We start from the raw sequence: 288,358 nt of genomic DNA, 5'->3' as shown, positions 1-288,358 counted from the left end.
CTTTATAGTGCAATTAATGTATAGTGTTGTGTAGTGGCTTTGCTGGCATGCAACACACATATATATTATTTTGGCCCCAACAAGATTTACATGCTAAAATCGCCACTGACGACATGAAATATGTTTCACATGTAATGGACATATAGAACTGGTATTGTGATATATATATAGGTTGTTTTCTCTTCAATTAAAAAAAATGGTTCTTGAATCCAATAAACTGAGCAGGCTGGGCTGACCAACACTTAAAGCCTAGCTAGGACTTTCTAAATATGAGCATGCATTTATAAGATTGTGCTGTTGTTATTTCTATTAATATGATCTATTATTGTTACTTCTTATTTTTTCCGACTGTTTTGCATGTTATTTGCTTAGTTCTCTTAAAAAGCACCCTCATAGATATTTAGTTTATCATGGGACTGCCCATATTTCCCTCTGGCCAACGCCAATTTGCGGCCAAGGATTTGCCTTAGGACGCAAATGTACGTCATGAGTCAGGGAGATGGTCTGACGGCCTTAGTGACAACAGACCTAGACATGGGGGGATTAGTTAGACTAGACTTTAACTTTCGAAAGCAGCTCGAACTATAGCCATTGAATTATGATTATGGCTAAACTCCGCCTATTTCTACAATTTAAACCTAACCTCACGGTTAACCTTATGCCTAACCCAAAAAGCACATTTTTTGTTTTCCAAATTTTTTGACTTTGTGGCTGTGGTAACTAGAGACAACCCAAATAAACGTTCAAGATCAAAATCCCCAAAATACTGTCGTTTCTATGTAAATTGCACATGTTTAGTATTAGTGGACTGAATACATCTCTTTTCTTATCTTTACTTCCTAAAGTGTTTCCATTCCCTTAAGGAAGTCACTTCAACCCAACCAAATCTCATGATCTGATTTGAGAAGTGCTCCCAGACAGTCCTCTCAATATCTCAAAGAGCTGTCAATATCCATGGAAATGTATACTGCTCCATTTCATCAGCCACCTCCCCAGAGTATAGTATTATGGGACCAAATAAGCAGCGGGTGGAAACCGAGACAGACACCTCAATATATGAATTGTATTTATTGTCCCTCTATCAGCATTCGGAAAGTGAGCTGTCCAATGGAATGTATATCATTCTGTCCCAACTGAGGTTGAGATTGTAAATAATAATCCTTCCATATCGACTAGCTGTTGATTCCTAAAAACGACTGCTATGGAGGGGTAAACTCTGTCTGAACTCCAACAGGTGGCAGGAGTATACACACCGCTGCACTGGTAGGCCTACAGTACCCTATCATGTTTCCACTTACAACAGGAGAACATAAGTAACAAATCATAACTAATAACCTAAAAAAGAATAAGCAATGCTTCATAATTGTATTATTTAATAATGCTTTACAAATAATTAAATATGTATTAATAGTCTGTAGGAGACATTATCTGTAACTACTTTATAAATGTTAAAGTAATTCAAGCTAAAGTCATTAGTTATATGTTGGTATATTTGCTTCTTTAGCTTTGACTCGACTTCAAAACCCCTTTATTGAAACTAAGAGCTGTATACTGTATCTTGAAAGTGGTCACTTAATGAAGGTTTGCAGGACAGGAATGTGATATGGGAGAGATAGGATAAATTTTTACCTTTATTTAACCAGGCAAGTCAGTTAAGAACAAATTCTTATTTTATTATTGAAACTACCTGTTAACTGCCTGTTCAGGGGTAGAACGACAAATTTGTACCTTGTTAGCGCGGGGATTTGAACTTGCAACCTTCCGGTTACTAGTCCAACGCTCTAACCAGGCTACCCTGCCGCCCCAAACATACTTTGTAACAAAGAGGCAAAATCATCTGGCCAAGTGCATAAAGTTCCCTCAGCGCTCACAATAAGCAACCTCTGAGAAAAGTCCCTCTGCTTCTATTCGATGTGAAAATTATGAATCAGACACCTTATCGATAACAGCAGCTCATGGTCCTCCTTGAATTACAAGGCTTTTTTGACTCAATTGAGGAACGTAGTCAGTCTTGCTCGAGTAGTGTATGCAAGTATGCTGGCAAGAGCATCCTGTCTGGTGCAGAGATCAACAAGGCCTATGGTGTCATCGATACCGTGTCTCGCCACCTTGGCCTGGATGAGGGCAAGGTTCTTGGCAGTCTGGCAAAGTACACTTCCAAGCAAGGGCTTTGGGATGGAGATGCAATATGACAGTTGTGCCAACATATCTCATCAGCCACCTGGTGGAATGGATCTGAGGCTCTTTCCCCTGTTGCCTCCATCATCCTCCAAATACCACCAACATCAGCGCTCTGAGGTGGCAACTGCTCCTTGTCTTGGAACACACACACACCAAAGCACACAACCGGCTGACCAATACAAGGGTTGGTGGCCATCCTGGCAAATTTGGGGTTGGTGGCCATCCGGGGTTTTTGAGCCTGAAAACGAGCCACCCTCAAAAAGGTTGGAAAGTGAAAGTCAAGATGAGGCCTCAGAGTCTGTTCAAGAGGTGGACATTGAGGAGGTCCATGGAGAAGACATGGAAGCCTGAGAGGAAGACAACCAAAGCTTTAGTTTCTAGACTCATTTTGTTGAAAATATGTTGAAAATATTTTGGGGAGATGCGATGGATCATTGGGGATCATTCAATATTCCTTTCTTTTGATGTTCAGTGAAATCATCCCATGTGAAGAGTCAACTCATTTAATTTAAGTTCAATTCGTAACTAAATAGTTTTAAAAAAATTCTATTGGAATAATTTAATCATTTGCAATTATGTCTACTTATGATAAGGTAAATCTACATTTAAATGGTATTAATATTCATGTGTGTCACGCCTTGGTCATTGTATTTTGTGTTTTTGTTATATGTTTGGATAGGCCAGGGTGTGACATGGGTTTATATGTTGTGTTTCGTATTGGGGTTTGTATTATTTGGGATCGCGGCTGATTAGGGGTGTGGTATAGGCTTGGCTGCCTGAGGCGATTCTCAATTAGAGTCAGGTGCTTATTGTTGTCTCTGATTGGGAACCGTATTTAGGTAGCCTGAGTTCGCTTTGTATTTCGTGGGGGTTTTGTTCCTGTCTTTGTGTAGTAGTCACCAGATAGGCTGTAATAAGTTTCACGTTCCGTTCTGTTGTTTTTGTATTTAGTATTTCAGTTATTTCATGTACCGCGATTCAGTTCATTAAAGTCATGAGTAACCTACACGCTGCATTTCGGTCCGACTCTCTTCTTTCAACAGACGAACGCTGTTACAATGTGCATATATTAACGTTAATTCCCATATATTCCAGTTCATTCCCATATATTCATGTTAATTCCCACAGAAAGTCTCCACCACTGAATATTCCCCAACATGTGCAACCCTAGTCCTGACACACACAAACGCAAGCTTTGCAGATCAATCAACCTATTTAAATACCTCTCACACGCTACAGTAACCTGTGGATTGTGAGAGAACCTTCAGAAATCAGCAGAACGTTAACATCCTATTTGTTGACACTTGTCCTGTAATACTTGGCTTAATTAAAGTGAGACACCTTTGGTCATTCATAACACATCCATAAAGACTATATATCGCATGACGCTGTACTTCATTTAAAGTCAGACCCCTTTGGTATTTTATATCCCATACATAAATGCATTGTATCATATGACACTGTACTTACTATAAAGTCAGACACCTTTGATCATTCATAACACATACATAAAGGCTTAATGATGTAAACACAAATGTATTAACACTTAGGGAATTATCACCAACAACTAACACAAATAGACATTAAAGACATGTTTAAACCACATATTTCCTTTTATTTGTCCATTTTTAAAACAATACAAATACATTAAGTTTTAAAAAGTCCACTAATGCAATTACATTGAATATTACACAGGTTTGTGAATAGTGTAGCTTGTCCCTGAGCTGCTGGACAAATTATTCCTGCCTCTCTTCCTGCTGAAGGTACCTCATGTTGATTCCAACCTTAAAAGTAGCAACATTGAAAGTTAGCATGCCTGTTAGGAAATGCCTTTGTCACACCATCTGGATAAGGGCATTTCTGTGCTGCTCCAGAAACTCTAAATGGAAAGATGGGAAACTCCATTCAATTCATATTATATTGCTCTTTAATTTACAAATCTATTGACGTGACTATGATACATGGCGGTATCTAGGGGGATTTGTATTTAGCTGAGCCTACTAACTTTAACTAGCTACAGTAAAATTCAGCTAGCTAGCACTTGCTTTGAAGTCACTGAAATTATTTGAAATAACGATTGAGATAGCTATAGTATGTAATCTAACTCAACACTTAACTACTACAAACTAATTTAAATTTAAATAAATAAAGGTTAGCTTACTTGTTTTTCTCTGTCAAGTGGCAGTGTCACGCCCTGACCTTAGAGAGATTTTTATTTCTCTATTTGGTTAGGTCAGGGTGTGATGTGGGGTGGGCATTCTATATTTTGTTTTCTAAGTTTCTTTATTTCTATGTTTTGGCCGTTCTTAATCAGGGACAGCTGTCTATCGTTGTCTCTGATTAGGAATCATACTTAGGTAGCCCCTTTTCCCACCTTCAGTGTGGGTAGTTAACTTTGTTTGTGGCTTCACGGTTGTTTCTTGCGCTTGTTGTTTTGTTGGAGACATTTTAAATAAAAAGGAAAATGTATGCTCACCACGCTGCACCTTGGTCTCCTTCCAACGATGGCCATGACAGGCAGCACAGTGGGCATTTGATTTGCAAACTCATTACATTATCAGCGTCTCGTCCGTAACACTAAAAAAGTACTTCCAAGTCACAAATAAAAGTCCCCCACATAATAGTAGAGGTGTCAATAACCATTCATGATATTAAAACAATTGTCCAAACATTAACAATGATTCATATTTGCTCATATTTAAATGACATTTGCATTTAAAACATGTTCCTGGGTCCAATAAATGCCCCCAATGCAAATCACTGTATATGGAATGCATATTGGCTTAGAGCAAGAACTATTCTGGGTGCAGCAGTAAAAGTATTGTAGGGAACACTCAGTAGGGTCTGTAGAATGTATATATTTTGTCATTTCATGGGGCTCTGAATAGTACGGATTGTTTGCTGGCCTTCACCCATTCCATTGGCAGCCGAATCACATCACATCACATGTGCGCTTACTACTCTACAGAAAACCTGCTAACAAAACAACAGTGCAGGTCACGCACACTGAATTAAAGGGCAACTACACTCAAACACCTAAGTATCTTAGATTTTCCCCATACCTAAATAGTAATCCACTGGTGTGGTTTAAGCATTGTTATGAACACAGACAAATCAAATCAAAATTCATAATAATTAAACTGTGGAAAAAAACTGGGGTAAACCAGAAAACATTTAGGAAATCCAAAACCTGGATAAACTAAACCAAGAAAACTTACTGCACTTTATTGTGTTTGTCAAACTGCAGCATAGCATTTTGGGGGAAGTTGAGGTCATGTCCAATATTGACAATGCTCCCAAGAGGGACAGAGGTTGGGCCATCCTAGAAATGTTTTAGTCAAATATAATAAATCTAACATTTAGCAGACACTTTTATCCAAAGCGAGTTACAGCGTGAATACATTTTATGTATGGTTGGTCGAACCCGAAATCCTGGCGATGCAATGCTTGATCAAGATGCATGATTAGGTTATAAATGCTTTGTGAAGCCTCAATTTAATATGATTTATCATGCCTTTATAAAGCACAGGTTTGTCACGTTTGACATTGGTGGTGATATCACACAGTAATGCCATATTTATGAACCCTTTATAAAGCATGACATACGGATATAGATTATTTGTAACACATTTATGTAGTGTTTATGAAGGCTTTAGCTGCATGTCATTTAAGGCGGGACCCAAAGTTCCTTGTAGTCGTCGCATCCCGCAGTCTGTTGACTACGATACCATCCTATGTTACACGTGCATCTGTCCACAAAGAATTATACTTACTGAATTCCTGAGGAGTGATATTTCTCCTTCATCACCAGTGATAAAATATGTTTCTACTATATGGTGTATTAAAGCAAAATCCATCAGGAGAGACCAGACTCACCTGTACCCAGCTGTGTGTCCATGAAGAGTGACCAGTCTACCAGACAAAAACTCAATGCTTTTTATGCGCGCTTTGACAACAACACCGACCTAGAGGATTAGGTTACCTCACTCTCTGAGGCCGACATGAAAGGGTCTTTAATCAGGACAACACCCGCAAGGCAATGTAGCCCGATGGTATTCCAAGGTGCGTTCTCAGATCATGTGCAGAACAGCTGGCAGGCATACTCACAGTAATTTTCATCAGTCTGTAATCCCCACGTTTTAAGAGGCCCATCATCATTGCTGTCCCCAAGAACTCTAAGGCTTCATACCACAATGGCTATGCTTTGCGAGGCTGATTATGGCACACATCAACTCCATCATCCCATACACCCTAGACCCACTCCAATTTGCATACCGCCCCAACAGATTCATAGGTGACGCAATCTCAACTGCTTGACACACTGCCCTCACACACCTAGATAAAAGGAATACCTATATGAGAATGCTGTTCATTGACTACAGCTCAGGGTTCAACACCATTGTCCCCTCAAAGTTTGCTGCGACGCTTAGGACTCTGGGTCTGAACACCGTCCTCTGCAACTGGATCCAGAACTTCCTGATGGGCCGACCCAAGGTGGGGAGGGTAAGCAACATCACCTCTGCCTTGCTGACCCTCAACCCTGTACTCCCTGTTCACCCATGACTGCATAGCCACAAACGACTCCACCATCATCATCATCATCATCAAGTTTGCTGACGACACGACGGTGGTAGGTCTGATCACTGGCAATGATGAGTCAGCCTTCAGGGAGCAGGTCAGTGACCTAGCAGTGTGGTGCCAGAACAACCTCTCCCTCAACGTCAGTAAGACCAAGGATCGTGGACTATGGAGGGGGAAGATCGTGGACTATGGAGGGGGAAGTGAGCACGCCTCCATCTACATCAACAGGGCCGCAGCGGAGCAGGCCGAGAGCTTCAAGTTCCTCGGTGTCCAAATCACTAAGACTTAAAATGGTTTAAAACAGGTGCGACAGCGCCTCTTCCCCCTCAAGAGGTTTATTTTTTTTGTCATGGGCCGTCAAATCCTTAAAAACATATACAGCTGTACCATTGAGATAATTTTGACTGGCTGCATCACTGCCTGGTATGGCAATAGCACCACCCTCGATCACATAGCGCTACAGAGTGTGGTGCAGACAGTCCAGTACATCACAGAGGCCAAGCTCCCAGCCATCCAGGGCCTCTATATCAGGCGGTGCCAGAGGACCCGTAAAATCGTTAAAGACTCTCTATGCACACTCACAGGGCCTTACACACAGACACACACACACACACACACACACGCACGCACGCACGCACGCACGCACGCACACACGCACACACACACACACACACACACACACACACACACACACACACACACACACACACACACACACACACACACACACACACACACACACACACACACACACACACACACACACACACACACACACACACACACACACACACACACACACACACAGAATCATCTGCTCACTCACACAACATGCACATACATTTATACTTACTCTACACACACCCATTGTGTTTGCCCAGATACAATGCTATTTTATAGGGAAGTAACATTCAACAAACACAGCTCTGACACAAATGACTGATGATTGGCTGAGAGAAATGGATAATAAAAAGATTGTGGGGGCTGTTTTATTAGACTCAGTGTAGCTTTTGACATTATCGATCATAGTCTACAGCTGGAAAGACTTATGTGTTATGACTTTACACCCCATGCTATATTGTGTATGTAGAAATACTTGTATAACACAACACATAGGGTGTTCTTTAATGGAAGCCTCTCCAACATAATCCAGGTAGAATCAGGATTTCCCCAGGGCAGCTGTTTAGGCCTCTTACTTCTTAAAATCTTAACTAACGACATGCTTCGAGTAAAGCCAGTGGGTCTATGTATGCAGATGACTCAACACTAAAGATTTTAAAGAATTGTATTGTAGAATAATAGTGAAGACATCAAATCTACGAAATAAAACATATGGAATCATGTAGTAACCAAAAAAGTGTTGAACAAATTAAAATATATTTTATATTTGAGATTCTTCAAAGTAGCCACCCTATGCCCTGGTGACAGCTTTGCATACTCTTAGCATTCACCCAACCAGCTTCATGTAGTAGTCACCTGGAATGCATTTCAATTAACAGGTGTGCCTGGTTAAAAGTTAATTTGTGGAATTTATTTCCTTCTTAATGTGTTTGAGCCAATCAGTTGGGCTGTGACAAGGTAGGGGTGGTATACAGAAGATAGCACTATTTGGTAAAAACCAAGTCCATATTATGTCAAGAACAGCTCAAATAAGAAAAGAGAAACAACAGTCCATCATTACTTTGATCTCATGAAGGTCAGTCAATATGGAAAATGCCAGGAACTTTTAAAGTTTCTTCAAGTGCAGTTGCAAAAACAATCAAGCGCTATGATGAAACTGGCTCTCATGAGGACCGCCACAGCAAAGGAAGACCCAGAGTTACCTCTGCTACAAAGGAAAAGCTCATTGGAGTTACCAGCCTCAGAAATTGAAGCCAAAATAAATGCATCACAGAGTTCAAGAAACAGACACATCTCAACATCAACTGTTCAGATGAGCCAGAGTGAATCCTTCCTTCATGGTCGAATTGCTGCAAAGAAACCGCTACTAAAGAACACCAATAATAAGATGAGAGTTGCTCGGCCAAGAAACACGAGCAATGGACATTAGACCGGTTGGAATCTGTTCTTTGGTCTGATGAATCCAAATGTGAGATTTTTGGTTCCAACCGCTGTGTCTTTGTGAGACACAGAGTAGGTGAACGGATGATCTCCACATGTGTGGTTCCCACCGTGAAGCATGGAGGAGGAGGTGTGGGGGTGCTTTGCTGGTGACACTGTCAGTGATTTATTTCAAATTCAAGGCACAATTAACCAGCATGGCAACCCCAGCATTCAGCAGCGATACGCCACACCTCCAGGCTGTGTAAGGGCTATTTGACCAAGAAGCAGAGTGATTGAGTGCTGCATCAGATGACCTGGCCTCCACAATTATTTGGTTACTACATGATTCCATGTGTTATTTCATAGTTTTGATGTCTTCCCTATTATTCAACAATGTAGAAAATAGTAAAATAAAGAAAAACCTTTCAATGAGTAGGTGTGTCCAAACCTTTGACTGGTACTGTATGTAATTTATTGTCATAAAATGTTTAATGACAACATTCACCTAGTGAATGCCACAGGACTGAAAATGAATGAATTCAACAACCATCTCTCTGTCACTAGCAAATACAGTCAACTCTACAATTCACTTGAAAAAGCAAGGCACGCTAGGAATATTCAAATGAGACTTTACACCATACAGTGTTAAAACAACGCCCAAAAACGAGTTACTGTAAAAGTACTGGTGTTCATTTCCTAACACTGAGAAGGTGTAACAGCATCAGCACCAATGACTGTATATTAATGGACAAAGCCATGGACAAAGCCATCGATCACTTGACACCATTCGACGCATATAAGGCCCTGCCCCGCCCTCCTTTCGGAAAAGCTGACCACGACTCCATTTTGTTGATCCCTGCCTACAGACAGAAACTAAAACAAGAAGCTCCCACTGAGGTCTGTCCAACGCTGCTCCGACCAATCTGATTCCACACTCCAAGACTGCTTCCATCACGTGGACTGGGATATGTTTCGTATTGCGTCAGAAAACAACATTGACGAATACGCTGATTCGGTGTGCGAGTTCATTAGAACGTGCGTTGAAGATGTCGTTCCCATAGCAACGATTAAAACATACCCAAACCAGAAACCGTGGATTGATGGCAGCATTCGCGTGAAACTGAAAGAATGAACCACTGCTTTTAATCAGGGCAAGGTGACCGGAAACATGACCGAATACAAACAGTGCAGCTATTCCCTCCGCAAGGCAATCAAACAAGCTAAGCATCAGTATAGAAACAAAGTAGAATCTCAATTCAACGGCTCAGACACAAGAGGTATGTGGCAGGGTCTACAGTCAATCACGGATTACAAAAAGAAAACCAGCCCCGTCACGGACCAGGATGTCTCGCTCCCAGGCAGACTAAATAACTTTTTTGCCCACTTTGAGGACAATACAGTGCCACTGACATGGCGTGCAACCAAAACATGCGGCCTCTCCTCCACTGCAGCCGAGATGAGTAAAACATTTAAAGGTGTTAACCCTCGCAAGGCTGCAGGCCCAGACGGCATCCCCAGCCGCGCCCTCAGAGCATGCGCAGACCAGCTGGCTGGTGTGTTTACGGACATACTCAATCAATCCCTATCCCAGTCTGCTGTTCCCACATGCTTCAAGAGGGCCACCATTGTTCCTGTTCCCAAGAAAGCTAAGGTAACTGAACTAAACGACTACCGCCCTGTAGCACTCACTTCCGTCATCATGAAGTGCTTTGAGAGACTAGTCAAGGACCATATCACCTCCACCCTACCTGACACCCTAGACCCACTCCAATTTGCTTACCGCCCAAATAGGTCCACAGACGACGCAATCTCAACCACACTGCACACTGCCCTAACCCATCTGGACAAGAGGAATACCTATGTGAGAATGCTGTTCATTGACTACAGCTCGGCATTTAACACCATAGTACCCTCCAAGCTCGTCATCAAGCTCGAGACCCTGGGTCTCGACCCCGCCCTGTGCAACTGGGTACTGGACTTCCTGACGGGCCGCCCCCACGCCTCCAACTCAATCATCAAGTTTGCGGACGACACAACAGTGGTAGGCTTGATTACCAACAACTACGAGACGGCCTACAGGGAGGAGGTGAGGGCCCTCGGAGTGTGGTGTCAGGAAAATAACCTCACACTCAACGTCAACAAAACGAAGGAGATGATTGTGGACTTCAGGAAACAGCAGAGGGAACACCCCCCTATCCACATCGATGGAACAGTAGTGGAGAGGGTAGCAAGTTTTAAGTTCCTCGGCATACACATCACAGACAAACTGAATTGGTCCACCCACACAGACAGCACCGTGAAGAAGGCGCAGCAGCGCCTCTTCAACCTAAGGAGGTTGTAGAAATTTGGCTTGTCACCAAAAGCACTCACAAACATCTACAGATGCACAATCGAGAGCATCCTGGCGGGCTGTATCACCGCCTGGTACGGCAACTGCTCCGCCCACAACCGTAAGGCTCTCAAGAGGGTAGTGAGGTCTGCACAACGCATCACCAGGGGCAAACTACCTGCCCTCCAGGACACCTACACCACCCGATGTTACAGGAAGGCCATAAAGATCATCAAGGACAACAAGCACCCGAGCCACTGCCTGTTCACCCCGCTATCATCCAGAAGGCGAGGTCAGTACAGGTGCATCAAAGCTGGGATCGAGAGGCTGAAAACAGCTTCTATCTCAAGGCCATCAGACTGTTAAATAGCCACCACTAACATTGAGTGGCTGCTGCCAACACACTGACTCAAATATATCACTAGCCACTTCAAACAATGCTACCTAATATAATGTTTACATACCCTACATTATTCATCTCATATGTATATGTATACTGTACTCTATATCATCTACTGCATCTTTATGTAAATCATGTATCACTAGCCACTTTAACTATGCCACTTTGTTTACATACTCATCTCATATGTATATACTGTACTCAATACCATCTACTGTATCTTGCCTATGCCGCTCTGTACCATCACTCATTCATATATCTTTATGTACATATTCTTTATCCTCCTACACTTGTGTGTATAAGACAGTAGTTTTGGAATTGTTAGTTAGATTACTTGTTGGTTATTACTGCATTGTCGGAACTAGAAGCACAAGCATTTCGCTACACTCGCATTAACATCTGCTAACCATGTGTATGTGACAAATGAAATTTGATTTGATTTGATTCATTCCTATGTCAAGACTCAATGGTGCATTTGAAGCCAAGGAAGTTGGTTAAGATGGTGTCTCATGAAGACATATCTTACGCAGTTTGAGCTACTCCAGGAAGTGACATTGCAGGAGGCTACTGTAGCTCAGTACTGCCCCACTCATTGAGTATCTCAAATTGAAGGCTGACCGGGGTACATTAGCAACAAAATTATTCTTATAACTTATTCTGTGTGCAATTTAAAAATATTTGGTTCAAGGACATAAAACTGGTGTAATAGAAGCAATGATTGTCTTCGAAAAATGTGTTTATTTACACGAAGATTGCCATTTTCCCATTCACTATAATGGGGATCCTGTTTTCTGAAAATGCCTGCAGTACTAAGGTCAGCCTTGAACTTCATGGCTTCAATGAGAGGGTGCAGTCGTTCTCCCCTGGTCCGCACTAAGCACAGTATTCATTTAGTACTGAAAAGTGTAGACCTGGATAGACACTGGAACAGTGTTAAATTGATTCAAGTGTTTACTTTGAGTAAAAACATATTTCATCTTTTATGTGCCGTTTTGATTATCTTTTATCCATCTAAAGTTAATGGACTAATTGTTATTGGACACCAGTTTGTTTTATAAATTGTCATTAAATATTTTATCTTTCTTTAATGAAAATGTTGAAGATCCATGTTGAGTCTACAACACCCTTGCTGCAACCATATTTTATTTTATTTTTTAAAATGTTTTTATTTCACCTTTATTTAACCAGGTAGGCTAGTTGAGAACAGGTTCTCATTTGCAACTGTGACCTGGCCAAGATAAAGCATAGCAGTGTAAACAGACAACACAGAGTTACACATGGAGTAAACAATTAACAAGTCAATAACACAGAGAAAAAAGGGGAGTCTATATACAATGTGTGCAAAAGGCATGAGGAGGTAGGCGAATAATTACAATATTGCAGATTAACACTGGAGTGATAAATGATCATGTACAGGTAGAGATATTGGTGTGCAAAAGAGCAGAAAAGTAAATAAATAAAAACTGTGGGAATGAGGTAGGTGAATATGGGTGTGCTATTTACCAATAGATTATGTACAGTATTGTTGATACACCATGGCATATTTTGCATAAATGTACATGTAAACAATGTCATTTCTGAGATTTTATATTTGACTCAGTTTCGGTTGTTTGTAAATACTACAGTATATTAAAGATATTCTGATTGTTGAATGATTGTCAGATATCAATTCTCTGAATGATTGTTACATTGCCACATATCAATTCTCCTGCTTTCATCAGTTACGAAGAAGTCTGTTGGTAAAGGAATAAAATTAGCTGATGAAGACATACCAGAACATGTTAGTTTTATTAATGAATATATATATATTTTGAATTACCCCCCATTTTGTGATTACGATCTTGTCTCATGTCTGCAACTCCCCAAAGGGCTCGAGAGAGGCTGTAGTGACGCCGCAACACTGCGATGCACTGCCTTAGACCGCTGCGCCACTCGGGAGGCAGAATACTTACTTTTTTAACACACTTCTGTTTTCCTGAACCATGAATTTGGCCTGACTGTCATTATCTCAATAAACACAGTGAATAATTTCACATCCCATGCAAATACCCAGATATTTCTACAGTATCTCAAACACAAGCAGAGCAAACACAGGGAAAAGCTGAGGGAAATGATTTTCCATTAACATGGACTTATTTAACATTCCTCCAACTCTGAAATATAAACATACTGTAGATAACCCATGTTTGCTCAGTCAAGTACATACCGACATGTCACTTTAAAATCCTAGAAAATATTTTGAGGTGTGCAGCTCTTGATTTAGCTTAGAGTTTGCACTTTTGGGACTATTCTATATGTGCATTGTGGTATTGCTACTCTATTGTATCGGGAAAACTAAATGACAAAGTATTTGATGTGTATCAGACCCCGGTCTGGTGAGGTGGTTGAGAAGTGGTTTAGTCCTTGTGAGGTACTGTAAATACAGTCTCAATCCACCTGATAGGTTCTTCCAGTAAATGGAACTTAAGGTTGGAATGGGATTGTTGGGACATGGGTGAAATAAAGTCTCTGATGTCTGAAACCCCCAATTATAGCCTATTTAGGGAAATTCTAGGCTGAAATTCAAACGGGTGGTAAAAGATCTCTATTGGATCCCTCATTGTCACAACAGTCTCTCTTTCTGTCTCCCTTGTCCATGTGTTAGTGTTGTAATGTATCATCCGTATGCTACGTTGTAAAAACACCAGAATGCATTAGGTCATGATCCCCCATTTGGTTGACTGCTGCTGAAATAGGATACTTTATTTCGACAGCCGTGTAGTACAATTAGGCCATCCCCACACACTACAGAGAAGTGTCAATGCCCATAACATCTTCATAGTCCACGGTATCTTTACAGCACTGTCCATTCTTAGAGGTCAGAAAACAAGACATCTTTGGTAAGATACCTTTTAGTTTTTTTCTATTCATATTGCAATGTTTTTGTGAAGTATATGAGACAAGACAGAAAATCATTAGTATATTTCATATAAAAAAAATTGTATTTGATATTCTATGCTCAATTAATTTTACTTATGAATTACCATGTTTTTCTACAAAATTTGAAGAACATCTGTTGGTGGACATTTGTGTCCATGATGATTTAACAACCTGTTATGCTTTTTCAGATTTGACCAATTCTACTTCAACAAGTTATATCTCATGGTAAGTGTTTTTGTTTGCTTACTGTTGTGTTAGTTCAAAGTATTGCAAATACATCAGTAAAATGGACCACACAAGTTCAGGTTGAGTTGCTTGTTCGGACTGCGCGCGAATAGAGTCGGGTAACTCTCCTCCTGCCGGTCCTCAGACCGCTCCCCATTCCTTCTGACCATGGTCTTCGCCCAGACTTCATTACCGGTCTGCCTTTGTCTGCGGGGAAGACTGTGATTCTTACGGTTGTCGATAGGTTCTCCAGGCGTACATTTCATTCCCTCGCTAAACTTCCTTCTAAGAGACGGCACCATTTCGATGTTAGACGCTTAGACAGAACGCCACAGTTTTGGAGGGAGGCCTCCGTTAGTCTCTCTTCCGGGTTTCACGCCGTTTGCGTCTTGGGCAGAAATTCACGTGTCAGAGTTGTGATCATTGTCCAAGTCAGGGTTGGCCAGGGTTCTTCAGTAGCTACCTAATGTACCAATGGCCACTTTTGGCCAGCGTTCTTCATTAGCTACATAATTGGCCAGGATTTTCTCAGGGTTGGCCAGGGTTCTTCAGTAGCTACCTAATGTAATGCCAGCGTTCTTCATTAGCTACATAATTGGCCAGGTTTCTCCAGTAGCTACATAATGTATCGATCAGTGGAGGCTGCTGAGGGGAGGACGGCTCATAATAATAACTGGAACGGAGCAAATAGATTGGCATCAAACCATGTGTTTTAATGTATTTGATACCATTACCACGAGCCCGTCCTCCACAATTAAGAAACACCAACCTCTTGTGGTAACGATGGCTACTTTTGGCCAGGGTTCTCCAGTAGCTAGATAATGTACTGATGGCCACTTTTGGCCAGGGTTCCTCAGTAGCTACATGTAGGCCACATTTGGACAGGGTTCTTCAGTAGCTAGCTACGTAATGTACTGGCCAGGGATCTTCAGTAGCTAGCTACATAATGTACTGGCCAGGGTTCTCCAGTAGCTAGCTACATAATGTACTGGCCAGGGTTCTTCAGTATCTACATGAAGGCCACTTTTGGACAGGGTTCTTCAGTAGCTAGCTACGTAATGTACTGGCCAGGGTTCTTCAGTAGCTAGTGACAATACTGGCAAGGGGTCTTCAGTAGCTCTTCAGTAGCTAGCTACATAATGTACTGGCCAGGGTTCTTCATTAAAAGTGCAATATGCAATGCCCTGCTGTGGCATCAAGTATTAACTTGTTCATCCATTTCACTTCTTTGATTTGATTGTAGAAGTCTTCTTCAGCTCGTTATGAATATTTCTAACTATTTGATTAGATGATTAAAAAGACAGAGGTCCACTTACATATAATAGTGGTTAATTTACATAGTGTTGTAATACCATAAGCATGGTAACATGGATAGGGTGGGTCTAACCCCACCCACCTAGAACAGGGTTTCATCAGGGGAGACCTAACTTGAAAACCCCTAAGTAGTCAGGTAGACTATGTTAACTGATGGGGCTCTAGCTCAGAATATTAATGTCCACCCTCAGTCCAATCCCTATACATAAACGTAAAAGGACTCCAAACACTGTGTCTGAAACTTGAAATAAATCAGACAGACAGACATGGTCTCTTTTGGTTGGTGTGACTCGTAATGGGTTTCAGTCGTTGAGTAAATCAAATCAAATTTATTTATATAGCCCTTCGTACATCAGCTGATATCTCAAAGTGCTGTACAGAAACCCAGCCTAAAACCCCAAACAGCAAGCAATGCAGGTGTAGAAGCACGGTGGCTGGGAAAAACTCCCTAGAAAGGCCAAAACCTAGGAAGAAACCTAGAGAGGAACCAGGCTATGTGGGGTGGCCAGTCCTCTTCTGGCGGACTGGGGACAGGTGGACTGGGGACAGCAAGGAGTCATCATGTCAGGTAGTCCTGGGGCACGGTCCTAGGGCTCAGGTCCTCCGAGAGAGAGAAAGAAAGAGAGAATTAGAGAGAGCATATGTGGGGTGGCCAGTCCTCTTCTGGCTGTGCCGGGTGGAGATTATAACAGAACATGGCCAAGATGTTCAAATGTTCATAAATGACCAGCATGGTCGAATAATAGTAAGGCAGAACAGTTGAAACTGGAGCAGCAGCATGGCCAGGTGGACTGGGGACAGCAAGGAGTCATCATGTCAGGTAGTCCTAGGGCTCAGGTCCTCCGAGAGAGAGAAAGAAAGAAGGAGAGAATTAGAGAACACACACTTAAGATTCACACAGGACACCGAATAGGACAGGAGAAGTACTCCAGATATAACAAACTGACCCTAGCCCCCCGACACAAACTACTGCAGCATAAATACTGGAGGCTGAGACAGGAGGGGTCAGGAGACACTGTGGCCCCATCCGAGGACACCCCCGGACAGGGCCAAACAGGAAGGATATAACCCCACCCACTTTGCCAAAGCACAGCCCCCACACCACTAGAGGGATATCTTCAACCACCAACTTACCATCCTGAGACAAGGCTGAGTATAGCCCACAAAGATCTCCGCCACGGTATAGCCCCACAAGATCTCCGCCACGGCACAACCCAGGGGGGGGCGCCAACCCAGACAGGATGACCACAACAGTGAATCAACCCACTCAGGTGACGCACCCCCTCCAGGGAGGGCATGAGAGAGCCCCAGTAAGCCAGTGACTCAGCCCCTGTAATAGGGTTAGAGGCAGAGAATCCCAGTGGAAAGAGGGGAACCGGCCAGGCAGAGACAGCAAGGGCGGTTTGTTGCTCCAGAGCCTTTCCGTTCACCCTCCCACTCCTGGGCCAGACTACACTCAATCATATGACCCACTGAAGAGATGAGTCTTCAGTAAAGACTTAAAGGTTGAGACCGAGTTTGTGTCTCTGACATGGGTAGGCAGACCGTTCCATAAAAATGGAGCTCTATAGGAGAAAGCCCTGCCTCCAGCTGTTTGCTTAGAAATTCTAGGGACAATTAGGAGGCCTGCGTCTTGTGACCGTAGCATACGTGTAGGTATGTACGGCAGAACCAAATCAGAGAGATAGGTAGGAGCAAGCCCATGTAATTCTTTGTAGGTTAGCAGTAAAACCTTGAAATCATCCCTTGCTTTGACAGGAAGCCAGTGTAGAGAGGCTAGCACTGGAGTAATATGATCAATTTTTTGGGTTCTAGTCAGGATTCTAGCAGCCGTATTTAGCACTAACTGAAGTTTATTTAGTGCTTTATCCAGGTAGCCGGTAAGTAGAGCATTGCAGTAGTCTAACCTAGAAGTGACAAAAGCATGGATTAATTTTTCTGCATCATTTTTGGACAGAAAGTTTCTGATTTTTGCAATATTACGTAGATGGAAAAAAGCTGTCCTCGAAATGGTCTTGATATGTTCTTCAAAAGAGAGATCAGGGTCCAGAGTAACGCCGAGGTCCTTCACAGTTTTATTTGAGACGACTGTACAACCATTAAGATTAATTGTCAGATTCAACAGAAGATCTCTTTGTTTCTTGGGACCTAGAACAAGCATCTCTGTTTTGTCCGAGTTTAATAGTAGAAAGTTTGCAGCCATCCACTTCCTTATGTCTGAAACACATGCTTCTAGCGAGGGCAATTTTGGAGCTTCACCATGTTTCATTGAAATGTACAGCTGTGTGCCATCTGCATAGCAGTGAAAGTTAACATTATGTTTTCGAATAACATCCCCAAGAGGTAAAATATATAGTGAAAACAATAGTGGTCCTAAAACGGAACCTTGAGGAACACCGAAATTTACAGTTGATTTGTCAGAGGACAAACCATTCACAGAGACAAACTGATATCTTTCCGACAGATAAGATCTAAACCAGGCCAGAACATGTCCGTGTAGACCAATTTGGGTTTCCAATCTCTCCAAAAGAATGTGGTGATCGATGGTATCAAAAGCAGCACTAAGGTCTAGGAGCACGAGGACAGATGCAGAGCCTCGGTCCGATGCCATTAAAATGTCATTTACCACCTTCACAAGTGCCATCTCAGTGCTATGATGGGGTCTAAAACCAGACTGAAGCATTTCGTATACATTGTTTGTCTTCAGGAAGGCAGTGAGTTGCTGCGCAACAGCCTTCTCTAAAATTTTTGAGAGGAATGGAAGATTCGATATAGGCCGATAGTTTTTTATATTTTCTGGGTCAAGGTTTGGCTTTTTCAAGAGAGGCTTTATTACTGCCACTTTTAGTGAGTTTTGTACACATCCAGTGGATAGAGAGCCGTTTATTATGTTCAACATAGGAGGGCCAAGCACAGGAAGCAGCTCTTTCAGTAGTTTAGTTGGAATAGGGTCCAGTATGCAGCTTGAAGGTTTAGAGGCCATGATTATTTTCATCATTGTGTCAAGAGATATAGTACTAAAACACTTGAGCGTCTCTCTTGATCCTAGGTCCTGGCAGAGTTGTGCAGACTCAGGACAACTGAGGTTTGGAGGAATACACAGGTTTAAAGAGGAGTCCGTAATTTGCTTTCTAATAATCATAATCTTTTCCTCAAAGAAGTTCATGTATCACTGCTAAAGTTAAAGTCATCCTCTCTTGGGGAATGCTGCTTTTTAGCTGGCTTTGCGACAGTATCAAAAAGGAATTTCGGATTGTTCTTATTTTCCTCAATTAAGTTATAAAAACAGGATGATCGAGCAGCAGTAAGGGCTCTTCGGTACTGCACGGTACCGTCTTTCCAAGCTAGTTGGAAGACTTCCAGTTTGGTGTGGCGCCATTTCCGTTCCAATTTTCTGGAAGCTTGTTTCAGAGCTCGGATATTTTCTGTGTACCAGGGAGCTAGTTTCTTATGAGAAATGTTTTTAGTTTTTAGGGGTGCAACTGCATCTAGGGTATTGCGCAAGGTTTAAATTGCGATCCTCAGTTAGGTGGTTAACTGATTTTTGTCCTATGGCGTCCTTGGGTAGACAGAGGGAATCTGGAAGGACATCAAGGAATCTTTGTGTTGTCTGTGAATTTATAGCACGACTTTTGATGTTCCTTGGTTGGGGTCTGAGCAGATTATTTGTTGCAATTGCAAACGTAATAAAATGGTGGTCCGATAGTTCAGGATTATGAGGAAAAACATTAAGATCCACAACATTTATTCCATGGGACAAAACTAGGTCCAGCGTATGACTGTGACAGTGAGTGGGTCCAGAGACATGTTGGACAAAACCCACTGATTCGATGATGGCTCTGTGGACTTTTCCATGTGAATATTAAAGTCACCAAAGATTAGAATATTATCTGCTATGACTACAATGTCCGATAGGAATTCAGGGAACTCAGTGAGAAATGCTGAATATGGCCCAGGAGGCCTGTAAACAGTAGCTATAAAAAGTGATTGAGTAGGCTGCATAGATTTCATGACTAGAAGCTCAAAAGACAAAAACATTTAAAAAAAATTGTAAATTGAAATTTGCTATCGTAAATGTTAGCAACACCTCCGCCTTTGCGGGATGCACGGGGGATATGGTCACTAGTGTAGCCAGGAGGTGAGGCCTCATTTAAAACAGTAAATTCATCAGGCTTAAGCCATGTTTCAGTCAGGCCAATCACATCAAGATTATGATCAGTGATTAGTTCATTGACTATAATTGCCTTTGAAGTAAGGGATCTAACATTAAGTAGCCCTATTTTGAGATGTGAGGTATCATGATGTCTTTCAGTAATGACAGGAATGGAGGTGGTCTTTATTCTAGTGAGATTGCTAAGGCGAACACCGCCATGTTTAGTTTTGCCCAACCTAGGTCGAGGCACAGACACGGTCTCAATGGTGATAGCTGAGCTGACTACACTGACTGTGCTAGTGGCAGACTCCACTATGCTGGCAGGCTGGCTAACAGCCTGCTGCCTGGCCTGCACCCTATTTCATTGTGGCGCTAGAGGAGTTAGAGCCCTGTCTATGTTGGTAGATAAGATGAGAGCACCCCTCCAGCTAGGATGGAGTCCGTCACTCCTCAGCAGGTCAGGCTTGGTCCTGTTTGTGGGTGAGTCCCAGAAAGAGGGCCAATTATCTACAAATTCTATCTTTTGGAAGGGGCAGAAAACAGTTTTCAACCAGCGATTGAGTTGTGAGACTCTGCTGTAGAGCTCATCACTCCCCCTAACTGGGAGTGATACAGCCAAATGCAATCAATCAAGCAGTGGATTGTCCCATAGGCTTATTTGCATTGGTTGATTACTGTTTGTGCAGATTGCCTATCAAGTCAGAAGACAGTTGACACTGGTAGTAGAGTGGAGTAGCCATCACCTCTTAATCAAGGAACAGGAGGGGTCAGCTGTAAATACAAATAGCAGATGCATTGAGTTATACATGAATCACTGATTCTTTGTATTATTACTTGAATAAAGTTAAAGGAGATCTTTTTTTAATACTTAGGACAGTAGTCAGTCAACGTGTCTCTTCTTCTGGCAATTCTACAAATGTAATTTAATTAATCCTTTCTCAAACCTTTGAGGTCATTATGACCCATGTGAACTGAGGGTAGATGCATAGATGCAGTAAAGAGGTCACTAGAATGCAGACTGTGGGGAATAGAAGAAGGATGTAGGATCGGTGCACATTCAACAAATCTGATCTAACAAAGTGGATATTCGTCAAATCCGTCATGATTGATGTATTATAACAGGCCCAGTGTGGTTACTAAAGTCCGATTTGGATACATGGCTCATAACATTTAGAAGTAGTCCCTTTTCAGGTTTAGAAGAAGTGACTTCTAAATGCTAACTCCCATTCATATAAGATGGTAGCATAGAGAAATCGGTGGTGGTAGTAAAAGTTGTTTTTAACTGTAATGCAGTTTATTGGTGTTGAGGAAATTAACATGTATTGATTGACATCCATACAAGCATTACACTCCAATTTTTTACCTCAACATAGTGTGAAATACACAAATAAACTATAGCCTAAATCTAGGCTAATGTTGCTGGGAGGCAATGAGGATATTCGGGATCTTTCCCCCACGGAATCTTTCCCTCACGTGTTTCCATAGCATTTCCATTGTTTTGGTCGAGTTCCATTGACCTCTTTACCACATCTATGGGACATTGTCTCAGATCATAATCAAATGAAGATTGTCTTCCCATTAGCTTTCATTTCTTCAAAATAATATGAATCCATCATCCTCCTCAAATTTGAAGTCATCAACTGCCACTAAAGTAGTCTTCACCCCCCTCTATCTATTCACCCACGGACTTGTAAATCCAGTTTCTCCCTTATATCAACATCTTTAATGATTAAACATAGTAGAAGAATTGAACACCTTGTGCTAATAGCCTTTCATTTGACCTGTAATGCTACAGCAAAGGACAATTGTTAACATTTGCTAACCAGCAGCATTCTCAAAATGTTTTCTTTAACTAGGCAAGTCTGTTAAGAACAAATTATTATTTATAATGATGGCCTACTCCGGCCAAACCCTAACCCGGACGATGCTGGGCAATTGTACAATTGTCCTATGGGACTCCCAATCACGACAGGTTGTGATGCAAGCTGGAATCGAACCAGGGTCTATGTAGCAGAATTGAACGTTCAGTTGATTCAAATGGTGTGTTTTTTTCGATCAGCACATACCAGTATACTCTTGGTACTTAGACAAAGGAATGCACAACAAAGCAAATTGTGGGGACAGAGCTTTGCTGAAGAGAGGGAAAGATAATTTTCTCAAATCTCACACCTGTGCTGACATCCGACTGAGTCAGAGGTTGAAAGAGATATATATTATATTGCTTTTCTCCTCAAATTATATTTTCCTCAGAGATGAAACCAAGGAGAATTTAGAGAACTATGACTCGCCATGACACAGGCTAGTGCTATCAAAGTGAGTTTGTATGTGTTTACTTCTGCGATAGCATTGATTGCTAACATGTATGAACACAGACTACATTACAGTAGCCTAACCATCTGGAAGGGACTGATTAGAGAGTGTCTATGAAGAACTTCTCATCTTGAGAAGAACCTATTGAAAAAGTTTCAGTTTCACAGAAGAGGATAGCATGGAGACAGAGCTGCACAACATCCCAATAGAATCGCCCTTCTGATGCCAAGATTTCACCTCTGCAACCAAACTTGCTAGCTAGATTATAATTTGATTTTGCAAAACATTTTCTCCCATGTCTGTCCCATAATGACACATTTTTCGGAAATGCAGGCAATCTATTCTGTTCTCACAGTCCATCATTTGTTATTCATTTCCCACAGGCTTCCTACAGAGGCAGTGTGAAAGACTTTGTCAACTGTAATGCCAAGCAGGATGCTGAGCTCTTACACAAGGCCATGAAAGGCATAGGTAAGTTAGATGTACTTAAAGTTATAAATATAAAAATACAGCATAAGCCTAAAAAGCAGACACTTTTTAAAGCCTTTTACAGTACAGTGAGAGTAAACATATTAGTATGTGGCCCCAAAGGGAATTGAACTCATAAACCTGGGGTTTCTATCACCACACTCCTTCCAACTGAGCCACAGGTATAAACTCTACCAGAGAAACTGCAGTGGAATATGTATTTATACTGTAAACATTTTGTATTAAGCTGTATTTACAGAGTATTTATTCCTTAATTACAAATTTTTTGCTTAGAAAAATGTAATGGGCTGTGCAAAGTGTCAGGCTGCTACGATAACAACCTGTACTTAAATATATTGTACAATACTTTATTTTCCCCTACAATTCCCCAGGCATAATGCCACTGTAATGGTATGTTTTTATGGAACTTCTTACTCTCCCTTTCAACTTTGTTTCCCTCTCAAATTACCTGGAATTCATCACAGCAGTACATATAGATATATTGTAGGATCTTAATTTGAGCCAGTTTGCTACAGCAGGTTAATAATCCTGCAGCAACAGGAAATGTGAATTATTATGTGGATTATAATTAATGGCCCTTTTTTTAGGGCAAATCAAGTCTGGAAATTAGACTTTACAACATAAAAAAAAGTTCTGCCTTGCAGGACAAATCTCAACAAAATAGTAATCAAATTAAGATCTTACATCTGTAATGACCATCCATAACGACAATTTCCTCCATATGTCATTGGTTTAAACCAATTGTCCCAGTGCTGTGATTCATTCGATGGCCTTGAACCCAAAAGACACAATGTTGTACAGGGGAAGTAAACGGGAAGATGATCGTAAAATGGAGGCATATCTGTGAATTATAGCTTGACTTATAGTTGGAGCTCAAAATCAATCTGAACTCTGATCTTTTAACCAGATAACATTATAAGCGGTGACTTGCTTTATGGCATAATTAAGTCTGGATAACAAATCTATTTCAACGTTGCCCAGGAAATGCCGTGAATTGTCTCAGCCCTGATATTATTTTGCTGTATCCCAGAGGTATTGATGCATTTTAAAAGTATTGGTATTGATTGTTTGTGTGTTGGTCCATTTGTCTCATCATTTCCCTGGTGAGAATAGGTCTATATGTTGATCTAGTGCTTATTAAAGGAACGGTTCATACTCCAGATGAAATTACATGGTGCTAATCTAATTGAGGCCTGTAGATTTCCTTGAATACCAATAGCGTGGTCCAGGCCAACATAGTTTGTCCATGTTTGTTGTTGCCTTTCAAACCACAATGACCAAACTATCTTTATGGAATATAGACTCAGCTCAACATAGGGCATGGAAATCACTGATAAATGTAGATTTTGGGGTGAATCATCCCTTTATTGTTGTAAACACAAACTGAATTTCTTTACTTGGTTCACTACACCATTATAAATAAACAATGTGGTAACTAACTAGTTATTCCAAACTGGTAGGGGTGGCTTTGTTTTAACGAGTTCTGCAATTCATGGTCAAGACATGTTCTCAAGTCACTGATTTAAGATTAATTACTGTAAGTTTGTCACCATGTTTGACAGGCACTTATGAGGACACCATTCTTATGCTCTTGGCATCGCGCAGCAACAATCAACGGCAGGAAATTAAGGTGGAGTACAAGAAGGCCCACGGAAAGGTGAGACAAGAAGCTTACAGGTCTGATTGAAGCCTACAGGTCATGTCACCAACCCCATCACTCATCAGCCAAAACAAGGGTCACCTAAGGGAAAACAGTATGCCATTTTTTCTACTGTTACTGAATAAGAGTAGAGCATATGCACGCCCAATTGCCTTGTGCAGAGTATCCAAGTATGAATTTGAATAAGAAGAATCCATCCACATACTGCCAAAATGCTTTACTGTTATTCTCAGATATGGGGTTTATTCGTAGGGGCAGATTGGCATGACGGTATTGCCATTGCGCAGATGTCACGTAGCTAGCAGCACTGGGACTGGGAGAGGTTTGTGACTTATCCGTAATGAACAGCATCTGTCCAATACCTACAGTATAGGCCCTCATGAGAGTTCTGAAATATTATCCACCCACACATGCCATAAGTTGCTTTACCTGCAACCCACCTACCTACCCAACCACAATCTCTCCATCCACACATATCCCTCCTCCCCCTCTTTCTCCTTGTCAGTCTCACTTTCAAATGGTTCTTTGTTCATCCACCCCTCTCTCTAGCACTCTCTTTCTCTGGCCTCTGCCTGTTCAGATCGGCACTTCGAAAATACCCAAATCTATGATAAATGGCCGATAAAAATCCATTCCGATGTACATTTCTGTGAGTAATATGTTGAATTGTCTGGTGGCTTAGCATAAGAGAAAAGCCAACAATAAATGTACTTATCAGGGTGTCTGATAACTCTCGCTCTTTCTCCAGTATACTGTATGTATTAGGAACGACTCATCTCATGTATTTTATTGTCAATACTAATAAATTGAAGTCTCACTCATAAACCAAGCGTTTTACACTTCTATGTGCATGCTATCAAAACACTCTTTAATCATTCAAATGCATTGATTGAGGTAAGGATTTCTGCTCTGTTATTCTTTGTGTTTTCATTTTACTTTAAACAAACACTTCTTCCATTGTCAAAGTTATCAGAATATTAATCATACAAAATGTTAATAATTTTAATAAATTGATTGAGGTAAGGAGGTAAGGAATTCAGCTTAAATATTTTTTGGTTTGTTTTTTTAAAGGTCCAAATCAAACACTCAAAGTTAAAGAATTATAGACTATTATATCCTCAGGATCTTGTGAAGAATTCAAACGTATTAATTGAGTAAGAGATTTTGGCGCTATTTGTCTAAAGCAAGCACTTCTTCCATTGTCTAAGTCTTTATTTTTCCACAGGATCTTGTGAGTGCTTTAAAGTCGGAGCTGGGAGGCTTGTTCGAGACGCTCGTTGTGGCGTTGATGACGCCTCCCATTTCCTATGACGCCTCTCAACTCCATAAAGCACTCAAGGTAAAGTATAGCAATGTATAGTCTATTTTTGGTTATGGCTCCAATAATAAGCCATGTATTGTGCAGCCAAACGTGAGTCTACATAGAATGAAGGTAAAGTACAGTTTAAGGTATGTAGAATTAGGAATTGTATGGTATTTTTACCATCAGGTACAGTATGTGCAGGATATTGGTCATGTGTCTAGATTATTTCAGGTGAACATTAACATGCTCCATCAGTTAATGGTCTTAAACCTAGCTGTCCTGAAATATGTTCCTCTTTCCCTGCAGAAAGCCAGTCCATTATAGGCTACACTAATGAAGTGTCATATGTGTGGCCATGTTTTTCATCTTCCATGTAGCCCTGTTAGGTTTGTCCAAAACTGATTGAGTACTATGGTACTGCTAGGCTTTGGCAGGGTCAGGGGTTAAAGGAGAACTCCAACCCAAAACAATATTTTGGTATTTCTTTCATTAGGCCATTGTTGATATAGTCCCAAAATGTTTTGCATATCAGTGGTCAAGTTTTCAAGATATATAACATTCAAAATACAAAAATAAAGCTGATATGATGCATTTTACATAAAAAAGTTATCTTGACAACTTGCTGACATGCAAAACATTTTGGGACTATATCAACAATGCACTAATGAAACACTTTCAGAGGCATTTAAACACACACACCCTAATGCAGCTACTTGAGAGGCATTTAAACACACACACCCTAATGTAGCTACTTGAGAGGCATTTAAACACACACACCCTAATGCAGCTACTTGAGAGGCATTTAAACACACACACCCTAATGCAGCTACTTGAGAGGCATTTAAACACACACACCCTAATGCAGCTACTTGAGAGGAATTTAAACACACACACCCTAATGCAGCTACTTGAGAGGCATTTAAACACACACTCCCTAATGCAGCTACTTGAGAGGCATTTAAACACACACACCCTAATGCAGCTACTTGAGAGGCATTTAAACACACACACCCTAATGCAGCTACTTGAGAGGCAATTAAACAAACACACTTACTTGTTCCATCAATATTGTCCAAGTTGGTTTGTGTGACATTGGCTTTACACATGTCAGGTCTGTATATTACATGAATATTTATATCCATACGTTGCACACATATAATTGCCCATAAAACAAGCCCTAGAGGTACACTCTGGGGCTTGTTATTATGGGCAATATGTGACATGGTGAGGTTGGACCCAGGTGCAGAGAAGAGATCAGATGAGGAATCAGCGGTTAAGGATAAACATAACACTTTACTGAGAAACGGTAACGGACGGATCACAGTAAAACTGGGTAAACAACAAACACTAAGTCTCGAAAACTCACTCAGGAGACAAACGGACATGGCACATAATTCAAGCTTCAGCAAAGGACAACAGGAAGCACATCTATTTTAACAGGGAAAACATACTGAGTAAATAGGACACACTTGAGTGTCGTTAATATCTCTAGGACGGTCTCTGCCGCCCTCTGGTGATAGGTGGAATCATGACAGTACCCCCCCCCCTTCTGGGAGCGGCCCCAGCCAAGGAGCCAGGGCGACCACCATGTAGTTGGTTCAAGTCCCGAACAGGTACCGGATCCAGGATGTCTCGGGCAGGCACCCATGCCCGTTCCTTGGGCTGTAGCCCTCCCAGTCCACCAGGTACTGCAGGGTGAGGTCCAGTGGACGAGTTTGGCACAGTGTTGTGAGCATACTCTGCCCAGGCGAGAAACTTGCTCCAGTTGCTAGCCTTGGTGGACGAAAAAGCTCCTGGTTGGCCCTCTCCATTTGCCCATTTGACTGTGGGTGGAACCTCGAGGAGAGATTCACTGACACCCCCAACAGGGAGCAAAAGGCTTTCCAATACTGTGCAACGAACTGGGCCCACAATGTCCTGGGGAAGTCCGTGTAGTCGAAAGACGTGTAATCATGAGATCAGCTGTCTCCTTCTGGCAATTGTAGACAATGAAATGGGCTGCCTTGGAGAACCGATCATGACCACCAGGATAGTGGTAAGCCCTTGGGATGGAGGTAACCCTGTGATAAAGTCTACGGACAGGTGGGATCAGGGCCGACTGTGTATGGGCAGAGGTTGGAGCAGCCCAGCAGGTCGCTGTCGTGAGGACTTGCATTGGGCACAGGTGGAACAGGCCGCAACAAAGGATCTCACATCCTCAATCGTGTTGAGCCACCAGAATTTCTGCCTCAGGAATTCTAGTGTCCGATTAACCCCTGGATGCCCAGTTAATTTAGAGGAGTGTCCCCATTGTAGCGCTTGAGAATGGGCTGGGACCCCCGCCGGGCTCAGGTTCTCGGGTCTGGGCTTGTCATACCGTGGTCTCTATACTCCATAACATGGGAGCCACAATGCGGGAGCTGGGGATGATGGGCTTGGAGTCCCTCTCCTCATTAGATACATCGTGTTGGCCGGACAGGGCATCTGCGCATAGGCTAGAGTGACAGGGCATCTTGGGCGATAGGCTAGAGTGAAGTTGAACCTGTTAAAAAACAGAGTCCACCTAGCCTGGCGAGCGTTCAACCTCCTGGTTTCTTGAATGGAGACCAAGTTCTTATGGTCCATCCATATCACGAAAGGATGATATGCCCTCTCTAACCAGCATCTCCACCCCTCAAGGACCCACTTGACTGCCAAGAGCTCCCGGTTGCCTACATCGTAGTTGCGTTCTGCTGGCGAGAACCGCTTGGAAAGAAAGCCACATGGGTGCATTATCTTGTCCCATTTACATTACATTTACATTTAAGTCATTTAGCAGACGCTCTTATCCAGAGGACCGCCCCTGCTCCGGTGTACGAGGTGTCCACCTCTACAACGAAGGGACGAGTAGGATCAGGAGGAACGAGGATGGGTCTGGAGGTGAAACGTCCCTTGAGCTCCATGAATGCCCTGTCAGCCTCAGGGGTCCAGCCAAAACAGGTCTGGGACATGCGGGTTAGGGACATGCAAAATGACCGCCCAGTTATAGCTGATTTTAAATCCATAATAATACATATATTATCACCTAATGTTGTGTAAGATGTTTTAATTAACTAAAGTTCTTGTGAACATTACAATTGCTATTTATGGTCCGTAGGCCTCATTGACCTGAGCTCATACAACTCGTTTTTGGGTTTAAAAAAAGAAGCATGATGTATGGATTATATTGACTCAAAAAACAAAAACTCAGATGAAACATATTGTGCTATTTATCAGACTACTTTGCTTTAAAGCTTAACTCTCTCCTCCTCACCAGTGTCATGATCAAAGATATGATCAAGAGCCTCACACACAGTATATCGTTTGGTCATTGTGCTGCCACAGAATGAATTGTGAGCAAGGCCTTAAAAAGGTTTTATATACTAGAGCTGCGAGAAAAGATCTATATATTATTGAAACAATGTTGCGATTGTCTGTGAGAATGCCAACAGGTGTGGTTCCCATGGGGGAAAGATTCTATTGGGGAAAGGTTCCCATGGGGGTTTCCATGGATGCCAAGAAGGGGAGTGAGGTGTGTGTGTGTGCTCAAGCACACATTCATGTGGGGTCTGGGAGAGGAAGTGTGTCCATCTGATGAATGGGCATGTGCCTGAACACAATTTTAGACACAAAGTGTAGTCTCACCCATTCATTTCTAATTACATTTTTGACCGGGAACACCACAGGTGTACAAAAGTTAAATAAAGCACCCAAAATGTAATCATCTAAATGTATTTTGTGTGTTCAGATGGCCTCTGTGGACAAAGTCATGGAACCTTATGACAATCAGATTAAATTAACTACATTTTTCAGAGAGAAAACTTGTAAATCGTTCCAATTCGACCGGGACACAACAGGAGGGTTAACTATTGAATCAACACTAGAAATGTTACACTTAACAATCAACACTAGTTAACACTGGCCAATTTGCTGTGTGCTATGAAAAGGACACATCTGTAGGCTTTCATACGTTTCAAGAACCTTTTAGAATTCTTAAGAACCGTAGATGCCACATCAAGAACCCCACAAGAACTCAAAGGTTCTTTATCGGGCAAGAGTTCTCCAAGGAACCTTGGAGAGCTGAGGAAGAACCATTTAAGAACCTTTATTTGTTTCAGTGTAGGGCAAAAGCATGTATGTGCATGTTAGTGGCTTTCTGACAGCTACATAAGGGCTGTTTTTGTAAGGTCACTATCCTTCTTTGTTCATTCTGGTTACACTGTCCTGCATCAGCTCAGTGTTTCTCACATTAGTGGTGGCTCTGATGGCTCAGTTGATAGGAGCACGGCCCTTGCTACACCAGAAACGTGGATTTGGATCCTGCATTGAGAGTGTGTAGGTGATATGGAATTCACAAAATCTCTCCACTGGTGCTGGGCCAGAAAAGACTGATAGTTTTCAAAACCCACACACTCCTATACATTCACTACCACTCAAAAGTTTGAGGTCACTTAGAAATGTCCTTGTTTTTAAAAGAAAATCACATTTTTTGTCCATTAAAATAACATCAAATTGATCAGAAATACAGTGTAGACATTCTTAAGGTTGTAAATGACTATTGTAGCTGGAAACGGCTGATTTTTAATGGAATATTTACATAAGCATATAGAGGCCCATTATCAGCAACCATCACCCCTGTGTTCCAATGGCATGTTGTGTTAGCTAATCAAAGTTTGTAATTTTAAAAGGCTAATTGATCATTAGAAAACCCTTTTTGCAATTATATTAGCACAGCTGAAAACTGTTGTGCTGATTAATGAAGAAATTAAACTGGCCTTCTTTTGACTAGTTGAGTATCTGAAGCATAAACATTTGTGGGTTCGATTATTGGCTCAAAATGGTCAGAAACAAATAACTTTCTTCTGAAACTCGTCAGATTATTCTTGTTCTGAGAAATGAAGGCTATTCCATGCGAGAAATTGCCAAGAAACTTAAAATCTTGTACAACACTGTGTACTATTCCCTTCACAGAACAGCGCAAACGGGCTCTAACCAGAATAGAAAGAGGAGTGGGAGACCAAGGTGCACAACTGAGCAAGAGGACAAGTACATAAGAGTGTCTAGTTTGAGAAACAGACACTTCACAAGTCCTCAACTGGCAGCTTCTTTAAATATTACCCGCAAAACACCAGTCTCAACGTTAACAATGAAGAGACGTCTCCGGGATGCTGGCCTTCTAGGCAGAGTTCCTCTGTTCAGTCGGTGTTATTTTGCCCATCTTAATCTTTTCTTTTTATTGGCCAGTCTGAGATATGGTTTTTCTTTGCCCCTCTGCCTAGATGGCCAGCATCCCGGTTTGCCAGTTTGCGCTGTTCTGTGAAGGGAGCAGTGCACAGCATTGTACGAGATCGAATATTTTCTTGTCAATTTCTCACATGTAATAGCCTTCATTTCTCAGAACAAGAATAGACTGACGAGTTTCAGAAGAAAGTACTGTTATGCAGGTGAATGAAGACCCAAAAGCGACTTAACGAAAATAGAGTCTTTATTCCAGTAATTGACAAAAGTGATAATCCTGGATATATCAAGGTGAAAACAAAACAGGAGAACTGAAATCCACTTGTCAGTAGAGAGGACTGACTGGAGACTCGACCATAGACTGCAGGTTGCTTCGGGAAGGCACCGACCGTAGCAGACCTAGACACCTGCTCACACGCAGCATCTGAAGAAGGTAAAACACGACAGGGCGAGACAAGGACACAGAACAGCGAACATCTTACAAGGATCCGACAAGGACAGAAGCGGAAAACAGAGGGAGAAATAGGGGCTCTAATCAGAGGGCAAAATAGGGGACAGGTGTGAAAAGAGTAAATGAGGTAGTTAGGAGAAATGAGGAACAGCTGGGAGCAGGAATGGAACGATAGAGAGAGAGAGCGAGAGAGGGAGAGAGGGAGGGGGAGAGAGGGATAGAAAGAGGGAAAGAACCTAATAAGACCAGCAGAGGGAAACGAATAGAAGGGAAGCACAGAGACAAGACATGATAACCAATGACAAAACATGACAAGTACTTTGTTTCTGGCCATTTTGAGCCTGTAATCGAACCCACAACTGCTGATGCTCCAGATACACAACTAGTCTAAAGAAGGCCAGTTTTACAGCTTCTTTAATCAGTACAATGGTTTTCAGCTTTTTAAAATGAGAAACTTGGATTAGCTAACACAACGTGCCATTAGAACACAGGAGTGATGGTTGCTGGTAATGGACCTCTGTACCCTGTGTGTAAATATTCCATTTAAAAAAATTGTCCGTTTCCAGCTACAATAGTCATTTACAACATTAACAACATCTACACTGTATTTCTGATCAATTTGATGTTCTTTTATTAATGGACAGAATGTTTTATTTTCTTTCAAAAACAAGGAAATGTGTAAGTGACCCCAAACTTTTGAAAGGTAGTGTATATAGGGTGAATAGTGCACGAATTGAGAAGGTGAAGCAGCATATATCATGTGTAGGCTTGTCTTTTTGAATCATTCAGACTGTTTCATGTCCACATATACTCACTGGTTGTTACAGAATGGCCAGCCAGGTATTGAGTGGGCTTGTCTGAGGGTCTCTGATTGTTGTTCCCTAGGGGGTGGGGACGGATGACGACGTGCTGATTGAGATCCTAGCGTCTAGGACCTGCGCTCAGATTAAAGACATTGTCAAAGTCTACAAGAAAGGTAAGAGGTTAAATGTGTCATGACACATTCATAACATATCCCACTGGGCAAAAACTGGTTGAATCAACATTGCTTCCATATCATTTCAACAGAAAAATCTACGTGGAAAACTGATTGGGTTTTAAAAGTCAAGGGAATTTCGTATTTTTAACCTGGGCGATATTTGTTGTTGATTTCACGTTGAATTTAAATCAAAACTAAACGTTCAACTGAAGTATGTGCCCAGTGGGATTCATTCAACCTCTACAAGAAAGAGCTTAGGTTCCTCATATAAGAGCACAAGGCGAGACCCAGATGCTGACATGGGAGGCAGATGGTTTGAGTCTTTGATATTTATTACATGCAAAAGGAGTAGGCAAGAGAATGGTCGTGGACAGGCAAAAGGTCAAAACCAGTCCAGGAGGTACAGTGTGGCAGGCAGGGTCGAGGTCAGGGGAGGCAGAATGGTCACGCGGGAGGGTACAGAGTCCAGAAAACAGGCAAGGGTCAAAACCGGGAGGACTAGTTAAAGAGAATAGAAAAGGCAGGAGCACGGGAAAACACACTGGTTGACTTGGAACATACAAGACGAACTGGCACTGAGAGACAGGAAACACAGGGGTAAATACACCAGGATTAACAAGCGACACCTGGAGTGGATGGAGACAATAACAAGGACAGGTGAAAGTGATCAGGGTGTGACAGTCCCCCCCCCACCCCCCACCACTGCTTTCACCTTTCCAGGATCCATCTGGACATTACCCTCAGTGATGACATATCCCAGAAATGGGACTGTAGAACGGTGGAAGCGGTGGAATACTTCTCAGCTTTCTGGAACAATTGGTTCTCCAGGAGGTGCTGAAGTATCTGCCTGACATGAAGAACATGTTCTTGGGCCGACCGGGAAAAAAACAGGATGTCGTCAAGGTAGACGAACACAAAACGGTTGAGCATGTCCCGGATCACATCATTTACCAAAGCCTGGAAGACAGTGGGGGCATTGGTGAGACCAAACAGCATGATCTGGTACTCATAATGTCTGCTGGCTGTGTTGAAGACTGTTTTCCACTCATCCCCTTCGCGTATCCGAACCAGGTGGTTGGCATTCCGAAGGTCCAGCTTGGAAGAAATGGTGGCCCCGTGGAGAGGTTGAAAAGAAGAGGAGAGGAGTGGTAGGGGGTACCAATTTCTAACCGTAATGTCATTCAGTCCTCGGTAGTCAATGCACCAAGAAAGACCCTGCGCCGGCAGGAGATGCAGACGGACGGACGGCCCCAGTAGCCAGAGACTCCTCTATGTACTCCTCCATAGCCTTGGTCTCTGGCCCAGATAGAGAACATAGCCGACCCCAAGGTGGGTTGTGGTGTGGTGTGGTGCCTGGGAGATCAATGGCACAATCATAAGGACGGGGCGGGGGAAGGGAAGTAGCACGTGTCTTACTGAACATTTCAAGGAGGTCATGGTATTCAGTAGGAATGGCAGAAACATCCAAAGCCTTGCTAACGTCCTGAGGAAGACATCTCGGGCAAGGCTGTGCAGTTGAAGACAGTGGGAATGGCAAAATGGACTCCAACCCAGGATGGAGCTTTTGGTCCAGTCAATAACAGGGTTGTGTTTTTGGAGCCATGAAAATCCCAAGACAACCAGAACATGGGGAGATGCAATGAGGAGGAACTGTGTGGTCTCACTGTGGTTACCTGAAACACGTATATGAACGGGCACAGTACTATGGGTGACTCTACCTATTGAGCAGCCGTCCAGCACCCTAGCATCCATGGGAACCGTGAGAGGCTGAGTGGGAATACCATGCAGAGAAACAATAGTAGCATCCATAAAACTTTCATCATCCCTAGAGTCAATGAGCACTCGGAAAGACTTAGATTGGTCTCCCCACAGCAAAAGCACAAAAAAAGGTGTGTGGGTGATGGGAATTAAGCAACTCCCAGTCTGGCTCACCAGAGTACTTGTACCCACTAGAGACAAGGGTTTCCTAACAGGGCAGGTAGCTATATAATGTCCTTCCCCTCCACAGTACAGACAACAGTTTGAACTCAGCCTCCGTGAGCTTTCCCCAACCGATAACGTAGCTCTTCCCAATTGCATTGGCTCAGGAGTATCCAACTCACCTGTCATTGATGATTCACGATGGAGCACGGGTGGCTTCGGATCCGCTCTGAAAAACTGCCTTCGGAACTTACGGATTCTTTTGAAGGTGAGCGAGCCAGAGCGGATGAACGAGTGTGCCCGAGACCAGACCTCCTCTCACTCCTGCATTCCCTTTTTTTCACAGTCCATCAAATAAAATTCCACATGTTACATCCAATCTCCATAACCTGGATACCCTCCTGCTTCTACTTTCAAATGCTGGATCGGTGCCTTGCCTAGAGCTAAAGCGGTGACAGGTAGACTCTCAGAATGCAGATTGGCTCAGTGATTAGCAAGATTGCGCAGATGGAGATGGCAGCTTTGCTTCTAGTCCTTAGGAAACTGTGCAGTATTTGTTTTTTAATGTATTATTTCTTATATTGTTATCCCAGAAAACCTTAAGTGTTATTACATACAGCCGGGAAGAACTATTGGATATCAGAGAGACGTCAACTTACCAGCACAAACAGCATTATGACCAGGAATACGACTTTCCCAAAGCGGATCCTTTGTCTACACCTCCCAGGGCATTTGAACTGATTCCAGGGGCGGGGGTGTATGTTTCATGATTAACAACTCAAAGTGTAATTGTAGCAACATACAATAACTCAAATCATTTTGTTCACCTGACCTAGAATTCCGTACAATCAAATGCCAACTGTATTATCTTCCAAGAGAACTCTCTTCAAATATCGTCACAGCCTTGTATATTCCTCCACAAGCGGATACCAAGACAGCCATCAAGGAACTTCACTGGACTTTATTAAAATTGGAAACCATATATCCCGAGGCTGCATTTATTGTAGCTGGGGATTTTAACAAAGCTAATTTGAGAACACGGCTACCTAAATTCTATCAGCATACCGTTTGTAATACACGAGCGAGTAATACGCTCAAACATTGCTACTCTAACGTCCGCAATGGATACAAGGCCCTCCCTCACCCTCCTTTTGGAAAATCTGACCGTGACTCCATCTTGTTGCTCCCCTTCTATAGGCAGAAACTAAAACAGGAAGTGCCCGTGCTTAGGTCTATCCAACACTGGTCTGACCAATCGGATTCCACGCTTCACAATTGCTTCGATCACGTGGACTGGGATATGTTCCGGGTAGCCTCAGACAATAACCATTGACATATACGCTGACTCGGTGAGCGAGTTTATAAGGAAGAGTATAGGATATGTTGTACCCACTGTGACAATTAAAAAATTTCTCTAACCAGGAAACCGTGGTTTGATGCCAGCATGCGTGCAAAACTGAATGCACATACCACCGCATTTAATCATGGCAAGGCGACTGGAAACATGGGCAAATACAAACAGTGTAGTTATTCTCTCCGTAAGGCAAACAAGCAAAGCGTCAGTATAGAGTCAAAGTGGAGTCGCAATACAAAGGCTCAAACATGAGACGTACATGAGGTTTGAGACAAGGGTCTACAAACAATCCCGGATTACAAAAAGAAAACCAGCCCCGTCGCGGACATCGACGTCTTGCTTCCAGACAAATTAAACAAGTTCTTTGCGCTCTTTGAGGACAATACAGTGCCACTGACGCGGCCCGCTACCAAAGACTGTGGGCTCTCCTTCTCCATGGCCCGACGTGAGTAAAACATTTAATATAATAATAATATATGCCATTTAGCAGACGCTTTTATCCAAAGCGACTTACAGTCATGTGTGCATACATTCTACGTATGGGTGGTCCCGGGGATCGAACCCACTACCCTGGCGTTACAAGCGCCATGCTCTACCAACTGAGCTACAGAAGGACCACAAACGTGTTAACGCTCGCAAGGCTGCCTGCCCATGCGGCATCCCTAGCCGCGTCCCCAGAACATGCGCAGACCAGCTGGCTGGTGTGATTATGGACATATTTAATCAATCCCTATCCCAGACTGCTGTCCCCACATGCTTCAAGACGCTTCAACCATTGTTCTTGTTCCCAAGAAAGCTAAGGTAACTGAACTAAATGACTATCATCCTGTAGCACTCACTGTCATCATGAAGTGCTTTGAGAGACGAGTCAATGATCATATCACATTCACCCTACCTGTCACCCTAAACCCACTTCAATTTGCTTACCGCTGATGCAATCACCATCACACTGCACACTGTCCTATCCCATCAGCTCAACATTCAACACCATAGTACCCTCCAAACTCATCATTAAGCTTGAGACCTTGGGACCCGACCCCGCCCTGTGCAACTGGGTCCTGGACTTCCTGACTTGCTGCCCCCAAGTGGTGAAGGTAGGATTCAACACCCCACAAGGGTGCGTTCTCAGCCCCCTCCTGTACTCCCTGTTCACCCACAACTGCGTGGCCATGCACACATCCAATTCAATCATTACGTTTGCAGACTACACTACAGTGGTAGGCTTGATTACCAACAACGATGAGACAGCCTACAGGGAGGAAGTGAGGGCCCTCGGAGTGTGGTGTCAGGAAAATAACCTCTCATTCAATGTCAGCAAAACAAAAGAGATGATTGTGGACTTCTGGAAACAGCAGAGGGAGCACCCCCCTATCCACATCGACAGGACAGCAGTGGAGAAGGTGGAAAGTTTTAAGTTCCTCGGTGTACATATCACAGACAGAAATGGTCCACGCACACAGACAGTGTGGTGAAGAAGGCGCAACAACGCCTCTTCAACCTCAGGATGTTGAAAAAATGTGGCTTGTCACTGAAAACCTTCACTAACTTTTACAGGTGCACAATTGAGAGAATCCTGTTGGGCTGTTTCACCGCTTGGTACGGCAACTACACCACCCACAACCGCAAGACTGTCCAGAGGGTGGTGTGGTCTGCACAACACATCACCAGCGGTAAACTACCTTCCCTCCAGGACACCTACAACACCCGGTGTCACAGGAAGGCAAAAAAAGATCATCAAGGACAATAAACACCCAAGCCATTGCCTGTTCACCCCGCTTCCATTCTGAAGGGGAGGTCAGTACAGGTGCATCAAAGCTGGGACAGAGAGATTGAAAAACAGCGTCTATCTCAAGGCCATGAGATTGTTAAACAGCCACCACTAACACAGAGAGATGACTGCCTACCTACAGGCTTGATATCATTGGCCACTTTAATAAATGGAACACTAGTCACTTTAATAATGCCACTTTAACAATGTTTACATATCTCACATTACTCATCTCATATGTATATACTGTATACTGTATCCTTCACTATCTATTCTTTACTATCTATTGCATCTTAGCCGTTCTGTCACTGCTCATCCATATATTTTATACTTATATATTATTATCCCATTCCTTTACTAGATTGTGTATATTAGGTTTTGTTGTGGAATTCATTAGATAATAGGTTTTGTTGTGGAATTGTTAGATATTACCTGTTAGACACTGTCGGATCTAGAAGCATAAGCATTTCGCTACACTCGCAATGGCATCTGCTAACCATGTGTATGTGACCAATAAAATGTGATTTTGATTTTAATGCAATATGGCCACCGGTTCCACATATTGTGGAACCTTGCTTTGAATCTGAATGTCTGTTTGTTGCACTCATTCGTATTCTAGATGTTTCTCTCGCTGGGCTATGAGAGCAGTCTGATACCTTGCTTCAAACCAATAGCATTGAAGGATGAATGAAAGTTATATGGCCTTGGTCTAGGATAGACAGGATTACCATGCATTGTTGACCACCAATGTAACCCAATGGTAGTTCTGTGCTCACCCCTGTCTAGTTTCATACATTTGTTCACTCTGAACTATGCCTCTTAATTTAGAGCTGTACAATCAAACATTCTTCCTGCAGGGCATCCCGTCAAAATGTGTTCACCTCACTGCAGATCAACCCCTAGAACTTAAAATAAACACTATATCAACTGCATCAAGTACCCAGTCTATTTTCAAGAGTACGTTGCTAGTCCTGCATCTTCAGCCAATAGACACAGCAACGGTCTAGCACAACAGCCTGGTCCCAGATCTGTTTGTGCTGCCTCCTATGGTCATTGTCACGCCATTGTCACAACACAAACAGATTTGAACCAGGCTAATGGCTCAATAGGCCAAGGATTAGAGTCACCCTGGCCATCTGAGATGGACACCGGAGAAGGCGGATCCATCCGTTACCCTGCTAATCAAATCTCCCTGGCGGAGACGTTCAGCTAAACAGAGCACGTCCAAACTGGGTCGATTGCTGCCATTAGCAACCATTGTCAGATATAATATAATAATAATAATATATGCCATTTAGCAGACGCTTTTATCCAAAGAGACTTACAGTCATGTGTGCATACATTCTACGTGTATATAAGTGTAAACAATTTTCTGTCTTTCCCTTCTCCCTCTTCTCGTCTTTCTCAGAGTGCGGTGGGAAGCTGGAGAAAGATATCACCAGTGACACCTCGGGCAACTTCCAAAAGCTTCTAATAATCCTTCTGCAGGTAAACGAAGAGAGAAGGAGGGATAAGAGAGATACAGTATTCCCTTTCTGGTAATGGGAGTGCTTTGCTGATGTCCTTATAAAGTCATGGGTGGTTCACGAAAGGTAAGGATGGAGTGAGAAGGAATGAGGAGGGAAGGGTACGTACAGTAAGAATATCATTGTCCTCCTGGGTCTTGGTAACCTAACCCACCAGGTTGCCAGGTTGAGAGGGACTCAGCAAAGATTAGGTCATGAAGGGTAGACATCACTCTACTCCCATGATGCACTAACCTTTTCCCCTCTGTTCTTTTTTCTTCCCCTTTGCTCCTCTGTTCTTTTGTGTAGAGGAGTAATGATGAAGGGGTGGATGACAACAGGATTGAGAAAGACGCAATGGTAACAGAACCCAATGAGTGGGTGGATGATCGCTAAGTGCTACGCTATAGGGCAAGACATAATTACATTTTGTCTTCAGTGCTCAAATGTTAACATGCTCAGGATATGGCTCCAAACCATTACCATACAGTAGGCCTAAAGGACAAAGCAAGCTTCAAGTGTATCATAGTGCTCGCTGATAAATGATCAATATTAAACATGGATTTAGTACATTTTCTTCCTGAAATGGAAAATCCCATGGATTTAAAAGCTAAAAAAATGTTTTTGTTTTTTTTCATACTTGGATCAACATTGGCTACAGTATATTTAATGATTATAAAAATGCATATATAATACAGGTCCACTGAAGGGTCCCTTGCCTTTGACATCCACTTCATTGAACATGGCCTTATATTCAGTGAAACCAGTGACTTAACTAAAATATTTGCATTTCTTCATAGATCATTGATCAAGCTATGTTATACTGCAACTAGTGAAGGTTCTGTTAAACAGGTGATAGTATAAGACATTCTGAACACCAAAGACAGGATTTGAGGCAAACACCTGCATACCACAATTGTAATAACATTGCTCAGTGTGCTATAATAAACTGTTATCAGTGGGGTACTTGTGTGTGTTTCAGGAACTGATTGCTGCTGGCAAGGGGAAGGTTGGCACAGACGAAGAGAAATTCATCAACATCCTGGGCAATAGGAGCCATGAACACCTTCGACTAGGTGTGTGTGTGTGCAATTTCGTTCAATCGTTAAAACAGAATTGCATTCTGCACTTTTATTATAACATCAAATGACATCAAATTCTCATATGTATCTTGTTTTTCATTGCAAGTGTTTGACGCCTACAAGAAGGTGTCTGGCAATGATATTGAGGACAGCATTGAGGGCGCGACTACTGGAAACCTGGAGAACTTAATGCTGGCAGTTGGTAAGACTCTACAATGAGTAACAACAGTAAAAAAAAAAATAGAAAAAAATATACAAAACTAAAATGTAACACAATTAAAGAATGACATTTCTGTATTGCATTTTGACAAGTCAAACCTAAACCACCTATCAGTCAATACATCTTGTACATATTCCATAAATGCTTTATATTGAAACATGAATTAATCATTTGGGAATGTCATCTTTCCTTTCCATAGTGAAGTGTGCTAAGAGTGTCCCAGCCTACTTTGCAGAGTCCCTCTACAGGTCTATGAGGGTATGATCTTTGTGTTGTCACCTATCATCCCATGGAGGATTTACCAGAAAGTTTCAATTACCAACACATGTCTCCAAAAAGGCTTTAAGAGGTTTGGTTTAGTTATTTGTAATTGTGATGTCTATTGTTTCTTTGTTAGCGTGCTGGCACTGATGACCAGACTCTGATGAGAATCATGGTGTCCAGGGGTGAGACAGACATGCTGGACATCAGAGCCTGCTTTAAGAAGATGTATGGGGCCTCTCTTTACACCACCATCCAGGTACAGTGGGCTAGTCTCTCCTCTATCCAGTCTGGTACAATAGGCTAGACTCCCTTTGAACTATTCAGGCACAATGGTCTAGTCTCTCCCCTAACTGGTTGCATATAGATTAGTTTTCAGGAACAGTGGACTGGTCTCTCCTCTAACCAGGTACAGTGCACTAGTCTCATCTTCACCACCTAACAACTAACCCTAATAATCTACTTCTATACTCAGCTACCACCTATCAAATGACACTAGAGAGTAGTGGAGGCTTCTGAGGGGACTACGCTCATAATAATTGCTGAAGTGGAGTCAATGGAGTGGGATCAACCACATTAAAGACATGGTGTCCATGTGAGCCGTCCTCCCCTCAGCAGCCTCCACTGATAGAGAGTCGTTAGATATCACCTGAGTGACAAGTCTATTATTCCAGCTGCTTCAATATTCCAATATTCCTCAATTATTTCAGCTGCTCCCTAAATATTCTAGCAAGTGGGCCTTTGTGACAAGCTGTTACTCTCCTGAGTCTCCTACTAGGTTTTTAGCTCATCGGTATCTGGATAGGAAGAATAAAAGACCTGGTTTCAGCCCTGTTAACATAGGAGATGACGATACCACACTATAGGCAGAATGATGAGGGCGTACTAGAGACTGGTGTAGTGCCAAATGGATAGGACCAGTACAAACATGCAACCTCCTGTCATGCATCCTTATTTCCAACCCCATCCATCTACAGCATACATCAACCATTACTAACACTGTATTATTCATGATTCAGCATAACATGCTGTCTGACTTGGAAGTAATGAGCAGCCTTTCTCTCTGACTTGGTAGTAATGAGCAGCCTTCCTCTCTGACTTGGTAGTAATGAGCAGCCTTCCTCTCTGACTTGGTAGTAATGAGCAGCCTTTCTCTCTAACTTGGTAGTAATGAGCAGCCTTTCTCTCTGACTTGGTAGTAATGAGCAGCCTTCCTCTCTGACTTGGTAGTAATGAGCAGCCTTCCTCTCTGACTTGGTAGTAATGAGCAGCCTTCCTCTCTGACTTGGTAGTAATGAGCAGCTTTCCTCTCTGACTTGGTAGTAATGAGCAGCCTTCCTCTCTGACTTGGTAGTAATGAGCAGCCTTCCTCTCTGACTTGGTAGTAATGAGCAGCCTTCCTCTCTGACTTGGTAGTAATGAGCAGCCATCCTCTCTGACTTGGTAGTAATGAGCAGCCTTCCTCTCTGACTTGGTAGTAATGAGCAGCCTTCCTCTCTGACTTGGTAGTAATGAGCAGCCTTCCTCTCTGACTTGGTAGTAATGAGCAGCCTTCCTCTCTGACTTGGTAGTAATGAGCAGCCTTCCTCTCTGACTTGGTAGTAATGAGCAGCCTTCCTCTCTGACTTGGTAGTAATGAGCAGCCTTCCTCTCTGGCTTGGTAGTAATGAGCAGCCTTCCTCTCTGACTTGCGTCAGGTTGACATTGTGCGGTATGACGGTCCATTTGTACAACTGATGTAGATATTTGTTTACACCGCCATTGTGATGACACTGCGCAATGGTTTTGTAAACTTTTTTTTTTGCAGACTCTCTGTTGTATCACACAAATATCTGTCAGATGTGTTGTACATCAGCTCTACAACCTGAGTATACAAGACCTATGTAATCCATAGGCTGATTATCTGCTTGGTAGTGCAGACAACACCTTTAATGCCAGTTTGTGTTTATTTGTTGACTTATTCCCAGGAGGACACCACTGGGGACTACGGAAAGGCCCTGCTCTATCTTTGTGGAGGAAATGACTGAGGACTTTTTGGTGATGTGGTCCTGTATGATGATGCGTGATGGCGCCACAACGAGCTACACCTGATACTCTGTCCGTCAATTATAATTCATTAACGTTAGATTTGATCTTCTGTTCCACGATTGGCTTAAGTTACCACTTCATTGTACTGGCTATGTATCTTGATTGTCCACATTCAACACATACTGAACTCAACACTGTGTGCCCTCTTTTCTCCCATATTGTTCAAATATTCCTTTATTTGACTCTTATGGTCATGTGAAGCAAACTATGTTTTGTTTTGGTAAACATGTCTAATTTCAAGGAATAATGTGAGTAATATTGCTATATCCATTTGTTTTTGTTATTTTCTTTGTTACCTAAATCAACACGATATCTTATTCTATCTTGATTAATGCCTTTGTGTCTTTGAGTTCGAAGTATAAAGTTGCTGTTCAATTATTAAAAGGTTCATGTCTACTATTATGTTTCACTCATTAATAACATATGAAGTTGTGAATTGCAATAGGAGTGGGCTGATAAAGGTATCAGTCACCTCTAAGATGAGTAGATCTACATGACATAGTAACTCATGTCAAATCTAATAGGCCAAGTTTAGTCTGTAGTTTACAGGTCATCCAATCGAATGGCCGTGGAGTCTTTAGTGATGTTGATATTCTACCACTAGATGGGAGAAACAGCCAAAACAAGCAGGGAGTTCATATCTAGTGGACTTCCCTATTGACACCACAGTAGTTGTAGCATGTACTGTTGTTAGGTTGTAACATGTAGTGTAGTTATGTTGTAACATGTACTGTAGTTAGGTTGTGTAACGGCGTTCGTCTGTCGAAAGAGAGTCGGACCAAAATGCAGAGTGGTGGTTACTCATGTTCTTTAATAAAATAGAACGATACATGAAATAACTAAGTAACAAAACAACAAACGGAACGCGAAAACCTATACAGCCTATTCCACTGGATGTCATAAGGTGAATGCACCAATTTGTAAGTCGCTCTGGATAAGAGCGTCTGCTAAATGACTTAAATGTAATGTAAATGTAGTGAAAACAAACAAAGAGACAGGAACAATCACCCACAAAACACACAGTGAAACCTAGGCTACCTAAATATGGTTCCCAATCAGAGACAACGAGAATCACCTGACTCTGATTGAGAACCGCCTCAGGCAGCCAAGCCTATGCTAGACACCCCTACTCAGCCGCAATCCCAATGCCTACAAAACCCCAATACGAAACACAACAAAATAAACCCATGTCACACCCTGGCCTGACCAAATATATAACGAAAACACAAAATACTAAGACCAAGGCGTGACAGGTTGTAACATGTACTGTAGGTAGGTTGTAACATTTAGGTCTGTTGTACTTATATTGTAACATGCAGTTAGGTTGTAACATTTATTGTAGTTATGTTGTTGTAACATGTACTGTAGTTAGGTTGTAACATGTACTGTAGTTATGTTGTAACATGTACTGTTGTTAGGTTGTAACATGTACTGTAGTTAGGTTGTAACATGTACTGTAGTTAGTTTCTAACATGCAGTTAGGTTGTAACATCTATTGTAGTTATGTTGTACCATGTACTGTAGTTAGGTTGTAACATGTACTGTAGTTAGGTTGTAACATGTAGTTCTGTTGTAAAGTGTACTGTACTTATATTATAACATGTAGTTAGGTTGTAACATGTACTGAGGTTGTAACGTATACACTGTAGTTAGGTTGTAACATGTACTGAGGTTGTAACATACTATAGTTAGGTTGTAACATGTACTGAGGTTGTAATGTATACACTGTAGTTAGGTTGTAACATGAAGTTAGGTTTTAATGTATACTGTAGTTAGGTTGTAACATGTACTGAGGTTGTAATGTATACCGTAGTTAGGTTGTAACATGTACTGAGGTTGTAATGTATACTGTAGTTAGGTTGTAACATGTACTGAGGTTGTAATGTATACCGTAGTTAGGTTGTAACATGTACTGAGGTTGTAATGTATACCGTAGTTAGGTTGTAACATGTGCTGAGGTTGTAATGTATACGTAGTTAGGTTGTAACATGTACTGAGGTTGTAATGTACTACCGTGTTGTTAGGTTGTAACATGTACTGAGGTTGTAATGTATACCGTAGTTAGGTTGTAACATGTACTGAGGTTGTAACATGTATACCGTAGTTAGGTTGTAACATGTACTGAGGTTGTAACATACTATAGTTAGGTTGTAACATGTACTGAGGTTGTATATAGTTAGGTTGTAACATGTACTGAGGTTGTAATGTTAGTAGTTAGGTTGTAACATGTACTGAGGTTGTAACATACTATAGTTAGGTTGTAACATGTACTGAGGTTGTAATGTATACACTGTAGTTAGGTTGTAACATGTACTGAGGTTGTAATGTATACTGTAGTTAGGTTGTAACATGTACTGAGGTTGTAATATATACTGTTGTTCGGTTGTAACATGTACTGAGGTTGTAATGTATACTATAGTTATGTTGTAACATTTACTGAGGTTGTAATGTATACTGTAGTTAGGTTGTAACATGTACTGAGGTTGTAATGTATACCGTAGTTAGGTTGTAACATGTACTGAGGTTGTAATGTATACCGTAGTTAGGTTGTAACATGAAGTTAGGTTGTAATGTATACTGTAGTTTGGTTGTAACATGAAGTTTGGTTGTAATGTATACCGTAGTTAGGTTGTAACATGAAGTTAGGTTGTAATGTATACTGTTGTTCGGTTGTAACATGTACTGAGGTTGTAATGTATACCGTAGTTAGGTTGTAACATGTACTAGTTAGGTTGTAACATGTACTGAGGTTGTAATGTATACCGTAGTTAGGTTGTAACATGTACTGAGGTTGTAATGTATACCGTAGTTAGGTTGTAACATGTACTGAGGTTGTAATGTATACTGTAGTTAGGTTGTAACATGTACTGAGGTTGTAATGTATACCGTAGTTAGGTTGTAACATGTACTGAGGTTGTAATGTATACCGTAGTTAGGTTGTAACATGTACTGAGGTTGTAATGTATACTGTAGTTAGGTTGTAACATGTACTGAGGTTGTAATGTATACCGTAGTTAGGTTGTAACATGTACTGAGGTTGTAACATACTATAGTTAGGTTGTAACATGTACTGAGGTTGTAATGTATACCGTAGTTAGGTTGTAACATGTACTGAGGTTGTAATGTATAATGTAGTTAGGTTGTAACATGTACTGAGGTTGTAATGTATACCGTAGTTAGGTTGTAACATGTACTGAGATTGTAATGTATACTGTAGTTAGGTTGTAACATGTACTGAGGTTGTAATGTATACCGTAGTTAGGTTGTAACATGTACTGAGGTTGTAATGTATACCGTAGTTAGGTTGTAACATGTACTGAGGTTGTAATGTATACTGTAGTTAGGTTGTAACATGTACTGAGGTTGTAATGTATACCGTAGTTAGGTTGTAACATGTACTGAGGTTGTAACATACTATAGTTAGGTTGTAACATGTACTGAGGTTGTAATGTATACCGTAGTTAGGTTGTAACATGTACTGAGGTTGTAATGTATACCGTAGTTAGGTTGTAACATGTACTGAGGTTGTAATGTATACCGTAGTTAGGTTGTAACATGTACTGAGGTTGTAATGTATACTGTAGTTAGGTTGTAACATGTACTGAGGTTGTAATGTATACCGTAGTTAGGTTGTAACATGTACTGAGGTTGTAATGTATACCGTAGTTAGGTTGTAACATGTACTGAGGTTGTAATGTATACTGTAGTTAGGTTGTAACATGTACTGAGGTTGTAATGTATACCGTAGTTAGGTTGTAACATGTACTGAGGTTGTAACATACTATAGTTAGGTTGTAACATGTACTGAGGTTGTAATGTATACCGTAGTTAGGTTGTAACATGTACTGAGGTTGTAATGTATACCGTAGTTAGGTTGTAACATGTACTGAGGTTGTAATGTATACCGTAGTTAGGTTGTAACATGTACAGAGGTTGTAATGTATACCGTAGTTAGGTTGTAACATGTACTGAGGTTGTAATGTATACCGTAGTTAGGTTGTAACATGTACTGAGGTTGTAACATACTATAGTTAGGTTGTAACATGTACTGAGGTTGTAACATACTATAGTTAGGTTGTAACATGTACTGAGGTTGTAATGTATACCGTAGTTAGGTTGTAACATGTACTGAGGTTGTAACATACTATAGTTAGGTTGTAACATGTACTGAGGTTGTAATGTATACACTGTAGTTAGGTTGTAACATGTACTGAGGTTGTAATGTATACTGTAGTTAGGTTGTAACATGTACTGAGGTTGTAATGTATACTGTAGTTAGGTTGTAACATGTACTGAGGTTGTAATGTATACTGTTGTTCGGTTGTAACATGTACTGAGGTTGTAATGTATACTGTAGTTAGGTTGTAACATGTACTGAGGTTCTAATGTATACTGTAGTTAGGTTGTAACATGTACTGAGGTTGTAATGTATACTGTAGTTAGGTTGTAACATGAAGTTAGGTTGTAATGTATACTGTAGTTAGGTTGTAACATGTACTGAGGTTGTAATGTATACTGTAGTTAGGTTGTAACATGAAGTTAGGTTGTAATGTATACTGTAGTTAGGTTGTAACATGAAGTTAGGTTGTAATGTATACTGTAGTTAGGTTGTATCATGAAGTTAGGTTGTAATGTATACTGTAGTTAGGTTGTAACATGAAGTTAGGTTGTAATGTATACTGTAGTTAGGTTGTAACATATACTGTAGTTAGGTTGTAACATGAAGTTAGGTTGTAATGTATACTGTAGTTAGGTTGTAACATGAAGTTAGGTTGTAATGTATACACTGTAGTTAGGTTGTAACATGAAGTTAGGTTGTAATGTATACTGTAGTTAGGTTGTAACATGAAGTTAGGATGTAATGTATACTGTTGTTCGGTTGTAACATGTACTGAGGTTGTAATGTATACTGTAGTTAGGTTGTAACATGAAGTTAGGTTGTAATGTATACTGTAGTTAGGTTGTAACATGAAGTTAGGTTGTAATGTATACTGTAGTTAGGTTGTAACATGTACTGAGGTTGTAATGTATACTGTTGTTCGGTTGTAACATGTACTGAGGTTGTAATGTATACTGTAGTTAGGTTGTAACATGAAGTTAGGTTGTAATGTATACTGTAGTTAGGTTGTAACATGAAGTTAGGTTGTAATGTATACTGTAGTTAGGTTGTACCATGAAGTTAGGTTGTAATGTATACTGTAGTTAGGTTGTAACACGAAGTTAGGTTGTAATGTATACTGTAGTTAGGTTGTAACATGAAGTTAGGTTGTAATGTATACTGTAGTTAGGGTGTAACATATACTGTAGTTAGGTTGTAACATGAAGTTAGGTTGTAATGTATACTGTAGTTAGGTTGTAACATATACTGTAGTTAGGTTGTAACATGAAGTTAGGTTGTAATGTATACTGTAGTTAGGTTGTAACATGAAGTTAGGTTGTAATGTATACACTGTAGTTAGGTTGTAACATGAAGTTAGGTTGTAATGTATACTGTAGTTAGGTTGTAACATGAAGTTAGGATGTAATGTATACTGTTGTTCGGTTGTAACATGTACTGAGGTTGTAATGTATACTGTAGTTAGGTTGTAACATGAAGTTAGGTTGTAATGTATACTGTAGTTAGGTTGTAACATGAAGTTAGGTTGTAATGTATACTGTAGTTAGGTTGTAACATGTACTGAGGTTGTAATGTATACTGTTGTTCGGTTGTAACATGTACTGAGGTTGTAATGTATACTGTAGTTAGGTTGTAACATGAAGTTAGGTTGTAATGTATACTGTAGTTAGGTTGTAACATGAAGTTAGGTTGTAATGTATACTGTAGTTAGGTTGTAACATATACTGTAGTGAGGTTGTAACATGTACTGTAGTTAGGTTGCAACACATACTATAGTTAGGTTGTAACATCTAATTGTTAGGTTGTAACATGTCATGTAGACAGGTTGCAACACATACTATAGTTAGGTTGTAACATCTAATTGTTAGGTTGTAACGTAATGTAGTTAGGTTGCAACACATACTGTAGTTAGGTTGCAACATATACTATAGTTAGGTTGTAATATCTAATTGTTAGGTTGTAACATGTAATGTACTTAGGTTGCAACATGTAGTGTGGTATTTGTATTTATTAAGGGTCCAATTTGCCAGCTACTCTTCCTGGGGTCCAGCAACATTAAGGCAGTTTTATACAATTTAAAATATTACATGCCATTATATTTCATGATGAAATATGAAACAGTAGAGGCACAGCCATTCTTATCCATAAAAATGTTCCATTCATAATTGACAAAAACATATCTGACCCGGAGGGGAGATTTATTTTGATAATGTAACATCGTTGGTCTGTTGAATGAAGAGAGTCAGACCGAAATGCAGCGTGTAGGTTACTCATGACTTTAATGAAGATAATAGCGGTACATGAAATAACAGATAAAAGAAAACAACAAACGAAACGAAAACCTATTACAGCCTATCTGGTGACTACAACACTAAGACACGAACAAACACCCACAAAATACAACGCAAACTCAGGCTGCCTAAATACGGTTCCCAATCAGAGACAACGATAAGCAGCTGACTTCAATTGAGAATCGCCTCAGGCAGCCAAGCCTAACTAGACACACCCTTAATCATACACAATCCCAATTACTACAAACCCCAATATGAAAACACAACATATAAACCCATGTCACACCCTGGCTTACCCAAACATATACCAAAAACACAAAATACAATGACCAAGTCGTGACAGAACCCCCCCCTAAGGTGCGGACTCCGGGACGCACCTCAAGAGCATAGGGAGGGTCCGGGTGGGCGTCTGTCCATGGTGGCGGTTCTGGCTCGGGACGTCGACCCCACTCCATAAATGTCCTAGTTCCTCCCCTTCGCGTCCTGGGATAATCCACCTTCTCCGCCGACCATGGCCTAATAGTCCTCACCCCTATCCCCACATGACTGAGGGGCAGCTCGGGACAGAGGGGCAGCTCGGGACCGAGGGGCAGCTCGGGACAGAGGGGCAGCTCGGGACAGAGGGGCAGCTCGGGACAGAGGGGCAGCTCAGGACAGAGGGGCAGCTCAGGACAGAGGGGCAGCTCAGGACAGAGGGGCAGCTCAGGACAGAGGGGCAGCTCAGGACAGAGGGGCATCTCAGGACAGAGGGGCAGCCCGGAACAGAGGGGCAGCCCGGGACAGAGGGGCAGCCCGGTACTGAGAGGCAGCCCAGTACAGAGAGGAAGCTCAGGCAGGTAGTAGGCTCCGGTAAATCCTGGCTGGCTGGTGGAACTGAATGATTCAGGTTGTCTGGCCGATCTAGAAGATCTTGGCAGACTGGCACTTCTGGCGGATCCTGGCAGACTGGCACTTCTGGCGGATCCTGGCAGACTGGCGACGCTGGGCAGACTGGGAGCACTGGGCAGGCTGGGAGCACTGGCGGCGCTGGGCAGACTGGAGACTCCGGCAGCGCAGGAGAGGAGAAAGGCTCTGGCTGTGCTAAACAGGCAGGAGACTCCAACAGCGCAGGAGAGGAGAAAAGCTCTGGCTGCACTAAACAGGCGAGGCGCACTGGACGCGCTGGGCCGACTGGGAGCACTGGCGGCGCTGGACAGACAGGAGACTCCGGCAGCGCGGGAGAGGAGAAAGGCTCTGGCTGCGCTAAACAGGCGGGAGACTCCGATAGCGCAGGAGAGTAGAAAAGCTCTGGCTGCGCTAAACAAGCGGGAGACTCCGGCAGCGCAGGAGGGGAGAAAAGCACTGGCTGCGCTGAACAGGCGAGGCGCACTGGAGGCCTGGTGCGTGGTGCTGGAACTGGTGGTACTGGCGCGAGGACACGCACAGGAAGCCTGGTGCGGGGAGCTGCTACCGGAGGACTGGTGTGTAGAGGTGGCTCTGGATAGACCGGACCGTGCAGGCGCACTGGAGCTCTCGAGCACCGAGCCTGCCCAAGCTTACCTGGCTCGATGCCCACTCTAGCCCGGCCAATAGGAAGGGCTGGTATGTGTCGCAGCTGGCTCTGCACCCGCACTGGAAACACCGTGCGCTCCATAGCATAACACGGTGCCTGCCCGGTCTCTCTAGCCCAACGGTGAGCACAGGGAGTATGCGCAGGTCTCCGTGCTGCCTCCTCATACCTGCGCCTCTCCGCTTTAGCTGCTTCTATTTCCTCCTTGGGAAGGCGATATTCTCCCGGATGCGCCCAGGGTCCTTTTCCGTCTAATTCCTCCTCCCATGTCCAAATCTCCAAATGGTGCAGTCTCTCCCACTGCAACTGCTGAAGCGAATCCCAGGTGGGCTCCTGCACTCGCTCTGGGTCGGCCGCCCACCTGTCGATTTCTTCCCACGTCGTATAATCCATCTGCTGTCAATAACGTCCTCCTTCAGATCCTGCCAGTTCACACACTGCTCGGTCTGTGATTGGTGGGTATTTCTGTAACGTCGTTCATCTGTTGAATGAAGAGAGTCAGACCGAAATGCAGCGTGTAGGTTACTCATGACTTTAATGAAGATAATAGCGGTACATGAAATAACAGATAAAAGAAAACAAACGAAACGCAAACCTATTACAGCCTATCTGGTGACTACAACACTAAGACAGGAACAAACACCCACAAAATACAACGCGAACTCAGGCTGCCTAAATACGGTTCCCAATCAGAGACAACGATAAGCAGCTGACTTCAATTGAGAATCGCCTCAGGCAGCCAAGCCTAACTAGACACACCCCTAATCATACACAATCCCAATTACTACAAACCCCAATACGAAAACACAACATATAAACCCATGTCACACCCTGGCTTACCCAAACATATACCAAAAACACAAAATACAATGACCAAGGCGTGACAGATAACTGGGTCACTATATGGTCAACCAATTACCAATTACTATATTAAACATTAAACTACACACAAGACAAAGATTCTCCTGTTTCTCCAGCCACAATGTGGGACGCTGCTAAAGCCACACTAAGAGGTCATCTAATTGCATATGCTTCCTCTAAGAAAAAAGCAATGGAAGCACACTGGCTAGATCTTGAGAGGGAGCTGGAATGCTGTGAAAAAATACACAAACAATCCCTAGACAGCACCTCCTGGAGTCATCTTAAAGCAGCCAATGCCAAACTGAATTTGGACTACACTCGGGAGATTAAAAAAAAAGTTTTCTTTACCAAACAGAAATACCATGAGTATAGCAATAGGCCCAGTAGATTGCTTGCTTACCAATTAAAAAAGGAGCAGTCAGAGCGTACAATCATGGCTATCCGAACAGCAGAGGACGAGGTCACATATGACCCAAAAAATATCAATTGAACTTTTCATGATTTTTACTGCAAACTATATACCTCTGAGAGAAAACACACAGAGGCAGAACTCCACTCTTTCCTAGAGGGAATCTCGCTACCTAAACTATCAGAGACCGACCAGGAAGATCTCAACTCCCCCTTCACTCCTGAGGAGATCCTGGAGGCAATTACCTCCATGCCACCTAATAAGTCCCCAGGCCCAGATGGATTCCCCAGAGAGTTCTACAAAGCTTTTTGGCCCCAACTCAGCCCTATCTTCATGCCAATGCTGGAGGATTTTTGCAAAAACGGAGTTCTCCCAGACTCAATGCACACAGCTCGCATTACAGTGTTGCTAAAAAAGGACAAGGACCCCCTATCCTGCTCGTCCTTCCGGCCCGTAAGCTTGTTGGATTTCGACTATAAAATAATTACCAAATTGCTCGCCAAAAGACTAAACACTCTTCTTCCCAAATTAATTAAAGCGGACCAAACTGGATTTATTAGAGACAGATACTCTTCTGATAACATTCGCTGCCTTTTTGATATTATTGACCAAGTAAACGCACAGAAGACCCCTGTCCTGCTGGCTTCACTGGATGCTGAGAAGGCATTTGACAGGATGGAGTGGAGCTTTCTGTTTTCAGTCTTAGAAAAGTTCAATATGGGCCCAAATTGTATTAAATGGATCAAATCACTATACTCTCATCCAAATGCCATGGTGACTACTAATGGACTGAACTTCAGATTCCCTCTGGAACGGGGCACAAGACAAGGGTGCTCACTGTCCCCGCTGCTCTACTTGCTGGGGGCGGAGCCTCTGGCAGAGCTGATAAGGAGCAATCCAAGTATTATGGGTGTTTCTGCAGGCAGCCTGCAGCACAAGATTTCGCTTTACGCGGATGATGTCTTGCTCTACATATCCAACCCTGAGAAATCCCTCCCTCTCATTTTAGACACAATTGCTCAGTATGGCAAGTTTTCAGGTTGTAAGATCAATTTTAACAAATCCACTGTCTGCCCTCTCAATATTACACTCACTAGCTCTATGAAGACACTATGTCCTTTCCAATGGAAAACACAGGGGTTTCAATACCTCGGGATCTTCATAACACCAGATCTGAATAGCCTTTTTAAGGAAAATTATCTTCCACTCCTGGATCGAATCAAGAATGATCTCCAAACCTGGATCTCCCTCCCAATTAGCTTAGTAGGAAGAATTAATGTAATCCGTATGAACGTCCTCCCTAGACTGAACTACTTATTTCAGATGCTCCCATGCTATCTCCCTGTTTCCTTCTTCAAAACAACTAACCAAAGCATCACCAAATTTATATGGGGCAATAAAAAACCTAGGATCAAGTTTTCCACTCTATCGAAACCTGAATCTAAGGGTGGTCTTGCCCTTCCCTCCCTTCAATTGTACTACTGGTCTGCCCAAATCCGCAACATGCTAACATGGATCACAAACAGACAAGAGTCAACGTGGATTCAGATAGAAGCCCAATCCTGTGGTTCATTGCCCTTAAGCTCAATTATATTCATTAATAACTTTAGTGAAGAGGGCAACATAGCCAAAACCTTTGTGATTTACAGCACCCTACTAGCGTGGAGGGACTGTAAGAAATACCTGGGCATTTCCTCCCAAATATGTTCTTACTCGCCTATAGTAGGCAACCCAGACTTGCCAAAAGCCCCGAGGGATGCCAACTTTAATCTTTGGCATACTCTAGGAATCAGGACCTATTTCATCAGAAAACCACTGCACTGAAATCCTTTCAAGAGCTCTGCAGTGAATTCGATGTGCCAAGATCCCATTTTTTAAAAATATCTTCAAATTAGACATGTAATTTCCTCATTTACCTCCAAGAGGAGGTTTAAAACTCAGTTGAATGAAGTTGAAACCCTTCTTGTCACAGCACAATCCATTAAAGGCTAAATATCTTACATCTATAGACTCCTTTCTGAGAAAGGAAGCTCCTCCTTTACTCCTTTGAAAATAATCTGGGAAAAGGACCTTGGTCTGACTATCAGTGATGAGTTATGGGCGGAGGTTTGCGACAGGGTATACTGCTTCTCTACCAGTGTAAAAATGAAAGAATCTAATTACAAATGTTTTTACAAATTTTATTATACTCCTTTGAGACTCCATAGAATGAAATCAGATATGTCTCCTAACTGTAAAAGATGTACCTCTGAAAGTGGAACCTATATGCATGTATTTTGGAGCTGTAGGGAGATTGCCAGATTCTGGCAATCTGTACATACTGCTGCACAGAAAATACTAGAGGTACAGTTTGATATGACCCCGTGTATCTATCTTCTTAATGCCCAGCAGGACTTTGTTCTTGATCCTGACAGAGAAAATTTGCATACATGATCAAATCTGACACAGAAAAAGAGTCGGACGGACATAAGACAAACACTCCCAGACTGACACATAGACACACAGACAGATAGTTGGGTTTTCTTCATGTAAAACAAAGTATTGACCACTTTGGACACAGTTTGTCTTAGGATTCAAAAAGGCAACTGGTAATGTTTGACATTCAACCATGTTCCAACTGTGACATTGGCTTTTCCTTATCTATGGAAACTTTTTCACACTGATGTCAGAAATACAACTGATAATAAATCAGAATGTTAAATACGAAAACAAAAAAACAAAAAACACAGGCAACAGTCAAAACCAGGAGAGTGAGAAAAAGAGAGACTTGGAAAAGCAGGTGCTGAGACACAAAAACACTGGTTGACTTGAAAAACAAGACGAACTGGCAACAGACAAACAGAGAACACGGGTATAAATGCACTGGGGATAATGGGGAAGATGGACAACACCTGGAGGGGGGTGGAGACAATCACAAAGACAGGTGAAACAGATCAGGGTGTGACAGTACCCCCCACCCCCACCCTGCCCCCACCTGGCGTCCTACCTGGGCGCATACCTGGTTGACCCGGGTGTTGGCGGTGGAAGTCGGCAACGAGGGCTGGATCCCAGTCAATCAGGTACTGGAGAAACCTGCCTCATGGTCGAACACTCAGGAGGTGTGTACGCCGGATGGCCATTGATGACATGGGGCGGAGGGGTGGGCATGGAAACAGAAGACAAAGGGCTGTGAGTGTCAAGCCCTGACCTTAGAGAGCCGTTTTATTTCTCTATTTGGTTAGGTCAGGGTGTGATGTGGGGTGGGCATTCTGTTTTGTTTTCAATGTTTCTTTATATCTTTGTTTTGGCCGGGTATGGTTCTCAATCAGGGACAGCTGTCTATCGTTGTCTCTGATTGGGAATCATACTAAGGCAGCCCTTTTTCACTCCTTTAGGTGTGGGTAGGTATCTTTTTTAGTGGCATTATAGCCCCGTTAAGCTTCACGGTTGTTTCTTCGTTTCTTGTTTTGTTGGCGACATTTACAATAATAAAAGAAAATGTACGCTCACCACGCTGCACCTTGGTCTCCTTCCAATGACGGCCGTGACAGAACTTCCCACCACCAAAGGACCAAGCAGCGTGGTCAGGAGAGGCAGCCCCAAAATCATTTTTTGGGAGGGAGCACACGGGACGGTCGGCGAAGCCGAGGATGGAACCAGAGCCAGTCGGGGTGAACTTGGAGGGGAGCGAAGGGATTGAAGCAGAGACAGTGGGGAGATTGGAGGAGAGAGCTATGAGAGAGCTGCTGTGTTGGTGCATGAGGCACGACATTCGCCCTACGGAGCGTGTCCTCGGTTTGATGTCACCTGAGTCAGCTCTCCATACTCGTCCTGAGGTGCGTGCTAGCTGTCTGGTGAAGACTGTGCCAGCCCCAAGCACCAGTCCTCCTGTGCACCTCCCCAGCCCTGCATGTCTTGTGGCAGCTCTGCGCTCCAGACCTCCAGTGCACCTCAACAGCCCGGCTCTACGCACGGTTTCCCCAGTTCGCCAGGAGAACCCAGTGCGGTCTCCCCGCACGTGCCGGGCTAAAGTGGGCATGCAGCCAAGAGGAGCGGTGCAAGTGCTAAGCACCAGAGCTCCAGTGCTCCCCCACAGCCCGGTTCGACCTGTGCCTGCGTTCTGGAGGTGCCGGGCTAGAGTGGGCATTCAGCCTGGAAGAGTGGTGCCAAGGCTACGCACCAGATCTCCAGTGCCTCCCCACAGCCCGGTTCATCCTGTGCCTCCTTTACGGACCAGGCCTCCAGTAGGTCTCCCCAGCCGGGTTCATCCTGTGCCTCTTTTACAGACCAGGCCTCCAGTAGGTCTCCCCAGCCTGGTTCATCCCATGCCTCCTCCACAGTCCAAGCCTCCAGTAGGTCTCCCCAGCCTGGTGAGTCCGGTGCCTGCTCCACGGGCTAGTCCGGGGCTTCCAGCAAGGGTGCCCAGTCCGGGTCCCGCAGCGAGGGTGCCCAGTCTGGTGCCTGCTCCACGGGCCAGTCCGGGGCCAGCAACGAGGGACCCCAGTCCGGGGTCGAGGGTCCCCACACCAGAGGCGCCACCAAAGTGGGGTGAGCCAGAGGTGGAGCGGGGTCTACGTCCCGCACCAGAGTCGCCACCGCGGATAGATGCCCACCCAGGCCCTCCCCTATAGGTTCAGGTTTTGCGGCCAGAGTCCGCACCTTTGGGGGGGAGGGGAGTACTGTCACGCCCTGACCTTAGAGAGCTGTTTTATGTCTCTAATTGGTTAGGTCAGGGTGTGATGTGGGGTGTGCATTCTATGTTTTGTTTTCTATGTTTCTTTATTTCTACGTTTGGGCCGGGTAGGGTTCTCAATCAGGGACAGCTGGTTGTCTCTGATTGGGAATCATACTTAGGTAGCCTTTTTCCCCTCCTTTCAGTGTGGGTAGTTATCTTTGTTATTGGCACCATAGCCCTGTTAAGCTTCACGGTTGTTTCTTGTTTTATTGGCGACATTTACAATAATAAAAGAAAATGCACGCTCACCACCCTGCACCTTGGTCACCTTCCGACGACGGCCGTGTCAGTGAGACACGGGCTTAATCCTAGACACATGGAAAGTAGGGTTAATACGGAGAGTACAGGGTAACAAAAGATGAACAGTGTGGGGCTAATAACACTAGAGATGAGTAACGGGCTGATGAAATGGGGAGAAAGTTTACAGGACTCCACCTGGAGGGGCAGGTAACCGTGGGGTATAGCGGCGAGACATGGCACCCGGCTTGACGTTCTTGGACCCCGGCCGATAGGAGAGGGAAAAGTTGAACCGCGTGAACAGCAGGGTCCATCTTGCATGTTTGGAGTTGAGGCGCTTGGCGGTGCGGAGATACTCCAGATATTTGTGGTCGGTCCACACAATGAACGGATGTTACGCACCTTCTAGCCAGTGCCTCCATTCCTCCAACGCCATCTTAACTGCGAGAAGCTCCTGATTCCCCACATCGCAGTTTCTCTCCATGGTGTTGAGGCGATGGGAGAAGGTGGCGCAGGGATGCAGCTTAATATCCAGGGCAGAACATTGGGACAGGACAGCCCCCACTCCGACATCCAAAGCATCAGCCTCCACCACGAACTGACGGGACGGGTCAGGATGAACCGTGGTGAAGCTGTGTTTAAGGTCCTGGAACGCCCAGTCAGCGGCAGCGGACCACGTGAACGGAACCTTGGTAGAGGTGAGTGCAGACAGGGGGGAGGCCAGGGTGCTGTAACCCAGGATAAAGCGGTGATAAAAGTTGGCGAACCCCAGGAAGCGTTGCAGCTGCATCTTGGACGTAGGCTGAGGCCAATCCACCACCGCTCTCACCTTCTCTGGATCCATCTGGACACTCCCAGTAAAAATGATGTTGCCCAGAAAGGGAATGGTGGTACGATGGAACTCACACTTTTCCGCTTAACAAACATCTGGTTCTCCAGAAGGTGCTGTTGGATGTGGATCACGTGTTCTTTGGAGGAGCGGGTGAAGAAGAGGATGTCATCAAGGTAGACGAAGACGAACCGGTTCAGCATGTCGCGGAGAACATCATTCACCAATGCCTGGAACACGGTTGGGGCGTTGGTGAGGACAAAGGCCATGACCAGATATTCGTGGTGGCTGCTGGCCATGTTGAAGGTGGTCTTCCACTTGTCTGCCTATTGTATACGCACCAGGTTGTAGGCGTTCAGTAGATCTAGCTTGGAGAAAACAGTGGCCCCTTGGAGCAGCTCGAAGGCCGAGGAAATGAGTGGTAGCGGGTAACGGTTCTTCACAGTAATGTCATTGAGTCCCCGGTAGTCAATGCATGGGTGCAGGGTCATGTCCTTTTTCTCCACGAAGAAGAAACCTACGCCAGCGGGCGAGGAAAAGGGACAGATAGATCCTGTTTCCAGGCCCACCCCTCTTATTTACAATGACAGCCTCCCCCTGGCCAAACCGTAACCCGGACGATGATGACGACGGCGATAAACTAACTACAGTACATGTTACAACATATCTACAGTAAAAGTCACAACCTAACTACACGGTACTGCTTAACTACAGTATATCTTACAACCTAACTACAGTACATGCTATAACGTAACTACATGGGACAAGCTTATTACATATTACAGCCTAACTACAGCACATATTACAACCTAACTACATGTTACTACCTAACGACAGTACGTCTTACAACCTAAATAAATGTTACAATCTAACTCCAGTACATGCTACAACCTAACTACAGCACATGCTACAACAAAACTACATGCTACAACCTCACTACATTCTACCACCTAACTACAGCACATGCTACAACGTAACTACACGTTACAGCCTTACTATACATTACAGCCTAACTACGCATTACAGCCTAACTACACGTTACAGCCTAAATGCACGTTACAGCCTAACTGCACGTTAGAATCAAACTACACGTTACACCAAACTACAGTACACGTTACAATCTAACTACAGTTCATCCTACAACCTAACTACAGTACAATGTAAAGCCTAACTACAGTAAATGCACCAGCCTAATTACAGAACACGTTACAATCTAACTACAGTACACGTTACAGCCAAGCTATAGTACACATTACTGACTAACTACAGTACATGTTACAGCCTAACTACAGTACACGTTACTGATTAACTACAGTACACGTTACAACTTAACTACATGTTACAACCTAACTACAGTACATGCTACAGCCTAACTAGACGCTACAACCTAACTACATGCTTCAACATAACTATGTTAGAGTGTAGCTACATGCTACAACCTAACTACAGTACATGCTACAACCTAACTGCATGTTAGAGCCTAACTACACGTTACAGCCTAACTGCACGTAAAACCAAACTACACGTAAAACCAAACTACACGTTACAACCAAACTACACGTTACAACTAAAATGCAGTACACGTTATAACCAAACTACAATACACTTTACACCCAAACTACAATACACGTTACACCCAAACTACAGTACACGTTACATCCTAACTACAGGACACGTTACACCCTAACTACTGTACACACTACACCCTAACTACTGTACACGCTACACCCTAACTACTGTACACGCTACACCCTAACTACTGTACACACTACACCCTAACTATAGTACACGCTACAGCCTAATTACATGTTACTATCTAACTACAGTACACATTACAGCCTAATTACAGAGCACATTACAGCCTAACTACAGTACACATTACAGCCTAACTACAGTACACATTACAGCCTAACTACAGTACACGTTACAGCCTAACTACAGTACACATTACAGCCTAACTACAGTACACATTACAGCCTAACTACAGTACACATTACAGCCTAACTACAGTACACGTTACAGCCTAACTACAGAGCACATTACAGCCTAACTACAGAACACGCTACACTCTAACTACAGTACATGTTAAAACCTAACAACACTACACATTACAACCTAACGACACGTTACAACCTAACTACACACCGTCCTGGGGACGTCTGTACTCTCTGTCATGACCAGAGACCAAGGCTATGGAGACCTACATTGGGGACTTGTTTTAATGTAAATGTACATTTTTTATATATATATTTTTTATCTGATGGCCCCAGCCGCGAACTCAGGCTCTGTGTGTAGTTAACCGACCCTCTCTGCCCAGTCAATGCCATTTAAACTGTTGTTGTTTTAGCTGATTAGCTGTTGTTGTCTCACCCATTGTTGTCTTAGTTAGCTCTCCAAATCAACACCTGTGATTACTTTATGCCTCGCTGTATGTCTCTCTAATATGTCAATATGCCTTGTATCCTGCTGTTTAGGTTAGTTATCATTGTTTTAGTTTACTGCGGAGCCCCTAGTTCCACTCATTAAACCTCTGATACCTCACACATGTGGTGACCTCCCCCATTATAACCAGCTTATCCAGAGATACAACCTCTCTTATCGTCACTCAGTGCCTGGGCTTACCTCCGCTGTACCCGCACTCCACAACACCCCTATCTGCACATTATGCCCTGAATCTATTCTACCACGCCCAGAAATCTGCTCCTTTTATTCTTTGTCCACAACGCTCCAGGCGACCAGTTTTGATAGCCTTTAGTCGTACCCTCATCTAACTCCTCCTCTGTTCCTCGGGTGATGTGGAGGTAAACCCAGGCCCACCCTCATTTGTTGACTTCTGTGATCGAAAAAGCCTTGGTTTCATGCATGTCAACATCAGAAGCCTCCTCCCTAAGTTTGTTTTACTCACTGCTTTAGCACACTCCGCCAACCCTGATGTCCTTGCCATGTCTGAATCCTGGCTTAGGAAGGCCACAAACATTTCTGAGATTTCCATACCCAGCTACATAATTTTCCGTAAAGATAGAACTGCCAAAGGGGGAGGAGTTGCAATATACTGCAGAGAGAGCCTGCAAAGTTCTGTCATACTTTCCAGGTCTATACCCAAACAGTTTGAACTTCTAATTAAAAAAATTAACCTCTCCAGAAATAAGTCTCACACTGTTGCCGCCTGCTATCGACCCCCCTCCACTCCCAGCTGTGCCCTGGACAGCATTTGTGAATTGATCACCCCCCCCATCTAGCTTCAGAGTTCATTCTGTTAGGTGACCTAAACTGGGATATGCTTAACACCCCAAAGTCCTACAATCTAAACTAGATGCCCTCAATATCACACAAATTATCAAGGAACCCACCAGGTACAACCCTAAATCCGTAAACATGGGCACAATTATAGACATTATCCTGACCAACTTGCCCTCCAAATACACCTCCCCTGTTTTCAATCAGGATCTCAGTGATCACTGCCTCACTGCCTGTATCCGATATGGGTCCGCGGTCAAACGACCACCCCTCAACACTGTCAAACGCTCCTAAAACACTTCTGCGAGCAGGCCTTTCTAATCGACCTGGCCCAGGTATCCTGGAAGGATATTGACCTCATCCCGTCAGTCGGGGATGCCTGGTCATTCTTTAAAAGTAATTTCCTCACCATCTTAGATAAGCATGCCCCGTTCAAAAAATACAGAACTAAGAACAGATATAGCCCTTGGTTCACTCCAGACCTGACTGTACTTGACCAGCACAAAAACATCCTGTGGCGGACTGCAATAGCATCGAACAGTCCTGGTGATATGCAACTGTTCAGGGAAGTCAGGAACCAATACACACAGTCAGTCAGGAAAGCAAAGGCTAGCCTTATCAAGCAGAAATTTGCATCCTGTAGCTCTAACTCCAAAAAGTTTTGGGAAACTGTAAAGTCCATGGAGAACAAGAGCACCTCATCCCAGCTGCCCACTGCACTGAGGCTAGGTAACACGGTCACCAATGATAAATCCATGATAATCGAAAATTTCAATAAGCATTTCTCAACGGCTGGCCATGCCTTCCTCCTGGCTCCTCCAACCCCGGCCAACAGCTCCACCCCAAGCCTCCCCAGCTTCTCCTTCACCCAAATACACACAGCAGATGTTCTGAAAGAGCTGCAAAACCTAGACCCGTACAAATCAGCTGGGCTAGACAATCTGTACCCTCTCCTTCTAAAACTATCCGCCGCCATTGTTGCAACCCCTATTACCGGCATGTTCAACCTCTCTTTTGTATCGTCCGAGATCCCTAAAGATTGGAAAGCTGCAGTGGTCATCCTCCTCTTCAAAGGGAGTGACACCCTAGACCCAAACTGTTACAGACCTATATCCATCCTGCCCTGCCTATCTAAAGTCTTTGAGAGCCAAGTTAATAAACAGAACACTAACAATTTTGAATCCCACCGTACCTTCTCTGCTGTGCAATCCGGCTTCCGAGCCGGGCCGGGTGCACCTCAGCCACGCTCAAGGTACTAAACAATATCATAACTACCATCGATAAAAGACAGTACTGTGCAGCCATCTTCATCGACCTGGCCAAGGCTTTTGACTCTGTCAATCACCGTATTCTTATCGGCAGATTCAATAGCCTTGGTTTTTCTAATGACTGCCTCGCCTGGTTTACCAACTACTTTGCAGACAGAGTTCAGTGTGTCAAATCGGAGGGCATGTTGACCGGACCTCTGGCAGTCTCTATGGGGGTACCACAGGTGTCACGTTCTGACGTTCTGTTTGTTTTAGTATGGTCAGGGCGTGAGTTGGGAGGGTTGTCTATGTTCGTTTTTCTATGATTTTCTATTTCTGTGTTTGGCCTGGTATGGTTCTCAATCAGAGGCAGCTGTCAATCATTGTCCCTGATTGAGAACCATATTTAGGTAGCCTGTTTTCAATTGTGTTTTGTGGGTGGTTGTTTTCAGTCTTTGTGTGTTTGCACCAGACAGAACTGTTTCGGTTGTTTCTTTGTTGTTTTTGTTATTCAGTGTTCAGTTTTGAGTATTATTAAAAACCATGAACACTTAGAATGCCGCACCTTGGTCCTCACCTTCTTCCACCGACGACAGCCGTTACAACAGGGTTCAATTCTCGGGCCGACTCTTTTCTCTGTAAATATATAAATGATATCGCTCTTGCTGCGGGCGATTCCCTGATCCACCTCTACGCAGACGACACCATTATGTATACTTCTAGCCCTTCCTTGCACACTGTGCTAACTAACCTCCAAACGAGCTTCAATGCCATACAACACTCCTTCCGTGGCCTCCAACTGCTCTTAAACGCTAGTAAAACCAAATGCATGCTTTTCAACCGTTCGCTGCCCACACCCGCCCGCCAGACTAGCATCACCACCCTGGACGGTTCCGACCTAGAATATGTGGACAACTATAAATACCTAGGTGCCTGGCTTGACTGTAAACTCTCCTTCCAGACTCATATTAAACATCTCCAATCAAACATCTAATCAAGAATCGGCTTTGTATTTCGCAACAAAGCCTCCCTCCTCACGCCGCCAAACTTACCCTAGTAAAACTGACTATCCTACCGATCCTCGACTTTGTTGATGTCATCTACAAAATAGCTTCCAACACTCTACTCAGCAAACTGGATGCAGTCTATCACAGTGCCATCCGTTTGTTACCAAAGCACCTTATACCACCCACCACTGTGACCTGTATGCACTAGTCGGCTGGCCCTCGCTACATATTCGTCGCCAGACCCACTGACTCCAGGTCATCTATAAGTCTGTGCTAGGTAAAGCTCTTACTTATCCTCAGTTCACTGGTCACGATAACAACACCCACCCGTAGCACACGTTCCAGCAGGTATATCTCACTGATCATCCCCAAAGCCAACACCTCATTTGGCCGCCTTTCCTTCCAGTTCTCTGCTGCCAGTGACTGGAACGAATTGCAAAAATCGCTGAAGTTGGAGACTTTTATTTCCCTCACCAACTTTAAACATCTATCTGAGCATCTAACGGATCGCTGCAGCTGTACATAGCCCATCTGTAAATAGCCCACCCAATCTATCTACCTCAGCCCCATACTGTTTTTATTTATTTACTTTTATGCTCTTTTGCACACCAGTATCTCTACTTGCACATCATCATCTGCTCATTTATCATTCCAGTGTTAATCTGCTAAATTGTAACTATTTGCTCATATGGCCTATTTATTGCCTACCTCCTCATGCCTTTTGCACACACTGTATATATACTTTCTTTTTTCAACTGTGTCATTGATTGGTTTATGTTATTGGCTTGTTTATTGTTTATTCCATGTGTAACTCTGTGTTGTCTGTGTCACACTGCTTTGCTTTATCTTGGCCAGGTCGTAGTTGCAAATGAGAACTTGTTCTCAACTAGCCAACCTGGTTAAATAAAGGTGAAATAAAAAAATAAAAAAATAAACAAAAGGTTGTAGAATTTACTGTAGTTAGGTTGTTGCATGTACTATAGTTAGGTTGTAACATGTAGATAGGTTGTAATATGTGCTTAGGTTGTAAGATGTACTATAGTTAGGTTCTAAGATATACTGTGGTTAGGTTGTACCGTGTAGTTAGGTTGTAACCTTTACTGTAGTTATGCTGTAACCTACTGCAGTTAGGTCCTTTATCATCAGCGTCGTCCATGTTATGGTTTGGCCGGGATAGGCCGTCATTGTAAATAAGAATTTGTTCTGGCCTCCTGAGTGGTGCAGTGGTCTAAGGCACTGCATCGCAGTGCTAGCTGTGCCACTAGAGATTCTGGGTTCGAGTCCATGCTCTGTCGCAGCCGGCCTTGACCGGGAGACCCATGGGCGGCGCACAATTGGCCCAGAGCCGTCTGGGTTAGGGGAGGGTTGGCCGGCAGGGATATCCTTGTCCCATCGCGCACTAGAGACTCCGGTGGCGGGCCGGGCGCAGTGCACGCTGACACGGTCGCCAGGTGTATGGTGTTTCCTCTGACACATTGGTGCGGCTGGCTTCCGGGTTAAGTGGGCATTGTGTCAAGAAGCAGTGTGGCTTGGTTGGGTTGTGTTTCGGAGGACGAACGGCTCTCATCCTCTCTCGAGTCCGTACGGAAGTTGCAGTGATGACACAAGACTGTAACTACCAATTGGCTACCATAAAATTGGAGAGACAAACTGACTTGCCAATTTCAAATAAAAGAAATAGAAATACATTTTAAAAAAAATGGCTAATAACAAAACTACTAATTGTACGTCTGTCTTCCGTATGTCTTCCGCTTCCGGTTTGGAGCGAGTGGTCGCATCGGTGCTTCGCTCCCGCAGGTAGTATAACTTTTTACATTTCATTATATTTCATTATAGCACAACGGTTTGATTTGTCTAATCTTAGCAATTTCTTCTCAGTTAGCTACATAGCCGTCTTTGTATCAAAGATAATTGCGTAACTATCGTATTTCGCCGTCCTAACGTAGTCTTCACTAGCCAGCTAGCTAACGTCCACTGATTAGCTGCACTGGGAAAACTATTACACTCAACTGAACGACTTGATTAGTGTAGTGTTAGCTAGCTACATAGCTGTCTTTGCTGTCTTCGTATCTTCGTTTCAAGATAATTGTGTTGTTTAGGTTTAGAGTGTGTAGTCTTAGAGTGATTATCTTAATTTACTGAGGTTAGCTAGCCAGCTATTTGTCGTCCTTAACGTAGGAGACTCTGCTAGCTAGCCAACGCTAGCCAACGTCTTCTGAATAGAACTCAACAACCCGGTCGCATTCACAGGTAGTATCACATTTTCATTTCATTTCATTACAGTACAACGGTTTGATTTGTTTGATCGTAGCTAGCTACATAGCTAGCTACATAGCCGTCTTTGTATCAAAGATAATTGTGTAGCCTAGAGCGATTTTCTAGGTTAGCTAGCCAGCTATTGTCGTTCTTTAACGCAATGTAACGTAAACAACACTACTAGCTAGCCAGCTAGCCCCGAATAGCAGCACTGTAGAAACTATTACACTAAACGGAACGACTTGATTAGTGTACCCAACACATACTCTAGAGAGAGAGTGTAGTGTCAACAACGCACCCACTGCCAGCTAGCCTACTTCATCAGTACTGTATCATTTTAATCATTTTAGTCAATAAGATTCTTGCTACGTAGCTTAACTTTCTGAACATTCGAGACGTGTAGTCCACTTGTCATTCCAATCTCCTTTGCATTAGCGTAGCCTCTTCTGTAGCCTGTTAACTATGTGCCTGTTTATACCTGTTCTCTCCTCTCTGCACAGACCATACAAACGCTCCACACCGCGCGGCCGCGGCCACCCTAATCTGGTGGTCCCAGCGCGCACGACCCACGTGGAGTTCCAGGTCTCCGGTAGCCTCTGGAATTTCCGATCTGCGGTCAACAAGGCAGAGTTCATCTCAGCCTATGCCTCCCTCCAGTCCCTCGACTTCTTGGCACTAACGGAAACATGGATCACCACAGACAACACTGCTACTCCTACTGCTCTCTCTTCGTCCGCCCACGTGTTCTCGCACACCCCGAGATCTTCTGGTCAGCGGGGGTGGCACCGGGATCCTCATCTCTCCCAAGTGGTCATTTCTCTTTCCCCTTACCCATCTGTCTATCGCCTCCTTTGAATTCCATGCTGTCACAGTTACCAGCCCTTTCAAGCTTAACATCCTTATCATTTATCCCTCCAGGTTCCTCGGGAGGAGAGTTCATCAATGAGCTTGATGCCTTGATAAGCTCCTTTCCTGAGGACGGCTCACCTCTCACAGTTCTGGGCGACTTTAACCTTCCCACGTCTACCTTTGACTCATTCCTCTCTGCCTCCTTTCCACTCCTCTCCTCTTTTGACCTCACCCTCTCACCTTCCCCCTACTCACAAGGCAGGCAATACGCTCACGACCTCATCTTTACCAGATGCTGTTCTTCCACTAACCTCATTGCAACTGGGCCCCTCCAAGTCTCCGACCACTACCTTGTATCCTTTTCCCTCTCGCTCTCATCCAACACCTCCCACACTGCCCCTACTCGGATGGTATCGCGCCGTCCCACTCCGTGCTGGACCGTTCACTCACCTTCTCTCTCTCTCCCCCGCTACTCTCTCCTCTTCCATCCTATCATCTCTTCCCTCCGCTCAAACCTTCTCCAACCTATCTCCTGATTCTGCCTCCTCAACCCTCCTCTCCTCCCTCTCTGCATCCTTTGACTCTCTATGTCCCCTATCCTCCAGGCCGGCTCGGTCCTCCCCTCCCGCTCCGTGGCTCGATGACTCATTGCGAGCTCACAGAACAGGGCTCCGGGCAGCCGAGCGGAAATGGAGGAAAACTCGCCTCCCTGCGGACCTGGCATCCTTTCACTCCCTCCTCTCTACATTTTCCTCCTCTGTCTCTGCTGCTAAAGCCACTTTCTACCACGCTAAATTCCAAGCATCTGCCTCTAACCCTAGGAAGCTCTTTGCCACCTTCTCCTCCCTCCTGAATCCTCCTCCCCCTCCCCCTCCTCCCCTCTCTGCAGACGACATTCAGTCAACCATTTTGAAAAGAAGGTCGACGACATCCGATCCTCGTTTGCTAAGTCAAACGACACCGCTGGTTCTGCTCACACTGCCCTACCCTGTGCTCTGACCTCTTTCTCCCCTCTCTCTCCAGATGAAATCTCCCGTCTTGTGACGGCCGGCCGCCCAACAACCTGCCCACTTGACCCTATCCCCTCCCCTCTTCTCCAGACCATTTCCGGAGACCTTTTCCCTTACCTCACCTCGCTCATCAACTCATCACTGACCGCTGGCTACGTCCCTTCCGTCTTCAAGAGAGCGAGAGTTGCACCCCTTCTGAAAAAACCTACACTCGATCCCTCCGATGTCAACAATTACAGACCAGTATCCCTTCTTTCTTTTCTCTCCAAAACTCTTGAACGTGCCGTCCTTGGCCAGCTCTCCCGCTATCTCTCTCTGAATGACCTTCTTCATCCAAATCAGTCAGGTTTCAAGACTAGTCATTCAACTGAGACTGCTCTCCTCTGTATCACGGAGGCGCTCCGCACTGCTAAAGCTAACTCTACTCTCTCTCCTCTGCTCTCATCCTCTGCTCTCATCCTTCTAGATCTATCGGCTGCCTTCGATACTGTGAACCATCAGATCCTCCTCTCCACCCTCTCCGAGTTGGGCATCTCCGGCGCAGCCCACGCTTGGATTGCGTCCTACCTGACAGGTCGCTCCTACCAGGTGGCGTGGCGAGAATCTGTCTCCTCACCACGCGCTCTCACCACTGGTGTCCCCAGGGCTCTGTTCTAGGCCCTCTCCTATTCTCGCTATACACCAAGTCACTTGGCTCTGTCATAACCTCACATGGTCTCTCCTATCATTGCTATGCAGACGACACACAACTAATCTTCTCCTTTCCCCCTTCTGATGACCAGGTGGCGAATCGCATCTCTGCATGTCTGGCAGACATATCAGTGTGGATGACGGATCACCACCTCAAGCTGAACCTCGGCAAGACGGAGCTGCTCTTCCTCCCGGGGAAGGACTGCCCGTTCCATGATCTCGCCATCACGGTTGACAACTCCATTGTGTCCTCCTCCCAGAGCGCTAAGAACCTTGGTGTGATCCTGGACAACACCCTGTCGTTCTCAACCAACATCAAGGCGGTGGCCCGTTCCTGTAGGTTCATGCTCTACAACATCCGCAGAGTACGACCCTGCCTCACACAGGAAGCGGCGCAGGTCCTAATCCAGGCACTTGTCATCTCCCGTCTGGATTACTGCAACTCGCTGTTGGCTGGGCTCCCTGCCTGTGCCATTAAACCCTTCAACTCATCCAGAACGCCGCAGCCCGTCTGGTGTTCAACCTTCCCAAGTTCTCTCACGTCACCCCGCTCCTCCGTTCTCTCCACTGGCTTCCAGTTGAAGCTCGCATCCGCTACAAGACCATGGTGCTTGCCTACGGAGCTGTGAGGGGAACGGCACCTCAGTACCTCCAGGCTCTGATCAGGCCCTACACCCAAACAAGGGCACTGCGTTCATCCACCTCTGGCCTGCTCGCCTCCCTACCACTGAGGAAGTACAGCTCCCGCTCAGCCCAGTCAAAACTGTTCGCTGCTCTGGCCCCCCAATGGTGGAACAAACTCCCTCACGACGCCAGGACAGCGGAGTCAATCACCACCTTCCGGAGACACTTGAAACCCCACCTCTTTAAGGAATACCTAGGATAGGATAAGTATTCCCTCCCCCCCCCTTTAAGATTTAGATGCACTATTGTAAAGTGACTGTTCCACTGGATGTCATAAGGTGAATGCACCAATTTGTAAGTCGCTCTGGATAAGAGCGTCTGCTAAATTACTTAAATGTAAATGTAAATGTACAAATACAGATACACATCACAGGTAGCAAAAATATTTGGTGTTTGGTTGCCTGGGGGTAAATTCATTGTGGTGAATAAAAAAACATTACCAGGCTACTAGATACCTATACCATGTCAAATTACTTTAGTGTTTTACAGGTTGCTAGACACTTTCATAGTATGACACCAGCACACTCAATCATTCACTTATTCCTGCAAGGTTCAAGCTGTGAACATTCTTTTATGTTTTGGCAGGGTTTTGCTGCAAGGCTCCCATCTCACTGGTAGTTTTTCCGTTATCCGTTATCCAAGGGTCCGTTGGGGACTTGGATAATGGATCAGGAGTCCAACTGGAGAAAGGTTGGCCTGACTTTGAGAAGTTTACTGTCTGGATTATGACCACTGTGGAATTCATAGGTTTAGCACAGTGGTGGTCAATCCTAGTCCTGGAGGACCACCTTGTGTACAGGCTTTTGTTTCAGCCCTGCACTATTACATCAGATTAGAAAATTTAAATAATAATAATAAATTAAAATAATAAGTATTCCATTTAGACCATCCTTGAGCTAGCATTTTGTATTTGCCATTTGAATTGTATTATGAATAATTGATAGGCCTATCATCATTATTGAAATGATCACTTTAGGATTGCATGATTAGTTTACGTTTCATTATTTGTTTACTTGTTCAATCATTCAAGACGTCACCACATGCCTAATGCCCTTCAACAGATACCCTCTCTAATCCACATTGTATTGTACTACCCTACTCTGGCATGAACACATTGCATTGTACACCTCACACACCAACAATGAATTGTTTGTAGGCTGTAATAATTCCTGGTAGTCATGAGTACAGCGGCCCCAGCCCTAAACCTATTTACTAACCAACCAACCCCCTGGCTGGCAAACGTACGCACACACACCATGCTCCAAATCTCCTGCTTAGGGTGTGTTCTTTATGTTTGGGGTTGTTCGAGGCCTCATTTTTCAGCCAATCAGGGACCAGGGGGAATCAGGCCACCTCGGTCCAAACCAATTATGTATATAATCCCGCACAGGAACAATACAATATGCTCCGGCACACCAACAAGCACAGCAGGAAGTGGACATGTCCTGGGTTGGTGGGCAGCACGTGAGATTTGGCAGGCGGTGGGTAATGTTCCCAAATTTCAAGATGTGGGACCGACACTAAAAGGGAGGGAAAGTGTTTCTGAATCTCATACTGGTAAATTGTATTATGTGGAAGTATTTAAATGTTTCCATGGTAGTTCAGTATGAAATAAACAATATAGAAATATATAATTCTGTGAATATATGCCAATGCCATTTGGGTATAGGACTAATCTCCTTTATTTTAAAGAGAACGAGTAGTCCTGCACAAACACTTGTTGAATGAAGTGGCTGTGAAATGATTTGTTGAGCAATGGCAGCATGCATTGACAGTGAATAATGTCACCTTTTCATGTTATCAGTTATGAGAGAAATGTGAATACACTGTGATATACCATACAGCCAGGAATGTGAACCCAACTGTAGAGATTTCTCTTTATGCATGAAGAATCTCTAATCCGTGCTTTAGAACAGCCTGTCAAGACATTGTTTTGATGACAAACTACATGTACTGTACAATGTACAGAATCAAAGCACTGCATGACTGAGGCAGCAGACACTGTAAATAAACAGCTGTGCCAGGATAAAAGAGTTGGGTGGGACAGTCGTAGTACCGCATCCATATGTATATGTTATTTATATAGCCTATGGCTCTGGTGGTTAGAGCAGGCATGTGAGGTTCTTACAGTAGATCAAAGGCATGAGGAAGGAGTCATGTATAGCTCTATAGATCTGAGGAGAGGAGAGGAGAAAGGGATGTTAATGTTAGGTGAAGCCATGGATGAAGTAAATGTCTACTTAACTTGTGTACTGTGAAACAGGTGGGATATGGACTCTATGGGAGGCATGGCCTTGCGGTCACATCATGTCTCACAACATTCTGTTCCTCAGAAAACATTGTTCACTGGCTTCTATTGAGTTTCTAGGTGCATTATGGTGTCCTGTGAGGCATAATAATGACAAAAAGTTAACGTTGACTCCCGGTAAATGAACCGGCTTGGGACTCTGAGAGATCACAGGGAAGGATTTCTATCCAAATCTATTCAATTTGATCTGTATCCATAGTGAGGGATTATCCTCATGGATCTGCCTTACAGTTAGGTGTGCCAGCTGTGTTTCAACTACTGAGGGAATGTGCTTCCTGTGTTGTGTCACGCCACAATGCAATCGTGCGTATCAAATCGAATTCACTGGAACATCCTCCTCAGTCTTTCTTTCTCTAAAGCATTGACAGGTCAAACAAACTTTACAAGACCAGACAACATTCAAAGGCACTTGGGTGCACTGGGGATATTCTACCACATTACTGTGGCATACATACAGTATATATTTTTAATCTGATTTCCTCTATGTCACGGTGACATTTTTTTTCTGCAATCCTGAAAAGGAAACTATGTCTCATCGTAAAACAATGTTATTTGTTTGGTTAATCACTAACCTAAAGGTTTTATTTTTTAATTTGAACTTTAATTAACCAGGTAGGCTAGTTGAGAACAAGTTCTCATTTGCAACTGCGACCTGGCCAAGATAAAGCATAGCAATTCGACACATACAACAACACAGAGTTACACATGGAATAAACAAAACATACAGTCAATTATACAGTAGAACAAAAGAAAACAAAAAGTCTATATGCAGTGAGTGCAAATGAGGTAAGGTGGTTTCAAAGCAAAGACTAACATTGATTTAACTGACTATCAAGATGGATGAATCATATTGCAAATAGCACGGTGATAAAGAAATCACACTTGAGGAATCTCCTTTAAAGAGATTGAATGGGATCTTAAGCACTTACAAATTCATAACATATCATCCGAATTGCAGGAAAACTACATTTTTGGGCAGGACAAAACATATCATACAAAATGGATGACGTTGTACAATTGTGCAACATTTTCAGGGACCTGTTTTGGCTCATACTTTCAAAACTACCGGCTGAAATGATCCAAAACCTTGAACGCATATTGATCATTTTTCCATCCTCTGAGCAGCTGATGAGAGCCTGCTGTTTGAAATCATGTGGCACCCACCTTCTATCTGTCTGGTGACAAATGCTACGTAACTGTGTTTATTTTCATGAATCATTAATAAATAGAGTAATTACTTAATTATTATTACTTAATTATTACATAAATACCCTTTTACAATTTGATGTCTAGATAAATACCAATATCATCCTAACCAACTTGCCCTCCAAATACACCTCTGCTGTTTTCAACCAAGATCTCAGTGATCACTGCCTCATTGCCTGCATCCGCTATGGGTCCGCGGTCAAACGACCTCATCACTGTCAAACGCTCCCTGAAACACTTCAGCGAGCAGGCCTTTCTAATCGATCTGGCCCTGGTATCCTGGAAGGATATTGACCTCATCCTGTCAGTAGAGGATGCCTGGTCATTCTTTAAAAATGCCTTCTTCACCTTCTTAAATAAGCAAGCCCTTTCAAAAAATTTTGAACCAGGAACAGATATAGCACTTGGTTCTCTCCAGACCTGACTGCCCCTCGACCAGCACAAAAACATCCTGTGGCGTTCAGCATTAGCATCTTTTCAGGGAAGTTAGGAACCAATATACATACACAGGCAGTTAGGAAAGCTAAGGCTAGCTTTTTCAAGCAGAAATTTGCATCCTGTAGCACAAACTGAAAAAGGTTCTGGGACACTGTAAAGTCCATGGAGAATAAGAGCACCTCCTTCCGGCTGCCCACTGCACTGTGGCTAGGAAACACTGTCAACACCGATAAATCCACTATAATTGAGAATTTCAATAAGCATTTTTCCATGGCTGGCCATGCTTTCCACCTGGCTACCCCTACCCCGGTCAACAGCCCTGCACTCCCCACAGCAACTCGCCCAAGCCTCCCCATTTCTCCTTCACCCAAATCCAGAAAGCTGATGTTCTGAAAGAGCTGCAAAATCTGGACCCCTACAAATCAGCCGGGCTAGACAATCTGGACCCTCTCTTTCTAAAATGATCTGCTGAAATTGTTGCAAGCCATATCACTAGCCTGTTCAACATCTCTTTCATATCGTCTGATATTCCCAAAGATTGGAACGCTGCCACGGTCATCCCCCTCTTCAAAGGGGGAGACATTCTAGACCCAAACTGCTACAGACCTATATCTATCCTACCCTGCCTTTCTAAGGTCTTCGAAAGCCAAGTTAACAAACAGATTACCGACCATTTAGAATCCCACCGTATCTTCTCCGCTATGCAATCTGGGTGCAAATGAGAACTTGTTCTCAACTAGCCTTGTACTCGACTAGCCTACCTGGTTAAATAAATGTGAAATTAAATTAAATTAAAAAATGTAAATAAATAAAAATCCTCCAAAGCAACTGGGAAACTTCCATGGCAGCCATTGTTGTCACCTTACAGTAGCTTGCTACACAACAACTTCTGAGTGAAAGGAAGCACCATCCCCAATCGTCCTACAGTACACCACCGTGCACACACTTGTCATTACTATGACAACTAGCTTAGCCTTGTTAGCAAATGACTGATGTCTGAACACACACAAATCTGATTTGGCCACTTGTAACTTGCTAGTTGGACAGTCAGTATTCCAAAAGGGATTTGAAAAACAAAACTGATTTGAGTGCAGTTTAAACAAAGCTTTACTCCTACTATCCTAATCCTCTTCAGATTATATTGTATAATCACAAAAACAAATGCCCCCAACAAATACCCCCATATTTTATTCCATTTGACATTTTGTCATATGATCCCATGCTTATAATTATTTGCATAGCCCCCATTGACTTTATTCCAAGAAACCCATTTGAACCAAATCTAGAATTGTTATAAAAATGTGACCGATTTTCACTCAACAGAACACATTTTCCCAGTGACAGAATTAAACATTCAGTTTTGATAGTTCATTTAGCACGTTTGATCATGATGCTAGTTACTCTGTAAAAAGAGTCAACAGAGACTTCCCACCGGCTCACCTGATGCATGTTGAGATTGACTTCTGCTTATTGCTCCTTCGGGTGCTACACAGTAATATCGCCTTGAATGACTGATATGTTGCTAGATAAATAAAGGCTTGGCATGTTCCTATCTACATGTACCTTTTACCATGTGTCCTTCCAACGTTTTTGATAAGTTTTGGGTGGGTAAACATGAATGATCTATTTTAGTAAAGGGTGGCTGTGTACTCCTTCATGAAATGACATAATTCACATCCAAAGTATATTATTTGAATGCAGGAATCGGTTATTTCCTGAAGAACATAAGCTTTTTATAGATTTGTGAAGTACAGTTCAAGCTCAGGTCAGCCTGATAAACAATAAACAACGGAATAAGATTATTCCGTTAATAGCTAGTAGCTCGTAAATAGCTAATTATAGGTGTGGCCTATATGGCTTGGACAGTTAACAGAGTTCCATGGTAAGTACACTAACACCCCTTCCCCATTGATCCAGGTATGACCATCTTAAAACAATTCCATATGTTAGCTTAGTAGAACCCCCCCCCCCCCCCCAAAGACTTTGACTTTTAGAGGTTTAAAGCAAAATAGAGCTATGGAACTGTATAAATGTGTTTTGTTACAGTGGCACCAGCACTGCATTATTATAAAACTATCTGGTGGGCCTACTACTTGAGGATGGCCACAATGTCAGCAGTGACTGAGAACATGTATTGTAAGGGCATTGTAGAGCTTTCAGACTAAGATACAACTTACAGTTTCATTTAAAGTAAAAAAAAATGGATCAGGCACATCACTTGATATCAAGTATAATATTCCTCAGCCTTGGCAACAGTTACCCATGTGGCAATACCATGCCCTAAAGCACTGCAAGTAATGCAGCAAGTAGCCTTGTAGTTGTAGAATTTTGTTAGGCTTTTTGATGGGTCTCAATGGCCCTCTTACTCAGATCTTATACGAGAGACTACCTTCTATGGGTTTCTAGTCCTACTATCAGTCTTTTACTATCTGTCTTTTTATTTTATTACCCATGGTTTTTCTTTTGACAAATGAGTCTGGACACATGGACACCATTTCACCAACTATTTTGGAGATAATATATGCCATTTAGCAGACGCTTTTATCCAAAGCGACTTACAGTCATGTGTGCATACATTCTACGTATGGGTGATCCTGGGGATTGAACCCACTACCCTGGCATTACAACCGCCATGCTCTACCAACTGAGCTACAGAAGGACCATCAATTCAACACAACTTTCTCTGCACCCCTGTATAATTCTACATTTGTTGGCTCATTTCCATGTATACTAAATAGTGTACCTACCATTCCTCTCCCATCTAATGAGCCCAACATGCTGTGAGAGGAAATGTGGACAAATATCCGAATCTCCTATAGTTTACTCATGCCTCCGGTCCCAGACATGCCCATTAAAAGTTTGTTGAAGATTGCCAAAGGTTTTACAATATAAAAAGGCACAATCTGTAAGATGTTGTGTTGGTAATTTAAACAAGGTATGTTTATCATGTTGATCTCACAGACCTTGCATCCATAGCTCTTTCTAAGAATTTGAGAGTGATTATATTTCCCACGTTTCCATTTCTCTGCTTACCAAACAAAGTGACTGGGTAAGGCTGCTGAAATTGCAGATTGGGCCTTTAACAAATCACAGAAATCTGGAGGGCTAATTTGAACCACATCTTAAAGTACACATGTATTATATACTCATGTCTACCTGAAGCACTGTACTAGATTCACTTTTGTACCTTCTCTGTTTTTCCAGGGAGCATGACGAGGGATTGTCAAGTGCTGGTTGTGGGTCATGTAGGTGCTTGTCTGAGTGTGTGGTGCAGTGTGGGAGTACCTGTAGTGACAGAAAAGTCTTAGAGATAATGACTCCTAAAGAGAGAAAGGGTCTCTGCTTCACCTCTGCTTCACCTTTTTCTGACCACATTTTTGTGGGTTTTGTTATTTTTTTTAGGGGGGGAGTGGTTACAGATACATTATGCATTTCAAATAAGTTCAGAAAACCTCTACCCGTAGGCTGACACTCAAAAACCAGATAAACCCCCCCCCTAACACCCCTACCCCATGGGCCCGAAAGCAAAGAAAGTCAAAAAGATTAAAAAAGATTCAAATACAGTATGGATGATAGATAGATGCTGTATGCACACATTTGTTTACATCCCTATTAGTGAGCATTTCTCCTTTGCCAAAGATAATCCATCCACCTGACAGGTGGCATATCAAGAAGCTGATTAAACAGCAGGTGCCACTCTAAAATGTGCAGTTTTGTCACAACACAATGCCACAGATGTCTCAGGTTTTGAAGGAGTGTGCAATTGGCATGCTGACTACAGGAATATCCACCAGAGCTGTTGCCAGAGAATGTAATGTTCATTTATCTACCATAAGCCATCTCCAATGTCGTTTTAGAGAATTTGACAGTGCGTCCATCCGGCTTTACATCCGCAGACTACGTATAACGACGGCAGCCAGGACCTCCACGTCCGGATTCTTCACTCGCGGGATTGTTTGAGACCATGCACCCGGGCAGCTGATGAAACTGAGGAGTATTTCTGTCTGTGATAACATGTATTTATTTCACCTTTATTTAACCAGGTAGGCTAGTTGAGAACAAGTTCTCATTTGCAACTGCGACCTGGCCAAGATAAAGCGTAGCAATTCGACACATACAACAACAACACAGAGTTACACATGCAATAAACAAAACATAGTCAATAATACAGTAGAACAAAAGAAAACAAAAACTCTATGTACAGTAAGTGCAAATGAGGTAAGATACGGGAGTTAAGGCAATAAATAGGCCATGGTGGCGAAGTAATTAAAATATAGCAATTACACACTGGAATGGTAGATGTGCAGAAGATGAATGTGCAAGTAGAGATACTGGGGTGCAAAAAAGCAAGATAAATAAATAAAGTATGGGGATGAGGTAGGTAGATAGATGGGCTGTTTACAGATGGGCTATGTACAGGTGCAGTGATCTGTGAGCTGCTCTGACAGCTGGCGCTTAAAGCTAGTGAGGGAGATATGAGTCTCCAGCTTCAGGGGATTTTTGCAGTTCGTTCCAGTCATTGGCAGCAGAGAACTGGAAGGAAAGACAACCAAAGGAGGAATTGGCTTTGGGGATGACCAGTGAGATATACCTCCAGTGAGATATACCAGCTGGAGTGCGTGCTACGAGTGGGTGCTGCTATGGTGACCAGTGAGCTGAGATAAGGTGGGGCTTTACCTAGCAGAGACTTGTAGATAACCTGTAGCCAGTGGGTTTGGCAACGAGTATGAAGCGAAGGCCAACCAACGAGAGCGTACAGGTCGCAATGGTGGGTAGTGTATGGGGCTTTTGTCACTGTGATAGACTGCATCCAGTTTGTTGAGTAGAGTGTTGGAGGCTATTTAGATAGATGACATCACCGAAGTCGAGGATCGGTAGGATGGTCAGTTTTACGAGGGTCTGTTTGGCAGCATGAGTGAAGGATGCTTTGTTGCGATATAGGAAGCCGATTCTAGATTTCATTTTGGATTGGAGATGCTTAATGTGAGTCTGGAAGGAGAGTTTACAGTCTAACCAGATAATAAAAGCTCTTTTATGGGGAAAAACTTCCAAGTGGCCTATGTCCTCCCAGGCCAACGCATGGCTGCGCTCCTGCCCAGTTATGTGAGATGCATTAGTGTCACATCCTGATCTGTTTCACCTGTCTTTGTGATTGTCTCCACCCCCCCTCCCCGTGTCATCCATCTTCCCCATTATCTCCTGTGTATTTATACCGTGTTCTCTGTCTGTCTGTTGCCAGTTTGTTTGAGTCAACTAGCTTTTTGTGTCTCAGCTCCTGCTTTTTCTAGTCTCTCTTTTCTTGCCCTCCCGGATTTGACCCTTGCCTGTCCTTAGTCTGTGCCCATCTGCCTGAACACTCTGCCTGAGCCTGCCTGCCGACCTGTACCTCTGCCTCCCTCTGGATTACCGACCTCTTCCTGCTTTGCCTTGTCTACTGCTTGCCTCTGTTGGAACATGAAACCATTGTTTATTCAATGTGGTCTGCATCTGGGTCTTCCCTTCATACCTGATACATTAGAGCCTAATGAATTTATTTCAATTGACTCATTTCCTTATTTGAAATGCTTTTTTGTGTGTGTGTGTGTGTGTGTGTGTGTGTGTGTGTGTGTGTGTGTGTGTGTGTGTGTGTGTGTGTGTGTGTGTGTGTGTGTGTGTGTGTGTGTGTGTGTGTGTGTGTGTGTGTGTGTGTGTGTGTGTGTGTGTGTGTGTGTGTGTGTGTTGGGCTTTAGCCGAGATTATTCTTTAGAGTCAAGTCTATTTGTCCAGGCCTCAATTTTTCCTTGAATAGCACCATTCATTCTTGCTGTTGATAATTCTGTTGTAACTTCTAATAGTAACTGTATCCACTGGCGAATTGGGAGAGAGTGAGGTGATTGCCAGCTAAGATATATTTTTTTCAATCTTTTTTCGCAGAAGTGCTACCTGCTAGCAGCAATCATCTCTGATTGAGAGATGCAATTCGCTATCATCGTTAAGTAACAAAGTTGCAAAGCATTTATTATTTATATTCATGCACTTCAAAAATTATTTTGTAACTTTGCCCAAGAAGTATTTAACTGCAGGGCACTCCCATCATGTGGAGGAATGTGTCTACCTGATTTAGTGGACACAGTGAACAGTTGGGAGTTGGGGCTAATCACATCGTAAAACGTTTCCTTTGTGTTAAATACAGTCTGTGAACAAACTTCAAATGTATAAATTGATGGTTTGGATTACGGAATGGCAAGGTCATATTTTTCCAAATGCTTTTCCAGTTAATAGGTTGTTCCAATTCAATTAGATATGTGGGCCATACTTTAATGGCTAGTTCAGAATCTGAGCTTTTCAAAAGTTGTTTATATATTATAGAGATCAGTGCTTTTGGGAGCCCAGATAATGTATTTATTATTTATAAATCCCATCATTACATAGTTTGGTAGTTGGGTTTCCCAAGGGACTTCGTAGGCCAGCATAGCTGACCTAAGTTGTGCATAAATAAAAATAGAGTTGTCTGGTAATTTGTATGTGTCTTTCAAATGTTGGAATGTTCTTGAACCATTACTGTCCATGATATCAGCAATTGTACGGATTCCACATTTGAACCATTGGGCGGGATGCAAAATACCCCCCTCCAGATCACACAGCATTATTGTGAAATATTGGAGTATGGGCATGCCATTTTGGTTCCCAGTTACATTGTTTTTAATTTTACAAGTTGTGTGAGCAACAATAGGACCAACGCTTAGCAGTGTTGAAGAGATACAATATATCATCAACCTCTTCCAGGGCAATAGGAGACACCATATTTCTCTATATACTCAGCCAGAGTGTGGAAAAATCATGTATAAACCAATTTAGGATGGGACAAAATGCTAGTGCCTGGAAATACAATTGAAAGTTTGCTACTGGTAGTCCTACGTCTTTCCCCCATTTGCAAGTTTGTTCATTTGAATTTTGAAACAGCACTATGGATTTTATCCCAATAGCCAGTAGGGGGAGACAAGGGAAGCATTGAACTACAGAAATTCAGCCCTGGCAATATTCATTTTGACATTAGATATTCGGCCGGTTAAAGTAACTGGGATATTAGTCCATCTACTGAGGTCGAATTTAATTGATTTGAGCGTTCTGTTAAAGTTTCTGCCAATGGTTTTATCTAAGGGAGGAAATATCTATTCACAAACATTTCAAAATGGGAAACGATTGGGATTAGATAAGTAGAGATGAGTCCTCCTTAAGGGTCTTGAGAGGCAATAGGGCAGATTTGGTTAGAATCATTTATTTTATAACTTCAGACAGAAATGAATTTGTCTACAATCTTCAGGACAGGTCAGTACTACTTAGATACTGACTGGTTGCATCCCCTACAACCAATGTGATCATCTTGAAGAACAATCTGGCCTTAAATGGCCATGTACTCTTATAATCTCCACCAGACACAGCCAGAAGAGGACTGGTCACCCCTCAGTGCCTGGTTCCGTCTAGGTTTCTTATGTTCCTGCCTTTCTAAGGACTTTTTCCTAGCTACCTTGCCTTTACATCTGCATTACTTGATGTTTGGGGTTTTATGCTGAATTTCTGTATAGCACTTTATGACATCTGCTGATGTAAAAAGGAGTTTTATAAATATATTTGATTGATTTGGAGGGTTTGAGATACCTTACCTTATCCAGACAATGTCCCGTGAGCGTATAACAAGATAACGTGATTTGTTGAATTGAGAGTTGTTGATGGAATTTCATTCGATTGTTGAATTGCCTGGGCCAGGGGCTCCATAGACAATAGAAATAGCAGAGGTGTGATTGGATCACCTTGCCTGTTACTTCTAGTTATTCTGAACAGAACAGAGCAGGTATTGCCTGTATTCCTGCTGTATCCCCAGCAGGAATACCAAACTAAAAAAAGAGTCTAACAAAGAGTCACTGACCAACAACCAAAACGAAACAGATGGGGTTTTAGAAGGGGTTCTGAAAGACACTCATGGGGGTGTCCACTGAAAGTTTACTAGCAACAACTGGAACCTAAAAGACACCCACCATAAGTGATCACTAAATTTTCCCAAGAAGAGGCAAACAAAAGAAAAACCAACACCAAACTTAAGGAAGCAAACAAAAAGGGTGGAGAAAAACAAAAATCAGGGAAATCGGATAAAGGATTGTTTGTATAGAACACAAAATAGGGAGAGCCAACTAAAGGTGTAAAACCTCCGCATCTATCAAGAGCACTGGGCCAGCCACTCTTAAATAGCACCTGGGCCAGCACAGGTGAAACACCTTCTCACTAACGAGACGGCAACAAGCACAGGTGTAACACATACTGACTTGCGAGCTGACACCCATCGGTGCGCCCTACGTGCTAACGAGCTATACATCCAACCTCAAAACAGAAATGGAAAAACCAAAGCCTGTAACAACTATGGCTGAAGGACTGGCATATAGTACTTTAATCATATTAATACAATTGTAGCCAAGTCCCATATGTTCCAAAACTGACCATAGATATGATCATTCAAGTCTATCAAAAGCTTTTTCTGCGTTCATTATAGAAACGAGATAATCTTTGGTTAATTCATTTTGGTTCTCATAGTAATTGATCTGATTCAGACTCAATAGTTGCAACATCTGTTAATTGATCATTACTCCGAAGCTTGTTAGCCAGTGGACGACTGGGTTGATTAACATTGAAGTAATTGTTGAGTCTAACTCGATGGATTGCAAATTCTGCTGTCTGTCATATCAATAAATTTAGTTGTGTCTTGACTTTGAAAAGAGTAGTCGCTACCTTGTCTGAAAAAAGTGTTTGTTGAGAACACTGTCGTCAACAACTTTTCCAATTCTTATATCTTCTATCATTTTGACAAACATTTCCAAACAGTTCAGTTAATTAGTAAAACCTTCAATACATGTATTTCAAATGTACCGCCCACATAATTTTGTGTTTTTGTCAAGCAAGTATTTCAAAGACCATTTTGACAAGCTGGGTCAGACTGATGATGGCTGTCAATGTCGTAATAATACAGGTGACACACAGGTGTGCCATCTACTTCTAGCCCCATATCAAAACATTGGTAGTAATGCCACTACTGTTTGGGTCACTATGTGGGTGGAGACCCGGCTTCAAATACTATTTGAAATCATGTTAATACTTTGAGCGTTTGTTTTAGTCTGCCTGGAGTGCTAGGTGGGTGGGGTTTGCATTTTTGGGACTTTTCTATTGGTTCCATTGAAAATGGCAAGCTCAGTTGAGCACAGCTAAAGTTTCTGAAATGATTTAGTATAGTATTTGTACTCAGGTCACTGAAGTAAAAAAGAACAGCTGGCCAGTAGCAAGAAGCCAGTCAAAGAAGGACAGTAACTGGAAAATGACATGTTACATGTGGCATGTTTGTAACTGGCTTTGTCAATAGACCTAACTAATTAACTTAATGGACCCAAGTTATATCACTGCACTCTATACTCCTCTGTAAACTGGTCATCTCTGTATACCTGTCGCACAACCCACTGGTTGATGTAGACTCTTAGGCCTCACTCCCCCCTATCTGAGATGCCTACTGCAGCCCTCATCCTCCACATACAACACCCGTTCTGCCAATCACATTCTGTTGAAGGTCCCCAATGCACACACATCCCTTTCCAGTTCGCTGTAGCTAGCGAATGGAACGAGCTTCATCTCTTCATTCAAAGACTCAATCATGGACACTTTTACTGACAGTTGTGGCTGCACGTGATGTATTGTTGTCTCTGCCTTCTTACCCTTTGTGCTCTTGTCTGTGCCCAATAATGTTTGTAACATGTTTTGTGCTGCTACCAGGTTGGGCTGCTACCATGTTGTGTTGCTACCATGCTATTGTAATGTTGTCCCCGCAGGAGGCCTTTGGCCTTTTGGTAGGCTGTCTTTGTAAATATGAATGTGTTCTTAACTGACTGCCTAGTTAAATAAAGTCAAATATATGCATGTGGGTTTATGAAAATACTAGGAATCCGAGAACCTTGAAGTATAATGACAATAAAAATACCAAGAAGGATGACTAATGAAAAGCTATTGGACCAAGACGAAAGAACCATTGAAGAGTAAATTATATCGTCAATCAATAGGGTTGGGGTTCATTCCGTTCAAATTCCTCTCAGTTCAAAGAATGATTGAAATCCCAATTAATGGAGAGATAATATGTATTCAAAGTATCTCCCCTTGATTGTCTGACAGCTATATTATTATACCTATAGCAAAAATATCCGTTAGCTATCAAGAACAGTTATGTAATTTCATAGACCTCGTGATTGTGTGTTGTTGTAGTGTTCTACATGAAAGGCGTAGCTAAGTGTCATGGACTAGTATTTAGAACATGTAAATTGTATTTCACCTTGGAAAAAGGCCATGGAAATCCAGTAGTCAGTGAAGGAATGTCGGATACATCTTCTAAAGGAGCAGTCTGACTGACTTGGTATAATTACAGAGTAATTAACCAACATGCTCAAACTCCTTAGCTTTGGGCAAATGCAGTGGAGTATGCACAGTAGGGGTGTGTGTGCGCGTGCGCGTGCGCGCATGAGCATGCGTGCTTAAGTGAGTGCATTGCAGGGTGGTACGGAATAATACTCTGTCTGCCAAGTAGTAGTAAATTATATAATAAGCGTTAGTCATTCGAAAATAATGAGGATTGAGTAATGCAATACACCATTTAAAATAATAATGACCTAACTCTTGTCCACCCTCCTAGAAAGAATATCAACTACAAGTGCATATAAAATGAAGAGAAGAGTTGGGTACATAGTATACAAAATATTTATTAAGTAGGCTACTGTAGCTTTACAATGAATACAACACCTAGCAAAAACATTTCAAATGAAAATGTGGTATGGATGGTATGACTGCGGTTACATGCACACAATAATGCGATTATTGTGGTTAGTCATATTAATATAATGGTTCGATTAAACCGTTTACATGCTTTGCAAGAAGAACGAATTCCCTAATAATCATGTTCACATGGACACATCTGAAATAGGGTTACCCGATGGCACTGATAAATGCAGCAAATCGTCAATCGAAATAAACGTTCTACCACAGCGAACATTTTATTTTTGGGAATAATATTTGATTCTGAATTCGAACGTATAAAGTTTGTATGTGAAAACGACTTCTAAGATGCATACATTCAGTTGTTCCAAACACACTTCGCTCACACTAAAAAGGGAGGCTCGATCGGCTGGTGCACATTCACAGATCAAATACACCGCAGGAACACCGAGTAAAGGTGTATATACATGTCCTAATAATTCGAAAGATTGGTCAGAAAACAATGTGTTTTAATTGGCGTATGTTGACTTAGATTTTTACTTTACGGGGACTAAAACAAACAGGGTAAGGGGGTTGAGTGACAATTGTAAAGTCCGCCTACTGACATAATCCGTTTCATATCAAATTATTAGTGTGCACGTAAATGTACTCAACAATCTGTCTTTAAACTAGGTTATCCTCACAATCCATCAAAAATACATTCATATTCGCGATTAGAAGTAGCAACAAGTGTTAATTAATTTGTTTATGACAACCAATGGGGAGAGTGGGAATGTAAACGCATTTCTTTTACGTTCAACAATCATCATTCTGGACCATGGAGAAAAAGAAAGTACACAAACTCGACCACGAATTCGCGCAATATTCTTCCGCCAGTCTCTTCTTATCAACTGTGCAAGATTTGGCACCCGATGGGGAGACATAAGGAGAAGAATGTGTCTGAATGGTAGTCCTTGGAACAACAACATCTCTGGGTGTATTGTTAAGTTTGAAATGGGCTTCCTTGGGAGCTTTTCTGCACATTCCTGCTTTAATCAAAGCGGTGGAGTCCAAGCATAATTTCTTCTGTTTCTTTAGAGCACGCGTAATCTGTTTCCAGTAGGCTTTGGCGTTGGACTCGTACCCAGGGCAAGTGGCTGGTTTGGCCACATATTTGCAGTCGAAACTTGTTTCCCCTTTTTTGCAGTTCACGCCAAGCACAAAGGCATCATCACCTGTCGCAACCCAAGTGCACTGCGTCTTGTCTTTGGTGGAGAATTTGCCCTTGAAAACACCCTTTCCTCCGGGGCTGCTGTCTTTATTCGCTGGAGACGGGACGGAGGGCTTTGGTTGCTCTCTGTCAATTGGTTCCCCTTTTTCCTTCTCCTTCATCCCGCTTGTTTTGGATCCTTGACATTTAGCAACCATAAGCTTCTGAGATATGCAGGAAATAACCAGCAAGACGGCTAAATTGGTAAGGAGCGCCATGTCCCGCTAAAATATCTGCAGAAATGGCATAGTTATTAGTACAGTAGGCCTCCAGTTCAAATAATTGGTACTGTAGCCTGCTACAACATGGCAGCAGATACGATTTATGGAGGATAATGGCAGATCATATTTAACACAACATAAGTGGTTATTTTAGTCAGCTCACCTGTGGATTTGGGAAGATGGAAATGATTCAATTTCGTTATGACACCTGGGGAACGTGCATGTGGCATTTATAGAGCACAGACACACCCACCACCCCCTTATTCCCTCACGCCACACACATGGAACATGGGTCTAAACACACACACGTTTGTTTAACAATTGATTCCCATTCAAAATCCTATTTTTCCTTACCTTAACCCTTAACCGAACCATAACGGTAACCCCAAATCCCTAACTCTAATAGCAACCCTATCCCTAATTGTAAACCTAACCCCTTAACCAAAAATAGTAATTTTACTTGTGCTGTCTGGTTTGCTTAATATAAGGAATTTTGAATTATTTATACTTTTATATTTGAACAATTAAATGCACTTTTAAAACTTAAGTAATATTTAAAACCAAATACTTTTAGAATTCTACTCAAGTAGTATTTTACTGGGTGACTTTCACTTTTACTTGAGTCATTTTCTATTAAGTTATCTTTACTTTTACTCCAGTTTTTTCACCGCTGGAAAATGCACCCATGAACTGTTCCAGTAAAAGTGCAGTGAGCAACGAATTGAACAAAATATATATTTAAAGAAGTTGATACAACAGCGCCACTTACTGGGGGAAAAAGAGACACAGCACCTCTAAAAGGGTTGTAATTTAAGACAAAGAAAAACATTGTAGTCAAAAACGTTTTGCCTGCTGGTATTTAAAAAATAGCGAGAGAAAGGCTTTGAACCTAAAGCAAGGCATGAAGGAACACAGACACACTAAAAATAATTCAGAACACACATTTATTTATTACATACACATGTCGACATTCATTCATTGATTGTGACCTTTCAGTCCAATGAACCAGTGGTTGAGCTGAATATGCCAGTCTAAATGTGAATGACACAACCTTATGCATTTCAATACATGGCTTATGGTGATACAAACGTACACATAAACAAACATACAAAACAGGCAGAACCAATGGCATATCTGCCTTAGGAGAGACCATTATAGGGTATCATAGGTTTGTCTGACACAAAAACCAAACTGTAAAGAAACTGTCACCAACAGTAAAAACTCACCAAAATGAGTACCATGTGAAAGATGATGGATTTAAAGATCTGTCCATACCCGATCCACACATTCAGATATGGATGCTTTTAGTTGGCATTGTGACCCTTGGAATTATGTTTTTGCTATTGGTCTCGATGGAACTTAATATTAAGTAACTGGTGTCACAGCTTTTTTTTTGTTTACAAAATGTTTTGGTCAAAGTGTTACCTGAAATTAACATTTTTAGTTGGCACAAACTTAGCTCCAAAAATTAATCAATTTAAGATTGTGTTGCTCAAATGGTCTCATGTTAATTCAACTAGAAATGATTATTTGAGTATCTTAACTGAAAAAGGCGGTGGAACTAATTGCAACAATTTAGATATTTGACACACATGATTACATTGTGCATGTATACAGTAATTCATATTCACATGTGTGGATTTGAACAACCTCTTGGTTCACAGTATGCCAATCTTCCTGCTATGCCACCATGCCTGTTAATTACTGTTTCACCTGTATTGGAACACTTTGCACTTCAGTAAGTAAATATCAGATCTGTTAAAAGTACATTAGAGAACAAATATTTTATTTATCATAGTGATTAAGGAGTAACTTGCTCCCGAGTGGCGCAGCGGTTTTAGGCACTGCATCTCAGTGCTAGAGGCGTCACTTCAGACACCCTGGTTTGAATTCAGGCTGTATCACAACCAGCCGTGATTGGGAGCCCCATAGGGCGGCGCACAATTGGCCCAGCGTCGTCCAGGTTTGGCCGGTGTCTGTTGCCATTGTAAATAAGAATTTGTTCTTAACTGACTTGCCGAGTTAAATAAAGGTTAAATAAATTAAAACTTTAAAACAGAGTAACATGCCCCACCAACATCAGACAACTATACAGAAAAACATCAAATTGCTGAAATAACTAAGTTAAATCAATGATGAGAGAAGAGTCAGATGAACTGATAATGGACACCGACATGGTGGTATAGCAGGAGGATAGGAATACCATGAACCGAGAGGTTGTGAGTGCAAAGCCCAGGAGATGACATGTTGAATAATAATGACTGTATAAATTAACAATGTAATGATGTATGTCAACGTGCATCAGATATGTAAGTTGAAAACATTGTATGTTAAAACCACTGTGTGTAACCAGTTGCACAACTTTATTAGTTAAGATTCACAAATAATTTATAGTTGAATGAACATATGAGACAAGTTTTCTAGAGTTGGAGCTAAGTTTGGACCAACTATTTTTTTTGTTTCTCGAGGTAACACTTGGATTGAAAAGTTCAGTAAACTAAAAAAGACTATGTAACTAGTTACTTAATAGTAATTTGTTGAAACAAGTAGATTTTTGTATTACAGTGCACAAATCATGGTGAAATGGCAGGCTGGAAAGTTCTTTGATTGACAGCAGTGTCAGCATGATCATTTCCGCGAAGAGGGTGTTAGAACTCCCTTCTACCATTTATCATTTTCTGGAAAACCACTCTGAGCACCTCTTTAGACAGACTTTTGAAGTAATCTTCAAAAGAAATCTAAATCTGGGAAAGAGGGAGCAAAAAGTAAATATAGTGAATAGGTTGACGTTTTCTACACTCAGTAAAATACTCAACATACTTTTTACAGACCTGAGTTAATTTCAGGTATTTGATCGACAGACATACTTTTTCATACACATGATCATCATGATAATATACAATGCTATGACTACAATTAAGAAAATATCAACAGCCAACTTTTTAAACTCACCTTCATTATTAGTTCTGAAACCAATCAATGACATAGGAACAGATGCCTTGGAGTGACCGCCAACAATATTCTTGTGCCAGCTGTTTGGCATTGCTCTTGACAGTGGGCTTGGTTGGTTTCAGAGCGGTTGGTTTGGGGGTCAGAAGCTTTTTTAGAACAGCTGTCTTGTTCACTGCTGGCTTTACTGGTTTTGAGCCTGCTGGTTTTGAAGTTGCTGGTTTTGAAGCTGCTGGTTTTGCTGCTGCTGGTTTTGCAGCTGCTGGTTTTACGGCTGCTGGTTTTGCCTGCTCAGGTCTGGATTGCAGTGATTTTGTAGGAGCTGGTCTTGCTTCTGTTCGGGATTTTTCAGGTTTTGTAGGTGCTGGTCTTGCTTCTGGTTTTGCTGGCTCTGGCCTGGCTTTCTCTTGTTTAGTTTGCTCTGGCCTTGCCTGCTCTGGTCTTGCTGATTTAGCCTCAGGCTTGGTTGCGGCTGGCTTAGCCTGCTTGGTGAATGGTACCTTGGGGGTCTCTGGTTTTGCCTGGTTTGGCTCTTGGGCTTTCTCTGGCTTTTCAGGGATTGCTGCTGGTGCAGCCTCTGGCGTGGAGGAAGCAGAGAACACCATCTGTGCGTCTTCCGGTGCCCTCTTGCACATTTGAGGCTTGATAGCTTTGGGTGCCTGGCAGGCGTTTTGGAGTTTCCTCAGGACCCACATGATCTGGGTGAAATAGTGGTGAGGGTTGTTGTTGTAGGGACGGCACATCTGGGGCTTACCCGTGTACTCGCACCAGTATGTTCTCTCGGCACCCTGGCACAATATCCTCAGCCGGGTGACATTTCCCTGGCCAGTGACACTCATGGTGCAGAAGTCCTTTGCCTTGTTGTTGAACTGGATGGGGTCCTCCCAGACACTCTTCCTGTTCTCTGCAGCAGCAGTAGCAGCACCACCATTGCCTGCCCTCGTGTTGCCATTCTCATTCTGTCCCTCCACTGCCCAGAGACAGCAGGCGAGGAGCAGCAGTGCACCGGCCCGAGTCCACATGGTTATACCAGATGCTTGAGTGTGAGAAAGTGAGTGAGATTGGGACTGTAGAAGCTGAGGGTCCCTCTTGCTATTTATGGGCTTTGCACACAAAGAGGGCATTCAGGTGAAAAAAAGTCTGGGCTACAAGAGCCCTCCTGAAGAGGGGAGGAGAGTAGTGCCCCCCTCTGCAATGTGACTATAATTTATGCTTGTCTAGCCACTGTCAATGAAAGCCAGGGCCACATGAAAAACCAATTGGGATGAAGCAAAATAGGCCGGGAACATTGATGCCCACACGTTTAACCAGGTTTTATATAATCGCCCATACTACAATAATATGTCAAGCACGACTTTGTGGACTTTATCGTTTGAGAACAATTCCCCAGACTGCCATTAATGTTGAGAAGCTTGGCGCACTGATGCCAACATAATATGTATCTAATCGTCCACCACGCCACTTTAATCATTCACCACACCAATTTTTTCCCCCTCAGTTTTAGATACTGTTCAACTCAATACCACAACGTGTCTTAAAATGCTATCCTGCAAGGACATGTTGAATTGTTCAAGGTTCATTGCTGTTTTAAAGGTAGTTGAGGTTTACAACCATACAGCACAGCCTATAATTACTTCCAAATATAAACACAATAAAATCTGAAACTGGAGACTGGGGAGAAACTTGAGGGAAAAAAATCCAAGAGGTTCAAAACAAATATGCATGTGGGTGGCGGTAGGTCAATCTAGCGTGTCACACAGGAAGTAATTACTGTGCCAGTTAAGAAAGAACAAAAATAACCCATAATAGAGTTGCTGACTCGAGACAACGGTATGTATGTAACATGGCTGTTCAGCGAGTGTGTGTGTCTGTGACATAGCAAGGGGGTAGAAGCACATGCCTCTTGCAGCTTTATTTTCCTTACGGGGAAGAAAAGTCTCCTTGTGAGTGACGCGGAATCTGTCATGTAAACATCCGGTGCAGGTTCGCTTCACTTTATGGAATCAAAGGAAAGGCCAGGCATTTATCCATCCCACTCTCTCCCTCTGCATGTTAATAGCTACAGCTGGGGCGGCAAGTAGCCTCGTGGTTAGAGTGTTGGACTAATAACCGGAAGGTTGCAAGATTGAATCCCTGAGCTTACAAGGTAAAAATCTGTCGTTCTGCCCCTGAACAAGGCAGTTAACCCACTGTTCCTAGGCTGTTATTGAAAATAAGAATTTGTTCTTAACTGACTTGCCTAGTTAAAATCAAATAAATTAAAAGATGCTTTGCAGAGAGTGGAAAGAATTGCAAAGGTGGTGAACCAAAATCACTGCAGACAGAGGAATGATGAACTACAGTTAGGGTTGCAAAGGGAGGGTATATTACTGGGAACTGTTGAAGTTGACCAGTAAACCACCAGAATTTTGGTATCTTTCAAAGATTTTATGTAATCTATGACAATACATCTAGTGGCCCTTTTGGGTACTTCAGATTATAACAGGTGTCTTGTCATTATCTTTGGCCCTGTGTGGCCTTATCACATCTAAAATATATGAAATAAGATGATTTTAAAAAAATGTATTACGACAAAGCTGTGAAACATTATCCTAAATAGAAACCATAAACTAAGGGAATACCATTGTTGTTTAATATGAGGGTTTCAGCATTAAATATCCTTGACTTATCTTTTTACACTTTTATTTATTTTACTATTTCAATATGTATTTGTTGTCAATGTTTTGTTGTCAAACTGGTGGCAGTTGTGAAGAAAAGTGGCTACTGAAACTCAAGTATAAATGACCATTGTTACCATAGATTTTCTGTTAATAACAAAATTATAGAAGATTCCAGTAACTTTCGTAAATGAACAGTAGCTTTGCAACCCTAGCTATGGTTAATAATCAAAATACAATTCCCTAAGATTTGAAATAGAATCAGCTTGAAGGTATCCAACGACTCCCTCTAAAGTATAAACGCATTAAAACCCAATCTTCTTTAACCAGTTGCACATTTAGGGTGAGGGAGAAGTGGTCATGTGGTATGTGCGGAGTAGAAAATGTATATCTGGTCTCCACAGATGTACAGTAGGTGTGGGGCATGACTGTGAAAAACGTCAAGTCCTCCTAGCCCATTGGAAAAGATGATCATCTCCTTTTCAAAATAGCGGGTACGTAATGGAGTACGCCATGTTCTATATCCGACAGTGGAAACATATAAGACTGGTCTTTTTGGTAATATCTCAAATGTGCCAGCCCATTGTCTCATGTCAAATGTTCCTGATCATATGTAGATAACACTTTACACAAGACAAAGGACATGGTGTCCAAAATAGGAGACCCCTTGCCCTTAAACACTTCCCGTAACCTGTGGTTTTTCAATTCCAGAATGTTTGGTTTCTCCAGCAGTCACTTGGTGAGACACATAAAAAAAAAATTGTGTACAAGAATGAAATTTAATGTTTTATTCACAATTTATACACTTTCAGATCTTCATCATGGGCACTCATTTCCAATGGGCACCAGCAGTGCCAACATTACCGTTTTACCCTTAAAACAACCAGTAAACATTGCACCCACTATCTATGGTGCATACAAAATGTCTGTCTTAAGCACTCAGTACAATAGCGTGTGATGTAATAAGCATACACAGGTAGCAGTCTGCAGGCATGTACTTAAGTAATAGTTATTGGGAAGTGAAGCTTCTGTCCGAGACGCAATGGGCAAGATCAGTTATGCAAACCATTAAGAAGTCCTCACTCCTCTCATCAACAAACCTCTACCGGCTTAATGCCATTTGATTGACAGCACATGGTAGTTAAGTAGGCTAATGACCCCCATCTTTACGAAGCAGACAGTGGTGGAGAAGGAACATAACCTGTAAACAAGTGAGAACAGATGGGTGATATTATCGGGGTGGCATGTACAGCACGCTAATGTTTTTCAGCATAATCCATCCGGGTGTCATCATTCACTTTAAGCAATTACATCTCTTATATACAAACAACTCTTCAATACATTTACCCTTCTGTAGTTCCATAGGTACCAATAGCTATTGTGGGATAAAACAATTATAATATTGAAACCATATACTATGCATAACTGTTAAACAACTAAAGACCTGAGACCTACAGTAAGAATAGAATTTGGCTTCAAATAGCAGTTCTCCACTTTAAGGTTTGACCACTACAATAGCCTAAAAAATATCTTGATTAACATGCCGTGTTAGTTTACTCAACATGATACTTTGCATTATTGTTAATAAATTAACGAACTAAGGAATGTTATAGTCTCCTGACATTTCTGTTCAGGTTCATGTGATATTCTACCTGTTATGCACTGATATGAGATATCTCCTCATATCTTACAAATATGGTGGTCATCAGTCAAAATTCTATGGTTAAACAGGTCTAACAGTCATCTGTCAGTATGCCTCAGCAAGGATAACAACCTCTGTCTGTCTTCTAATGTTGCAAACATACAAAAGTCATGCTATTTTGTAATTGTCCTTATATTATTCAAGCACAAACATATAGGCCTACGATCCACAACCTTCAAGTCTTTTTCCACACCGAGGTTGTGTTTCAAACATCTCTCCCAATCAGTTAGTAAAACATCATTCAACTATGACAAGAAATGGAAATGTTCCTGTAGCAGCTCTACATGACCTTCAAAATACCTTTTCAGTTGCTTTATACAAAACACAGAAGAAGTACAAAAGGTTTGAGAGTACACAGCCCTCTGAATTGTTGTTGTGTCTGCAGTTTGAACTCAGCCTCGGCTCAGACTAATGTGAACACAGGCACAACAGACATCTGTGTGTGGTGAAGGATGAAGGTCAACCGACACTGTCTCAGATGTACACCTTCCTTATTGTTCCCCAGGGAAAATCAAAGGAAGAGTTGATGACAACACCTTGTGTAGTGTCTGAGGGGGTCCTATTGGACACTGGATATCCAGAAGAGGTTGTGACTGGGCAGGAGGATGTTGTCAGTAAATAGATCCATGGAGATAGAGGAAGAGAGGGCCAGGTGAACACATACAAAAGACATCAGCTTCTTGTTAGGGGCTTCTTCTGCCAGTAAGGACATATTTTCTGAGCTTTGTATTGTTGAAGGGGTGGGAAGTGGATGGGGTCCTAAAAAAAGATGAAATATAATTCAACACTGAGTAATAATGCACTGATGTAAAATTATTTACACGGATAGCCAATAACATGGAATATTTCTACATGGATAGCCAATAACATGGTATATTTCTACATGGATAGCCAATAACATGGAATATTTCTACATGGATAGCCAATAACGTGTTATATTTCTACAAGGATAGCCAATAACATGGAATATTTCTACACGGATAGCCAATAACGTGTTATATTTCTACACGGATAGCCAATAACGTGGTATATTTCTACACGGATAGCCAATAACGTGGTATATTTCTACATGGATAGCCAATAACGTGGTATATTTCTACACGGATAGCCAATAACGTGGTATGTTTCTACATGGATAGCCAATAACGTGGTATATTTCTACATGGATAGCCAATAACGTGGTATATTTCTACGCGGATAGCCAATAACGTGGTATATTTCTACATGGATAGCCAATAACATGGTATATTTCTACATGGATAGCCAATAACGTGGTATATTTCTACATGGATAGCCAATAACATGGTATATTTCTCCATGGATAGCCAATAACATGGTGTATTTCTACACGGACAGCCAATAACGTGGTATGTTTCTCCATGGATAGCCAATAACGTGGTATATTTCTACACGAATAGCCAATAACGTGGTATATTTATACATGGATAGCCAATAACATGGTATATTTATACATGGATAGCCAATAACATGGTGTATTTCTATAAGGATAGCCAATAACGTGGTATGTTTCTCCATGGATAGCCAATAACATGGTATATTTATACATGGATAGCCAATAACGTGTTATATTTCTACACGGATAGCCAATAACATGGAATATTTCTACATGGATAGCCAATAACGTGTTATATTTCTACAAGGATAGCCAATAACATGGAATATTTCTACAAGGATAGCCAATAACGTGTTATATTTACACGGATAGCCAATAACGTGGATATTTCCACGGATATATAACGTGGTATATTTCTACATGGATAGCCAATAACGTGGTATATTTCTACATGGATAGCCAATAACGTGGTATATTTCTACACGGATAGCCAATAACATGGTATATTTCTACATGGATAGCCAATAACATGGTATATTTCTACATGGATAGCCAATAACATGGTATATTTCTACATGGATAGCCAATAACATGGTGTATTTCTACACGGACAGCCAATAACGTGGTATGTTTCTCCATGGATAGCCAATAATGTGGTATATTTCTACACGAATAGCCAATAACGTGGTATATTTATACATGGATAGCCAATAACATGGTATATTTATACATGGATAGCCAATAACATGGTGTATTTCTATAAGGATAGCCAATAACGTGGTATGTTTCTCCATGGATAGCCAATAACGTGGTATATTTCTACACAAATAGCCAATAACATGGTATATTTATACATGGATAGCCAATAACATGGTATATTTATACATGGATAGCCAATAACGTGGTATATTTCTATGCTAAAAGTGATCGTAGAAAAGACTAACAGTATATAAATCATATAGTGGAAACGTACAATCTAGTGTTTCAGTTCCAGTTTTCGATGGCCCTGTAGAAGAGAAGATACTGCATCAGAAAATATTTACATTTATATGCATCAGATTTGATTGGATAATTCAGAAGCTTATTGCTTTTGCCATTGCGAGACTCGAGGGAGAAATGAAAGCAATGAAATGTGAGTTTTGAAATGAGAGAAGTGAGACTTTAGTCTTAAACTGTATAAGTCAATAGGAATAGCAAACACACACAGCGGGTCTGGTCTACAGTACGTTTACAAGTGGTTAGACACAAATACCATCAAACCATATGCGGTTTAAGGTTTATAAGTGATTCCAAAAACAGCAATCCTCACCGTGAAGACTTTCTGCAAAGTGAGTGAAGCAGACATAAAAGCGCTAAAACAAGCTGTGAAGAGGGGGTAGCATAAGAAAAATATAGAAAAGTATAGTGTCAAGCAAATGATGAGACAAGAGAGAAGAGACTGTGGAAGCTCTGGAAGTTTTTCAGAGTGGCAATGCTATGCAGACAACCAGCAGGTTATGGCATGAAGAGAGAACAAGGCAGGGAGGATAATGCTGAGGAGGTGGATGGAGAGACGTCGTCCCAGTGATCAGTGGTTCTCAGTACCTTTCTGGAGCCGGTCAAAAAGCCCGGCCTTCTCTCACCAGTCGATATGCCTAGGGGGAGCTGAGGCCCTTGGGAACCTAGTCATAGTGTCATAGGCAGGGATGCTAGAGGCACAGGGGTACAGAGATGGGGGACAACATCAATGGCAGGAACAGGGAACATTCGAGGGTCGACCATTTTGTAAGACCCTGCCTCTCGCTTCCAGGTCCTTCACTTGACGAGAGCAACCGGGCAGGCATTTCCCAAGACACAGGAAGCAGAACCACTACATTGACACTTGCTGAGGGCTTGAGGCCAACCAGAGATGGCATGATGCATGCAGTCACCATACACATGCTGCATGTGCACTGAACTGGAGGAATAATAACCACTCTATCCAAAATTATTTTCTATTGACTTTGAGACAAGCCAACCATGGTGAATTGGTGATTATTGAGTTGGTTGTAATAAGACAAGCCAACCATGGTGAACTGCTGATTATTGGGTTGGTTGTAATATGACAAACCCTAGGTGGCAGGTGGGTTATTGTTCTTTTCCCCGTCATTCTGTGGAGATGCTCTCTGTGTCTGGACACTGTTATAGTTTAAACATGTTGGCTGTCCAGAGATGTCTTTTGTACATTTCAATGAAAACCATGCCGTTAGAGGTTGTTAGAAGAAGTTAGTCACATGAGCAGTTGTCTCAGTACCACACCAAAGCAGACATGCTTGCCTCTCTTTTAGCCTCTCTTTGAGCAAAAGGATCACGTGTACATTCACAGCAGTTTTCCCAATTCTAAAGAAGACAAGACATGCAGGGAATTTTATGTCACTTGATCAAGTGCACAGAGCATGCAGTGGATAAGTTAGTAATGCTCCAAAGGTCATGCCGAACCCAAAACACACAAGCCGTAAACAGTGGCCTTAGCTACCTTGCTCACAACCTCCCAATGCTGGAGCCGCAACAAAGCAGAGAGTCCAGCTGACCTCCAGATGTGTCTGAGGGGCTAGCCAAAGCCCTAGGACATGCAGTTTCCCATCCACCTTATTTAACCATTTCACTGAGTGACTGACTGCCCCCAGGCCAACATGCCGCCCCTGCCCCCATCCCTCCCTGAAACATGCCATGCAAATTGATTATTTCCGTAGGCTTGCTTTATATTTAGTTTACCTTGTCATTACAGGGTTTTGGATACCTTGTAAACACTCATTATGATAACCATTATTACCAATTTCCATACTGAAACAAAACATTGCATTAAAAAACATGAGGTAAGAGACATGGCATGCTATCAACCCTCGGCAATAAAAGGCTTTTCTCTAAATAGGAATAGGATTCTAGACAAATGTTTCCATATAGAAAGTTGTGAACGTATAAACCACAGCATTTTATCTTACATCTTAACTTACAAAAACAGAGGTGGAATTTTGCTTTTGTAAGATAATGGTTGTAAGAGCCCTTTAATGATCAACAAGGGTAATTTCTTCAAGATAGCACACAAAGGAAATCCAAAATGATCCACCAAGAGATGCATTTCATAGCTAAAAATTTAAAACCAGCACCATGAGATCTATGTACAAAATCCACAGAAAAGCACAGATGTACCAATGAGATATACTGGAAGGAGAAAGGAGAGGTAAAATGGGTAAAATGAATCTTACGTTTTCATGGGAATTGTCTCAATGCTACAAAGATACAAAGAAGCAAAAATGTTAATGAAATGCACTAGAAGGTTTTGGGCACAATAGTACTGATCAGGTGACATCGATACACGTCATTGATCAAGACACTTGGTGACTTGTCTATGGCATTAATTCACTACTGTAAGTGCCTGGGCGAGGCGAGGGCGACTGAAGGATGCATAAAACAACATGAATAGCATTCCACAACTCTTAATACGCTGTTTGTTTTCTTACAGTGCAAAGTGCTTGACAGAGAGAAATTAAATGAAAAATAAGGATGAAGAATATGGAAATAGTAGGAATGGTTATCACAAAGTAAAATGCCAAGTTCCAGAAACAGATGAACTGCAAGGGAAAAGAGATCGAGACAAAGAGAGAGAATGAAGCAGTAGAAAGAGTTAGGTTACTGTAACTTGCTACTCCTATTAATACTACTTACTACTAAGTTACTACTATGTACTACTACTGTAAAGCTATAGACATAAGAGGGGGAAAAAGATAGTAAACAAGAAAGGAGTAGCTAGGAACCACAACACAGAAGCAATTCTATAACCTCGTATTTAACTTGTTGGTTGTGGGACTGAATCAAATTGTGTTAATTACCACTTTGTAATCCTGACTCCTCCCCATTTCAGTCTCTTTAATGCGCATAATAAGGGTCTAAAAAGTCAGTGTTGGCCCTAGATTATTTTCGAGGCGGGGCGCAAAGGCCTCAAATCAACTGTATGGCTTTTTTAACCAAATAGGCAGGGGGAAAGTGCTAGGTGTTGTGGGCCATTGGCAGGGAAGAAGGCTATAATAAGGATCCCCATACATCAAACTAATCACTGGGTTGCACTACAAATTAACAGCAGGGAACTTCCAAACCTCAGCTATAGTTGAATTAAGAGGATGATCCTCTGGTTCTTTCCAGATATGACAAACTGTTTGTGATAGCACATGATTAAAAGTGGAGTAGAGATACTTACTCATCGTAAACATCCTCTGTGTCCATTCTACGGTAAAACTTTGCCAGTTTTACTGACAGGATGATGCTAGGAAGGAGGAACAGGGCACAGCAGCCTAGGCCAAACCAGAATGTGTTCTGAGAAACAGAGAAAACAGAGATAATGCCGTGTCAGTGGATCCGATATCCAGACATAAAGCAGCCCTGTGTTCGTGTTCTCTTTAGATTTACCACCACCAAAACGTTGAGTAAATGATCAAGACATATGTTATACTGGTTTATGAAATAAAGTATAGCAATGGTTAGGTAGAACAAAATTGATGTATTATTTCATTACTGGAGCTTTAGGTATGAAGTATAGCACCATACACTGCCTACACTTCTCAGCCCTGTAGATTCATAAAGGATTTTCCATCATTTTGGACATTAATGTCTGCAGTGTGTATCTGTGTGTGTCTGTGCATGTTTGTGTGGAGGGGGCAGTTTAGCCAGCTCTAAATGAGACAACCACTGAGTCATAAAGTCATCATAGCTATGACATAACAGTGCGTAACAGCCTCATAGTCTGTTTTAGAGAATGAAAACTCTCATGATACATTTGGCTCCCCTCCAATCCCACTGATAGTCAAAACGTCACAGCTTTGCTCTGTTTCCATGTTAGGTAACCAGCTCCATTCCTCCATCCTTACCAGATACACTGTGCTGTTGTCTCCTCTCTACTCTATAGACTCAGTGTGGAAACTATTGTGGTGTGTAGCTATTGTGGAATGACTAGAAGCACTAACTCTTTCCTGTGTTCTTTAACAAGCGCTTTGGTCGGTGCTGAGTGTCCAGAAACATCCTGTTCCCAGTCCAAGTCAATTAGCTGGCGCTGGAACCTATGGAGTCCCTAAGTGGCTATTTGTTCCACTTCATTAGGGGAGGCAGAGATGCTTCCTGCCATTGGGAGTGTGTTAGTAACAAGGCCCCATGCCGACAGGACAGATGTCGGGATTATGTAAGGCTGGTTTTATTTCCTTCCCCTCTCTTTCTCTGGCTCTGTCTCTCGCTCCCCATCTCTGCAGCACTCTGTAGGGTGCCCCACTGCGCGCTGCCAAGTAGCTCTCACTGATCATGTGCTGGATTTCGGGGCCTGTACGTTCTAAATCAGGCGAGGTTGGGGGTAATCGTGTGTAGGTGTGTGTGATTGGGGGGGTGAGGTGTGTAGGTGTGATTTGAGGGGGTGAGGTGTGTAGCTGTGTGTGATTGGAGGGGGGTGACTAGCCAAAGTACTGTAGCCATCTTTTGCCTTGATGACAGCTTTGCACACTCTTGGCATTCTCTCAACCAGCTTCATGAGGTAATCACCTGGAATGCATTTAAATTCACAGGTGTGCCTTGTTAAAATTTAATTTGTGGAATTTCTTTCCTTCTTAATGCGTTTGTGCCAATCAGTTGTGTTGTGACTAGGTAGGGGTAGTATACAGAAGATAGCCCTATATGGTAAAAGACCAATCCATTGTGACTACTTTGAAGAATCTAAAGTCCATTTTGATTTAACACTTTTTTTGGTTACTACATGATTCCATACGTGTTATTTCATTGTTTTGATGCCTTCACTACTATTCTACAAAAAAAAGTATTCCGTTATAGTAATATGTGATCCTTCTCCAGGGACCAACCCCCCCCCCCCCCCCCCCCCCCCCCCCCCGCGTATACAAACCACCCAACTGACGTTTCAGGCAAGTTTTCAAAGGACCCCTTATATTGCTTTTTTAGTTACCAACGAGTCAACCAAGAAGCTGCAGGCTACGATCTCCACTGTGTCCACAATGTTGCTGAAGGGTTTGCAGGCTGCTACCTCCATGGTCAGCTGGGTAAACCATGCAGACAAAGGGCATCTGTTACAGTTATACTATTGGCAAACAATTATGAAAGATGTCGGTTGGAATTTCTGGAAAATGAATGGATGTTATAGCTTTACACATGGACAATTGATGACTAAGTTGATTGCAAAGAAGTCAGCAGAGCTGTTACTTTTGGCACAATTCACTAAAGTTGTGAAAAGCAGTCTTTTCAAACAGTACAATAGTAACTTACCAGCACTCAGTACTGCTTTATCTAATTTCCTCCTTATGCTACAGGGTTCAAGGCTCAACAGGGGAAAACAAGGTTCAAGACTCACAGGGGAAAACAAGGTTCAAGGGTCACAGGGGATACTAGGTTTAAGGCTCACAGGGGAAACAAGGTTCACAGGGAAAAAACAAGGTTCAAGGCCCAGAGGTGAAAAAACAAGGTTCAAAGCTCACAGAGGAAATTCCAAAGTTGGTTTCCATTTGAGTTCTTTCTATTTTTAGACCCCAAAGTCTTAACATTCTCAGGGAATGAGCAGTTGATAAGCTGTATGTCAACATAGTTTGGGAGCTAACACTAGTTTATCTTCTACGTCATAATTCTAATATAAGAACTGTAATAGGCATTCAAAAACTGTTGGGACACAAATACTTACGGAGGTCCTGACCCACTCTATGTATTGCCTGAAGTAGCCAACAATGGTTTGCTTGTACTTTTCTGTTTCCTAATGGAGAAAGGGATAATATGTTACTTACTGTGTTTTATCCTAGCACTGAAATGTAAACAATGACTGGGAAGCCATCTTAGTCACCTGGATGACGACATGTGTTGCATTCTGGGAGATGAGATACTGGGCCGCTTCAATGGTCTTCAGCACATCAGTGATTTTGTTCTGGACAGGACACAGCATTAGAATGCTCAAGATGCTTTCATAACAGTCTATGGAGCTGTTACGTAGTCTTTATTCAGTGTTTATGGATGCATTACGAATGCTTGATGTTGATTGAGACATTATGAACTGTTAGGGTAGATGGTTTGTAGAAGGCCCACTTACCGGCAGATCTGAGGCAGTCCTTTCGAGTAGTCTGATGCTCTGATTCAGCGTACTCTTTTAAGGGGAAATGCACAACACAAGTTAACACCCCAGAGATACAAGGTCAGGGATTAGAGACAGTAATAACTCCTAAAACACACAACAGGAGACAAGACAGGCACAAGCATCACCATGATGCTTGAAGACACGGTTCTAGTTTTATCACACAATGGGAAAGAAGAGCGGCATGGTTCCCACTGGGAGGAAAATGCTTCATATGAAACTACAACAACAGCAATAACAATGGCTATTTCATGTGGATTTTGGTCATGAGGAATGTGTTGCAAAATACAGTACTAGACCAAAAGTATGTGGACACCTGCTCGTCGATCATCTCATTCCAAAATCATGGGAATTCATTTGGAGTTGCTGCTATAAATGCCTCCACTCTTCTGGGAAGGCTTTCCAATAGATGTTGGAACATTTCTGGGGGGGACTTGCTTCCATTCAGCCACAAGAGCATTAGTGAGGTGGGGCACTGATGTTGGGCGATTAGGTCTGGCTCACAGTCAGCGTTCCAATTCGTCCCAAAGGTGTTAAATGTTGTTGAGGTCAGGACTCTGAGCAGGCCAGTCAAGTTCTTCCACACCGATCTCGATAAACCATTTCTGTATAGACCTTCCCCAAACCGTTGCCACAAAGTTGGAAGCACAGAATCGTCTAGAATGTAATTGTATGCTGTAGCATTAAGATTTCCCTTCACTGGAACTAAGGGGCCTGAACCATGAAAAACAGCCCCAGAACATTATTCCTCCTCCACCAAACTTGACAGTTGGCACTATGTATTCGGGCAGGTAGTGTCTTCCTGGCATCCGCCAAACCCTGCCAGATGGTGAAGCGTGTTTCATCACTCCAGAGAAGGCTTTTCCACTGCTCCAATGGCGGCGAGCTTTACACCCCTCCAGTTGATGTTTGGTATTGCGCATGGTGATCTTAGTCTTGTGTGGCTGCTCGACCATGGAAAGCCATTTCATGAAGCTCCCGACAAACAGTTGTTGTGCTGATGTTGCTTCCAGAGGCAGTTTGAAACTCGATAGTGAGTGTTCCAACCGAGGACAGGCTATTTTTACGCGCTACGCGCTTCAGCTCTCGGCGGTCCTGTTCTGTGAGCTTGTGTGGCCTACCACTTCGTGGCTGAGCCATTGTTGCTCCTAGACATTTCCACTTCACAATAACAGCACTTACAGTTGACTGGGGCAACTCTAGCAGGGCAGAAATATGAGGAACTGACTTGTTGGAACGGGTGTCCACATACTTTTTTCCATATATTGTATGTAGAAACCACAAATAAAATGTTTCAATACTATTTGAACAAGTGTAGACAAGTGATAACCTATATGTGGAAAACATGACAAAGGATTAAATCCATGCTGGTATACGTACATGGTAATTATTCAGCACATGCACCAAGTATAATTGCAGGATTAACAAATTACACACAGACTAATCTACAAATCCTAAAGACTGATTTATTTTAAAATCTTGCACTTTTTACAATCATGTCATTCGGGTCTGAATCAGCGTGGTGCACTATCAAATCTCATTCATGAATCTCTACCATGGTCTGAAAGAGAATGGAAGTTCATGGTAATGGTCAGGGCATGCCAGGGAAGACCCTTGGATTCGAGGTACAAGGAACATGTATAACTAAATGTGGGCACCAATACTGTAATTTGACATCGATATTGTTTGATATCGATATTAGCAAGGCATAGGCTTTCATTTATTTGAAAATAAAAAGTCCATATGAGCTTTAAATGATGGGAGAATGGAGCAGAGCCCTCGACAGTACAGACGGACAAAGATACATTTTGGAGACACATGCTTACCCTCGCTCTAACATATTTCTTGGCAGCCATTAATTGAAGTAGGAAGAGTTAAAGGAGAAATATAGAAAGAAAAGATAAGACAGATCTCTAAAACTCAGCATTTCTACGTGATATGAATGCAGTACTAGGAATGACTTAGAATATTTATGGGGATATTATGGTATTTTGGGAGAAACATATGTGCGCTACTGTGATCATGTATATATACTGTATGTACAGTCGTGGCCAAAAGTTTTGAGAATGACACAAATATTAATTTTCAAAAAGTCTGCTGCCTCAGTTTATATGATGGCAATTTGCATATACTCCATAATGTTATGAAGATTGATCAGATGAAAAAGTCCCTCTTTGCCATGCAAATGAACTGAATCCCCCAAAAACATGTCCACTGCATTTCAGCCCTGCCACAAAAGGACCAGCTGACATCATGTTAGTGATTCTCTCATTAACACATGTGTGTTAATGAGATCACTCTGTTATGCTGATTGAGTTCAAATAACAGACTGGAAGCTTCAAAAGGAGGGTGGTGCTTGGAATCATTGTTCTTCCTCATTCCATGGTTGCCTGCAAGGAAACACGTGCCGCCATCATTGCTTTGCACAAAAAGGGCTTCACAGGCAAGGATATTGCTGCCAGTAAGATTGCACCTAAATCAACCATTTATCGGATCATCAATAACTTCAAGGAGAGCAGTTCAATTGTTGTGAAGAAGGCTTTAAGGCGCCCAAGAAAGTCCAGCAAGCGCCAGGACCGTCTCCTAAAGTTGATTCAGCTGTGGGATCGGGGCACCACCAGTACAGAACTTGCTCAGGAATGACAGCAGGCAAGTGTGGGTGCATCTGCACGCACAGTGAGGCGAAGACTTTTGCAGGATGGCCTGGTGTCTCTCCAGGAAAAACAACAGGGACTGACTGATATTCTGCAAAAGGTACAGGGATTGGACTGCTGAGGACTGGGGTAATCCCCTTTCCGATTGTTTGGGGCATCTGGAAAAAAGTTTGTCCAGAGAAGACAAGGTGAGCGCTACCATCAGTCCTGTGTCATGCCAACAGTAAATCATCCTGAGACCATTCATGTGTGTGGGGTTTCTTCTCAGCCAAGGGAGTGGGCTCACTGACAATTTTGCCTAAGGATACAGCCATGAATAAAGAATGGTACCAACACATCCTCCGAGAGCAACTTCTCTCAACCATCCAGGAACAATTTGGTGACGAACAATGCCTTTTCCAGCATGATGGAGCACCTTGCCATAAGGCAAAAGTGATAACTAAGTGGCTCGGGGAACAAAACATCGATATTTTGTGTCCATGGCCAGGAAACTCCCCAGACTTTAATCCCATTGAGAACATGTGGTCAATCCTTAAGAGGCGGGTAGACAAACAAAAAGCCACAAATTCTGACAAACTCCAAGCATTGATTATGCAACAATGGGCTGCCATCAGTCAGGATGTGGCCCAGAAGTTAATTGACAGCATGCCAGGGCGGATTGCAGAGGTCTTGAAAAAGAAGGGTCAACACTGAAAAAATTGACTCATGTAATTTTCAATGAAAGCCTTTGACACATATGAAATGCTTGTAATTATACTTCAGTATTCCATAGTAACATCTGACAAAAATATCTAAAGACTGAAGCAGCAAACTTTGTGAAAATGTATATTTGTGTCACTCTCAAAACTTTTGGCCACGACTGTACACTACCGGTCAAAAGTTTAAGAACACCTACTCATTCAAGGGGTTTTCTTTATTTTTACGACAATCATGTAGAAACCAAAAATGTGTTAAATCAAAATATATTTTATATTCGAGATTCTTCAAATAGTCACCCTTTGCCTTGATGGTAGCTTTGCACACTCTTGGCCATTCTCTCAACCAGCTTCATGACGAATGCTTTTCCAACAGTCTTGATGTCACGATCGTTGGAATCACATTCCGACCAAGGCGTGAAATCGGTTCGACATATTTTATTTGAAGTGAACCGCACAAAAAAACAATTAAGAGCAAATGATACTATGGAGCTATGGAGTACTCACAGGCAACTACACATAAACAAGATCCCACAAAACACAGTGGGGAAATGGCTGCCTAAATATGATCCCCTATCAGAGACAACAATAAACAGCTGCCTCTGATTGGGAACCATACCAGGCCAACATAGAAATAAAACAACCTAGATTATCCACCATAGTCACACCCCAACCTAACCAAAATAGAGAATAAAAAGGCTCTCTGTGGTCAGGGCGTGACACTTGAAGGAGTTTCCACATATGCTGAGCACTTGTTGGCTGCTTTTCCTTCACTCTGTGACTCATCCCAAACCATCTAAATTGTGTTGAGGTCGGGGAATTGTGGAGGTCAGGTCATCTGATGCAGCACTCCATCACTCTCCTTCTTGGTCAAATAGCCCTTACACAGCCTGGATGTGTGTTGGGTCATTGTCCTTTCAAAAAACAAATGATACCCCACTAAGCCCAAACCAGATGGGATGGCATATCGTTGCAGAATGCTGTGCTAGCCATGCTGGTTAAATGTGCCTTGAATTCTAAATAAATCACAGACAGTGTAAGCATCCCCACACCATCACACCTCCTCCTCCATGCTTTACGGTGGGAAATACACATGCGGAGACCATCCGTTCACCTACTTTTCGTCTCACAAAAAAAGACATGGGGCTCGAACCAAAAATCTCCACTTTGGACTCCAGACCAAAGGACACATTTCCACCGGTCTAATATCCATTGCTCATGTTTCTTGGACCAAGCAAGTCTCTTCTTATTATTAGTGTCCTTTAGTAGTGGTTTCTTTGCAGCAAATCAACCATGAAGGCCTGATTTCACACAGTCTCCTCTGAACAGTTGATGTTGAGATCTGTTACTTATGTTACATGAACTCTGTGAAGCATTGATTTGGGCTGCAATTTCTGAGGCTGGGAATTCTAATGAACTTATTCTCTGCAGCAGAGGTAACTCTGGGTCTTCCATTCCTGTGGCGGTCCTCACGAGAGCCAGTTTCACCATAGCACTTGATGTTTTTGCGATTGCACTTGAAGAAACTTTCAAATATCTTGAAATGTTCCATATTGACTGACCTTCATGTCTTAATGTAATGATGTACTGTTGTTTCTCTTTACTTATTTGAGCTGTTCTTGACATAATATGGACTTGGTCACTAAATAGGGCTATCTTCTGTATACTCCCCCTACCTAGTCACAACACAACTGATTGACTCAAATGCATTACAGGTGACTACCTTATGAAGCTGGTTGAGAGAATGCCAAGAGTGTGCAAAGCTGTCATCAAGGCAAAGGATGGATATTTCAAGAAACTCAAATATAAAATATATTTTGATTTGTTGAACACTTTTTTGGTTACTACATGATTCCATGTGTTATTTCATAGTTTTGAAAAACCCTTGAATGAGTAGGTGTTCTAAAACTTTTGACCGGTAGTGTATGTATATGCAGTATGTCTTTTAAGGAGCCAAATATAGGTGTGAGGTATAGCTAAATATATGATTGATTTGTCCTGGTGAAATTATACATATGCATAGTGCCTTCGGAGACAGGCATGACTTTTTCAACATTTTGTTAAGTTACAGCCTTGTTCTAAAATGTATTAAATAAAAAGCTACAAACAATACCCTATATAATGACAAAGTGAAAATAGTTTTCTAGAAATGTCTGCAAATGTATTAAAAATGTAAAACAGAAATAGCTTATTTACTTAAGTATTCAGAACCTTTGCTATGAGAGTCGAAATTGAGCTCAGGTGCATTTCCATTAATCATCCTTGAGTTGTTTCTACAACTTGATTGGAGTCCACCTGGGGTAAATTCAATTGATTGGACATGATTTGGAAAGACACACACTTGTCTATATAAGGTCCCACCGGTTGAGAGAAAAAAAACAAGGCATGAGGTCGAAGGAATTGTCAGTAGAGCGCTGAGACAGTATTGTGTCGAGGCACAGATCTGGGAAGGGTACCAAAAAATGTCTTCAGCATTGAAGGTCTCCAGGAAACACTGTGTTCTCCATCATTCTTAATTGGAAAAAGTTTGGAACCACCAAGACTCTTCGTTGAGCTGGCCGCCCTGCCAAACTGAGAGCAATCGAGGGAGAAGGGCCTTGGTCAGGGAGGTGACCGAGAACCCAACGGTCACTCTGACACGGCACTAGAGTTCCGCTGTGGAGATGGGAGAACCTTCCAGAAGGACAACCATCTTTACAGCACTCCATCAATCAGACATTTATGGTAGAGTGGCCAGACGGAAGCAACTCCTCTGTAAAAGGCACATGACCGCCCACTTGGAGATTGCCAAAAGGCCCCTAAAGGACTCTCAGACCATGAGAAATAAGATTCTCTCGTCTGATGAAACCAAGATTGAACTCTTTGGCCTGAATGCCAAGCGTTACATCCGGAGGAAACCTGGCACCATGTCTATGGTGAAGCATGACGGTTTCAGCATCATGCTGTGGGGATGTTTTTCAGAGGCAGGGACTGGGAGACTAGTCAGGATCCAGGGAAAGATGAAAGGAGCAAAGTACAGAGAGATTACATTTACATTTACATTTAAGTCATTTAGCAGACGCTCTTATCCAGAGCGACTTACAAATTGGTGCATTCACCTTATGACATCCAGTGGAACAGTCACTTTACAATAGTGCATCTAAAACTTAAGGGGGGGGGGGGTGAGAGGGATTACTTATCCTATCCTAGGTATTCCTTAAAGAGGTGGGGTTTCAGGTGTCTCCGGAAGGTGGTGATTGACTCCGCTGTCCTGGCGTCGTGAGGGAGTTTGTTCCACCATTGGGGGGGCCAGGGCAGCGAACAGTTTTGACTGGGCTGAGCGGGAGCTGTACTTCCTCAGTGGTAGGGAGGCGTGCAGGCCAGAGGGATCCTTGATGAAAACCTGCTCCAGAGCACTCAGGACCTCAGACTGGGGGTGAAGGTTCACCTTTCAACAGGACAACGACCCTAAGCACACAGTCAAGACAACGCAGGACTGGCTTCAGGACAAGTCTCTGAATGTCCTTGTGTGGCCCAGCCAGAGCCCAACTTGAACCTGACCGAACATCTCTGGGAAAGACCTGAAAATAGCTGTGCGGCGACGCTCCCCATCCAACTTGACAGAGCTTGAGAGGATCTACAGAGAATGGGAGAAACTCCCCAAATATAGGTGTGCCAAGCTTGTAGCGTCATACTGAGTACTGAGTAAAGGGTCTGAATAGTTACGTAAATTTGATATTAAAGTTTGTGCAAACATTTCTAAAAATCTGTTTTTGCTTTGTCATTATGTGGCATTGTGTTTAGATTGATGAGATTTTTTATTTTTTTAAGCCATTTTAGAATAAGGCTGTAACGTAACAAAATGTGGAAAAAATCAAGAGGTCTGAATATTTTCCCCGAATGCACTGTATGTCAGATATGCTGCACTTGGTTTGGTTTGCAAGGCACAATGCAACCAATGGAGTTAACCCACAGGAGGGTATCTCTCCAGGAACGTGGTTGGAGTTAGAACCTAGAAGAGAGTATCTCTCCAGTAATAAGGTTGGAGAGCCCTGGTCTAGCTCTATATTCTAGGGGCTTTGAGTGAGAGATGAAAGCTTCACTGAGGTTGCATCGACGTCTGGCAATGACGTGTTCCTCTCGCATGTAAAGTTCAGAGAACACACACATACACAAGCATGTATGTACACATTTGTGCGCACACACACACACACACACACACACACACACACACACACACACACACACACACACACACACACACACACACACACACACACACACACACACACACACACACACACACACACACACACACACACACACACACACACACACACACACACACACACACACACACACATTATCTTATGAGGTCAGCCGAAGAGCCCTTTTAGGTTCTAGATAAGCACCTTTTCTTCTAAGAGGGGTAGCGCATGGCCGTGGCCATTTCTGCCAGTTGGGTGAATCTGAGCACTGATGGACCTAGGTATGGATGTTAACCTAAAAAAGAATGATTGAAGATAGTTGATTACCATGGCCTGCTCCATAGGGATGACCAGCTGACTGTGGATCTGACGGAGACTGTTGGCGTGGCCCTTCAGAGAGGTCTGGAGGGGCCCCTTGGGCTAAGGACACACACATAGACAGAGCTTCAGACACACATACAAAGAGGTAATAATCATTATTAATTTGGGGGGTGCTAATATTTGTCCTGTTACACACTTGTGGGTGTTCCTTGTACAAGTGTGTCACAGAAATGTGTTTATTGCATATCCAAACTGCCCCTGAGACACCTGCAGGGAGTGGGGTCACTACCAGGGTCACCATTGTCCAGAGTCCCTAGACATATATTCATGTACAGAATGTATACATTTACAAATATTTAGAGCAATGTGCAATCTGTGTAAAACTCTATAGTACACAGGCCTACACACAGCAAACCACTTAGAGACTGCCTTAATCAATGAATGTAATGCAGCATAAAAACTACATATGGAACCCATAGAATTACATGTAGAATCAAGTCATTTAAATGATCTATATACGGGTGAACCATTCTCAGTGTCCACCGTGTGTGTGTTCTCAATGCCAACAGAACATGGGGCACCAGGACAGATGGGCACCAGATGAATACTAGGGGGGCACAGGGAGGGGCACATATCACCCACAGACGACCACTTTAAACTGGCTCCACTGCCTCCGAGCCCATGGCAAGTGGTGGAGGACCCAGAGTTGGCCCAACATTTTGGGCCATGAATGGGGAGCTTGTGTGAGCTTCCAACCCTTAAAGGCAAGGCAGAACATTAAAAAGTGATTTCAGAGACTGTTTAAGTGTGTGTGTGAGTGTGTGTGTGTGTGTGTGTGTGTGTGTGTGTGTGTGTGTGTGTGTGTGTGTGTGTGTGTGTGTGTGTGTGTGTGTGTGTGTGTGTGTGTGTGTGTGTGTGTGTGTGTGTGTGTGTGTGTGTGTGTGTGTGTCGATAGCAAACCGCCGCAAGGCTATGCAGTTGATGAAGACACACGGAGCTTTCACAGTTTTATATCTGAACTCCCATTCCATTGTCTCCGTGTCTTGGATCGTGGTGTAAATAAAGCTTCAATCTACTAGTACACTGAGAAAACATTGTGTGGCTGGTTGGAGCCGTGTTGTTTTTTCAGTATGAGGTTTTTATTGGATGGTTGGTCATATGTTGTTCTCACCATAAGGTCCGTCTGTGCCTCAAGCTCACTGGCGTACGACAGTAAGTCCACCAGAGTCACCCCTTTGTTGACCTGCAAATGAACAGAAATAGGATTATAATGTATTATGATGCTGTTATAATGCATTATAAGACTTGTCATAAGCATGTATGACCCCCTTCGGTCTTTTCATCTTATAATAACAGTTGTGCAACTGTGCACATAGAGACATAACAACAGTAACCTGTATAAGCCTTATAATATCACACTATAAAGGCTCATAGAGGCTTACAAGTCAAAAAACATTATAGTTGTCGGTTTTAAGTAAAGAGTTATACAAGCTCCAATAAGAGGCCATAAGACGATCATGTTCCGTAGAAAACTTCATGTTCTCCCCCATTCAACAGATTCTGATAGAGAAGACGTACAGTTGAAGTTGGAAGTTTACATACACTTAGGTTGGAGTCATTCAAACTCGTTTTTCAACCAATCCACAAGTTTCTTGTTAACAAACTATAGTTTTGGCAAGTCGGTTAGGACATCTACTTTGTGCATGACGCAAGTAATTTTTCCAACAATTGTTTACAGACAGATTATTTCACTTATAATTCACTGTATTACAATTCCAGTGGGTAAAAAGTTTACATACACTGAGTTGACTGTGCCTTTAAACAGCTTGGAAAATTCCAGAAAATGATATCATGGCTTTAGAAGCTTCTGATAGGCTAATTGACATCATTTGAGTCAATTGGAGGTGTGCCTGTGGATGTATTTCAAGGACTCCCTTCAAACTCAAAATTGTAGACCTCCACAAGTCTGGTTCATCCTTGGGAGCAATTTCCAAACGCCTGAAGGTACCACGTTCATCTGTACAAACAATAGTAAGCAAGTATAAACACCATGGGATCACTCAGCCGTCATACTACTCAGGAAGGAGAAGCGTTCTGTCTCCTAGAGATGAAGTACTTTGGTGTGAAAAGTGCAAATCAATCCCAGAACAAAAGCAAAGGTCCTTGTGAAAATGCTGGAGGAAACAGGTACAAAAGTATCTATATCCACAGGAAAACGAGTCCTATATCGACATAACCAGAAAGGCAGCTCAGCAAGGAAGAAGCCACTGCTCCAAAACCGCCATAAAAAAAACAGACCAAGGTTTGCAACTGCACATGGGGACAAAGATCGTACATTTTGGAGAAATGCCCTCTGGTCTGATGAAAAAAAATAGAACTGTTTGTCCATAATGACCATCGTTATTTTTGGAGGAAAAAGGGGGAGGCTTGCAAGCCGAAGAACACCATCCCAACCGTGAAGCACGGGGGTGGCAGCATCATGTTGTGGGGGTGCTTTGTTGCAGGAGGGACTGGTGCACTTCACAAAATAGATGGCATCATGAGGATGGAAAATTATGTGGATTATATTGAAGCAATATCTCAAGACATCAGTTAGGAAGTTGGGTCCTCCATGTGGACAATGACCCCAAGCATACTCCCAAAGTTGTGACAAAATGGCTTAAGGGCAACAAAGTCAAGGTATTGGAGTGGCCATCACAAAGCCCTGGCCTCAAACTTAGGGCTACAAACCTGACTCAGTTACACCAGCTCTGTCAGGAGGAATGGGACAAAATTCACCCAACTTATTGTGTGAAGCTTATGGAAGGCTACCCAAAACGTTTGAGCCAAAGTCAAACAATTTAAAGGCAATGCTACCAAATACGAATTGAGTGTAGGTAAACTTCTGACCCGCTGGGAATGTGATGAAAGAAGTCTTCCGTATTGACTGACCTTTTCATTTTAAAGTAATGATGGACTGTCGTTTTTCTTTGCTTATTTGAGATGTTCTTGCCATAATATGGTCTTGGGCTTATGGTCTTAACTTCTGTATACCTCCTACCTTGTCACAAGACAACTGATTGGCTCAAACGCATTAAGAAGAAAATCATTTCCACAAATTAACTTTTAACAAGGCACACCTGTTTAATTGAAATGCATTCCAAGTGACTACCTATTGAAGCGGGTTGAGAGAATGCCAAGAGTGTGCAAATCTGTTATCAAGGCAAAAGGTGGCTATTTGAAGAATCTCAAATATAAAATATATTTTGATTTGTTTAACACTTTTCTGGTTACTATATGATTCCATATGTGTTATTTTTGATATTATTTTAAAATAATAATAAAATAGTAAAAATAAAGAAAAACCCTTGAATGAGTAGGTGTTCCAAAACTTTTGACCGGTAGTGTATACCCTAGGAAAACCCTTGGAAGACTTCATGAAGACCTCAGGAAGACCCCTGGAAGACCCCAGAAAAACCTCGGTAGGACCCCGGAAAGAAATCAGGAAAACCCCAGGAAGTGGTCAGGAAGACTCCAGCTAAATCCTGGTTAGCCATAACAGAAGCAAATCCTAAATCCATCGTGGTATCTCATCTTTGAAATTAGAACTATCTTTAGTGATGTGTCATACAAGTATACTAGTGTGTCTTTTGAAGGTATATCTGAAAAGTCTACAGTGGCTTGAGATGAAGGAGAGGAAGCGAAAGTAGGCTCATAAGATGAAAGAGAGAAGAGGAGACAAGGAGAGGAGGACACTTTGGACTATTGAAATAAGGAGAGGAGGACACTTTAAACTATTGAGATAAGGAGAGGAGGACACTTTAAACTATTGAGATAAGGAGAGGAGGACACTTTAAACTATTGAGATAAGGAGAGGAGGACACTTTAAACTATTGAGATAAGGAGAGGAGGACACTTTAAACTGTTGAGATAAGGAGAGGAGTGGAATAGAGGAAGTCACTTTAAACTATAGAAATGAACGATAGGTGACCAGGGGGGAAAGTATTTTTAGATTGAGATTTCCCCTCAATGCCAGTACTCTACCTCCGCCAGATACGCTGCATAGTTGATCTCCGCGATGCCAGTCTCAGAGAAGTCAATGAGACTCTGTTTCCCCTCAGACTCCAGCAGGACGATACCTCCCAGGTCAATCTTCACACTGTCAAACATCTTCGCCACTTCCTTGGTGTACTGGAAACACAAGGAGAATTGTCAGCTACATCGATAAAGATAAGCAATAGCTATGCATGTGGGATATATTGGTAACAAATGTGGGTTTATGAAGCCCGTATGTCAATTTTACACATTCAAACATCCTCACCACCACCTTGTTGTACTGGAAACAGAAAGGGAGCCTAGTTACATTTCATATGTAATGGATGGGTTACGAATGTGTTATGAATTCCTTATGTAGGTACCCTTCAAGTTACAGGCGCAAATCTGTTTGTTTACACCAATCTTTATTGCACATGGTTGTTACAAGAGCAAACATGTGTGTTTGCATTTGTGCAAATGGTTTGTTTTCCAACACTATTTTAGTAGCCTCTACTTTAGTAGCCTCGACATCGGTGTTGAGGTCTGGTACCGCGAGAGTCCAGAACATAGAAATAGAATTTTATGGTCAAGACTATTTTAGAGAGCCTAGAACAAAATAGTGATCAAAAGAAAGTTGGTCATTCAGCGTTAAGTAAACAGATGGGTTTGTTATTTACTTCCTTAGTGGTGGTGTGGGGTGGAGTGGTACAATAGACCAGGGACAGGGTAGGCCCCTCTTAATTCAAATAGGGTCTTCCTGATTCCTAGGTAACCCCATTCATTGATACAAAGTACAGATTAAGATGGCCTGTTTTCTTTCCATTATGTCTTCTACACACTCATATAATAGAACAGCTCGAGCTAAAACACAACAAATTCTAACTAGCTAAGAGCCACATTCAAATACAATAGATAAACTGGAGAACAAAATAAATAACACATGTCAATAACATAAAACTTTTTGTATTTAGTCTATATAAAAAAACTCTAATTTGTGTAACCTAGTTAAATTTATGCTAGCCAGCTCTACCCATCCCTAACCCTAACCTAGCCTAACTTATGCTAGCCAGCTCTATCCATCCCTAACCTAGCCTAATTTATGCTAGCCAGCTCTATCCATCCCTAACCTAGCCTAATTTATGCTAGCCAGCTCTATCCATCCCTAACCTAGCCTAATTTATGCTAGCCAGCTCTCCATCCCTAACCTAGCCTAATTTATGCTAGCCAGCTCTATCCATCCGTATTTACTAATCAATAAAAGAGGCGAGCTAATCTTGCCAGGAGGCTGGCTAATGCTACAGTTCACTGGCCTGCTTTTTGTTTTGGCAAGAACGCCATTCATTAGCTAATGCTCATGAATCTGAGTGTGGAAATGCAGTGTTAGCTAAACACTTGATTTAGCTTGACCGGTGTGAAGTATAGGCATAGTTGACACTTTTGGGACTATTCCACTGGTTACATTGTTTTAGGCAAGTAAAATCAAACGGTGTGAGTGTGATTACAGTAACTAAAGCGTATTATATCCATGTGCAGGTATGCAGAACACAGTAAGTATCCTACAGTGAGTGAGTGCACACTGCACAATGCATGTGAATACTGACCAGGCTGGAGTTTAGCAAGGTTGTGACATTGAAGACTTTATCCAGGCGCATGGCAGAGTAGAGACTTCTGTTATTTTTGCAATTACTGAGAGAGAGAGAAATGTCAATATTATCACTTCCATTCCATTCAATTCCTTGGTTAGTTAGCTCTCTCTGCTGCCACCCAGTGAATAAAGTTGTAACTCTATTCAGCTCTGTATCGCTGCCTTCCGGTCATTTTATAAGCAGTGTTCTCTCAAATCACTTTTAGAAAGCTTATCCAACACAAAGTATTAAGTCAGCATGCATGACTCATATTTCCCATTTAGGTCCATTGTTTGTAGTTACATAACTGGACACATTCAATGGTCACGTGGGAGAGTGAAGTAAGGGTAAAGGAATGGTCATGTCTGTACACACTATGTCATGGCTAACTCCCTGACTAGGCAGTGGCGACAAGTCTCTATAAGGAAACATGACGTGATGGTCTTAGAACAAAGCTTTGCTGCCTGTTCTAATCGAGAGATGATGAAAGTTGATGAAATACTCCCTAGTTTCAATCCTTTACATCATGTATTATAAGCCATGTCGGATGGAATGTGAGGAGGTAGAATATTGACACAGACATTAGCCTGTGACACTTATTTAAATCAAACGCTGCCACAAAACAGGAATATCTAGAGTTATGACATGGTTCTATCCAATGAGTAATCAAGTTCAATTCTAAACTCAGCAAAAAAAGAAACGTTCCTTTTTCAGGACCCTGTCTTTCAAAGATAATTCATAAAAATTCAAATAACTTCACAGATCTTCATTGTAAAGGGTTAAAACACTGTTTCCCATGCTTGTTCAATGATCGATAAAAAAATAGTGAACATGCACCTGTGGAATGGACACTAACAGCTTAGGCAATTAAGGTCACAGTTATGGTCACAGTTCTGAAAACTTAGGACACTAAAGAGGCCTTTCTACTGACTCCGAAAAACACCAGGATGGCAACAACAACTGCCCGAATTACACCAGGAACCAAATCCCTCGATCAGTGCTCAGACTGTCCGCAATAGGCTGATAGAGGCTAGACTGAGGGCTTGTAGGCCTGTTGTAAGGCAGGTCCTCACCAGACATCACCGGCAACAACGGTGCCTATGGGCACAAACCCACCGTCACTGGACCAGACAGGACTGGCAAAAAGTGCTCTTCACTGACGAGTCGCGGTTTTGTCTTACTAAGGGTGATGGTTGGATTCGCGTTTTTTGGAATGATCGTTACACAGAGGCCTGTACTCTGGAGCGGGATCGATTTGGAGGTGTAGGGTCTGTCATGGTCTGGGGCGGTGTGTCATAGCATCATTGGACTGATCTTGTTGTTATTGCAGGCAATCTCAACGCTGTGTACCCTTCCAGCAGGGTCATCCTGACATCCCTCCAGCATGACAATGACACGAGCCATGCTCGTTCATTGCTTGATTTCCTGCAAGACAGGAATGTCAGTGTTCTGTCACGGCCAGCGATGAGCCTGGATCTTAATCCCATTGAGCACATCGAGGACCTGTTGGATCGGAGGGTGAGGGCTAGGGCCATTCCCCCCAAAAATGTCCAGGAACTTGCAGGTGCCTTGGTGGAAGAGTGGGGTGACCTCTCACAGCAAGAAATGGTAAATCTGGTGCAGTCCATGAGGAGGAGTATTATTTAATGCAGTTGGTGGCCACACCAGATACTGACAGATACTTCACCCCTTTATTCAGGGACACATTATTCCATATCTGTTAGTCACATGTCTGTGGAACTTGTTCAGCTTATGTCTCAGTTGTTGAATCTTGTTATGTTCATACAAATATTTACACATGTTAAGTTTGCTGAAAATAAACACAGTTTACAGTGAGAGGACGTTTCTTTTTTTGCTGAGTTTACATAGACGAGCCAATCTATGTAAAACATAGGCCATCATTAAAATACACAGAAATGAATCCCCAGTAGTAAGTGCTACATCCATACAGTATTACCTGTAGAAATTCTCCACTGTCAGATTCAGCTCTGAGTCGTTGTACATATACCCTGGGATGAAGTTCCTCCACTCAGGGTTCACCAGGTGAGGAGTGTCCAAAACCTTGGACACAAATGACCAGTAAGACCATTATACAGTTCTAGACCACGATTATACAGTAAGACCATCATACAGTTGTAGACCATGATTATACAGTAAGACCATCATATAGTTCTAGACCATGATTATACAGTAAGACCATCATATAGTTCTAGACCATGATTGTACAGTAAGACCATCATATAGTTCTAGACCATGATTGTACAGTAAGACCATCATAGTGTTCTAGACCATGATTATACAGTAAGACCATCATACATTTCTAGACCATGATTATACAGTAAGACCATCATACAGTTCTAGACCATGATTATACAGCAAGACCATCATATAGTTCTAGACCATGAGTATACAGTAAGACCATCACACAGTTCTAGACCATGATTATACAGCAAGACCATCATACAGTTCTAAACCATGATTATACAGTAAGACCATCACACAGTTCTAGACCATGATTATACAGTAAGACCATCATACAGTTCTAGACCATGATTATAGAGAAGGACCACATACAATACCTAAACTTTGTCACCTTAAGAATTATCACATCATAACTTGCCTTGAAGAGCTCCTTGGTGTGGAAGGGTTCACAGACCAGCTTCTCCACGTTGCCTCCGACAAGGAAAGTGGCGGTCACCACTCCCATCAGTATCCAAGAAAAGAGGAAGCTGAAACCCACACCGCTGTGGAGACACACATAGATAGAGCATTCAATCAATCAATCTACACACTCACACTCTTAGTGCTCTATATACTGCAGAAAGTGTAGGCAGACAGACAGACTAGATAGATAGACAGACATAGTAGATAGATAGACAGAGACACAACCAGACAAAAAGATACCCAGCCAGCCAGCCAGAGAGATAGCCGGCCAGTTGGCTAGAAATACTTACGCCATGAGAAGGGTGCCGCCGGTGTTGGAGACACAGCCCCGTGTGGTAGGGGAGGCGTGCTTGTCATATCCCATGGTGCCACACAGTATGGCCAGGAAGTTGAAGGCCAGGATGAGAACCACCATGCAACAGAGGCCAGTACAGCAAATCCACCTGTAGAGGAACCCTGTAGTCAGTACACCAGTACACCATAACAAGTAACAACCAACCACTACGTTAGGATAAGATGCCATAACAAGCAACAACCAACCATTACGTCAGGATAAGATGCCATAACAAGTAACAACCAACCACTACATTAGGATAAGGTGCCATAACAAGTAACAACAAATCACTACATTAGGATAAGGTGCTGTAACAAGTAGCAACCAACCAGGAGTTCTTCCGGCGCCGACAGAGATGGCCGTCTCGCTTCGCGTTCCTAGGAAACTATGCAGTACGTGTTATTTATTACATTGGTTACCCCCAGGTTATCTTAGGTTTTATTACATACAGTCGGGAGCAACTACTGGATGTAAGAGCAACGTCAACTCACCATCATTACGACCAGGAATACGAATTTCCCGAAGCGGATCCTGTGTTTTGCCCACCACTCGGGACAATGGATCGGATCTCAGCCGGTGAACCAATACAACGACACCGAAAAAGGGGCAGACAAAGCGGTCTTCTGGTCAGGCTCCGGAAACGGGCATATCGCGCACCGCTCCCGAGCATACTACTCGCCAATGTCCAGTCTCTTGACAACAAGGTTGATGAAATCCGAGCAAGGGTAGCATTCCAGAGAGACATCAGAGTGTAACTTCTTTGCTTCACGGAAACATGGCTCACTCGAGACACGCTATCGGAGTTGGTACAGCCAGCTGGTTTCTTCACGCATCGCGCCGGCAGAAACAAACATCTTTCTGGTAAGAAGAGGGGCGGGGTATGCCTTATGATTAACGAGACGTGGTGTGATCATAACAACATACAGGAACTCAAGTCCTTCTGTTCACCTGACGTAGAATTCCTCACAATCAAATGTCGACCGCATTATCTACCAAGGGAATTCTCTTAGATTCTAATCACAGCCGCATATATTCCCTCCCAAGCAGACACATCGATGGCCCTGAACAAACTTTATTTGACTCTATGTAAACTGGAAACCACATATCCTGAGGCTGCATAAATTGTAGCTGGGGATTTTAACAAGGCTGATCTGAAAACAAGACTCCCTAAATTCTATCAGCATATCGATTGTGCTACCAGGGCTGGTAAAACCCTGGATCATTGTTATTCTAACTTCCGCGACACATATAAGGCCCTCCCCCGCCCTCCTTTCGGAAAAGCTGACCACGACTCCATTTTGTTGCCCCCTGCCTATAGACAGAGACTAAAAAAGGAAGCTCCCGCTCTCAGGTCTGTTCAACGCTGGTCCGACCAATCTGATTCCACGCTTCAAGATTGCTTCGATCATGTGGATTGCGATATGTTCCGTATTGCGTCAAACAACAACATTGACGAATGCGCTGATTCGGTGAGTGAGTTCATTAGCAAGTGCATTGGCGATGTCGTACGCACAGCAACTATTAAAACATTCCCCAACCAGAAACCGTGGATTGATGGCAGCATTCGTGCGAAACTGCTTTTAACCAGGGCAAGGTGACCGGAAACATGACCGAATACAAACAGTGTAGCTATTCCCTCCGCAAGGCAATCAAACAAGCTAAGCGTCAGTATAGAAACAAAGTAGAGTTGCAATTCAACGGCTCAGACACAAGAGGTATGTGGCAGGGTCTACAGTCAATCACGGATTACAAAAAGAAAACCAGCCCCGTCGCGGACCAGGACGTCTTGCTCCCAGACAGACTAAACAACCTGCTCGCTTTGAGGACAATACAGTGCCACTGACACGGCCCGCTACCAAAACCTGCGGACTTTCCTTCACTGAAGCCGACGTGAGTAAAACATTTAAACGTGTTAACCCTCGCAAGGCTGCAGGCCCAGACGGTATCCCCAGCCGCGTCCTCAGAGCATGCGCAGACCAGCTGGCTGGTGTGTTTATGGACATATTCAATCAATCCTTATCCAAGTCTGCTGTTCCCACATGCTTCAAGAGGGCCACCATTGTTCCTGTTCTCAAGAAAGCTAAGGTAACTGAGCTGAGCACTCACTTCCGTCATCATGTAGTGCTTTGAGAGACTAGTCAAAGACCATATCACCTCCACCCTACCTGACACCCTAGACCCACTCCAATTTGCTTACTGCCCCAATAGGTCCACAGACGAGGCAATCACACTGCCCTAACCCATCTGGACAAGAGGAATACCTATGTGAGAATGCTGTTCATTGACTACAGCTCAGCATTTAACACCATAGTACCCTCCAAACTCGTCATCAAGCTCGAGACCCTGGGTCTCGACCCCGCCCTTTGTAACTGGGTACTGGACTTCCTGACGGGCCGCCCCCAGGTGGTGAGGGTAGTAAACAACATCTCCATCTCGCTGATCCTCAACACTGGGGCCCTACAAGGGTGCGCTCTGAGCCCTCTCATGTACTCCCTGTTCACCCACGACTGCGTGGCCATGCACGCATCCAAGTTTGCAGAAAACACTAGTCGTAGGCTTGATTACCAAAAACGACGAGACGTCCTACAGGAAGGAGGTGAGGGCCCTCGGAGTGTGGTGTCAGGAGAATAACCTCACACTTAACTTCAACAAAACAAAGGAGATGATTGTGGACTTCAGGAAACAGCAGAGGGTGCACCCCCCTATCCACATCGACAGGACAGTAGTGGAGAGGGTAGAAAGTTTTAAGTTCCTCGGCGTACACATCACGGACAAACTGAATTGATCCACTCACACAGACAGCGTGGTGAAGAAGGCGCAGCATCGCATCTTCAACCTTAGGAGGCTGAAGAAATTTGGCTTGTCACCAAAAGCACTCACAAACTATTACAGATTCACAATCGAGAGCATCCTGTTGGGCTGTATCACCGCCTGGTACGGCAACTGCTCCACCCCCAACCATAAGGTTCTCCCAAGGGTAGTGAGGTCTGCACAACGCATCACAAACTACCTGCCTTCCAGGACTCCTACACCACACGATGTCACAGGAAGGCCATAAAGATCATCAAGGACAACAACCACCCGAGCCACTGCCTGTTCACCCCACTATCATCCAGAAGGCGAGGTCAGTACAGGTGCATCAAAGCAGGGACCGAGAGACTGAAAAACAGCCACCACTATCATTGAGTGGCTGCTGCCATACATGTAAAAAATGTATCACTAGCCACTTTAAACAATGCCACTTAATATAATGTTTACATACCCTACATTACTCATCTCATATGTACAGTATATACTGTACTCGATACCATCTACGGCATCTTGCCTATGCCGTTCTGTACCATCACTCATTCATATATCTTTATGTACATATTCTTCATCCCTTTACACTTGTGTGTATAAGGTAGCTGTTGTGAAATTGTTAGGTTAGATTACTCGTTGGTTATTACTAGAGATTGACCGATTAATCGGAATGGCCGATTAATTAGGGCCGATTTCACGTTTTCATAACAATAGGAAATTGGTATTTTTGGGTGCCGATTTAAAAACAATATATATATTTTTTATATCTTTATTTAACTAGGCAAGTCAGTTAAGAACACATTCTTATTTTCAATGACGGCCTTGGAACGGTGGCCTTGTTCAGGGGCAGAATGACAGATTTTCACCTTGTCAGCTCAAACTTGCAACCTTACAGTTAACTAGTCCAACGCAATCACGACCTGCCTCTCTCTTGTTGCATTCCACAAGGAGTTACACGAATGCAGTAAACCAAGGTAAGTTGCTAGCTAGCATTAAACTTATCTTATAAAAAACAATCAATCATAATCACAAGTTAACTACACATGGTTGATGATATTACTAGATATTATCTAGCGTGTCCTAAATTGCATATAATCTGACTGAGCATACAAGTATCTGACTGAGCGGTGGTAGCCAGAAGCAGGCGTGTAAACATTAATTCAAACAGCACTTTTGTGCTTTTTGCCAGCAGCTCTTCGTTGTGCATCAAGCATTGCGCTGTTTATGACTTCAAGCCTATCAACTCCCGAGATGAGTTAGCTCGCTCTAATAGCGTTTCAAACGTCACTCACTCTGAGCCTTCTAGTAGATGTTCCCCTTGCTCTGCATGGGTAACTTTGCTTCGATGGTGGCTGTTGTTGATGTGTTCCTGGTTCGAGCCCAGGGAGGAGCGAGGAGAGGGACGGAAGCTATACTGTTACACTGGCAATACTAAAGTGCCTATAAGAACATCCAGTAGTCAAAGGTTAATGAGATACAAATGGTATAGAGGGAAATAGTCCTATAATTCCTATAAAAACTACAATCTAATACTTCTTACCTGGGAATATTGAAGACTCATGTTAAAAGGAACCATCAGCTTTCATAGGTTCTCATGTTCTGAGCAAGGAACTTAAATGTTCGCTTTCTTACATGGCACATATTGCACTTTTACTTTCTTCTCCAACACTTTGTTTTTGCATGATTTAAACCAAACTGAACATGTTTCATTATTTACTTGAGGCTAAATTGATTTTATTGATGTATTATATTAAGTTAAAATAAGTGTTCATTCAGTATTGTTGTAATTGTCATTATTACAAATATATATATTTTTTAAATCGGCTGATTAATCGGTATCAGGGTTTTTGGTCCTCCAATAATCGGTATCAGCGTTGAAAAATCATAATCGGTCGACCTCCAGTTATTAAGGCATTGTCGGAACTAGAAGCACAAGCATTTCCTTACACTCGCATTAACATCTGCTAACCATGTGTATGTGACAAATAAAATTGGATTTGATAACAAGTAACAACCAACCACTACATTTGGATAAGACGCCATAACAAGTAACATCTGCTAACAACCAAACCATGTAACAACCAACCATTACATTGTATGTAACAACCAACCACTACATTGATAATACAAATAACAACCAAAAAATTGGATAAGATTGATAACAAGATAAACAACAAGTAACAACCCACTACATTTGATGATAAGTAACAACCAAACACTACATTAGGATAAGATGCCATGACAAGTAACAACCAACCAACAAGTAACAACCAACCACTACATTAGGATAAGATGCCATGACAAGTAACAACCAAACACTACATTAGGATAAGATGCCATGACAAGTAACAACCAAACACTACATTAGGATAAGATGCCATGACAAGTAACAACCAAACAATACATTAGGATAAGATGCCATGACAAGTAACAACCAAACACTACATTAGGATAAGGTATACTGTATACTGTACACTTCTAGCCCCTCTTTGCACACTGTGTTAACAAACCTCCAGACGAGCTTCAATGCCATACAACTCTCCTTCTGTGGCCTACAATTGCTCTTAAACGCAGGTAAAACTAAATGCATGCTATTACACCGATCCCTGCCCGCACCTGCTCGCCCCGTCCAGCATCACTTCTCTGGACGGAATACATGGACAACTACAAATACCTAGGTGTCTGGTTAGACTGTAAACTCGCCTTCCAGACTCACATTAAGCATCTCCAATCCAAAATTAAATCTAGAATTGGCTTCCTATACCGCAACAAAGCATCTTTCAATCATGCTGCCAAACATACCCTCGTAAAACTGACCATCCTACCGATCCTCGACTTCGGTGATGTCATCTATAAAATAGCCTCCAACACTCTACTCAACAAACTGGATGCAGTCTATCACAGTGCCATCCGTTTTGTCACCAAAGCCCCATACACTACCCACCATTGCGACCTGTACGCTCTCGTTGGTTGGCCCTCGCTTCATACTCGTTGCCAAACCCACTGGCTATAGGTTATCTACAAGTCTCTGCTAGGTAAAGCCCCGCCTTATCTCAGCTCACTGGTCACCATAGCAGCACCCACTCGTAGGACGCGCTCCAGCAGGTATATCTCACTGGTCATCCCCAAAGCCAATTCCTCCTTTGGTCGTCTTTCCTTACCGTTCTCTGCTGCCAATGACTGGAACAAACTGCAAAAACCTCTGAAGCTGGAGACTCATATCTCCCTCACTAGCTTTAAGCACCAGCTGTCAGAGCAGCTCACAGATCACTGCACCTGTACATAGCCCATCTGTAAACAGCCCATCTATCTACCTATCTCATCCCCACACAGTATTTATTTATTTATCTTGCTCCTTTGCACCCCAGTATATCTACTTGCACATTCATCTTCTGCACATCTACCATTCCAGTGTGTAATTGCTATATTGTAATTATTTCGCCACCATGGCCTATTTATTGCCTTAACTCCCTTATCTTACCTCATTTGCACTCACTGTACACAGACATTTTGTTTTCTTTTGTTCTACTGTATTATTGACTGTATGTTTTGTTTATTCCATGTGTAACTCTGTGTTGTTGTATGTGTCTCACTGCTTTGCTTTATCTTGGCCAGGTCGCAGTTGCAAATGAGAACTTGTTCTCAACTAGTCTACCTGGTTAAATAAAGGTGGAATAAAAAATACAAATAAAAGGTAACAAGTAACAACCAACCACTACATTAGACTAAAACGCCATAACGATGGAGACTACAGCAGGTCTGCCTCAGGGCTCAATCAAATGTACTGTGTAATAATCACAGCTGGAGGGCAATACAGGGGGCCATGTATGCAGGGTCAGGTCCAGGGTACACCTAAAGGCTTCCTGACTGAATATACTCTTCATTATTTAGTACATTATGTCACAGTGACCTGTGCCGATGAAATAACTCCAGATGATACTCAGTAACAACAGATTGTACTCTTTACGTCAATCTACCACAGACCAGGCAGGTGAAGACATTTATTTATTCTAAACCCTGAGCACATCATGGGCCCTGGTCAAAAGTAGTACACTATATAGGGAATAGGGTGCCATTTAATACAAACAGTTTGTGAATAGGGCCCCAGTTCCTGATTGTACCTGTAGAAGTCTATCTGATCGATCTCAGGGTAAGAGTCTTCTATCTTGGACTGTGTGTGAATGATGAAGTTGGTGAAGTTGGCCAGAGAGCTGTGTACAGGGAACACCTTGGAGAAGCTGCTGATGTTGGTGCTGATGACGTCCAACAGGCCCCGGGCTCCTGTGAGGGAGTGGATATATTCAGGGGCATTAGTGAAATAATGGAGTAATACAACGTTATATTTTGGGGTACAACAGTTCAGGTGTAGGTCAATATTTGGAATATGGCCATTGATCTTATTTGGGCGTATAAGACATTACCTTCAATGAATATTCATACCATATTGAACATGACTGACTTGGCAATGCAAAGTTGAACACTCAAAATTATATAACCCTTCATTTAGTGTCTTTTGAAACTTTTTGGGGAGCATGAAGTGAGGTTAAAGAGATGCCACTCACCCTCGACTACGTCCCTCATCTGGTCACTGACCATGCCTGGAGTGTCATTGAATGAGGAGAAGCCCTGTTTGGAGAAGGAAATACAAAGGCAACATTGATGATACAGTATCACAAATATCAAAGAAAACCTCACAACTTATACAGTACATAAAGTTTATACAACATTTCTAGACTCACCTTTTGAATGATATCGCTGAGGTCCGTTTTCAGCACCCGATTCACACTTTCCAGCTGATTGTTCACATCAGGCAACTGCAACACATCACATACAACATATACTTATATTGTGCTATATAAATCTAATTATTACAGTATGACTATTATTATCATCTTTATTGAAGTGTGACTGCATACCCGGGTGAAGTTGGCGCTGACGTGGAGCTGTGCCAGGGAGCTGTGGATGGAGCGGCAGAGCTGGGTGGTGGTGGCATCCGAGTCCTCGCCGCCGCAACCCGGATCATTGAGGGTTCTGTTCAGGCTAGAGCGCACCAGGCTCAGGTTGAAGTGGAGCTTCCCTGTCGCCTCCTGGAGAACCTCCAGAGACACACTCACGTTCTCCAGGGCCTCCTTGGTCTCCCGCATGGCTGGGGATGGGGACGGGGTAGGATGGACAGGTGGTGAGTATTTGGTATTTTATTAGGATCCCCATTAGCTGTTGTGAAAAAAGCAGCTACTCTTCCTGGGGTTCACACAGCTCAAGGAGAGAACTACATACATTTACAGTGTGTGTGAGAGTGCACATAGTAAAGACACACATGTATGCACACGGTAGATTCACAAAAACACTCAATGTATGCACACACAATCACGCACACACAAACCAAATACACACACATGCAAATCCATACCCTGGCATTGATTACACACAAAATAACACACACATATTCACACGGGGGAAGCTTTTAGAATTGAACAGGTGAACAATAGTTGCAGGTTCAATCCACTGTTGGAGCAAGGTTGGAACTTGGGAGGCCATATACTTAATATATCCATATCGATTCATAATTAAGATGGCACACAAGGTAGGTTTGGACAGTTCCAAATAGAGGCAGGTACTGTATTGTACACACACAGGGATGTCTAGCGATTTAGCCTGGTCCCAGAACTGTTTCTGCTGCCTTGCCATCTCCTATAGTCATTGTCACGCCAATGGCACAAACAAATCTTGGACCAGGCTCCATACAATTGGCTCAAGAGCCAGGAGAACCACAAGAGGACCAATCACAAGAGTGACAAGAGGGTGAAGTCTCAAGGTCAAGGAGTCACCAGTCAAGGTTAATTTACTGTTACCTTTAATGGCCCTCTGAACTTTGACTTTATGACAACAAGTAAAAAGAAAAGAGAAGGATGTCTACTTCAGCCATTAAAGTACACCTTGTTATGAGCTAATTAACAAGATATTTCTGTAAGAACTACAATGCTACTGTACTATATACAGTATATTCTTAAAATATCCTTATAACTTGTGTCCAATTTGAGGACAGTAATGTCAGTGTGGAAGAGAGTAAAAACAATTAAAGCATCTGCCTGAAAGAGGAAATGACATCATAAGGACTGGACTTACCTCCAGCCATACGGAGCACCCCGTCCAGTGCAGGATGCACCTCTGTGCCCAATTCCACATGAATATTCCCTCCAAGCAGAGGACCCACATCTGAGGATGGGGACATTGCATTATTATGTATCAGGGTTGGGGTCAATTACATTTCAATTCAGTTAATTCAGGAAGTAAACAGACGTTCAAATTCAAATTCCTCTCATAGAAAAGCAATAGAGAAAAATGTGAATTACAGTTGACTTCCTCAATGAACTGAATTGAACTGAAATTGACTCCAACTCTGTTATGTATCTAGGGGACCTGATATGGCCATAGATTCATAGTTTTCTGCAACAGACAATAGACTGAACAGAGACAATATGGACTTACTATCTAGGTCAGAAATGACTGTGTACTTGGCAGTGGCATATTGTGCTATTAGGTAATCAATTTGCTGTGAAAAGAAGAGCAGAATAAAGTTACAGAAACGCAGGACTCTTTTTTTAGTCAGAGATTGTGTTACTCTGTCAGCCTCTCTCTATCTCTCGCACACACACACACGCACACGCACACGCACACGCACACGCACACGAGGACGTTTAATCTATCCATCTCTTACACACCTACAGTTAACTGTCATTGAAGCTGCCGTAAAAAGGCTGTACCGTTGGCGTCTCATTGGCAAAGGTCTGCAGGTCCTTCAGGTTGCTGCGAACCAGTCTTTTCATGCCTTCCAGCTGGGAGCTCAGGTTCTGGTTAGCTGCATACGCACACAGTACTCCAGCCCTGCAGACAGACAACAAACACAACCACACAGAACATTAAATGATTTATAGGCTATAGACACACTAAGCTAAGAGTGTTTTAAATATTCTAATCCAGATATTTTAAGCTTTATGGCTACATTTATACAACTAAAATTGTATTGGTCACATACACATATTTAGCAGATGTTATTGCGGGTGTAGCGAAATGCTTGAGGCAGACCAATTCTGATATTTTTCCACTAATTGGTCTTTGGAACAATCAGATCAGCTCTTTTGCCAATAATTGGGCAAAATATCAGAATTGAGCTGCCTGTGTAAACACATCCTTATGATTTTATTGAAAGAGAATTCATGTCAAGCTTTCATTCACATCTTTTGTCAGTTGTGAATACTACACAGACCTCTTTGTTTGCCATAGAAACCATCAATTACATTGTAAAACCCACAACATTCTAGAAACAGAATCAACATTCCCCCCACAAACACCTTAATCTTCTGAGAAGACAGGTAGTATTAAGACACTCAATGGATCTGTATGACAATGGCTACTAGTCTGACTCCAAGTATCAGTCTGACAAGGAAGGGTCTGATCCTCAGGCTTTTGAGTCTGACTTTGACTTGGATTCAGATGACCAGTTAGAACAGTCCAGAGAGGTGAAGTCCCAATGGTCAGGACCGATGCCCTGAGGGTTGAGGAGGACCAGTTAGAACAGTCCAGAGAGGTGAAGTCCCAATGGTCAGGACCGATGCCCTGAGGGTTGAGGAGGACCAGTTAGAACAGTCCAGAGAGGTGAAGTCCCAATGGTCAGGACCGATGCACTGAGGGTTGAGGAGGACCAGTTAGAACAGTCCAGAGAGGTGAAGTCCCAATGGTCAGGGCCGATGCCCTGAGGGTTGAGGAGGACCAGTTAGAACAGTCCAGAGAGGTGAAGTCCCAATGGTCAGGACCGATGCCCTGAGGGTTGAGGAGGACCAGTTAGAACAGTCCAGAGAGGTGAAGTCCCAATGGTCAGGACCGATGCCCTGAGGGTTGACCAGAGAGACCAGAGGGCCTGCCTATGTCCTCCTTGCTCCTCAGGTGGTTCCATCATGGGTCACCTGATTGAGAAGGGAGGCAGAACCAGAAGGACTCACCCAGCCAGTTCCCTGAGTGATGTTGAGCATCAAATTTATCAAGAAAATATCATCCCATACAATATTTGTGAAGACATATGGTGTCTTTTAGTGAGTCTGGTTGTGTGTATTCTCTTTCATTCTGTAGGTTAGAGAGGTTTGTATGTGAAGTGTCTAGAGTCTCCCATAAGAGAGGACCAGATGGTTCCACCCTCCAAGAGAAAGGGAGGACCATGGGTCACCTGTAAGAGGACCAGGGTGTCCAGCCCTTCTAGTAGCCCAGGCTGTTCCAACCAGAGGAATCATCATGGAAGAAACGAAAGAGTTAGTCTATTTAAAAAAATATCTCTTTTCAATCTTGTGTTTAAATTTTTTTTTTTTAATCTTGTGTTTTACATTTTTGTGTCCTAGGGTGACTTGAAAGGCTCTTAAAATCAAATGTATTGTTATAATTATTAGGTCCATTGAGGACAGTGACAGTGCCATCGTCCCAAGGCTCAACTGTAAGAGGACATGGGAATCAGACCTTTGCCCAGGAAGTTCTGAGTCCGAGGGAACCAATCGGGAAGAAACAGAGGGTCTGAATAGGGCTCTAACTTAACCGATGTCCACCAATCTCAACTGAACTTTCAAGTCAAAAGTCATGTCAGAGGTCAATATCAATAATCTGAGGGCCCATGCCAAACTTCTCAACCTCCTGATGGGGAAGAGGTACTGTCGCTCCTTCTTCACGAATGGTCGCGCGTGTGGACCATTTTAAGTACTTGTAAGATTAGGACACTCTCATCCCGCTCCACTGCAGCACCATCGACTTGTTCCGAAATGGACCTGAAGACTAGACCCATTCTGTATAGACCTGGTCAGATCCATACCCGGTTCGATCTGAGTGAGGGAAGCATCAGATTTTCTTTATTAACCAGAGCTGATAAAGTTCAAGAGGGAGAGAGAGGTTCAGGTGCCACTCAAGGAGGCGGGGGAGGGGCCGTAGCCTACTGGGAGTAGTGACATGCGGAGCAGGGAGGGAGAGACGAGGGACAGCAACCAACCAAGCGGACTTGTGCTGTAGTAGACTAATAGCTGCCATAGCTAGATTATTTATCATCAAATATGATTACGTAGTACCTGTCTTGACTGCAGCAAACCAGGAGACGCTAGCTAACATTAGCTAGCTAGGCTAATTGAGGCTCCAGTGCATTCTCATCCATTTAACATTACATTTAAGTCATTTAGCAGACGCTCTTATCCAGAGCGACTTACAAATTGGTGCATACACCTTATGACATCCAACATTTATAAATAACAACAACTCCATCCAGAATATTAAGTAGCAGCCTACCTGTTGACTCTTGTTCGTTGTAGCCTATCCTTCTCCTTTAACTTTTAATTCAGTCAGTTTAATTTCATCTTCCATTGATTGGATATCTCCTAACTTTTGCCACACAAGGAGGCTCTATGACTGAAGGGGATTACTAATAACACAGTACAGCAGAAATGTCCAGTATTTGCAACACCCTTTTGATTAAATTTGTCACGAATGAACTCTACCTCAACTCTGCCTATTTCTACAGATGGAGAGGACTGTAGTTGCTTTTTCTAGAAGCCAGCCTCGTCGTTTGATTGGGAGACCACGATTGGTTAGGTTTTACCTGTTCTGACCTGTTCAAACTCTGTTTGTGTGTGAGATATTATCTATCCTAACTGCAATTGGTAATAGAACAGTGGCTGTGTGTGTATGTGTATGGAGCCAGCACATAGAGACTTGCAAGATGATGTGATGAAGTCCAGACTGACAGACGGGCTTGATACTGATGTCTCTAAATGGAGGGAGACCTGGCACTCAGCATTAACATTTTACTAGACACAACTTTTACTTGTATTGTATTTTTTAATTATTGAATTGAATGGTATCAGTCAATATGTGGAGGGAGAAACCCTGTCTATTCTGCAACAGGATCAGGGAACTCCTGTTGTATACGGGACACCATACAGGTAAGTATGACAACTCTGACATGATTGCCAATGTAGCCCCATTATGACCAGACAAAATGCAGATAGGCACAGTATCTGTATCAGCTGGGAATGACAATGGAAGGTGAACATTGTTATATTAGCAGAACACTGCTTCTATGGTATTATGTAAAAGGTTATGTAAAAAAAGGTACATGGACCTGTTACTACGTTTGAAATATATCAAAATGCTTAGTTTAGAATATCTACATAAATTCAGCAATTGCATTCTTTTCATATTCCTCTGCAGGCTACTGACCTATTCAAAGCTTCCTCCGGCATCTCACCAAACATCTGCCTGTACTTATTGAACTCAACCCGCAGGAGGTTTGCTTGTTGTGATTGAGTTTGGGGAAACCGCTGCAGGCAAGGTTCTGGCAGATGGGTGTGTCTTGGTGGTGGCAAGGACACACCCAAGAAACACCCACCACACCTCCAAGCCAACTCACGTTTGGCTTCTGTCATGGCCGCCAGCATTTCTTGAGGAGCAAGCCAAAAAATTAGGCCAAATCAGTGGGGTGCAGTTCCCCTTTAATGGAAGCCTTGTATGATAGCATATAGCATGAATGCCAGCAGGTGGCAGTACAAGCGTTCCACATGAACAAAGTGCATTACACAAACAATATTGTACTGTATCTCATCTGTAGAAATTGCTAAATGTTTTCTAATAAATAGCAAACAGTTAAATAAACAGACATTCTGACACATTTCTATGTGAGTCTGTTTTCCTATGGGTGTTGAATGTTTGATCTATTGAGAAGAATCAGTGCATATTGTCAAATTTGGAGTGTGAGCTTCATGTCTGTGTTAGGACATTGTTAGGACATTGAGATAATTTGAGTCACTCATAGGTGTGTACTGTACAGTGTGTTTGTGTGTGAGTGTTTTGTGTGTGTGTGTGTGTGTGTGTGTGTGTGTGTGTGTGTGTGTGTGTGTGTGTGTGTGTGTGTGTGTGTGTGTGTGTGTGTGTGTGTGTGTGTGTGTGTGTGTGTGTGTGTGTGTGTGTGTGTGTGTGTGAACATTGTGCACTGAACAAAAATATAAACGCAACATGTAAAGTGTTGGTCCCATGTTTCATGAGCTGAAATAAAAGATCCCACACATTTTCTATATGCACAAAAAGCATATGTTGTGCACAAATGTGTTTACATCCCTGTTAGTGAGCATTTCTCCTTTACCAAAATAATCCATCCAACAGGTGTGGTATATCAGAAAGCTGATTAAACAGCATGATCATTACACAGGTGCACCTTGTGCTGGGGACAATAAAAGGCCAATTTTGTCACAAAACTCAATTCCACAGATGTCTCAAGTTTTGAGGGAGCACGCAACTGGCATACTGACTGCAGGGATGTCCACCAGAGCTGTTGAAAGAGAATTGATTGTTAATTTCTCTACCATAAGCCGCCTCCAAAGTCATTTTATAGAATTTGGCAGCATATCCAAATGACTATTGGCTAACGTAGGTTGTATGGACATTATGCTACTGTACTAGGGCAAGGCAGTAGGCATGGAGGCATGCGGATCAACGGAGAATCAAAATGGCTACCAGATGACAAAAGCCTCTTGTGCAACTCTCTCTCGTTCCTTCCCTCAGTCTCTCACTGTAATTTCCCCTCTCACGTTATTTTCTCTCTCTTTCCGTCTGTCTCTCCAATTCATTCTAACTCTCCCGCTCTCTTTCTCTCTCCAGCTCTCTGTCAGCGTTGTCCAGCAAGGTCAGCGGAATCTCTACCGATGAACAAAGGGGCTTTGAAGATGGCAGCAAGTGAATTCCCAACTCCTTGTGAGTGAGTGTGGAAGAGAATGGACCCTGATCTAGTGCCTAGATTATAATCTGAAACTGTAGCTCACACCAGAGCAGGGAAACTGACAACAGACTACAGAGTGTGCTACCCCATTCAACGAGTAAACAAAACAAATATTTCAGTCGGAATGAGAAAAACGGAAACTCATCTTGAGATAGTTAGCTATATGTTAAATAACAATATGCTGTGTGAAATGAATGTCTACAAGAGGAACAAAGTCAATGAGACATGAAAATATGACCACAGGAAACAAGTTATGATAACTGTGAAAACAAACAGTGTTAGCCTATAGAAATGAATATAGGCCAGTACTCTGAGCAGTGTAGCATTACACGGTCTAGTAGCTCCATGGCTTTGCATGGCCTAACAATGGCCTGTATTCAGCTGTGTTGTGCTAGGACAGGACAGTGCTTTCTCAGTCCTCTCTTTATCTCTCTCCAGTCTCTAGAGACCCCATTCCATATTCTCTGTGAATGACAGGGGTGGTCAAAACTCAGGATATGAAGCCCTATCCTCCAGCTAATTGAGCCAAAAAGATACTGACGAATAGCTGATCAACTGAATCAGATTGGAGCAAGGCTGGAGCAAAAGCCTGCATACCCAGATAGTTCTCCGGGAGTAGGGTTGGCCATTGTTACTCTACATGTAGGACTTCTTAACAGGCACTGACCCATAGTCTCACAAACTGGTCTACAAGATGTAGCACAGAGTAAGATGCACCACGGAGTAAGATGTAGCACGGGGTAAGATGTAGCACAGAGTAAGAAGTAGCACGGAGTAAGAAGAAGCGTGGAATAAAATGCAGCACGGAGTAATCAAATCAAATCAAATCCAAATGTATTTGTCACATACACATGGTTAGCAGATGTTAATGCGAGTGTAGCGAAATGCTTGTGCTTCTAGTTCCGACAATGCAGTAATAACCAACAAGTAATCTAGCTAACAATTCCAAAACTACTACCTTATAGACACAAGTGTAAGGGGATAAAGAATATGTACATAAGATATATGAATGAGTGATGGTACAGAGCAGCATAGGCAAGATACAGTAGATGGTATTGAGTGCAGTATATACATATAAGATGAGTATGTAAACAAAGTGGCATAGTTAAAGTGGCTAGTGATACATGTATTACATACGGATGCAGTAGATGATATAGAGTACAGTATATACGTATACATATGAGATGAATAATGTAGGGTATGTAAACATTATATTAGGTAGCATTGTTTAAAGTGGCTAGTGATATATTTTACATCATTTCCCAGGTAAGTAAGATCTAGCACGGAGTAAGAAGCAGCACGGAGTAAGAAGCAGCACGGAGTAAGATGTAGCACGGCGTAAGATGTAGCACGGAGTAAGAAGCAGCACGGTGTAAGATGCAGCACGGAGTAAGATGTAGCACGGGGTAAGATGTAGCACGGAGTAAGATGTAGCACGGGGTAAGATGTAGCACGGAGTAAGGTGTAGCACGGAGTAAGGTTTAGCATGGAGTAAGATGTAGCATGGCGTAAGATGTAGCACGGAGTAAGGTGTAGAATGGAGTAAGATGTAGCACGGAGTAAGGTGTAGCACAGAGTAAGATACAGCATGGAGTAAGATGTAGCACAGAGTAAGATGTAGCACGGAGTAAGATGTAGCACGGCGTAAGATGTAGCACGGAGTAAGATGTAGCACGGAGTAAGGTGTAGCACAGAGTAAGATACAGCATGGAGTAAGATGTAGCACAGAGTAAGATGTAGCACGGAGTAAGATGTAGCACGGAGTAAGGTGTAGCACAGAGTAAGATACAGCATGGAGTAAGATGTAGCACAGAGTAAGATGTAGCACGGAGTAAGATGTAGCACGGAGTAAGATGTAGCACGGAGTAAGATGTAGCACGGAGTAAGATGTAGCACGGAGTAAGATGTAGCACGGAGTAAGATGTAGCACGGAGTAAGATGTAGCACGGAGTAAGATGTAGCATGGAGTAAGATGTAGCATGGAGTAAGATTTAGCATGTAGCATGGAGTAAGATGTAGCATGGAGTAAGGTGTAGCACAGAGTAAGATACAGCATGGAGTAAGATGTAGCACAGAGTAAGATGTAGCACGGAGTAAGATGTAGCACGGAGTAAGGTGTAGCACAGAGTAAGATACAGCATGGAGTAAGATGTAGCAGAGTAAGATGTAGCACGGAGTAAGATGTAGCACGGAGTAAGATGTAGCACGGAGTAAGGTGTAGCACGGAGTAAGATGTAGCACGGAGTAAGATGTAGCACGGAGTAAGATGTAGCACGGAGTAAGATGTAGCACGGAGTAAGATGTAGCATGGAGTAAGATGTAGCATGGAGTAAGATGTAGCATGGAGTAAGATGTAGCATGGAGTAAGGTGTAGCACAGAGTAAGATACAGCATGGAGTAAGATGTAGCACAGAGTAAGATGTAGCATGGAGTAAGATGTAGCATGGAGTAAGGTGTAGCACAGAGTAAGATACAGCATGGAGTAAGATGTAGCACAGAGTAAGATGTAGCACGGAGTAAGATGTAGCATGGAGTAAGATGTAGCATGGAGTAAGATGTAGCATGGAGTAAGATGTAGCACGGAGTAAGGTGTAGCACAGAGTAAGGTGTAGCACGGAGTAAGATGTAGCACGGAGTAAGATGTAGCATGGAGTAAGATGTAGCACGGAGTAAGATGTAGCACGGAGTAAGATGTAGCACAGAGTAAGATGTAGCACGGAGTAAGATGTAGCATGGAGTAAGATGTAGCATGGAGTAAGATGTAGCACGGAGTAAGATGTAGCACAGAGTAAGATGTAGCATGGAGTAAGATGTAGCACAGAGTAAGATGTAGCACGGAGTAAGATGTAGCATGGAGTAAGATGTAGCATGGAGTAAGATGTAGCATGGAGTAAGGTGTAGCACAGAGTAAGGTGTAGCACGGCGTAAGATGCAGCACGGAGAAAGTTGTAGCACAGAGTAAGATGTAGCCTTTTCATATTGTGCTCAGAGGTTAGAGTACCCACTAATTATAGGCCATAAAATAACAGCTGTGTAACGCAGTACAAGTTAGATTGAAATCAATAGGTCTTGGTTTTGTTGCGGATGTGATGTCTGGTATTTTGAAGCCGGATCACATGTATAATAAATAGCCAATAAAGTATTCTTCTTCTTTAATGGCACATTTACTGATATGACCTTTAGTCGAAAGGGTCAAACAAACAGCAAAACAGTGTAGCACCATGCTTTGTGTGAATACTGAACAATTCCATGAGTGTTTGGTTTAAAATGATGTGTAATATGAATGGATACTACTGGTTTAGAGAGACACACAGCCTGCCCTACATACCACAGTACTGGGCTGAGCACTTAGGCTAAGGAAAGGAAGTGACTGCTATCATCTTTCAAAATGATTTAATCTTTAATATCATTATCCATTTTGTTTTCATTAAAATACACTTTACTATATGAAGGACCTGTATAAAGTGGTGCTATACTTCATGAGCTAGTAATCTACAAGGCAAGAGGTTTTATGATTAATGGAGATGAATAAAATTACATCGTGAATGGCACAGTATGTCATTATTATCACTACAGACAACTATATATAAAGGCAACAAGCACACACATACTACAAATTATATCAGGGGCCGGCAACAGGCGGCCCGCGGACTATAACAGTCCCGCAAGTGACTTTTCTGGGCCCCTCAATGTTTTTAGCAACAAAATAAACTAATTTTGATCACCAGGAATTCAGTTAAAATTGTGTTAATTCAGGAAATCTGTTCCCAAGTATTTCCAGAAATTAAAAAAAGAGATATGTGATCATGTCTCAATGTAATCAAGGTGTGAAATTATGGTTATTTTCAAATACATTCTCTTTTTGGGCTTAGTTGTGGTCAATTTGTAGTGTACACCCACCCGTACATGTTACGGCTCTCGGCGAAAGGAGTGGACCAAAGCGCAGCGTGGAAAGGGTTCACGATTTATTTTTATTTTTTTAAACACTCAAACAAAATAACCAAAGTGAAAATGAAAGCGCACAGTTCTGTCAGGTACAGACACTAAACAGAAAACAAGATCCCACAAAACCCAATCAGAGACAGATAGACAGCTGCCTCTGATTGGGAACCACACACACACACACGGCCAAAAACAAAGAAATAGAAAACATAGACTTTCCCACCTGAGTCACACCCTGACCTAACCAAACATAGAGAATAATGAGGATCTCTAAGGTCCGGTGCGTGACAGAACATCCGTTACGATATAAATCGGTCCGTAGCTGTATCTAGTTGCCTACCCATGAATTATATCAACTATTTTCATTTACAAAACATTTATTCTTTACTTTTGAGCACATTACTTTGGAATTCCATTTTCAAAAATAACAAAAGGCCACACTCAAAACCTGAGCGCAGCTCAGCAACATCTCCTATAAAGAATTAATCAGCTAGTGAATACATAATTCAGTGTTATGGTAGCTAAAAAGCTTTCACACTGCAACATGCAATTTAGCCTCCTAGTGTCGTGTCATGTTGTCATTGTCAGTTCAGAGCACCTAACATAAAGTAAAGTACACAGTAACATAGGGGTGTGTGTGTGTGTGTGTGCAGTGCACTTACAGGAGGCATCACATTCCTTACCCTACAAGGACCCTGGGTAGTCATACTGTATAATGGAAGACAATGGGTGTTTCAGGCCTTGATATATAGTCTTAGACTGCAAGACTGATACCAATGTTAGCATCCATGACTCCATACCAAGTATCCTTGGTGGTTGGTTGCTCAAGGTTGTATAAGAGCTGTATCAACTCCTGTCCTAATTACGAATCCACTATTGCATATTGGTATCATCATAATGCATTACTTACCAGACTTGTCATAAGCACCTATGGTTCCCTAATACTGTCTTACTATCATAGTGAAAAGGGGCTTTAAGGTAGACATGGGGTGACCAGACTATTTACTTAGTCCTTATTAGGTTATTATCCCCAGCTTAACAAAGCTAATTTTGTGCAGACATACAATAGCAGCTGCTGGTTTAGCTTGGTCATGTGTCTTCTCTATCGGTAAGTCTAATGGACAGCACACAAGCAAAAGTAAAGTAAAGACTTCTTGAAACAATGGTGTTAACACTGCCGACACCACATGTTCCAATGGGGCTACTTAACACAACTGAAACCACATGTTACAATAAGGTTAACACTGCCGACACCACGTTACAATAGGGTTAACACTACCAATACCACATGTTACAATGGGGCTACTTAACACAACTGAAACCACATGTTACAATAAGGTTAACACTGCCGACACCACGTTACAATAGGGTTAACACTGCCGACACCACATGTTACAATGGGGCTACTTAACACGACTGAAACCTCATGTTACAATAAGGTTAACACTGCCGACACCACATGTTACAATAAGGTTAACACTGCCGACACCACATGTTACAATAGGGTTAACACTACCAATACCACATGTTACAATGGGGATACTTAACACAACTGAAACCACACGTTACAATAAGGTTAACACTGCCGACACCACATGTTACAATAGGGTTAACACTACCAATACCACATGTTACAATGGGGCTACTTAACACAACTGAAACCACACATTACAATAAGGTTAACACTGCCGACACCACATGTTACAATAGGGTTAACACTACCAATACCACATGTTACAATGGGGCTACTTAACACAACTGAAACCACACGTTACAATAAGGTTAACACTGCCGACACCACATGTTAACCTATGTTGACCTATCGGCTGCCTTCGATACTGTGAACCATCAGATCCTCCTCTCCACCCTCTCTGAGTTGGGCATCTCCGGCGCGGCCTACGCTTGGATTGCGTCCTACCTGACAGGTCGCTCCTACCAGGTGGCGTGGCGAGAATCTGTCTCCTCACCACGCGCTCTCACCACTGGTGTCCCCCAGGGCTCTGTTCTAGGCCCTCTCCTATTCTCGCTATACACCAAGTCACTTGGCTCTGTCATAACCTCACATGGTCTCTCCTATCATTGCTATGCAGACGACACACAATTAATCTTCTCCTTTCCCCCTTCTGATGACCAGGTGGCGAATCGCATCTCTGCATGTCTGGCAGACATATCAGTGTGGATGACGGATCACCACCTCAAGCTGAACTTCGGCAAGACGGAGCTGCTCTTCCTCCCGGGGAAGGACTGCCCGTTCCATGATCTCGCCATCACGGTTGACAACTCCATTGTGTCCTCCTTCCAGAGCGCTAAGAACCTTGGCGTGATCCTGGACAACACCCTGTCGTTCTCAACTAACATCAAGGCGGTGGCCCGTTCCTGTAGGTTCATGCTCTACAACATCCGCAGAGTACGACCCTGCCTCACACAGGAAGCGGCGCAGGTCCTAATCCAGGCACTTGTCATCTCCCGTCTGGATTACTGCAACTCGCTGTTGGCTGGGCTCCCTGCCTGTGCCATTAAACCCCTACAACTCATCCAGAACGCCGCAGCCCGTCTAGTGTTCAACCTTCCCAAGTTCTCTCACGTCACCCCGCTCCTCCGCTCTCTCCACTGGCTTCCAGTTGAAGCTCACATCCGCTACAAGACCATGGTGCTTGCCTACGGAGCTGTGAGGGGAACGGCACCTCAGTACCTCCAGGCTCTGATCAGGCCCTACACCCAAATAAGGGCACTGCGTTCATCCACCTCTGGCCTGCTCGCCTCCCTACCACTGAGGAAGTACAATTCCCGCTCAGCCCAGTCAAAACTGTTCGCTGCTCTGGCTCCCCAATGGTGGAACAAACTCCCTCACGACGCCAGGACAGCGGAGTCAATCACCACCTTCCGGAGACACCTGAAACCCCACCTCTTTAAGGAATACCTAGGATAGGATAAAGCAATCCTTCTCACCACCCCCCCTTAAAATATTTAGATGCACTATTGTAAAGTGGCTGTTCCACTGGATGTCATAAGGTGAATGCACCAATTTGTAAGTCGCTCTGGATAAGAGCGTCTGCTAAATGACTTAAATGTAAATGTAAATGTTACAATAGGGTTAACACTACCAATACCACATGTTACAATAGGGTTAACACTACCAATACCACATGTTACAATGGGGCTACTTAACACAACTGAAACCACACGTTACAATAAGGTTAACACTGCCGACACCACATGTTACAATAAGGTTAACACTACCGACACCACATGTTACAATAGGGTTAACACTACCAATACCACATGTTACAATGGGGCTACTTAACACAACTGAAACCACACGTTACAATAAGGTTAACACTGCCGACACCACATGTTACAATAGGGTTAACACTACCAATACCACATGTTACAATGGGGCTACTTAACACAACTGAAACCACACGTTACAATAAGGTTAACACTGCCGACACCACAGGTTACAATAAGGTTAACACTGCCGACACCACATGTTACAATAAGGTTAACACTGCCGACACCACGTTACAATAGGGTTAACACTACCGACACCACGTTACAATAGGGTTAACACTACCAATACCACATGTTACAATGGGGCTACTTAACACAACTGAAACCACACGTTACAATAAGGTTAACACTGCAGACACCACATGTTACAATAAGGTTAACACTGCCGACACCACATGTTACAATAGGGGTAACACTACCAATACCACATGTTACAATGGGGCTACTTAACACAACTGAAACCACACGTTACAATAAGGTTAACACTGCCGACCCCTCATGTTACAATAAGGTTAACACTGCAGACACCACGTTACAATAGGGTTAACACTACCGACACCACGTTACAATAGGGTTAACACTACCAATACCACATGTTACAATGGGGCTACTTAACACAACTGAAACCACACGTTACAATAAGGTTAACACTGCCGACACCACATGTTACAATAAGGTTAACACTGCCGACACCACATGTTACAATGGGGCTACTTAACACGACTGAAACCACACGTTACAATAAGGTTAACACTGCTGACACCACATGTTACAATAGGGTTAACATACATGTTACAATGGTGTTACTTAACACTACCAACAGCACATGTTAAATTAGGGTTGCACATCTATCACTCCAGTGTTAATGCTAAATTGTAATTATTTCGTCCCCATGACCTATTTATTTCCTGCCTCCCCACTCTTCTACATTTGCAAACACTGTACATAGCTTTTTATATTATGTTATTGACCGTACGTTTGTTTATGTGACACTCCGTGTTGTTGTTTTTAAAATTCTACCTGCACCACATGTTACAATGGGATTAACACTACTGACACCGCATGGTATAATGGGGTTAACACTGCCGACACCACATGTTACAATGGGGTTACATAATACTACTGACAACACACCTCACAATAAGGTTAACACTACTGACACCACATGTTATAATGGGAGTAACACTACTGACACCACATGTTACAATGGGGTTATTCAACACCACACGTTACAATAAGGTTAACATTACTAACACAACATGTTACAATGGGGTTAACACTAGAGGTCTACCGATTAATCTGAATAGCCGATTAATTAGGGCCGATTTCACGTTTTCATAACAATCGGAAATCGGTATTTTTGAGCGCCAATTTTTATTTATTTTTTACACCTTTAGGCAAGCTAGGCAAGTCAGTTAAGAACACATACTTATTTTCAATGACGGCCTAGGAACGTTCTGCCTTCAGGGGCAGAACGACAGAGTTTAACCTTGTCAGCTCGGAGGATCCAGTCTTGCAACTTTACAGTTAACTCGTCCAACGCTCTAATAACCTGATTACATTGCACTCCATGACGAGCCTGTCTGTTACGCGAAAGCAGTAAGCCAAGGTAAGTTGCTAGCTAGCATTAAAAAACAATCAATCAACGACTGTCGTTGCTCCAATGTGTGCTTAACCATAAACATCAATGCCTTTCTTAAAATCAATACACAAGTATATACTTTTAAACCTGCATATTTAGCTAAAAGAAATCCATTTTTCTCCATTCCCTCAACTTGAGAGTGTAAACAAGGGAACATTAAGCAACAATGCTTTTAAAACCAGAATAACTTGTCAGGACATGACTGCCTCATTATTATTTTTATTTCACCTTTATTTAACCAGGTAGGCCAGTTGAGAAAAAGTTCTCATTTACAACTGCGACCTGGCCAAGATAGATCAACGCAGCGCGACACAAACAACACAGTTACACATGGGATAAACAAACGTACAGTCAATAACAAAATAGAAAAGTCTATACAGTGTGCGCAAATGTAGTAAGATTAGGCAGGTAAGGAAATAAATAGGCCACAGTGGCGAATTAATGACAATTTAGCAATTAAACACTGAAGTGATAGATGTGCAGAAGATGAATGTGCAAGTAGAGATACTGGGGTGCAAAGGAGCAAATAATAAATAACAATATGGGGATGAGGTAGTTGGGTGGGCTATTTACAGATGGGCTATGTACAGGTGCAATTATCGGTAAGCTGCTCTGACAGCTGATGTGAAAGCTGTGTGAAAGTTCAATAGTTCAAAAGCTAGTGATGTTATAATAATCATTGTCATACCATAATACACTATCATTTAATAGCAGTAACAATATCTCTCCTCAGTCTCCTGTGATGACCTGTCTGGGGCTTACCATTTTGGGCCCTGATATTATTAGCTTGGGTTTTGAAGACAATTTGCACTAAGATGTAAATATTAGGTCCAATGTTTATTTTTAGACTTTACTGGATCTGAAGTTACTTTAAATATGGTTCTTATTTTGTTAAATTAATTCAGGGACGTCTCCACTCCATACAACAGTCTCATTGTGTAAATGTTGTTTCAATAGTCTGAGCACTTTCCCAGGTTCATTTCAGGTCTGTAGAGCAGTGTCCCAAAAAATGGCGGGTCACAGCCAACTCTTAAGCGGTTGCAGTTCAAGATAAGCCTGATATCAGGCAGATCAATTCTGTGCTTCAATATTTGTCTGATCTCAGTTTAGTTCTTGATTGGGATAAGGCTAGAATGAGCCTCTCTAACTCCTGTCCTGGAGAGCTGCTGGGTGAGTACAGGCTTTTGTTCCAGTCCAGTGGTAACACATCGGTATTCCAACACATACAGTGGTCCTGTTCAACCCTTTATGTGACCAGGATGTTAGCCTTATTAGCTTGGGCTTTAATGACAATCTGCGCTAAGATGTAAGTTTGGCCCTCTCCTGTCTGTCTGTCTGTCTGTCTCAAGTCGGTCTTGTCTGTCTGTGTGCCTGCTTGCCTGTCTGTACTGTCTGTCTGTATCTTGTTAAAGCAGGTGCTTGGCTTTTAGCGCTACAGTACAGTGGTGCCACTCTTTCAAATCACTCCCCCATGACAACAAGGCCTAACGGCAGGAGTTTAGTGCCTTGGCAACGGCTTCTGGGGAGCTCTGTTGCCGAGGTGCGGTGTAGTAGAATCTCCATGTTGGCTGAGAGAGGTGGCTGTGGAGGAATATAACCATCTGACAAAAAAGCAGGGAGAGGTAGTGTGTGTCACAGCCATACTGTTCTCTGTACATATCATGTGAACGATCCATATGTTATATTTCATAAGTGAAACTCTATCAAATATGTGAATGGGCGCACATAATGATTAAAATATGTGTGTGCTTGCGCACATCTATGTGTGAGTGTGTGTGTCTGTCTGCCTGCGTCTGTGTGTTCAGCTCACCATGGCGTGTGACTCCACACTGACAGTGTTCTGTGCACCCGGAGAAAGCAGGGCGGTGATGAGAAGTTGTTTCCACATATTAATTGGGTCACTTCGTCAATGATTCATCTTCAGCACACACAAGGTAGAACGAGGCACCCCATACTGTACAAATCAGATAACATCAGTCTATGTTAATACTTCTAGACAGGGAGAGATGGATACTTGTGTCAAATACATGATCAAATACTAGAGGCTGCACTTTTGGGACTATTCTATTGTTCCCATAGTACGGGGGGGAAAAGGTCTATTAATAGATTAGTGGATCGCATCATTGGTCCATTATGAGACAGGGTATCTCTCTTACTGCAGTACGGATAATCATCTTTACACTGAAAGATTACTAAAACCATAGTTTGTAGTGATACTTTTCTTTTGTAGTCCTAACTTTAATCTGTAATCTACATCTGTTGCTTTTGAAACAATATATTCATTTAAAATGTAAGGCAAAAGGCTTGCTGTTGTGTTCTGCACAGTAGCCTATGAACTGTCATGTGGCATGACTTCCAACGACATAACAGAACTCATTTGAAAGTTGTGGAGGCTGGAACTGATATTGGAAACGACATAATTCAAACATTTACAGAGTTATTAAGAATGTATGGTGAAGGCTTGACAGTGCTGCTCTATTTCAAGCCTGAGATAAATATGGAATGAATAGGACAGTACACAGAGGACAATACACAGATGATAATACATAGATGATAATTATTTTAATTTAAAAAAAATGTTACCTTTATTTTACTAGGCAAGTCAGTTAAGAACAAATTCTTATTTTCAATGACAGCCTAGGAACAGTGGGTTAACTGCCTGTTCAGGGGCAGAACGACAGATTTGTACCTTGTCAGCTCGGGGATTTGAACTTGCAACCCTTCGGTTACTAGTCCAACGCTCTACCCACTAGGCTACACAGAGGACAGTACAGAGAGGATAATACACAGAGAACAAGCTTTCTTATCCTCTTCATCCTCTAGCATCTTTCCCTCGAATGCAGTCAGTGCACCTGTCTGTCTGGTCAGATGTGTGGCTTTAGACGAGACATTGAGCTCACTGTCCCTTCAAATCTTTGATATCTGAACCAGTCGAACCTCATAATAGTGACACAACTAAAGGCAAATAGGAGTATTGTACCAAAAACATACACTACATGACCAAAAATCATGGGTATTCAAATGGAGTTGGTCCCACCTTTACTGCTATAACAGCCTCCACTCTTCTGGGAAGGCTTTCCAATAGATGTTGGAACATTGCTGCAGGCACTTGGTTCTATTCAGCAAAAATATTATTAGTGAGGTCAGGCACTGATGTTGGGTGATTAGGACTGGCTCGCAGTCTGCGTTCCAATTCATCCCAAAGGTGTTTTATGGAAGTTCTTCCACACTAATCTCGACAAACCATTTCTGTATGGACCTTGCTTTGTTCACGGGGGCATTGTCATTTGTCATGCTGAAACAGGAAAGGGCCTTCCCCAAACTTTTTCCCCAAAGTTGGAAGCACAGAATTGTCTAGAATGTTATTGTATGCTGTAAGATTTCCCTTCACTGGAACTAAGGGGCTTAGCCCAATTCATGAAAAACAGCCTCAGACCATTAGTCTTCCTCCACCAAAGTTTAGTTCGCACTATGCATCCGTTCTCCTGGTATCTGAGATTCGTCCATCGGACTGCCAGATGGTGAAGCGTGACTCATCACTCCAGAAAACGTGTTTCTACTTCTCCAGAGTCCAATGGCGGCGAGGTTTACACCACTCCAGCCAACACTTGGCATTGCACATGGTGATTTTAGGCTTGTATGCGGCTGCTCGGCCGTGGAAACCCATGTCATGAAGCTCCCGACAAACAGTTGAAATCAAATAAAAAACAGCCCTATCAGGGCAGACATTTTACAAACGAACTTGTCGGAAAGGTCGCATCCTATGACGGTGCCATGTTGAAAGTCACTGAGCTCTTCAGTAAGGCCATTCTACTGCCAATGTTTGGCTATGGAGATTGCATGGCTGTGTGCTCGATTTTATACACCTGTCAGCAACGGGTGAGGCTGAACTATCCCTTATATACTAATTTGAAGGGGTGTCCACATAGGTTTGTATATAGAGTGTACCTTACAAACCACAATGTGATGCTACACCTAAGTTTCGAAGACATCTTTGGCATACCAACCTACAATCCATACCAGAAAGCTTTATAGGCCAATACCTTAAAAATACACTTTCACATTCAATCAAACAGTTATTGGAAATAGTGTAATACGCCACCCATGTCAATTTTATGTCTCACCTTCTCTCTCCCTCTCTAATAATGTGCCTGCAAGCCTTACATATTCAAATTAGAACGTTTCTGGGATACCACCCCCTGTCCTCGCTGTAAAATGTCTCATCCTCGCCCCATAGCTGTCAGCGATTGCGCTCTTTTGGTAATACCCTGTGTGTGTGTGTTTGTGTGTGAGTAATATGTGTATGCGCTGTACACGTGCATGTGCCCTCTGGGTAACACACTCCCTGTCCCTCAGCTCGAGAAGTGGTCTCCTCACCCCTGTGCCCAAGTGTAATTGCTTCATTAGAATCGTTGTGGCGTCTTCGCCTGGTGGCCGGGGAGATTTAATAAGAGCTCTGGGTTGTTTCTCTCTCTCAGACACTTGTCTCCGTGGAGCTAGGATTCCCCTCTGGAATTTGTAATAATGCAGCACTCTCTCTCCAATAAAGCCGTAAAGACAGGAACATCAAACAAAGAACAGAAGCTTGGTGAATCCTCTTTCCTCCACCGTAGAGCCAAAGGCACAGATACGGTCTATATTGTGTCTGTATATGGCTATTTCTACTGCCTAGCCAATAATGTGCTGTAAGTACATTTGACCATTTGTTTTTTCTATAGAGACACTATAAAAACGCATATTATGTAAAGTATTAATACCCCTTGACTTATTCCCCATTTTGTTGTGTTACAGCCTGAATAAAAAAATTATGAAATATATCTCACCCAACTACACACAATACCCCATAACAACAAAGTGAAAACATGTTTTTAGATTTTTTTCCAAATGTATTGAAAATTAAATACAGAAATATATCCACACCCTTGAGTCAACACATTAGAATCAACTTTGGCAGCTATTACAGCTGTGAGTCTTTCTGGGTAAGTATTTAAGAGCTTTGCACACCTGGGCCCAGACTCACAAAACCTTCTTAAGAATAAATGTATTCTTAACTACCATTTTCCCCTTAACTATAGACTTAAGAAGAAAGTTAAGCAAAGTTGCTATTACTCAAAAAGGTTATTGAACATTTTTTGTGTCATTTCTTATCTTTCTCCTTAAGCAAAAAGTTAAGATGAAATTACATTCTTGAAAATAATTCTTAATTCCAAGATAGATAAACTATTGTCTTAAACTCAGGGCAGTGAGAGAAAAAGTTCATGAATTAAATTGACCATGTTTAATTCACTCACAAACTTCATCTGAATGCTTCAGTATTGATTATTTTAAACCCAAGAACATGTTTTAGAACATTGAAATATGCTAACACGATTGCCATTGCTAGTTAAACGGTTAAACCTCTTAAGAAGATTTGTAAGAAGATATTTGAGAAGTTCATAAATCATTATATCTTAAGATATTGTTGAGGAATTTCACTTACGAACTATCTTATGAACTTATAAACATCCTGTTAGGGATGACGCAGAATGTAATCCCAGTGCAGGAACATCAATCAGCGTAAATTTCAGAGCGCCACCTATAGTTTTCGATAAAACTCAAACTTTCATTAAAACACACATGCAAGGTACTGAATTAAAGCTACACTCGTTGTGAATCTAGCCACCAAGTCAGATTTGTAAAATGCTTTTCGGCGAAAGCATGAGAAGCTATTATCTGATAGCATGCACCCCCCAAAATACCAGAAGTCACCTAAACAACAGATTTTGCGGTAGCCGGCACTACACAAAACGCAGAAATAAAATATAAAACATTCATTACCTTTGACGAGCTTCTCTGTTGGCACTCCTATATGTCCCATAAACATCACAATTGGGTCTTTTTCCCGATTAAATCCATCATTGTATATCCAAAATGTCATTTCATGAAGACCGGTCTGATCCAGGAAAATTCCGCTTTACAAGACGCAACGTCAACTTTTAAAATTACAAATGTTGCCTATAAACTTTTACAAATCACTTCCAGCTACTTTTCTAAACCAACTTTAGGTATTAATAAATGTTAATAATCTATCAAATTGATCACGGGGCGATCTGTATTCGATAGCAGCAAGTCTTGAAATCAACCTCCATGTTTTCACTTTCATAACATCCTGCGGAGAGCCCCAAGAAAGGAAGTGCCTATACGTCATCTAACCAAGAATAAAGCAGCCAAAAAATGCCAGTACTGGCGACATCGTGTGGAAGCTGTAGGCATTGAAATGGAATCCTCGTTTTTTTGTCTGTCGCCTTAGACAATACATTGACTGGCGGATGAATATTTTTTGTGTTTTTGGTGAACAGTTTTCCCTGGGATTTTTACTCCTAAACACGTTCTGTTATAGCCACAGGCACGATTCAACCAGTTTTAGAGACTTGAGTGTTTTCTATACATACATACTTATCATATGCATATACTATATTCCTGGCATGAGTATCAGGACGTTGAAATGTTGCGCAATTTTTTACAAAAAGCTGCAAAAATTTGCATCATCCCTAACAGGAAGCTTGTTACATTTTTGCGTAAGAAGTGTTTTGTGAATCTGGGACCTGGATTGTACAATATTTGCACATTATTATGTTGGTTGATGATCATTGTTGGACAGCCAATTTCAAGTCTTGCCATAGCTTTTCAAGACGATTTAAGTCAAAATCGTAACTAGGCCACTCAGGAACATTCAATGTCGTCTTGGTAAGCAACGCCAGTGCAGCCTTGTGTTTTAGGTTATTGTCCTACTGAAAGGTGAATTTGTTTCCCTGTGTCTTTTGGAAAGCAGACTAAACCAGATTTTCCTCTAGGATTTTGCCTGTGCTTAGTTCTATATCCTAAAAAACTACCTAGTCCTTGCCGATGACAAGCATACCCATAACATGATGCAGCCACCACCATGCTTGAAAATGTGAAGAGTGGTACATTTTTCACATGTATTCAGGACATAAGGTTTTACTTCAGTGCCTTTTGGCAAACCGGATGCATTTTTGTAATATTTTTTTTTCTGTACTGGCTTCCTTCTCATGCAAAGTGTAATTAATAACTTCGCCATGGTCAAAGGGATATTAAGCACTATTATTGCACACAGAGTGAGTCCATTCAACTTTCTATGACTTGTTTAAGCACATTTTTTATCCTGAACTTATTTAGACTCCAATAACAAAGGTGTTACTTATTGACTCAAGACATTACAGTCTTTCATTTTTAATTAATTTATAAAAATGTCTAAATTCAGAATTCCACTTCAAAATTATGGGGTATTGTGTGTAGGCCGGTGACACAAAATCTAAATTTAATACATTTTAAATTCAGACTGTAACACAACAAACTGTGGAAAAAGTACAGGGGTGTGAATACTTTCTGAAGGAACTGTGTCTATGTAAAATGTCCATTCCACATTTTTTATAAATGATCATAAAAAACGTAGTAGTTGGTCTTTTGAAGAAGATTTCCAGGGGGCTCTCTTGATATAAACTGCGATTAATGTGTGGTTGTATTGTGTTACATTTATAGTAGGAGGACTGAGGTAGCCAAGGCAGGCTCAAATCTTCTAGTGTAGCCTTCATATTTACCCAGTGTTTTCCCTAGATTATAATCCGGACGGAGCACAAAGACACCCTAAAATGACATCCAAGGCCTGTTTGAACAACATTTTCAATTGAAAACCATTTAGGTCCAATGCTTTTAGGCAGAAGGGGACCAGAACTAAGTGAACCCTTCCTGCAGATTTAGTTAACTTCCACCACTGAGTATGGTTACATGCAAACATTAAAAGGATTCTTGTGAATAGTCAGATTAATATAATAGCTCGAATTAAATGTTTACATGCTTTGCAAAAATAACAATTTCCGTAATAAACTTGTTTACATGGACACATCTGAAACCAGGCTACCTGATGATTGGACACAGATACACACAGAAAATCGCAAATCAAAATTTTTACCACATGTTATTTTTGGGAAGCCTATTTGATTCTGAGTTCGGACATATACATTTTGTATGTGAAAACTATTTCTAAGATACATACTTTCCAAACTTTTTTTCACTAAAGATGGAGGCTTGTGCTGCTGGTGAGGGTAGATGCAGATCAAATACACAGCTGAAACTCTGATTGAGCTGTTTACATGTAGAAAGATTGGTCAAAAACCAGGTGTTTTAAACGACGTATGCTTACTTCGATTATGACCTTACGCTGATTAAAATAAGCTGAGTTAGGTGTTTTCGTGAATATTGCAATACCCGGCCTACTTCCATTATCAGTTTAATATCAAATTATTAGTGTGCATGTAAACGTACTAGGTGATTATTGAAAATAAGATATTAATGGATGTGGACTCACGTGATGATGAGCGAGGTGGCGAAGAGCAGTGTGGTGAGCAGGCCCCGCTGGCAGTCAGCGTTCTTCCGCTGGCGCTGGTGCATCTCGCCGCCACAGTTTTCGCAGCAGCGGCACAGGCAGAAGAAGAGGCCAACCAGGGGCAGTAGGACAATGAAGAGCAGGCCGAGCACGGCACACACCATGAAGCCTGTCTCATAGTAGATGGCCTGGAGAGAAGTGGAGTAGATTGGAGGAGGGAGATGGTAAAGAAGAGAGGGAGTGAGGAGAGGGGGAGAAGTAGAGAGGGAGGAGTAGACAATTCCAGAATGATGATGAGAGCCCACAGTTGGCATTGACACTTTCCTTAAATGTAATTTCATACAGTACATAGTAGGCTACTCCATGGCCATGTTTGATAGCTTTTGCAATTTGGCCACCCCCCCACCTTTATTTAACCAGGTAGGCCAGTTGAGAACAAGTTCTCATTTACAACTGCGGCCTGGCATTGATGGCCGAGGAGATATTATCCTCAAAATCAATGCCAAATGTGTGACACTTTAAGCCTAGGCATGGCACATTGATACCGTTTGACATCATTTCTGAATTTTGATACTATTTGCATACTATGCAGCAAAAATTCAAACGATAACAGGAATAACACCATAAAACAGGGTTTCCCAACCAACGGCCGATGGGTGGTTTTATTTCACCCGCAAGTTTTCTGAGCAAAATAAAATAAAAACAAATACATTTTCATTGTTGGACATAAAAGACTGTAACAGAGACACGTGTATACAAATGAAAGCAAGGTTCGAAATTATTATGTTTTAGTCAAATATTATATCTGTTTTGGAATCTTGTGGTCAATTTGCAGTATACAAATGATTTGTAATTATGTTCTGGCCCCCCGACATTCAGCCCCAGAAAAAAATTGGTTGAATCTATAGTACCGTTCAAAAGTTTGGGTCACTTTTTCCTTGTCACAATTTCCTTGTTTTTGAAAGAAAAGCACTTTTTTTGGTCCATTAAAATAAAATAAAATAGATCAGAAATACAGTGTAGACTTTGTTAATGCTGTAAATGACTATTGTAGCTGGAAACGGGTGATTTTGTTATGGAATATCTACATAGGCGTACAGGAGCCCATTATCAGCAACCATCACTCCTGTGTTCCAATGGCACGTTCACGTTGTGTTAGCTAATCCAAGTTAATCATTTCTGGCCATTTTGAGCCTGTAATTGAACCCACAAATGCTGATGCTCCAGATACTCAACTAGTCTAATGAAGGTCAGTTTTATTGCTTCTTTAAACAGAACAACGGTTTTCAGCTGTGCTAACATAATTGCAAAAGGGTTTTCTAATGATCAATTAGCCTTTTAAAATTATACACTTTGATCAGCTAACAAAACGTGCCATTGGAACACAGGTGGTTGCTGATAATGGGCCTCTGTACGCCTATTTAGATATTCCATAAAAAAATCTGCTGTTTCCAGCTACAATAGTAATTTACAACATTAACCATGTCTACACTGTATTTCTGATCAATTTGATGTTATTTTAAATGGACAAAACAATTGATTTTCTTTCAAAAACAAGGACATTTCTAAGTGACCCCAAACTTTTGAACGGTAGTGTATATAGTTTATGATCCCTGCCATTAACAATGTCAAATCAATAGAAACATACATTGCATGACATTTTGCATCAACAATTGCTTTAAATGTGGGAACATCAACACAAAGAACATGCATGCAATCAACAACAACAAAAATAAGACAAATGTTTAATTCAATAGGTGCAATTAGTTTAACGAATGAGACTAATTCTAGTGAAGGGCAAAGAAAGATTTAGTGCTTTAGTGTTGCTTCAGAAATAGTAATGCTACTTCAGTTAGCTATACTCTTAGAAAAAAGGGGTTTGGTTTGATTTGATTTATTAGGATCCCCATTAGCCAACGCCAATGGCGACAGCCAGTCTTGCTATGGTCCGACACATAACGAAAAATACATTACAGACAAAAAAACGTACTTTACAATTTACAAAAGGGTTCTTCGGCTGTCCCCATAGGAGAACCCTTTTTGGTTCCCAGGTAGAACCCTATTTGGTTTCAGGTAGAACCCTTTTGGGTTCCATGTAGAACCCTCTGCAGAAACGGTTCTACATGAAACCAGAAATAGTTATTCAAAGGGTTCTCCTATGGGGACAGCCAAATAACTGTTTTAGGTTCCAGATAGCCCCTTTTTTCTAACAGTGTAAGCTACAGTGGGGGTAGCTAGGTGAGATGGAGTAGAGGTCATGACTATAGAGGATTAAGTACATGGGCCAAACTTTAGAGCACTCAATAGGCTGAACTTTAGAGCGCTCAATGGACCTAACGTTGGAGCATTCAATGGACCAAACTTGAGAGCACCCAATGGACCAAACTTTCAAGCACTCAATGGATCAAACTTTCAAGCACTCAATGGACCTAACATTAGAGCACCCAATGGGGCCTAACGTTAGAGCACTCAATGGGGCCTAACGTTAGAGAACTCAATGGACCAAACTTGAGAGCACCCAATGGACAAAACTTTCAAGCACTCAATGGACCAAACTTTCGAGCACTCAATGGACCTAACATTAAAGCACTCAATGGTGCCTAACGTTAGAGCACTCAATGGGGCCTAACGTTAGAGAACTCAATGGACCAAACTTGAGAGCACCCAATGGACAAAACTTTTGAACACTCAATGGACCAAACTTTAGAGCACTCAAGTTATCATGTCAGTTATCATGAACAATGTCTCCCACCTCCCCTTATTATATAAGGTCCCTGTCCCGCTTATCTCCTCCTATCTCAACTGAACTAAGCAAGGGTGTTAAAAATGTAGACATTTTATAGGAATCAGTAATTCCTGCTCTGTATGTAACTTGTCACAATGACATTATGCTGCTTCATAATATGAAAAGGGTGAAAGGGGCAGCTATCAAAATGTCTGAATGACTCCTCTCATGGCTGCCCCTACTGATTCACAGTAATCTTAATCTTCATAACCCAGCGACCCTCCTGCACTGGAGATCTGCTGACTTGCCATTTAGCATTCTCCAGGACCCTCTTGAAAAAGAGATGATTTCAAATCTCAAAGAGCCCTTCCTGGTTAAATAAAAGTTCAATAAAAAATGTAAAAAACCTCGGACTCAAATCTATTCTGAACTTAACTTTTTTTCCACCTCTTCTCCTTTTCCCTTCTGCTCGTTTTGAAAACTTTGGGCAAAGTTTCTAAATCTCTGGCGGCTCAGTTAATCCAACTTCTAAAGCCACTCTTTGGCTGAGTAAAGCTCACTGGGTGTCAGTCAGGTAGTTCCTGGAGGCTATGGATAAAGAGAAATCCAGTCTTAGCTAAAGCCCCCTCGCCCTGGCTTCATTCTCTCCACATTATCAGAGGTGGTAAATCTCAGAGCCGGAGGGAATGTGTGACTTTTACTATAATGAACAAAGCATCCATCCATGTCTGACCAGCTCTTTGATAGTTTGGCCTTTTCTTTTGCCTTTACACGGTTCTGTTTGTCTTTGTTAAGAGTTCTGCACATCCACCACAATTGCTGTTAAATACATTTTTCCATCAAAAGCTGTTTGGCAACTTGCAAGGGCACTTTGTGTACCTCAATGCTACGTGATCGGATTAATTCTCAAGGTTAAGATTCCAGGTGGGCCGTGCGCTACTCACTTTCTACTGGCATTTGTCCAATTAGTGAAAACACACACACAGCCATTCTCTCAGTGCATAACAAGGAGAGAAAAAGTGACTTTTCTCTCCAGAATAACTGTCAGATTGCGAGAGGTTGTATGATGGGATGGTATTGGTAGCAGCAAACTATCATCACTGTCCAATCCTTACCACCAGGCATATAATCCCTTTACATGGTTAAAACATCCTTCCAAAGATAAGGACCAAGAGCGAGAGTGGGAGTGTGTTGAAGTAGTGTCCACATCTAAAGAATCATTGTGAAATCTGAAAAAACACTTATCCCAAAAGCATGATTGTGTACTTACTACGTGCACATGCTAAAAGTAAGGAACGAGGTGGGTAGAAAACTAAGTGTGTCATTGTAGCAAAGTATTTATGCAAAAAAATCAGATTTCTTAAACATTTTGTTCATGTTTGTTTTATTATCTATACAATAGGCCATCATTAATTCTGGCCCAATAGGCCTGGCATATTCCCACGTTCAAGGACCTTTCCGTTTTGAATGGGTTATTTTGCCTAAAAACCTTCAGGCCAACCGAAAGAAAATGTTTAAAAACAACTCTGCATCTCTGCCCAGCCTGGCAAGTGACCTTATTCTAGAATGGATTAAACAGTCCCCCCCCCCCAATCAACACACAATAGCCCATAATGACAAAGCAAAAACAGTTTACAAATAAAACACTTTAATATCACAGTTACATAAGTATTCAGACCCTTTACTCAGGACTTTGTTGAAGCACCTTTGGCAGCGATTATAGCCTCAAGTCTTCTTAGGTATGACGCTACAAGTTTGCACACGTGTATTTGGGGAGTTTCTCCCACTCTTCTCTGCAGATCCTCTCAAGGTCTGTCAGGTTGGATGGGGAGCATCGCTACACAGCCATTTACACGTCTCTCCAGAGATGTTTGATTGAGTTCAAGTCTGGGCTCTGGCTGGGCCACTCAAGGACATTCAGAGACTTCTCCCAAAGCCACTACTGCATAGTCTTGGCTGTGTGCTTATGGTCGTTGTCCTGTTGGAAGGTGAACCTTCGCCCAGTCTGAGGTCCTGAGTGCTCTGGAGCAGGTTTTCATCAAGGATCTCTCTGTACTTTGCTCTGTTCATCTTTCCCTCAAGCCTGACTAGTCTCCCAGTCCCTGCCGCTGAAAAATACCTCCACAGCATAATGCTGCCACCACCATGCTTCACCATAGGGATACTGCCAGGTTTCCTCCAGACGTGACGCTTTCCATTCAGGCCAAATAGTTCAATCTTGGTTTCATATGACCAGAGAATCTTGTTTCTCATGGGCTAAGAGTACTTCACGTGCCTTCAGGAAAACTCCAAGCGGGCTATTAGGGTCCTTTTACTGATGAGTGGCTTCCATAAGGCCACCTTCTGGAAGGTTCTCCCATCTCCACAGAGGAACTCTGGAGCTCTGTCAGAGTGACCATCAGGTTCTTGGTCAACTCCCTGACCAAGGCCCTTCTCCCACGATTGCTCAGTTTGGCCAGGCGGCCAGCTCTAGGAAGAGTCTTGGTGGTTCCAAACCTCTTCCAGAAGCCACTGTGGTTTTGGGGACCTTCAACGCTGCAGAAATGTTTTGGTACCCTTCCCGAGATCTGTGCCTCGACACAATCCTGTCTCAGAGCTCTACCAACAATTCCTTCAACTTCATGGCTTGGTTTTTGCTCTAACATGCACTGTCAACTGTGGGACCTTATATAGACAGGTGTGTGCCTTTCCAAATCATGTCCATTCAATTTAATTTGCCACAGGTGCACTCCAATCAAGTTTAAGAAACATTTCAAGGATGATCAATGGAAATAGGATGCACCTGAGTTAAATGTTTCGAGTCTCATAGCAAAGGGTCTGAATACGTATGTAAATAAGGTATTTCTGTTTTTTATTTTTAATACATGTTATTTTTAATACATAAAAAATATTATGGGTTAGTAATAATTTCATCAATTTTAGAATAAGGCTGTAAAGTAACAAAATGTGGAAAAGGGGAAGGAGTCTGACTACTTTCCGAATGCACTGTATGAAAATCAGTATGACACAATCTCTCCAGTCATACGGGAATGTGATATATGAGATTCTTTATGGACTATGACTGTACTGAATATATCAGTGTCTTGGGATTTAACTGGAGTTCTGGCCTCAGCAGCACAACTAGGGCTCAAGTGAGGCTCAGCATGGCAATGGTTTGACTGGCTGGCTGGGAGAGAAGAGGAAAATCACACTGCAGAGGACTCAGCCTGACTGAATGGTTGCCATGGAAATCCCTGGTCCTAAACACATTTGACCCTTTAAGAAATTGCTCATACACAGATACAAACTGTGCCTATCATTGTATGACTGGTATGATCACATCAGAGGAGGCTGGTGCAAGGAGCTATAGGAGGAACGGCTCATTGAAAAGGCTGGAATGGAATCATTGGAATGGTACCAAACACATCAAACACATGGAATCAATGAAAATGTATTCCATTCCCGCCATTACATTGAGACCGGCCTCCTCTGGATCATTTAATACATTACAGTAAAAGCCCATATAAACCCATTGGTTATATCCTGACTGTCATAGAACTTTGAATCGAATTCCAATTATAACCATTTATATTAGTTTCTAGGACCCTCACCCCAGCGGACAACATTTGTCATGGGAATAGACAGTCAAGTTATGAAGTCTGGTTTTCTGGTTGAAGAGATGTCAGATAACCATATTAGAAGCAGATAAAGAGGTATTTGTTTTATAGTTGCTAAAAAGACATGTACACAAAATGTCCTTTTGCCATGAGTGTACAACCTCACGTTGTCATTGCAACATCTGATCTCATTGCGACGTGTTTTGCCCGCTGGGTCACTTCAATAAATGTGATGGCAGAGTGAGCTAAAGATATGCTAGATGGGTGAGGGGTAGTTGGGGAAGGACTGGGACCATACAGCTGGATGAAGGTATAGGAGGCTAGGTAGTGTGCAAACTTTACCTGGAGCGTCAGCACAATGTTCTCTGGCTGAGGATTGCCCAGTCAGATGAAGAAGGCATGCAGAAGATAAAGGCAACGCAGAGTCAAAGAAATAATGTGGATGAAGCAGAAAATCAAACTTAAAATTCACATGCATATTCAGACAGTTGCACATACAGACAAAGAGCATCTATAGGCTCTAATGTATAGTACATTCCATATTTGATGTCGTTTTAATGTTTTGACCTGCAATTGACTGGAGGCTTCAAAACAGTTAAATAAATGCTGTCTGGAATAAATAAATGCTGTCTGGAAACATTCAAACACTTTTCTTCTGAAGATTCAGGAGAAGCCTAGATCTTCAAAGAAAAAAATAGTTGTTAATTAAAGGTGTTTATTAGACAAAAACATGACTAATTTCTCCCTCTGTTTGCTGTCGTACACATTGCCAGAGGCAATAACTGTTCTTCCAGCGTACTAACACATAAGAAGGTCTCGCCTTGGATTACAAAAGCAATTAACACATTGCTTTAGAATAGATAGGGAAGTGCACAACATCTCAAATATGAGTCATTTCCTTAATCATAAATAACTGTGTGACACTAGTGAGAAAGTCAAATCATAAAAATCTATGAACAAGCACAGATAAACACAAAGTGTGTCCACAAACAGACTCACCTTCTGATACTCCGACTGAATGGCTCCAAATTTATCCTTGGCGACTTTGACGACGAGATCTGAAACGACATGGAGGAAACAGACACAGTATGAGGTCCGCTTGTCGCAGTTCAGCGGCTGTCACAGTTTGTTACGCAACATCATGTTCCCCCATAAGTACAGTACAGAAACATTAACAACACCACCCCCTGAGGACCACCTCTCAGCTCTAAACTGTACAGTAGTAAATTACTGACTGTGATGCTATAGTACACAGAGAACCAGCTACACAATATGAAGGCTAATAATTTGTTATTTACAGTATATCATATCCACGGGGGTTCAGCCAGAGATACATGATAGTGTTCTATTTAATTGTGTGTGTCCAGAAAAGCTACCCACTGATCTAGAAACCGGCTATTGCATCTCCAGTAGTGGTGGATGATACCATATAGTAGAAATATAGAACTCTAGACATCTAGTGGGCAGTAATATTTGATATGTGTATATACAGTATTCTATATAATGTATACACATCACATGCAACTCGTAATAAGACTAAGCCATTAGCCTACTCAAATGGTTATCTGACTCCATAAAGATAGATTTGACTATGGTTGAGTTACAGTAATAGGCAATGAAGAAATGTCCGGGAATGGAATTCTAAATACAAGTGTATTTAATTACTTTGTAAAATGAAGGGATTCACATACAAGGCATGAAGCTTAAGTTACAAAGCATTAACAAGCATTGCAAGGCATTATTCTAAGCATGGTCAGAGACAAAGAGAGAGAGAAAGAAACCATTGCTTGTGCCATGGCCCATAGCTCATGGGAGAAGGAGAGAAACAGGGTAGGTATCTCACCACAGCAAATCAAATCCAAGTGTATTTGTCACGTGCGCCGAATACAACAGGTGTAGTAGACCTTACAGTGAAATGCTTACTTACAGGCTCTAACCAATGGTGTGGGAAAAAAGGTATGCGTGTGTGTAGGTAAGTAAAGAAATAAAACAACAGGAAAAAGACATTTGAAAAAAGAGTAGCAAGGCTATATACAGACACCTGTTAGTCGGGCCATTTAGGAAGTATGTACATGAATGTATAGTTAAAGTGACTATGCATATAAGATAAACAGAGAGTAGCAGCTGTGTAAAAGAGGGGTTGGGGGGAGGCACAAAATGCAAATAGTCCGGGTAACCATTTGGTTAGATGTTCAGGAGTCTTATGGCTTGGGGGTAAAAACTGTTGAGAAGCCTTTTTGTCTTAGACTTGGCACACCGGTACCGCTTGCCATGCGGTAGTAGAGAGAACAGTCTATGACTGGGGTGGCTGGGGTCTTTGACAATTTTTAGGGCCTTCTTCTGACATCGCCTGGTCAGGAACATAAGAGAAAGAACAATTAATATTTCAGTTGTTTGGATTCAAAATCTGAGTTGTTGACCAATACTGCTACTGTAAAGTTAACCTCCAATCAGATATCAGACCTACAGTGGGGCAAAAAAGTATTTAGTCAGCCACCAATTGTGCATGTTCTCTGACTTAAAAAGATGAGAGAGGCCTGTAATTTTCATCATAGGTACACTTCAACTAGGACAGGCAAAATGAGGGAAAAAAATCCAGAAAATCACATTGTAAGATTTTTTATGAATTTATTTGCAAATTATGGTGGAAAATTACTATTTGGTCACCTACAAACAAGCAAGATTTCTGTCTCTCACACACCTGTAACTTCTTCTTTAAGAGGCTCCTCTGTCCTCCACTTGTTACCTGTATTAATGGCACCTGTTTGAACTTGTTATCAGTATAAAAGACACCTGTCCACAACCTCAAACAGTCACACTCCAAACTCCACTATGGCCAGAACCAAAGAGCTGTCAAAGGACACCAGAAACAAAATTGTAGACCTGCACCAGACTGGGAAGACTGCATCTGCAATAGGTAAGCAGCTTGGTTTGAAGAAATCAACTGTGGGAGCAATTATTAGGAAATGGAAGACATACAAGACCACTGATAATCTCCCTCGATCTGGGGCTCCACGCAAGGTCTCGTGGGGTCAAAATTATCACAAGTACGGTGAGCAAAAATCCCAGAACCACACGGGGGGACCTAGTGAATGACCTGCAGAGAACTGGGACCAAAGTAACAAAGCCTACCATCAGTAACACACTACGCCGCCAGGGACTCAAATCCTGCAGTGCCAGACATGTCCCCCTGCTTAAGCCAGTACATGTCCCGTCATGTCTGTAGAGAGCATTTGGATGATCCAGAAGAAGATTGGGAGAATGTCATATGGTCAGATGAAACCAAAATATAACTTTTTGGTAAAACCTCAACTCGTCGTGTTTGGAGGACAAAGAATGCTGAGTTGCATCCAAAGAACACCATACCTACTGTGAAGCATGGGGGTGACTGATCCTTGTAAAGGAAAGAATGAATGGGGCCATGTATCGTGAGATTTTGAGTGAAAACCACCTTCCATCAGCAAGGGCATTGAAGATTAAACGTTACTGGGTCTTTCAGCATGACAATGATCCCAAACACACCGCCCGGGCAACGAAGGAGTGGCTTTGTAAGAAGCATTTCAAGGTCCTGGAGTGGCCTAGCCAGTCTCCAGATCTCAACCCCATAGAAAATCTTTGGAAGGAGTTGAAAGTCCATGTTGCCCAGCAACCGCCCCAAAACATCACTGCTCTAGAGGAGATCTGCATGGAGGAATGGGCCAAAATACCAGCAACAGTGTGTGAAACCCTTGTGAAGACTTACAGAAAATGTTTGACCTCTGTCATTGCCAACAAAGGGTATATAACAAAGTATTGAGATAAACTTTTGTTATTGACCAAATACTTATTTTCCACCATAATTTGCAAATAAATTAATTAAAAATCCTACAATGTGATTTTCTGGATTTTTTTATTTATTTTGGCTGTCATAGTTGAAGTGTACCTATGATGAACATTACAGGCCTCTCTCATCTGTTTAAGTGGGAGAACTTGCACAATTGGTGGCTGACTAAATACCTTTTTTGCCCCACTGTACATGATGTAAACTCTCAAGAAGTGTGACAATGGGAGTTGGCAAGATCAACACAGAATGCTGAATTCTTAAGACAACACAGAGGAAATTCTTGCATACAGTTCATGAAACGAGACACATTGGGGGATGGGTTGCACTATATGGACATGTTGAAGTAAACATGTTCTGTGCAGGTCAAATATGAACACATATACAGGGCCTAGTTGTTCATATTGGAAAGCTAAAAACAAAGCCACTGATTATATTTTGTCAGACTGACACGAGGTAAAAGCAAAGTCATGAAGTGAAAGGGTCAAGCACAAAGCTTTCATGAGGTGAAAGGGTCAATCACCAAGCTTCCATGAGTTGAAAGGGTCAAGCATCAAGCTTTCATGAGGTGAAAGGGTCATGCACCAAGCTTTCATGAGGTGAAAGGGTTAAACACCAAGATTTCTTGAGGTGAAAGGGTCAAGCACCAAGATTTCTTGAGGTGAAAGGGTCATGCACCAAGATTTCTTGAGGTGAAAGGGTCATGCACCAAGATTTCTTGAGGTGAAAGGGTCATTCACCAAGATTTCTTGAGGTGAAAGGGTCATGCGCCAAGATTTCTTGAGGTGAAAGGGTCAAGCACCAAGCTTCCATGAGGTGAAAGGGTCAAGCACCAAGCTTCCATGAGGTGAAACGGTCAAGCACCAAGCTTCCATGAGGTGAAAGGGTCAAGCACCAAGCTTCCATGAGGTGAAAGGGTCAAGCACCAAGCTTCCATGAGGTGAAAGGATAAAGCTTTGATAATACGTCATATTACTGAGATACTACTGCAGAATGAAAATACTGCGACAGTATTGCCACTTCTCAAACCCTCTTGACACTCTCTCTATGTGGCATATTGGGAATGTGGTGGAACATGGCATGTAGCACTCTTCTCATCAGTTGTGTTCATTTCTCACAAATGATGATGACAGTGGCGTAAAGCGGCCTGGAATGAAAAAAAAAATAGACAAGGGGCTTGCTCTTGCTGCAATGCAGTTTCTTTTCACAGGCAAGAATAGCTAAAAATGTTAATAAAGACACCCTAAGGAGGGAGGTAATCGTTGGCACTTTTGTAGTGAAGATGGACCATCTATTACTCAAAAGATGGACTTGAAGAGAGGAGGTTGCCTCAGGCTTCTCTTTCACCCAATTATTCTTGCTTTTATGAAGACCATTGCGGCTAACTAACACATGTTCCATGGAAAACCAACTTCAATATCTTTGTCTTGACATTAAATTGTGTTGAAAGGAGGACGTGCTTGCATATGGATGGGACGTACATGCCAGTCCTCACCAGAAAAGAGTCCTTAGTAAAAATGATTTTGACATATAATACAAATAGCAGAAATTGCTCACACCTTTCACCCACTGGTTCCCCCAGGGTTGAAAATTCATCAAAGAAAGACCACTGGTTTCACTTTTCTGACAGTTCAATTTGACCTTGAATCGACCACTGTCAATATCCCCTCACATTCTGAGAAAGAGGGTAACCAGGATAGTGGGTTTTCACATCCGAAGATTACTTACAGCTACCCTCTGTGAAATCACATTAGCTAGCAACAAACAGTATGGGACTAGGGTACATATCAGGGAAGAGGGGCTAGCCTGCATGGCAAGCAGCAGCTTAAAAGTAGCAAGCCTTGCCATCCTCCTCCAGAACATGGCAAACAGCCATAAACCCACAGTAGGCTCTGGGTTAGCATTCATAATATAATTCCATGGGAAGGTTTCAAAATAAATCCTTGAAACATTTCAAGTGAACTCTATAGACAATGCTATAACGCACCTGATTTGACACAAACTGTTATAATCTGTTATAACAGTTAGGACTAGCGCCTGTCAGTACAAATGACCACTGCCATTATCTGACACATGGGTTTCTACTTGGCTAGTTAGCTACCTCGATATGGTTTGACTGACAATCGGAGTCAAGTGTTACTATTATCTCTGTGTTTCACTGAACCTAATGCTGTGGGAAGAAGAGGAGGCATGCAATTAAAAAAGGTGACAAAGTGACCAATATTACAATTATAATGTTCACCCAATTAGTTCCAAGTAACATGTATAAACCCATGTCAGCTGCTGTGCTGCTAGCTGACTTGCTAATGGTATTAGATCGAGGGGACTCTTTAACACTAATGGAGAGGAACTGGCCTGCCACCTTTACCTCACTGACGGTGTTGTAAAGCGTATGAGACACACATGACCATCAACAAAGTAATAGTTCCTCATGTATTTCCTGTTCCACCTTGTGCAATGGAAAATCGTCAGTTATTGGAGGGCCATGTCTGAGAGTCTCTCGTCTTCATTTTGACCTAACAACATTGTACTGGTCTGCTCTCTATACTGACTTGGAGTTTTATTTTAGGATGTAAACGCTTGTGTATGAACCAAAAACAATAGGTGTTTTTAGGTCAGTCAAAGATGGCGGATGGGTGCAGGAGACTTCACCTTGAAGCTTGAAAGCCTCATGGCAAAGACAGTACAGCAGGGTTTGTCAACTATGTTTTGCCTGAGCTAATAGTTGGTGGGCCAGAGCATAATTACTATATATAATTACTATACAGTATTAGCACAATAAATTTTTCTACACTACAAATGTAACAACATTTTTAACAAATCTGATTAGTACATAACAAATTCAGTGACAATAACATAGTCATTTCAATCTGATTACACTTAAAATCACCATGTCTCTATTCAATTATTATTTTTGCCTATTTCTTTGTGCATTGATTGGTGGGGAAAAACAGGTTTACGTAGCCTACAGTAGGCTACACTACTTTTTCTTACATCAACATTCATTCAACACAATTAGCTTGATAGCAAGAGAAAATGTCGCTCTCAAAAAGTATTTAAAAAAAGGTGGATAATGAAAATCAAAGTTTCAGGGAAGAATGTACAGTGAGATATGCGTTCATCTTACCATCTTTTTCCAATGCCAAGCCAGTATGTCTTATTTGCAATGAAAATGTCGCTGTTTGCAAATAATTAAATCTCAGACGTCATTATGAATCTAAGCATGGAACTTTCAAAGTGGCCTTCCCACCCCAGATTCCAGACGCAGAAATATTTTTGTTAACTGCAAGCTACACACAGCTTTTTTGGCTGACATATTCTGTCACTTAAATGGGTTAAATTTCCAGTTACAAGGAAGATGGAGTTGTTTGATTTGGACTTGACATCTGGAAGGCTTCTGCACTTCAGTACACTGAACAAAAGACAGGCCACAACATGGGAGATTTCATCAAGCAGCTGAGGGGCAACTTCTCCACCAGATTTGAAGATTACAGAATGCCCAAGGATATCATTGTGTTTGTACGTGATCCTATCACAGGCTGCCCAGATGGACAATTCTCCTTCCTTGCTAAGAAAACGATACCATCGCTGGATGAGGTGGCAATTCAAACTAAGCTGACTGAATTTGAGACATCGAGACAAATCAGGGATGCGGACAGGAGTGCCGAGTCCTTGTTTGTATTTTGGGTGGCATGCTCAGAGGAATACAGCCAATAAAGAAACTTGCATTTTATGTGCTAACAATGTTACTTACACCTGTGAGTCCTCATTTCCTCCAAGAACGCAATATAGACTCACGATAGTAACCGGCTTTCACATAAATCAATGGAGGATTGCCTGCGCATCAAAATCACAACTCTCTCAGGCGACATCCACAAGATCGTGTCCGAGGGGGGATGCAACTTTTCTCATTGAGTAAGCAACGTAGTGTCCTATATGACTGTATTTAGTAAATACTAACATTATTGTGAGTGCTTATCCAGGGATATTTAGGTCTCAAGCTGACAGTTCTGTCGTTACAGGAGCATTCTATTCCGATACAGACATTCAGACACAGAGATCACATTTAAATAATGTAATAAATAAATAAAAATCCCACTTCTATTAGGCCATATATTTTTTGATTGTGAAAGATGCTGTTTAGCCTTATAGCCTAACCCAGCCAGTTGTTATTTTATATATGCCTAGGCTCAGAAGAAATAAACTCCATTTAAGCTCTCTTGTTAAATGAAGATTATTGATGAAATGAATTACTCGACTTGTGTAGGTTCAACTCCTATTGATTGCGCTGTGGTTGCAGCTTTACGTTTCAGCGCAGGCTTTATTAGTTGACTGTGTCCTGCATTCTCTCTCATGAATGAAGTTAATTAAAATGTAACTTTTGCATTATGTAGGTAGTGTAACTTCCTTCTTGGGACATTGCGTTTGGGAGTTTTTGCATCTCGGGTCTGATAATTTTTCGTTATTATGTTATTTTTATGTTATTTTTTTAATTAAAAAAATATTCATAATTCATGCACAAACAGATTTGGCCCACGGGCCGCAGTACAGTTGAAGATAGGCAGAAACTGCTTCTCCAATAGAAATACCGATCACGCTTGAGGGTGACGTCATGGAGACGTTGGCTAGCTAAACTCAAGGGCAGATACACGTCATCGGGTCTGAAGGCCGTCTCTCGTGATCTGCGTATGTGCATGCCGTCAAATCAAATGCTTGCCGTCAAATCAAATGCACACCTTCACCATAACGTAGTTATTGACAAAAATGTAAACGTGTCAGATTGTTACTTTCACGAGGTTGGAGTAATAACAGGTTCAATTACTTCAGACATTGGCTAGAATCTAGGTTGTGCCATTTGATTTTGTGAAAATGAAACTAAGGAATACATTTTTCACTTCTCTCATTGACTTCTCAAAACCTAGCCTGGTGTCCTCGGTCTGCTTTGCAAGCCTTCCCGGAAGTCTCGTGTTGTTGCCCTTTTGACCTTCCTCCTTTTTCGCTCCACAAAAGCCGCGACCCTTGCAGAGCAAGGGGAAGTACTACTTCAAGGTCTCAGAGCAAGTGACGTAACCGATTGAAACGCTATTTAGCGCACACCGCTGCTCCTCCTTGCGAGCTCACAAAGGGCTCCGGGAGCCGGCGGAAATGCAGAACCCGCCTCCCCGGACCTGGCATCCTTTCACTCCCTCCTTACATTTCCTCCTCTGTCTCTCTGCTAAATTCCAAGCAACTAAGCTAGCCGTTTCACATCCGTTACACTCACCCCCCTTTTGACCTTCCTCCTTTTTCCGCAGCAACCAGTAATCCGGGTCAACAGCATCAGTGTAACAGTATAACTTTACGTCCGTCCCCTCGCCCATACCCGGGCGCGAACCAGGGACCTTCTGCACACATCAACAACAGTCACCCACGAAGCATCGTTAACCATCACTCCACAAAAGCCACGGCCCTTGCAGAGCAAGGGGAACTACTACTTCAAGGTCTCAGAGCAAGTGACGTAACCGATTGAAACGCTATTTAGCGCACAGCGCTAACTAAGCTAGCCATTTCACATCCGTCACACATGGGTAACACAATCTGCAGCTGGTGTTGACAGTTGTAGTGACACGGCCTCAAACTGACCATGCAGAAGTAATACAGTCTGCCTTGACCTCCCATTGAACCCAAAAAGAGCTATACAGTTACTAAACACAAAACATACTGTAGTAGCAGAGCTGTTTGAAAAGCTTACATCACTGGATGTCATAAGGTGAATGCACCGCCCTGGATAATAAGACCTGCTAAATGACTTAAATGTAAATGTTAAATGTTACTAAACACAAAACATACTGTAGTAGCAGAGCTGTTTGAAAAGCTTACATCTACATGGAATTGTTATGTCTGGTTAAATATCCCAAAGCAACATTGTTTTTTAAAATCTTAGGTAAACAGTGATTAGGCATAATAAGGTTTTATTTTATTAATGCTTATAATAAACCAAAGAGAAAATTATAGTTGAAATATAAGACATGTTCAGCATATGTGTCAGTTTTCCAAAGTTAGATAACTCGCTACTTAAACGCTATAATGTCATGAAGCATTACAATAGGCATGCATAGATACACTGATGAGGATGCAGTAGCTTGTGAACAGTATAAGCATACTCTTGTGGGCTTGTCAGCAAGCTAGTTTACTGACCTCAAATGCTCATGTTTCAGTATCTGTTCTCATCATAATCATATAGAGTCATGACGACATCAGTTGTGCCTGACTTATTGTGACAACTATTATAAAAACTGAAAGGTAGATGAAACGCAGATGTCATAATATCGGGGTAAAGGATTGGCAGGAGGGGGAAGAGATCCAATGTGTGTTGGGGCTAGGAGGACATAGTGATGCTAGGCCTATAGAAACAGGTCAGGAGGACATAGTGATGCTAGGCCTATAGAAACAGGTCAGGAGGACATAGTGATGCTAGGCCTATAGAAACAGGTCAGGAGGACATAGTGATGCTAGGCCTATAGAAACAGGTCAGGAGGACATAGTGATGCTAGGGCTATAGAAACAGGTCAGGAGGACATAGTGATGCTAGGCCTATAGAAACAGGTCAGGAGGACATAGTGATGCTAGGGCTATAGAAACAGGTCAGGAGGACATAGTGATGCTAGGGCTATAGAAACAGGTCAGGAGGACATAGTGATGCTAGGCCTATAGAAACAGGTCAGGAGGACATAGTGATGCTAGGCCTATAGAAACAGGTCAGGAGGACATATTGATGCTAGGGCTATAGAAACAGGTCAGGAGGACATAGTGATGCTAGGCCTATAGAAACAGGTCAGGAGGACATAGTGATGCTAGGGCTATAGAAACAGGTCAGGAGGACATAGTGATGCTAGACATAGAAACAGGTCAGGAGGACATAGTGATGCTAGGCCTATAGAAACAGGTCAGGAGGACATAGTGATGCTAGGGCTATAGAAACAGGTCAGGAGGACATAGTGATGCTAGGCCTATAGAAACAGGTCAGGAGGATATAGTGATGCTAGGCCTATAGAAACAGGTCAGGAGGATATAGTGATGCTGGGGCAATAGAAACAGGTCAGGAGGATGTTCCAAACCCAGCTGACCAGGATTGAATAGTGTGGCTGAATTCCCATTCCTCAAGTGGATGTAAACAGTCCCTTAGGCCCAGCGGTAAACAAGAGAGCTGTGTCTCTCACTGACTTAATAGGAAGAAGAGCCAAGGAGGCTAGGGTTCTATTACACAATAAGATAGGTAGGACTCAATGTCAGTAGGGGTATATTGGAAGGCATATATTAAATCAGTGATGGGAAAACACAGCAATGCAGGTCTCTTCTGAGAGCGATATGATACATACAGTGCCTTCGGAAAGGATTCAGAAACCTTGACTTTATTCACATTTTCTTACGTTACAGCATTATTCTAAAATGGATTAAATAAATAAAAAATCTCAGCAATTTACACACAATACCCAATAATGACAAATACATTAGTATTCAGACCCTTTGCTGTGAGACTTGAAAATGAGCTCTGGTGCATGCTGTTTCCATTGATCACCCTTGAGATGTTTCTACAAATTGATTGGAGTCCACCTGGGGTAAATTCAATTGATAGGACATGATTTGGAAAAGGCACACACGGTCTATATAAGGTCCCACAGTTGACAGTGCATGTCAGAGCAAAAACCAAGCCATGAGGTCGAAGGAATTGTCCGTAGAGCACCGAGACAGAATTGTGTTGAGGCACAGATCTGGGAAGGGTACCAACAAATGTCTGCAGCATTGAATGTCCCCAAGAACACAGAGGCCACCATCATTCTTAAATGGAAGAAGTTTGGAACCACCAAGACTCTTCGTCGAGCTGGCCACCCGGCCAAACTGAGCAATCAGGGGAGAAGGGCCTTGGTCAGAGAGGTGATCAAGAACCCAATGGTCACTCTGAAAGAGCTCTAGAGTTCCTCTGTGGAGATGGGAGAACCTTCCAGAAGGACAACCATCCTGGCAGCACTCCACCAATCAGGCCTTTATTGTAGAGCGGCCAGACGGAAGCCACTCCACAGTAAAAGGCACATGACAGCCCGCTTGGAGTTTCCAAAAGGCACCTAAAGAAACAAGATTCTCTGGTCAGATGAAACCAAGATTGAACTCTATGGCCTGAATGCCAAGCGTCACGTCTACAGTGAAGCATGGTGGTGACAGCACCATATTGTGAAGAAGTTTTTCAGCGGCAGGGACTGGGATACTAGTCAGGATCGAGGCAAAGATGACCGGTGCAAAGTACCAATACCAATACCGATTATTGGAGGACCAAGAAAACCCGGTGCCGATTAATCGGCCGATTTTTATATATATTTGTAATAATAACAATTACAACAATACTGAATGAACACTTTTATTTTAACTTAATATAATAGATCAATAAAATAAATTTTGTCTCAAATAAATAACGAAACATGTTCAATTTGGTTTAAATAACCAGAAACGTTTAAGTTCCTTGCTCAGAACATGAGAACATATGAAAGCTGGTGGTTCCTTTTAACATGAGTCTTCAATATTAGTTTTAGGTTGTAGTTATTATAGAAATTATAGGACTATTTCTCTCTATACCATTTGAATTTCATTAACCTTTGACTATTGGATGTCCTTATAGGCACTATAGTATTGCCAGCCTAATCTCAGGAGTTGATAGGCTTGAAGTCATAAACAGTGCAGGAACAGTGCAGGAAAGTACTGTTTGAATGAATGCTTACGAGCCTGCTGCTACCTACCACCGCTTAGTCAGACTGCTCTATCAAATCATAGACTTAATTATAATATAATAACAGACAGAAATACGACCCATAGGTAATTAATATGGTCAAATCCGGAAACTATCATTTCGAAAATAAAAAGTTTATTCTTTCAGTGAAATATGGAACCATTACAGATTTTATCTAACGGGTGGCATCCCTAAGTCTAAATATTGCTGTTACATTGCACAACCTTCAATGGTATGTCATAATTATGTACAATTCTGGCAAATGAATTACGGTTTTTGTTAGGAAGAAATGGTCTTCACACAGTTCGCAACAAGCCAGGCAGCACAAACTGCTGCATTATACCCTGACACTTCTTGCACAGAACGCAAGAGAAGTGACACAATTTCCCTAGATAAAAGAAATTCATGTTAGCAGGCAATATTAACTAAGTATACAGGTTTAAAAATATACACTTGTATATTGATTTTAAGAAAGACATTGATGTTTATGGTTATGATGGTGCTTTTTTCGTGAATGCGCTTGTTAAATCATCACCCATTTGGCAAAGTAGGCTGTGATTCGCTGATAAATTAACAGGCACCGCATCGATTATATGCAACGCAGGACAAGCTAGATAAACTAGTAATATTATCAACCATGTGTAGTTAACTACTGACTTTGTTAAGATTGATTGTTTTTTATAAGATAAGTTTAATGCTAGCTAGTCTCCTCGTGGAGTGTAATGTAATCGGCCATAATCGGTGTCCAAAAATGCTGATTACCGATTGTTATGAAAACTTGAAATCGGCCCAAATTAATCGGTCAACCAGCTCTGTGAATTATAAGTGAAATAATCTGTCTGTAAACAATTGTTGTAAAAAGTACTTGTGTCATGCACACAGTAGATGTCCTATCCGACTTGCCAAAACTGTAGTTTGTTAACAAGAAATTTGTGGAGTGGTTGAAAAACGAGTTTTAATGACTCTTATTCAGAAGAGGATTGCGTGAGGAGGTCCATATGGACCTGGCATGCCAAGACAACACCCTCTCATTGGACGGACTCATCACAATGGCCATCCATCTGGATAACTTCCTTCGGGAGTGTTGGGACTCCCATCGCCTCTCTCCCTCCTTTGTTGACCAATCTGAGTCAGAGCCTGGATCCATGGAGTTAAGGGCCACACGCCTCCCCGCGGCTGAGCGACGCTGTTGGAGACAGCTGGGGCTCTGTCCCTACTGTGGCCAGGAGGCACACCAGCTTCAACGATGTCCACTATGTTCGAACCTGAGAGAACACACACATCACAGCACCACTCACCATCACCATGGGACCCCTGCACCAAGAAAGCATCCCCTTCCTCATCATCCAGGCACCCGTACACAGTCGTCCTCGGCCTTCCGTGGCTCCAACGCCACAACCCCACCATATCCTGGTCGAGGATGCCGATTACGGCCTGTGTGACCGGAAGACCTGGTTTCCCTTACCTTGTGGTTCCATGTCCGTTGAGAGTCCTGTGGTTGCCTTCCAGGCTGACATTTCAGCTCCATCGCCTCTCCTTTTACCTCTCTCCTCAAAGGTGGTTCCTGTAAGTTGCCGTGGAATCCTGCAGCTTATGAGGCTTTCTGCCTGCTGAAGGGGTGTTTCAACTCTGCCCCGTTGCTGAAACACCCAGACCCTACGCTGCCCTTCGTGGTAGATGTGGACGCCTCAGAAGTGGGCATGGGAGGCCCTCCTGTCACAACATCAAGGTAATCCACAAAAACTGTATCCATGTGCATACTACAAAAAAAATGTCACGTCTACTCCTGCTCCGCCTCTCCGGTGCTTGCCTTTACCGGTCTACTAACCACCGGTTCTGGCAACTCAACATTATGCAAACCTGCGCCCTATCATGAGTCATCACTACCCTGATTACTTTCCCTTTATCTTGCACTCCTTTGTTATCACCCGCCAGGCAATATTGTTTATGTTTCCATGTTAGATGCTTTCCTTGTTTTGTATCGTTCCATGTTCTTCGTCCTTAAACTCACTAACTATACTTGCTTCCTGACTCACTGTGTCGGTTACACATGGTTCTTATTTACGCAGTCAGCAAAGACGGCTTCAAGAAGATAATAAAGAAGCTGGACAGGAGATATAAGATTCCATCTCGCACATATTTCTTCCAAGTTGCCATCCCAACACTCTATAACAAAATTAAGGAAGAATTTGAAACATGTCACGGTGAATAACTGGACCAGACTCCAATATTTTGGACACAGGCTTCCCCATGCAATCGGTAGGCTACGTGTTAAATGTTTTTAAGGAACGTTGACTTAAAATGTCAATTCTAATAGTGACTGAGCCTACTTCTACGTACATAATTACACAACTTCAGCTTCCTATTCCATCTGCATCCTATGACTGAAGAACTCATAATGGTAAAATAGGAAATAGGAACACATTAGTGCTGCACTTATAGCACACTATATTTTGATGACCATGTTAAAAATGTGTGTTTGAAGGTGCTGCGCTCGCTCACAATCCAACAAAGCTTCAGAGACAGTCAGCAAGATGGCGGACTAAACACAGCTATGTAGACCACCTCAAGGTAAAAACGTAATATTTAATATCGGTAAATTAGACTAAATATTAGCACTACACAATCTGGTGGGTAATAATCTTCAATCTGGATAACAACACAAAACAAATCATAAGACTAGAGAAATTTATTGTCAAATATTACGAAAACAAGCAATGCCCAAACATGACGGGAGAGTAAGACAGGGGAACCTATTTCAAAACAAAAACATGACTCTTCTACAGAAATATTTTCACGACTGATCTTGTTATGCAGGTGAATGAGGACCCAAAAGCGACTTGGCGAAAACAGAGTCTTTAATCCAGTTTAAGGAAATAGCAATACTCCTAGACAAATCGGAGCGGTAAATAAAGCATAAGAAACAATTTCACTCGTAATCACGAGAACTGACTGGAGACTCGATAATGAACTGCAGGTTGCCTCGGGAAGGCACTTGACCGTAGCAGACTCAGACACCTGCTCACCACGCAGCATCTGAGGGAAACACGACACGACAGGGCGATACAAAGACACAGCACGGTGAACAATAGACAAGGATCCGACAGGACAGAAACGGAAAACAAGGGGAGAAATAGGGACTCTAATCAGGGGAAAAGATAGGGAACAGGTGTGGGAAGACTAAATGATTGATTAGGGGAATAGGAACAGCTGGGAGCAGGAACGGAACGATAGAGAGAAGAGAGAGAGAGGGAGAGAGAAAAAGGGAACGAACCTAAAAAGACCAGCAGGGGGAAAACGAACAGAAGGAAAAGCAAAATGACAAGACAATATAAGACAAAACATGACAGTACCCCCCCACTCACCGAGCGCCTCCTGGCGCACTCGAGGAGGAATCCTGGCGGCAACGGAGGAAATCATCAATCAGTGAACGGTCCAGCACGTCCCGAGACGGAACCCAACTCCTCTCCTCAGGACCGTAACCCTCCCAATCCACTAAGTATTGGTGACCCCGTCCCCGAGAACGCATGTCCATGATCCTACGTACCTTGTAAATAGGTGCGCTCTCGACAAGGACGGGAGGGGGAGGGAAGACGAACGGGGGTGCGAAGAAAGGGCTTGACACAGGAGACATGGAAGACAGGATGGACGCGACGAAGATGTCGCGGAAGAAGCAGTCGCACAGCGACAGGATTGATGACCTGGGAGACACGGAACGGACCAATGAACCGCGGAGTCAACTTACGAGAAGCTGTCGTAAGAGGAAGGTTGCGAGTGGAAAGCCACACTCTCTGGCCGCAACAATACCTTGGACTCTTAATCCTACGTTTATTGGCGGCTCTCACAGTCTGTGCCCTGTAACGGCAAAGTGCAGACCTCACCCTCCTCCAAGTGCGCTCACAACGTTGGACAAACGCTTGAGCGGAGGGAACACTGGACTCGGCAAGCTGGGATGAGAACAGAGGAGGCTGGTAACCCAGACTACTCTGAAACGGAGATAACCCGGTAGCAGACGAAGGAAGCGAGTTGTGAGCGTATTCTGCCCAGGGGAGCTGTTCTGCCCAAGACGCAGGGTTTCTGAAGGAAAGGCTGCGTAGTATGCGACCAATCGTCTGATTGGCCCTCTCTGCTTGACCGTTAGACTGGGGATGAAACCCGGAAGAGAGACTGACGGACGCACCAATCAAACGACAGAACTCCCTCCAAAACTGTGACGTGAATTGCGGACCTCTGTCTGAAACGGCGTCTAACGGGAGGCCATGAATTCTGAACACATTCTCGATGATGATTTGTGCCGTCTCCTTAGCGGAAGGAAGTTTAGCGAGAGGAATGAAATGTGCCGCCTTAGAGAACCTATCGACAACCGTAAGAATCACAGTCTTCCCCGCAGACAAAGGCAGACCGGTAATGAAGTCTAGGGCGATGTGAGACCATGGTCGAGAAGGAAAGGGGAGCGGTCTGAGACGACCGGCAGGAGGAGAGTTACCTGACTTAGTCTGCGCGCAGTCCGAACAAGCAGCCACGAAACGGCGCGTGTCACGCTCCTGAGTCGGCCACCAAAAGCGCTGGCGAATAGAAGCAAGAGTGCCTCGAACACCGGGATGACCAGCTAACTTGGCAGAGTGAGCCCACTGAAGAACAGCCAGACGAGTGGAAACAGGAACGAAAAGAAGGTTACTAGGACAAGCGCGCGGCGACGCAGTGTGCGTGAGTGCTTGCTTAACCTGTCTTTCAATTCCCCAGACTGTCAACCCGACAACACGCCCATAAGGAAGAATCCCCTCGGGATCAGTAGAAGCCACAGAAGAACTAAAAAGACGGGATAAGGCATCAGGCTTGGTGTTCTTGCTACCCGGACGGTAAGAAATCACAAACTCGAAACGAGCGAAAAATAACGCCCAACGAGCTTGACGAGCATTAAGTCGTTTGGCAGAACGGATGTACTCAAGGTTCTTATGGTCTGTCCAAACGACAAAAGGAACGGTCGCCCCCTCCAACCACTGTCGCCATTCGCCTAGGGCTAAGCGGATGGCGAGCAGTTCGCGGTTACCCACATCATAGTTGCGTTCAGATGGCGACAGGCGGTGAGAAAAATAAGCGCAAGGATGAACCTTATCGTCAGACTGGAAGCGCTGGGATAGAATGGCTCCCACGCCTACCTCTGAAGCGTCAACCTCGACAATGAATTGTCTAGTGACGTCAGGAGTAACGAGGATAGGAGCGGACGTAAAACGTTCTTTTAGAAGATCAAAAGCTCCCTGGGCGGAACCGGACCACTTAAAACACGTCTTGACAGAAGTAAGAGCTGTGAGAGGGGCAGCAACTTGACCGAAATTACGAATGAAACGCCGATAGAAATTAGCGAAACCTAGAAAGCGCTGCAACTCGACACGTGACCTTGGAACGGGCCACTCACTGACAGCTTGGACCTTAGCGGAATCCATCTGAATGCCTTCAGCGGAAATAACGGAACCGAGAAAAGTAACGGAGGAGACATGAAAAGAGCACTTCTCAGCCTTCACGTAGAGACAATTCTCTAAAAGGCGCTGGAGAACATGTCGAACGTGCTGAACATGAATCTCGAGTGACGGTGAAAAAATCAGGATATCGTCAAGGTAGACAAAAAACAAAGATGTTCAGCATGTCTCTCAGAACATCATTAACTAATGCCTGAAAAACAGCTGGCGCATTGGCGAGACCAAACGGCAGAACCCGGTACTCAAAATGCCCTAACGGAGTGTTAAACGCCGTTTTCCACTCGTCCCCCTCTCTGATGCGCACGAGATGGTAAGCGTTACGAAGGTCCAACTTAGTAAAGCACCTGGCTCCCTGCAGAATCTCGAAGGCTGATGACATAAGGGGAAGCGGATAACGATTCTTAACCGTTATGTCATTCAGCCCTCGATAATCCACGCAGGGGCGTAGAGTACCGTCCTTTTTCTTAACAAAAAAAAAAACCCCGCCCCGGCCGGAGAGGAAGAAGGCACTATGGTACCGGCGTCAAGAGACACAGACAAATAATCCTCGAGAGCCTTACGTTCGGGAGCCGACAGAGAGTATAGTCTACCCCGAGGAGGAGTGGTCCCCGGAAGGAGATCAATACTACAATCATACGACCGGTGAGGAGGAAGGGAGTTGGCTCGGGACCGACTGAAGACCGTGCGCAGATCATGATATTCCTCCGGCACTCCTGTCAAATCGCCAGGTTCCTCCTGAGAAGTGGGGACAGAAGAAATGGGAGGGATGGCAGACATTAAACACTTCACATGACAAGAAACGTTCCAGGATAGGATAGAATTACTAGACCAATTAATAGAAGGATTATGACATACTAGCCAGGGATGACCCAAAACAACAGGTGTAAAAGGTGAACGAAAAATCAAAAAAGAAATAGTCTCACTGTGGTTACCAGATACTGTGAGGGTTAAAGGTAGTGTCTCAAATCTGATACTGGGAAGATGACTACCATCTAAGGCGAACATGGGCGTAGGCTTGTCTAACTGTCTGAAAGGAATGTCATGTTTCCGAGCCCATGCTTCGTCCATGAAACAACCCTCAGCCCCAGAGTCTATCAAGGCACTGCATGTAGCACCCGAACCGGTCCAGCGTAGATGGACCGACATAGTAGTACAGGATCTAAATGGAGAGACCTGAGTAGTAGCGCTCACCAGTAGCCCTCCGCTTACTGATGAGCTCTGGCTTTTACTGGACATGAATTGACAAAATGTCCATCAAATCCGCAATAGAGGCACAGGCGGTTGGTGATCCTCCGTTCCCTCTCCTTAGTCGAGATGCGAATACCTCCCAGCTGCATGGGCTCAGTCTCTGAGCCAGAGGAGGGAGATGGTTGCGATGCGGAGCAGGGAAACACCGTTGACGCGAGCTCTCTTCCACGAGCTTGGTGACGAAGATCTACCCGTCGTTCTATGCGGATGGCGAGAGCAATCAAAGAGTCCACACTGGAAGGAACCTCCCGGGAGAGAATCTCATCTTTAACCACTGCGTGGAGTCCCTCCAGAAAACGAGCGAGCAGCGCCGGCTCGTTCCAGTCACTAGAGGCAGCAAGAGTGCGAAACTCTATAGAGTAATCCGTTATGGATCGATCACCTTGGCATAGGGAAGCCAGGGCCCTAGAAGCCTCCCTACCAAAAACTGAACGGTCAAAAACCCGAATCATCTCCTCTTTAAAGTTCTGGTAATTGTTTGAACAATCAGCCCTTGCCTCCCAGATAGCTGTGCCCCACTCTCGAGCCCGGCCAGTAAGGAGTGAAATGACGTAAGCAACCCGAGCTCTCTCTCTAGAGTATGTGTTGGGTTGGAGAGAGAACACAATATCACACTGGGTGAGAAAGGAGCGGCACTCCTTGGGCTGCCTGTAGTAGCAAGGTGGGTTATTAACCTTAGGTTCCGGAGGCTCGGCAGACCAGGAAGTAACAGGTGGCACGAGACGAAGACTCTGGAACTGTCCAGAGAGGTCGGAAACCTGAGCGGCCAGGTTCTCCATGGCATGACGAGCAGCAGACAATTCCTGCTCGTGTCTGCCGAGCATGGCTCCTTGGATCTCGACGGCAGTGTTACGAGCGTCTGTAGTCGCTGGGTCCATTCTTTGGTCGGATCCTTCTGTTATGCAGGTGAATGAGGACCCAAAAGCGACTTGGCGAAAACAGAGTCTTTAATCCAGTTTAAGGAAATAGCAATACTCCTAGACAAATCGGAGCGGTAAATAAAGCATAAGAAACAATTTCACTCGTAATCACGAGAACTGACTGGAGACTCGATAATGAACTGCAGGTTGCCTCGGGAAGGCACTTGACCGTAGAAGACTCAGACACCTGCTCACCACGCAGCATCTGAGGGAAACACGACACGACAGGGCGATACAAAGACACAGCACGGTGAACAATAGACAAGGATCCGACAGGACAGAAACGGAAAACAAGGGGAGAAATAGGGACTCTAATCAGGGGAAAAGATAGGGAACAGGTGTGGGAAGACTAAATGATTGATTAGGGGAATAGGAACAGCTGGGAGCAGGAACGGAACGATAGAGAGAAGAGAGAGAGAGAGGGAGAGAGAAAAAAGGGAACGAACCTAAAAAGACCAGCAGGGGGAAAACGAACAGAAGGAAAAGCAAAATGACAAGACAATATAAGACAAAACATGACAGATCTGGTAAAGGTCGAAACCGATTTGTTAAAATCAATAAATGACAAACTGGGTATACTTGAACTAGTCAGTAATGATATAAAAGAGTTGAAGGCAAGCCTCGGGATGAGTGACGAAACAGCTTCAACATTAGAGAAAGGCACAAACAAGCTAAAAGGGACAGTCAATAAGATTGAAACTGAAGTTAATGAACTTAAAAAGGAGAACATTGTTCTGAGAGTAGCCTTACATGACATACAGACTAGATTCATGAGAGAGAATCTGCTACTTACAGGTATCCAAGAGAAAGAACAAGTTGTTCCTGAATCTGTAGTTCGAGAGTTCCTCCTTACAGCGCTTCAGATCCCACCCGAAGCTAACAACAAAATCCAACTCAAACGTGTACACCACTTCGGACAGAGAGGGCAGAGGTATGAACGCCCAATTGTTGCCAAATTTGCTTTCTTTAAAGATAAAATAATGGTTAAAAGCCTGGGTATAGGACTTGCTGGCACGAAAATAGGCATGAATGAGAGAGACACAAAGAGACTCCATGGCTATTTTAAAAATGACAAAGTTCTCATAGAGGCAAATAATGAAACACACAATTCTAGCCCTGTTTTTGTAATAATACAACAAAAAAATATAGCTTTTCTATTTATCTTCAAATGTAACTAATTGGAACACAAAAGCACTAACTCAACATGGTGGAGGTAAAAACATAGTAAACAGAAGGCACACTATGTGTGAATGGATGGTGTGGTGTGTTTTTTGGTGTTTGGGAAAGTGTGGCGTTGAGAGAGAAAGGAAATGGTTGCATATCCCAGAACCAATGTATTTCTGTGAGCAGGTTTTGTGAGAGAGCTTTCAATGTTGTGCGGATGAGGGATATACATTTTATAATGAATTATACATCTTATTTATTTATTTGTTGTCCAATCATGGTGGAACAGCGTTTTAAAATAAATTATACATCTCATTTATTTATCGTCCTATCATGGGGAACTACATTTCTCAAATAAATTACACATCTAATATATTTATTTATGGTCCTATATTGATGGAACGGTCCACAACCCTATACCCTAGACACCCACCTGAACGACCCAGATACTAAGGAGAAGTCGCTATCTGTTTGATAGGGCTGCTGTAAGCAGCCTGTATACAGCCAAAATGCGGTCAGAGACCTTCTGGAGCAGCATCGCCGCCTCAAGATTCTGAGCATGCTTGGCAGGGTTGGTCCTGCAAAGCCAAAACCCCCTGATGGGAGAGCATAATATACAAGGAAATGTTCAAAGCTGCTAATGAGAACCTTGACGACCTTGTACCGAGCGGGTGGAGATTCCGGTAGTGTGCCCCCACCCAGGCAGTGGTAGTGCTGGCAACACTAGCTGCAGTAACCCATGGGGGGGGGTCGAACTCTGACATTCAGAGAGGGGGCGTATTATTGTGGCCCTGGTGGCACAAAATTAAAGGTCTGACTGCACGGAGATGCTTGGATCACTAAAAAATGCAACTTTTACATTACCGTGTAGTTTACCAACCAATAAAATGGTCTGACGCTGGGATGTGGACATACTCGGTACACAAATCCTGAAAGAAATGATCTCACTCCAATATATTTTTATAGAAAGTTAGCAAAAATAGATAACATCTTGCTACCCTGGACTGGAAAAGACCTGTCTATTTGTGGAAAAATCACCCTGATTAACTCTTTAGTCATATCACAGTTCCCCTATTTGCTTATGGTTCTGCCTGCACCTAGTGACCTGCTTTTTAAATTATATGAACAAAAAATATTCAATTTTATTTGGAATGGCAAGCCAGACGAAATGAAAAGGGCCTATTTATATAACGAATGTGAGTTCAGAGGGCAGAAATTATTAAATAGTAAAGCATTAGACCTCTCACTAAAGGCATCAGTCATACAAAAGTTATACATAAATCTGAAATGGTTCTCTAGTAAATTAGTAAGAATGTCTCACACCATGTTCAATAAATGGCATTTAGCTCTTTTTTCAGATTACAACTGATCACTTTCGGTTATTTGAAAAATCTCCAAAATCTTGTTATTTTTTAATCAAGCCTTAGAAAGTTGGTTGCAATTTCAGTTTAATCCACCTGAAAAGACAGAACAAATAATACAACAAATATTGTGGTTAAACTGAAATACACTAATTGATCAAAATAAAAATACATTTTTTTATACATTTAAAAAAAAAGGTATAATTTTTGAAAATGATATCATAAATAGGCTGTGCCATTTAAATTGCAAAATAGTTGGGAAGAGATTTTCAATGTACCGATTCCATGGCACATAGTTTATTTAATTGACACGCAAAACAACGGCGGATTCTTGCAATCAAAATTCTTGCAACCAATAGAATGTTATATATATGGGGGATACAATCTTCAAAGCTCTGCAGATTTTGCTGCGAGGAGGCAGAGTCCTTAGATCATTTATTTTGGTACTGTCCATACAGTATGTAGCTAATTTTTGGTCACAGGTCCAGGCATGGCTGAAGAATTGCAACATTGAGCTAGAACTAACGCTGCAGATAGCAATACTGGGTTATCTGAAAAGTCATGGTCAATGCATCAATAATATCTATAAAATAAAATATAAAACTTTGATAATAATAATAATTTTAGCAAAAATGTTTATCTTTCATTTACAATCTGTAGAAGCTATGAGAATAGAATTGTTCAGTACATTTGAGAAGCATCACAGCACAGTTGGAAAGTATATGGCAAATAGAAATCCAAAATGGATGGTTAAGAGAAATGGGAGGGGTTGAATAGAGCTGAAGGGGGCGACTAATAACATCAAGATAACCAATGTAAATCATACGGGGTCTGTAAAATGTATATACGTTCAGAAATGTTGTGAAATAGCACAGTTACAAATAGAAATCAAACTGGATGGACATTAGAAAAAGAGGAAGGACTAAAAACAAAACAAATATAACTATTGTAAAATATATTGTGTCTGTGAAATGTGAATAAGATGTATAAACTGAAGGAAGAAGCCTAAGTGTTATTGTTTACTAGTTTACTCCAATTGGGGGAGGGGTGGTAGGGTTTGCGGGGAATAATAAAGGTATATTCTAAAGAAAATGTGTATATACTGTATGTATGTATGTTTTTATACATATATATGGGTATGTGTGTATGTTTGTGGATATATATATTTACCCAAAAAATATATGGGGGATTGGAAATTATGCAGACAATTACATTGATGGCAGCAACAATCTATTCGCAATATTAAAGCTGATCCACCCCTTAAAAAAAATACAAAAAAAATGTAGGCGTGATAATAATATCTATTATCATATGTAGCCTGTAGTATAACAATTTGAAAATGATTTGTTTCATTTGGTTTTGGATTCAGTTAGCACAGTATGTAATGTATTCATTCATATGATCTCATGTTAGAAGTGATGTTCTCTACCCTGACAGTTGTTTTAACCATGTCTGGTGGAATGACCAAGTTTTCACCAAAGTGTTTGAAAATCACAATTCACAATTGCAATATCTGACCAAAAAAACGCAATTAAATATTTTGTCTAAATCGTGAAACCCTACGGAGATATTTGGACAAGCTGTTGTGTAGTTGAGATGGATAGGATCCCCTATGGGCATCGACCTCTCCATTTTCAGAGGTGAAGGAAAACGTTTTATGGAGGCATAGATCAGAAGCACTTTCTACAAAGGAAAACATGCCAGTGAATCACTCACCTGATGACTAACCTTCAACTCGAGGACTAGCAAATGCCTGTACCTTAGCTAAGTGGTATTCCAGACGTTTAGGAGAGGCTTATGGATGTGTGGGCCAGATATGTGAATGTATGTGAATGAGTGAGTGAGTGAATGATGAGCAGCTCTGGATGGGTGAAAGAAGAGTGAGAGAGAGAGATAAAGGGGATGTAATTGTGGAAGGGATCTAAGCCCGGGCCCAGTGAATAGAGACATCTAATCCTCCTCCATCAATGGTAGCACAGCAGCTCACATTTACCTCTGTTTCCCACCCACGCCACGTCTCTCTGTCTTCGTTAACTCTATCTGCGCTAAGCGTGTGGAAGCCAGCTACCATCTCACCGCCTCCGAACCTGAGTAAGTGAGAGACAGATTTGACCGCAGCAAATCCCATTCTCAGATGATATTAGCCTTGGAGATAAAGAAGAAAACTTTGATAAATATTTCATTGGGAGATTTCCCAGAGGTAGCCCCTTAAAATGCACAGCCGAGAATATCCTAAGAATCAAGTCTAATACTTTCTTTGTTCTGCTTAGGATCAGTGTGTAGCATCAACTGGTTGAAATAAGATACGCTCAAACAAATAAAGAGCTCCTATAGCACTGCACTATGGTACTGCATCTCAGTGCAAGAGGCGTCACTACAGTCCCTGGTTCGAATACAGGCTGTATCACATCGGGCCGTGATTGGGAGTCCCATAGGGCGGCGCACAATTGGCCCAGCATTGTCCGGGTTTGGCTGAGGTAGGCCATCATTGTAAATATGACGTATGTATGTATATATATATACACACGTATGTATGTATGTATGTATGTATGTATGTATGTATGTATGTATGTATGTATGTATGTATGTATGTATGTATGTATGTATGTATGTATGTATGTATGTATGTATGTATGTATGTATGTATGTATGTATGTATGTATATGATGCATGTATATATATATATGTATATATATATATATATATATATATATATATATATATATATATATAGTTGAGGTCGAAAGTTTACATACACTTAGGTTGGAGTCATTAAAACTAATTTTTTCAACAACTCCACAATTTTCTTGTTAACAAACTATAGTTTTGGCAAGTTGGTTAGGACATCTACATTGTGCATGACACAAGTCATTTTCCCAACAATTGTTTACAGACAAGATTATTTATTAACTGTATCACAATTCCAGTGGGTCAGAAGTTTACATACACTAAGTTGACTGTGCCTTTAAACAGCTTGGAAAATTCTAGAAAATTATGTCATGGCTTTAGATGTTTCTGATAGGCTAATTGACATAATCTGAGTCAATTGGAGGTGTACTTGTGGATGTATTTCAAGGCCTACCTTCAAAGTCAGTGCCTCTTTGCTTGACATCATGGGAAAATCAAAAGAAATCAGAAGGTACCACGTTCATCTGTACAAACAATAGTGCGCAAGTATAAACACCATGGGACTACGCAGCAGTCATACCACTCATGAAGGAGATGCGTTCTGTCTCCTAGAGATCAACGTAATTTGATGCGAAAAGTGCAAATCAACCCCAGAACAACAGCAAATTACCTTGTGAAGATGCTGGAGGAAACAGGTACAAAAGTATCTATATCCACAGTAAAACAAGTCCTATATCGACATAACCTAAAAGGTCTCTCAGCAAGGAAGAAGCCACTGCTATAAAACCACCATAAAAAAGCCAGACTACGGTTTGCAACTGCACATGGGGACAAAGATTGTACGTTTTCGAGAAATGTTCTCTGGTCTAATGAAACAAAACTAGAACTGTTTTGGCATAATGACCATCGTTATGTTTGGAGGAAAAAGGGGGAGGCTTGCAAGCCGAAGAACATCATCCCAACCGTGAAGCACAGGGTTGGCAGCATCATGTCGTGGGGGTGCTTTGCTGCAGGAGGGACTGGTGCACTTCACAAAATAGATGGCAACATGAGGAAACAAACTTATGTGGATATATTGAAGCAACATCTCAAGATATCAGTCAGGAAGTTAAAGCTTGGTCACAAATGGGTCTTCCAAATGGACAATGACCCCAAGCATACTTCTAAAGTTGTGACAAAACGGCTTCAGGACAACAAAGTCAAGGTATTGGAGTGACCATCACAAAGCCCTGACCTCAATCCCATAGAAAATGTGTGGGCAGAACTGAAAAAGCATGTGCGAGCAAGGAGGCCTACAAACCTGACTCAGTTACACCAGCTCTGTACACTTCTGACCCACTGGGAATGTGATGAAAGAAATAAGAAATTCTCTCTACTATTATTCTGACATTTCTCATTCTTAAAATAAAGTGGTGATCTTAACTGAATTTTTACTAGGATTAAATGTCAGCAATTGTGAAAAACTGAGTTTAAATGTATTTGGCTAAGTTGTATGTAAACTTCCGACTTCAACTGTGTATATATATATATATATATATATATATATATATATATATATATATATATATATATATATATATACTACTGTATTCATGAGGTGGGTTAAACAGGGTATGCTGCCTGCAACAGACCCTGCAAGAATGTAGTAGCCAGTGGGCATCCTCAGGGGCTGGCTGAGTTACCTGGGCTAATTCAAGTTCAAGTCTGTTCCCTTTCCTAAGAGGAAAAGACATATGAGTGGGATTATGATACACTGTCTATCATTGCCAGACTTCACCAAATGGCGTCTCCACAGAGCTACAAAGTTTCAGTGGCATCACATAAGAAGTCATCTCATACTGTACTCCACCACTAGACCACCCTTTAAGGCCTACAGGGTCTATGACACCTTTATTAGGCCTAGGTCTACCTTAAAATGTGTTGGTTGTTCAAAGTGGTACTGTCTAATTGATGCCAATAGAGAATGACTACACCATCTAAACTATGATCACATCTCTCCAAACACCCCCAATGTGAAGCTAATCCTCAGCCTCAGCCCCCTGGGTGTCCATGTAAAACAGAGCGATTAGCGCAGCGCTTTAATTTATTTGAGTGAACGTCGAAGCCCACGCACTGGGGCAGACAATACAACATGTACCCAATTCAGCAGCGCATGAATCATCTCGAAAGATAATCTGAAGGGAGCCTGGGTTGGTGATACACACAGAATGACGTAAACACACATTTAAAATCAGTCTTTCTCATTTGAATGAACTGTAATAACCACGGGGAGTGTTCTGGCACAAAATGGATACTGAATATCACCCAACTGTGTAGATAAGATGAGTGAACCGTGTACTGATGCGCTGTGGGATCTTGGGATGCAAGGCACCACATAGACATACAGTATTATATTCATCATTATGACGACTGCTGTAGGATCTTGTGTGACATTGTCTCTGAAATACCTGCACTCAAGGGAAATTAGAATGGCCAATTTCACAAAAATACATATACATTTATGTGTTAAAAATGTCCTCCCACTCCACAAGGGCTTTATTTTGAGGGCATTTCCCTACAGTGAATTTATAATGATGAGAATAGCAAAAACAAAATGAAACACATTCTGTGGTAGTTTTTGTAGTGCAAATGTTTATATGTAAGTGATTCCTATTCAACCGAGTATTAGTGCTGCAGACTGAAAACAAATTCAAGACAAATATGCCAGACCCATGTGTTGGCCACTGACATAAGGGGAATATCCAAAACTTGCTATTCTCTAGCTGGTCCACCGTTGGACATAAGCATTAAATGTATTTTTCAGAATCAGATGAGCATCATTGAGGAGGGAGGAAACACACACAGATGGGAAAAATGTACTTTGCTTCATCAATGTCTCAGAGAAGCGTAAAGAGGGATAGTATATGTGTGTGATAAAGGGAAAGAGAGAGAGAGAGATATTGTGTGTCTGTCAGAGAGAGAAAAGAAAAAAAAGCAAAAGAAAGAAAGAACGAGCACATATGAGACAAGGAGAGAGACAGTCTGTCAAGTCAAGTCCCATCACTCGTATTTACCCATGCAGGCACTGTAACTGATGGCACCTTGGGTTACAATAAAAAAAACAAATCAACGACCTACAAAAGCCAGCCGCACCGACAATATTCTAATATTACTCCATCTTAAACCTTCTTACCCCGTATAGGGGGGGGCATCCATATAACAGGCTTACCGGTGGAAATGGTATACTGCATATCTGTGATATAGGCCTACATTTCCAAGGCACTCTTCAATTCGCTCAACTCCTCCCTGCTTGTATGGTAGAGTAGAATGCAATGTGATTTTCTGGGACAGAGATGGCTTTAACAAACTTCTGCGTTCTCCCAAACAAGGCTATTTGTGAGCAAGCAGAGCCTAGTTCAGTGAAGTAAGCACAACCCAATGTGTGGAGTGCAATAGAGATTGCACTCCACACTGCCCTTTCCCACCTGGACAAAAGGAACACCTACGTGAGAATGATGTTCCTTGACTACAGTTCAGTGTTTAACACCATAGAGCCCTACAAACTCATCAATAAACTAAGGACGGGATTGGGGATTAAACACCTCCTTCTGCAAATGGATCCTGGACTTTCTGACGGGCCTCCCCCAGGTGGTGAGGGTAGGCAACACATCCGCCACGCTGACCCTTAATACGGGGCCTCCTGTACTCCCTGTCCACCCATGACTGCTTGGCCGTGCGCGACTCCAACACCATCATTAAGTTTGCAGACGACACGACGGTGGAAGGCCGGATCACCAACGACAATGAGACAACCTACAGGGAGGAGGTCAGAGACCTGCCAGGACAACAACCTCTCCCTCAACGTCAGCAAGACAAAGGAGCTGATCGTGGACTACAGGAAACAGAGGGCCATCCACAGGGATGTAGTGGAGCAGGTCGAGAGTTTCAAGTACCTCGGTGTCCACATCACTAAGGAATTATTATGGTCCACACCACCAACACAGTTGTGAAGAGGGCATGACAACGCCTATTCCCCCTCAGAAAGCTGAAAAGATTACACATGGGCCCTCAGATCTGCAAAAGGTTCAACAGCTGCACCACTGAGAGCATCTTGACTGGCTGCATCACCGCTTGGTATGGCAACTGCTTGGCATCCGACCACAAGGCGCTACAGAGGGTAATGTGTACGGCCCAGTAGATCACTGGGGCCATGCTCCCTGCCGTCCAAGACCTCTATACCAGGCAATGTCAGAGGAAGGCCCTAAAAATTGTCAAAGACCTAGCCACCCATGTCATAGACTGTTCTCTCTGCTACCGCACGGCAAGCGGTCTGGAGCCAACATGACCCTGAACAGCTTCTACCCCCAAGACTGCTAAATAGATAGAACCAATATCTACCCGGACTAACTATTTAACTATCTGCATTGACCCTTTTTGCACAACTCTTTTGACTCACCGCATATGCTCCTGCTACTGTTTATAATCTATCATGTTGCCGAGTCACTTTTTCCCTACCTACAGTTGAAGTCGGAAGTTTACATCCACTTCGGTTGGAGTCATTAAAACTCGTTTTTCAACCACTTCACAAATTTCTTGTTAACAAACTACAGTTATGGCAAGTCGGTTAGGACATCTACTTCGTGCATGACACAAGCAATTTTTTCAACAATTGTTTACAGACAGATTATGTCACTTATAATTCACTATATCACAATTCCAGTGGGTCAGAGGTTTACATAAACTAAGTTGACTGTGCCTTTAAACAGCTTGGAAAATTCCAGAAAATTATCTCATGGTTTTAGAAGCTTCTGATAGGCTTGGCCATAATGACCAACGTTATGTTTGGAGGGAAAAGGGGGAGGCCTGTAAGCCAAACGTACACCATCCCAACCTGTGAAGCACAGTGGTGGCAGCATAATGTTGTGGGTGTGCTTTGCTGCAGGAGGGACTGGTGCACTTCACAAAATAGATGGCAACATGAGGAAACAAAATTATGTGGATATATTGAAGCAACATCTCAAGACATCCGTCAGGAAGTTAAAGCTTGATCGCAAATGGCTCTTCCAAATGGACAATGACCCCAAGCATACTTCCAAAGTTGTGGCAAAATGGCTTAAGGATAACAAAGTCAAGGTATTGGAGTGGCCATCACAAAGCCCTGACCTCAATCCTATAGAAAATTTGTGGGCAGAACTGAAAAAGTGTGTGCGAGCAAGGAAGCCTACAAACCTGACTCAGTTACACCAGCTCTGTCAGGAGGAATGAGCCAAAATTCACCCAATTTATTGTGGGAAGCTTGTGGAAGGCTACCCAAAACATTTGACCCCAGTTAAGCAATTTAAAGGCAATGCTACCAAATACTAATTGAGTGTATGTAAACGTCTGACCCACTGGCAATGTGATGAAAAAAATAAAAGCTTAAATAAATCATTCTCTCTATAAAAGCTGTCATCAAGGCAAAGGGTGACTACTGTGAAGACTCTCAACACACAGTATTACTCAGGTAATCAAATACACAAACAAACACATACAATATGCATGGTACAGTATGCACGTTACAGTATGGTACAATGTGTTACAGTATGTATGGTACAGTATTTGTTACAGTATGTACAGTATGGTACAGTATACATGTTACAGTATGTACAGTGTGGTACAGTATGTATGGTACAGTATGTGCTACAGTATGTACAGTATGGTACAGTATGTATGTTACAGTGTGCATGTTACAGTACATATGATACAGTATGCATTGTACAGTATACATAAACACATCAGAATAATGACCGTGTGCAGTTTGAAAGAACATTGGAGAGACTACACACAGAAATAGGACACATGTACGAGTTGAGAAAAACACACAGTGACAGACAGGCAAGATTGAAGTCACATTGAAAACACATCCTGTTTTCACCATGCAGATGCATTCTTGCATACAATAACTAAAGTATTTTCTCTCTCCCTCCCTCCCTCCCCCTCTCCTCCTTTGTCCCTTTTCCCCCAAGCTTGCTGAAGGAAACAGTAAACCAAGCTGGGTCTTTTGCATTTCTTTCTCCTAGGGACACATTTCATCCACATAGCTCATCAAATGGCATCTTGTTGGGGCTTAGGTGATCAAGGAAATGTTTTCCTTCATATTTTCTCCACTCCATTGATTTGAGTGTTCCCCCCAGAGGCAGTGTCATAGACAACATGTTCATAATTACTCCTTCTTTATATCCTTATTAAGAATAATCATTATGATCAACTGTGGTGGGTGGAAGGAAGGGTAAAACAGGCCACAGAGAACAGAGCTTGATGGTAGAGTTCATTTTAGGAGGAAAAGAGGAATGGTTTCAGTCTAGTTTTTTTGTGTGGGGATATGACCTCCTGCTTGGTTTGCTACATGATTCACTCAAAAAGCACTTAAGTAAAACCAAAAGGAAGTCTGGGATTTTAAGATTGCCATGTAATTATTATACGTTATACCACCCACCACTGCGACTTGTATGCTCTAGTCGGCTGGCTCTCGCTGCATATTCGTCGCCAGACCCACTGGCTCCAGGTCATTTACAAGTCCATGCTAGGTAAAGCTCCGCCTTATCTCAGTTCACTGGTCACGATGGCAACACCCATCCGTAGCACGCGCTCCAGCAGGTGTATCTCACTGATCATCCCTAAAGCCAACACCTCATTTGGCCGCCTTTCGTTCCAGTACTCTGCTGCCTGTGACTGGAACGAATTGCAAAAATCGCTGAAGTTGGAGACTTTTATCTCCCTCACCAACTTCAAACATCAGCTATCTGAGCAGCTAACCAATCGCTGCAGCTGTACATAGTCTATTGGTAAATAGCCCACCCATTTTCACCTACCTCATCCCCATACTGTTTTTATTTATTTACTTTCCTGCTCTTTTGCACACCAATATCTCTACCTGTACATGACCATCTGATCATTTATCACTCCAGTGTTAATCTGCAAAATTGTAATTATTCGCCTACCTCCTCATGCCTTTTGCACACAATGTATATAGACTCCCCTTTTTTCTACTGTGTTATTGACTTGTTAATTGTTTACTCCATGTGTAACTCTGTGTTGTCTGTTCACACTGCTATGCTTTATCTTGGCCAGGTCGCAGTTGCAAATGAGAACTTGTTCTCAACTAGCCTACCTGGTTAAATAAAGGTGAAATAAAAAATATAAAAAATAAAATAAAAATTGGAATTGTTCTTTCAACTACAGCATTGTTATGGCATTATAACACAATTCTGTAATATGCAACTAAAAGGCAGAGCAATCGAGTTAAAGCACAGAGATGTGTTTACACATGGCAATGTGGAACGCTTTCATTTAATGGATACAGACATAACCAGTTCTGGATCACATCTTGAAAGACCATCAAATTTGTCAAACTAACATGAAAGCTCTTTGTTACACTACACGACCACACATGGTTCTGTCGGGATTGGACCCACATTACAGTACAGTAAAAGGGTTAGGCCTGGGCCTACTGCAAGATTTGGAGCATCACACATTCCAAGTTTAGCCTAGTTTTTAGGATTTCCATTAGGGCTGGGCGATATGTTTGTTGTACAATTAAAGGTCAAGTACACTGCATTTCAAACAGTCTGCAATAATCTAATGATTTCAGGTTTTACGAAATTCTACACTGCTCAAAAAAATACAGGGAACACTAAAATAACACATCCTAGATCTGAATGAATGAAATATTATTATTAAATACTTTTTTATTTACATAGTTGAATGTGCTGACAACATAATCACACAAAAATTATCAATGGAAATCCAATTTATCAACCCATGGAGGTCTGGATTTGGAGTCACACTCAAAATTAAAGTGGAAAACCACACTACAGGCTGACCCAACTTTGATGTAATGTCCTTAAAACACTTGTGTGGGTTGTAGACTCCGTCTCATGCTACCACTAGAGTGAAAGAACTGTCAGCATTCAAAAGTGACCAAAACATCAGCCAGGAAGCATAGGAACTGAGAAGTGGTCTGTGGTCACCACCTGCAGAACCACTCCTTTATTGGGGGTGTCTTGCTAATTGCCTATAATTTCCACCTGTTGTCTATTCCATTTGCACAACAACATTGTCAATCAGTGTTGCTTCCTAAGTGGACAGTTTGATGTCACAGAAGTGTGATTGACTTGGAGTTACATTGTGTTGTTTAAGTGTTCCCTTTATTTTTTTGAGCAGTGTACTTAGGCTAAATAAGCCTTCCACAACCATAAGACCCACTAATAATTAATGATTTGATCAAAACCTGTTTTTTTTTGCATTAGAGTTAACTGATCTGGCTTTCAAGTCTGTCTATTAAAATGACATTTTTGTTACAAATTTAACCTGAACCATGCATAATGCACATTCACTAATAATGACTAACTTCTTCTAGCAGGCATTATAGAAAATGAACACGTCTCATAAACAATCTGTCAACACAATCCCACGTGCTAGTGAGTATCCAGCTAATCTTTAGAGGATCTATTTGCTAGATGACAGTTGAATTGTTATGAACACACCATTTTGTCTATCTCTAACTGTTTGAATAGCATGCTAGCCTGTCCACTTTGTTCAGGTGTTGAAATCAAGTGGCCTACCTTATTTCTCTGAATGAGTTGCCAGTTCTTATATGATTGTGTTTCATGCTCATTGCACATTTATAAACACAGACTAGACAGCTAGTATAACAGTCTTTGGATAAAATGCTGCTAGTAATATGTGCTACCGCAATGCTGCGCACCACAAACTGAGCAATCATTTTTCAGGAGCTAACACCAGTGTCATGGCGACAATGACGGACAGTCAACTCTAACTACAGATGGTGGGGGCCTATTGATCAGAGGAGGCAAGCTCTCTATACCCCACTCTGCCAATAAGACAGACAGAGCTGAGCTGCGTCATCATGTGTTGCTTGCTGTCAGGAGCACAGGTCTTAAACATGCGGCACAGGGGCAATTTTCTGTCTGCCATCTGATTTAAAGTGTACCTTACTTGTGGTCCCATCAATAGGCTAACCTTCCAGATTATTTGACATTCCGTGTCAGGATTTTTTTTTTTTAATGCAGAGAAATACTGCACTCAGTGTCCGTGTGAAAAACTCCTTGATGGGCTAAGGATAGTTAGGCTGGGCCCTTAACCAATCAGCATTAAGATTGGTTTTCGAAAGACATATCCCTGACATCAACCAATCCCTGTCCTCAAGAGCTAAATGACATGCTCTTAACCTCGCCCCTGCACTGTGACATGCTCTTAACCTCGCCCCTGCATTGTGACATGCTCTTAACCTCGCCCCTGCATTGTGACATGCTCTTAACCTCGCCCCTGCATTGTGACATGCTCTTAACCTCGCCCCTGCATTGTGACATGCTCTTAACCTCGCCCCTGCATTGTGACATGCTCTTAACCTTGTTCCTGTGTTGTGACATGCTCTTAACCTCGTCCCTGCACTGTGACATGCTCTTAACCTCGCCCCTGCATTGTGACATGCTCTTAACCTCGCCCCTGCACTGTGACATGCTCTTAACCTTGCCCCTGCACTGTGACATGCTCTTAACCTTGCCCCTGCATTGTGACATGCTCTTAACCTCGCCCCTGCACTGTGACATGCTCTTAACCTTGCCCCTGCATTGTGACATGCTCTTAACCTTGTCCCTGTATTGTGACATGCTCTTAACCTCGCCCCTGCATTGTGACATGCTCTTAACCTCGCCCCTGCATTGTGACATGCTCTTAACCTCGCCCCTGCGTTGTGACATGCTCTTAACCTTGTTCCTGTGTTGTGACATGCTCTTAACCTCGTCCCTGCACTGTGACATGCTCTTAACCTCGCCCCTGCATTGTGACATGCTCTTAACCTCGCCCCTGCACTGTGACATGCTCTTAACCTTGCCCCTGCATTGTGACATGCTCTTAACCTCGCCCCTGCACTGTGACATGCTCTTAACCTTGCCCCTGCATTGTGACATGCTCTTAACCTTGTCCCTGTATTGTGACATGCTCTTAACCTTGTCCCTGCATTGTGACATGCTCTTAACCTTGTCCCTGCATTGTGACATGCTCTTAACCTCGTCCCTGCATTGTGACATGCTCTTAAACTCCCCCCTGCATTGTGACATGCTCTTAACCTTGCCCCTGCACTGTGATATGCTCTTAACCTCACCCCTGCATTGTGACATGCTCTTAACCTTGCCCCTGCACTGTGACATGCTCTTAACCTCGCCCCTGCATTGTGACATGCTCTTAACCTCGCCCCTGCACTGTGACATGCTCTTAACCTTGCCCCTGCACTGTGACATGCTCTTAACCTTGCCCCTGCATTGTGACATGCTCTTAACCTCGCCCCTGCACTGTGACATGCTCTTAACCTTGTCCCTGCATTGTGACATGCTCTTAACCTTGTCCCTGCATTGTGACATGCTCTTAACCTTGTCCCTGCATTGTGACATGCTCTTAACCTCGTCCCTGCATTGTGACATGCTCTTAAACTCACCCCTGCATTGTGACATGCTCTTAACCTTGCCCCTGCACTGTGATATGCTCTTAACCTCACCCCTGCATTGTGACATGCTCTTAACCTTGCCCCTGCACTGTGACATGCTCTTAACCTTGCCCCTGCACTGTGACATGCTCTTAACCTTGCCCCTGCATTGTGACATGATCTTAACCTTGCCCCTGCACTGTGACATGCTCTTAACCTCACCCCTGCATTGTGACATGCTCTTAACCTTGCCCCTGCACTGTGACATGCTCTTAACATTGCCCCTGCACTGTGACATGCTCTTAACCTCGTCCCTGCATTGTGACATGCTCTTAACCTCGCCCCTGCACTGTGACATGCTCTTAACCTTGCCCCTGCACTGTGACATGCTCTTAACCTCACCCCTGCACTGTGACATGCTCTTAACCTCACCCCTGCATTGTGACATGCTCTTAACCTTGCCCCTGCACTGTGACATGCTCTTAACCTCGCCCCTGTACTGTGACATGCTCTTAACCTTGCCCCTGCACTGTGACATGCTCTTAACCTCGCCCCTGCATTGTGACATGCTCTTAACCTCGCCCCTGCACTGTGACATGCTCTTAACCTCGCCCCTGCATTGTGACATGCTCTTAACCTTGCCCCTGCACTGTGACATGCTCTTAACCTCGCCCCTGCATTGTGACATGCTCTTAACCTCGCCCCTGCACTGTGACATGCTCTTAACCTTGTCCCTGCATTGTGACATGCTTTTAACCTTGTCCCTGTACTGTGACATGCTCTTAACCTCGCCACTGCATTGTGAAACAGTCCGTCTGTGATCAATTTAACTTTGCTCTCTCTCAAATGTAGTAAGGCTAAAAGCATAGTCTAAAACAGCATGAGTGGCACTGAAGCTGATGCCACGCAGAGTGGGTAGTCCGAGTAGTCATCTCTGGCTTTGGCAGACTGACCCTTAATGTAGCACATCTGCAATTACAACTCACCATGTCCCCAGTGCCAGCTCCCAGTAGGCACGGTTGCGCCCGCCCATGAAGCAGAACTAAACGACGGAGAGGATACATGGCATGCCATCCATTCACCAGAAGAGCGGCTTCCAAGGCCTGATCCATATGACGTGCCCGAGCAAGACATAGCCCCAACAGTCTCTTCATGATGTGTCAGCTCTCTCTATTTCTCTCTCCAACACGCTATCTATTTCATTCTTTGTCACTCTTCTTCTTTCGCTGCTTCTCTTCATCTTTAAATATCTCTCCCTCTTTTATCTCTATGCACAGTTAGGTCCATAAATATTGGGACATTGACCAAGTTATTATTATTTTAGCTGTATATCACAGCATATTGAAATTAAATAATGAATATGAGCTCAAAGTGCAGACTTTCAGCTTTAATTTGAGGGTATTTACATCTAAATCATAAGAAAGGGGTAGGAATTACAACATTTATATATGTGGTCCCCCCCCCTTTGAACAATTGGATGCTCAGCTGTTCCATGGCCAGGTGTGTGTTATTCCCTCATTCATTCATTTACAAGTAAGCAGATAAAAGGTCTAGAGTTGATTTCAAGTGTGGCATTTTCATTTGGAATCTGTTGCTGCTAACCCTCAATATGAAGTCCGAAGAGCTGTCACTGCCAGTGAAGCAAGTCATCATTAGGCTGAAAAATCTAAACAAACCCATCAGAGAGATAACAAAAACATTATGTGGCCAAATCAACTATTTGGTACATTCTTAAAAAGAAAGAACACACTGGTGAGCTCAGGAACACCAAAAGGCCTGGATGACCACAGAAAACAACTGTGATGCATGACAGAATCATTTTTTCCCTGGTGAAGAAAAACCCCTTCACAACAGTTGTCCAGATGAAGAACCCCCTCCAGGAGGCAGGCGTATCTGTGTCAGAGTCAACAATCAAGAGAAGACTTCACCAGAGTAAATGTAGAGAATTTACCACAAGATGTAAACCATTGGCAAGACTCAAAAACAGGAAGACCAGATTAGAGTTTGCCAAAAAACATCTTAAAAAGCCTGTACAGTTCTGGAACAACATTTGATGGACAGATGAGACAACTTGTACAAGAATGATGGGAAGAGAAGAGTATGGAGAAGGGAAGAAACTGCTCATGTTCCAAAGCATACCACCTCATCTGTAAAGCATGGTGGAGGTAGTGTTATGGAGTGGGTATGTATGGCTGCCAATGGAACTGGTTCCCTTGTATTTATTTATCTGCAACCAAGTATTAAAACTCACAATTTAATGTATGATTATATTAGTTTGTCCAATTACTTTTGAGTCCCTAAAATTGAGGGGCTATATAAAAAAATGTCATTCCTACAATTCCTATACAATACTATTGACAAACCCCTTAAATTAAAGATAAAAGTCTACATTTAAAGCACATCTTGATTGTTTCCGTTCAAATCCATTGTGGTGGTGTATAGAGCCAAAATGATGCAAATTGTGTCACTGTCCAAATACTTATGGACCTGACTGCATGTCAGTGTTTTCCATTAGTGCCAGCTGGTTATAGCTGGTTACAGATTTTCAACCGGATACTTTTCCCACTTCATATTAACTAGGCTACCTTTAATTGAAAAGTTTCAATTCGCTAGTCCGTCGAGCCCTCTCCTGCTAGAATGAACAATATGCATCTTCTAGCGATCTATTGATAGGACAGGCGCCGGTCAGTCACAAAACCAGCGATGACGGGGAAACGCGGGACAGACAGCAACCACTGTCTGTCCCGCCTCCCAGCACAATATTTGTGCACTGTGGTTGGTTGCAGTCACATTTCTTTACACATGACGCTTGTGAATTTGCATGTCCCATGTAATGGAAGAGGTAACAATGAGTCAAAATCCACTTAGCCTAATTATTTATTTTGCACGTTTCACATAGTCACCCCATGCAGAGTTGTGGCCCATAGGCTATTTACTGTGCTTTGATTGACAACTGAAGAGCAAGCGTTGACTAGTTTATAAAAGGTGTCGAACTTACTGAATAAAGTCGATCTCCTATATCTCTTTTCCATTCATAAATCATGCCACATAGTTATATGTTCATGGTATCGCATTGGGACAAGTAAACCAAAGGATTTCCTAGGTTTCCTTTCCTAGAATGTCAGGGCTTGCCAGACTCTGGGTAGACACTAGTTACCACAGCAACAAAGTCAGAAACCCCACCCATTTCTACAATTTCTTAAGATGCGATTTTAAACCTAACCTTAAACACACAGCTAACCTTATGCCTAACCTTAACCTTCAATTAAGACCAAAAAGCACGTTTGCGTTTCCATTGATTTTTTTTCGGTATAGTCAATTTCAACTTTGTGGCTGTGCTATCTGGTGGAAACCGAAACAGTCACGCTAAAGTGAGTGACTCTGGTCTCATCAGCCAGTGTAGCCTACCGAATCACATCGGTGAGAGAGTCCCTAAACGTGGTCTCCTGGTGAGGTTTAAGCACGGTTGTGGACTTAGATTTAGAGCATCCAATTTTGTTTTTGTTTTTTTAAATCAAAAAGTGTGATTTTGAGACTGAAAACCTAAAAATAATTTTAAAAAGGACACCTGGAAAAACTCAATGGAGAAAACGGAATTTGGGAAAAAAAGAAAAAAAATCAGGCAAAAATAATGACCTATCGAAAGATATTTGATTAATAATTTATGTCAAATCTGAACGATATAATACTTAAGACTGATATAGCCCTTGTATTATTAAACCTTTAAATGTATTTTTCAAGATAATGTGGGCTATTTACTTAATTTGGTCTGTTTTTATCAAATACATAATTTGAAGAACAAACATCATTGTGGCAATTCATATCTTGCAGTAAAACTGCAAATAAGACTAATATCAAGAGAAGATGGTTTAAATCTTCTCTTAGTCTGGTCACATAGGCCTAGATGATATCCAGAACAACTAACAATACACCGATTTCATACATTTTCAGTCATTTAAATTGGAAAGTCATGTCTTTCTACACAATACCGCAACACATTTTTCCAATCTGGGAGGTAAACGCAATAAAGTATTCAATCATTTTGCTATGTATTCCAGATGAAATCAAGACATTAGAACGTACCAGAGGCCGCCAAAATAGAGCTCCTTCAGTAAAACATTTTGAATCCTCCAGGGGCACCTGGCTGGGTACTTTTTCTATTTGGCTGGCTACTCTATGAGAAAACCACTGCTATGTTTATTTTCCTGTCTGGTTCTTTGACTGTTTCACTTCTTATTATTATGTGGATTTCCTGCCTTTTTACTGTGTTTTTATGTGTGGTTCTCTCTCGGTCTTTCCATAACACTCCATTTCTAAACTCTTTGGCAGATTGAATTTATGCAGATTGAAGCGCTGGTGTCATTATAGCATTACCTGAAAGCCCCAAAGTCCCAGGCCATCTTAATGCCATATCTCTTATCATCTGTTCCATTCTCATGTTGCTATTATGCCAACCTGGCATTTGGTATGGCAAGATTGAATTATTGAGATACAGCTTGCCTCTTGGATCAGAATTTCAGGAAATACCTTTTTTTATGTACTTGAATCAATTTGTGCCACTCCTGTTGAAGAGCATCCCCCTACATGCAGATTTTCTGGCAAATTGAATGGTCATTCACTTTACAGAGAAAAAGGTTTTACGTAACACATATTGTGGGGGCAATTAGGAGGCTTTCAGCACTGGGCACTCTCAGAGTTCAGCTTTGTCTTGCAGCTTGGACCAAATCCCATCCAAGGCTGTGTGAAAGAAAGTAGCTCCACTAAAAATAAGCATTTCATTCAGTACTAGCATTTTGGCTGCCTTCCCCTTGGGGGAATCGAGTACCTGCAGGGGTTCCGTCTTCTATTCTTTAATACCACACTGATGTGGAACACTATGCAAAGCTTTTTTCTGGATGGTTCAAATACAACCGTCACAAGGGGAGGGACATGAGCCTGTACCTCAGACTTCATCTTGGATTCTCCAGCGTTGGCTTAAAGTCCAGGAGCAATTCATGTGTAGGCCTAGTTAGTTATAAACTGCATGGAAGAGAAGTGTTCTGCCTTCAAACTGCTTTGAAAAGTGGAGAACCGTGCCAATGAATTGTGTCTGCAAAAAGGAGTGGATTTTGACTCCAGTGTTATTTCTGAAAGTGAGGAGGTGGTTTACTCAACCTCCATCTGATCTTTGAGTGTCATTGCATTTGAGTGGGAGGAGTGAGAGTTGATTTCAGGCAATATTGTAAATCATGCATATGCATATATGCTATATTTTTGCTGGCCTCAAGACATAGATAAAAAGCCTGGCAGAATAGGTATAATGCTTATAGGCTAGCCTAAAACACAAACCAGTCCCTTGGTAGCTATTTATTAAACTAGGCAAGTCAGTTAAGAACAAATTCTTATTTTCAATGACGGCCTAGGAACACTGCCTTGTTCAGAGGCAGAACGACAGATTTTTACCTTGTCAACGCGGGGATTTGATCTTGCAACTTTTCAGTTGCTAGTCCAACGCTCTAACCACTAGGCTACATGCAACCCCATGGTGGCACTAAAGGAAAGAGCGATGGTGGGGGTTTTGGCATTTGTGACCCGATTCAGGAAACTAGGCATATGTCGCAAGTCACGACTTCACAGGAGAGCAGTTTGAACATAAAAAAAAAATGTTTTTATCAAAATCCATTTTTGTCCAGAAATGACTTCTTGAACATGTGAACTTTCATGTGCCTTAATAACAAACATGCATTCCATCTGTAAATACAAACACAATTGCTAAATTATAAGCCTTGTTGGATAAGTCACATAAAAAAGACAACAACCTTCCCAATAGCCATGATTGGCTGAGATGAGTGGGCTGGACATGCCGAGAGATGATTTTGGATTGGTCTACCATATAGAGGGCTTTTGTCTATTTGAGCTGGTCAGTCTGTGTTGGTAACCAAGGTGAACGCTGCTTTTTTATGTAGCCGCATAAGTGTTCTCTCCGCTCTCTGGAGGATCAAGTTTTGAAATCTGTGGAATTATAGTATGATAGCTAAAGAGGATGGGAAAACACCTGTTTCTGGATTACGTCTTCAAACTAAGGGGAGTTGTGGCATGGATCTGTGACAGGGAGACGCGTCCACCATGCACGATGATGTATACGGGCAAAATAGTCTAGCTAGTTACATTTTCAGATATTTCACGTTTCTAATTTTGACAGAAAGTGGTTTCATTTCAAGCTAAAGTGTACTGTCAGCTGGCTGGCTCCCTAGCTAACGCTAGGTGGCGTGATGTGTGTGATCTTTCATGTTGTTTACCTAGATAGGTTAATTGTTTACCTAGGTAGCTAGCTATATGTCTTAAGCTTAAGTGTACAACACCTGTTGAATATGGCCAGTGTCAGTAAACGTCGGCAAAAAAGCATAATGAAATTGTCGCCAGCCGAGCTGGTTAGGCTGTTTACATGTTATCCAGAGGTAAACAAATCATCGGCCAGAGCGTCAAGTGTGCGCTCTGAACGCAAGGAGATGGGTGGGGCTAAAGCTTAAGAGAGTGTGAATGAAGCTGAATGGGTGTAGACAAACAGGAGCTCTCTCACCAAAACACTAAAATGTCATTTTCTCAAAAGTGAGTTTACAAGTTGATAAACCTTCAAAGCAGAATTGCTTTTCCATTGTTCCTCAAATACAGTGCATGATATACAATTTTGTAGCTCTGAGTTTCTACTTTTATCCAATGTAAAAAACAGAAATTCAAATTTTGCTACATAAGACCGAATCCAGGTGGTGAGTCACATTTGCTTTGTACAGTAGGAAGAAAATAACTCCTGCTTGGCTATTTGTGATGGTCCGTGACTCCATGTCCTCATTTCAATCAAGTTATGTTTGATACTCCATTACAAATAAATGCCCTCTCTGCTGTACACACATAAAGCAAGAAGCTCATAAAAACAAAAAATGAACACTAACAGCTCAAAAGAAGTAGACTCAATTTAATGGGTCACCATTTATAATAGCTGTTCCAGTTGTGTCCCATCCAGAGCACCTTTAGTATTGAGTTGACTTTAAATACCGTGTGGGAAGACAAGCCAAAGTAGTCACAAATCAACTTGACCAGATTTAGGCCTAAGTCATCCAAAAGGAAAGTAATAACTCCAAGCACCTGTCCCAGCCTTTGTTGGTGTGTGAATGACTAGTTTCCTCACACTATCCGATTCTATGATTATCTATCATTATCTTCTTGAAGTTATTTGGTCAATTGGTTTGGCAGTATATCAGGACCACAGTGAAAACTATTGTGTTATTTTGATATCAACGATGTAGGCATACCTGCTTCTACACAATGGAGTGGCAATAGCTAGACTGAAACACTAACTGCACATAATGATAGGCTCTGAATGACAGACAATGTCAGAATAATGGAGATCTATTTGTGCTCATATTACATAATATGCACAGTTTGAGCCCAATGGACAGAATGTCCACGTTAGTCACTTAATACTCTTTGTCAGCCTGTTTCAAGACGTGGCCTTATAGACTACTTCAGATGGCATAAAAGTACATTAAGTCTATAAACAAAGCATCATGTAAATCATAAAACATATACATGAAATGACTCAATAGGGTGCAGGAGAATACATAGGCCTACTAAGCTATGTGACAGAGTGGCACGTTGCCACAGGCGTTCAGCTGGCATTATGTTAGGCTATGCCCATGGCTGTCTTGGAGCATTACCACACCACGGGCACCACAGTCACCAAAGTGACATGACTGTTCGTGACAGGCATAGATACACACCAGACAAACAGCTCCATACATCCAGCCCACTCACATCTTGACTTCCTGTTACAGTAACAGTAAGCAGAGCCATAGATACAGATATTCCTACATGTAATGGGGTGATATGCAAGTGACAGATGTTTTGAATGCAACCCACTCACAAAGGAGCGTTATCTGAATGTGAAGAGCAACAGACTGACATGGACATATCATAGTAGGACTTTGATGTACAGTACTCAGGAAGTAGGCTATAAATCGCCATTTCATACCCACAATGCAATGCAACTGGGAAAAGGGGGCATGTTGTTTTCAGTCAGTAAATAAAGAGAAAATAGTGGCGGACAAAGATGCATGCTCCAGCTCCATGGGTGAGTCATAGGCTTATATATGTAGCTTCCTGCATAGGCTACGTCTCACTCAACAGTGTCTTATAGAATACTGTTAGTACACTTAGTAAACAGTACGCACTGTAGCAGGGCCATTCAGACACAACCATGATGTCCTGAGAGGATCCGGCAGAGCCAAGGGAGGGGATCTTTGTGAGGAGAAAACCACAGATGATGCCCATTTACAACGCCATCTGTGACCAATCTCTGCCCCTCTAAATTCCCCATCATCCCACAGCTGCCGTTCACATTCACAAAAACATAACTGCCATTTCAGACACAGTGCACTGCAGAAGCATGACATACTGTTTGTAGTGTAGCGTATCATGTGTGAAGTAGGATTAGGCCCTGCTATCACCTAGGCCTATACCAAGAGAGCTAAAGAGGATATTAGTGTTTAAACCCATTATCTGTTATGGTTTAAATACCAGGCTCCTCTTCCCTAGTATGCCATAAGGCCAGGGGCTACTGATATGTAACACTTTCTCCTTCCATGGATGAAACCAAAAATCCATCATGTCAACGGAAACAATGTATAGAGACAATCAATACTGGGATTGAAAGGTGCTGCTTCTGTCAGCGAAGCACCTCCAGCACAGTGGAAATATGGTTTGCTAAAACCGCTAAAATGCTATAATTGCCTCCAAACTCTGTCTCGGTTCACACTTCATATGCAGGGCAAAAAGAAGGAAATCAAAAATACATTGGCTACCATGCCTGGCAGTGTGTGTGTTTCCCTGGCAACTGTTCCCTAGCCTTAACTAATGCCTGTTTCTCGCCGAAGCGCTGTGTCCATGGAGTCAATATTACACCTGTCATAGCTACTTCGGGGAGAGGGTATTGCAAGCAGATGTGGCGAATTGAGCCGTTGATGAGAAAACGTTCTATTTGTCACAGAGCACTTTTCAACTGGAATTTGCATGGCTGTAGTTATTATAATCCCTCTAGCCTCACACCAACAGATTCGGGGTGACAGCAGGAACTGCATAAAAAAATCTAGTCTCAAGTGTAGGGTTACTTATGTTACATAACAGTACTATTACCATAAGTCAAATGGTTTGAAACGACAGCAAATGGATGAACAACATAAATTAGTAATTTGCTTTACAGGTTCTATTGCTGTGTGACTATGTGTGGGTGATGTGCATGTGTTTGGCCATGTGTCAGATAGCCTAGCGCTTGGTTGCATGAGTGGGTGGGAGTGATAGACAACTTGACAACTGTTGCTATATTGCTAATAACAGCTCTTACAGGTTGGCGTGCAGGAAAGAAAAGCTGTCATTAACAACTGAATGATAATATCTTGCAGTTTAGCAGTGTGATGTAGGCAATTCTATAAATCCTAACAAAATGATGGATGTTTTGGAAATTCAACCTTATCATCTCTTGCAGTTGTCACAGCATCAGTTTGTGATGGAAAAAAATACTTCGTTTTTTTTTTCATTGTCACATACTGTACACCGGATAAGTGCAGTGAAATGTTTTGTTTTACAGGGTCAGCCACAGCAGTATGGCGCCCCTGGAGCAAATTAGGGCAAAGTGCCTTGCTCAAGGGCACAGTTTTTCATCTTGTTGGCTCGGGTATTCGGACCAGAAACCTTTCAGTTACTGGCCCAACACTCTAACCGCTAGACTACCTGCCGTACTGTGTAACTGTCATACGCTGATCTGTTTCACCTGTCTTTATGCCTGTCTCCACCCCACTCCAGGTGTTGCCCATATTCCCCCATTATCCCCTGTGTATTTATACATGTGTTCTCTGTTGGTCTGTTGCCAGTTCATTTTGTTCGGGAAACATACCAGTGTTTTGTTCCCCTGCTTCTGCCTGTTTCTTGCCCCTGTTTTCTAGTCCTTCCCGGTTTTGACCTTTCTGCCTTTCCTGAATCTGCTTGCCGTTCTGTACCTTATTGGATTATTGACCCCTGCCTGGCCTGACCCTGAGACTGCCTGCCGTTTTGGACCCCTTGCACCCTCTCTGGATTATTGACCCCTGCCTGGCCTGACCCTGAGACTGCCTGCCGTTTTGGACCCCTTGCACCCTCTCTGGATTATTGACCCCTGCCTGCCTTTGACCTGTCGTTTGCCTGCCCGTTTTAGATATAAATGTTTGTTTCTTCGACACTGTCTGCATCTGGGTCTTATCTAAAAACGTGATAGTAACCAAGAGAAGACTGTCACAGATATTAGGGTTTACTCTAATGTGCTAGGGACGAGGACACCCCCTAACCACACCTTTGCCATTACTAAGACTTGGTGGGCTCCCCCCTACCAGTAGTTTCTGTTGGCTCCCACCTGAACTATTTGGCCTTCGAATGGGATATTTTGGAAGTTTACAGCCCTGATTGTTGATTTCGGAGCCCTGGCGCACCACCAAGAAATTAATAGAGGAAAACAGGGGTACAATAGATTTTATATAGCATTAAGAAATCAGTTTTGGTCCAATACATTTCTCTCTGAAAATTGCACAATGTCACACTAAGTTTGATGTTTTATGGAAGTCACAACAGTGTTACAGGGAAGCATAGGGGCTGGTACACTGTGTAGCCCTGAAAGTCCCACAGGGTTTTTCCATAACAGCCTGTCCCCTCTAATCAAAATAGGCCTGACAGATTGCTGGATTATCATGCTAAATCTCCATGCGTGCATTATATTGTCCCAATTAAATTGATGAACACGTGGCTATACAGTCGAGGCAATTCGGTTTCCCAGAATTTAAAAAAAGTTAAACATAAGATGAATTTGAAAAAATGATGGAACCCCCTATAGTAATATATCTGGATGTCTAAAATATATTAAGCTAATTGGTCACGCACACAGTCTAATTCATGGTCATATAATTAATTTGGGTGTTCAATTTAACATTCATAGAACCTTTTTAATGCACTGTCCAGAAGAAACCAGATTTTACATTGCAAACCTCATTATCTCTAACATGGGATTTCAACTTTCCTTAAAGATTTCTAGGTATTACTGCACTGTTGGAGCTAGAAACAAGAATTTCACTGCACCTGCAAATCTGTGTAAACGACTAATACACTCATTTGAGATGTGTAATAGAACCCAAAAGTTCAATTACATCCAATGAACAAATGGAACATTTATTCTATTGAGTAAGTGAGTTTGAGCTATATCAATTAGTGACTGACAATCCTTTAAACTAAAAGCACAGCAACATATGGCATTCCAGATTATGGGATTACCTAATTAAATCTGTGATACAGGGAGCCACTCCTAACCTCCAGATTTACCAATTGATTATGAAAACAGATATGGGGTAGTCTTGTCTACTAACCCCTCTATTCAAGTGACCACCCAATACTCACTTTAAAGACATCTTATTTGAGTATATGGAAAGTTAGTCCTAATGCATTCAAATTTAATTTGACAAATTGTCCACCTCCCAACCTATTTTATTGCGTTTTCTGGTGCATTGGGTGCTCAAACTATGTAATGACCAGTGACCACATGATGCACACAGTCAGCAAGAGTTCAGTAAGATTTTAATTATGTTGACACAGGCTCTGGGCAGTACACTATAGACAATATACTGCCTTCAAGTAGACTGTCTGTTGTGGACACATACTGCACATGCATGAATGAATTTAAGGCACAAGATAAATATTATGCAAATAAAGACCGTTTTCAGGATTTGATGGGCATGTTTTGCATAAACTAGTGACATTCACAGCAGCCAAATACATCAAGTGTTTCGTGGCATGATTTGAAAATCTCATACAGAATTGTATTTCTGCCAAACATTACAAACGACACATGACAGTGTTGACGCTAAACGAGGAAACGCTATTACGAAATCTTCAGGGACATCTCAATGGGCATCAAAACAACATTGCACTATCGATGCCTTACCTTCAGGGAAAGGGTTGGGCTGCACGACGTATAGAAAAGCGTGCACCATGTGGAACAGTATCCCTATTACTCCAGGTTCGTAATAGGCGAGGGTTTTGTAAACTCCCTGGGGCACATAGCCAAAATCCAACTTTCCCGACGGTGGTTGATTTCGGGGCTCCGGCTCCGTTGCTTCTTGCTGGAGTTCACTGGATGTTAATAGTCCCCAAAAGAGGAGAAGGAGCCCGGTTTTCCACATCGTGTCAAGACACTCTAACCTTAATGTACGGGGTTAAAAAAGATCAAAGGGAGAGATAGTATACAATGGAGATGGTACAGAAATTTCGCTAACGTTAGGTCCGTATCTCTAGAGGTGGAAATAAAACGGGAAGGGGTGAGCAGTGGGACTGCAGGTTAAATCGTTCTGTCCGGAGAAGATTTCGTGATTATCATCGTTTCCACGGTCAGTGGTTCCTCATACTGCTCGGAGCGAACCGCTCCGTTCCCCTCCGAAATGAGACCAACTGACAAGTTGGCTCGCGCATCTGTGCGGGAGAGCTGCTGGAACGGTTGGCTGCCTGCTGCTATCTGGGATCCTTTGGACGTCCTTACCCAAACCATACCCATAACCTAACCCTAACCATTGCCTTAACCATTTTAAATGTCAACTTCAATCAGTTAAGGGACGTCCCAAGGATGCCAAATAGCACATATAGCGTGTAAGCGCGCGCATTCGGTCTACTGACTGTGGGAGCCCCGGGAAACAGTTGGTCCAATGGGAAGCGCTCCGCCTGTCGGGGGAAGGAGGACTGGAAGATTCTCGTTGAAAAGATGGAACGTGACCTTTCATTTGTTTTGAGATGTAGCCTAGTATGATGTAGGCTATCTTTAATTCCTTTAGCTTGTTACCCTAATACTCTTATTGAAAAAAAATGAAGAACAGTTTAATTGCACCAAATGAATGCATAATCTCCAACAACCATGGAATATGTATTAAGATTTAAAAAATATGAATAGACTATTTTTGACTGTATAGCCTACCAATGATGTAGCCTACCCATGGACCAATGTCCTAACCTACACCCAAAGTATCCACTTTCAGATAAACAGATGCCAAACTGTCTTGAAACCCCCCTCCCCACCACCTCTCTGCCCCCACATCACAGGTGTTCAATGACCTCCCAAACTCTGACCCTGCCCCCACCTCCCCACCCCTAGAGGGTAGACACAAGATACTTTGACACCACAGCCCACAGATCTAGAAGCACTGTGATTGGTGGAGCAGAACCCAGGTAGACTCACACCCAGCGTCCCCATGCACAATGTGGTCCTTGTTGATGTCCCAGAACGCGGCAGGGCCCCTCTGGATAGGCTCCATGTGGGCAGGGCTTTGATCAGGGCTACAGGACTCCATACTTCAGTGCATTCACAACACTCATTAGATCCGCACTGAGAGAAGCAAACCAGATCAGGTGAATGAAAAAAGCCTTTGAATAGAGTTGTGTGTTCTATTTCAAATGTGGTCCCTGAATAGGCAAATACAGGGGGTCAATGTTGTGTAACTACAGTAAATGTTTTTTCTTCACATCAGGTAAATGTGGAGATATTGTCAGTGCTCTGCTGCATATGATATGTAGATTAACTAAATTTAGAAAATGCCCAAAATGCCATGTTCATAAAGTGGGATTGGTTATGTACGGTAGCCGGTATTCAAGTTGTTTGAGGGAATTCCTGCCAGAAGACTCCCACTGGTCCACTGGAATGAGAAACAGTGCAGTCTTTGGCAGATAAATGTACACACATGCTTTAATGTTGTTTAGACAATATTCTACACTGAACAAAAATATAAATGCAACATGCAACAATTTCAAAGATTTTGCTAAGTTAGTTCATATAAGGAAATCAATTCATTTAAATAAAGTCATTAAGCCCCAATCTATGGATTTCCCATGACTGGAATAAAGTTAAGCATCTGTTGGTCAGATTCCTTAAAAACAAGCTAGGGGCCTAGATCATAAAACCAGTCAGTATCTGGTGTGACCACCATTTGCCTCATGTAGTGCGACACATCTCCTTTGCATAGAGTTGATCAGGCTGTTTATTGTGGCCTGTGGAATGTTGTCCCACTCCTTTTCGATGGCTGTGCAAAGTTGCTGGATATTGGCGTGAACTGGAATATGCTGTCATACTCGCTGATCCAGAGCATCCCAAATGTGCTCAATGGGTGATCTATCTGGTGAGTATACAGGTCATGGAATTTTATTCAGCTTCCAGGAACTGTGTACAGATCCTTGCAACATGGGGCCGTGCATTATCATGCTGAAACATGAGGGGATGGTGGCGGGTGAATGGCACAATAGGCCTCAGGATCTCGTCACAAGATCTCTGTGCATTCAAATTGTCACCGATAAAATGCAATTGTGTTAGTTGTCCGTAGCTTATGCCTGCCCATATCATAACCCCACTGCCACCATCGAGCACTGTTCAAAGTTGACATCAGCAAACCGCCCGCCCACATGACGCCATACACACTGTCTGCCATTTTCCAGGTACAGTTGAAACCGGGATTCATCCGTGAAGAGCACAATTCTCCAGTGTGCCAGTGGTCATCGAAGGTGAGCATTTACCCACTGAAGTCGGTTATGACCCCTGAACTGCAGTCAGGTCAAGAACCTGCTGAGGATGGCGAGCAAGCAGATGAGCTTCCCTGAGACGGTTTCTGACATTTTGTGCAGAAATTATTCAGTTGTCCAAACCCAGTTTCATCAGCTGTCTGGATGGCTGGTCTCAAATGATCCCACAGGTGAAGAAGCCAGATGTGGAGGTCCTGGGCTGACATGGTCTGCAGCTGTAATTTTAAGAGAAATAAGCTTTTTGTGTGTATATACAATTTCTGTCAAAAGATTGGACACACCTACTCATTCAAGGATTTTACTTCATTTTTTTATATGTTCTACATTGTAGACATAAAAACTATGAAATAACACAAGGAATCATGTACTAACCAAAAAAAGTGTTAAACAAATAAAAATATATTTTAGATTATTAGCCAAAGTAGCCACCCTTTGCCTTTATGACAGCTTTGCACACTCTTAGCATTCTCTCAACCGGCTTCATGAGGTAATCACCTGGAATGCATTTCACTTAACAGGTGTGCCTTGTTAAAAGTACATTTGAGGAATTGATTTCCTTCTTAATGTGTTTGAGCCAATCAGTTGTGTTGTGACAAGGTAGGGGTGGTATAAAATGGTCCTATTTGTTAAAAGACCAAGTTCATATTATGGCAAGAACAGCTTAAATAAGCAAAGAGAAACGACAGTCCATCATTACGTTAAGGTCAGTCAATACGGAACAATTCAATAACTTTGAAAGTTTCTTCAAGTGCAGTAGAAAAAAACCATCAAGCACTATGATGAAACTGGCTCTCACGAGGACCGCCACAGGACAGGAAGGTCCAGAGTTACCTCTGCTACAGAGGATAAGTTCATTAGCGTTACCAGCCTCAGAAAATGCAGCCCAAATAAATGCTTCAGAGTTGAAGTAGCAAACATCTCAACATCAACTGTTCAGAGACAGTGAATCAGGCCTCCATGGTCGAATTGCTGCAAAGAAACCACTACTAAAGAACACCAATAAAAAGAAGAGACTTGCTTGGGCCAAGAAACACGAGCAATCACCCAATTGAGATGGTTTGCGATGAGTTGGACCACCGAGTGAATGAAAAGCAGCCAACAAGTGCTCAGCATATGTGGGAACTCCTTTAAGACTGTTGGAAAATCATTCCTCATGAAGCTAGTTGGGAGAATGCCAAGAGTGTGCTAAGCTGTCATCAAGACAAAGGGGGTTACTTTGAAGAACATCAAATCTCAAATATTTTTCGGTTACTACATGATTCCATGTGTTACTTCATAGTTTTGATGTCTTCACGATTATTCTACAATGTAGAAAATAGTACAATTATAATGAAGAAAAACCCTTGAATGAGTAGGTATGTCCAAAAGTTTGACTGGTACTATATATACTGTATTAAATCTCCACCACCACCAGCAAATGTTGCCTTCTGCTAATTAAGTCAACACAAATTGCAACAGTTCATTGTCAAAAAGAATACAGGAAATCCCCAAAAAGCCAGAATAAGTATGACAGACATGGTTGCGGAAAATAAATTAGCCTTCTTTCAATGTCGTACTAAAGTCCTGCTAAAACAGTGGCCTTCAGGGACCATTACAATACAAACTATAAACTAGGACTGCTTCTTGGGACACTAAAGACATATGTCAAAATATATAAATTATTGTTTGGCAAGGCGACAGAGTTGAGGTGATGTGCTGTGTTTACCCGATGAGCTATTCTGTACATTCTTCACAAAATAAAACCAACACACTGCATGTGGCTAACCTCAGCTGAGTCCACTAGTCTTGTACAGTCACACTCTAGGACAGACAGGTTTCCAACTAGCAGCTATTTGGCCCCCCCAAATTCTAAGGCCCCCCGAAAAAAACCTGTAGATTTTTTTTATTGTTGAAAACAAAAGGACTGTAAAAACATCTGAAAAATCAGCTACAAGTGTTTTGAATTTTGGAAATGCGTTCCAAAGTATTACCATGCATAATAGAGATGTGATCGTATACAAATGGAAGGTTTGAAATGATCGTTTTAGTCAAATAGATCTGTTTGGTCTTCTTGCAGTCTACAAATGATTTGTAATTAAGTTCTGGCCCCTGACCATCCACTGAAGAAAAAAATTGTCCTGTGGCTAAATCTAGTTGATGACCCCTGGTCTAGAACTAGGGTTACTCTAGCGTGAGATTATACGTATACCTTGTCATCACTGGTCCTGCTCCAGGCAGACCACTACCAGAGGACTGCTTACCTCAAGCCTGAAAGAGAGGGCATGGGCCAGCTCAGCCTCCAAGGTAAGACGCTAAGCCCTCTCAGACATGCTTGGCTGGGGGTGGATTTACACTACCTGTCTGAGTCAGCGCCCTCTTCTTCTTTAGGAGGTAAGGTCATTATTGGTGTGAGCGTGACAGTCAGCTTACCTCAACTGTAAAACCTTTACAGGGGCTTGCTGGTAACGGAAGAAAAGGAAGGGAGTATGGAGGAGCAGGAATGAGTGGAGGGGCTCAACTCAGGCTTGGGATCATCTGATGAGATGAGAGAGGACGAGAGACAGTGAGAGAGAGCGAGAATCACCCCTCAAACTGTAGATGTTAGACAATGACAACAGAAGTACAAAATAACTTTTATTCATCATCACCCCAAAAAGAGGGCCATTTCATATCACGGTGAAGTTCTTATGAACCAAACAGATGAGATTAAGTGAACAGGTTTTCATCATTGCATCAGAACAGTACAAAACCCAAGGAGATGGTTCTGTGGAAGTTCTACGCGCAAAATACTATCAAATATTATAAAGTCTACACCTGTTGTATTCAGCACGTGACAAATACAATCGGGTTTGATTTGACCTGGCAGCTCCAAAAATAGAACAATCTTCCTTATAACAATGGTAATGAACGTTAAAAACAGCTATTTCTCCAAACAAAGTATTCACACTTGACATATTTTCATAATAGTGAGAAAAAAATGGCATCCCTTCACATTACATAGGGCTTATACCAAAGTACCTACCATAGAGGAAACATAGCTGTCATTAATATCCTGTAAAAGTTGTGCAATTACTTACCAGGGTTGGGGTCAATTCTGTTTTCAATTCAGTCAATCCAAAACAAACTGAATTGAAAATGGAATTGACCCCAACCCTGGTACGTACCATTTACAGTAAGCACTCACTGGTTTCTTTACTTGGAATACAGACAGCAGTGGTACCTGCTTGTGCTAAAATACTGTACACCATGTAAAGTGTTGCCTAAAGAACCTAAACAGCAAGACCAATGAAGTGCTATGCGACTTTGCATCATTTATTGATTTCTACGCTGTTCTACTCAAATGAGGTTCAGTGGCTTCCATTTACCAACACATATAAGCACAGCAGCTGTAACATTATGGCCAAGTGTTTAAATATAGTATAAAATGATACAATATTGTAACTAAATAAAACATGATGTTTCACTTATCACATTCTAATAAGATGGGCACCAAATCAGAATCAGGCCGGTCTAATATACATTTTGGCCACTGGTATAGGAAAAATACCAGTGAGTTTATAATTAACTGTAGCAATAAAATAGAAAGGGCCAAATCCAAGCAAAACCACTTCCCTCAAGGCATGGTGAAATAACTGAATTAAAAAAGTATGTGCACTATGTTTTGGATAAATTGCTTCTGAAATGCTCGGGAAGTAAACATTAAAACATTGCATGAGAAATAGCTAGAAAACCTGTCATATGTAGCATATTTAAGACAACCCGGTACATCAGTGCAACATTCATAACAAAAATCCCCAAAGGTTTGACAACCCAGAATACACCAAAATAGGGATTATTGTCATCATAAAATGCTATTATGAACTTTCCACAATTGTTATTTATTTATTTATTCTTTATTTAACTAGGCAAGTCAGTTAAGAACAAATTCTTATTTTCAATGACGGCCTAGGAACAGTGGGTTAACTGCCTGTTCAGGGGCAGAACGGCAGATTTTGTACCTTCTCAGCTCGGGGATTCGATCTTGCAACCTTTCGGTTACTAGTCCAGCACTCTAACCACTAGGCTACTCTGCTGCCACAAAGGAAATATGTGCAATAATTGTGGTAATAGCAAACATAAAACCATCAAATGAAGGGTACCCGTGGCTCTTTTAAATCAAACTGAAGGATATTACAATATCTGTAAAAGAAAGCTCTCTACATAGTCACATGTATAGATGTTCTTCACACTACCAAATGGAACTCGTACCAAATGTGATATTTCATAACACTAAATTCCATTTATTCGGGTCAAGCTTTTGATGAGCAAATAGTTTTTCATTTCAGTCATTTCGATCTAATATGTCCATATTAAACGGTATAACATTGACAGATAACCAATTTAACATGGTATTGTTTTCCTGTAAACCATAATGATCCAGAAACCTCATTTGCAGTTTGATTTTAGTTTGTTCATCTTTTTCTGGATGTTTATCTGAGAAGAGGCCCCATTTCTCATGTTTCACATTCGTGTCCGTGCATACACACACGCGCACACGACTGGGTTGTCATGGAAACAACAATACCGCTCACATTCTTCCGTTGCCCAACCAACTTAGTTCTCTTGTCGGGCCCCAAAAAAACTGGTCGACTTAAATTAAACAGCCAGTCCCAGAGTCCACAAAAGCTTACTGTATGGCAATAACTTATTGTCTGTCTAGCTCAATAAATACATGTTGCTTCCGCTGGCTTTGGCTGAGAGAGCCGAAGTGCTGGCGTGCGTCCAGCTCACCGCCTCTCCTGAGTGATTATCACTTTTTTGGGGAGGGGTCAATAGAAGGGGTCAATCGATGCGGTTCCCGCATATAGTGAAGCGGTCAACATCCAGCAGGTCCTTCTTAGGGGTCCTATGCTTCAGCTCTGTGCCTTCCATCCCTTCCTCCTCTTTCTGCTCAGGAGTGGCAGGGGGAGAGGGGGTGAGGGTGTCAGGGTCCAGGTCTGGCTCTGGGATGGGAGGGCTGGCTGGGGTTGTGGAAGTAGTGGGGGGAGGGGGTACTGTCTCTGGCCGCAGGGTGGGGCTGGCATTGGGGGTAGGCTGGGCGGTGATGGAGGTGCAGGAAGGACTGGATGGGGACCGCTCGGACCACGGATCACCTGATGGATCACCTGAAGGGACAGAGAGAGAGATTTAACACAAACATGAACAATACTTGGTAATTTGAGGATTGGAGAAAAGTTAACACTCACACTTACAGACAATAAGCAAGTAAACAAGAACATAGCAAAATGTGTTTTTGATTAGATTTGACTGAAGAGATACAAAATAAACATGAAAACCAACTAAATTCATTTATAAGAATAAAACCTCCTACTATATATGGTTGGGTCAAAGAGACACAGCTACATTAATACTAGTAGATTTCTCAAGCTCCACTAATCCTGGCCTTAAATACCAGTATTCAGTGTAAATGGCGTACACAAGTTTGGTCAGCCAAACAGAATAATTCATGACCTCTGATATATTCAAATAAAGTTGAGTGAAGCAGCAGCATATCAGTACATGGGTTACTACTCTACGGAGACAGCCATTTGCCCAGGGCGCTGACATGCCTCACTTGCATATAAAAGAGTGGGTTGCAAATTAGACTTTACCAGGCGAGCAGCAATCAAGTGTGTATGTGTGTATTCGCCAGATTCGTCCCACACTCAGTCTCCCTCCAGTCTCCCTCCGTCCGTCCCACACCCAGTTTCCCCCAACCGTCTCCGTCCCACACTCAGTCTCCCCCAACCGTCTCCGTCCCTCAGTCTCCCCCAACCGTCTCCGTCCCACACTCTCCCTGAGTGTCCGTCCCACACTCTCCCTGAGTGTCCGTCCCACACTCTCCCACAAACACATACACACTGCTCCCAACTTGAAAAAGTAGGCAACAAACCCCCTTTTTCTCCCCAATTTTATGGAATCCAATTGTTAGTAATTACTATCTTGTCTCATCGCTACAACTTCCGTATGGGCTCGGGAGAGACAAAGGTCGAAAGCCATGCGTCCTCCGAAACACAACCCAACCAAGCCGCACTGTATCTTAACACAGCGCGCCTCCAACCAGGAAGCCAGACGCACCAATGTGTCGGAGGAAACACCGTGCACCTGGCTACCTTGGTTAGCGCGCACTGCGCCTGGCCCGCCACAGGGGTCGCTGGTGCGTGATGAGACAAGGATATCCCTACCGGCCAAACCGGGGACTACCTGAACTCGTCCAATAAGAGATGCTTGTTTTCCAACCCAAAACATTTTGCCCTTATGAATGCAGCCCAGAAGAGACAGCCGGGTTGAGGACAGTAGTTACAGATGGGATAATTAAGAATAGCAGAATAGCAGGGGAAGCATTCAGGCTTCAGAGACCTTCTGATCCCACATGATATGGTGTTAAATGGAATTTATATGTTTAAATGAATGATTAGAATATTCCACCCTGAAACCATATAATTGTATGAAATTGATTAGGATCATAAAATTATTATTAATGATGTGTGTAGTTTTAGTCAGAATTAGGGAAAACAATATAATTGTACAATGTGTCCCTATAGTATCTAAATACAGACTGTCTGAGCAAAATTCGGTGCCGACCTTGGCTAGGGGCCACAGAGATTTGGGAGAGGGCAGGGAGTACTTCTCACGGCCTCCCCAATCTTGGGGGAGGACAGGGAGTGCTTCTCACGGGTCTCCATAATCTATGTCGGCTGGGTAGGGAGACAGTATGTGCGTAGGATAACAGCTGGGTCGGGAGACAGTATGTGCGTAGGATAACGGCTGGGTCGGGAGACAGTATGTCCGTAGGATAACGGCTGGGTAGGGAGACAGTATGTTCGTAGGATACCTTCTGTTTGTGTGTGAGAGTATGTGCGTAAGGAGCCAGTATAAAATGAATGGTGTTGTACAACGAACTAGCACTCTCGTGAATAAACATTTTGGTATCATAGCTTGGCCTCCGTCTGTTTCATTCAACCAGTATTTTACAAATCCTGGGTTGCAGACTGAGTAGTTTAATTGAATTGGGTTATGAACATTGAGAACATAATTCTGGTAACATATGGTTTGGTGCTTTAACATGTCACATACTGTACTACTGAATCTTTTCTCTGAAAATGGCGGTTCTGTATAAACACAGTAGTGAGGAAGATCTCTGAAGTGACGACGTGGCGCTGCTTGTTGCTCTAATGCTCTCAGCTTAGCGCAGCAGGCTCGTCTGCCAAGCTGAAGATCCATGCGCACTGAGAAACACACAACTAACATTTTATCTCTGTCACGTGCATCGAATTTCAATAGCAGTTTCAATGTGGATGACATAGATTGTGTGTGTGTGTGTGTGTGTGTGTGTGTGTGTGTGTGTGTGTGTGTGTGTGTGTGTGGCACTGCGGGAGTTCAATTACCCGAGTCGGAATAAGCATCTGCTCACTTGAGGCTGGGTTGCTAAGAAGAATGAGTAATTTAATGTAACCAAGTGTCTTATTGGAGCTGGGTAGGCTATATGTGACTGACTGGGTTTGAATCTGGGTCTCCTGCATGCCATAATATTGTGTTAGCACACTGAGCAAAACCCTAGGCATTAGCTCAGGAAGTCTTCATGGTCTTATGGAAAGAAAGCCACTTTCTACCACTCTAAATTCCAAGCATCTGCCTCTAACCCTAGGAAGCTCTTTGCCACATTCTCCTCCCTCCTGAATCCTCCTCCCCCCCCCTCCTCCCTCTCTGCAGATGACTTCGTCAACCATTTTGAAAAGAAGGTCGACGACATCCGATCCTCGTTTGCTAAGTCAAACAACACCGCTGGTTCTGCTCACACTGCCCTACCCTGTGCTCTGACCTCTTCTCCCCTCTCTCTCCAGATGAAATCTCGCGTCTTGTGACGGCCGGCCGCCCAACAACCTGCCCGCTCGACCCTATCCCCTCCTCTCTTCTCCAGACCATTTCCGGAGACCTTCTCCCTTACCTCACCTCGCTCATCAACTTATCCCTGACCGCTGGCTACGTCCCTTCCGTCTTCAAGAGAGCGAGAGTTGCACCCCTTCTGAAAAAACCTACACTCGATCCCTCCGATGTCAACAACTACAGACCAGTATCCCTTCTTTCTTTTCTCTCCAAAACTCTTGAACGTGCCGTCCTTGGTCAGCTCTCCCGCTATCTCTCTCAGAATGACCTTCTTGATCCAAATCAGTCAGGTTTCAAGACTAGTCATTCAACTGAGACTGCTCTTCTCTGTATCACGGAGGCGCTCCGCACCGCTAAAGCTAACTCTCTCTCCTCTGCTCTCATCCTTCTAGACCTATCGGCTGCCTTCGATACTGTGAACCATCAGATCCTCCTCTCCACCCTCTCCGAGTTGGGCATCTCCGGCGCGGCCCACGCTTGATTGCGTCCTACCTGACAGGTCGCTCCTACCAGGTGGCGTGGCGAGAATCTGTCTCCTCACCACGCGCTCTCACCACTGGTGTCCCCCAGGGCTCTGTTCTAGGCCCTCTCCTATTCTCGCTATACACCAAGTCACTTGGCTCTGTCATAACCTCACATGGTCTCTCCTATCATTGCTATGCAGACGACACACAATTAATCTTCTCCTTTCCCCCTTCTGATGACCAGGTGGCGAATCGCATCTCTGCATGTCTGGCTGACATATCAGTGTGGATGACGGATCACCACCTCAAGCTGAACTTCGGCAAGACGGAGCTGCTCTTCCTCCCGGGGAAGGACTGCCCGTTCCATGATCTCGCCATCACGGTTGACAACTCCATTGTGTCCTCCTCCCAGAGCGCTAAGAACCTTGGCGTGATCCTGGACAACAAACTGTCGTTCTCAACTAACATCAAGGTGGTGGCCCGTTCCTGTAGGTTCATGCTCTACAACATCCGCAGAGTACGACCCTGCCTCACACAGGAAGCGGCGCAGGTCCTAATCCAGGCACTTGTCATCTCCCGTCTGGATTACTGCAACTCGCTGTTGGCTGGGCTCCCTGCCTGTGCCATTAAACCCCTACAACTCATCCAGAACGCCGCAGCCCGTCTAGTGTTCAACCTTCCCAAGTTCTCTCACGTCACCCCGCTCCTCCGCTCTCTCCACTGGCTTCCAGTTGAAGCTCGCATCCGCTACAAGACCATGGTGCTTGCCTACGGAGCTGTGAGGGGAACGGCACCTCAGTACCTCCAGGCTCTGATCAGGCCCTACACCCAAATAAGGGCGCTGCGTTCATCCACCTCTGGCCTGCTCGCCTCCCTACCACTGAGGAAGTACAGTTCCCGCTCAGCTCAGTCAAAACTGTTCGCTGCTCTGGCTCCCCAATGGTGGAACAAACTCCCTCACGACGCCAGGACAGCGGAGTCAATCACCACCTTCCGGAGACACTTGAAACCCCACCTCTTTAAGGAATACCTAGGATAGGATAAAGTAATCCTTCTCACCCCCCCCCCCCCTTAAAATATTTAGATGCACTATTGTAAAGTGGTTGTTCCACTGGATGTCATAAGGTGAATGCACCAATTTGTAAGTCGCTCTGGATAAGAGCGTCTGCTAAATGACTTAAATGTAAATGTAATGTTATGCAAGGTTTGTACCTGCTCCCAGGTCATTATTGTAAATGAGAAGCTGTTCCCTCCCTGGTAAAATAAAGATAAATACTAGGGTATTGTCTGTCGCTGGGTAATACTAGGGTATCGTCTGTCGCTGGGTACCTGAGGGGGCAGTACATCTGGATGTTTTCCTGGTTCTACTAGGCGTCTTCCCAGGGGCAGCTGTGGAGGGCCTCTCAAACAGTTTGTCCTCCATGTTGGCTCTCTTCACATACACACACGACTTCCCCAGTAGCACGATACTGTTCAGCACCTTCAGGGTCACCATCCTTCACAGGGAAAAGAGGATCAGTAATGATATTCACCATCCTACACAGGGAAAAGAGGATCAGTAATGATATTTCAAGTTTCAACTGTTCTGCCTTACTATTATTCAACCATGCTGGTCATTTATGAACATTTGAACATCTTGGCCACGTTCTGTTATAATCTCCACCCGGCACAGCCAGAAGAGGACTGGCCACCCCACATATGCTCTCTCTAATTCTCTCTCTCTTTCTTTCTCTCTCTCGGAGGACCTGAGCCCTAGGACCGTGCCCCAGGACTACCTGACATGATGGCTCCTTGCTGTCCCCAGTCCACCTGACTGTGCTGCTGCTCCAGTTTCAACTGTTCTGCCTTATTATTATTTGACCATGCTGGTCATTTATGAACATTTGAACATCTTGGTCATGTTCTGTTATAATCTCTACCCGGCACAGCCAGAAGAGGACTGGCCACCCCACATAGCCCGGTTCCTCTCTAGGTTTCTTCCTAGGTTTTGGCCTTTCTAGGGAGTTTTTCCTAGCCACCGTGCTTTTACACCTGCATTGTTTGCTGTTTGGGGTTTTAGGCTGGGTTTCTGTACAGCACTTTGAGATATCAGCTGATGTACGAAGGGCTATATAAATAAATTCGATTTGATTTGATTTGATTTGATATTCACCATCCTACACAGGGAAAAGAGGATCAGTAATGATATTCACCATCCTACACAGGGAAAAGAGGATCAGTAATGGTATTCACCATCCTACAAAGGGAAAAGAGGATCAGTAATGATATTCACCATCCTACACAGGGAAAAGAGGATCAGTAATGATATTCACCATCCTACACAGGGAAAAGAGGATCAGTAATGATATTCACCATCCTACAAAGGGAAAAGAGGGTTAGTAATGATATTCACCATTCTACAAAGGGAAAAGAGGGTTAGTAATGATATTCACCATTCTACAAAGGGAAAAGAGGGTTAGTAATGATATTCACCATTCTACAAAGGGAAAAGAGGGTTAGTAATGATATTCACCATTCTACAAAGGGAAAAGAGGGTTAGTAATGATATTCACCATTCTACACAGGGAAAAGAGGGTTAGTAATGATATTCACCATTCTACAAAGGGAAAAGAGGGTTAGTAATGATATTCACCATTCTACAAAGGGAAAAGAGGGTTAGTAATGATATTCACCATTCTACACAGGGAAAAGAGGGTTAGTAATGATATTCACCATTCTACACAGGGAAAAGAGGGTTAGTAATGATATTCACCATTCTACAAAGGGAAAAGAGGGTTAGTAATGATATTCACCATTCTACACAGGGAAAAGAGGGTTAGTAATGATATTCACCATTCTACAAAGGGAAAAGAGGGTTAGTAATGATATTCACCATTCTACAAAGGGAAAAGAGGGTTAGTAATGATATTCACCATTCTACAAAGGGAAAAGAGGGTTAGTAATGATATTCACCATTCTACACAGGGAAAAGAGGGTTAGTAATGATATTCACCATTCTACAAAGGGAAAAGAGGGTTAGTAATGATATTCACCATTCTACAAAGGGAAAAGAGGGTTAGTAATGATATTCACCATTCTACAAAGGGAAAAGAGGGTTAGTAATGATATTCACCATCCTACACAGGGAAAAGAGGATCAGTAATGATATTCACCATTCTACAAAGGGAAAAGAGGGTTAGTAATGATATTCACCATTCTACAAAGGGAAAAGAGGGTTAGTAATGATATTCACCATTCTACAAAGGGAAAAGAGGGTTAGTAATGATATTCACCATTCTACAAAGGGAAAAGAGGGTTAGTAATGATATTCACCATTCTACAAAGGGAAAAGAGGGTTAGTAATGATATTCACCATTCTACAAAGGGAAAAGAGGGTTAGTAATGATATTCACCATTCTACAAAGGGAAAAGAGGGTTAGTAATGATATTCACCATTCTACAAAGGGAAAAGAGGGTTAGTAATGATATTCACCATTCTACAAAGGGAAAAGAGGGTTAGTAATGATATTCACCACTCTATAGAGGGAAAAGACGATTAGTAATGCTATCCAAGGTGAAGGGGACTATTTGTCATTTGCTCACAAGAGCAAAATACTATAATCATTGAGTGTTTTCATTGTGGACAGGTCTAGATTTGATTGTATACTTAAAAACAGATAAGGTATACTGGTATGGTCTTTTTGGCACATATTTGATATTCAATAAAAAATTGCCAATTCAAAAGGTTAGCTCAAAATCTCACCGTATTAAGGAATAGCAACATTACCCACAAAGTATCCATACTACCCACACTGAGTATGAAGGGCTTTTACTGTGGGAAATTAATGTTAGGCACCCCAAAAATAAACGAATACAAAGTAATAGGTTTTATAACGCTCAGTACATGGACAAAAAAGGTCATCATTAACCAACAGCTTTAGGACACACTAGGCTTCTGCATATCTGAAGCCTATGATGCATTTGAAATCCGATGGAGAGAGACAGCAACATCTATGTCTGTGGACCAAACGCCCTCAGAGGGTTTTTGCTGGGCTCGTGCTAGCCGTACTGTGGTCTTTGCACAGACACCAGCGTCCGTAGGGGACACAGCTATTTTTAAAACGGACGGGGGGGGGGGCACTGGCGATGACAATGTTGTATTCCACCTCAGGATAACTGTTCAGTGGTCTATACCCCAGGGATGCAAACTGTTGAGGGTCCAAAAAGGTGACACTTTTACAAAAAAAATCCCTGTTAGGGGTTAATGTAGGTTTTAACTAATTAAACAACAAAAGAACATGATCTACATAATCAGTCTCGGGGTGTGAAAAATAAAAAGTGGGTAATGTGAAACTAACTCACAGCTAAAAAATGTAAGGAAAGCAATCCAATGTTATTTGTTGCCTAGACTTTACTTTAAATGAGCCTTGGACACAGCCAGTATTGCTCCAAATGCGCATCACTGTTCTCTTACAGCCAGTAGTGATCTAAAGCCACCACCTCCCAAACCTTTCTCAACGGATCTACACGATTCACCTAGGTCACCTATTTTGGATTCAAAACGGCCAATTTCGCCGAAAGGTGACTAGTTTACATCCCTGATACCCATCCCTGATATCCCTATCAAAGCCAAGCAGAAGGCTCATGCTAACGTAACTCAATAGGATCAGACTGGCACGAACATCCACGTAGAAAATACACATTGCATAAAGTGTGACTACCATGCTACCTGTATTGCATGACTGACACGGCAAGTTAGTCTAGGAAAAGTGTTAAGTGAGTACATTTACATGATGGAAGAGGTGCTATGCAAATGAAAATCATAATATATGACAAAGAATAAGAACTTGATTTGAGTCTTACCCCAAGTAGAAGAGCAACAGACAGGAGTAGGACAGGGCTCCCTGTACATTCACTGAACTCATCACCACACGGATTAGCTGTCAATTACAATAGAAAAGAAAATCTTCAGTAGAAACATTGTTGCATGTGACAGTGGTAAGGAAGTAGTCAATTTGATACAATAAAATGGAGTTCTAAATCAACTACACTGTCCTGAAACGAATAAACAATTTCATACAATAAGGAACTATACCTTGATTCATAGCAATAAAACAAAGCATATAATTAGTGCTGGCTGCACACTGTCCATCAACATACCCCTAATATTGTAACACTGCACTGGACTGTTGTACAAAGCTGATCTTACCAGGACGGCAAGAGGAAGAGGAATGAAGCCCATTCTTCTGGCTACAGAGTCGCTGTAGTCTGTGCAGGCCTGCCCATTGACAAAAAAAGACTCAATTACACCAGTGAACAAAACCCATTGATTAAAACAGCAGGGATAATGTAACTGGATGCCTAATCACTGTGTTCAAGAGATGCTACTACGTACATTTTTCTGCCGACTGCTGACGAGATCGAAGGCCAGGCTGGCTCTGTATTCACTGTATACCTGTGGAAGAAAACAGCCACGTCATTAACACAAACTATAACTATAAGGGTGTGTCTATTATTATACTGTATCGCTCTGGTTATGTTGTTTGATATGAAACCTGTACCCATCTGCTATGGCTCTGAGAAACAAATTGATAACACTAGACTACAAGTAACCGACTGGATTTGAAGATCGTGTTAGCTGGCAGAAATTAAGCCTAGGTCATTTTCAGGTCTCAGGGAAGGTTCCTTATCACGTGAGAATGGTTCCCTAGAACCACTGCCATTACACTCCTCCCCCCTATGACCAACTCCTCGCAGAGTAACGGGACCAATGCATCCGACTGGATTCGAACCCAGGTCTCCTGATCACCACAGGACTGTGTTAGCCCTTTGAGCTTCAGGTCTTAGGCAAGGTTTCTCACCACACAAGAGCTGGGAATGGGTCACGATTGACGGTGGGATATGGAGCAGCTATAATCCAGTTGATGAGGATGAGGATGTGGCTGGCGTTTGGTGTGCTAGCTCTGTCGGCCTACTGGGGCATAATGTGACGTGTTGTGATTTAGAAAGAGGGCAGAGGAGGGGAGAAGACCACGGCACGCCAAAGAGGTTGAGGCACACAGCAGAGAGTGAGGACGACTGGCTAAACAGTGCCACGCTATTTTTGCTGCCTAAGCCACCGTGAAATCCAAAAAAGGGCCAACCAACTAATCCTTCAGACTTGAACAGAGCAGACCCTCTCCAGTGAACATCCGTACAATTCACAGTCACACACCCATGTGTGTTTTCCACAGGGTTGAGGTCAATTATGTTAAAATGTAATCAATTTATTCAGTAGATTAATTAAATTCTCATTGAAGTTTTTTTTTTTAAGCGCCATTTATTCCTAATGGAGATTGTTGTTGTGAATGGGGAGTTTCAAATCCACTTCCTAGATTGACCTCAAAATACACTGTTCCCTCTTGGTGTGCAACCGCGAACTGTATTCATTGTTTTCAGTTCATTGAACTCCCACTCATCAAATCATTAACGGTCATCTCTGTGATCCGTCCTTACATCTGCCGTGATCTCGTTGAACTTGGTGATGAAGGCGTGTTTGATGATGTCCACTGCGATCTCTGAGGCGATCACCATGACGACGTCAGGTAACAATACCCAGAGATGATCTGGAAACACACAGAAACAAGACAACCGACTTGTGAAGTGAAACTAAATCTCTGGGTGGATAAGAACATAGAGCTGAATTCTAAATGTACACTATTCCTTCATTACCTTACTGAATGTCTGGTCTTTCTTTTTAACTGACTCAATTGTACATTTCATGATTTCTTGGTTTAGTACAAATACGTTCCATCACAGGAAGAAAAAGTATTTGACTTTGACTTGAACACAAGACACAGTACAATCTTCATCACACTCACATCTGGGTCTGCAAGTCTGCCCAAATGTTTTTGGATGAGGTCTAGGTCATACCATAAGGTCAGACCCGATCAGTGTACGACATTAGCATCATGACCACTGCTGACATTGTGAGGCTCTGGCTGTCGAGGGGGAATGACAGGGCCAGCTGACTGGATTAAGAGAGTGGTCAGAAAGTGCAGCCGAACTCTCATCATCATCACAATGACTTATCCACTAGGGAGTGGATGAAACGCTTTTAAAAAGGGTACCAGGATTCAGGGTGATTGATGGTAGCAGTAACCGAGTGTTACAGAAATCATTTCTTAGTTCAATACAGACTGTAGCCTACAACATTGATGAAAAATGCACCTGTTCCTATAAACATAATAAAATGTATCCAAGCATTATTGTTGCATGTTTATCTGGTTTTGAGTGGATGGGATACAGCTTTTTGTCAGACTTGACTTTTCATAGCAGGTTAAGAGAACTTACACAGAATTAACATAACAGGTTAAGAGAATTAGGTTAAGGTTAGGAAAAGGGTTAGGGTTAGCTAAAATGTAAAAAATGTATAAAAATACATTTTAATTTGACAAAAGCTGTATTCCTCCTAGACATGACCCGTATAGCTGTAATGTGTGTGAAATGGTTACCTGGGTTCCATGAGAACTGCTCCATGTTCCTGAGGCAGACGATGAGCAGGAGCACATAGTTGGTGAACCGTTCCTTGATATCTAAAATTAATTTTAATAAAAATAACAAAATGGCATATTGGTTACTACTTATTACTTAGAATCATGTACCAGCATAACAACAGTGAATATGGACTATCAACAAATAAGGTATGCATTTTCAAATGTACTTTCAAAGTTACATATAATTTGGCATAAATATCATATATTAAATCGGAAATCATGTGTGGTCTGGAACCAAGTGTAACTTGCTAAATTGACAGATCTTTAAAGGTGTGAGCAAATTGCAAGAGGGGGAAATGATTCAAGCTTATTTTCAGGTCCTTTCATTCGTGCAGAATGACAGCGACAAAGACGAAAACATGCAGCCAGCAGGCACATAGAGACAGAGTTCAAAAAGCATTAAATCCATAGCGCATCTCTTCTGGGTTATCAAAGCTGAATGAACAGCTCTGATTGCTGCTTCAAAATGTTAAAAGAGAGGAGGAAGAACGGTGAGGAGGAGGTTTAACACTTCGCTTGCCACTGAGTTTTACCCTACAGTATAGAAAGGCTCAGAGCACCGTAACAGACTCAGAGCACTGTAAAAATTGGGTGTTTTGAACCAGAGAACTAGCTAAGTGTTAAAGATACTGTCCATAGCACACTTAAATGTTTAGTATAATGCATATGACATGTGTTACAGTAACTCACCACTGTTGGACATCTGAAAGAGGTTGTTCTTCTCAAACTTCTTGAACACACTTCCTTTGATCTCTACAAACTGTTCATGCAGAAAATAGAGGAAAAGGTATTTTAGTGCACTCTACATGTTAGCATTACATTCTGTGTGTGTGTACATGAGTGTGCGTGTACTCACGTTGTTGGACATCATGATGGTCAGAAGGGACTTATTGTGAGAGTTGAAAGCCACGTTGAGTGTTGACGCCTGGACCATGATGAGGATGGCATGCAGGACTGAGACAGAGGCTCAGGAAAACACTGAACATGGTGGCAAGAGCATCAGCTGCAGTAAGGGGTGTGTGTGTGTGCTCACATTGTTAAAGAAAAGGAGAGCCGCACACTCTAGGGGCTCAGATTGTTGACATATCATTGATAGTGGACACCTTTTCCAATGACAAAATAACACTAACTGAAAAGTGATACATGCGTGAGGGTAGAAGTTGAGAGATCACACATTCCTACAGCAGAGTACTTCCTGTGTATACTTCCTAGTTCTCCATTAAGGATACAGACGTAGAACACAGCCATGATGAAATGGGGGATGACCCCTATGCTGTCTCTCTTCCTCTCTTTGGGCTCCGTGGCCGTCCAGTAGAGAGCATCAAGGATGTCTTGGCCAAATGATGAGAACAGCCTGTCGGCAACCTAAAGAGGGTAGGTAAGTAGTTAAGTCAAGTTCAGCATGGGTTAATGAACAGACATTATTGGTGGTAGACTATGACAGATTACAGCCATGACACTTCTCTAGGCCTTAGTACAGTTCATATCAGCCTAACAACTCAAACTAGAACCATGTTTAATAAGAAGACATCACCTGCTCCATTTCAGACTAAATAGGGTATCCGAGGCCCAAATCAAATACTTCGGCCAATACGAATCCCTTAAACTACTCTCTGGCCATACATGACTGGATCAGTGAGAGCTATATAGTGGAAGCATATTAGATCAGATTAGTACAAGAGCTCTAAATCCAACCCATTGTACCTCCAGCATGTTATAGATGATGTAGAGTTTGATGACGGACTGTCCCCGGATCAGGTGGTACATCATGCTGTAGTCCACGTAGTGCATCATAGAGTAGCACAGCACCATTATCAGTCCCTTCAAGATGTCACACACCTGGGCCGGCTGCAGCAGGAGCGAGCCACTGGCAGAACACACACATTACACATAAAGCCTAATCATACACACACACACACAAACACACATTAATATGACTAGGCTCTATGTATGCATGCTCATGTATACACACACACACACACACACACACACACCTAATTTATCGTAAGCTTACTGTTAGTGGTCACACCGGTGTGCAATATGACATGGGGGGGAATCTCAATTGCATGCTCTTCTCAAAATCCATTGGAGTAGAAGGTCAGATGGGAAAGACCTTTGGCTTTCTCATCCAATGGGTTTTGAGGAGTTGAGGAGAGAAGATATGAGGAGTATGTAATTGAGATTCTCCCACAGTGAACCTTGGGATGTTGGTTGACTGACAGCTTCATGCACTATTAGGCTATAGAAAGTCAGTGTGTCATGTGTGAGTTAAAGTGGTTTAATAACCCCAGAAGAATGACTGTCCAGTTATTTTAAATATCAATGACAATTTTTATTAAGCAGCATTAACAATATGAATATGAAACTTGTGTGTACTCCGGTTGATCAAGGTAGGATCTAACATTCATCACATAAGTAGATGGTTGGGGCGGGGGGGGGGGGGGGGGGGCGAAGAATGAAGTAGCTCACCAAATCTGTCACATGAACACATGCACATTTTAATATTATTCATATAGCCTGCCTTTTTAATGTATGTTACACCCATAATGAGTAGGCTAAATGAAAGGTAATGGCAGGCAGAATGAGGGCATGTTAGGGGCTTGAGTCTCTGTTAGGAAGTAGATCAAGACGTAGCTGGTGAAAGGCTACTAAATAGACTGATCTACTGTATGTCTAAGCTAATAACTACAGTATACTACTAGTACCCACCACTCAACTACACATTATTCAAACTAGGGGCAGTATTCAAAACGATTGCAGGTGGTGGATTTCTGAATAGTGTTTTCAAAAGTGTGTTTGTTTTGTACAGCAGCCTGTCCCTAATGGAAGGAGTTGACAATGGGATATGCAGAAATCCACTACCGGCAATAGACTGAATAATGGCATAAGACCCCACGAATGAGACTATCCATCACCACCCTCACCTTAGGGAACTTAAAGAAGTTCCCAAAAAAGCATAATTTCAAGGGATTGGAAGAAGAAGAAAATGCACATTTTATAAGATCCATCAATACTTGCGTTAAGACTTGGAATAAGTTAAGGAAACTGTTATAGAATGGCTAAAGCATCACAAGGAGAACGGTAGGGGAGGTGCAAAACAGCTCAATATCTCAGGCCATCTGTCAGGAGGTTATTTTGGGAGGGTGGCAGTGACGCTGGGATGAGACAGAGGAGCTCGAGTTTAGGAAGTGCAAATTAGAATCCTTAATCAAGTGTCTCTTCCACTTCCCAAATAGTGCGCAGGGAGGTATGAAAGGACAGAGTTGATCATCATAAAGATTATGGCAAGATGGACTTAAGATCATTGTTGATAAATATTGGGGGCCAGGAAGATTTACTCTCACTTAATCATCTAGACCAGGGTTTCCCTAACTCTGTCCTGGGGCCCCTGCTGGGTGCACATTTTCAGTTTTGCCCTAGCACTACATAGCTGGTTCAAATAAGCAATTCATCATCAAGCTGTGTAGTTCTAGGGCGAAAAACTAAACATGCACCGGGGGACCCCAGGACCGAATGTGGGAAACCCTGCTATAGATGACTGAATAAGTGAAAGCAAATCTAATATAGATCAGCCTCAAGGAGAGATATAATATATTCTATGCCAACTCATACAGGGGTATGAACAAGATGAATTCACTGCTTGTGCTCTATCACCATCTACTGGCAGGACTCAGACATAGACCTCAACCACATTCTATTGGATCTTTGCTGAGGAGTGGCCAGTGAGTGACCCATAACATCACAATGCTGAAGCTGCTCAAGTAAAATGTGTACTCTCTGTCCTGCCAGTGTATGCCAGGGTATGCCAGGCCCTGTGCCACCCCGCCCCCACCAGCCAGCACCATGAATCTGATAGCCCGAGCTGACTGACTGCAGCTCAGGCCAACAACCGGTGTGTGTGTGTGAGTGTGTGTAAAGGTCAGTCATGCTTTGCTGCCATGCAGACAGACAAAGGGCATGCAGCATCATCAAACGGATCCCTCAAAGGCTACAGCCATCAGCGGTGAGCTGTACTGTGTGAGAGGAGCAGAATTCTGGACAAAGTCCTGGTATGCTGTTATTGGCATACAAAATGTGGTTGTTCTCGGAGGTGTGAAAACTAAAAAAAACTTCTCTTGGGGCAACACAAATTTGAAATCTTCAGTGTGTCGACACAGTTGTTCCTCAGTTACGGCAATATTATCTTTGGACTACTACTGAAATTACAATACATTACCTTTGGCCTACTACGACTTACAAAAAAATGACAGGGAAACGGCCAAGCCACCAAAAACGACACTCAAAGATCCATAGGAGTGGACTTGGGAAACAACCTATGCAATTTCATAGGCATTTTCTGTATGGGGTGAATCAGGTTCATTTGTTCCGATGTTTTCAAGCTAAGGCTTTATAAACCATGAAGGAGTTCAACGACATCCGATCCTCAACTCTGGAAGCTTATTTGAGATGTGGTCAATAATTATCACATGTTTTCCAAGAAAATACTTCAATAAAGCTAGCAGTCAGTCACAGTGCCTGATTACAACCTCTGTGTTCATGTGGGGATGGAGAAAGTGAGGGTGCTGTAACAAGGTTGTATCACCCATCCACTACCCCCCCCCCCTCTCCATTCTCAAATCAGCCCTTCAGTTAGGCCTACATAATATTCTGCATACCGTACATACTTTGGATATAAATCTTTCACACAGGAGTCCTCAACCAAACAAGGAGAACTTCACATTGTTGGTGTGTTGTAATTTGATGTTGAGCATTTCAACAAGGCAGGAGCTTTGTTAGGCCTATACCCTGGAAATCAGTTTGATGGGTCAATCTTGTTGAAGAAACTATGTCCACTATGTACAGGGCCTATAGACAGTCTACATTCCCTTCAAATTTTTTCACATTTTGTTGCGTTACAAAGTGGGATTGAAATATATTGAATTGCCATTTTTGTCATCGATCTACACACAAAACTCCATAATGTCAAAGTGAAAGGAAAGTCCTACACATTTTTACAAAGTAATACAAATTCAATAACTAAAATATAGTCGTTGCATAAGTATTCACCCCTTTGTTTAAACAAGCCTAAATGAGTTCACAAGTCAAATGTGGCTTAACAAATCACAAGTTATTTGGACTCTGAAATAATAGGGGTTGACATAATTTTTGAATGACTAACCCTTCCTCTGTCCCCCATGCATACAACGTCTGTAAGGTCCCTCAGTCAAGTACTGAATATCAAGCACAGATTCAACTACAAAAGACAAGGGAGCTTTTTAAAAGCATCATAAAGAATGGCAATGATTGGTGGATGGGTAACAATAGCAAATCAGACATTGAATATAAAGGCATCTTTAAACATGGTCAAGATAATATTTATGCTGTGGATGATGTATTAAACCAACTGGACACATCAAAGATGCAGTCGTCCTTCTGAACTGAGCTGCAAGGCAGGAAGGAAACCGCTCAGGGATGTTACCAAGAGCTCATTGATGATCTTTGAAACATCTCTGGACGGATTGATGGACTCCACAATAACGACCTTAATGAGAGTGAAATGAATAATACAAATATACAAAATATTCCAATATGCAACAAGGCACTAAATTAATATTGCAAAAAACATGTCAAAGGAATACACTTTTTGGCCTAATTGCAAAGCCTTATGTTTGGAGCAAATCCAACACATCACTGAGTAATGTATCCTTATTGTCATGAATGGTGGTGGATGCATCATGGTATGAGTATGCGTGACATTGCAAAGACTGAGGAGTTTTTCAGGATGGAAAGAAACAGAAAAGAGCTAAGCACAGGCAAAATACTACAGGAAAACCTGCTTCAGTCTGCTTTACACCAGACACTGGGAGAGGAATTCCCCTTTCAGCGGGATAATAACCTACAACACAAAGCCAAATCTACACTGGAGTTGCTTACCAAGAAGACAATGAATGTTCCTGTGTGGCCAAGTTACAGTTGACTTAAATCTGCATGGCAAGACTTAAATTACTCTCTAGCCATGATCCCCAACACTTTGACAGAGCTTGAAGAATTTTGAAAATAATTAAAAATGGGCAAACAGCTCTTAAGAGACTTACCCAGAAAGACTCACAGCTGTAAATCACTGCCAAAGATGTTTCTAACACGTATTGACTCAGGGAGGTGAATACATATCGAATCAAGATATATTAGTGGTTTATTTTTCATTAGTAAAAAAAATTACAAATAAAAACTTCCACTCTGAAATTACAGTAGTTTGTGTAGATCTTTGACAAAAAAAATGACAATTAAATACATTTCAATCCCACTTTGTAACACTATAAAATGTGAAGAAAACCCAAGGGGGGTGTAGACTTTCTATAGGCCCTGTATCTGGGCCCTTGCAGGGAAATCGTACAATTTAGTATACGTGTTGCCGTATATAGCACAGCCCTGTTTGTGAACACTACTAATAGTGGCTTTTGCATGGAGCATGAAGAATACAGCACAAAGCTGCATATCAGGACAAACAAGATGGAGGTGGTGAAATCATAAATATAAGTGATGAAGCTGTGGCAGGCGTGAGACGAGCATACCTGCTCCGATTGCAGTAGGGGCATACGTTTGCCCTGCAGGGAAAGAAGGCAAGGGAAGAGAGTGATCTTTGTACAGACCAGTCACAGGCAAACTGAGTGAGAACAATACTTACTGTGGATTATAAACCTAGATAACGTACGGATCAGTCTCCAGAAAAGCCGAATCCTAACTAGAGATATGAGCAAATTCCGGTTTTCATGCAAATCTCATTAATATCAAGGTGTGATTTCTGTGAAGTTAGGATTATGCCCCACTTGGGGAACTAGGCCTATTTTGGGGGGAAACTGGGTGAGATAATCCTACACATATTGCCTTAGTAACAATGAATAATTTATGTTATAGATAGATATGGTGGTGGTCATGTAGCACCCTTAATTCAAATGTAATCATGCAGTGTTTTTTCGTCAGTGTCAGACGTGCGTTCACACATCTACAAAACGTTCAGATAGAAATACATTTGGTAGACTAGACATGCATTTCAGATCTATTCACTGCATTTCTATCGCAACCCAGAGAGTGTGTGTGTGTGTGTGTGTGTGTGGGGAGGGGGGGGGGCTCACCGGAGGCCGCAGCATGGCAGGGTGAAGAGGTGTAGCAGGGCCAGCAGCACCCGGAGGGGCAGCAGAGTGAACACATAGAGGAAGGCATCCAGACACAGGAAGAAGCCAAAGATCATCAGCTGGAGGGTAGAACACAACACACACACAGGTAAAACACGGTTGCTCAATCACTCCTACAAATAGAGCAACTGTGTGTGTGTGGGCTGTGTGTGAGTTTAAAAAGCATCAGTGTTTGTTGGTCACTCTATATAGAATGGCACGTTTTCATTTTCACAGGGCAAGCCCTATAGTAGATTTTGAAATAGCATTTTCATGTTTACTGAACTAACTACTATAGTATGCGCACACACACACACACACACACAGGTTAAACATGGCCACTGTGTGTCTACAGTAAGCTTGGCATATTTTAATTTTCACAGGTTATCGGCATGTTCAAAGATGACTTGGGTTGTGCTACTTTGAATGTAGTGTAGAATTTCCTGGTATGAGACAGCAAGATTGAGGTAGACTACAGGCTAAAACACACACACACACACACACACACACACACACACACACACACACACACACACACACACACACACACACACACACACACACACACACACACACATTAGGCTAAGTATTAAGCCATTTGTTTGGCTCCATATTATTCTATGATAATCAAAAAACATTGGTAGAGGTCATACGTCAACACCACACATCAGACTTGACCCACCGGTTCCTCTCAGAGGTTTGTATTTTACAAAAAAAGAGGAATATGCTACAAGAAACAATCCATTTCAATCCAATTTTAACCAAAACATGTTTTCAAAATGTAATGTAACGTTTGAAGAGTTTGAAGAGAAATGAAAATATACACCTAAGATGCTAATTTTGAGGAAGCAAGGTTAAAAGGGCAACAAGCCTGCAAACATGAGCCCCACACATACCTTCTCAAATAGCAAATACCATCTGAGACCAGTCATCTCATGATGAGGGAGGTTATTAAGCACATGCCAGCTTCAGTAAGTCCTGTGTTAGCCTCACAAACAGCAGTAGTGATGGTGTTGCAACACTTCCCGTTTCCCACCAGGAAGTGAGTAGTGGGGGTTGGGTTAAAGAGAGTCATCAGTCACTCTTTCATTGGTCGGTCCCTGACTTCTCTCTTCAGGTATTGTAGCATACTTCAGGCAGAGATTCTAGACCTAGATCTGTTTACACACATTCCTCAGATCTCCAGGGCATGGCATGCTATGGCTAGCCAGTGAGGGATGGAGTGGGGATGTAGATTAAGCTAGGTGATGACTGATCTACACTGATGTTCAGTCTCAGTGTGAAGGTCTGAGGGCGCACTGTTGCCCAAGGGCAAATTCCAAATGAAAAATAGCAATGATGTGAAGGTTGTGGTCCATTTGATTTTTACAGTACCTTCAGAAAGTATTCATACCCCTTGACTTTTAGTTTTTACCCCTCTCCAGTGAACTTCAAACCCACATTCAACCACAAAGACCAGGAAGGTTTTCCAATGCCTCACAAAGAAGGGCAGCTATTGGTAAAAAAAAATGAAAAGCAGACGTTGAATATCCCTTTGAGCATGGGGAAGTTATTACACTTTGGATGGTGTATCAATACGCCAGTAAGTACAAAGATACAGACATCCTTCATAACTGCCGGAGAGGAAGGAAACAGCTCAGGGATCTCACCAGGAGGCCAATGGTGACTTTAAAACAGATACAAAGTTTAATGCCTATGATAGGAAAAAACTAACGATGGATCAACAACATTGTAGTTTACGCCACGATACTAACCTAAATGATAAGAGTGAAAAGAAGGAAGCCTGTACAAAATTTAAAAAAATAAAAACATGCATCCTGTTTGCAACAAGGCACTAAAGTAATGCACTTTTTATCCTGAATACAAAGGGTTATGTTTAGGACAAATCAAATACATGCACCTGTTAAGAAATTAACTGTGAAAACGGTTTGAGTCCTCTAGATTCATGATTAATTGAACAATTGTATGGTTCAATTTAGAACAACAATTCCATTTAGTGACTATCCCTGCCGGCATGTTCCCCATTCAACACACCTCAGGTTGAGCTTACTTCACTGAACTAGTCTCTGCTTGTCCACAGATAGCAATGTTCGAGAAAATGCAGAAGTTTGGCAAAGACATCACTGTCCCAGAAAATCACATTGCATTCTACTACAGCTGTGGCAGTCATGACATTTTGTCAAAAGGTTATTAAAAGGGTCTGAATAGTTATGTGAATTAAGTAACTGTTTTTTATTTGTAATAAATTAGCAAAAATGTCTTAAAACCTGTTTTCACTTTGTCCTTATGGGGTATTGTGTTGAGATAGCAGTTTTTTAAAATGTAATCCATTTTAGAATAAGGCTGTAGAATAACAAAATGTTGAAAAAGTAAAGGGGTCTGAATACTTTCCCGAAGGTACTGCAGGCATAAGCTCTAATATACATATGGATGTTTTGAATTAATCGTCACCTTAGAAAAAGCACTGTCCATTTCCTTGTGTATCTTTGAAACATCCACAACGACCATGTTTTCCACTAAGTTTCAACCGGTTGTTGAACTTCTTTCTTTAAATTGACCTATGAGGCGAATTTTAAAAGCATGACACTGTTTTGACGATAAGTGTTTGATGTGATTTTCGATTGCATCAAAATGGTTAGAGAGACAACAGAGCGCTGAGTACCAGGCCATTAGGACGTGGGGGTCGTTACCAAGTTGGGTACTGAACGCATGTCTAGAGTGCATAAGAGGAGATTACCATGACTCGATGGTCAAGTGGAATTGGTCTCCGGTCATGACTCATGACTGCCGGTAATACAGTCACCGCAACAGCCCTAGGTTCAAAGAATTGCTGAACAGTGAACCATCATATTTCTGTATAAAAGATCTAATAATTAAGGAGAAGGATTGCTGTTTTGAATTTGGTCAAGTTAGTGTAGTAGAGGAGTAATATTGTTATCCATCATTGATAAGCCACCAGGTACAGACAACCTTGAAGGGAAACGGTTGAGAATGCCACCCCTATTTGCTATATCTTTAACCAAAGCCTAAAGGAGTGTGTGTGTCCACAGGCATGGAAGGAAGCTAAAGTCATTCCACTGCCTAAAAATAGTAAAGCACCCTTTGTTGGTTCTAACAGCTGCCCAATCAATTTGCTGCCTATTCATAGTAAACTGATGGAGAGAATTTTGTTTGACCAAACATAAAGCTATTTTTCAGAGAAGATTTTAACTACTGACTTTCAGCATGCATATAGAGAAAGGCACTCAAATTGTACTGCACTGACTCAGATGACTGATGATTGGTTAAAATATGATAGTTGGAGCTGTATTGTTAAATTTCAGTGCAGCCTTTGATGTTATTGATCATAATTTGTTATTGAAGAAACTCACTTGCAATGGCTTTACATCACCTGCCATAACACGGTTGGAGAGTTATTTATCCAATAGAACCCAGAGAGTGTTCTTCAATGGAAGCTTATCTAACATCAGATACAGTTTATTAAAAAAGTAGTCCCAGAAGAGTAGCTTTCTCAGAGCACACACACACACCTTCCCAATAGTTGGGGGTTTTGAGGAGAGAAATAAAGGCATGGGTAAATGTACCTATTTCTGGTATCAGAATTTAGTGCAGAGGTTTATTATTCCCAGGTGAGTTTACAGAGGTGAATTTATGGGAATCTTTGTAACATATTCCATTGAAAATGTAAACAACACCATCTACTGGTTCTATAGAGACGCTGCATCATGTTATCAATGTAACATGTTACAATGTCCATTGAAACGCACAACGACTATACCACTTCGCTAAGAATGATGTGAATAATCAACTCAATAAACGTTGGTTAGTTAGTTAATATACTGCCCGACAAGTTCGATGTATTAGTATCCAACTAACGTTAGTTAACTAGTGATCATACCGGTAACTTACTGCTGGAATGCTATGCGATTCGTAAGGATAGCGTAGCTAACAAATTGTTAGCCAACATAACGTGTAAAGCAACTTACTTGAAAAGTCATTACTTTATTACATTTTCTTGACATTTGTCATTAATTAGTTCAATGAATTTGTATTCGCTCGTCGGACTTTGGCTGCATATTTTCTGCCATTTTTTCCCCAAATCTGAACATGTGAAGCCACGCCCATTTTCTGAAGAATTGCATTATGGGCCCTAAAAGTATGAAAATAGTGTCCTCTGTGTGTATACTTCGTATTTTGGAAAATTTAGTACGACGTCTGGGAACTTTTGGCATACTACCAATATCCATACCATGACCAGTAAGCATACTATATACTCAATTCACGTCACAAATAGTATGGTGAGTGCGGTTAGTAGGAGTATTCGAACACAACTCATGTCTATGACAGCATACCGAAAAACATTCTGGGCTGCAATAATAGGCAATAGCAATAAATGACAGAGAAAGAACTATATAGGCCTACACACTATTCTCTGTATACCAATGTGTCAACTCTATAAAAAATGTGATATGAATATTAATACAAAATTTGAATATTAATTTCACTGGAAATACCAGGTGCTCCAGAACATTACCAAGGGCAATGCAAAAAAAAACACTGTTGAATTGTCCTTTTTGTGTGGTTATCTGTGTGTGTGGTTCCCAGGAGGCCTCTACTGTACCTACCTTTTCCAGTTCTCTGGGAATGCGCATGCATGTGTACACTCTCTCTCTGCGCTCCGTGTATTTTGCTTCGTTGTGCTCCAGGAAGTAGCCCCGGGTCAGCTCAGCACACAGGAAGCGTGCCAGCGACGGATCTGGAAAAACATTATGACAACACTTAGCGTTCTGTTACCACATGGCTATTGTCCCTCCACAGTCACTGTTCACGCTCCTGGTGATCAACACAATGGCCAAAATACATGGCAGTGTTCTAATTGTGGGAACCTCTGACACAGAAAACAAAATATATCATGAATGAAAATGTGAGGGAAAGGAAATTTCTCTTTTGAAAATGAAAGAAAGACACACCAATCATTGCCTAAATAAGAGAAAGTAGCCTAACCATTCATATAGGACTGGTGGCGACCCATCGTTCAGGGCAGAGCCCCACCTGTTTTGAGCAAAACAATAATTAAATACAAAACAGGGGCTTGCCTGTTTTGCATGTTTTTTTGGCATTAATATGTGCCACATATCAGTTTGCAAAAAATGTAAAAATATGTATATATATATATATATTACACTAACAATCAAAAGTTTGGAGTCACTTAGAAATGTCCTTGTTTTTGAAAGAGAAGCAACTTTGTCCATTAAAATAATATCAAATTGATCAGAAATAGTGTTAATATATTGTTAATGGTGTAAATGACTATTGTAGTTGGATGATTTTTAATGGAATATCTATGAAGGCTATTCCATGTGAGAAATTGCCAAGAAATGTTGTACAATGCTGTGATTTTGGGAAAGAGGTCATCTTAATGGGAGATTTTAACATTTATGAAGTGTTGTAGAAAAACGCTCAAACGGATCACTAATACCTTTGACCTTACACAGCTAGTTAAAGGGCCAACCAGGGTGACTTGTTGCTCTAAAACACAGATTTGGTGTTCAGTAATAAACCAGAGAGTGACTAAATCATTCAATATGGTTACTGGGCTGTCTGATCATAATCTGACACTTATAGCCAGAAAGCTGTCTAAGAGCAGGTTTAACCTCTCTACTGTTAGAAAGCCGGATCAACTCAGAATACCTAAGAGTGAATTAAACTATTTTGAAAAAGCAATTAAGGGAATAAACTGGAATGATCTCTTGTCCTATACAGACGTGGAAGCTGATAGTCAGGTTTTTCTATCCACAATCCAGACTACAATAAATGGCTTCCTAAAGAAAATCAAATCCAAACCTGGCCAAAAGAGCACTCTTCCTTGGCTAAATGGAGAAATCTGGAAATTGATGAAAGAACGAGATTATGCTCTAAAAATAGCCCTAAAATCTAAATTAGAGCATGACAGACGTAGGTTTACCATGTTGAGAAATAAGGTGATAAAAGAAATCAGACAGGCCAAGGCAAACTTTTTTATTAACATAATTGGTGAAGCAAAGGGAAATTCTAAATTGATATGGGAGAATCTAAAAAAGTTAACAGGGAAAGACCATAGTAACACTGCAAAAAGACTAGAAATCATGGTGAATAACAATCTAACACAGGATGCAGTTGAAATAGCAACAGCCTTCAATTCCTACTTTATTGACTGTCAGGTTACTGACACAGAACCCCTCCACTGATTTTTTGGGCTCAGTGCTAGTGAATGACACTCAACCCGTCTTCATCATAAGGGAGGTTTCTGAGTCAAAGGTGAACAAGGTGATTAGCTCACTAAAGAACTCTAAAGCCAAAGATGTGTTTGGGATGGACTCTACCTTTCTTAAAAACTACAAAGAGTCACTCATTGGCCCCATTACTAAGGTCACCAACACATCTATTGGTCTCGGTGTGTTTCCAAGGGTATGGAAGTCGGCCATAATAACAGCCATCTTTAAATCAGGCGACTCTGCTGACGTGAGTAACTACAGGCCCATTAGTATGGTTATCACTGCATTGTCGGAACTAGAAGCACAAGCATTTCGCTACACTCGCATTTAACATCTGCTAACCATGTGTATGTGACAAATAAAATTTGATTTGATTTTATTTGATTTACCTGTGGTGTCAAAGGCTGTTGAAAAGTGTGTAGCAGAACAACTGATTGCCCACCTCAACAACAGCCCCTTCACATTACACTCCATGCAGTTTGGCTTCAGAGCGAAACACTCCACAGAAACGGCCAACTGCTTTCTTCTGGAAAATGTGAAGTCCAAGTTGGACAAAGGGGGTGCTGTTGGGGCTGTGTTTCTGGACCTAAGGAAGGCTTTTGATACTGTTAACCATGAGATTCTCATCACAAAATTGTCCAAGTTCAACTTTTCCCCTGATGCCTTGAGATGGATGAAATCATACCTTGAAGGCAGAACTCAGTATGTCAGAGTGAGCAATGAGCTGTCGCCCACTCGTAGCTATGATGTGGGCGTTTCCCAAGGGTCAATACTGGGGCCCCTCCTGTTCAGCCTGTACATTAATGATCTGCCTTCTGTCTGTACTGGGTCTGAAGTTCAAATGTATGCAGATGATACAGTGATATATGTGCATGCAAAGAGCAAACAACAAGCTGCACAAGAACTCACTACTGTAATGGTCCAGGTTACAAAGTGGCTCAGTGACTCGTGTTTGCATCTCAATGTGAAAAAAACTGTTTGCATGTTCTTCACAAAGAGGGCAACAGATGCTACTGAGCCAGATGTCTATGTGTCAGGGGAGAAGCTCCAGGTGGTATCCGATTTTAAGTACCTTGGCATCATACTTGATTCTAACCTCTCTTTTAAAAAGCATGTGAAAAAGGTCATTCAAATAACCAAATTCAACCTAGCTAATTTCCGATTTATACAAAATTGTTTGACTACAGAGGTTGCAAAACTCTACTTCAATTCTATGATACTCCCCCACTTAACATACTGCTTGACTAGTTGGGCCCAAGCTTGCTGTACAACATTAAAACCTATTCAGTCTGTCTACAAACAGGCTCTCAAAGTGCTTGATAGGAAGCCCAATAGCCATCATCATTGTCACATCCTTAGAAAGCATGAGCTCTTGAGTTGGGAAAATCTTGTGCAATACACCGACGCATGTCTTGTATTCAAGATCCTTAATGGCCTGGCTCCCCCTCCACTCAATATTTTTGTTAAACAGAAAACCCAGACATATGGCAGCAGATCCACAAGGTCTGCCATGAGAGGTGACTGTATAGTTCCCCTAAGGAAAAGCACCTTTAGTAAATCTGCATTCTCTGTGAGAGCTTCCCATGTCTGGAATACACTGCCATCAGACACACATAACTGCACCACATATCACACTTTCACAAAATGCTTGAAGACCTGGCTAAAGGTCAATCAGATTTGTGAACATGGTCCCTAGCTGTGTGTTGCCGCTTTCCATGTTGTCTGTTGTCTGTAGCTTGTGAGGTGTGGAAACACTTTGTTGCTTTTATGAATTTTGTTTTGCTGCTTTTTGTTCTATGTTGCTCTGTCTGTATGCTATGTCTTGCTTGTCCTATGTTGCTATGTCTTGCTTGTTCTATGGTGCTATTGTCTATATTGTAATTGTTTTTAATAACCTGCCCAGGGACTGCGGTTGAAAATGAGCCGGCTGGCTAAAACCGGCACTTTTACTGAAACGTTGATTAATGTGCACTGTCCCTGTAAAAATAAAATAAACTAAACTACTCCCTTCACAGAAAAGTGCAAACTGTCTCTAACCAGAATAGAAAGAGTAGGAGGCCCCAGTGCACAACTGAGCAAAATAACAAGTACATTAGAGTGTCTAGTTTGAGAAACAGACGCCTCACAAGTCCTCAACTGGCAGCTTCATTAAATAGTACCCGCAAAACACCAGTCTCAATGGCAACAATGAAGAGGCGACCCCAAGATGCTGGCCTTCTAGGCAAAGAAGCCTTTAAAAATGATAAACTTGGATTAGCTAACACAACGTGCCACTGGAACACAGGAGTGATGGTTGCTGATAATGGGCCTCTGTACACCTATGTAGATATACCATTTAAAAAATTAAAAACGTTTTTAAAATCAACCATTTCAAGCTACAACAGTCATTTTTTTACAACATTAACAATGTCTACACTGTATTTCTGTTAATGGACAAAAAAAATGCTTTTCTTTCAAAAACAAGGACATTTCTAAGTGACCCCAAACTTTTGAATGGTAGTGTATATCATTGAGTTAATAAATCCACATACAAACATGGTCTCTTTTTTGTTTTCTTGAGTAAGGCAGCTCCAAAAGGCAGGTGTTTCAGCCTAGCTCAGTGCTTTCTGTGGTGGTGGAGTAAGCCAGCAGAAAATACAGAGCGTTGCACCGTGATTGGCTCAGTGTTCTGTCACTCATGGGGACACTACGTCACCGCCAAGTCTAAGGGTAGAGCTAGAAAATTGGGTGCTGCCATAGAGTTACATTGGAAGTGCCCATCCAAGAAGGCTCATGGTCATTTGCCACAGACAAAATTACATCAAATCACAATATATCTACAATAACTTTGATTGGACTGATCATGTCAACATCATACTTTCAACTCTTAGCTAGCAGTCAACATCATGAATCAAGTCAACAATCTACTGGCAAATCCTTTTTAATCCTCGTCTTGAAGAGATGTTATAGATAAAATGTATCAGTGCTCATCGGCCATTGGACATAAACATTACACAACAAGTTGGAAATCGCAAATTCAACAATAAGTGGTTTGGAAAAAATCAGTGACAGTGGCTAACTGCAAGCATTGCAAAGCAAACACTAGCCTGCTATTCAGTGGAGTGGCTGAGAGGTCCCAAATCTGGGATTAAGGGGATCTTTTCCAAGTTTAAAATGAAAACATTCAACATTGGCCTTGCTATGCATGAAGCATGACTTGTCCCGCACTCAAAACAACGTAACTCGGAATTGCAAAAACTTGGCTTCAGTAAGTTCAAGACAACTGGGAAGCTGAGGATAAACGAGCTCCGACTGGGAAAATACGTTTTGAACGGTCATCCAACTCGGAATTGTAAATCCGGCCTCTTTCTAGAGCTACGACCTGAAGATCAATGACGTCGTCATGAGTCGACCTTGTTTTTTTTCTTTTTTTTCTTGGGGGGGGGGGGGGGGTTCTCAAGAGTAACCCAGTTGTTTTGAAAGCACCATAAATTCAGAAAATGGCAGACTTTGATGACAACATTTTCCCACGAAGGACCGCCACACCACCTTCCTGTTCAAGTCAGCACAGCACAACAAGTGGCGTCCAAAGATGTATTGTAAGCTGCTGCATAAATTATGTAATATGACTGGGAGATATGTATACTGTAGCTAAGAAAGTAATACTTAAGTGTATGTTGTGTAGTAAGATGTTAGTAGACCATGTGCCTCACCCTAATAATTTGGTCCATTTACCCTTCTTAATTTCACCTACTGTTCTGACTTGGTGCACATGTAGCCTATAACTTGTTTTGGAGAGTATTGATTGAATATTGTAAGAGGTTTCATTGTCTGCTTATATTCCCCTTTATTTATCTTACAGTTCTGACTTGGTGTACAGGGAGAACACTGTAAGAACAGCCCATGCTTTGAATTTTGCCGCAATACATTTAAAATGTGCTAAACAAATAGTTATATCGACTACGTCCGTCCTAGCTCGCTCATGAATGTCTTAATCAAAATTACAGATTGCCTCTTATCCGCTTGTCGTCCTCTTATGCCATAGTTTGTACATCTCAATTGTCATCAGAAACCACATTTGTTTGAGCAAGTCAGCCATATCAGCTATGTTTTTTTTTTAAAGGCAGTAAATGAGGCTGCTTGAACTGTTTCGCTGGAAGAGACTCCGCTGATGTGCAGGTGTAGCAGTGGTAAGATGTTGGGCCGTTTGTGGGCACTGTTTGTCACCGTTATAGTGCAATTAATGTATTGTTTTGTGTTGTGTGGTGTGGTGGCTTTGCTGGCATGCATCCCACTTTCTTTTTGCTCCACCAAGATTGACATGCTATAATTTCCACTGTAGAGGCAGTCATTGTAAAACTGACTTTCCTAGTTAAATAAAGGTTCAATTAAAAAATAAAAATAAACATAGGACAGGAACCAACTGAATTGGTCATGTCTAGAATGGATGCAGCTTTTCTCAAATTGAAAAGTATAATTTTTTACAAATATTTTAGCTAACCCTAACCTACTACATGAATTTTCCTAACCTACTGTGTAATTTCTCCTAAACCTGCTATGAAAAGTACATCTTGACAATAGCTGTATTCCTTCTAGACAATACCAACTGAATTTGAAGGCCAATTTAACCCTAATGGATTATCTAATACACTTGCTAGATATGACTTTTGGTATGAGGAAAACTTTCTGAGCTACAATGGCAACATCCCACTTATGACGTTTTGGAGTATAGGAACTACGAGTATGCTGTGCTGTTAAATATACACAACAGTAGAATTCATGCAGAATTTAAAACAGTCTCACATGAGTGAGCAGAGACTGTTCTTGTTTGTTGATGTGAAGCAAAGGCACCCGACCCCCTTTTTACATTGACTTGAGGGCGTTACCCGAAATGACCCCATACAGTATGAGAACCTGTCAAACATGATATATTGAATGCAAAGATTATTTCTGTTGGAAATCATTGTCTACATTGACCGGATTCCACAACGTTTTGTAGTAACTCGGCGCCCTACAGTTACAGTATACATTGATGCACGCAAAAAGAAAAGGCAGCAAGCTAACGTTAGCCCAAACATTGACTTTATAGGTAACGTTAGCTAGAGAAACATTAACCCGTGCTAAGCAAAGAACGTAGCTACCTAATGCTAGATAATGTAGTTCACTATCTTGCGGGCTAGTAGGGTCTATTCCGACTTCAGTGACTGTTGCCCCCTCCACGTAGGCTAGCCCAATAATGTACTAAAGGTATTTAGCGTCTATGAATGGGGTAAGTTAACGTAGACGCCTTGGCGCGGTTCGTGACATGCAAGCAAATTACCAGGAATTAAAACGTCGTAAGTATTTAGTCGCTAAATGACAAATATTTGTAATGATCAGTCAGCATAAATGTTTGTCACGGGCTACTAATATAAAGGTGAGAAAGCCTAACTGAAAGCCTCTATTGACAAACAATCTCGCAAATCAGCTTGTTAGCTATGACAACACCACCGTTTGACAGCTAGACATTCCAATGGCGTGCTTTGATTGGTTGTGCATTCTGTGGGGACAGCCCAACGATAACATGTATTTTACCATGCTTTAAATGTGATCGTCAGCTTTATTAATATACAATGCATTATTAATATACATATTAAAGAGGTCAGATAAAATTATAGCTAAACGATACCGCTTTGATCTGCGCAAGAGATCCAGGGAAACCCACCTGAGTTTTCGCGTTCACGTTGCTCCCGTCTGACAGCATTCATATCGTAAAAGCCCAATGTTTCCGCCAATTCTGGAGTTCTAACGATTTTCTCCGACTTTGGTATGTCATCCCATGTCCGTTTCCCCTCCTTCTTGTCCTCATTTTCGGGTTCTTTTTCATCTGACGGCCCGGTCCCCAACAAGTCCGCCATCTTCACAATGCCGCCGCGCTGGTAGCAACATTCAGAGACCAACGCAACGTCATCACTTTCTCACAGAGGGATTGATTCATAAAATATACAAACATATAAATATTTATCAAACAAACATTATCCACACCGATTATAGACCCACAAAATTCACCACATTTATGTACAACGGGTATGTGATTTGTAATATTTTGCTTTATCCAAAATAAGTATCACATAATCATAGGCTTTTGCAAAAAAAATAAGGTGGCAATTTCAATTAAATCTCAATTAATTTAACCGCAATATTCAATCGATGGGAATAATAACATTTTGATGTGACTGTCAAACCAAATAGGAATATTATATTTGGATAATCAATGTTCTTTCAAAACCACAAGATGGCAACAAAGACCCATCCGAATAGTTCACACTTGGGGTGCGTTCGTAAATTCCCTCTGGAGTGGCAGCTCGTGCTCAGTGTGCTCTGGGCGTTTGTAAATTCAGAACATTTCGCTTTTGGAGCGTTCAGAGCGCACTCAGGACGCTCTGGCAGAGGAGTATAGGGTTGATCCGAGCATTCTGACCTCACAACGGTAGTCAAGCACCCAAGCTAACTGGCTAAAGTTAGCCAGCTTGTTAGCTACTTCCAGACATAAATGAAAGAACACCTCACTCTGAACATTTTACTCACCCTAGCAGAGAACTGGTTAGGCTGTTGAATTATTGAATTAATATTTTTTTGCTGATGTCTACTGTCACCGGTCATATACAACGGGTGTCGAGCGTTAGTAAATTCCTCAGTTATTTTAGCGCTCTGGCACACAGACGAGAGTGTCCTGAATTCGGAGTAGATAGCCCTAGTGAATTTACGAACGCACCCTTGATATCCTGCTGCTTCACTGCCTTTAGTAACTGATGCCTGAATGATTGATTTCTGCCTTGATTCCTGTTCAAAAATAAACAAATGGATTGATGAACCAGTTGACCCCATGACCCTAAATAACTCATTATATTGATCAAGGATCTAAGAAGGGGTGGCTGACATTAGCCACATTAGAAATTGGTCTTCAAATAGGTTATTGTCCATCAATCTGTCACATTGGAAATACGTAAGGATACAGCACAGTTACGCTGTAGTACCATCATATCGTATTGGCTACCTATTGATACGAGAACAGACAGACTAGAATAAAGGTATATGAAAACAGATTAATGGAGAAACAGACATGCATGAACACAGAATGCACAGTAATCCATACAATTTCTGCAGAAACACAATCGGAACAATCTTTAAGCACGGTTTATTGGCACACATAATGGCAAAGCATACATACCAGACATCAGATATGACACAAAACATCTCTGCGATATAATGTACAAATTGTGCAGAGTTCTAATAATACCAGGTTCAAACCTATTCAGAAATGTGTTAGCTTCCTTACAAATGCACAAATAAATACACAAAAGATCCAAACGTTGTCTTCTTGCCTTTAAGAAACTAAATCCAACAGAAGAGTAGACTAGAGGAGATCAGGGGGGAATCATAGTCAAAGAACAACTGGTAACACTAAAGGAGGGGTTTTAAAACTGCATTTCTGTAGGGCCTTAAGTATGCTGGTTTTTGCTCAATAATTTGCAAATTATGTATACTGAACGAAAACAAGTATGTAACATGCAACCATTTCAACGATTTTACTAAGTTACAGTTCATATAAGTAAATCAGTATTTTTTAAAATAAATGAATTAGACCCTAATCTATAGATTTCACATGACTGGGCAGGGGCGCAGCTATATGTGGGTCTAGGAGGCATAGGCCCACCCACTGGGGAGCCAGGCCCAGCCAATCCGAATGAGTTTTCCCCACGAAAGGGCTTTATTACAAGACAGAAATACTCCTCAGTTTGGATGGTTGGTCTCAGATGATCCCGCAGGTGAAGAAGCCGGATGTGGAGGTCCTGGGCTGGCGTGGTTACATGTAGTCTGCGGTTGTGAGGACGGTTGGACATTCTGCCAAATTCTCTAAAACTACATTGGAGGTGGCTTATGGTAGAGAAATTAACATTCAATTCTCTGGCAACAGCTCTGGTGGACATTCCTGCAGTCAGCATGCCAATTGCACACTCCCTCAACTTGAGACATCTGTGGCATTGGGTTGTGTGACAAATTTTTGTGGCCTTTATTTTCTCCAACATAAGGTGCACCTGTGTAATGATCATGCTGTTTAATCAGCTTCTTGAAATGCCACAACTGTCAGGTGGATGGATTATCTTGGCAAAGGAGAAATGCTTACTAATAGGGATGTAAACAAATTTGTGCACAAAATTGGAGAGAAAGAAGCTTTTTGTGTGTATGGAAAATTTCTGGAATCTTTTGTTTCAGCTCATGAAACATGGGACCAACACTTCACATGTTATTGTTATATTTTTGTTCAGTATATCTTTAATATCTCTCCATTGAGACTAAAATGTTGTTTAAGATTTGACTTCTGCATTAAATAAATGACTGGATATAAACAAAACAATAAATGTGCTGCTTATAGCAGCAGAAATCGGTCAGACAAACAACCAGAATCCAAAATGCCCTATAGAAATGTGAAACTCATACAAATCTAAAAGCTTGTCGAAACAGCTGCCATGTACAGTACAAAATGGTTTCAGAATGGTGGCTAATCTTATATGGATAAAATTGTAGTTCACACCTCTATTTACAGAGCACAGAGCTAGTTAGAGGACTCATCCTTATATCTGTGCCATTATAGAATCTGTGACAGCATGAGAAACCCATTGAGGCTTACAACCCATAGAAATCCCCACCTAGTTGACTACTTTGACTACTTTAAAATGAAGGAAGCTGGAAGGCCTCAATGGCGCTGCTCCTGGTAAAACGGTCTCTATCATCCTCTATGTTACAGAGCTAGAAACCTTGTAACAGTGTTCCCAAACTGATGAATAAAATGGCTGTGTCACAAAAGGTACATAATATACTGTATTTATTTATTTATTTATTTATCCTTTATTTAACTAGGCAAGTCAGTTAAGAACAAATTCTTATTTACAATGACGGCCTACCAGGGAACAGTGGGTTAACTGCCTTGTTCAGGGGCAGAACGACAGATTTTTACCTTGTCAGCTCGAGGATTCGATCCAGCAATCTTTCGGTTACTGGCCCAACGCTCTAACCACTAGGCTACCTGCCTCCCTGTACTGTACAGTACAGTACCAGTCAAAAGTTTGGACACACCTACTCATTCAAGGATTTTTCTTTATTTTGACTATTTTCTACATTGTAGAATAATAGCGAAGACATCAAAACTATTAAATAACACATATGGAATCATGTAGTAATGAAAAAAGTGTTATATCAAAATATATTTTAGATTCTTCAAATAGACACCCTTTGCACACTCTTAGTATTCTCTCAACCAGCTTCTCCTGGAATGCTTTTCCAACAGTCTTGAAGGAATTCCCACATATGCTGAGCACTTGTTGTCTGCTTTGGGTTGAGGTGGGGTGATTGTGGAGGCCAGGTCATCTGATGCAGCTCTCCATCACTCTCCTTCTTGGTCAAATAGCCATCCGTTTTAATCTGCGTCTCACAAAGACACAGCGGTTGGAAACTAAAATCCCAAATTTGGACTCATCAGACCAAAGGACAGATTTCAACTGGTCCAATTGTCCATTACTCGTGTTTCTTAGCCCAAGCAAGTATTTTCTTCTTATTGGTGTCCTTTAGTAGTGGGTTCTTTGCAGCAATTCGTCCATGAAGGTCTGATTCACGCAGCCTCCTATGAACAATTGATGTTGAGATGTGTCTGTTACTTGAGCTCTGTAAAGCATTTATTTGGCATGCAATTTCTGAGGCTGGTAACGCTAATGAACTTATCCTCTGCAGCAGAGGTAACTCTGGGTCTTCCTTACCTGTGGCGGTCCTCATGAGAGCCAGTTTCATCATAGCGCTTGATGGTTTTTGCGACTGCACTTGAAGAAACTTTCAAAGTTGTTAAGAATTTCTGTATTGACTGACCTTCATGTCTTAAAGCAATGATGGACTGTCATTTCTTTTTGCTTATTTGAGCCGTTCATCCCATAATATATATGGTCTTTTACCAAGTATGGCTATCTTCTGTCTACCACCCTTACCTTGTCACAACACAACGGATTGGCTCAAACGCATTAACGAGGAAAGACATTTTTACGTACTTTTAACAAGGCACACCTGTTACTTGAAATGCATTCCAGGTGACTACCTCATGAAGCTGGTTGAGAGAATGCCAAGACTGTGCAAAGCTGTCATCAAGGCAAAGGGTGGCTACTTTGAAGAATCTCAAATATATTTTGATTTGTTTAACACTTTGTTGGTTACTACGTGATTCCATATGTGTTATTTCAGTTTTGATATCTTCACTATTATTCTACAATGTAGAATATGGTCAAAATAAAGAAAAACCCTTGAATGAGTACGTGTGTCCAAACGTTTGACTGGTACTGTATATCAAACAAACAAAACTAAATCATGCAGGAAAAAACTTTAAACATCAGTTTGGGAGTAGATCATTAAAGGGAAAGAACAAATTCCAAATGTGAAAGGCCTACTGATTGGCAAAGTACAAACATGATTGTAAAGTATTTTGGGGAGAAGCAAAAGAACACCAATAGACTACAAACACAATCAAACAGGTTTGCATGAAATAACAATTGGCGCTGATGCAGTAATTCTGGAAAAGTAATCATGTAACACGTGTCTCCCCACTTGAAGCTGTCCTTAAAGGTGAAACAGAGTCACTTTCCTTTTCATTGAAAATCCAACAAAAAACAACTGTAAACAAACCAACAGCCAAATTAATTTTCAATAAAAAGGCAAAAGCTGAAGACGGCGACGTCTCGGCCATCGCGGATGCAGTTTGGTGGCTCTATATGGGCTGAGTATAAACCTTGCCGGTTAGTTCTGATTGAGGCTGATCCCCTTAAAGGAGCCATTTTGTTTTTGATGTTTTGTTTTGACTTCCCCTGTCAACTGTCCCAGAGGTGTTGCAACGTGCAAATCAAAGGTCAAAAGGGCAAAAACCACAGAATCGCACTACAGTTAAAGCTCAAGGACTGAGAAGGTATCCAAGAGGGACAATTCATATGAACACCTGCATTGTCATTCCCAGAGCGATCCCAACTCTCCTAACACTGTGAATTCCCACCAAATCCAAACAGAGGAATTCTAGGAAAAATTGAAAAAGAAAACCCAGTATTGTTTACATCATCATTGCAATGCATACAACCTGTATGTATTTAGGTGAAAAAGCAGTGTTATTCGTATGGATATTGCTGTGCAATGTTATTCAGTTCTCTGTCTCGCTCCTCGATGTTACAGTGAAGTCGGAGAAGAATTGTTCTGGTATTTGGTGGAGATGATCGATCATGATGAGTGACAGTGACACTGTTGACCACGACGTGAAAAAAATTGCCAACAGGGTTCAATTCAGTACAATGTGAGGTTTTAGAGGGCGCCGCCCTACTGTGCCAAATAGGTACAGTTTTTTAATAATTATTTTCCCTCTTTGTTTTACTGTGAGGGCAACATGGTCTCATTAGAATATGTCCAAAATAGTAACATTCAACCATTGAAGTTAAATGTCAGCTAAGCAGACATATGAAGGTGGGGGCACTGACTGTGCTCTCGGTGGCCTTGGTCTCTGTGTGTTCTACTGTGACGACTGAGGCGCTGTGCTCTCGGCCTTGCTGTCCTGGTTGTTGAGCGGCTTGCTGCCCCACGGGCTGTTGTTGCCGAGCGCTGGCGAGCCGTTGAAGTCATCCTCGTCGTCCAATCCGTTGGTAGCGTCGTACTGCGTGTTCTCCAGACGTGTGATCAGACGCTCGTCCTCGTCCCCGAACTCCCCGCCCATCAGGGTGGGCTCACCAACCACCATCACGTCCTGAAAGGAGAGAGGTTAAGGGCCAGACATTAAGGTCAGGTTAAAGGTCAGAAATTTTTAATGACACATGCTGCATGTGTGAGAAATGCATGACAATCTGAGAGATAATATATGTAGAATTGATAATATATTGATTGTACGGCAGTACCAGTCAAACATTTGGAAGCACGAACTCATTCAAGGGGTTTTCTTTATTTTTATTATTTTCTACATTGTAGAATAATAATGAAGACATCAAAACTATGAAATGACGCATATGGAATCATGTAGTAACCAAAAAAGTGTTAAACAAAACAAAATAGATTTTAGATTCTTCAAAGTAGCCACCCTTTGCCTTGATGGCAGCTTTGCACACTCTTGGCATTCTCTCAACCAGCTTCATGAGGAATGCTTTTCCAACAGTCTTGAAGGAGTTCCCACATATGCTCAGCACTTGTTGGCTACTTTTCCTTCTCTCTGCGGTCCAACTCATCCCAAACCATCTCAATTTGGTTGAGGTCGGGTGATTGTGGAGGCCAGGTCATCTGATGCAGCACTCCATCACTCTCCTTGGTCAAATAGCCCTTACACAGCCTGGAGTTGTGCTTTGGGTCATTGTCCTGTTGAAAAACAAATGATAGTCCCGCTAAGCACAAACCAGATGGGATGGTGTATCGCTGCAGAGTGCTGTGGTAGCCATACTGGTTAAGTGTGCCTTGAATTCTAAATAAATCACAGAGACTGTTACCTGCAAAGCACCCCCACATCATCACACCTCCTCCTCTATGCTTCACGGTGGTAACCACACATGCGGCGATCATCAGTTGACCTACTCTGCGTCTCACAAAGACACGGCAGTTGGAACCAAAAATCTCAAATTTGGACTCATCAGACCAAAGGACAGATTTCCACGGTCTAATGTCCATTGATTGTGTTTCTTAGCCCATGCAAGTCTCTTCTTATTATTGCTGTCCTTTCGTAGTGGTTTCTTTGAAGCAATCGACCATGAAGGCCTGATTCACGCAGCCTCTTCTGAACAGTTGATGTTGCGATGTGTCTGTTACTTGAACTCTAATGACCGTATCCTCTGTAGCAGGGGTAACTCTGGGTCTTCCTGTGGCGGTCCTCATGAGAGCCAGTTTCATCATAGCTCTTGATGGTTTTTGCGACTGCACTTGAAGAAACTATCAAAGTTCTTGAAATGTTCTGTATTGACTGACCTTCATGTCTTGCCATTTCTCTTTGCTTATTTGAGCTGTTCTTCCCATAATATGGATTTGGTCTTTTACCAAGTTGGGCTATCTGTATACCACCCTTACCTTGTCACAACACAACTGATTGGCTCAAACGCATTAAGAAGGAAAGAAATTCCACAAATTAACTTTTAACAAGGCACACCTGTTAATTGGATTGCATTCCAGGTGACTACCTCATGAAGCTGGTTGAGAGAATGCCAAGAGTGTGCAAAACTGTCATCAAGGCAAATGGTGGCTACTTTGAAGAATCTAAGATATATTTTGATTTGTTTAACACTTTTTTTGGTTACTACATGATTCCACGTGTTATTTCCATAGTTTTGATGTCTTCACTATTATTCTACAATGTAGAAAATAGTAAAAATAAAGAAAAACTGAATGAGTTTTTAAAACTTTTGACTGGTACTGTGTATTGATCATATATGTTTTATGGTGTGATATGCAGGTTATACTAACTCTTAGTCTATGGAAATATTCATTCAGCACAGTTCATGTCAAAGCATAAGTCAAAGCCTTTAGACGTTCATATAACTGTCGATGACTATACATGCAAAGTGTATAGAACTGTCTTTGTTCCTGCTTATTGCTGTACTATGGCCACTGACAAGTGTCCACTCTAATCTGTATGGGTGATAGTTCCTACCACTGCAATGAAGGGCCAAAAGCAAAAACACTAGAGGACATTGGGTCTCATCAAGACCAGTAGCCTACACAAGTAGCCTACCCCTGAGCTTCTAATCCTGAATGGAGGCATGGGTTCAGATCCCACTTCTGACACCATATGTTGGTAAGGAGATGGGACACTATTCTGTTATAGCTACAATAACATATTTACTAAGGCCGGGATTCAATTCATAGCGCAGCGCACTAGACAGTTGACAATGCAGATTTTAAAGGCATTTCCCCCAACGTTCGTGGAGATCGTATTTACGGTTAACGCTGAAGATGTCGGTTCAATCTGAAATTACCAATAAATGTCAAGTGAGCTATAACACAGATCTAATGCTGACCGGATTGAATCCCAACCTAGGATAAAACCTGATATGTTATACAGATCATTATCGGTACTGTAGTACATAATGCTACAACCCATAAACTGCCCATGCTATCACAGTCTTTTGCGGCAAGTGAGTCCTCTATCCATCTCTATGACAACTACTCATGGGCTTCAAACCCCATCTAACCCAGCTAATCCTTCTAACCATACTAACATTCTAACCCATTTTACCCTTCTAACGATCTAACCCATCTAACCATTTTACCCTTCTAACCATTTTACACTTCTAAGCATCTAATCCATCTAACCCATCTAATCCATCTAACCCTTCTAACCCATCTAACTAATTTGACCCTTCTAACCCATTTATAATATAATAATATATGCCATTTAGCGGACGCTTTTATCCAAAGCGACTTACAGTCATGTGTGCATACATTCTACGTATGGGTGGTCCCGGGGATCGAACCCACTACCCTGGCGTTACAAGCGCCATGCTCTACCAACTGAGCTACAGAAGGACCACTTTTGACCATTCTAACCCGTCTAATCCATCTAACCGTTCTAATCCATCTGACCCTTCTAACCATTTTACTCATCTAACCCATCTAATCCATCTAACCCATCTAATCAATTTTACCCTTCTAACCATCTTACCCTTCTAACCATCTTACCTTTCTAACCATCTTACCCTTCTAACCATATAACCCATTTGACCCTTCTAACTCATCTAATCCATTTTACCATTCTAACCATTTTACCCATCTAACCATTTTACCCTTCTAACCATCTTACCCTTCTAACCATTTTACCCTTCTAACCATTTTACCCTTCTAACCATTTTACCCTTCTAACCCATTAAATCCATGTTACCCATCTAATCCATTTTACCATTCTAACCATTGTACCATTCTAACCCTTTTACCCATCTAATCAATTTTACCCTTCTAACCATCTTACCTTTCTAGCCATTTTACCCTTCTAACCCATCTAATCCATCTAACCATTCTAACCCACTTAACCATCTAACTAATTTGACACTTCTAACCCATTTGACCATTCTAACCCGTCTAATCCATCTGACCCTTGTAACCATTTACCCATCTAACCCATCTAATCCATCTAACCCATCTAATCAATTTTACCCATCTAACCATCTTACCTTTCTAACCATCTTACACTTCTAACCATCTAGCCCATTTTACCCTTCTAACTCATCTAATCCATTTTACCATTCTAACCATTTTACCCTTCTAACCATCTTACCCTTCTAACCATTTTACCCTTCTAACCATTTTACCCTTCTAACCACTTTACCCTTCTAACCATTTTACCCTTCTAACCATTTTACCCATCTAATCCATTTTACCCATCTAATCCATTTTACCCTTCAAACCATTTTACCCATCAAACCATTTTACCCATCTAATCAATTTTACCCATCTAATCCATTTTACCCTTCTAACCCATTTAATCCATTTTACCCATCTAATCCATTTTACCCTTCTAACCCATTAAATCCATTTTACCCATCTAATCCATTTTACCATTCTAACCATTGTACCATTCTAAACCTTTTACCCATCTAATCCATTTACCCTTCTAACCATCTAACCCATTTTACCCTTCTAACTCATCTAATCCATTTTACCATTCTAAACATTTTACCCTTCTAACCATTTTACCCTTCTAACCATCTTAACCTTCGAACCATCTTAACCTTCGAACCATCATAACCTTCGAACCATCATAACCTTCGAACCATCTTAACCTTCGAACCATCTTAACCTTCGAACCATTTTACCTTTCTAATCCATTTTACCCTCCTAACCATCTAACCCATCTAATTCATTTTTACCCTTCTAACCATCTTACCCTTGTAACCCATTTAACCCTTCTTATCCACCTAACCCATCTAATCCATTTTACCATTCTAACCATTTGACCCATTTTACCCTTCTAATCCATCTAACCCTTCTAACCCATCTGACCCTTCTAATCCATCTAACCCATCTAACCCTTCTAATCCATCTAACCCATCTGACCCTTCTAATCCATCTAACCCATCTGACCCTTCGAATCCATCTAACCCATCTAACCATTCTAACCCATCTGACCCTTCTAATTCATCTAACCCTTTTAATCCATCTAACCCATATAACCCTTATAATCCATCTAACCCCCATCTAACCCTTATAATCTTTCTAACCCTCCTTATCCTTCTAACCCTTCTAATCCATCTAACCCTTCTAATCATTACAATCCATCTAACCCTTCTAATCCATCTGACCCTTCTAACCCATCTAATATATCTAACCCATCTAATCTATCTAACCCATCTGACCATTCTAACCCTTGTAATCCACCTAACCCTCCTAACCATCTAACCCCTCTAATCCATCTAACCCTTCTAACCATCGGACCCTTCAAACCATTTTACCCTTCAAACCATCTTACCCATCTAATCCATTTTACCCATCTAAACCATTTTTACCCTTCTAACCATCTTTCCCATCTAATCTATTTTACCCTTCTAACCATCTAACACATCTAATCCATTTTACCCTTCTAACCATCTAAACCATTTTACCCTTCGAACCATCTTACCCACCTTACCCTTCTAACCCTTCTAATCCATCTAAACCTTCTAACCCATCTAACCCTTCTAATCTATCTAAACCATCTAATCCTTCTAACCCATTTTACCATTCTAACTTTGCCCTTCTAACCCATCTAATACATTTTACCCTTCTAACCATTTTACCCTTCTAACCCTCCTAACCATCTAACCCATCTAATCCATTTGACCCTTCTAACCATTTTACCCTTCTAACCCTTCTAACCCTTTTAACCCATTTTACCCTTCTAACCATCTAATCCATTTTACCATTCTAACCCATTTTACCCTTCTAACCATCTAACCCATCTAACCCTTCTAACCATTTTACCCTTCAAATCCATGGAACCCTTCTAATCCACCTAACCCATCTGACCCTTCTAATCCATCTAACCATTTTACCCTTCTAACCAATTTACCCTTCTAACCCATCTAATCCATTTTAACATTCTAACCCATTTTACCATTGTAACCATTTGACCCTTCTGACCATCTAACCCTTCTAACCATTTTACCCATTTTACCCTTCTAATCCATGGAACCTTTCTAATCCATCTAACCCATCTAACCCTTCTAACCCATCTGACCCTTCTAATCCATCTAACCATTCTAACCATTTTACCCTTCTAACCATCTTACCCATCTTACCCTTCTAACCATTTTACCTTCCTAACCATCTAACCCATCTAATCCATTTTTACCCTTCTAACCATCTTACCCTTGTAACCCATTTTACCTTTCTAATAATTTTACCATTCTAACCAATTTACCATTCTAACCCATCTTGTCCATTCTAACCCATTTTACCATTCAAATAATTTTACCCATCTAACCCTTCTAACCAATTTACCCTTTAACCCATCTAATCCATTTTACCATTCTAACCCATTTTACCATTGTAACCATTTGACCCTTCTGACCATCTAACCCTTCTAACCATTTTACCCATTTTACCCATTCTACCCTTCTAATCCATGGAACCCTTCTAATCCATCTAACCCATCTAACCCTTCTAATCCATCTAACCCTTGTAACCCATTTTAACTTTCTAATAATTTTACCCTTCTAAACCATTTTATCCATTTTACCATTCTAACCCATTTGACCATTTAAATAATTTTACCCATCTAACCCTTCTAACCATTTTACCCATCCTAACCCATCTAACCCTTCTAATCCATCTAACCCCCATCTAACCCTTCTAATCCATGGAACCCTTCTAATCCATCTAACCCTTATAATCCATCTAACCCCCATCTAACCCTTATAATCCATGGAACCCTTCTAATCCATCTAACCCATCTGACCCTTCTAATCCATCTAACCCATCTGACCCTTCGAATCCATCTAACCCTTCTAATCCATCAAACCCCTATAATCATTCTAACCCTCTAACCTTCCTAACCCTGTCCATTCTAACCCATTTTACCATTCAAATCATTTTACCCATCTAACCCTTCTAACCATTTTACCCATTTTACCATTCTAACCATTTGACCCTCCTAACCATGTAACCCATCTAATCCATTTTTACCCTTCTAATCCACCTAACCCTTTTAACCCATTTTACCTTTGTAATCATTTTACCCTTCTAACCAATTTACCCTTTAACCCATCTAATCCATTTTACCATTCTAACCCATTTTACCATTGTAACCATTTGACCCTTCTGACATCTAACCCATCTAACCATTTTACCCATTTTACCCATTTTACCCTTCTAATCCATGGAACCCTTCTAATCCATCTAACCCATCTAACCCTTCTAACCCATCTGACCCTTCTAATCCATCTAACCCTTGTAACCCATTTTACCTTTCAAATAATTTTACCCTTCTAAACCATTTTATCCATTTTACCATTCTAACCCATTTTACCATTCAAATCATTTTACCCATCTAACCCTTCTAACCATTTTACCCATCTAACCCTTCTAACCCATCTGACCCTTCTAATCCATCTAACCCATCTAACCCTTCTAATCCATCTAACCCCCATCTAACCCTTCTAATCCATGGAACCCTTCTAATCCATCTAACCCTTCTAATCCATCTAACCCTTCTAATCCATCTAACCCATCTAACCCTTCTAATCCATCTAACCCCCATCTAACCCTTCTAATCCATGGAACCCTTCTAATCCATCTAACCCTTCTAATCCATCTAACCCGTATAACCCTTATAATCCATCTAACCCATCTAACCCATCTGACCCTTCTAATCCATCTAACCCCCATCTAACCCTTCTAATCCATGGAACCCTTCTAATCCATCTAACCCATCTGACCCTTCTAATCCATCTAACCCATCTAACCCGTATAACCCTTCTAATACATCTAACCTGTATAACCCTTATAATACATCTAACCTGTATAACCCTTATAATCATTCTAACCCTCCTTATCCATCTAACCCTTCTAACCCATCTGACCCTTCTAATCCATCTAAACCTTCTAACCATTTTACCCTTCTAACCATTTTACCCTTCTAACCATTTTACCCTCCTAACCATCTAACCCATCTAATCCATTTGTACCCTTCTAACCATCTTACCCTTGTAACCCATTTTCCCTTTCTAATAATTTTACCCTTCTAACCAATTTACCCTTCTAACCCATCTAATCCATTTTACCATTCTAACCCATCTAACCCTTCTAACCCATCTAACCCGTATAACCCTTATAATCCATCTAACCCCCATCTAACCCTTCTAATCCATGGAACCCTTCTAATCCATCTAACCCATCTGACCCTTCGAATCCATCTAACCCTTCTAATCCATCAAACCCGTATAACCCTTATAATCCATCTAACCCCTATAATCATTCTAACCCTCCTTATCCTTCTAACCCTTCTAATCCATTGAACCCTTCTAATCATTATAATCCATCTAATCTATCTAACCCATCTGACCATTCTAACCCTTGTAATCCATCTAACCCTTCTAACCCATATAACCCTTCTAACCCATATAACCCATATAACCCATATAACCCTTCTAACCCATATAACCCTTCTAACCCATATAACCCTTCTAACTCATATAACCCTTCTAATCCATAAACTGGTGTGATTCAAATGTTGATGATGTGTGTTTGTTGTTTCACCAAAGGGGTAAAGCCAGGGCATTACTCTTGGCCGTGTGTTTACCTTGTTTCGAAACAACCCCCTGCTGCTCCTGCAATAACAGTTGGTGCATGGTGGGATTTTAAGGAGTGTGTGTATGGCTGGTGTGTATGGCGAAGCACCATGAAGGTGGTGAACCCGTATGTACACGGTCAACCTCATTCAGTGCACTTTGAGCTAATGAAACCCCCCTCCCACTGATGAAGTGGACTGTCCTTCCCTTCCTGCCCCTCACAGACCAATCAATTTGGGAGGCAGGTAGCCTAGCGGTTAGAGCTTTGGGACAGTAAGGTTACTTGCTCGAAACCCGAACCGGCAAGGTGGCAAAATCTGCAGTTTTGCCCTTGAGCAAGGTAGTTAACCCCCACAACAACTGCTCCCTGGGCGGCGATAACGTGGACTTTGATTAAGGCAGCCCCCACACCTCTCTGATTCAGAGGGATTGGGTTAAATTCGGAAGATACTGTATTCCGTTTGAATGCATTCAGTTGTGCAATTTACTCGGTTTCCCCGTTCCCTTTCCCAATAGTGATGATGTCGGACATATTTCTATGACATGACCCCTAGCATTGAGGTCACAGATGAGAACATAGTGAGTTTTATTCTGTGGTTGATTCTTTATTCGCAATGTGAGGGAATTGAATTGGGTGATGCTAAATCTCTATTTTGATAGGTACATGTATAAAACTAACAGTGAGTATCTAGGAGATGCAATTTTATAATTTAAGCAATGTTAGATGATTGATTACCAGTAGTTATGTGACTATGTTAGGATAGTATTGGTTGTTCTAGGCAGGTTGAGTTGTACATCTCATCTCCCCTGGTCTGCTAAACCCTCTCTCTCCTCAGCAGCCCACAACCTCCCACTGCATCTCGGGAGGAAGTCACACAGTTAAATGAAACACATGCATCACTGCCCATGTGTGTCGATGTGGCGTGGCTTGTTAGTTTTCGCTACTCTCTTCTGATATGCAGATGTGTGCACATGTATGAACACGCACACACACACACACACACACACACACACACACACACACACACACACACACACACACACACACACACACACACACACACACACACACACACACACACACACACACACACACACACACACACACACACACACACACACACACACACACACACACATACACACACACATACACACACACACACCAAAGAGGATCAGGATTGGGGGGGCAACGTCTCTCAAACCCCCAAGCTACCGCCTCTACACCCTACTATGCCTTAATCACACTAATTCATTTAGGTGAGCTTTTTGACTAAATGACAATATCCACACTGATTTGTCAATTTGCATAGCTAATTAAGTCATTAGCTCAAAACGTGCTGATTGCCAACAAGCCTTGAATTCGCCATCTGTTCCTGCGGGGGTGGTTGTCAATCTACCTCTGGCCAGTTTGGGTGGTCAGACTTAGATTGGGGGAGTGTTAATTGTGATCTAATTAATAATGTTTGATCTACTCATCTCATTATCTTTAGCATTAGCTAGCCAGTTATCCCTGAATAGGCCTATGGGCTGTTAAAACAGCTAAAAATGTTCATTTTCTGATCATATGTTAGTGTATTAGCATCCCTTTTGAGATATTAGACAACCCGCTACTTCTTCTGTGTTTGCAGATCTGAAGGAACTGGACAGGTGTAAGCAATATGGTAGATGCTCCTCTATGCCCATTGAAAGGCTGGGCTGAGCTTTCAGCAAAGACCTATCTAGTCTCTTAAGATCTGCAAATACAGAATGTACCTATGAGGTGAAATGTTCAGAGGGATACAGATAGAAGCGTAACAAATAGAGCTAACAACACATGTTGATTCACACATGTTCACACATTTTCTACCTGACAGACAACCATATCTGTTCTACACAATCCATTTCTATCTGAATGTTCCCAATGAATCCTCCAGCAGACACATAGGAGTACTCTATGCTTTCATAGTAGCACTCTACATGGTTTTCAATGTCATTTCAGCCCAGCAACCAGTAGAGGTCCCTGTTGAACAACACAACAACCCACTCCCCCTCATTTCTCTATGCCCCCCATTCACCCACTCCCCCCCTTTCCTCCTTGTCCTCTCCTTATTGTCATTGGGCTCACGTAGGGCCTGTGCTCAGCCAACGAACGAACAACTTCTCAGACAAAGCTAGCAGGCGTGCAACATATGTAACCAGCATGTTACCGCCACTGCTCTTAAAGACGCATGTCAACATTAGCCATAGGAAGTGTGTGTTCTTAAAGAAAGGATGGGGGATGAGGAGGGAGGGGAGGTTGTGTGTGGGAAGGAAAGGAGAGGAGAAGGGGGGTGTATACAGATATATTGATAATGAGTGATGGCACAGAGCCAAACAGCCTCCCACTGAGAAAACAATTTGTGTGTGTGTGTGTGTGTGTGTGTGTGTGTGTGTGTGTGTGTGTGTGTGTGTGTGTGTGTGTGTGTGTGTGTGTGTGTGTGTGTGTGTGTGTGTGCGTCCCAATGATTGAGTAAGAGATAGAAGAGAGTGAGAGATAGCTAGAGTTGGCGAGGGTGTGTGTCTATTTGTGTGTGAGAAAGGGAGATTGAGGGAGAGAGATCGAGAAAGAGCAAGAGAGAGGGGGGAGCTTGAGTTGGAGAGGGTGTGTGTCTATGTGGGTGAGAGAGAGAGGCATAAAAAATATATACATAGAGAGAAAAAAGAGAGACGCCCTGGGAATTAAAAAGCATGACCTGCGGCACCGTGAGGAACAACGTAACCCAAAACAAAGAGGGTTCACAGTTCCCCAGTCTCCCTCCCTGCCTCCCTCCTATCCAAAGGGACTACAGTACTAAGCCGTCAGTATGACTCCTAACAGTCCATACAGCAAACCCAGGGTGTGATAGTGAGAAAGTACTATAGCCTGTCCAAACAATTGAGGCGCAATAGCACTTTATCCCCCGGGGTGATGTGAAGTGCGAGGTCTAACACTCAGTGGTTTAAGTAGGTGTTTAACCTCAAACTGTGTCAAGTGGCCCCATTGTATTGACATGTCAAGGAAGAAAATATGCTATGCATGGGATAGACTAGAGCCATTGGATAGACTAGCCATGGGATAGACTAGCGCCTTGGGATAGACTAGCCATGGGATAGACTAGCCATGGGATAGACTAGAGCCATGGGATAGACTAGCGCCATGGGATAGACTAGCGCCATGGGATAGACTAGCGCCATGGGATAGACTAGCCATGGGATAGACTAGAGCCATGGGATAGACTAGAGCCATGGGATAGACTAGAGCCATGGGATAGACTAGAGCCATGGGATAGACTAGAGCCATGGGATAGACTAGCCATGGGATAGACTAGCCATGGGATAGACTAGCCATGGGATAGACTAGAGCCATGGGATAGACTAGAGCCATGGGATAGACTAGCCATGGGATAGACTAGCCATGGGATAGACTAGCCATGGGATAGACTAGAGCCATGGGATAGACTAGAGCCATGGGATAGACTAGAGCCATGGGATAGACTAGCGCCATGGGATAGACTAGCCATGGGATAGACTAGAGCCATGGGATAGACTAGTCATGGGATAGACTAGAGCCATGGGATAGACTAGAGCCATGGGATAGACTAGCCATGGGATAGACTAGAGTCATGGGATAGACTAGAGCCATGGGATAGACTAGAGTCATGGGATAGACTAGAGCCATGGGATAGACTAGAGCCATGGGATAGACTAGAGCCATGGGATAGACTAGCCATGGGATAGACTAGCCATGGGATAGACTAGAGCCATGGGATAGACTAGAGCCATGGGATAGACTAGCGCCATGGGATAGACTAGCCATGGGATAGACTAGCCATGGGATAGATTAGCCATGGGATAGACTAGATCCATGGGATAGACTAGAGCCATGGGATAGACTAGAGTCATGGGATAGACTAGAGCCATGGGATAGACTAGAGCCATGGGATAGACTAGAGCCATGGGATAGACTAGCGCCATGGGATAGACTAGCTATGGGATAGACTAGCCATGGGATAGACTAGAGTCATGGGATAGACTAGAGTCATGGGATAGACTAGAGCCATGGGATAGACTAGAGCCATGGGATAGACTAGAGCCATGGGATAGACTAGAGCCATGGGATAGACTGGAGCCATTGGATAGACTAGAGCCATGGGATAGACTAGAGCCATGGGATAGACTAGAGCCATGGGATAAACTAGAGCCATGGGATAGACTAGAGCCATGGGATAGACTAGAGCCATGGGATAGACTAGAGCCATGGGATAGACTAGAGCCATGGGATAAACTAGAGCCATTGGATAGACTAGAGCCATGGGATAGACTAGAGCCATGGGATAGACTAGAGCCATGGGATAGACTAGAGCCATGGGATAGACTAGAGCCATGGGATAGACTAGAGCCATGGGATAGACTAGAGCCATGGGATAGACTAGAGCCATGGGATAGACTAGAGCCATGGGATAGACTGGAGCCATGGGATAGACTGGAGCCATGGGATAGACTAGAGCCATGGGATAGACTAGAGCCATGGGATAGACTAGAGCCATGGGATAGACTAGAGCCATGGGATAGACTAGAGCCATGGGATAGACTAGAGCCATGGGATAGACTAGAGCCATGGAGTACCAGATGATAAAGTACTCCCCAGAGCAGAGGGTATGATGCAACAGGAGAGGATAATTATAGATGAATACTTGAATAAACATATTATGATAGTAGATTGAAAGTCCTATAAATTAATTGTTGTGTTTCATTACATGCCTTCCTGCCTGTGTGTATAGTAGCTGTGTAGAAGGCCTGTATAGTTGTGTAAGAAGGTGTATAGTGGTGTAAGAATGTATAAGAGGGTGTATAGTGGTGTATAGGGGTGTATCGTGGTGTAAGAATGTGAAAGACGGTGTATAGTGGTGTAAGAGTATGTATAGTGGTGTAAGAGTGGGCCAAACCCAGTAGATCTGATGCTTACAGGTACCTGACTGGAAAGGCTGAAGTTGCTGGCAGGGCTTCTCTTCTTACTGTTGGCATTGCCCACACTGCTGTTGGCACTGCTGGCAGAGTTCTTCCTTTTCCTCCTCTTCGTCGTCGTCTGTCTTGTTGGCTCAGCTTTGGCACGACCAGCAAAGGAAACAAGAGCCATGGGGGACAACATAATGCATACACCAAGGTGGGGGTAACTCATTAAAAGATGTGTATATTGACATGCACACCCCCGCACCCATGCAAGAATGCACAGACAGACAGACATACATACACACGCACAATACGTACAACACGCAACAACTAAAAAAACGATCCATGCTTTGTTAATATCAGAGGTGAAATCAAAAGGCGTTATCTCCCAAGTCATGCCCTAGTTGGAAAGATCCCATGTTTCATTTGTATAAATGCTCAACAATAGAACGTGCTGCTTGACTTAATGTGAATGCCCTAAGGACCTTGGTGTTGTACAGTTCTCAAAAGCCTGCCCAACTTAAAACTACACTACTGTGAGAGATAACACCATCTTTTATAACAATTACTCTACTGTGACAGATAACACCATCTTTTATAAAAATTACTCTATTGTGATAGATAACACCACCTTGTCACGCCTACTCCCGTTCCCTCTCTCCAGCGCTCAACGTCACCGGTCTACTAACCACCGGTCCTGGCAACCCACATTACGCATATCTGGCAACCATCATTACGCACACCTGCTCCCCATAGCTATGCACACCTGGACTTCATCATTCACTTGATTACTTCCCCTTTATTTAGCCCTCAGTAGCCTCTGTCTTCAGGCAGTGTTGGTTTTGTTTTCTCTCACGTTCTGGACGCTTCTCATGTTTGTTAATCTGTATCGTTTCTCTATTAAACTCCATTTCTAGACCTGCTTCCTGACGTATATGTTACACACCTTTTATAAAACTACCCTACTGTGAGAGGACACCATCTTTTATCTTACTGCATCTAGATTTGTAATTTATTATTATTTATTTGTATTGCTGTGATTTGTCTTTACGAGTCAGATTGTTTGTTTGCGTCACCATATGAAGCGGTGATGGACAGTGTGGTGTCTTAGCAAACATTTTAGGCCAATGATTTAGAATTTCATAGTGACTTAGCATGAAATACTGAATGTGACATGCAGTCATCTAATTTCGTCTTTAGGCGGTTGTTGAGCATTCATGTCAAAAAGTACACAACAATGTATTTCATGGCATTCTGTTCAGAGAGAGAATAAAATACAATCTCCATGACTACATCTCTCTCTATTGAAAACTACAGGAAGACAGAAAAGGTACCTTTTTTGTGATTTGTGGGGAATATTTCCGTTTTGAAATTCTGTGGGTGTCCAGCTGAAACCAGAATCAAAATGGGTTTTGTTTATTGAAGTGATGAATTATTTTAAGTAATTAAATATCAGAGAGAGAGAGAGAGAGAGAGACCAGAAATTACAACAGAGAAAAGATAGCTGTACATTCACTGCAATGCACAGACAAATATATTGTCTAAATATTATTACTGTTGAGTGATATTTCTAAAAACATTATTACTAAGGGGTACAATTATGAAAAGTATTTATTTTCTAATTATGAGCCACACATTTAATTAATTAATGAATAAAATATTAAATAAAAAAAGGGTATATATTTGATCATTATTCTTGTGTAAAGTAATAAGATAGGTTCAGTAGAGATCTTAGCAGTACTTATATCTGTTTCTGATGTACATAAATGATGTGTTTAGCTATTTTCACCAAGTGTTTGTAAGAGAATGTTATGCCTCTGAATGTCAGTGTGGGAAAAACAACATTTCTGTGATCTTCAAAAAGATGTCTGAAAATGAAATACATTTCTTATACTAATCACACCAAGGGAGATGCTTTATTATTCAAAGGCAACCAGCGACGTCTAATTTATCTGAAAAGACGACATAACTGAGGAACATACAGTGCATTCGGAAAGTATTCAGACCTCTTGACTTTTCCCACGTGTTACGTTACAGCCTTATTCTATAATGGATTAAGAAAAGAAATCCTCATCAATCTACACACAATACACCATAATGACAAAGCAAAAACAGGTTCAAATGTTTTAAATGAAAATGTATTAAAAATACAAAAAGAAATACCTTATTTACGTAAGTATTCAGACCCTTTGCTATAATACTCGAAATTGAGCTACATCCTGTTTCCATTGATCATCCTTGAGATTTTGCACCTGTGGTAAATTCAATTGATTGGACATGATTTGGAAAGGCACACACCTGTCTACATAAGGTCCCACAGTTGACAGTGTATGTCAGAACAAAAACCAAGCCAAGAGGTAGAAGGCATTGTCCGTAGAGCTCCGAGACAGGATTGTGTCAAAGCACAGATCTTGGGAAGGGTACCAAAACATTTCTGCAGCATTGAAGGTCCCCAAGAACACAGTGGCCTCCATCATTCTTAAATGGAAGAAGTTTGGAACCAACAAGACTCTTCTTAGAGCTGGCCGCTCGGCCAAACTGAGAAGTCAGGGGAGAAGGGCCTTTGTCAGGGAGGTGACCAAGAACCCAATGGTCACTCTGACAGAGCTCCAGAGTTCCGCTGTGGAGATGGAAAAACCTTCCAAAAGAACAACCATCTCTGCAGCACTTAACCAATCAGGGCTTTATGGTAGAGTGGCCAGACGGGAGACACTCCTCAGTAAAAGGCACATGACAGCCTGCTTGGAGTTTGCCAAAAGGCACCTAAAGACTCTCAGACCACTAGAAACAAGATTCTCTGGTCTGATGAAACCAAGATTGAACACTTTGGCCTGAATGCCAAGTGTCACATCTGGAGGAAACCTGGCACCATCCCTACGGTGAAGCATGGTGGTGGCAGCATCATGCTGTGGGGTGTTTTTCAGTGGCAAGGACTGGGAGACTAGTGAGGAGCAAAGTATAGAGATCCTTGATGAAAACCTGCTCCAGAGCTCTCAGGTCCTCAGCCTGGGGCGAAAGTTCACCTTCCAACAGGACAATGACCCTAAGCACACAGTCAAGACAACGCAGGAATGGCTTCGGGACAAGTCTCTGAATGTCCTTGAGTAACCGAGTCAGAGCCCGAACCTAATCAAACATCTCTGGAGATACCTGACAGATCTTGAGAGGATCTGCAGAGAATAATGTGAGAAACTCCCCAAATTCAGGTGTGCAAAGCTTGTGCCATTGAAGACTTGAAGCTGTAATCACTGCCAAAGGTATTCAACAAAATGCTCAGTAAAGGGTCTGACTACTTATGTAAATGTGATATCAGGTTTTTTAAATACATATGCAAAAATTTATAAAAATCAGTTTTGCTTTGTCACTAATGGGTATTGTGTGTTGATTGATGAGGGAAAAAAACATTTTTAATCCATTTTAGAATAATGTAACAAAATGTTGAAAAAGTCAAGGGGTCTGAATATTTTCCGAATGCACTGTACACCTTTTAAAAAAATCAGAACTGTAATCTCTTCACCCAGAACCAAAAAAACGTCTCTATTGCTAGTCAATTGTAATGTTTAAGGTTGTCACGAGAAACTATCAAAACGGTGACAAGTCTATTACCAATTCCCATCTACTACTTTGACAAACCCAGGAACAGGAACATGATGTCCATTGTCAGAAACAACCGTCTCTGGCATCACAACTGTTTACGTCGATGTCGAACAAATGACGCACTAAACCTTGTCAATTTCCATTTAAAAAACTTATCAGTGCATAAATGCATCCGTGCTTCCTTCCTCACTAAAACAGAACCATTTTCCAGGTCTGAGAAGAATTGGAGGAAAGATGAAAAACTTGACTAATAAGGAAACCACAATTACACAATTATTAGACCAGCTTAGTTCAGTTTGGTTTCCTTTAAAAACACAGGCAGACAGACGAACTGTAGTGGCGCACGAAAGATTTATGACCAGCAAAACTGATCCTAGATCTGTGTCAAATGATAAAAGCTACCATTCTAATAATCTGGCTATTCACCCAATACCATGTTAAGAATAAAGTCCACTAGTGAAACAGGTATTGAGTAAAGGCAATATGTAAAGACATATACAGAGGGTTCTGGATCCCAAAGCTGCTGTCAGTTCCTATACAGCTGATACGTTTGGCACCTTACATTTTCTTTCACTGAACCCTGATACTATACAACATGAAATTGATCAAAGGTTTATCTCCTTGTGCACAATTACACATTGACAGTTCAACTTCTCCTTTTTCAAAGCGTCTGTTCCAGATTATTCTACGCTCATTGACAGTGAGAATTCAAACCTCTTGGGAGCTATCAGCGAGGGAGTTGGATCTTGTATTTTGATTACACCAGGCACCCTTAAAGTTCAGAAGCCTTGCACATTACACAGGTCCGAGTCAAAGGGTTTCTACTGGTGTTGCTTTTTTAAGACGTCTTGTCAAGCCCTGGCGAATATTGCAGTAATTTGCAGCCCTTGAATATGTCAAAAACTCCAGCTTTAATATTGCACAGCCAGTTTAAGCCAACTATTTTTTAAGAACCACCCTTCGAACATCAACCATAAAACCCTGAAATGGCCGGTTATAGTCTATTCAAATAAAAATTCCAGAGGAAGTCCTGATCAATTTCCTGATTCCTGACAGGGAGAATACATTTGAGGTATTATGCAATATAATACATATTTAGAAATACAAATAATGTAATAAAAATGTATTACTATTATCTTTTCAACATGGTCTCTAGAAATTAGACAATCTAACCATTGTCATTACATCACCTCAGCTCTTCTATTACTATAGTCACTATAATATTATTGGTTTTGTCCCATAGGGCACTGGTGAAAACTATTGCACAATACCGGGAATATGGTGCCATTTGGAACACAGTATTAATAGTTGCAGAACAGTGTGTTTGGTTAGTAAAGCCGTATAAACGTTACCTGGCGGGGCCACCATTCTCTGCCACTTCTGGAACAGGCATGTCTTCAGACAGTCCCTAGGGCTGAGGTTGTAGGTCTTGTGCCTGGACATGAGCTCCTGCATGGGCTCCAGGATGACACACAGCTGCAGATGATGGAAAAAAATGAACACACACACACACACACGCAAATGTTGAATTTGGAAGTATAAAAACGAAAATGCATATATAGTACATATACACGTTGTTTTCCTTGTTAGCGAAGATGGATCTGTAATTGTTGTGTGAGCTTCGCTCTAAAGGGTATCATTTCTACATACTGTATCTGAAATTCTGTATTACAGAATCCAACAAGGAGAATCCTCAAGTGATCTATGAAGTCATCACAAAAAGGACACGGGGGCCAGTTTGACCGTTTAAATATGGAAAAACACTCACAGCTGTGTAACTTTCACATGTGGCATGCAGCCTCCCTCAACAGTTATCTTAGGCAGCAACAAACATCAAAATGCTCGTCCCTGCTGTCACACCAAAGCATTGTCATGCGGGTACACAGACCCTTCAAATTAGTGGATTCGGCTATTTCAGCCACACCCTTTGATGACAGGTGTATAAAAATGAGCACACAGCCATGCAATCTCCACAGACAAACATTGGCAGTAGAGTGGCCTTACTAAGGAACTCAGTGACTTTCAACGTTCAACATAATAGAATGCCACCTTTCCAACAAGTGAGTTTGTCAAATTTCTGCCCTGCTAGAGCTGTCCCAGTCAACTGTAAGTGATGTTATTGTGAAGTGGAAACGTCTAGGAGCAACAACGGTTCAGCCGTGAAGTGGTAGGCCAAACAAGCTCACAGAATGGGACCACCGAGTGCTGAAGCGCATAGCGTGTAAAAAATAGTCTGTCCTCGGTTGCAACGCTCACTACAGAGTTCCAAACTGCACCGGCTCGAGTGGTGTAAAGCTCGCCGCCATTGGACTCTGGAGCAGTGAAAACAAGTTCACTGGAGTGATGAATCACACTTCACCATCTGGCAGTCCGATGGACGAATCTGGGTTTGGCGAATGCCAGGAGAACTCTACCCGCCCCAATGCATAGTGCCAACTGCAAAGTTTGGTTGAGGAGGAATAATGTTCTGGCGCTGTTTTTCAAGGTTTGGAAAGGGAAATCTTAAAATGTCCAATAATTATAATCCACCTAATATTTCCCATTTCCTGTTGCTGCAGGATTTGTTTTCCTGATGTAGAAAATTGGCTCAAATTAAGATCCTACATATCTAGGCCTATCAAAACAGACCTGGGTGTGTAAATAGGATCAGCCTTTTAGATCATAAGGAATAGGATTCACTACTACTACAGATCTATTTCCTAATGCCATTGGACAGTATGCAGGCGAAGAGAACATGCATGTAACACATGTAGCACACTAAGCCCATGTTGTTTCTCTGTTGCTGTCCTCTTGACACGGCTATATCTCCCCTAGCTCAGGGAACAATCCCTGGATTTGACCCTGAAAACAAGTGCTATTTTCAGGTTGAATGGTAGGAAGTCTGCTGCACGGCTCTAACACATGGAAAGGCTTAAATACAGTGACCAAAAAAAGCTTGTTTTGACCTTTGGCCAGGAAACCATCAGTCTCTTTGGAAGAACTGATAAACGGTAGGAAATGCATGGGCGCCTTTTGAAAGACAATAAAGACTCCATTTATGTGAGGAAAGGGCGTATTTTATTTGAACAGCGACACTCTAAGATAGCAAGAGAAAAATCATTACGGCTCACAGTGACGTGAGGCAGACCGGTGATATTTACTCAAAGTACAGTATGAAATTGACCCCACCTCCAAAAGTCAGCCAATTCCTAATTTGCCTCAGAGCCAAGACTAGGATTTGTTGGTGAAAAATTACAAGGGGTATTTTGTTTGGGATAAATTAGGTAGGTTGTGGGGTGTCATAAAAACTCAAAGGAATAGCCTAGTAGCATTACACTAACGGTCATTAGCGAAATTTCCTTTAGGTAATGGATGACATATTGTCATTAACTGGAAAGCAAGTCTGTCTCTGTAATTTGAGTTGTGCAAAATAACTAAATAATACACTGTAGGTGTGTTATGGCGCACACCTCTCCAAAACTACACTCAATATATTCCATATGATCATTCCATATGCTTTCCATAATTATTTTCATGGTATGCTGCAAGGAATCTTTAAAAAAACATGAATCCAACAAAATGTTAAGAACGGTCATTCAAAAATCTACCCAAAAGCCCTCTCTCTGTCTCTCGCTCTCTCTCCCCTCTCTCTCCCCCCACTCTCTCTACACATTCTTCATAATAAACAGTGGCTAAGCTCTTCGCCGTCTCTCCGTGCTGCATTTCACAATTATGAGTCAACAGGGAGCATTCATTAATGTTATGCTAATTTTCTCAATCCAATTAATTCACTCCCTCTCTCTTTTCTCCCTCACTCTTCTTCTCTTGTTCTCCCATTTGGAAATCGGAGCTGTCACTCAATCTTGGAATGAAAAGCACAAACAAAAGACATCTGAAATACTGACTAATGTATTCTGGTGCAGACAGCTGAGAGGTCCACTAAGTTTATGTTTTAAATACACTGAGGACTGGAACCAAAAAGTAAAGAAGAACATATAGGTGGATTTTCACTGATGCATTTATTGTGATAGCTGTCAATGCTCTAATATGTATTCAGATTAAAATAACATATGGTGACAGCTATCAGTACTGTTTTATGTATTCAGATTAAAATAACATATGGTGACAGCTATCAGTACTGTTTTATGTATTCAGATTAAAATAACATATGGTGACAGCTATCAGTACTGTTTTATGTATTCAGATTAAAATAACATATGGTGACAGCTATCAGTACTGTTTTATGTATTCAGATTAAAATAACATATGGTGACAGCTATCGGTACTGTCTGTGAATGGAATTATATTGTATATTCCATCTTGACATTTTATAAATATTATTTTTCAGGTACCTAACAATTACAAATTGTGGAGGGTATGCTATGGCACCTATATCAAGGTGATTGTTGAACTGAATAGTGTTGTGTGTGTGTGTGTGTGTGTGTGTGTGTGTGTGTGTGTGTGTGTGTGTGTGTGTGTGTGTGTGTGTGTGTGTGTGTGTGTGTGTGTGTGTGTGTGTGTGTGTGTGTGTGTGTGTGTGTGTGTGTGTGTGTGTGTGTGTGTGTGTGTGTGTGTGTGTGTGTGTGTGTGTGTGTGTGTGTGTGTGGAAAAGGAAAAGAGAGAAAAGAAAGAAAAGAAAGAAAAGAGAGAGAGAGCAACAGAAAGCAACAGAAAGACCCACACAGACACAGCCGGAGAGAGACAGAGACAGACACAGACAGACACACAGACAGAGAGAGACAGAGACATAAACAGAAGGACACAGACAGAGACAGCGAGAGACAGAGGGAGACAGAGACAGAGAGACAGACACGGAGAGAGAGAAAGATACAGAAAGACAAACAGGAGACAGAGAGCTCTTACCCTGAGGTAGTTGAGGGTGAAGTTGGTCAGCCCCATGCGGGTGATGTTTTTGGAGAGCTGTTCCAGAACCTGGGGGTCTTGTGCCTAAGGGTTGGGGGGGGGGGCAACATACAGTTAGCATTAATATTAACTACTAATATTAATTTGTTAGAACTCAATTATATAATAGACATCTTCAGTCTGAAAATGCTGTGTATTGACAAAACGAAAGACAGATGAGAAGCCTAGCCTGGCTCTGCGTCCATTCAAAATCAAAAACACACTAATTCCCAGTTGAATCTTGGTGTAGAGAAAGTCAGGAAAGATGGTTGATGGTAAAAAAAATACACATCTAAACATCTGTTTATCTTAGAGTATGATTTGAAATTGGAAACTAAATATCAATATCAAGAAGCCACCTGACTACAGCTTAGTGTTGTGAGAACCTGGGACTCCAAGAGATGTCAAATACTTTCTCATCTATGGTCATCAACAACTACATTGAATACCCATTCAAAAATTCAGTGTCAGAATACACTAGCCTTAAAATACCCACAAAACTGTCCCACTGGGCCGACGTCAGCTCAACATCTAGTTTTGATTTACATTTGGTTGACTAACGTGAATTGAATGTGAAATCAAAAATAATTTCATAATTTCTTTGAATTTAGGTTAAAAGTTGGGTGAAAAAAATATGAAATGGGCCTCCTGAGTGGTGCAGAAATCTAAGGCACTGCATCGCTGTGCTAGAGGCATCACTATAGACCCGGGTTAGATCCCAGGCTGTATCACAACCAGCCGTGATCGGGAGTCCCATAGGGAGGCGCTCAATTGGCCCAGCGTCGTTCGGGTTAGGGGAGGGTTTGGCCGGGGGAGCTTAACTTGGCTCATTGCGCTCTAGCGACTCCTTGTGGCAGGCCGGGAGCCTGCAGGCTGACCTCGGTCATCAGGTGAATGGTGTTTCCTCTGACAAATTGGTGTGGCTGGCTTCCGGGATTAAGTCAAAATTGGGGAGAAAAGGGAGATAAAATACAAATCTGTTTTCAATTCCACATTGATTTGACACCATCACATTTTATATTTTGTATGAAATGATGTGAAAACAACACTGATTCAACCAACTTTTGCCCAGTGGGGTGAAACTATGAAATACCTATGAAACACGTATTTTTCCAATCCAAAATGTGTGCTTTTACAAGAAATTAATGTTTGAAAAAAAAATGTATGTTTAGAATTTTATAACAAAGTCTGCAAAATGTGCGTGTGTGTTTGTGTGCGTGTGAGCACATACATCCATGTGCATGTGTGTATGTGTATATATGTGTTTGTGTCTATGTCTGTCTGTGAATGTCTGGGGGCAATGTGCATGCACACATGAACTAGCACAATTGTGTCTGTCTAAATTCAGTCTTCCCACTTCCAGTCCGGACTCTCTCTACACTTTTCATTAGTCGAGGCTATGATCAAAAGAGCTAACTCACTTTTACACATCACTCGTATGCCTGTGAAATATCCATCCAAGGCCCACAATACCCTACTCTCCTGAAATTAGTGGGAATACCCACAGGGGCCAATTTAATCGGGTGTGAATTTTATATAAAGATTTGGCAAAAAGAAGGAGGCTGGCTATTCAGGGAAAACTACTTCTTAAATACACCTTTAGGCCCACAGGGCTGAAGAAAAAGTTTCAGTGTTGCACACTTCGAGGTAGGTGTGTTTAGGTTATGATAGGTGACATGCAGACAGGGAATGTATTTGATGGAAACATATTCATGATATTAGAGTATGACTAGAGTATGACTGTGCACTACTGAATATAATATACTATGTATAACGTATGGAACTATGACAACCTATAAGTTGCTCACTTCACTGCCCTTCCCTCCGTGTGACTATTATGTTCATTACACTGGAATTAAACAGATTATTCAAGTGACCTTGTTATTTATTTTGCTCAGGCAAGGGTCCTCTTTCATCCAAGCCTTCCTTTGATGTCTGCAAATAAATTGGTTTTTAAAATCCCTCCAAATTGGGACACTTTCCAAACTGCTTTGTATAGCTTTTAAATTCATATGCTTATGAATAGCGTCTAAGTGTCTTGGTGGAGTTGGGCCACTTAAGAGCCCGGGGAAGAGGACTCTCATTAACATTCGAGAATAGGATACACCTGGATGGAAAATGGGTGGGTGGTGATTGGTGCATGTTGATGATCTCAAACCATAGAGTTGGATAGAGGGTATATGTTTGCATCTTGCCATAATGGCTTCTGTGACATCACCCTCTATCCAGCATGGGCATCACCCTCTATCCAGCATGGGCATCACCCTCTATCCAGCATGGGCATCACCCTCTATCCAGCATGGGCATCACCCTCTATCCAGCATGGGCATCACCCTCTATCCTGCATGGGCATCACCCTCTATCCAGCATAGGCAGCACCCTCTATCCAGCATAGGCAGCACCCTATATCCAGCATAGGCAGCACCACCTATCCAACTCTGTGGTACATTTGTGTCGCCGTGCAATCGGCCCATGTTGATGATGTCACACAACTCACGTGCATGGCCAGGATGCTGCGGGGGATGAGTTCTCGGTATTGCCGGATGGTGAAGTGCCAGGTCTTGATCCTCATGAGGTCGTCAAAGGCAAATTCAAGAATCAGTCTGCCCTCTGTGCATACCTGTCCAACAACAAAATGGGGAACACTTTATCTGAAGGGGGTATACATAAGGCATTCATAACACCTGCATGAGAACAGGCATGACACCTTTATGAGTCTTGTAGTATCATTCATAACAACCTTTGTAACAAATGTAGGCCTATAGTATTCAGCTTCATTCAAGAGCGCTTTTCAAAATAAAAGGCCCTTAGGATACAGTATACTACGGTTTACATCACCTTCAAAATAATTCCCCATATTGATGTATTTCTTTTACGATCAGTCATTTTTAGCTAGCTGGCACGCGGGCGTCTGTTTATTTGGGTAATCATTACAGGGATCGATTCTTAATACTCAGCAGGATGTCATTCACTTTGGAATACGTTTAAGTTTTTAAGAATTGGGCAGGCTATTATTTACTCCGTCCTTATTCAGCTGGTCTGTCCTTGTTCCTCTCATTCCTCACACTCGCTTTAAGATGATGTTGAGAGGAGTGTGTTTACGGCAGAGACACAAGAACTTTGGGTCAGAGAGAGTTGCCAATTAAGAGAGAGAGAGAGAGAGAGAGAAAGAGAGAGAGGGAGAGTGTGCAAGAGAGCGAGAGAGAGAGAAAAAAAGACAGAGGAGTGTGCGAGAACGAGAGAGAGAAAGAGAGAAAAATGTAGTGTGCAAGAGAGAGAGAGAGAGAGAGTGTATGTGTGTGGACGAGTATGAGAGAGCCAGAAAAAACACACACACATTCGCCCCTTTAGACAAATTCAGTGTTGTCAGGGTTCTTGCAGTTCCCAATGTTTCGTTGCTGTGGCAACCAGAGGGAGGGATAGAGCGAGCAGCAAAAAAAAAATCAGCTGATTAGTTGGCATGGCAACAGAAAAGATGTAATCCCACCAGACACTCTAATCAATGCCCCCAGCACAGATGGTCTCCCGAGGATCAACAAGAAAGAGGCTGGCGGGCATACAGGCCTGGTCACGTGGTATCACTCCGCCACAATGGAAAAAAAGAAAAAGTAGAGAAAAGGGGAATATTTTTTCCTCTACTAGCTCCTACCATTGAATATATGATTTAGGGCATTCTGGGGATGTAGTATAGTCTATGCTACTTGGCTAAAATGTGACGATGTTTCTGTGTGCCTTGATAGTGTATTCATGAGTTGTTCTTACTATTGGGATTAAGAGTCGGAACTACTTTTTGATAGTTATCGAGCTTAACGGTTAGTCGTTGGAGGGATGCTGTTCAGGCCGATAATGCGTATGTTTTTAGATAGATTAATGCGGATTAGACAGAAGCAATGTTTTTTTTTAATTATCAGAAGTGTTTAATGGACAATGGAAAGCGCTTTCATTCTAGTTTGAAAATCATTCCAGCTGCTTCACATACTATTGACCTCCAGCCACAGTGCAAAAATATGAGTTTAACAATACTGGCTACAGAGCTAAGTGAAATTCTGTATCGCTTCCATTGGTATTAACACAAAGACCTACACATGCTAAAATATGTTTTTAAACATCATGAAACCTTTTCATGGGAGTTAAATAAATGATACGGGTTGTTTGCCTCTGGGGGTACACTTGAGCCAAAAGGGGTCCCCTAAATGGACAGAAATATTGTCCAGAAGAAATGTATGAATATTATATCATATGTGTACATAAACTGTACAGCAAACATTCAAGCCAAAATGTGATGGAAACAATTAAAAACGACACCTTTATGATATCGGTTGGCTAAAGTGGCTTGTTAACAAAACCTTTAGTCTTACAACACGACACTTCACAGGACCGTACGAAAAGTAGGGGCAACGGATGAAAATCCTGGTCAATAAAAACACTGTCCATAAAAAGGTAAGGCCCCTTGGAGGGTCCCCATTGATTTAAGATGCCTGTAATAAATATTGTGCACATTCGCTTAGCTAAGGGATCTCAACCACATATTCTGAGAGTAACACAACATCCCATCATTCTCTACTGTATAAGATGCAACTGTAGGCCTTATTCATGATGGATTAGGTTTATATATCAATATTACTGAAAGATGATTCATTATGAATAAGGGCATAATAGAGCATTAATAACACATCTGTTACATGTAGTTACATTATAAAACATCATACATTCATTATGTATTAGGCTGTAATACAGTTAATAACAGGAAATACATTCTATAGTCAAGTATTTATTGTATTAGGCTGTAATATACCGTCATTACACTGATATTATGTACCAATTCATCAACCATATCAATTCAATTAGCCTTTTGCTTAAACAGTTTACACAATAAACAAATTAAAATTAACAGGAGAGAGATAGAATCAGTGCCTGATAAACTAGGCTGGCTTTTTTCTTCTGTCCCCACAGGTAGCGATGGTCCACTGGGCTACAGTAACATGGATCTTAGCCCAGATGCTATGATGCTACATCCACAGAGCACCCACCTGGTTCTTCTGTCCCCACAGGTAGCGATGGTCCACTGGGCTACAGTAACAAGGACCTTAGCCCAGATGCTACGATGCTACATCCACAGAGCACCCACCTGGTTCTTCTGTCCCCACAGGTAGCGAGGGCCCACTGGGCTACAGTAACAAGGACCTTGGCCCCGATACTACGATGCTATATCCACAGAGCCCAGGTTTTTAATAACCTGCCCAGGGACTGTGGTTGAAATTTAGCCGGCTGGCTAAAACCGGCAGTTTTACTGAAAAGTTGATTAATGTGCACTGTCCCTGTAAAAATAAAATAAACTCAAACATACTATAGTAGGACCTGCTGGGTGTTGAATAGAGGTGCTGGGACACTATAGGGGTACAGCAGGGGGTACCATCATCCAAAAACTGACACTCCCACCTCACACGCACACATACACACACACATACTTCGGGATTACACATCCAGATTACTCCCAGTGGGATTGCAGGGGTTTTTCCCTTTGGAATAGAGAAGCAGCCGGGATGAGGAATGGGGGGATGGAGGGAGGGGGGTGGAGGAGAGGGAAGAGGGAGGAGGGAGGAGGAGAGGGAAGAGGGAGGAGGGAGGAGGAGAGGGAAGAGGGAGGAGGGTGGAGGAGAGGGAAGAGGGAGTGAGGTAGAGAGCTCATTGAGATTCAGCACTCCAGAGCCAGAAGCTTGGATGGAAGCTCCCGGAACGTGCTCTGTTTGTGGAATTTATTTTAATTAACAAAATTTCCCCTTCCTGATTTTGTTAAAGCTTGAATGGGGTGGTTGGTTGAGAAAATGTCACTGCAATGAAAAAAGGGTTCCAAAAGGGTTCTTCGGCTGTCCCCATAGGAGAATAGGTTCTACATGGAACCCAAAAGTTTTCTACCTGGAACAAAATTGGTCCCCCTATGGGGACAGCTGAAGAACCCTTTTGGAACCCTTTTTTCTAAGATTGTATGGTATACACCTAACATGGTGGCCAGGTTTTATGATAACACTGTATTGTGGGTAAAATTGGACCAGCCTTAAAATCATGGTGTGTGCTTCAATGCAGTGTTCATTCAGGGCACAAGGAATTTCTGTAGCTATTCTCGCTAGCATGAGCCTCACTTTAAATTTAAAAGACAGTCTGCAGAACCAGATTCCAATGCAGTTTACCATCTGAATCAGGTAATGCTAGATACTCCTGTTAAGAGACACGCCCAACATGCACTATATTTTCTTCGGCTTTGTGATTTAAATATATATATATATATTTTAAATATATACTCTTATGGCATGGATACGAACTTGAAATAAATATTTCAATTTGAAAGTGAACTTCATAAAATCACATACGATCTTGGTGTTTTGGTCACAATGACAGCCTTGCATTGTATACAGCCTTGCATTGTATACAGCCTTGCATTGTATACAGCCTTGCATTGTATACAGCCTTGCATTGTATACAGCCTTGCATTGTATACAGCCTTGCATAAATCACAATGACAGCCATACAGATACAGGAAAAAGTAGTCATGGCAGCGGCTGAACAACATTACGTTTGCCAACTTGGTCTCATAGACTAGATGTAACATAGTAAACAAAAATCTGGGACGCTAAAATTAGTATGATATGTTACGTTTGGTATGGTTACATAAGACAGAAGGATACTTAAAGGAGAATTTCCATATTTGTGAAATAATCTCCATTTTTTATGTAAATGGTTTGTTTTAGAAGGGTCCAGACACTTTTGGCTTGTTTTTGAGAAACTTATCCCAGCTGCGATTCACTTCCTCAGTGCTCGTTGTGCAGTATCAGGGATCAACCTACATCCCTATACTGAGAGCGTGTCCATTTCTAAAATGACATATTTAGGTGTTTTTGGAGCTTGTCTTTTGCGTGCCCTGATACTGTACAACGTGCAATGAGGCTGGGGAAAGGTTCTCAAAAACAAGCCAAATCACAAAAAAGGATGTGCATATAATGCGAATGTCGAGCAACCCAAAAGTTGCGAGTTGAAATCTAATCAACTTTAGCATTATAGCTAATTACCAACTTCACAACTACTTACTACTGTTTAGCTACATTGCAAATTCTTAGCATGCTATCTAACCCTTCCCCTAACCTTAATCCTTTAACCTCCCTCCTAACCTTAACCCTAACCCCTAACGTTAGTTACAACAAATTGGAATTTGTAACATAGTTACACATTGAAATTTGGAACATATCATATCAAACTGCAATTCGTAACTTATCATATGAATAGTAATTCATAACATATCATGCCAAATGGATGATGGACATCCACAAAAACATACCATTCTAAATGGAGTGTCCACGGATTTACATACAGAATAATACGAAATCCTATGAGATCAGTTTGCCGCCTGCAGCAGCAAGCGCTCAAAAGAATTCCTTTGGAGGTTCCTTGTTTAGTATTCACCATGCTGTGATTGCGTTTCGCCATCCGTCATAGTTTTTCTGTGATTGTGTAGCCTTCATATGCTGCGTTCAGGTGTCTCTGTCAACTAGGAAATGCTTTTAAACTATGTGATTAAATGAGTCTGTTATCAACAAATTGACTGTTTTAGACTATTGTATTTTAATCAAGCAAGATAAATAAATGTGAAATCACTACTGAGTGAATGAACAAAATCATTTTGGAACAAACGCTTCCAGACATTTAAATTCTCTGTCAAAATCAACGTGTTAAAAAGACAATTCATGACGTCATGGTTAAAGTTACCACTAAAGTTAAAGTTAAAGTTATCAGAATATTGGGCGTTCGCCTCCCGGAGATATTTTGCCCTCATCCTATGGCAAAGTTTTCCAAACTCAATCTTGGGGGCCCCCCCTGGGTGTACATTGTGGTTTTTGTCCTAACACTACACAGCTGATTCAAATAACCTATTCATCATCAAGCTTTGATTATTTGAATCAGCTGTGAGTGCTAGTGCAAAAAACAAAACGTGCACCCAGGGTGGGCCCCAGGACGAAGTTTGGGAAACCTTGCCCTACAGTACTGAAATGCAAACACCAGCTAGTTGACATAGCGCCGTCTCTATGCACTTGTTGATGTCCTCCTCCCACTGGAACATCCAACTCCTCCACTGTCATGTCAGAGTAGACCACCGTTGTCACAGAGAACATTCGGATGGACTACCTCCAAATCAACTCTCATCTGACACGCCAGGGCTGTCCCCTCTGTGTGTCCCAAGTCGTTTCCACTGAGGTGGATGAATATGATATATTCACGATCACACCTCGCCTTGGCGAGAGAGAATATTTCAAAACCCTTTCACTGAGAACAGATCATCCATATTTCACACTCCTGTAGTCATCTAGCCAGCTGCATTGTTTAATCGCATAGTAAATATTTGCTTCAGTTTTTGTTTCCTTGCTCTCACCAATTTGCTTTGAGCAATGATCAGTAGTATTATGAGCTGGGATCTTATCAATAAATGAAACCAATAAAACCCACAACATTGGGAGGGTTCACAAGGAGAGCACGTGTTAAACTGTATAATAATGATACATAATCACCTTCCATGGAAATTAAAATATATATATTTTTAAATCACATTAAAAAGAAAAAAAATATGTTATAGGTGAAAATAGGCATTGGTCTAAAGCTGAAAAGGAAATTCACATGAGCACCACAATGCCTATTCCACCCATGCTCTACCAAGATAGTCCAGCACACAGCTTTGACCTACTACAGTATGTTGGTATTGTACTTCAAACTATGAGTAGGTAGGTTGCTTCGGATTCAAGCCTTCTCAAACATCCAAATTCATACTCAGAGGGATAATGGACCTTACTGTGTCCTGCTTTTACAATTATGTACACTGATATATATATACAGTATATATAGGGCAAGGAAGCCCCGCACCCTTACTCAGAGGGATAATGGACTTTACAGTGTCCTGCTTTTACAATTATGTACACTGATATATATATATATATATATACACACACTGCTCAAAAAAATAAAGGGAACACTTAAACAACACAATGTAACTCCAAGTCAATCACACTTCTGTGAAATCAAACTTTCCACTTAGGAAGCAACACTGATTGACAATAAATTTCACATGCTGTTGTGCAAATGGAATAGACAACAGGTGGAAAATATAGGCAATTAGCAAGACATCCCCAATAAAGGAGTGTTTCTGCAGGTGGTGACCTAAGACGACTTCTCAGTTCCTATGCTTCCTGGCTGACGTTTTGGTCACTTTTGAATGAGTCTACAACCCACACAAGTGGCGGCTCAGGTAGTGCAGCTCATCCAGGATGGCACATCAATGCGAGCTGTGGCAAGAAGGTTTGCTGTGTCTGTCAGCGTAGTGTCCAGAGCATAGAGGCGCTACCAGGAGACAGGCCAGTACATCAGGAGACTTGGAGGAGGCCGTAGGAAGGAGGAGCAGAAGGAGCACTGCCAGAGCCCTGCAAAATGACCTCGAGCAGGCCAAAAATGTGCATGTGTCTGCTCAACCGGTCAGAAACAGACTCCATGAGGGTGGTATGAGGGCCCGACATCCACAGGTGGGGGTTGCGCTTACAGCCCAACACCGTGCAGGACGTTTGGCATTTGCCAGAGAACACCAAGATTGTCAAATTCGCCACTGGCGCCCTGTGCTCTTCACAGATGAAAGCAGGTTCACACTGAGCACATGTGACAGACGTGACAGTCTGGAGACGCCGTGGAGAACGTTCTGCTGCCTTCAACATCCTCCAGCATGACCGGTTTGGCAGTGGGTCAGTCATGGTGTGGGGTGGCATTTCTTTGGGGGGCCACACAGCCCTCCATGTGCTCGCCAGAGGTAGCCTGACTGCCATTAGGTACCAAGATGAGATCCTCAGACCCCTTGTGAGACCATATGCTGGTGCGGTTGGCCCTGGGTTCCTCCTAATGCTAGACCTCATGTGGCTGGAGTGTGTCAGCAGTTCCTGCAAGACGAAGGCTTTGATGCTATGGACTGGCCCGCCCGTTCCCCAGACCTGAATCCAATTGAGCACATCTGGGACATCATGTCTTGCTCCATCCACCAACGCCACGTTGCACCACAGACTGTCCAGGAGTTGGCGGATGCTTTACTCCAGGTCTGGGAGGAGATCCCTCAGGAGACCATCCGCCACCTCATCAGGAGCATGCCCAGGCGTTGTAGGGAGGTCATACAGGCACGTGGAGGCCACACACACTACTGAGCCTCATTTTGACTTGTTTTAAGGACATTACATCAAAGTTGGATCAGCCTGTAGTGTGGATTTCCACTTTAATTTCCAGACCTCCATGGGTTGATAAATTTGATTTCCATTGATAAGTTTTGTGTGATCTTGTTGTCAGCACATTCACCTATGTAAAGAAAAAAGTATATAATAAGAATATTCCATTCATTCAGATCTAGGATGTGTTATGTTAGTGTTCCCTTTATTTTTTTGAGCAGTGTATATAGTAGCAGGTTCAAGGGTGTGGGGTTTCCATGTCACCAAGTTCAATAACCAAACACGCACAAGGAGCTAGAACGCAAATGGGGAGTTTATTAGGGAGTTTTGCACACTGGGGAAAAGAGGGGAATTCACCAACCATTTCACAGTCCACAATCCGTTCTCGTTGTCCGTTCTGTTCTCCAGAGGTAATCCTAAAACTCGGGTCCTCAGCCAAATCGGTTCGGTACACAGTGGGGGTTATCAAATAGAAAACACGATCATATTGGAAACACAAGTGGTCCTGAGGTTAATTCAATATTACACAAGTAAGCTAATAGTTACAGAAATCAGGAATGCAGACAGGCTCAATCTATCTGAGCTACTGTGTCCAACACAACACCACCTATTGTTACATTGGGCACCAATTTACCAAAAAAAGGATGTTATTATGATACATTTTTTTGGATTACATGTTTGCTAATATAGGCATGTACCACATTACTATAAGGCCAAACATCTCAATCAAGCCTGATGGTCTGGTAAGTATAAAAGCAAAGCATTTAAAAGCAAAGCACCTTTCATTTATAAAAAAAGCATGAAATGTTAGCATAATGGGATAATGTCTTACTGTGGTGTGTGAAGAATCCAAAACTTCACCTTGTATACAGTACAAATCATATTATTGAGGAAGCACCTAATCTAAGAGTATGAATTAGGCTGTTTGAGATGGTTTGAATCCTAAACAACCTGCCTACACATAGTTTGAAGTACAATACCAACATAGCTACTGTAGTAGCTCAAAGCTGTGTGCTGGAAAACCTTGGTAGAGCATGGGTGGAATAGGCATTGTGCCACTACTTGTGCCACTACCTGTCACGCTCAATGTATTAAACGATATCATAACCGCCATCGATAAAATACAAGTACTGTGCAGCCGTCTTCATCGACCTGGCCAAGGCTTTCGACTCTGTCAATCACCATATTCTTATCGGCAGACTCAGTAGCCTCGGTTTTTCTAATGACTGCCTTGCCTGGTTCACCAACTACTTTGCAGACAGAGTTCAGTGTGTCAAATCGGAGGGCATGTTGTCCGGTCCTCTGGCAGTCTCTATGGGGGTGCCACAGGGTTCAATTCTCGGGACGTCTCTTTTCTTTGTATATATCAATGATGTTGCTCTTGCTGCGGGCGATTCCCTGATCCAACTCTACGCAGACGACACCATTCTGTATACTTCTGGCCCTTCCTTGGACACTGTGCAATCTAACCTCCAAACGAGCTTCAATGCCATACAACAATCCTTCCGTGGCCTCCTACTGCTCTTAAACGCTAGTAAAACCAAATGCATGCTTTTCAACCGTTCGCTGCCTGCACCCGCCCGCCAGACTAGCATCACCACCCTGGATGGTTCCGACCTAGAATTGTGGACATCTATAAATACCTAGGTGCCTGGCTAGACTGCAAACTCTCCTTCCAGACTCATATCAAACATCTCCAATTGAAAATCAAATCTAGAGCCGGCTTTCTATTTCTGTCATGTTTTGTCTTATATTGTCTTGTCATTTTGAATTTCCTTCTATTCGTTTTCCCCCTGCTGGTCTTTTTAGGTTCGTTCCCCTTTTTCTCTCTCCCTCTCTCTCTCTCTTCTCTCTATCGTTCCGTTCCTGCTCCCAGCTGTTCCTATTCCCCTAATCAATCATTTAGTCTTCCCACACCTGTTCCCTATCTTTTCCCCTGATTAGAGTCCCTATTTCTTCCCTTGTTTTCCGTTTCTGCCCTGTCGGATCCTTGTATACTGTTCACCGTGCTGTGTCTTTGTATCGCCCTGTCGTGTCGTGTTTCCCTCAGATGCTGCGTGGTGAGCAGGTGTCTGAGTCTGCTACGGTCAAGTGCCTTCCCGAGGCAACCTGCAGTTCATTATCGAGTCTCCAGTCAGTTCTCGTGATTACGAGTGAAATTGTTTCTTATGCTTTATTTACCGCTCCGATTTGTCTAGGAGTATTGCTATTTCCTTAAACTGGATTAAAGACTCTGTTTTCGCCAAGTCGCTTTTGGGTCCTCATTCACCTGCATAACAGAAGGATCCGACCAAAGAATGGACCCAGCGACTACAGACGCTCGTAACACTGCCGTCGAGATCCAAGGAGCCATGCTCGGCAGACACGAGCAGGAATTGTCTGCTGCTCGTCATGCCATGGAGAACCTGGCCGCTCAGGTTTCCGACCTCTCTGGACAGTTCCAGAGTCTTCGTCTCGTGCCACCTGTTACTTCCTGGTCTGCCGAGCCTCCGGAACCTAGGGTTAATAACCCACCTTGCTACTCCGGGCAGCCCAAGGAGTGCCGCTCCTTTCTCACCCAGTGTGATATTGTGTTCTCTCTCCAACCCAACACATACTCTAGAGAGAGAGCTCGGGTTGCTTACGTCATTTCACTCCTTACTGGCCGGGATCGAGAGTGGGGCACAGCTATCTGGGAGGCAAGGGCTGATTGTTCAAACAATTACCAGAACTTTAAAGAGGAGATGATTCGGGTTTTTGACCGTTCAGTTTTTGGTAGGGAGGCTTCTAGGGCCCTGGCTTCCCTATGCCAAGGTGATCGATCCACAACGGATTACTCTATAGAGTTTCGCACTCTTGCTGCCTCTAGTGACTGGAACGAGCCGGCGCTGCTCGCTCGTTTTCTGGAGGGACTCCACGCAGTGGTTAAAGATGAGATTCTCTCCCGGGAGGTTCCTTCCAGTGTGGACTCTTTGATTGCTCTCGCCATCCGCATAGAACGACGGGTGGATCTTCGTCACCAAGCTCGTGGAAGAGAGCTCGCGTCAACGGGGTTTCCCTGCTCCGCATCACAACCATCTCCCTCCTCTGGCTCAGAGACTGAGCCCATGCAGCTGGGAGGTATTCGCATCTCGACTAAGGAGAGGGAACGGAGGATCACCAACCGCCTGTGCCTCTATTGCGGATTTGATGGACATTTTGTCAATTCATGTCCAGTAAAAGCCAGAGCTCATCAGTAAGCGGAGGGCTACTGGTGAGCGCTACTACTCAGGTCTCTCCATCTAGATCCTGTACTACTATGTCGGTCCATCTACGCTGGACCGGTTCGGGTGCTACATGCAGTGCCTTGATAGACTCTGGGGCTGAGGGTTGTTTCATGGACGAAGCATGGGCTCGGAAACATGACATTCCTTTCAGACAGTTAGACAAGCCTACGCCCATGTTCGCCTTAGATGGTAGTCATCTTCCCAGTATCAGATTTGAGACACTACCTTTAACCCTCACAGTATCTGGTAACCACAGTGAGACTATTTCTTTTTTGATTTTTCGTTCACCTTTTACACCTGTTGTTTTGGGTCATCCCTGGCTAGTATGTCATAATCCTTCTATTAATTGGTCTAGTAATTCTATCCTATCCTGGAACGTTTCTTGTCATGTGAAGTGTTTCATGTCTGCCATCCCTCCCATTTCTTCTGTCCCCTCTTCTCAGGAGGAACCTGGCGATTTGACAGGAGTGCCGGAGGAATATCATGATCTGCGCACGGTCTTCAGTCGGTCCCGAGCCAACTCCCTTCCTCCTCACCGGTCGTATGATTGTAGTATTGATCTCCTTCCGGGGACCACTCCTCCTCGGGGTAGACTATACTCTCTGTCGGCTCCCGAACGTAAGGCTCTCGAGGATTATTTGTCTGTGTCTCTTGACGCCGGTACCATAGTGCCTTCTTCCTCTCCGGCCGGGGCAGGGTTTTTTTTGTTAAGAAAAGGACGGTACTCTGCGCCCCTGCGTGGATTATCGAGGGCTGAATGAGATAACGGTTAAGAATCGTTATCCGCTTCCCCTTATGTCATCAGCCTTCGAGATTCTGCAGGGAGCCAGGTGCTTTACTAAGTTGGACCTTCGTAACGCTTACCATCTCGTGCGCATCAGAGAGGGGGACGAGTGGAAAACGGCGTTTAACACTCCGTTAGGGCATTTTGAGTACCGGGTTCTGCCGTTTGGTCTCGCCAATGCGCCAGCTGTTTTTCAGGCATTAGTTAATGATGTTCTGAGAGACATGCTGAACATCTTTGTTTTTGTCTACCTTGACGATATCCTGATTTTTTCACCGTCACTCGAGATTCATGTTCAGCACGTTCGACGTGTTCTCCAGCGCCTTTTAGAGAATTGTCTCTACGTGAAGGCTGAGAAGTGCTCTTTTCATGTCTCCTCCGTTACTTTTCTCGGTTCCGTTATTTCCGCTGAAGGCATTCAGATGGATTCCGCTAAGGTCCAAGCTGTCAGTGAGTGGCCCGTTCCGAGGTCACGTGTCGAGTTGCAGCGCTTTCTAGGTTTCGCTAATTTCTATCGGCGTTTCATTCGTAATTTCGGTCAAGTTGCTGCTCCTCTCACAGCTCTTACTTCTGTCAAGACGTGTTTTAAGTGGTCCGGTTCCGCCCAGGGAAGCTTTTGATCTTCTAAAAGAACGTTTTACGTCCGCTCCTATCCTCGTTACTCCTGACGTCACTAGACAATTCATTGTCGAGGTTGGCGCTTCAGAGGTAGGCGTGGGAGCCATTCTATCCCAGCGCTTCCAGTCTGACGATAAGGTTCATCCTTGCGCTTATTTTTCTCATCGCCTGTCGCCATCTGAGCGCAACTATGATGTGGGTAACCGCGAACTGCTCGCCATCCGCTTAGCCCTAGGCGAATGGCGACAGTGGTTGGAGGGGCGACCGTTCCTTTTGTCGTTTGGACAGACCATAAGAACCTTGAGTACATCCGTTCTGCCAAACGACTTAATGCCCGTCAAGCTCGTTGGGCGTTGTTTTTCGCTCGTTTCGAGTTTGTGATTTCTTACCGTCCGGGTAGCAAAAACACCAAGCCTGATGCCTTATCCCGTCTGTTTAGTTCTTCTGTGGCTTCTACTGATCCCGAGGGGATTCTTCCTTATGGGCGTGTTGTCGGGTTGACAGTCTGGGGAATTGAAAGACAGGTTAAGCAAGCACTCACGCACACTGCGTCGCGCGCGCTTGTCCTAGTAACCTCCTTTTCGTTCCTGTTTCCACTCGTCTGGCTGTTCTTCAGTGGGCTCACTCTGCCAAGTTAGCTGGTCATCCCGGTGTTCGAGGCACTCTTGCGTCTATTCGCCAGCGCTTTTGGTGGCCGACTCAGGAGCGTGACACGCGCCGTTTCGTGGCTGCTTGTTCGGACTGCGCGCAGACTAAGTCAGGTAACTCTCCTCCTGCCGGTCGTCTCAGACCGCTCCCCATTCCTTCTCGACCATGGTCTCACATCGCCTAGACTTCATTACCGGTCTGCCTTTGTCTGCGGGGAAGACTGTGATTCTTACGGTTGTCGATAGGTTCTCTAAGGCGGCACATTTCATTCCTCTCGCTAAACTTCCTTCCGCTAAGGAGACGGCACAAATCATCATCGAGAATGTGTTCAGAATTCATGGCCTCCCGTTAGACGCCGTTTCAGACAGAGGTCCGCAATTCACGTCACAGTTTTGGAGGGAGTTCTGTCGTTTGATTGGTGCGTCCGTCAGTCTCTCTTCCGGGTTTCATCCCCAGTCTAACGGTCAAGCAGAGAGGGCCAATCAGACGACTGGTCGCATACTACGCAGCCTTTCTTTCAGAAACCCTGCGTCTTGGGCAGAACAGCTCCCCTGGGCAGAATACGCTCACAACTCGCTTCCTTCGTCTGCTACCGGGTTATCTCCGTTTCAGAGTAGTCTGGGTTACCAGCCTCCTCTGTTCTCATCCCAGCTTGCCGAGTCCAGTGTTCCCTCCGCTCAAGCGTTTGTCCAACGTTGTGAGCGCACCTGGAGGAGGGTGAGGTCTGCACTTTGCCGTTACAGGGCACAGACTGTGAGAGCCGCCAATAAACGTAGGATTAAGAGTCCTAGGTATTGTTGCGGCCAGAGAGTGTGGCTTTCCACTCGCAACCTTCCTCTTACGACAGCTTCTCGTAAGTTGACTCCGCGGTTCATTGGTCCGTTCCGTGTCTCCCAGGTCGTCAATCCTGTCGCTGTGCGACTGCTTCTTCCGCGACATCTTCGTCGCGTCCATCCTGTCTTCCATGTCTCCTGTGTCAAGCCCTTTCTTCGCACCCCCGTTCGTCTTCCCTCCCCCCGTCCCGTCCTTGTCGAGAGCGCACCTATTTACAAGGTACGTAGGATCATGGACATGCGTTCTCGGGGACGGGGTCACCAATACTTAGTGGATTGGGAGGGTTACGGTCCTGAGGAGAGGAGTTGGGTTCCGTCTCGGGACGTGCTGGACCGTTCACTGATTGATGATTTCCTCCGTTGCCGCCAGGATTCCTCCTCGAGTGCGCCAGGAGGCGCTCGGTGAGTGGGGGGGGTACTGTCATGTTTTGTCTTATATTGTCTTGTCATTTTGCTTTTCCTTCTGTTCGTTTTCCCCCTGCTGGTCTTTTTAGGTTCGTTCCCCTTTTTCTCTCTCCCTCTCTCTCTCTCTTCTCTCTATCGTTCCGTTCCTGCTCCCAGCTGTTCCTATTCCCCTAATCAATCATTTAGTCTTCCCACACCTGTTCCCTATCTTTTCCCCTGATTAGAGTCCCTATTTCTCCCCTTGTTTTCCGTTTCTGCCCTGTCGAATCCTTGTATACTGTTCACCGTGCTGTGTCTTTGTATCGCCCTGTCGTGTCGTGTTTCCCTCAGATGCTGCGTGGTGAGCAGGTGTCTGAGTCTGCTACGGTCAAGTGCCTTCCCGAGGCAACCTGCAGTTCATTATCGAGTCTCCAGTCAGTTCTCGTGATTACGAGTGAAATTGTTTCTTATGCTTTATTTACCGCTCCGATTTGTCTAGGAGTATTGCTATTTCCTTAAACTGGATTAAAGACTCTGTTTTCGCCAAGTCGCTTTTGGGTCCTCATTCACCTGCATAACAATTTCGCAACAAAGCCTCCTTCACTCATGCCGCAAAACTTACCCGAGTAAAACTGACTATCCTACCGATCCTCGACTTCGGCGATGTCATCTACAAAATTGCTTCCAATACTCTACTCAGCAAATTGGATGCAGTTTATCACAGTGCCATCCGATTTGTTACTAAAGCACCTTATACCACCTACCACTGCGACCTGTATGCTCTAGTCGGCTGGCCCTCGCTACATGTTCGTCGCCAGGTCATCTACAAGGCCATGCTAGGTAAAACTCTGCATTATCTCAGTTCACTGGTCACGATGGCAACACCCACCCGTAGCACACGCTCCAGCAGGTGTATCTCACTGATCATCCCTAAAGCCAAAACCTCATTTGGCCGCCTTTCCTTCCAGTTCTCTGCTGCCTGCGACTGGAACGAATTGCAAAAATCTCTGAAGTTGGATACTTTTATCTCCCTCACCAACTTTAAACATCTGCTAACTGAGCAGCTGACCGATCGCTGCAGCTGTACATAGTCCATCGGTATATAGCCCACCCAACTTACCTACCTCATCCCCATACTGTCTTTATTTTATTTACTTCTGCTCTTTTGCACACCAGTATCTCTACCTGCACATGTTCATCTGATCATTTATCACTCCAGTGTTAATCTGCTAAATTGTAATTATTCACTCCTATGGCCTATTTATGGCCTACCTCCTCATGCCTTTTACACACAATGTATATAGATTATTTTTTTATACTATGTTATTGACTTGTTTATTGTTTACTCCATGTGTAACTCTGTGTTGTTGTCTGTTCACACTGCTATGCTTTATCTTGGCCAGATCGCAATTGCAAATCAGAACTTGTTCTCAACTAGCCTACCTGGTTAAATAAAGGTGAAATAAAAAAATGTATATTTAAAAAAAAAACCTCTTAGTCCGCCCCATCCCGGATCCGGGATCGTGACTACAGCCTCAAGCTCATTACCATAACGCAAAATTAGCGATTTCTGAAAATTGCAAATTAAATGAAATAAATATGCCTATCCTCAAGCTTATCCTTTTCTTAACAATCCTGTCGTCTCAGATTTTCAAAATATGCTTTAGAACCAGAGAAAATCAATAATTTGTGTAAGAGTGGTGATAGCTAGCTTAGCATTTAGCGTTAGCATTTAGCACGCAACATTCACAAAAACCAGCAAAGGGATCAAATAAAATAATTTACCTTTGAAGAACTTCAGATGTTTCAATGAGGAGACTCTCAGTTACATAGCAGATGTCCAGTTTTTCATGAAAGATGCTTGTGTAGGACACAACGTTCCGTTTTGTTACTATGCATTTGGCTACCGAAACTAACCGAAAATTCAGTCACCTAAACGTCAAACTTTTTTCCGAATTAACTCCATAATATCGACTGAAACATGGAAAACGTTGTTTGAATCAATCCTCAAGGTGTTTTGTCATATATCTCTTCATTGAAATCCCTTCCCTGGAAGCGTGCATTCTTCTCTGATTCGGATGGAAAAATACTGGTACCTGACTTTTGCGCACCAATTTCCACGCAGACACCGTGCGGGACACTTGGTAATTGTAGGCTCTTATGGTCAATCTTCCAATGATATGCCTACAAATACGTCACAATGCTGCAGACACCTGGGGGAAACGATAGGAAGTGTCCGTTCATTCCTGTCGCATTCACAGCCATATAAGGAGATCATGGAAAACGTGCCTCCAGAAATCCTGTTGATTTCCTGGTCACTCAAACATCTTGGTTTTGCCTGTAGATTTTGTTCTATGGCACTCACAGTGAAAATCTTTACAGTTCTGGAAACGTCAGAGTGTCTTCTTTCCAAAACTATCAATTCCAAGCATAGTCGAGCATCTTTTCGTGACAAAATATTGCGCTTAAAACGGGCATGTCTTTTTATCCAAAAATGAAATACTGCCCCTAGAGTCTTAACAGGTTTTAAATTGGTATTTTATTTACCCTTTTACTGTATATTATATAATTCATGGATTATGGATTATGTTTAAATTCTCATAAAAGTGTGGTAAATGTGTACATTTTCCTGTTTCAAAAATATATTGTTCAAAACAAGCTGTAGTTACTTACTACTCTGTCCCTTAGTGACTGCCCGCAGCAGCAGCTCCACCTCCGTGGGTGCACATGCCATGCCAACATTGCTTGGACTTTTTTGCTATGAGGGGAGCTGCCCCAATGAAATTGCACGATACCATAGCATAAATTACAACCGTACAAAGTGAATGGACCGTCCTTAGGCACTCAAATGTGCGTCTGCTCAGTCAGAACTTCTGAGTCTGCTTTAGTCTCCTCCCAATGAGTCTCTCGTGCTGGACGGCTTTTTTCCGCACTTGAGACTAGATCTGCTCTATCAGGTACAGATGGTGCTAAAGCAAAAAGCTAATTATAATTAACTTGTGAATAAATAATCATAACAGCCATGGAAGCCTGGGACCTGATAAACCGGACAACTGCAACCAACAAGAGTCGAAGGTGGGAGGGAAGCTAGAACCTTCTTATTGCATATCTGGTAGGACAAAAAAGGATGGCCAATTTTGTTTACCACCATGTTGTTCATAATGTTCTATTGTAGGTGACAAGGCAACATGTTGTGTGGACCAAAACAGCATCACAAAGGTTGATCAAAATAATTAGCCAGCTACAGTTATTTTGAGAAACATTGAGAAATATTTTGAAATCATTTTTGGTCAAAT

At 42.4% G+C, this 288,358-nt stretch overlaps 6 protein-coding genes across 23 annotated transcripts in view; 1 reads left to right on the top strand and 5 right to left on the bottom strand.

The window, feature by feature from the left end:
- The first annotated feature begins 14,344 nt into the window (after positions 1–14,344).
- anxa5a (annexin A5a) lies at positions 14,345–43,071 on the top strand. The gene is made up of 13 exons (XM_046296732.1): positions 14,345–14,413; positions 14,642–14,678; positions 22,839–22,926; positions 24,507–24,601; positions 25,830–25,943; positions 32,479–32,569; positions 39,023–39,102; positions 39,429–39,479; positions 40,102–40,195; positions 40,308–40,403; positions 40,621–40,679; positions 40,819–40,941; positions 42,650–43,071. Exons 2-13 carry the CDS (start codon positions 14,676–14,678, stop codon positions 42,707–42,709), a joined length of 954 nt encoding a protein of 317 aa, XP_046152688.1. The 5' UTR covers positions 14,345–14,413; positions 14,642–14,675; the 3' UTR covers positions 42,710–43,071.
- A 40,383-nt stretch (positions 43,072–83,454) lies between these two features.
- fgfbp1a (fibroblast growth factor binding protein 1a) lies at positions 83,455–85,218 on the bottom strand. Its single transcript, XM_046296628.1, has 2 exons — positions 85,119–85,218; positions 83,455–84,967 (listed from the first exon to the last, which is right to left on the bottom strand). Exon 2 carries the CDS (start codon positions 84,950–84,952, stop codon positions 84,281–84,283), a length of 672 nt encoding a protein of 223 aa, XP_046152584.1. The 5' UTR covers positions 84,953–84,967; positions 85,119–85,218; the 3' UTR covers positions 83,455–84,280.
- A 664-nt stretch (positions 85,219–85,882) lies between these two features.
- Positions 85,883–88,999, bottom strand: LOC123994117 (fibroblast growth factor-binding protein 2-like). The gene is made up of 2 exons (XM_046296627.1): positions 87,908–88,999; positions 85,883–87,699 (listed from the first exon to the last, which is right to left on the bottom strand). The coding sequence occupies exon 1, from the start codon at positions 88,924–88,926 to the stop codon at positions 87,916–87,918; it is 1,011 nt and encodes a 336-aa protein (XP_046152583.1). The 5' UTR covers positions 88,927–88,999; the 3' UTR covers positions 85,883–87,699; positions 87,908–87,915.
- Positions 89,000–91,326: 2,327 nt separating this feature from the next.
- On the bottom strand, positions 91,327–203,970 carry LOC123993527 (prominin-1-A-like). 12 transcript variants are annotated; one of them, XM_046295765.1, is made up of 30 exons: positions 203,240–203,970; positions 156,409–156,467; positions 155,752–155,778; positions 149,071–149,276; positions 126,798–126,918; positions 126,523–126,586; positions 126,160–126,249; positions 125,886–125,909; positions 124,950–125,179; positions 124,773–124,847; positions 124,596–124,659; positions 124,155–124,314; positions 117,188–117,340; positions 116,854–116,977; positions 116,191–116,294; positions 114,210–114,294; positions 112,618–112,764; positions 109,766–109,837; positions 108,601–108,693; positions 102,564–102,581; positions 100,696–100,749; positions 100,453–100,533; positions 100,297–100,365; positions 99,571–99,660; positions 97,831–97,946; positions 96,842–96,865; positions 96,351–96,419; positions 95,202–95,305; positions 94,591–94,623; positions 91,327–93,022 (listed from the first exon to the last, which is right to left on the bottom strand). In XM_046295765.1, exons 1-28 carry the CDS (start codon positions 203,475–203,477, stop codon positions 95,236–95,238), a joined length of 2,727 nt encoding a protein of 908 aa, XP_046151721.1. In that variant the 5' UTR covers positions 203,478–203,970; the 3' UTR covers positions 91,327–93,022; positions 94,591–94,623; positions 95,202–95,235. The 12 variants fall into 12 exon arrangements, with proteins under 12 accessions (XP_046151721.1, XP_046151724.1, XP_046151727.1 ...); XM_046295768.1 differs by lacking the exon at positions 155,752–155,778; XM_046295771.1 differs by lacking the exon at positions 96,351–96,419 and having other exon boundaries at positions 203,240–203,969.
- A 4,481-nt stretch (positions 203,971–208,451) lies between these two features.
- Positions 208,452–241,036, bottom strand: LOC123993526 (transmembrane anterior posterior transformation protein 1 homolog). 4 transcript variants are annotated; one of them, XM_046295760.1, is made up of 15 exons: positions 240,802–241,036; positions 233,490–233,620; positions 228,826–228,944; positions 228,265–228,297; positions 223,418–223,580; positions 222,943–223,078; positions 222,570–222,667; positions 222,404–222,473; positions 221,672–221,752; positions 220,674–220,783; positions 219,574–219,633; positions 219,388–219,456; positions 219,042–219,118; positions 215,529–215,695; positions 208,452–210,974 (listed from the first exon to the last, which is right to left on the bottom strand). In XM_046295760.1, the coding sequence occupies exons 1-15, from the start codon at positions 240,992–240,994 to the stop codon at positions 210,652–210,654; spliced, it is 1,830 nt and encodes a 609-aa protein (XP_046151716.1). In that variant the 5' UTR covers positions 240,995–241,036; the 3' UTR covers positions 208,452–210,651. The 4 variants fall into 4 exon arrangements, with proteins under 4 accessions (XP_046151716.1, XP_046151717.1, XP_046151720.1 ...); XM_046295761.1 differs by lacking the exon at positions 228,265–228,297; XM_046295764.1 differs by lacking the exons at positions 233,490–233,620; positions 240,802–241,036 and adding an exon at positions 232,851–233,179.
- A 5,423-nt stretch (positions 241,037–246,459) lies between these two features.
- The window catches only part of LOC123993524 (LIM domain-binding protein 2-like), a 111,420-nt gene continuing 69,521 nt past the window's right edge, over positions 246,460–288,358 (bottom strand). The window contains exons 4-9 of one of the 4 annotated variants that reach the window (XM_046295756.1): positions 270,810–270,932; positions 268,274–268,357; positions 264,784–264,907; positions 261,169–261,222; positions 259,851–259,999; positions 246,460–246,897 (exon numbers count right to left, since the gene is read on the bottom strand). In XM_046295756.1, coding sequence (XP_046151712.1) covers positions 246,667–246,897; positions 259,851–259,999; positions 261,169–261,222; positions 264,784–264,907; positions 268,274–268,357; positions 270,810–270,932 — 765 coding nt within the window. In that variant the 3' untranslated portion in view covers positions 246,460–246,666. The remainder of the gene's footprint in view (positions 246,898–259,850; positions 260,000–261,168; positions 261,223–264,783; positions 264,908–268,273; positions 268,358–270,809; positions 270,933–288,358) is intronic. The other 3 variants (XM_046295757.1, XM_046295758.1, XM_046295759.1) reach the window with 3 other exon arrangements.

This window comes from Oncorhynchus gorbuscha, linkage group LG13 (assembly GCF_021184085.1).
Source record: "Oncorhynchus gorbuscha isolate QuinsamMale2020 ecotype Even-year linkage group LG13, OgorEven_v1.0, whole genome shotgun sequence".
Lineage (NCBI taxonomy): Eukaryota > Metazoa > Chordata > Actinopteri > Salmoniformes > Salmonidae > Oncorhynchus > Oncorhynchus gorbuscha.
The sequence above is the reverse complement of the archived record's forward strand: the minus strand, read 5'-3'. Positions and strand labels throughout refer to the sequence as shown.

Coding starts and splice junctions, on each gene's coding strand:
- anxa5a (XM_046296732.1), top strand. Junction 40,404..40,620: donor GAACTTAATGCTGGCAGTTG/GTAAGACTCTAC, acceptor TCCTTTCCATAG/TGAAGTGTGCTAAGAGTGTC. Junction 40,680..40,818: donor CCCTCTACAGGTCTATGAGG/GTATGATCTTTG, acceptor TTTCTTTGTTAG/CGTGCTGGCACTGATGACCA.
- fgfbp1a (XM_046296628.1), bottom strand. CDS start 84,952: ATGGCGCTCCTTACCAATTTAGCCGTCTTGCTGGTTATTTCCTGCATA.
- LOC123994117 (XM_046296627.1), bottom strand. CDS start 88,926: ATGTGGACTCGGGCCGGTGCACTGCTGCTCCTCGCCTGCTGTCTCTGG.
- LOC123993527 (XM_046295765.1), bottom strand. CDS start 203,477: ATGTGGAAAACCGGGCTCCTTCTCCTCTTTTGGGGACTATTAACATCC. Junction 155,779..156,408: donor TTCAGTCGGAGTATCAGAAG/GTGAGTCTGTTT, acceptor GGCAATCCTCAG/CCAGAGAACATTGTGCTGAC. Junction 126,250..126,522: donor AGTCATTTCTGACCTAGATA/GTAAGTCCATAT, acceptor CCCCATCCTCAG/ATGTGGGTCCTCTGCTTGGA.
- LOC123993526 (XM_046295760.1), bottom strand. CDS start 240,994: ATGGCGGACTTGTTGGGGACCGGGCCGTCAGATGAAAAAGAACCCGAA. Junction 233,621..240,801: donor ACGTGAACGCGAAAACTCAG/GTGGGTTTCCCT, acceptor ATGTTTTTCCAG/ATCCGTCGCTGGCACGCTTC. Junction 223,581..228,264: donor CCCTACTGCAATCGGAGCAG/GTATGCTCGTCT, acceptor GTGTTCTGCCAG/TGGCTCGCTCCTGCTGCAGC.